We start from the raw sequence: 288,358 nt of genomic DNA on the forward strand, positions 1-288,358 counted from the left end.
ACCTTGAAAAAGTAAATTGCACCAGTTTGTTTCAAATTTTATAATAGCAGTCATACAGACGCAGAGTAATTTTTTTAGGGCTGTTGAATTGACACTTGAAAAGTTAAAATCCTGTGAAACTAGAGGAGCGAAGATGAAGTGAGCGTGAACTGGTGGAATTTTGAAAATGATCGGTAAACCACGTTGCATAATTGCGGATAAAATAAGTAAGCAAAGTGGAAAAGAATGTATCGCGTTGACGAAGGAGCCGTTCGTGACGGTGCAGTTTGTTGTACTCGTACCTGCATCATCGCCATTCCATCCGCATGCGTCTATTTACGCAAAGTGCATATCTTGGAGCTCGCGTCGGATTATCGACGTTCCCTCGTCCGTTAAAAATGTTCCGTCGTCGTTCCGATCGAATCGGGCCCCTCAGTCGTCGTCGAGCGTCAATAAATCGCGTCGCGGCGTTCGTGGCGTTCCCGTCTGCGTCGTCATCGTCCTCCACCAGGCAGCTAGAGCCGGGCAAGGCGGCAGCACTCGCCCGGTGGAGAGAGAATCCACCGCCAAACGCCACCACCGATGCGTCAGCACGTGCAATGTTGACGGAACTGTCGGCCGAGGGGGGTTCAATCCGGCTCTAAATTTAAATGTTTTCCATTGTACGATATAGTAAATAATGTAGGGGATATTACATAACCGACGGTTGCCCATCCTGGCGCGCGCCGGGACCGGCCGAGACTCGCCGAACGTCGATCGGCTTCCGTCTGGCCGAGCGACTCCTCGTCGGAGATTCAGTAAGTGACGACGCTCCGGCTGAAGTCGTAGCCACCGCGAACGCGACTCCATCCTCTCTGCTTACAGTTGTCAAACGCCGGAGTGCGAGTGCCCCGGGTCGGCAGTGCCGAGCGACTACACCGCACGCCGCCCCTGAGAAGGTTGCCGCCGCCACCGTCGATGTATATTTGACCTGGAGATCCGCTCTGGCCGGGATAAACTTTGGCGAGCTGCTTGTTCTCGAGGCCGCGTTTTCTATGTTGGAGTGTTCAAGATCGCCGCGTGTGCTCCTGTTAATCGACACTTGGAGTTGTGCACGAAGTATGTCCATTCTAACATCCACACACGTACACATACGCACTCTTGTTTGGCCTTGGCGGTTACCTAACCTCAATCCGAGCACGTTGAGGCTCCGGGTGACAGCCCCCGGAAGCCGGAATCGACGCGTGGGCGAAACGAAGTCCCCTTCGCACCGCACTCTATTTACCACGGCCCCCTTGCGATAATAAAGACGGATAACGCAAAAATCTCAATTTTAAATCAGACGTTATTCTAACCACCATTATTTTCCTATTCATAATATACAGGACGGTCTAATATGATTTCCAAACAAATAAATAAACAAACGGTCCGATTTACAACGGCACCGACGTATTTAATTATTACGGGATAATCGATCTTATTTCTGGATGGTTTCCAGTGGTTTTAACGCTTCAAAAATATAATAAAATAAACGGACATTTAACATTTTCAATTTTTAAAATGGTTCAGCATCGACCGCCCCCAAAAAATTTTCAAACTCAACTATATTTTTCCTCCGTTGTTTACATATTTTGTCCGGATCATAATTTACTGATTTTCTTCCCAACATGCAAAACTGGAAAATTGCACTTTGACCTTGACCCAAAATTACCTGTTTAACCAAAATTGTCAATCAAATTTTAGAAAATTTAACACAAAACTCGGTATCTGATCACTAATCAGTTTTTGAAACGTACACAATATGTTTGTATTCACATTTTTTAAAATTAACCTAAAATATAGGTGTACACATAATTTTAATTTATATGTATATGGATAAACAAATTTTCTCATTTGTTGTTTTTATTTGTGTCGAGCATTTGAGCTTTTTACATTTTTCGGGTGTCCGGAAAACAAAAATGACGGTTGACAAGTGACTTATTTTTACATATCATTGCATTGCAGATTTCAAGGCACTTAGGTTAGAGTCTCCAATTATGTATTACAATATTTTTATTTGTTCATTCATCATTTAAAATTTATTTGTAAATTAAGTATCTACTGTTTCTGTTTATGTATCTATTTTTAAAAATTGCTATATTGCAACTGTAATTGTTAATTGGTTATTGACAGATGGTTTATTTAATTTCATATTTTTATACTCACTGGTGTTACTATTATTACACCTTACATGTAATGAGCGTTAAAAAATGTGTGAAGTAGACCGCAGTTTTGTTTTTTTTTTCGTTTTTTAGTTGGTATGGTTTGACATTGCTTTCACATAACCTAGCTTTCAGCACCTTTTTATTTTAAATGAAATCGCTAATATAGTACCGAGAAAAGCAGGAATACCCTCGTTGTCGTTCTAAAGACAACTGTTTTCTGCAAAAGAACTAATTCACACAACTGCTGGTTCGCTGAATAAATGACGGTTGATATTTATCGTCTGACAGCTCATGAAACTACGCCATACGTTAATGAAAATATGTAATAACAAACAGCGGGCCACTTGACCACATTTTTTAACGCTTTATGTTTTTGCAAGCGCAGAGGGGCCAACAGGGGGACAGTATTATTGTTTAAAAAAAGACTCATGTATGTGGTAGATACTTTTTAATAATTAATATGTACATGGATTTTTCAAAGTCGTTTGAATCTAAATTTTGTCATAAATATTGGACCTGAAAAATTAGTTAAAAAATAATTGCATGAAATTCTAAATCTAATAATTTTTTGTTTATTATGTATGATATCGAAATACTAAACGGTGACAATGTTACTGACATTCTTCAGTTTCTTTTTTCAAGGTCATTCGAATTTTTGTAACAATTTTTATTTTTTGAACATTTCATTACAGTTATTATGTCAGGTAACAGACAGATAATATCCAAATTTATTTCAATATGTTTATTTTCTGGAATATGTAAATTTTAATTTAATTTCATATTTTGTCGAACACGGAAAGATATGTCTCCCAACTATTTTCCTCCCAACCCTACTGATAACTAACAGATCTCTGAATGGTAATGATTCAAAATGATTGTAGATAAGTATGGCAACCATGTACGAAAATTTATGTGGCAACTGTGTGGGTGGGGTATAGTTGACATTTATATGACATTTCATATATGTATGTGCATTTGATTTTTTTTATATCATTGCACATTGATTTGACAGTTTTCAAAATTGCGCGACTATGAACTGTCAAAGAAATCCTATCCACACAGTTGCCACATAAATTTGTATGCATAGTTGCCATACTCATCCACAATCATTTTGAATAATTCAATGTCTGTTCCGACTGGACTGAAAAATTAGAGAGAATATTTAAAAATATTTCTTGTGTCGGATGTTCATTAAATTAATTCTCAAATTTGGCGTTGAAGAGTCGATTGTGAACGCACCACTCGTTAGTCTGCAGAGTAAAAACACGAACAACGCAAAAAGTAAGGTTAGTTAGCTGATCCGTGATCTGTAATCTGTGGTGCGTTCACAATCGACTCTTCAGCGCTAACTTTGACGGGAAATTTAAATGAACACCCGATACATGTAATAATGATAAAACATAATTAATTTGAGTTTTTACTGAATACCGCACCGGTGTGTGGTACATTTTCTTGACTTGTCTCGATTTTGTTACCTTTTGAAAAGGCGAATACCTAGTGTGGTTTCTAGGAAAGTAGGAATGTTGTTTTCAAAAGTGATCAATTTTGAATTAATGAGTGTCCGAGGTGTTTAAATGAATCTTTTATTACTTTTTTTACAGTCAAGGTAAAAATAGTGATCACAGCCGCAATAAAAATTTGAAAAAATATTGAAAACACCGAAATAGCGTGAAAATAAAACCGAAGCACCCACGGCAATAATTTATTATTACGTGAATGACAGTATCGGTTTCGGACATTTTTATTTCGGATCCTTCAATGGTGTTTTGGAATATTCTAATATACAGTTACTTTATTTCTGTGAGGTATCCAATTCATGTTATGTAAGAAAAATGGGAAGTAGGTCAGCTTATAAATAAAACAATATGCAAAAAATAATGATTCAAAAATAAAAGAGTCGATTCTGAAGCAGCAAACGGGCAAGAAGCGTCGCTCCATGTCGAAAATTTTCGCTTTGGTCGAGAAATCTCGTTTGAAAAATGTGGGTGTTTTTCCCCGAACTGTTGGTTGCCACGCGTCGAATCCCACAAATGAAGCTTCTTGTTCTGTTCGTTTTGATAAATACGGAAAATATGTAGGAATCCCACGATGAAAACAACTTATCGTAAATTAATTCTGTTTGTGTCGTTCTTCGAGCACATACAGGACCAACAATTTTTAAAATAGTCGCCGAGGAATTTCTTGGTTATGGTTAACGTCGTATTTTCGTACCGTGTGTGTATCCCATCGATTTTCATCGGGATGGTTGTTACGCGATTATGATTAAAAATGAGAATGCCAGGCAACAACGTGGTTTCATAAATATTTTATCCTACATTCTAAAAGTGAGGGATTCAGTAGCCAGTATTAGAATGTAGTACGTTGGCTCCCGAGTTGTTTCTCTGTAGCAGACGTACGAATCAGATATTTTTAACTCGAGAACTATTTGCTTGTTTGCTGCCAAAATGTTTGAACTATGGCAAATAGTTCAGGTTCGTTTACTACAAAAATCGCCGCTTCCACCGAAGACCCCTCGGCCGTCACCTCGGAGTCCCCTTTCCAGGTGACACTCCCCCGATTCCGTAATTGCGGGCAATTCGCGTTACATAAACGATGAGGCGGCAAAAAAATTGAATCCGGTCGTCTAGACGCCTCTGTCTAGTCTAGACCATTAAAGTTGGTCTAAGAGGCAAGGATCAATGAAGTCTAACGACGTCGTCTGATCAAGAATCGATGATTCCGATGGTTCGCCTCCTACCGTCTGCACTTGACGGTTTATTATTCTATCGAGTGTTTAGTCTGCAGTCTAGTATTTTTGAAATTTGCAATTTCTAAAAATATTCCCTCGTCGAATCTGACGCGATACAGTAACAACGATCGCCGATGGGGGAAAACAGCTCTTGAACCAATATACAACTTTCGCGTCTTCCACATCCGAACTGTAAACACGATTTTATGAATGATTTTTTGTGGACGCATTCACAGATACATTCCACCAAACACAAAAACTTACGCTGGATCGATCCGATTTTCAGGCATACCAACCCGAAGCAGTGCTTTTTCTTTTCGCTCACAATTTATGGATGTATCTGCTTGTTAGAACTGCTTGTCAAACTGTGAACAGGATTTTTTTTTTCAAATAAAAACATCAGATAACTCAAATGTCCAAGAATTTGTTAGAACAATAAAAATATGTACATCGTTTTTTTTTTGCTTGGATTTAAGGATTTGCCACGCCCATGTCTTAACATCAAAAAGATTTTTTTTGTGAAATCATGGAAAGTGATTTCAGCGCGGTTTTTCAAAATTATTAAGGGCCCGTTTACAGAAATTAAATTAAGTAATCGTAATCAAATGCGAGATTAACTGAACACGTGATCGCGCATTAATATTTAATTCTCTTTCTATAAACTGACCCTTAGTGTATTAATGTTATTTATCTACTTTGCGTTACAAATAGGCACATTATTATATCGAAAACAGTTTAATAATGAACCATATTATTAAACTGTTTTTGGTAACTTTTAGCTTTTGTTATATTGGCAACATCAGCCGTTTGACGTCAGGCGTCAAGGTAACGAGTGAAGCTATGAAGTAAATTTAGTAAATATAACCTTACTTTTTTTGTGAAAAATGTTTGTTACCAACCCACGCGAAAGTCCCTAGTCTAATATGAAAACTTGAGCACCTCAAATTTCAGGATTTAGTAAAGCAAAGTAGATAAAATAGTATATTACACTCGCTTAATAAGACGTATTGTCACATTCGTTCCATTAAAGCACTTTAAACACACTCATGTGATAATAAAGCGTCTTATTAAAGTCGTATAATAATATACTATTAGTAATGTGTGTTTTGTTCAAATACACGTTTGGAATGTTTTCTTTTGCTTTAGGAATTTTATCGAGGAAATACAGTTTCCTTGATTAAAAAAACTGTTCAAAATTTTTTCTGCGCCCAAACTATACAACTTGGAAGGTGAGGCTAGAATAAACGATCTGAAGACTTTGATAATGATTTCCTGAAGACCAAAATTCAATTACATATTATAAATTGAAATCGTTGAAGAAGTTCACTCTCAAGTGCATCGAGAAGATTAGAAAGGTGTTCAAATTGTTCAAAAAACAAGGGATTTTTACATTTTTCGTGTCTCATCTCTACTTGCATATCTAACCCTTTTTGAGATCGAATATTATTCATTATGAGATAGGATTCTATTTTTTTTTTGGTTTCGCGAGTTGGTGCAAACGGAGGAGTGTTATTTCACCAATACCAATGACAATGATAGAGAGAGTACGTACAAGAATTCAAAGATTTCAAGTAAAAAATAATGATAATTATCACGTAATTTGGAATCTACAAAAATATTTGTAAAGATCTAGTACAAAAAAAATCCAGGTATGCCACAGAAAATTTATATATAACGGGCCTTCAAATAAATTTATATTTAGACCGACCTATGGAAATTCAATTATTTGCAACATTTTTCCAGGGTAAAAAATGACACAAGAAACGCCTGACATTTTAACGAAATAAAATTAGGTTAGAAAATATTTTTAATTTTTGTAGTGCATTCTCCCTATTCTCCTTCCACGGAATATGACAATATGAAATTGGAAAAAAGCTTACTATGCTTACTATGCAACTCCGGAGAATAATTGGTTACCTACAAAAATTACTTTACACTGTTAAAAGAATTAGAATATCTTCTACGCCTACTCTAAATATATATTTATTTGAAGGCCCGATAGTAGTTATTTACATTACAGTGCGGTAAGTGTGTTTTACAGCGCGACAACTAGGTTTCAGGCACGAGGCAAAGCCGAGCCGATTATTTGGAGCAATGTAAAATACCTACTGCACGTCATTGGTGTTAGAATTTTCGGCTGTTCTATCTTGCACTTTTGCACATTTTTATGAAATAACAAATGTAAAACTTTTTAACATACAGAGCTGCCAACTCGATAGGTTGTATTTTCCCTATTATCAGAAAAATAATACATACTCGTACGTGTAAACGCTGTTCAAAAATCAAAAAACCATTGTGGTGCAAATAACACACATTTTTAATGACATTGCCTACTTATTATTTATCACAGTGACAGATAAATCATTTGCACCACAATGGTTTTTTGATTTCTGAACAGCGTTTAAATGTGTTTTTTACACTAAATTAAAGTAAAGGATGAACACTTTAATTTTAAAATAACTGTAAAAAGAAAAAATGAACCGTGCGTGCTACCGCACTCCCCCAGATATTTACAGCATCCGTCAGTAAGCCGCAGTTACCTTAACGTAAATTGACAGGTAATGGTGTATTTTACAGTTGGGGAGGTCAAAAATTATTATAGACAACTAAATTAATATCGTACCTATAAACTGAGCGAAACATAAATTATCTTAGACACGATTTTTTATTTTTATTTTATTTCCCACATCATTATTTTGGTTTTGGTTTTATATGTTTTCTTTATTTTTTGTTATTGTCAAAAACTAGTCTTGGTCTGCAATTATTTAACAAGTTTTTGTCACTCCTCTTGAACACAGGAATCGAACCGAATTCTCCGAAGAAGGAAAATCTAATCGGTTTGATGTCAGCTTCAGATGATTATTTTTTTTAAGTTTCAAATTTGTTATTGTGTGTACGTAATGTAAAAAAAAAGACTCGGAGTTGTGGGAGGTAGGTGGACCAAGGTGTGGACGACGTGGTGGCTGAGCGAGTGTCCATCCCGTTTTAGCTTTGGCAAATGGTTCCTCAGATTGGAGTTAGTTTGTTGTGCGATGGCGATTGTTGGTTCTGGCGCGTCGGAAGATTAATAAAAGATGCTTTTCGCAGTAACATGTAAGAATAATTGAATATTACAATGTTGCGGCGGTGACGTTGGCGGGGGGCGTGCAGAGACCACAGTCTGCTGCTTCTGTTCTAAATGCGGGGCTGGCCGGCCGCCAGCTGCCCGCGTGGCGCGTGTGTTAATACACCTAGTGTCACAGAGCCTTGCTCCACACCTCTCCGAAACTCCATTCTTCATTCACCCTGATCCGCGCAAAAGCCAGTGTTGTCTTAGCGGTGACGGTGGTTGTTCATGTTCCAGGATGGTGATGGAGTGAGCGAGGTTCGGTCAGCAGCAACGGTCAGAAGAGCGGTTTCGATGAAGACCGGACCCAAGATGGTGTTGGGCACAACATTCGTGCGATGCAATGTTCATCCAAGGCGTCATCCGAAGAAGTCCTTCACAAACTGGGATCCCACTCGCGCGCCCTTCATCCGATAAGCTGCATGAAGCGGAAAGTGTTCCACCACGCCCACCTGGTTCTGCAATAGCGCTAGAAGATCACCACAACAACGGACACTGTCTACTCTCGTGTTTTGTATCTCGTCGTCTGTGTGTCAGTTTAGTCCGTCGGTGTACGAACAGTCGTTCGAAGTTGACATTGTGCGAGTTCACCACCTCTCTGGTCATCGCCGTCATCGCAGTGAGAGCCCTGTATGCCGGGACGTTGGCCACGATTTGGACCACGGCCCCGAGTCTGCCTCAGCGTCCCTCAGCCCAGCTGGCCGCCGTGTGTCTCTTCCTTGCCACTTTAACGATAGCGGCAAGGTGCTATGCGTCCTCGAACGCTACGCATCCTTTAGTCCAATTCAGTCCGACGCCCTCTTCCTTTAGTCCAATTGATAATTCCAATGCCCAAGTTCCGCATTCTTCCAATTTAGTATTAAGTAGGTTATTGACGAGTCCTCATCAACCTGTACAAAGTGATACTAGCGTAATTCTTATAAATTCTAAAAAGTTGTTGCATAATCAAAATTCTAACTCGACGACGACGCGTCGGAAACGGTTTAGGACTAAGCGCGAACTCAAACCATCCTCGTACAACCGTATCTTCGACCAGGCCGACGCCAAGAGGACCTCTTCTTTCGGCTCTTCGACCAAACTCAACTTGGAAAAGCGGTCGGGCTCGGATGTGGTGGTGTCCGTCGGCGACAGTGACACTAACGACAGTGTGGGTGATAGTGATAGGGTGAACTCGTCGCTCCTAACTGTTCCGTTAGAAGCTGAACACCAGAACGACAGCAGCTTCTTCGACGAGGACGCTCCATCCGCGCACTCAGAAGGCACTGAACGGCCCATGCCTCCGGTGCATGACCACGGCAACGCTTCATGTAAGTCATCCCTTGATCATCTATTATCAATGTAGAGAGTAGGCGCTGACCAAAAATTTCAGTTGGCAATTCGTTAAGATGTCAATTATCTGATGTCAATCTTTAAAGTTAGGTTAGTGATTTTGAGAATGTTGAAATCTTGATTTTCATAAAGAATTTTGTGTGACCTGTCGGTTGTAAAAGAATTTCCTCAGCTAGTGCGATGAAACAATGAGATTTAAAACTCCCGCTCCTTTATTTAACGTCAACGGTGAGCACGGAGCACGCGCACGCCGCTTCTTTATAAATCTATCCAAGATCCAACCATCATCGATCAATCAATATTATCCAGAGAAGTTGTTGTCGGTTGTGGGGGCTCTTATTGTCAAGGGGTAATTTCATGCACAACAGACACACGATAGAGAAAAAAGTGCAAATCTTTTTGATGGATAAGCTGAACTGTACCAAATGATAGGTTAGTTTCTTGGGTTAATCTCTGCAATAATTCTTTGTTCACTCTCTTCAATATTTTTAGCTGATCTTTTTGTCGGTCGTCTACTGCCTTTTTTGCGCAGAACACTACCTGTTTCCAAAAACATGTTTACGCATTTGTAGACTTTCTGGGCAAGTTGTTGGTTAAGTGCCTTGAAAGTCCGGAAACTTTTGTGAAAATTCCTCAAAAACTCGAGGTGTCGAATAGGACCAAACCTTTCTCCATTGCTGAAGAAACACTGGACAATGAAAATTTGTTGCTCTAAAGTGCAAATTTTAATAGTCAATAATTAATAATGACACTTACCATTGTAATGACATTTGAATTAAATTTTTACGTGCTGCCAACTGAAGTGTATTAATCATGGCCGATTTTTTTATTTTCGATCGCACGGTACCTACTACATGTCACAAAGAAAGACAACTTTCTTCTCTTACTTTATTTTTTGAACGATGCGAATTTTTTTCTGCAACGCCCGTTACCATCTGTTGTAAAGAGCGGTCAGGTTTAAAACCTTTTTTCCGAAAGCAAAGTCAAAATCATTCGACGTTTTGAAAACCCGAACGTACCGTTCTTCGATTTAACTTTTACATTGTCCAGTTTCCATTCTATTTTCAAACAGGAAATCTGTTTTTAGGGTTGTCAGATTGGTGAAAAAGTTTTGCTCAACAGAATTGTGGCAGCAATTGCGCCAACTTAATTACACTGCTGGCACACTATTTAGCGTTACCTTACATTGTAGTCTTTGCTAATTAAAATTAATCTCTGCTTGCCAAAGTTCACCCTTAACAGCGAGTATGAGAGTAGGTTTTGGTGGACTTTCCAAACAAGAGTCCATGGACCGCATGGATTTGCAGTTTGCTTCTTAACTATTTTGTTAGGTTCTTAAGGCTTGCAGAGCACCTGTTCCACGGTACCGCTCGATGATAAATATGTACATATCAGAAGACGACCTGAGATGGTCTAGGCTTTAATTTATTTACTCATATACATGTGGGACGGTGTACGTTGACTCCTCGTAAAAATTTTGATTCAGTCTTGGTCGACGCTTCTCGATTGCGAAACCATTTCTTGGTTTGTTTTCTTCTTGTGATATCGGTTTTGGTTCGATTTTGGCGCCTCCTGGATCTATTTGAGGAAGCGAGGCGCGCCACTGTTCGCTCCGCTTAGTCTGGCCGTCCTGGTCGACCCAGTCCCCGTCATTGCCTATGCACTCGCTCATTATACCATTTGGCATGATTACTGCATTACTAATAACGACCGAAATAGCCATCTTCTTCCCGACCACGACTCCGCCACCCACGTCCCGATCGCCATAATCGACTACCTGAACCGGGGTGGATCCGTCGTGGGTCGCTCTCCACATCATAAACTCCATGATTCATGTAATTTGGAGGATATTCTTGCACGAACCGGCGAGACAAAGATACGATCTCAATTTGCGGCAGATGCTATCTGTTCCCCGGACTTAAATCGTCCAATTTCCAAAAGGAACGACCTCTTGTATGGGCTCGCGTCGTCCATTACGCCGGAATTTATGCATCCAGCGAGTGCATTTCGTCGAGACGGACATGCATTTTAATAAAAACAAATTTCCGACGAGATTGGGATCTGGTCGACGATGACACGGGAGAAAGGTCACGGTCGGGTTGGAGCTGGTGGGTCTCCGGAGCGGCGTAATTGTTTTGCTCGCGGGATGCACTTATAATTGTAGCTTCTGGGCAACGAGTTATATTAATCGCTGCGTGGACTAGACCTATTATTTCTGTACGCGAATCGTACATTTCATGGCAGGTGTTGGACGTCCAATTTAGACGCCATCATCCACGACGAGGTGTCCCTCGGAAAAGTGGAGCGCTCGACGAAACCGATTTTCTCTTCGACCCCGAATGGTGTGTTTTAATCATGTTTCTGGACTATTAATAGTTTGGGATTCCATCGGAACTAGGTCGCCTCCCTGCCATGACTCGTCCGATCAAAAATCCGACGTTTTTCAGCCGCTCTCGAGATCGAATAAATGAACCGCCAGATGACTCGAAGATGCCATCACTTTTGGGACACTCTACGTTGTTAAATAAACTGGCACCACGCGGTAAAGGAAAGATAGATCAGTTCGGAAGAGAGATTTACAAAAATAAAGATCTCTTTCGGCAGTGCTTTGACGCCTTTGAAGAGATACTCTTTCTATAAACAACTTATCTTGGGCCGTCAAACATTCTGACATATCTGCTGCGGTCGTGTCGAGCAGATGCTAACCAATCATCGACGCGAGAAATCAAGAAAAACGAACGAACTGTCGCCGTATGGAAGACATTAAGGGCATTTCTGGTTCTTTCGCGTCGTCACCAATCAAAGGCTCGTGCAATTAGGCGGCTTCACCGGGATCGAGGTCGCTTTTTGTTATCATCTGGAAGAATCGTCAAGGGTGACAACATCGCCAGATAATGGTTTTGTTTACGACAAAGTCGCTGACAGACGTATCGTTTTACCAACATGGGGGATTATCCCCGCGGAACGAAAACACTAGAAAAAATTGTTTTTCTACGTGAAGCAACAAGAACTTCCAACTTGTTTGAACGAACGCAATGCGGATGGATAGTTTTCACGAAAAATCCGGACGGTGGTCCGGTGAGATTAAGCGACCTCATAGTTGTGCCGTCGTTCGGGTTAAATTCCGACGTGCCGCAGAAGAAATGATTTCATTAATTTCGCCTCCGTTTCGAATTAGTGAAATATCGGGTGTTCATTTAAATGTCTCCTCAAAGTTCGCGTTGAGAGTCGATTGTGAACGCACCACTCGTCGGTCTGCAGAGTACAAACACAAGCAACGCAAAAAGTGAGGTTAGATTTAAACAGCTAATCCATAATTCGTGGTGCGTTCACAATCGACTCTTCAACGCCCGCTTTGAGGAGAAACACCCGATATGTAAACAAAGCACATAAAATTTGATTTTTTTCACAAATTTGAAGACATTTTTGGGAAAAAGTCAAATGTCGTGAACCAATTGCCATTGCCACCTCATTAAAGGAAGATACAGGCTGTTTGATGAAAAACGCCTCAACCCATAACTTTTTTATTTATTACCCGATTTCAATGAACAAAAAAATCAAAGATATGGTTTTTCAAGCCCCACAAAACAGCCATAAAATGTTTTTTTTTTTTGGCGTTATCTTCAATAGCTAACGATAGTCAAATTTTTTTTTTTAAATGGACACATGTAGTTTTTTAGGCTTGGTCTGGTAAGGTTTTTTTTCTGGATCTAATGATGTATTGAAAGTTATCATTTGGTTCATAGCTAACTGAAAAAAAAATAAAAACATTTTTTTGTGGTTCAGCTTATTATAAAATTTTTAAGAGTGCCGTGAAAAACAATCGGAATACAAAGTACGATAAATGTCATCTAAACGTCAGCTTAGAAGTTTTCATCTGCTTTTTTAAACTTTTTTTTATTAACGTATAAAATAACATTGTCAGTCATGCAGGATAGCAGTCATTTGACTATTATTTTATGTTTGAGTGTAATAAAAATCGTAATTAGTCAAAAACAAAAAGTTAATTAAAAAAATAATTATTATTTTTTATTATTTATGTTTTCCAATAAAATAATAATAAAACTCTTCAAGATTGCACCTGAAAATTTTCAAACTCAGACTTGACATTTGTTGCTATTTGTATTCCAATTGTTTTTCACGGCACACTTGAAAATTTCATAATACTTAACCTGAACCACAATTAAAAATTGTTTTTTTTTTTCAGTCAGCTATGGACCAAACGATAACTTTTAATACATCGTTAGATTCAGAAAAAAAAACTTTATCAGACTGAGCCTAAAAAACTACGTGTCTATTTAAAAAAAAAGTTGACTATCGTAAGCTACTGAAAATAAAGCCAAAAAAATCTTTTATGGCTGCTTCGTAGCGCATGAAAAACCATATCTTCGTTTTTTTGTTCATTGAAATCGGATAATAAATAAAAAAGTTATGGGTTGAGGCGTTTTTTATCAAACAGCCTGTATAAGTGAGTATAGGAAACTGAAAGGTGATCAGTATAGAGTTTGTTTCTTTTGAAGTATAAGCACAAGAGACAAAAAGTAGCTTCTACAAAAAAAAATTACGTCCCATTTTCAAATATGATATTGTCAAAATTATCTTTTCTTCTTCAGAACCGGAAGCTTCACTATCACTTTCAAGTACGAGTATTCCCTCTGCACCAGTAACAACGGAGAAGACCTTGTGAGGAAATCTTCGTATGTTCAAATGAAATTCTGGGCTGAATAGGCGTTGGAAAAATTAAACCGTTTAGAACAGTGTAAAGTTTAAATTTCCCGCCGTTTGACACGAATGACATTTGTTTATGTTTAATCGGGACATGTTCGTTTTCAGCAAAGGGAACCCCTAGATATTTGCTTCGAGAATAGGAATCGTTTAGTTATTTTATTTTTAATGTAAAACATTGCAAAGAAAGAAAAAAAGAAAGATTTTTTTGGTTCTAAATTTTAGGTTACCTGTCAACATGCCCCAACTAATTTACGCTTTAAAAAAGCAAAACAATTGACGGTTTCCAACGCTTTCCCAGCCCAGGATTTCATTTGAACGCGCGATTTACCTCCATCGCTTGCAAACATGTTCTGATATTTGAGCTTTGGGGGTTATGTTGGTTTAAATATTTAACCTCCATTATATTAAAAAATCAGCTGGAATTCTTTGGAATCCAGTCCGGACTGGGTTGTAAAATGTGCGCACAAATCCCAATTCTTGAACGACCCGAGGAGGTGTTACTCCCAGAATGAATTTTTAATTTGTGTACGAGTTTGTGCGCGCACGCACAGCCGGTGTGTAATTTGTGAACGCACCCCTGGCGTCTGAAAGTTTCAAGGATATTTGAGGATTCTCAGAAGCACGCTAGAGTTCCATTGAATATTTTGTAATTTCCGAGAATACCGCCGCCGATGCTTAACAATTTCCGCGAGTATCGGTCGTCGAATTCCTGGAATTGCCTAAGAATTCGGGCATTTCTCGTCGAAATCGTGGTCGCATTTTGAGCTTTGTACATGCGGAATGATCGAAAAAAATGTGCCGGGGCGCCCGGCATAGGTCGACCTTCGACGAGGACTCGTCATCGCAGTAATAATAGGCGAATAGGCGCGATTTCCTCGTTTCAGTCGGAACCTTGAAACCGTGTAACTACTTACACACGGATCCGTACACGCACTGTTGCTACGTGCGTGCACCACGGCAGTTGCCTAGGAAACCGCCGCCCGCCGTTCGTGGGGCCTTCATTACGTCACATTCTCTCGCCTCCGGGCAAGGATGCGGAGCCGCCGGGGTCCGGTGGCGTCCGGAAACGCCAAGAAAATACAGGGAAGTCGCGATTCGACGTCACCACTCGACATGGAGACGAACTTCACTCATGTATCGCGGAGATATCGGTCATCGACCCGTCGCCGCCGCCGCTGCCGCCTCCGTCCACCCTCGTGCGCTTCGCAGTGAAAGTGATGCGGGACGAGTCGTGCTCGCTGCCGATGCTCTGCATCTTCGACGAAGCGAAATCTACGCCGCCGATGCCGAAGAAATCACGATCACGTCCCCCGTTGTATGTTTATTTCAGTGGTGCGGTCGCTTCTTGAATGCATTATCATCTCCGACCGTCTGCTCCTTCTGTACATGTGAAACAAGATGCAGTCCAACAGTCGAGTCGTAGAATCTTAACAAGCAGACATGAAACGCACCGCCTTTCTATCGTGCATCCGATAATTCACCGACTAACATTTCACCTCCGACTAATCATCACTCGATCTTACAAATCGCCAGAAAAAATCTTCAACTTTACTAGCACGCCGCAAAGTGATACCGGGAAGAACATACGTTGAGACTTGACGACATCACTTCTCTTCCACGTCGAGAGAGAGACTTTCGACGATGACAACCTCTTAACTCAAATGACGGGCTTTTCTTCTTCCTTCTTCAAACACATAACTCCACTTTTTTTCCAAACCAACAGGTTTTTTTTGAAGGAAACGATACATACAAGAACTTCAACTTCACTGTACTTTCTTTCTGTACTTGCGCTGACACGATTTACCTTAAGGTTTCCAAGAAGCACCATTTAGTCGACTTGGAGGTTACAAAATAAACTAAAACCTGGAGGAAACAAGAATTTTCTAAAAGCAATTTCTGTAATAACACAGATGATGTTTTTTGAACCGATTTTCCCGAATTAATGATTAGAGATTTTTTTCTCGTTTTTACTGCTTCAGAAGAGCACTTTTAACTTGACTGCCATGCAATAAATTCGCCGTTGGCCCTTGTGAATCCCCGGGGATTCACCTGTTCAAGGCGACCATCACCATAAATTACCCGCAGCTACTGTATTTCGCTTCGATTCCGAATTGGTAATCGCGTGAGCGAAAAAAACTTTCAACCGGTTCTTGAGGACTAATTATTTTCGCTGCATTCGAACGCCATGTATATCAACGAATAACCGTTTTGGAATTTGAACCCGGATAACTTGAAAACTCTCCTCTCGTGGTATCGTGTTTGGTCGACCATAATTATGCTTAAAATTAGACGTTTAGTAATAAAAGCGTGATCTCAATTAGTTGTACATCAACATAATTCCTACGTTTTTAATTAAAAGGTAGTTTACCTCTGTGCCTGGATCGTTGGCAGGATTGTCGACGGCCACCGACGTGCTGTCAATCGATAAGAATTAATTGTCCGAAAAGTGGAGAGGAAAGAACGGGGCTTCCAACTTAAACAAGCTGGTTGCGGAAAACAGATCAAATGAGTTTTCCGACATCTTTTTAAAAATAGACGGTGTTACTTGTACGATGCGATCAGTTGATTGCTTGACCCTGACTCGGAGCCAAGAATTTTTTCGGGAAAAAAAATTACGTTACCTGTTGGAGTTAACGCCACTCCTGAAAAATTAATACATCGGATGTTTGACACGGGGTAGGCGGACATTTTCTAAACAGATTACTACCCCTATCAAGGACTCTCTTCATCAGAATTCAAAAAGCACCCAAACTGCCGTAAAGCCAAGGCAGGATCTAAAGGAAAAGTGTGTTTCATTTCGTATGTTCACAGTTTTATTCTTCTTCTTTATTTTTTTTTCTCAATTTTTTTCATTTCAAAAGAAAAGAACTTTTTCTCCAACCATCTCAGAAGAGGTTACTTTTAATACCGTTTCCTGTCACTAAAGTTAATGTTTTTGTAACTGTAGAAAAAAAATTGCGTGTTACCAAGGCAACGCTTTTACGTCCTAGGATTAAAAGTACAATCTACTATGTAGACTTGTAGGGGTTCGTGCCCCAGCATGCTCTTCGATTTTCAGCTGTCGCTTCAAATCTGTCGTTTCCTTTTCGCATTTTGAACATGGTGGGCACGCAACCCGTGATATGCATTCATCCGTCGCCGATAATGTTTGTTTTAAATCGTCCCTCAGCTCGGTCTCGGGCATCGATCAGGGGGAGAGCATTCACGAAGACCACATTAATGAGCGTAAAAGTAGGTCACGGGTGGGGACCCTCGTTTAAAGGCTTGAAAGAGAAGAAAACAGCCCCCATGGCAACATTACGTGTGTGCGTTGCGAAGGGGGAAGGCTTAAGTAAAAGTGAGGTCATTCGCGTAGCTGGATGGATGAATAGAAATGTGTACAAAAAGCTCATTAACCGAGGAGAGTGATTTATTCCGAGACGATGATATCACCGGTGTGCTTCTTGTTCAATGGAAAGGTTTGAATGTCATTGATGGGTATTGATGGTGGATCCCATAAATCTCAAAGGGACAAAAGTAACCGGTTTGTCTCGCTGAAAGGGATTCCTTTGGTGCGTAGTTTTAGGGACGATTGCTACATACGCCAGCTTATTACAGATCAAATGTTGAATACAAAATTACGCTGATTATACAGGCTGTCCCAAAAGTACCGCCTTTTCTTGAAAGTACGTCATTCAGGGATGTGGTAGAGTGCTGGAAAAATATTTTAAAAAAATCCTGATCCTCCATTTAGAAAATATGCACTATTTTAAAATATAAAAAAGGGAACGCTGTAACCTGAGAATTACCTGTAATATCATTGTATTATTGAATACCTAGGCAACCATTTTGATGAGCTTGAGAGGTAACACAACAATCAAACCCTTCAACAAAAATTATTTTATTAAAATAAATGTTCAAAATTTTGCCCATTTGCGTCTAAACATGCGTTGGCTCTTTTAACGATGTTGCCGTGAACGCACTCACGCATTTCAGGAGTCACCGTAGAAGTAGATATTGAATTTTCTAAACTATTTTTCAGTACTCCATAACACTTCTAGATGACGCACCTTCAAGGGAAGGAAGTACTTTTGGGACACCCTGTCATGCCACATAATTCACAATTTTGTAACGGGTGACTATTAAAATTTTCACTTGGAGTTGGCTTTGAACGAGTTTTTATTTTTTCTGTTACTTTAGACACACGCAAGAACGAACGACAAATGTCAGTCAGTACAATTGAAACATAACCTATAATGTTAATTATAATGTCAAACTTGTCAGTGTCTAAGGTGCAACTGAAAACAAAGAATGATCCATAGCCGCCAACCCTAAGTGAAAATTTTAATAGTCACCCGTTATTTGGATGTTCTTTATTATCCTCGATCTTCTCGTAATTAGCTTCCAGTAACGGTAAATATTGTGAACAAGACGGTTGTTGATTTACTGTTGGTACAGCGATGACCTCTCGATTACCTTCGATGTTTTCTTCGCCTTTTTAATTGTTCAAATGGAAAGTTTTCATTTTTCCCGGCGCCATTATGTACTTTGTGACGTCACGGGAGCAATTCCAGCGCGGCGATTCCGGAACGAAAACGTTTCGTCGCCCTTGAGACGTCCCTAATCGAATTCCCGGAATGACTTTTTCCAGCCGTGATCAAAAAGGTAGACGCATTTTATTGCAACGTGTCTCATCAGCGTCGGGGGCGACGGTGGCGGCGTCGGCGTCGCGTGACTGCGGAAAACGTGACCCACATCGAAAGCCATACGAAACCTGCGAGTTTGCCGCCTAATAAATCGATTAAAACCGGCGGTGATGAACGTCTGGAATTGATGGGTTCGGGGATCTGCTCCCCTAAACGAATCGTCACGTGTGTGGTGGCAATTAGGCGGCGGCGCTTAATACGGCTGCCCACACACGTATAATGACGACTGCCACTTTTAAATTGGTAATTGCCAGGTTTACACGACGATTAGAAAAATAATGGGGGACGCACGTGGCTAGATGGCTGACGGGTCGTTGGAAATGTGGACGACTTTTGGATTCTATTCAAATTGTTTTATTTTTCGTCTTTTCTTTGTTTGTAATTTTTTTGGACGACTCAAAAATTCATTTGACCCGACGAAGAATTTACGACGCCCAAAACAACCAAGATCACCTCGAGGAGACACCTGGGGCAATTGCAATTTAGGTGGAAGCGCCTGGGCACGAGTGTGCAAAGAAGTGTGAATCGGATCAATAACTGAGGTCATGAAATGTCACACCGCCACTCATCTTAAACGGAAGCTGCTTTTCATATTCCTCGTAACGACAGGTTTTAATGTCGCATTACATACCTATTACAAGATGTAAAGAATAATCCTCCTCCCCAGACTTTATATCTCAGCGAAATGAGATACCTAGGTTAGAGCCGGCCCTGTCTCCAGAGAAAGTGGCTGGATCGTCGGGATCCTTTTACGATTTCTAATCGCCTTCCGATATTGAAAAACTGCCAAAATCAGTCGATTATTTATTTAGCCTGGGATTTCGGTCACGTTCTCTCCCTCTCCATCCCGTTTTTCACATTCGGGGCCGCGTGTACGATTTATTGTTATTAAATTTCCGGAGGAGCGCATGCAGGACCGGAGTCGTCGCCGTAATTAACAAGAACGGCGTCGGTACAGAGCCGGACGAGATTGGAAGATCGCAGCGCAGCAGGAATACGGAATAATGCAAGAGACGCCGTCTCACTTTCGCTATCGACTGGCAGCTGGAGGAGAGGTCGCCGAACCACGCAGGGTCGAAATCCTCCATCCTCTGCTCTCCGTTTGAACGCTTCGCTTCTTTGCCAGCCTTGGCAAGTTCACGAGTTCAATACGCATATAGTTCCATGGAGAAAGGACGATGGTTGGTGTATTGATTCGGCACGTTTTACTCTTTTTTTGTCGTTTTTTCGCAACCTCCCAGCTTTGGACCGCACCGACATGTTTTCTGGGTCGGAAGTGTCCGTTCTATTGTATTTGCGGCGACCAAAGCTCTTCCGAAAAACTGCCATTCCTCACCTAACTCACCAAAGACCCAAGGAACAATTACTCTTCACTGAAAAATTCAAAATTACCTACTTATCCAAAATTATTTTTACAAATTCATTTTTCACACCTAAAATAAAAACATGTAATTGAAATAATTACGAACCAAGTGCGGGAAGACGATGTTCCCGCATGAGCGCATTTTTTAAAGCACGAGCGACGAAGGAGCGAGTGCCTTTAATTAATGCGCGAATGAACGGAAGATGTCTTCACGCAAGTGGTTCGTACAATATTTTTTGTACGAAAATTAAATTAAAATTTTTTGTTTTAATACATTAAACATAAACGAACATAAAACCAAGTAGGCAGTGATCTTTGGTTATTGGAAACAATTGCTTCACTTGATATTTCAATTTTTGCAAGAATTTGTGAATTTTGTAGGAACAATTTTCAACGATTATAAATCTTTCCGTAATTTTTTAATGGAGGAAAACCCAGGGAAGTTGTATTTTATGAACTAAATTTTATTATTATCAAGACAGATTTTTTTTTGAATGCCTCAAAGGGCCAGTGTTTTTTGCAATTTTTACATTCGAGTCGACCGGGAAGCACTCGTTTCGGAGCGAGCGTTGGATGTTGGAAGCGTTGCTTTCAAGGCTATGAGTACAAAAATGTTATTGAAAACTCTAGATCGGCGGTTTCCAAATTTTTGAAGCGCCGAGATTTCAAAATGGTTGCCGACGCAGTTGACCTTGAAAATTCAAATTTAAGTTGGCAGCATGGCCATTTATAGTCTGTCTCAATTTTAAATTTCCAGCAACACTGCATTCTACGTTGGAAATACAATCGGCAGCACTGTTTGGTGAAAAATGCGTCAGATTGTATTTGTTAGGTTATCTGTCAATTTCCGTTTTTACAACTCAAAATTTTAGAATAAAGGAAAAGAACAGAAACCTTTTTTAAAATGCAGCAAGTAAGTAGGTAGAAAATCAAATTCTAAAAGAAAAAAACTTATGAACTAATTTTAATGTTTTCGAATCATGTATATAAAATAATTATATTGCCAACTTTGCTTATAAGAATCCCCAATTTAGAAATATTTTTATTTTGTCAACATAATTCAACCGCTGGTGGAAATTTAGAATTTAGAGTTCTTTGGTGTACATTTCAATTGTCAAAAAAAACCCATCAAGGTCATCGGTGTCCGTCATCGTTTACTATTTTCATTTTTTTTTCAAAATTTTCAAGTTTTTACAAGAAATGAATGTCGTTTGTTATCACCAACTTCCAAAAGATTGAATTGAAGTGAATTTAAACTAAAATGTATTCAATTTTATACTTTGTTTGTCATTTCTTTTAGATCATAACCCCAAACTGTCAAAATTGATATTTAGTTACTTTTTTGTAACTAAATCTAAAGCCGGGCGTGGATGCTCATGGCCTGCTGCGTCGACAACCATTTTGAATTATAATTTTGGTGAAAAATGCGTCAGATTGTATTTGTTAGGTTATCTGTCAATTTCCGTTTTTACAACTCAAAATTTTAGAATAAAGGAAAAGAACAGAAACCTTTTTTAAAAATGCAGCAACTATTAGGCATTCACGATCTTTTTGGGACCGAGTTGGCTATGATTTTTTCTTTTCATGTTGGACTAACTGATTCAGTGATGCAACGGATGCAATTTTTTTTTTCTGTCAGTGTCTGTTCGACATTTTCTTGCCACCGCATTGCCAGATTTATTATTTTAATATTCGTAAGAAACTAAATGATTTATTAAGTGTGTAAAAATAATTAAAATTTCTGTCAAAGGAGCAGTCAAAATTGCCAAAATAATTTTATTAGATACGATAAAAAATTCCTATTAAATGATTTAATTTAATTTAAAAAAGACAGACCAGATTTAAGAGATCCGGCAACAATGTACCTATTCAGAAAATATAACCCTAAACTGAAAACAACCTAACCTAACACAAAAAGTGTCAATTTCCTTTAGGGAATTTAGTAATCACCGAGGTACTGCCAACAAAATCACTAGATGGTCATAGCCAACTCGGTCCCAAAAAGATCGTGAATGCCTTATAGGTAGAAAATCAAATTCTAAAAGCAAAATAAATTTATGAACTAATTTTAATGTTTTCGAATCATGTTTATAAAATAATTATATTGCCAACTTTGGTTATAAGAATCCCCAATTTAGAAATATTTTTATTTTGCCAACACAATTCAACAGCTGGTGGAAATTTAGTAATTTTAGAGTTCTTTGGTTTACATTTCAATTGTCAAAAAAACCCGTCAAGGTCATCGGTGTCCGTCATCGTTTACTATTGTCATTTTTTTTTTAATTTTCAAGTTTTTACAATAAATGAATGTCGTTTGTTATCACCAACTTCCAAAAGATTGAATTGAAGTGAATTTAAACTAAAATGTATTCAATTTTATACTTTGTTTGTCATTTCTTTTAGATTATAACCCCAAACTGTCAAAATTGATATTTAGTTATTTTTGTAACTAAATCTAAAGCCCGGCGTGGATGCTCATGGCCTGCTGCGTCGACAACCATTTTGAATTATAATATACAAGGCCATTTTTTTACGAATGCCCAAAAATATTCACTGAATAAGGTTGTTCAGCTGATCTGTTTTACTTAAATGTCAAATCGTATGACCACAGTAAAAATTTGATTTAACAATTGAAAGATGTTTCTTTTGTTCTCGCATTCTTTCCTCTGCAGGATCCTTAAGTCATCTAAAACATTCACGTGCCGCATTCTAGGTTCTGAATTTCTTTCGTTTCAAAAGATAAAACGTTCATTCGAGTGGACTTTTATTCCCTTTTGCCAATTTATTTTTGTGCGGTCTAAGTAAATCAACTTTTTAACACTTGAGGTTAAGTAACGGGTCCGGAATACACTCCTATACTTGTCAGCGGAACAGTCAGGACCGTAATGACGTTCACCATTATTCTCGCAAGCATTGTAGATTAATTTCCGGACACCTGTGCATCGCCCGACGCTAGCGAATGGAAACGTCGACAGAACCATCCATCAAGCCTGGAAAAATTGAGTTTTTTTCCCAACTCCATTCGAGTCGGAAAATTCCAGCTGAGACGTTCCGTTCCCAATCTAATAACCCGATGATTTCCAATAATGTGAAGTGGGAGCGGTCCAACAGGTCCGCCCCGTCTTAATTTTCTCGCGCGATGATCAAGACCAACAACATATGGTGGCGGCGGCGGCGAAAATCCACCAAAAGGAAATAATAAAATAATATATATCTTGTGCGCGGATTCTAAGTAGCGGCCCTTTAAATCAGCGAGGCAGGCTCCGAACACGACCCAAATACTTTCCTGAGCAAGGCTCTCGCTCTTGAACGCGCTGCGCTGATTTATGGAAATACATTAAAAAATTTGGCACGCGTTCCGAATACCGTGGAAAAAATGCACGATTTTCGTAACCCTTGTCTGGAGGAGTACCGCGATGGGAGCCAACAAAGGACCTTCGCGATCTGATTAATTCACCGTCTACGAGTCGACCTGTGCTAATAGTTATTGTTTAGCAATAGAGCCGACCCACTCACGTCTCGACTAGACATCGCCTAGCAACAGCGACGACGGAAGAGGAAACTCCTCCAACTTTTCTGGAAAATCGCTCCCCGACGACTCGTTCGCCGCCACTCCGCAGGGGAGTTTTCGATTCGTTCTGGGGTTCGGTCGTGCAGGGGGTTTTCTTCGTTTTCCAAGTACGAGTGGAGGTGTTTGCGGAAGTACAAGCGCAATAGCGTCGGCCAATTATTTCCTGCAAAAGTTTGTTCCACACGACTAATTAAATAGGTAATGCTGCACCGCTAACAGAATCGACCTTTCCAATGCGCCTACTTTCCAACTTGCAAAACTCGGCGGCGCTGATGGTTATTATTGTAAAATTAGTGCTGCCGACGGAAATGGAATTGTTTTTTCTGAAGAGTTCCCACTTTTGAAGAAATCTATAATCGACCGAGGGCATCATAAATAACCGCCGAGCAATTTTAGACGGATTTTCTCATGCACTCGATAATGACGTCTCGACGAGAAAAAGTCTCCAGTTTTACCAACATTTATCGGTGTCACTAAATTCAAGCGTAAAATTTAACGACGGTTGGGACTCGCGAGGACTTTATATTTAACAATTTCGGAACTCGATAATAACGAGATACATTGTTGGTGGTGACACATTTTACCTACGTTTTAATCGTAAAGGAGAATTATGGCACGGCCATCAAACGTGCCCAGGCTCTAAGGTCTTCATTTTGTCGTGCTTTGTTCCTTCCAATGTTCACTTATCGAATTACAACACCCGAGAAAAGATTTCCAGCGGCGGATTTAAGACACCGAAATTGGTTTAAATCAAGGAGGAAGTCGGTTTTCTAACGATCAGAGACATTCTAAAGGAAACAATTTATTCGATTTTTACTTAATAATAATTACAACTTCATTTCCTTTGTAATAAGTGTATTTTAAAATTTGGAAGTCAAAAGACAATCTTAAATAACAGGAAAAGTAGTGCAGCTAGATTCAATCTGTGCAATATGCGGACTGTAGAGTTGTTGGATTCTCTCATGGGCTGTGACCATGGAAATATCTGCGCGACGGCGGAGCGATAAACCAGTAAAACTGAAAACGTCGACTACTTTCAAATTCAAATCGACGAGAGCGGGACGAAACTAACGTAACGAATGACGATGTGGTAATTGTCCACTTTAACTACCTCTGGAATTTTCGCGTGTTTTCTGCCTAGACAGCCTCAGGGCGTCCTCTTAGATTGTTTCCCACCATTCAAACCTTGTGCAAATGAATTTTCCTTGCCCTTTAGTTATACATACTAAGACATTGGCGCGACCTTGAAACACGACAAGAGAGAAAAAAGGCATTTGCACAAGGTTTGAAACGTGGGAAACGATCTAAGAGGACGCCCTGAGGCTGTTTAGCCAGAAAAAACGCGAAAATTCCAGAACTAGTTAAAGTGAACAATTACCGACGTTTTCCGATTGGTTTGTAGCGCCGTTTGCGCAGATATGACTCATAGCCCATGAGAAAATCTCTAATAGAATGAGTCCAGACATAGTGTTAGAGGCAAAATTTAGCAATTCAACTTGTTTTTGTCTTATGGCGGACTCTGACAGTTACCTTTTTTAATAAAAGAAATAATCGGATTTACCGACGACACAAGGAATATTGAAGGAAAAAACCAGAGCTCAAACATTATTGATTGATGTGATGTATTTTTGATGTAGTTTTTTAGCAAATTATCCACGAAAAGACAACTAACAAATGCTGATTGAGGAAGATCAATAAACGATCAATAAGAGGGACGGTTATGTCTTATTTCTATAACTCTGTAGATGCAGAGTGTCTCTGTTGTGTTGACAGTTCATTGCCGAAATTCCAGTGTTTTTTTTTGCATGTTCCTTTCTATATAATCTTTCCGAAAAAAGCTCCTCGTCGGACAGGTCTAAATATAGCCTGGCTGGTCCAAAATTAGCCTCGTCGTCAATATTTTCCTCGTCGGATCGATGTGAGTTATCTCCATCTCCGAAGAGTGTCTTTCTTTAATCCGTTCGACACAAAAATAAACAATAATATTATTGTGAAGAGTGACGCAGACGATGCGATATCAGCGCGCCTGGCGGTTAGTGGAAGGAACTTAATGAGGTTATTCACTGCCCACTACGACGGGACAATGATCCTCGTTTCTTGTTTGTGTGATGATGGTGTGCATGAATTTTCATTATCTGGAGGCATCGAATTGCACACGCGGAATTTTTAATGGCTGCCGAAAAAGTCGACGAGGAAATCGCGCGGAAAGTAGCGCGCAGGAGGACGCACAACCCCCCTATCTATTCTTTCTAATTAAGGATGCTCCAGTTAAATTGCAATCGTGCACAATGGACTCAAATTGCAACTGTAATAAGCTGCATTGGTTCATACAAAACGACCGAGGATCGTTTATGATCGTCGTCGTCGTCGTCACGGACCAGACGGCGACTTAATACAATTACCAGTTGCACTTCATCTAATTGTCTGTGACCTTTGACCCAAGTGTTTGGCATAATTAACCGGGAGAAATGCGCAATTTCACACCGACGAAGATGCGCTGCTGGTGCATTCCGACACAAACATATTTTATCAATGGCACTCCTTCACGACGCCCTGTAATCTTGTTTGCTCGACGGTCCTTGTTTTATTATTAAACTATTAAAATCGTTGGCATTGATTAGGAAAAACATTGGTCCCAAGCGAGCACCCTGCGGTACTCCCAGTATACAATTTATACAAAAAAAAGAGGGCTATGGACAAACCCAGTTCGATATTCTGTCAAACAGTTTTTTTAAATATTTGTTTTGCCAATATTTTAATCAAAGGGATTGTTTTTCTTTGTATTTCGTGTCATCGTAAATAAGTAATTGTACAAGTAAAGACCCTTAGGTATTTATTTTTTGTCACTGTTTTGAGAAATGTTTGTTTGGCGAGGAGGTCGCTTTGAAAGCAGGAAAAATCTTGAGCCTTGAGAGTGTCCGAGAAGAAAGAAAATCATCGAGCCGCGACTATTCCAATACACAAACACGTGGAAAACATCTTGTATCTTTACGACACGGTTGTCGTGTGAGAGGAAAAACGAAGCCGAACAAAGAGCCCCACCGCACACAAAAACCATAATCCTTTTATCGTTTGTCGATTTGGCCATTCCGCTCGAATCGTGCGATGATTGACACCTGACAGCTTCCTGGCTCGTATTTTATAACCGAATTAGAAAGGATTACTATGCAGAACTGCATTCTGCAACGTGCCCAACGATATGCAAATGGCGCGATTTTGGACAGCGGTCGCGGGTCGGGGGCGAAAATATAAATAAATGGTTAGCTGTAATATCGTCATGCGACAAGCCCGACCGGGACGTTACATGATTGTTAAACAAAACCATTACTTCTTTATTTGCAATAAATCATTCATGGCACCCACTCCATTATGTATTGGTGAAATATGTCCATCGCGGCCACTCGCAGAATTCCCGATTGGTCGTCGTTCACGGAAATTTGTCGCCGGTTCGCCGAGACCGGCCGCTCTCGGCGAGTTATCGCCGAGAGTCGATCGCGACTAATTGTGAAGCGATAACGGCGATTCATGCGGAAGGTGCAGTCGCATGATTTACTCGAATGCTACGCACTTGTTCTAAAGATAACTTGCACAACTGCACCGTTCACTGGAATAGGTGCTATATATTTATATCGCCAATTAAAACAAACCATAGGCGACAAAAATGGCATAAACACAACTGGAAAGCCGTGTCGCACTGTCAGCGTTAATTATTGTCGGGCTCGTTAACATGGGGCGCTTTAACGTCGCAGGGGCCCTTTTTACGCGATTTATTGCACTTGGAAACACGGTCCCAATTGTGCCAGGACTCCCCCGATATCCCTGCGTCGCGATGAAAAAAGTTTTAATTAAAAAAAGTTTGCCGTTATTCTCTAATGGATTTTCTTAAAATTAATATTCATATTTTTGGAGCCGCCAGATCTCGTCCTTCCCCAGAAACAAACGATACACAATTTTTTTTTGTATTTACAATTTTCAAAAACGTCCAGGCGCTCATTTCCTAATTCAACAAATTTTGGAGAAAAAAGTTGTAAAACATTTTTATTTTGCAACTGAAACTGCAGACATCTTGGAAATACTGTAAAAACGTACCAGTCGTTTTGAAAACATTTAGAAACTTGAAAATATTTTTATTTACATTAGAGTGCGGTAGGTGTATTTTACTAGGTTTCAAGCCGAGTGCCTATTTAGTTGGAGCGATGTAAAATACCTACCGCACGACATTTGTATTAGATTTTTCGGCTGACCGAATGTTTTATTTTGCACTTCTTCAGATTTTTATGAAATAACAAATGTCAAACTTGAAATTAAAGTGAAGTATGAACACTTTAATTTTAAAGTAACTGTAAAAAGAGAAAATTAACCGCGCGTGCTACCGCACTCCCCCAGATATTTACAGCATCTGTCAGTAAATCGCAGTTACCTTAACGTAAATTGATAGTTACTGTGTGTTTTACAGTTGGGGAGACCGAAAAAAATTGTATTTACTAATTCAGTAATTACGGCTAAAATACTAATTCATTCCACAAAAATTGATGCAGGTCGTCCAGGAAATGACACAAAAATTCAAAAACTATTTTTCCGAGACTGCACTATCGGACTTGTGCCAAAAGTACCAGATTATTTAAAAAGAAACGAAACCGGAATAATTTCGTTTTTAATTTTCACAAGCAGAATTTTATAGAGAACGATTGAAAAGTTAAACTTGTGAAGGAATAGTACCGAGCGATCATTTAAAAAATAAATCGAGTTTGCTTTGGAGCCTATGCTATAGCATGGGTTGCCATAGGTAACACGCCGACTCGATTTATTTTTTAATTGATCGCACCGTATATTACACTATAAATGATGAAAGTGCCTGATTTTTCAGCGAGTAATGCATGATATACTCACGAGTGTCAGCGAGTGAGGATAGTATTGCGAGTTGAAAAATCGCACTTTGATCACGAATTGTGTAGGTATACTATTTTTTCCAACGTCGCTTATGAATATGAGTCTCGATTTTAGATTTATTTATAATTATTTTACTCCCCTATTTTTTTAATCTTCCGGATCTGGAGTTTCAAATAACGCAAATAATAGTGGTTTAAATTTTGTATATTAATAAGTAGATTGTTAAATAAATTTTCCTCACTAGTGAGTTTACTTTTTCCATTTTCCTCACAAGTGATGCAAACGCCTATTTTTCTCACTGAGCGATGAAAGTATCATTTTCATAAGCGATGTTGGAAAAAATACTTATCTATTTTATAAATGGTTTATGTTTGTGTATTTACTTAAATTTCATACTTATGTACTCGTATTTACAAAATGATCCAACATAAATCTTCATAGAAGTATGAATTATAATCTTGTTGCCAGATGCCAATATTGACACATCAAAAATATACTAAACGAATCTCCTATCATTTCACGCTGCATTTTGTCGTTTGACAATGTTTAAGATTCTCAAGAGACTCGTTCTTCCAAATTTGCTAATTCGGTTGTTGTAAACTTAAAACACTTTGTCGTTTACTAATTAGTAGAATATATCATTAAGAGTAGAAGTGAGTCTTTCTGTGCTAAGCCCAGAGATTGAAGACCGAGACGAAGTCGACAACTGGGCGAAGCAAAAAAAGACCTTGTGTGGACACTTCAACTCCTAGCATTTGAAGTGTTTCAAGTCCGGTTACGAAAAAAGCCGCTTCAACCGTTTCTATAGAGATACACAAAGACGCGATTTTCGACCGCTTGAAGATTAAGTTTTTAGAAACTATTGCGTACCAGATGAAATTTGACTAAACATAGAACAGGGAGCTTAATAAATTTTTGTAGAGTTAATAATTTTGACTCGTCTATGAATAAATCTAAAATGGACCCGAGAGTCCCACATACTGGATATTTGTGGGGTAGTAAATCTTCCTCAAGTTAATTAGTAAAAAGTCAAGATTACATAATTTATAAGCGTAACGGCTAGACCTAATAAAATTATCAAAAGGGTACTAAAAATATTTAAGTTGATAGGATGTGACAGCTGCATGTAATAAAAATATGAACAGAAAGAAAACCTATTCCATAAAACATAACTGAGGGAAAAAATATGGGTAACCCCTTTGGCATTTTTCTTTTTAATTAATTCGAAATTACGTTTGATTTGATCTTTCAACATGAAATAATCCCAAACCAAACACTAATTACGTAAACAGTATCAACTTTGGGTCCTCTGATTGGTTGCTGGTCAAAACAGTCGCCTCTTTGAGGGAATTAAAGCATTTGGAAAATGTAATTTGCAAGATCATTGAATTATTTAACGGGAACCGGGCTTAAGTGTTTCACGAAATGTAATTACAGTCCTTATTTGGTTACACGGAGCTAATATGATTCGAAACCCTGATTTTTTTGTCTGTTTCTCTGCTTTATTGAAAGAAACCAACATTACTTTCTTCGGATCACGATGAAGAGGATTATATTTTAAGATCTCTTATTAGACATTACCATAACGCTGTAAAAATGTATTCACCAAAAAACCTGAAAGCATTGTGAACGAGATTATTTTTAAGCAGTTTCGTATTTTATTTTCTGTTTCTGACGAACGATATTAGAAATGAGATAATCGAGTTCGGCATCGCAAATCTATGAATTCTTGACATCTGTCGAAGACCCAACAAAACAAGCACGACATCCTCGCCTCCGATCATTGATTGGGTAATTGGGTACGACGCCGTCAAACACCCCACCTGCAAGCTTTTAATAAAGCACTAAGTGGATGCGATATTGCGGCGGTTAAAAGCTCGCCGTCATTCTCTAATTTAAATTCTGTTTACCTTTTTATCGGAGCTTTAATGCTTTCTCGACCTAAGCGAATCGATATATCGGTTATTATACGAAAGAGGAAAAACTCATTTTTACGCTGACTGATCCCGACATCCAATCACTTACCGGGAGCGTTAGACGGGGAAAAAATTTGTTTGCCGAAAGGGGCAGGAGCGAATCCAGCCCCAAGTGCACGAAGCTCGCTTGCAACAGATGTGCAGCGTTATCCTTGCACGCCACTGGACGCGGAGGTCGGAGACACGACTTTTCCATTGTGGCGAAATGTTAGATTGATTCGGCTCATTTACGTAATGCGAGGCGTGACTCGAGGCATTAGAATGACACCGGATTAATACATCGGAGGGATTATCCACACGCTAGCGTGCCTGCAAGGGAACCGGCGAAATCCACTCCTGATGTCATCCCATCGACATTCTCTCCACGATTCTGACTCGTATGAATACATAATTGAAGTGGAACAAAACTAATTTCAAATGGGATTTTTATGGTAATGAGACCTCCAAGATTCCGATTTTGCTGCAACTGATGGTTATAAATCTCGATAATGTTTCAAATGCAGATTCTTCGGATGTTATCCGAACATTTAGAATTTCAACAGGATTTTTAATCTCTTGCAAAATTTACGTCGAATTATTTTCGAAATTTACGCTTCGACGATCAAGGGACAGTCAACATAATCTACGTAATGGAGTCGTCCTTCGGTGGAACAAAAAATTGCTAATGTGTATTTTATTAAGCAGAAAAGGGTCACGTCTGGTCTTAAAAATTGTTGCGGTTATAAATATACAGGGTTGTCGGGTGCATCCCGAGGTGATTGAACAGTTCGTCTCCGGCGTTGATCAGAAAAGGCGAAGAATACCTCCGAGAGACGTCCTTGTGAGGAGCGTTCCTGCGCTCCTGTCGCGAATTATCCAACGATTTGTTTGGGCAAATCGAGTGGTTTGCCTTGATGAACCTGTTCGTCGATGTCTACACGTGGCCGTGCTATGCACTTATCACCGACTTACGTTTTCGGCGTTAGAACTGCATTAGATCCTTAATATGCAAATCGTGCCATAAAACCGCGATCTCGAACGGGTTCCTCGTTTTATGGCCTCGTTACATTATGCGATTATTTGTAAATAATGGCTAATTAAATTTAATATCGCCCTCTCGGACGACATCAGCGCCACCGCACCACAGATGGCGCCCGCTCGTTACGCAAGCCTCCGATTTTCGCCCGATTTTATTCGACCATTATGTGCGAAAAACGCCATAAAACACGGTGTCAGGTATTGGCGCCGATGCTAATAATTTGCAATTATTACAACCGCGAGTGAAAGGTTAACGGACCTTTAAAACTAGATTCGCAGAAGCGAAACAGGTAACAGAGTAACCTTGTGCTGTTGCATAATCTCATTCCGGGGTATTTTTCAAATTTTTTTCGCTCTTGTTGGACTCTTCGTGCCCACACGGCCCGTGCTGCTATTTACATAATTTAAAATACAATCAAAACGTTATTAAACTCGGTTCCAGGACGACGATTCGATTTATGACTGGTAACTGACCCCTTCGCCGGCCCGAAACAACGCCGCCTCTGCAACCAAATCTCTCTCTATACGGTTTGATTGGCCAATAAAAATAATGGGACCGTTTCCGGCCATCTCGAAAAATATTACGCTCGCAGAATTTGAATAAGGCGCTCTTTTCCAACTCCATCCAATCGACTTTTTTTTTCATTTTTCAACTTTCCTTCCACAACTTGTGCGAACCCGAACCAAACTCCAAAGCCTCTGGCACGTGTCTGCCTCTAATACCGTGAGATCAAAAAAAAAATTAGAGTAGGCTTTGACCAAACATTTCAGTTGGCAATTCGTGAGACTTCACTTAACAGATGTCAGTCTTAAAAGTTAGGTTAGTGATTTTGAGAATGTCGAAATCTTGATTTTCATAAAGAATTTTGTGTGACCTGTCGGTTGTAAAAGAATTTCCTCAGCTAGTGCAATGAAACAATGAGATTTAAATCTCCCGCACTTTTATTTCACGTCAACGGTGAGCACGGAGCACGCGCACGCCGCTTCTTTATAAATCGATCCAAGATCCAACGATCATCGATCAATCAATATTATCCAGAGAGGTTGTTGTCGGTTGTGGGGGCTCTTATTGTCAAGGGGTAATTTCATCCACAACAGACACACGATAGAGAAAAAAGTGCAAATCTTTTTTAAGAATAAGCTGAACTGTACCAAATGATAGGTTAGTTTCTTGGGTTAATCTCTGCAATAATTCTTTGTTCACTCTCTTCAATATTTTCAGCTGATCTTTTTGTCGGTCGTCTACTGCCTTTTTTGCGCAAAACACTACCTGTTTCCAAAAACATGTTGTTGGTTAAGTGCCTTGAAAGTCCGGAAACTTTTGTTGACTCGAGGTGTCAAATAGGACCAAGCCTTTCTCTATTGCTGAAGAAATACTGGACAATGAAAATTTGTTGCTCTAAAGTGAACATATTGTAATAGCAAATTTTAATAGTCAATAATTAATAATGACAATTACCATTGTAATGACATTTGAATTAAATTTTTACGTGCTGTCAACTGAAGTGTATTAATCACGGCAATCTCGATTTTTTTTATTTTCGATCGCCGTAAAAATAGTTCGATTTTAACTTTTATGATCACGACAGAATTGACCCGAAGGGGAGGATTCATTTAGAAATCAACAGCAAATTAGCAGGATCGTGGGTAATACCTTCAGATTTAATTAATTTCTGTTAATTAAAATAAAAATGTTTTACTTTATGAATCTTAACAGAGGAATTAGTTTTTGTTGGCGAAAATTACCAAAACCTTCACAGCACAACCAAACTCCGTTATGACATTTTTTACTAAATAAACCATCACTGAAATTACTTCAGATGTCTGGTTCAAGTCGACACAAACAAAAAGCTCTGCTTTCCAAAAGTTTATCTGTAATTCTTGACGGTTCGTTCTGTCGTAAACATGTTATTACATGCTGTTAAAGTGTTCAATTATTTAATTGTAAACAACATTTTCAGAATGGTGAAAATCGCTGATTGATGTAAATTTAAACAGAACTCGAAACCATGAAATGTGAGAAAAGTGTGAAATTTGTCGACCGGACTTGTTGGCACTTAATCGAAACCCCATGGTCCGGAAACTCCGGAACCACCGCCGATTGGAACTTCCCATTTTCCACTAATTCCGGCGTATCCGTTCGCTTATCTCTCTCCTCGAAATTAAAAAATTTTCGTTGTCTGTGATAACTCTGGAGGTGGCGAGTATTATTATTCTCCGCCGAATCCGGCCTTCGGGAGTCGTTATTGTCCTTTTTCCCGATGTTTTATCTCCAGACGGACGCGTCATTAAACGCAATCCACTAAAAAGATGCGCATCGCGGACTTTATTGCACATGAAAATAATTTAACCGAAAGTAATACAAAATGCTCCAATCGGGGAGCCACGAAACGTTTAATTTCGGACCGGCGGCTATTTTTTGCCGTTTTAATTGGCCCGGCTTTTTTTACTCGATGATAAAACGGAGTTTCTTCAGGTGTGTATTTCTCTTTCGGTCGTCTTTTCGAGAAAATAGAAAAAAGTACACCATGTAGCAACATCAACGACGCATAAAAATGACGGTATTTCCCACCTAAATACGGACCTGTTTAATTGCGCTTAGCAACCGAACCGAACGAAAATGATAAAAGTTTATGTGTTCTAACAACAAACCCGTCTGACTCCTGTCTAGACTTAATAAAAATATCTGCATGCATAATCATCGCATGACCGTAATAACAGATGAATTTGGAAGCGACCTTGTGAAAGCACCCACAAATCATGATCCGCTTTGGGACATGCGCGAAATGGGACGGACTCCACGGAAAGGGCCTCCTCGCGTTCAGTTTTTCACGCCCGCCGTCGAACATACTACCGGTATGTTAATGTATGCAAAGTGATTTCCCGATCTGGATGGCAACAGTCAATTGGGCGATGTCGCCTTCTTCGAAACAATAGAATTTCAATTTACTAGAGGGTGAAAGGACTGAAGAGAACAGACAGTCCATTAATCGAACGTCCTCATAATTTAATTTGCCCCGAGTTTTGAATCTGAAATATTTTCCGAGAAGGAATGAAAAATTGTTACAAGTTCCGCGATCCATCGGAGAAAACACTAAATTCAATACTTTACAGATGTATTAAGCAGACGCACTAGTTTTGTAATGTCCACGTAAAGTATCGCGCTTTCAAATTAATTCGAAATTAGAGTAGGCTGTGATATTATTATGAAGTTGGGAACTAAAGACAGCACAGCAGTGACATTGACGTGTGACACAAAACTATTGACAACTGTCAGTGCTAAAAAGTCTACCAACCGCTAATAGACAAAACATATAAATCACAGCCTACTCTAATTCCGAATTCATTTGTGAAGGCACGGTATTTGTATTTCGGACAAGTTGTAATTATCTTATCACAGCGTGAAACCTTGCCTCGACAAACCGATCCTTTAGATCCCTTTCTCGCACTGGCACACAATTTTTTAATAATCCCTCCGGCTTCCCGCTTACGAATATAAATCTCAAGGGGGCCGAAAGCCCTCCAGTCATTGTAAATTTCAGTGGTCTGAAACGTCCTTAATTTTAAATAAAAAAAACGAAAACAATGAGACCGACGGGACTCGAGCACCCTCCTTTAGATTTATACAGACGAAGAGAAATTCCGGGAAGAGAAGCGTCGAGAGCACACCAAAAACTGAATATTTCTCACACGACGCTTTTTATTAAACTCGACAAAGCTCCTCTGCCTTGCTTTCATGAAAGCTCAGAACTTGATACTCTGTTTACTGCTTCATATTTTCTCCACCGGAATAAAAATAAATATGACAGCCTTGACACGTGCCTTTTACTTTTCAATAAACGGGATGGGGTGTTAACGGCGGATTTTTTGTTTCAGGTGAGTATCCATCTGGATGGAGGGGTGTTTTCTATGCAGACGCCGTCCATCTAGACTAAGGTGATTGACTCCGGGTCTCGCATCCCGGATTATAACCGACCGAACCCGGATTTGGGGGTTTCAATTTTTTTCCTAATGTGTGCTGAACGAAGCTCGGTTTGGAGGGGAAAAACACAGACATGGAGGAAAATACATACATGATTTTTGTGCCACCTAAAACAGTCCGCGAAGTCCAATTTCGCGGCCGTTGCTCTTAAAACAGTCGATTTATTGAAGAACGAAAAGTTTCTTGTTTCTCTTTTGCCAGATTAGATTTACGTTAATGTTTTTATTTTTTTGTGTTGTTTTTTCGACGTCCTTCCCCACTATTTAAATTGCTGTTATTATTATGAAAATTCGTGGAGACGACGAAGCAGACCGTGAAACGATCTCCATAATTAACGTCCAATTCGTCCACCTCGAGCGACATTTCCTCGACGGATCCGGAAGAGACAGAGCCGGCCGTCAGCAACGCAGGATCCCAATCGGAATTACAAATATCCTGGTTTGGGTGTCATGGGTGCGCGCGCGCCATCGTGTAGGTATATTTTAGGCGCCAATTGTCAAATATTTCCAGCACGGAATAGCCTTGAACTTTTTAATCCATTCCACTTGTGAGTTCGTCGCCGGTAAAATACTCTTACTACATGTTCAAGGAAACGGACAGAGAGCCAGAAGGAGACGGAAAAAAAAATCCGACCGTCATGTGCGAGATTCGCGATGATTTATTTACTTTTTACATTCCCCTGTGACATAAGCATACGTTAACATCTCGTTAAGACAACTCTGTCAAATAAAGAACCTTGTCAAAATGCAAAGACTTCAACACGGCACCTGCACCAAGACCCTGCCTCTCTTCAAAGAAAAACGGTCAACGAACTCGGATCGACGCGAAAGATACTCTTATTATCCCGCACGGACGTATAATGCGCGATGCAGATCTTCATATACAGGAAGGACCCGGTAAAACCGTTTCGGTTTTGTTTTCGACATCCTCGTGGCGCCACATTATTCACCGAATTAACTGCACTTTTCCGTTCCAAGCGAGGCCACGACAATTACACCAACTGTCAATATTTGACGCAATTACGTCAGCCCCGTCTGGATGACTGCAAATTAAAACTAAAGTAAACAGTTTTTATGTCTGCTGCAAAATTGCAAACACGTCATGCATAATAAATGTGTTTTTTTTTAATTGCTGCGCAGTCACACCATCGAGTGCATCTGCAGTAATTGCGCCTCAAAGAATGACTCAGAGGTTGAATTTTTTTCATCACCTTGACACAGTAAAAAATTATGCGACACACATTTCAAAGAATGGTTGTGCTTCGGTTCCTGGTCAAGTAATAACAGATCGATCATTCCGGTTTGAGGGGTTACTAACCAAATAAGTCTTGACAAAATGCATTATTCTATTGGCCCTGAATCCGCAACCGATTTGAATAATTTCGGCAAGCATGATGATTGGGTCAATAAACGGCGTGATGGCGACTTGTGCACACATGAAAATTTGCAAAAGAGATTGACCGAATGTGGAGACGTCGCTTTTTCGAAAATTACGTACCAAGTGTTTGGCAACCTTGAAACGCGGAAGCTTCCACAAATGCACGCCTGTAATAACATTAAATAATATGGAAAAATATTTCGGACGAGTGTGCCATATTTGCATAGAGACAATCGCGATTACGTAATGCGCGCTACAACTCGAGCATAATTGGTGGAAGAAGAAGCATTTTGTTTATTCCATGTGTGCAACACACGTTCGCAGACGAGCATTAGATTGTCTGTGATGTGGTAATGGGCTCCGTTTTATTAGAGGTAATAACGTCTCAAGGATTTGGTCTATGGCATTATTGATCGTTGCACTTGAAAACTACCTTGGTCGGATTTATATTTAGCAGCAATAAAGTGCCCGAACGATGACCTAATACTGCATAGGTTCCTTTGTGCCGCGAATACACAAACTTGCAGAACCACATCTGCGAACGTTTTATTATATTAGATAACTCTTCGAATATCTGCCGTCGTTGCTAACTGCCCGCAGACCGACCTTCCTCCCCACGGAAAGAATTCCAATGCAGTTTGATGCAAGAATGACCGAGAAATTGTAAAAATACCCGCAACAACCCAAACCGACACGTCCAAGCGACCCTCGTGCAGGTTTAACCATCATCGACTGCTTTGGCAATGCAAGTTTCACGATTCGACAGCCCCCGCGTGTTTGGCGGAGGCGCCGGGCGCGCGAGGGTCGCGGCACCAGACACAATCACGATCTGGAATAATTTTTTTCACGGTTCTCATCGACTGATTTATGGGACAGTTTTTTTACTTTTATGCATCCTTAAAAATGTTAATTTATTCAATGGGAAGTCAACGTTTTGTCCGGAATTTTAGATTGTTTTAGTTTTGCTTTGTTAGGTAACCTTTCTTCCAATATCCTTGATTTTTTGTTGAAATTCTTCGCTGTTTATTTAGGAACATCGCGCCGACAACCTGAACGCAATAAAACAAACACACAAATATTATAATGCCTTGTTACCAGGTACGGTCCTGCGGACTGCTTGAAAAATACTCTTTCGTCGAATCGATCGATTTCCCCGGAAACGAGTCCTCCATTGGACCAGCAGGAAAACCTGCTGCGGCGGTACTGCACGTACGTGATTTGCTATTTTAAGTTTGCGGGCGGTGTTGCCACGTCCCGGAGTCTTACAGGATCGTCACGATCCGGTCGTTCTTCCGGCGGTACCGAATCGATCGAGTGATGGACTGGTATGGGATCGTGGTGGATCGAATCGGCCGGGTCCGACGGGCCTTGGTTTATGAGCTAATTTGGAAACACGTGGAGCGGACGGCCATATATAATATTTTATGTTGCCATGTTGGGTTACGCAATATGAACGTGCTCTGCGGGTTCCCGCCTGTTCGCGCATTGTTTCGTGGCGCCTACATCGAGCTCTTCGCAACACACACGGACGATTTACATTCGGTATTCATTATCTAAACAATGGAATTATAAATGTGAATGTACTAGAGGACGGGCAGCCTTCATTCATCTCCCGGACGGTTCCAGGAGGCTGAAAACGGAGACGACGGTTCCCGCTTCATAAATATACCATTTCTAAGACAATGATTTTTTTAATCTTCACCAAAGCAATAATACAGTACATTAGTGTTTTCTTTGTTTTTGTCGCTCTATTTACATTTGCACATTGATTGATCGCTCCACCGTTATACAGGTGGGCCACATATTCAAATCCAATATTTTACAACTCTCAAATGATAGTTTAAAAATAGTTTAAAACTTGAAATCTTATAAGTGGCACCGGACACAAAAACCACGTCTCATCGTTTTTCGCTCACTGTCTTTCACTCATTGGTTTTCTAATGAATATATTTTTCCACCGAGTTTCAGAATTTTTGCACAATTATTATCAAATATGTAATCGCAAAAAGTGTTGGACCACCCGGTATAACGTATAGAATGCCAAACTGAAGTGGAGAAAACGTGATTCTTGTGAGATGAGAATAAAAAAAATAATGTGATTCACGTCTGGCTTTATGAAAAGAAGAACCTCAAATATGTACGCAGAAAAACAATTTTCCTTTTTTTGTGCTCGGCGCCCACAAGTTCAACAAGAAGTTTTCGTACGTCGCTGCCCTTTGACAGACCCGTGACCTTGAGACGGTCTCTCCAGCCCGCTCTCTGGAAACCGTCTGGAGTTTAGCAGAATTCAAAACATCTCGGGGCTGAAACCGCGATCCGAATAACTTCGACAGTTAGACAGCTTCGAAATCCGAATCCAACGGGCACCGATCTGTTAAATCCAGAGAGATGACAAAACCTCTGCTTTGAGAAGAGTCTGGCAAAAACCCGCTATGCATAAAGTGCAAAAAAGTCCCGTTTTTTCCGGGCTTAGGCGTATCGGATTTCCATTCTTTCGGAGCGCCAGAACTGGGCTTAATTCAATAATCTGGAAACGCTCAAATATGAAATGTAACATTATAGTTTCACAACAACGGCGGCGCGCCTCCGGCCTAAAAACTGTTTGTCTTATGAATACATTACGCAGCCGGAATACGAAATCATCTCCCGGGCGTCGTGGATGATATCCAGATTGGGCGAAAAACGAGACAGAGTTCACTTGCCTCGGTCTTTATGTTTATGGGGTTTTTTCGGGGAATTAATCGAGGCGGCTGAATATACAGAGCGAGCCTCCGACGACTCCTGAACGCAAACACGATATTACGTTATCGATCGAAATAAGCAGTGGCGCCGACTCTACACAAAAAACTACTACAATACCGAGTGTTTCGAATTCGACTCGTCGTCGCTGTTATTTCCTTGATTCGTCGAAACGTAATAACGACTTACGTCAATCCCGGTTTTCTGCTATCACCGCTGATTAGCGCTGTAAATTACGACTTTTTCGCTAATATTTTCCATCCGGACGACATTACAGTTTGTTGTTTTATTTGTCTACATTTCTACGCCTCAACAAATATCGATGAAACTTTAGACTCTGACTGCATTCCAAATATTTCAATGACTCGACCTCATTCGGAGGCGGACAGATAATGACTATTAAATTAATTAATGCAGCAAGCTAGCATTTCACGAAAGGATGACGAACTTTTTATCAGCTCATCGATTTACCGTGTCCTCCCTGTGCCACCCTGATGCGGGGCCGTTCCCCCAAACCGGGAGGCTGCGGATTTGGACCGCACTGCGTACGCTCGCCTCAGATAAAGGGGATGAAAGGGCGGCCGATTTCCAAATTCATTCATCGCCTGCTCCGCTTCTAAAAATAATGGCCGTAGTAAACAAAACGAGATGATAAGACAGCCGCATTATCGACGTGTTTATTGTTTATGTTTCGGCAATTTGAATTTTGTAAATATATTGTAAAATTTGACCCCACACAAGTGTTTACGTTCTTTGATGAACTTGCGATTTTCGATCGTGATTTTGTTAAGTTTTGTAATTCCGTCTGTCGATAAGAATTATTTTTTGGCATTGATCGAACAATCACTAATACAGCCGAGGTGATCAGTTCGTGTTGATAACGGCGACAAAGTTGGATCACATTGTGTACATTATTGCATCCGGCTTGTTCGAAATTTAATAATTGCTTTTTTAACTGTTGCTGGAATTACGATAAGGCGTTCGGAATTAAAAGGTGTGTACACGTTATGAAAATGTTCACCACCAAGGAAACTGGAACGGAAATTTACGTGGTTGGTACACTTGACGAAGTAATTGTTTAAAAGCGTAATTATACAGTTTCAAACACGAACATCGTTCACGTACACCAGATACACGGCTACCTTAAGTGCAAAAAACTCTTTCTTAAATGCATATTTGCATAACATTATGGAACACACGAGAAATAAAACAAATTCATTGGAAATCGAATTAATTTGGACAAACAAAGTAATCTAAATGTCTACAGGTGTCCCAAAATTTACGGAACAGTACGTTGTCCAGGACATTAGGGAAACGTAAAAAAATTCCATCTCCTTTATTTTCGAAAAAGTAAATTCGACAATATACAGGTGTCCCAGAGTTGCAAAAAAGCTCCATAACTTGATAGTTATTAGAGATATCAACTTTTTCTTTTTTCTAGATGATAGCTACACACATTCGGAAAATATTGCGGTCAAAAAAGCTTTCGACCAGTGCAATAATAAATACGGGGTGTCATTTGAAAAAAATGGGTTTTTAACATTTTTAGTTCGTTATGTTTAAAAAATCGCAGTAGGCATATGCGACTGAGCAGGTTGTTAAGTAAATGCTCAGCAGATGCGGCAAACATTCAGAAATGAAACAGCGTAAATCATTTTAATTTATGTGCAACGATTTGGAAGGTACGAATTTTCGAAGGGACCCTTGCAATTCGAAATTCTTGTAAAAAAAGCGCCACTGATCAAAAACGATGGCAGATAAGTAAAAAGGACCTGTATAAATTTGATTAATAATTTAGCATAGAATTCAAAAATAAAATCAAACTGGGTAGGTTCCGTTTAAAAAAACATAACTTTAGTGTTTTTATAATATTGAGACACACTGTATATATGTATACCGCAATATTTTCAGAATGTGCAGTAGAAGCGTAGCTATCATCTACAAAAAAGTAAAAGTTGATATCTTTAATAACAAACAAGTTATGGAGCTTTTTCCCAACTCCGGGACACCTGTATGTATCGACTTATCTCAATAGAAGGTTCGGTTCTGTGCCTTCTTTACATTTTTCTCAAGGTCAGTTAGAGATGTTGGATTCTCTCATGGGCTGTGACCTTGGAAATATCTCTGTGCAAAGGCGGAACGATAAACCAGTGAAAAATCTGTAAATGAAAACTGAAAACGTCGACTCTTTCAAATTCAAATACACACCATAGACTAGAGAGAGACGACACTAATGTAACGAATGACGATGTTTTCGGGTCGGTTTGTAGCGCCTACTTGAGGCCGATATTCGTCGTTTGCGCAGATGTGACTCATAGCCCGTGAGAAAATCCAAGACCTCTGAGTTGTTCTGCGGATATTGGGACACACTGTATACATACATTCGAGAAAGACAAAAAAAAAAAAACAAAATACTTATCATATTCATCCACCGTAAATCGTCGTCTTTTGTTTGCGGAAAATTTTCTTGTGTTTCTGCGTCTTCATCGAACGAGAAAACCCAAGACCTCTGAGTTGTTCTGCGAATATTGGGACACACTGTATACATACATTCGACAAAGACAAAAAAAAAAACAAAATAATAATCATATTCATCTACTGTGAATCGTAGTTTTGGTCATTGTTCACTTTAACTACTTCTGGAATTTTCGCGTTTTTTCTGGCTAGACAGCTTCAGGGCGTCCTCCTAGATCGTTTCCCACCATGCAAACCTTGTGCAAACGAATTTTCCTTACCCTTTAGTTATACTAAGACATTGGCGCGACCTTGAAACACAACAAGAGAGAAAAAAAGGTATTTGCACAAGGTTTGAATGGTGGGAAACGATCTAAAAGGACGCCCTGAAGCTGTCTAGCCAGAAAAAACGCGAAAATTCCAGAAGTAGTTAAAGTGAACAATTACCGTAGTGTTTTATTTGCGGAAATTTTTCTTGTGTTTCTGCGTCTTCATCAAGGGAGAAAATCCAACACCTCTGAGTGGTTCTGCGAATATTGGGACACACTGTTTACCTACATACATTCGACAAAGACAAAAAAAACAAAATACTAATCATACTCGGACGCCCTGAAGCTGTCTAGCCAGAAAAAACGCGAAAATCCCAGAAGTAGTTAAAGTGAACAATTACCGTAGTTTTTTATTTGCGGAAATTTTTCTTGTGTTTCTGCGTCTTCATCAAAGGAGAAAATCCAACACCTCTGAGTTGTTCTGCGAATATTGGGACACACTGTATACCTACATACATTCGACAAACAAAAAAAAAAACAAAATACTAATCATATTCGGACGCCCTGAAGCTGTCTAGCCAGAAAAAACGCGAAAATTCCAGAAGTAGTTAAAGTGAACAATTACCGTAGTTTTTTATTTGCGGAAATTTTCTTGTGTTTCTGCGTCTTCATCAAAGGAGAAAATCCAACACCTCTGAATTGTTCTGCGAATATTGGGACACACTGTATACATACATTCGAGATAGACAAAAAAACAAAATACTTATCATATTCATCTACCGTAAATCGTCGTTTTTTATTTGCGGAAATTTTTCTTGTGTTTCTGCGTCTTCATCAAAGGAGCGAGCAAGAGCAAACATTCGTCGGTGCTCGCCGATGTTTGCTCATGTTGAAATGTTCACCTTTTTTGCCGAATGCGCAGCTTTACAGTACGGTATTCTGCGTAGCCTGGAAGAAAGAGGACTCCTCTGTTAATCAAATCTGAATGTTATGCACTTTGTCACAAGTCTCTTCAGCTGATTACAAGAAATGTCTTTGTTTGAATGGAATTTAAAAATGCATAGTGAATAATGCGAACCTCATTCTTCACAGTGACAACGTAATTTCGATATTTTGTGAAACATTCACGTTATTCAGGGTCCCAAAGAACTCGTGGGATTAATAATAAGACAATACCCTTCACAAAACGCTCTTCCCCATAAGAAAAATTAAAATAAATGAAGTAATTAAATTAGAAGAGCAACAACTTTGACTAGATTCGCAAGCGAGCAATAATTTTAAGAGATCCTAGTAGTGTTTCTTCACTTTTGTATTGTTGATTCCACTGAATTAATTTAATTTTTGTTATTTAATTATTGTGAACCGGACGATATTTTAATCGGTTTCAAATGAAGAACAAACAAGCTTGACGCAAGCAAAATGCAAATAACAAAAGTCCTAATATTTGGAGTAATGTCTCTGCAAGATTTATTCATATCTCTCGAAATAAATAAACATTTTTTTGATTGTCTGGAATTGCACATTGTTCTGGGCGCTCGATATTTTTTAAAGCGAGCTCGAAAGAGAAAGAATTCCATTTCCACGTCAGGAATTGCAACCCGATGCCCACATTAAACATTGCACCGGGCGATAAAACCACTCGAGATGCGTCGACGTAATTTATACGTAGATTTCCTCCGTCCCGGAGTAGAGTCGAAGGAAATGCGATTTTTTCGATAGCGTGGTTGGCGTAACTTTCCTCCCGGAAAACATCCCCAAGCCGAAAGCGCCCCCCGCGGCTCCGGCGATTAGGCGCTCCTGTTTACAGTCGGCGTTGTTTTGACTCGCATCCACATTAGTAATTACGGAAATAACCGAAGGTCCTTCGGCCTCCGTGATAAGAATGATAACGGCGCAAGTGAGGAAGCACTCGGCCAGTTTACTCCAACAACCGTCACCGGCGGTCGTCGCTTTCGCTTTTCCGCAGAGGTTCGATTAATTCGGAGCAGCGTCGCGACGCCCACGTTTTCCTGCCGCCGGAAAACGGGGAAATTCGCGAGTTGATGCAAAACCGACAGGAATAGCAGAAGGTCGCCGAGTGCAGCAAATTCAAGTGTCATGTACGTACATGTTCGTGTTGTGTTTCAGCACGTGCGAAAATTGAATCGCAATAAAAATGTTGGTCGAGATAAGTCGAGAAATTATCTCGCAGACAGTCGCTGCGACTATTGTCTTGCCAAATATTTGGCTTGTGATTTGCTCACTGATTTGCAGATTTCATCACGATAAGGTATGGGACCGCGGTAATCGCGAAATTGTTGACAAAGGTCGCACCCGGTGGGGCGTCAACGGTACCAACAAACGTCTTATCACATTCGTCACTGCAAGTGATAGGGATGGACGTTGAAGGTCAGCGCTATTTGCAAGAACAATTTGCACCTGCCCGGTGCTGGGATTTTCACCGATTTATTACAATTTTATCACTTTGGCGTTTAATAGAGAATGGTTTTTTTATTACGCGACCGCACAATAAACCACGGCTTTTAATTTTCGCTTGCGTGGTAATCTGAAGAAACGGGTTTGAATAAATGAATAAAATTTAATTTATCTCCTCCAACAAAATAATTAAGTGCTTATTATTTAAATTATTTTTGTAGTTTGTCTGGCTTTTTGTCAAGTCTTAAATTTATTTGCTTAAAACACGTTTAAAGCGATGCTTTTAAATAATAATTTAATTCAATTTTAAACTCGACCAGAACAGATTGCCGACGATTTTAGAACAATGTGTTTCCTCCATAAATTTGCTTTTTTTGAAGAATGCGGCGTGGGGATGCGTCACGTCGAGACGCCACTGGTCTTACCCCGAGTGATAAATAGCGAAGAGCTTTTTTCTAATCGCCCAGAACAAATATGTGTTTCTTTGCACTTTATAAAATACCTACCAAGAATGGATCAACGTAATATTAAAAATTATCTAACAAGAGATACCGTGAGATCGAAAAAAAAAATAGAGTTGGCTGTGACCAAGAATTTCAGTTGGCGATTCGTTAAAATTTCAATTATCAGATGTCAGTCTTAAAAATTGTTAGGTTAGTGATTTTGAGAACGTTGAAATCGTGATTTTCATAAAGGGGTGCATTATGTGTGACCTGTCGGTTGTAAAAGAATCATGAGGAGCTCCAGTCGTATTTACGAACTAAAGTAAATGTTCGAAATGTCTGCCTTCAGCTTCCAAACATAATGTTACTCTCTTCGCTTCATGTTTTCAAATGACCTTCGCAAAGTCGGGACATCAATTAAATTGCAGTTATCAGTAATTGCTTGCATTACTTCGGGAATTGTGCCAACTGAAGTGTATTAATCATGGCCATCTCGATTTTTTTTATTTTCGATCGCACTGTATCAAGTGGGGGCGGAGTGTGGCGTGCAAGAACAAATTTTTCATCATCTTGTTAACATTTCATATTCCTGGAATATTTTCAAGTATCCGGTCCGGCTTTTCTAAATGTTTAATTATTTTACATCCGGTCATGTCAAAAACACCTGTAAACAAAAATTACTACACCCACGCCTTGTTTAGTCTAGAGGAAACGTTTTAAAACTGTAATCGAATAATGTCATCAGATTTCGATTCCCCCAACTTTCTGCAACGTGTTTTACGTTTTATTTCAATCTAAATTGTTCCACCTCACCGGGATAAATCTTTCCAAAATGTTAATTACACACTCTCGTGAAACAAATTTCGATTTTTAATTTGACGAGGTATATTTCTAGTCGATGTTTGTTGTTCAGACATGGTTTTAACACCATTATCTGCGAAAATTCCCAATTTGCCGCTTCCACCCAGTCAATATTGCCTACTTCCCGCCGAAGGAAGAAAAACTCCCGATTATCATTTTATGCAAATTGGAGGAGGAACAGACAAGCATCCGGCTCGTTCCGACCGATTTCTGTGATTATTTGTTAACGCAACCGTTTTATTTACATAATTTATGAACAGCCATAAAAGTAAACGCAGCGTATATAATAACAGTTCTTCTTGTATAAAACTGTCAATTTGTATTATTTATTGATGAACTGGCGCGATAATGAAAAAATTAAGATTGTTTATCCGTTCTTATTTTTCTGGATAATACTGGTTGCTCCAAAACCCAAGAATTTGTTTGTCATTAGTTCCACTAAAATTGACAAAAAGAAAGGGCGCGCAACAACCAAAATTTTCCCACTTCAGAGTCGTTGGGATATTTACTTTTAAATATAGGGATGGTGTCATAATTATTAACAAAAAAATTAACAACCCATTCATTATTTATGTACATAAAAGACAATATCGGAATATGTAATAAATAATAATCATTTAGTCATTCATCACGATGACATCGTACAAAAAAATTGTATGCGCAATCATTTTCTTCGATTAGATAAAATCAGCTGTGGTGAATAATACTCACAAGACCTATTGCACCGTTTCGACCTAAATTTTTAATGAAAATTTAAAAAAATAAGATAATACAGAATTATTACGAAGCCTTACAGCATGAATGTTTACCCTGTTGTGAGTAAAGTAATATTTTTTTTACGAGAAGGAAAATTTGCCGCACGAGCGAACCGAGTGCGCAAATCCGCCGAGTAAAAAAAAAGATACTTTACTAACGAGTCGCATACAAAAATTTTCTTGGCGCCCGTAATTTACAAATGAAAAATTTTATAATTGCGTTAAAAAATGACACGCTACGGCACTTTTTTTAACGCAACTGCATGAAAACATGAACCGGTATGGCACTTTTTGAATGAAAAAATCTGTCCATTTAATAACGGACGCCAAAAAAGTGTATTTTATGACCTTTTCAGATAAATTTTAGACAGAGGTATACTTTGTATTTGTCAAGAATTCCCGAATATAAATACATAAACACGGTTCACGTTGTTTTGGCATAATTGAAGGCCATGATTTATTTTTTTAACGTTGGACACACTGATTTCCGTCACTAAAGTATCTGACATGCGGACCTATCAAAATGAATATAACATGTTGCTGAATTTCCCGCGATGTCTGAGTATTCTTCTGTTGCAAACTAGTAAAACTGACAACAATGGTAGACATTGACGCTATTTATAACCTCAAAAAACTTGATTCAACAAACAGCCTTACTAGTACCAAATTAAATGCAAAATTTCCCTGGCCTCCCATTGTGCCAAAACAACGTGAATGCATTTTACATGACACATTCGGTAGGTTACTTAAGTGTGCGAAAATTTTCTACATTTAATACCATCCAAAAACACAAGGAGTGAATGTGTGACCCCAAGATTAATTACAAATGTTTCCAAAACCATTGTCATATGGTGAACAAATAAGAATACCGAAACTGTAAACTTATTTATTACATTGCTTGCTGTTGCACCACCATTGTGAAGACCTGTTATTGTTAGACAAACTAAGAGTTCGTATCCAATCCATCTTATGTAACTTGATTTCCATCTCCAGAGGCCATTTCTTGTCTCTTGTTAGTTCCTCTGAGGCATCCAGTAGTGGAATGGTGGTTTTTTCGAACATATTTAATTTCCTAAACATACCAAGCGACTATAAATATGTGTGATCCTTTTTTGCTTGGTTGGCAACAAGTTTTATGTTGGTACATATACCCGCTTGTCAAATTCAACCTTTCAAAAATTAAATAAAACAAAACTGTCACCTTTTATTTTTTTTTTAAATTGTTTCTATTACTAAAAACAATACTACAGGGTGTCTCAAAATTCGCGAATTCCGAATTCACAGCCTGGTAGGGAAGGACCAAGTGGAGCTCGAAAAATACTTTGAAAAAAAAATCGCTCTTCCTGAAGAAGATCTAAGCACTTTAATTTTATTCAATACGTAGCGGCCTTCATATCCACAGTGACAAAATACTATTCTAGCTACGTTGCCGTTATATTTTTAAGAAAAATTACAAAAATTTAAGATTTTTTACTCCAAAGTAAAGCTATTCCTCAAAAAACGCACTTCAAAGAGTGCACCTTCAGACCAATGTATCTTTGTGGGAGGAGTCCCGATTTGTTTTAATTTTCATATTTGGACTACTGAAGTGATCCCCTACAACGCTGTGAATTCGGAATTCGCGAATTTTGAGACACCCTGTATAATCAGTTTGTAAGAACTGAAGCAAGCTAATTTAAGATGTAATTTCAAACGTGGAATCTGAAATGATGATTAATGTTCTTGATGATTTATAAAATTTTATTTACAGTGCTGATGATTCACAATAACATGACACTTCCAAAACCTTAACCTAAAAAATGAATCGAGACATGAGATGTCGACACTGACGATGCTTGGTAATCGTTCAGGGATGCCAACCCACTAAATTTGCTTCAATAATTTGAGAGACTGGGGGATTTTAAATTGTAGACTTATATTGTAACCCAACACTACAAAACGCACTAGAATACATTAATTAGAGCATAATTTCAGGGCAAAAAATGTTACTACTTGAAGGATATATTTCAAATTTTACGCGCGCTAGGTACTGGACTGGGAAGGTGTTGAAAACCGTCAGTTGTGGTTTTTTAAAGCGTAGATTAATCAGAGCATGTTGACAGCTAACCTAAAATTTAGAGCCAAAGAAATCTTCCTTTTTTTCTTTCTTTGCAATGTCTTACATTAAAAATAGAATAACTTAACGATTCCTATTCTCGAAGCAAATATCTAAGGGCACCCTTCGGTGAAAACAAACATGTTCAATTATGTTCCGATTAAACATAAACAGAAGTCATTCGTGTCAAACGGCGGGAAATTCAAACTTTACACTGTTCTAAACCGTTTAATTTTTCCAACACCTACTCAGCGCAGGATTTTATTTGAACGCGCGTAGAATTTAGTGATTTTTGTGTCAACCAATCTCTCGCTGGACAAACTGTACACATTACATTTTCAATACAATTCTTCTTATCCACATTTGTTAAATATTGCGCCGATTTTGAGCATGTACGATAAAGACTCCGCTTGTGGACAAAGCGTCTACTCCGGCCCTGCACTATCCGATCCTTATCGGCGAACATAATAGCTTGATTGCTCCTGTTTCATTAACCCCTCGATTGTCATAAACAGATGCACCAGTTGGGTCTTGATGGTGTTGGACTGTCGTGATAAGTTATCGCGTCGGTCGTGTTCGGTTTACAGAACGTCTAGACTCTTCATTCCGGGAAATGCCCATCTTTGTTTCATTGCATTGTTAGCTTTTGATATTGTTTCAATTAGTCGACGGAAGCTGCCAAGAATGCTTCCACATTTTTTCCCCTCGTTTCCTCTCTTGTTTTTTCCACGATAAGGGGTGAATTACGGCGGCATCAAGGGACAATCATGGCCACCACTGGCGGATTATTACGATGATTATCTGTTTACATTGCCACAAATCACAAATATTACCGGATTTGTTAATAAATAGCCGGATTTCGGTCGGAGCGGCACCTAAGCTTACAGCTTAATGACACGTCATTCACGCTGGCTGCACACACCATATACATTATGTGTCTGCGATTTATTTGGCCAATAAGTCTTGCGGTATGATATGCAAGAGGGTTTTCTACAAATAATTAGATTAAAGAAAAATTCCTTCGTGCAGTTAACAACGACACACTGTGACGTACGAGCGACACCGCGACGGAATGCGATCCGGAACACAAGAAGATGCAATGCGTATGGTAATGGGCCATTGTCTCTTCTTGCTCGATTATTTCAGGCCCTCTTCCATACAATTTACGACAGATTATTCGTCGACTGTGACGCAACAACGCCCGGAAAGAGAATATTTCAGTGGTGATTATGTAAATGGCCCGATTACCAATTTGAGAATAAAGAGACGAAAAAGTCATCGAAAGATTTATTAGACGGATGTCTGAAGTTCAGATAACGAAAAAATTCGATCGTCTGGTCTAGATCTTTATCAGAGTGATAAGTTTGACGCAGAGTCTGCAGTTTCGCGAATTCTTATCTCAAGGAAATATCTTTTGTGATATAGCGATAATAATAATACTTGGAAGCAACAATAATAATAATAACAACAATTCTTTAAACTACTCGATCAAGAAAGGTTAATCGGGAAATCAGAATGTACAAATGTGGAACAGCAAAGGACCTAGATTAGACTCATGAGGCACTCCACGGTAATGTTCGGTTCTCTTGGTGATTTTGTTGTCTTTCGAATTTCGTCACGTTCCTTCAAACCCGCCGTGATTCCTGTCCTCTTTGTTTACTCCATGTTGAGCGTTTATGTTTACTGAAAATAGAAATAAATCTCCAACCTTGTTAATTGCCTTACTTATAAGCCACGTCTTGTTCTGTCAACCGCTCGTAATTAAATCCGTTGAAAAATCGCTGCCGTCCGTTAAATTTAACGCCGCCACAAATTCGAACGGGAGGCAGAAAACCGTCAAGATTTTTCCCTTGTGATGGCATGACATAATCCCACCACCTGCACAATGTAGATTGTTGGGAATAATCTTTGTGATGCGTGGTGCTCCAGCTCGGATTTGTCTGTTTAATATCCAGACATCGTCTGACTGTGTAATCCACGGACGAAATTAGCCTGTTTACCAGTGTTATGCACACATTCTTATGTGAACACCACCCGTTCGTCTTCTGAAGACTTGGTGCAGCTCGTCCGAAATGCCTGAAAGATTTTTTTAGGCGCGGTTTAAACAAATAATAACAGACGAAAATAGAACGGCGGCGGGCGCATTTTTGCAAGAGAGATCTTGAAGGTTTTTCAGTGCTCGTTAACGTAGCAGAAATAATTATAGCACTGGTCGAGGGAAACTTTTACCCTTTAATTAGTGACCGTGGGAGCACCAGCACCAATCATCAGATAGTAATCAATTTACCTTTCTTTCGCATGTTACAACAAGTCTCGAGTCTGTTCACACCAAGTGTTTGTGATTTGTGCATCCAACTTTTTGGTGTCACTCCGTGAATTCGTCAAACATCGTTTCGACATTCCGGTCGTGTTTTGACGGGATGCAAACCAAGATGCGCATTCTTTACACGATCCAGCTGTTCGAAATTCCAGCCGTTCCTCGTGCGTAATCATATTTGCGTAAAATAAGAAAAACCGTGCGTACGCTCTGGCAAAAAAGTAAATACGGGACGAAGGGATGGACAGACCGAGGAGAACAACGTGCGATGATCTTCCACCCACCGATCCAGACAGTATTGCCACATTAGACATAACATAAACATTGTTGGTGCAATGTTTACTTGAAAGTTTCCATGTTATGATTGTTCGCTTTATGAGCGGTAATTTTTAGATATCCTCTTATTTGTTTTTCGTGTGTATTGAATGAGTCTTGCTAGGACGGCAGATAGTGTTTGTGGTTCCTGACAAGGGATCCTGTTCCTGCTTTTCCCACTTATCCTGATCAATAACTACGCAGGCAGGACAGTGCGTGCGCGCCTGTTCCCCCAGTTAGGTCCATTCATAAAAACCGCCATCCGAGGAAGTCGCTGTTGCCACGGAAGTAAAACAGAGAGTTGGGAACTGGAAGGATTTTTAACGAAGGTTTTCCATCCATTTTGGGAATAAACAAACTGTGGTCGCGGAGAGTCAAATCTGGCAAATACCAGATCGGGCAAATTCGTTGTGCAAAATTATCTAAAGGAAAACCACAGTGTTTTTCCTGTTACAACAGTTCTGGGGTGTTTGACGCGTGGCCCATGATGTTTACAAGATCCTCTGCCAAATTTAAAATCTGGACCAGCTTTCAGCTACCTCGTTCGCTTAATACTTCGTTATTGTTCGATATCCTCAAATTCAAAAGAGACGCCAACCAAATTTCACACAGGTTGCTGTCGATAAACGAGTATAAGAAGTTTCTCTTTATACAGTGAACGCGCTATAGTTTAACAGAAACAAAGTCGTAGATAATTACTTAAACCGACATTCTAAAAATAGGAGAAAAAACGTTTTTCCAAATATTTCCAAAGACGTGGCACTGTTAGGTCTATGAAAATGTATTCTCAAAGTTGGCGTTGAAGAGTCGATTGTGAACGCACCACTCGTCCGTCTGCAGATTAAAAACACAAACAACGCGAAAAGTGAGGTTAGAGCTGATCCGTGGTGCGTTCACAATCTACACTTCAACGGCAACTTTGAGAATAAATTTAAATGAACACCCCGATATAGTCGAAGCATCGTGTCCTTTGAGAAATGAAGCAGAATTCTACTCACTTCTTTTACTGAATTTCTACAGTATTTTTAAAGAGTGTTGTTTTTTATTGTGTTACTGTTTGGTCGACATGTTTTAAATTCGTAGAAACCGTGTTAAAAAAATTCGTGTACTCATTTTTTACCAGATAAAAAAGAGCAATGTCTCTTTATTTCACTTTTACTGGATCAAGCGATCTTTACGGATTGAACATGTCGGTTGTTGTTTTGTGAAAGTGTTGATCATATTAAAGTGATTTTTTCTGTTTCAGGTAAGTCCGCCGGAAGGGTTGATTATCCAGGGTTCGTCTCCACATCACGTGAGATGAATGCGGAATGTCATTTGTTAATTGAATTTTCGTGAGTGAAGCAAATGTTAATTCCTGTCTCGGTTTTCACACGTCTGCACCACGTGTCCTTAATGGAGGTGTTCGATGAATGGGCATTTTTGCGGTCTGCACTGGTATACTAGACGGTTTTCTTAGAAAAGCGCGCTTGAAATAGAACAATCGAGAAAAAGTGTTAGACGGCTGCGGTTGCGTAGACGCCAAACAGTCTATACTGAGGCGCACGTTTTGTTTGAAGATCAAAGTTGCGGTCATCCCTGGCAAGTTCCACCAGACGTCGCTTTCGCAAAATCGAAGATGCGCCCGCGTTCGAGCCGCGTTTGTCTCTTCTGCACAGTTGACTCATAAAGAAAATCAGATTTTCCGTGGCCATCACTCACAAAAATCGGACTTAAAATCTGCAAAATGGAGTCGATTTTTCCGCAATTGTTCGGTTTGGGGAAATCGAACGAAAAAAATTTATGCCGCAGCCGGTTCGAAGTCGATGAGGCGAAAGCTAAGTTTGCGGAAAACAAACGGTTGGCAGTAAGACATCCATCCCCCATCAAATTTGATGCGATGCCGTGCTTTATGGCCCATGAGACGTCAACGGCCCGACGATGTAGAACGGAATTAGTTTCGACCGATGGAAAAAAATCGCCAAGAAAGAGTTGTTTGTTTTTGATTTTTTTTGAGTCGCGTATAATGGCCACTTGTTATTGCCAAATTGTCCTTGCCAAGTAAGCTGAAGCTGGCCCGTCGCTGGACCCGGTTATTTATGAACGCTTCCCCGGAGCAGGGCCGGACCCCAGAAGGTATTTAGCTGTTTTTTTACAGGTTTTTTTCATTCTCATATCGTGAGTAGCTGCACCGACTAGAACAACCGTCATGTTATTTATTGCAACTGTCAGTTTTACATGAATTTTATTTTAAAATAGCATATGTATTATGATACGAGTCTTATAAAAAGCATTTTGTAGCACGCACGGGTTTAGGGCACGACGAGCTTGCGAGGAGTGCCATGAAGAAGTAATTGCTACAAAATGCCTTATAAAGGATATCATACACTACTTTTTCTGTTTTGCGGCTTTTTAAATGAAAAATCGTAGTTATAAAATTTGGGGAATTTGAACATTTGAAAGTTCAATTTTAAATTATTATTATATTGGCGTTTTGCATTTGATGTGTAGCAGGTCAAAGTGCCACTATTCGTTTTGGCCGGGGTAGGAGGCCAAGAGGTCCTACTTATGCTCGCGGGACAATAAGATCGCTGTTCGAAGATCAGGAACAAGCAACACAACGCACGGCATATGACGTCGCGACGCGCCCACCCTGCCGTAACCTTTTTTGGGGACGCTCATTTCGAAATAATTCAGTTTGTTTGTGCCGTCAGTCAATTCATTTTGAGTTTATCGGTTCAGGGTTCATTTTTGTTTATCGGATCACTTTCAGTTTTATTTCGGTTTCGCTTTCAGTTTCACTTTCGGTTTTCGTTTGTTTCTTTCGCGGTTTCTTTAGAGTTTTCATTGTAGAGTCTTTGTGCCAGCCAGTTTTGGGGCGGCTGGAATCACACATGTTAGCCCCTAAATTTTAGGCTGAGGTGGCCTCACGCCTCTAGGCTGTCTAGCTGCGGCCTATCTATTCATCGTTCGCTTTTTTCTTCTTTCTCCTTTCCTTTTCCTTCAATCCTTCCTCTTCTTCTTCTCAGCTCGGGTAACCGTACGGCAAAGTTAATTCCGATTCCCTTTTGTTCCCGTGACTTGCCGGAAAGTTATCTTCTTCTCTTCTTTTCCCTAACCTTCTTCCTTCATCCTTGTGGTGTCCAACCTTTTGAGATCCTGCGGGAAATTGCCGTCAACATCTATCGTGTGTTACGCGTGGACTCACCGACACAGTACCGCTTCGACATCCGGATTTTTCGATCGGTGAAGTCCAACGTAAACAAACCGGCGCCATGTTCGACCATCTGTCATTTAGCGTGCAAGTGTAGGATCGCCGGAAGTTGTCATCAAGATGCGCGGTCAGTACAATAACCGGGACGCCTTATCGCCCAACGGAATAAGGTCCAGATCTTTCGGGTTGATCTCCTAGAGCCGGGGGTAGCCAAAAAAAAAAACCGATCACGAGCGGAAATTAAAGAGGACTCGGTCGGCGACCGCCGAGCGGGCGGCAGGTGCCGCAAGTCGCGAGCTGCGAATCACGTGCGTGGCGTTCGGGATCCGCAATCATCCCTGTGGGTGGATTGCCGAACGCCATGGCGCTTATCGTCCGGCGCTGCCAGCCTTCGGGGCCGTCGAGGAGCCCGAAGATTTACCGTTTTACCGTTTACCGTTTTGCCGTGGTCGAGAAACCCCTCGTCATCTAGCGAGATAGAGGGGTAGTTCGAGCCAGATTACCGTTACCGTACCGCGAAGGAGAACCGGAAAGTCCTCCTTCGAATTATCGAGAAGCAACCCCTTTCAGCGGAAAGGGTCAGCCGGACCAGTCATCGTTATTTGGGGCGATAGTTCGGACCAGGAACGTTGTTCTTTAGGGTCATTCGTCGCCGCGTCGCTTTTAGGGTGATTGTTCACCAGGACTATCGTTATATGGGGTGATCGTCGCCACATCGTTCGTCAGAGTGGTCGTCGCCAGACCGCAAACCGTCCATTAAGGTCATCGGACCACGTACCGTTTCACCAAGGACTAAAGAAAATCGTCAAGGTCACACCACGTTACCGGCGTAAGATAAGTCGCACAATTTAATTGCGGATTTGCGAAAAATCAAAGAACGCCTCAAATATCCCGCTTCTCAATATTTAGAACCGTTTCAATTTGTAAAAATCTCGCATTTCAATAATTTCAAATTTTTAGAAAGACTTCACAAAGCTCAAGTTCTCAAATTTCACATTTCAATTATTAGTAGCAGTTCTTCTACTTCCAGTAAATTTGCAATTTTTTCAATTATAGAATCGATGTTAAATTAACGTTGTAAATTTATGAAAGCAGAAGACTGCGCTTCATTCTTGTTTCACGCATGCAACAGATTTTCCTTTCGTTTTTTTTTCCATCGGAGTTGTATTAATTTTAAGTTTATTCACAAATAAGTTACAAGGTCACCTGTAAAGGAAAGCTTTCTTGATAAGACCAGAATAAGGTATTGAATAAGATCATTAATGTGAACTGGTTCGAAATTTCAATTAACAAAATTACGTAGAGTAACGTTGCCAATTCCACGGACCAGTGCACACTTAAGTAAGCATTTCGAATTTCCTGGACTGTTGGACAAAAATTGAATAAACCAATTATTTAATTCGCAAGGAATTAAGTTCTTTCGTATTGACTCCGAAGCATCCGAGAAACTGAGCACTTGTCCCGGCAGCTGGACAAGCTTAACAACCAGCTCAAGACAATAGCTGCCTGGCGCCCATTTTTTTATAATCCGAACCCACGCCCTATGCCCCGAAAACCCCCTGAGAGCCCGGAGCTGTCACTGGCCAACTTTTGGTCACAGATGTTTGACATCGAAAGATACCAACCTTGAAAATGTAAATTGTACTGGTCTATTACAGCACTCAGATCGGCCATTAACGCACTCTTTTGAGTGCTGTAATAGCTGTGTTATAAACGCGAAATAGAAAAAATGATTTTTTTTTGTTTCCAGAGATCTGATCTCTTTTAAACTTAAATGTCGGTTTAGAAAATTTATGTCTTGTCATTGATATCGTGGACGCGTAGTAAAAGTCAGGAAATCTCAGTTTTTGGGGTCAGTTTCTTTTGGAAAAAGCCGCCCCTGTCGCCCTCATCAAGCCCGAGTGACTTTACGCGTCCCTCCGTTTTATGTATATGGCCGTAAAAATGTTTAATTTAAAAACTATAAAAGCAGTCGCAGCGCCCTTAACGGCCATAATAAAATAAACATAACACGCTCTTACACGTGTTTCACACCGTTAATCGAATCGCCGAGTAATTCGGAACACACCGCCGAAAAGCTATCATTCACCTGCGTCATATCCACATTTCCAACGCACGCACACACACAAAAAAATATCATCAAGGAATCCGTTGTTAAATTTAGAGGCGGTCTATTTTTGTGCACTTTCAGCTATTTATAATTAGCACTTAATCAACGCCAAGTTTTCTGAATCGTCTGTTATAATATGCGCGTGCACATTTTTCGGTCGTGTGCGATCGATTTCGATCGTCGGGGGCGGTTGCGGGGGCGGCACGTGCCGATCAATTAACAATTGTACAACATCGCCGGTCACGTGTGAAAGCAGACGGCGCTCACCGGCGTCATCTGTCGACGGCCTCCGTCGAAGTATCGACCCGCCGTCTAGACACGGTACATTATAAATAGGAAGTTATTTAGACGCGATATGTATTTTATGGTTATTGACTAATCATAATATTGTGGGGTATTAAGAGACTAACGTGTGCGAGTATGTGTTGTGTCTAGGCGGAATAAGGTCGACCCCTGGGGCAGGGTCGGATCCGGCCCGAACGATTATTCTTCGCGAGCTTTTCTACATTCAACGGCCTCTAGCGGGTGCTGAACGAAAAGCTTACAACAACCCAAAAGGTGCAAATAACACGGGCGAATCTAAGGTGAAACGACTAACCAAATAGGAATTGATATGATATTAGTCAAGATGACATGGCCACTGCAATAGCAGCAAAACTTAAGAACAAAAAAATCACCAGGCGTTGACGCAAGTTACTGATGAGATGGCGGACGAGCATAACGATACCCATATTTAAAAAAGGATTAAAAAGAGACGCCAAGAACTATAAAGGAATATGTTTATTAAGAAATATCTTTAAATTATTTACAAGAATCGTGGCACAGAAAATAACAACGCAGATTGGAACAAGTGAAGAACAACAAAGTTTCCGACCAAACAGGTCTACAGTGGACGCAATATTCATATTACGTCAGCTAACAGAAAAATCTATCGATTTTAATAAACACCTCTACGTTTGCTTTGATTTTACCCAAGTATTCGAAAGGATACGTTAAGAATATTGCTGTAACAGAAGAAATTCCCGTATCAACCGGTATCAGACAAGGAGATAGCCTAAGCCCTGTTCTTTTTAACATCATGATGGACCAGCGTTTAAAAAATTCGGGGCTATGCTAACGATATAGTCCAAATTTACAACATTACAAAGGATGCTGTGCAAATTAAAAACAACTGCAGAACAATTCTACATGCAAATTTCTACCAAAAAAACACAGTCGATGGTAATCTCTAAAACCCCAACACGATGCAAGCTACAAGTCGATCGAACAGGTCATCCGATTCAAATATCTTGGTAATAAAACCAGAAGCGAAGTGAAGACCGAGGCAACCAAAGCCGCAGTGATATCTAGCTGCCTACGTGATGTTCTATGGCGAAAGAAACACATGACAGTAGAAAGCAAAGTCCGAATACCTGTGTAAAACCTGTGTAAGGCCACTATTAACATATGCAGGCGAGAAAAATGTATTCCTCGTCAAAGGAAAACAAGACCATTACAATTTTGACTACCATGCGCATATTAATGCAAAATGATATCAGATAAAATGAAACTTACAATAATGCGAAAAGTGGGGTAAACACATCGGAGTAAATGCAAAGCGGACGACGAGGGGGCGGTCTATAGCTTTTTTTTATAAACTGGTCGATATTAGTTTTCTCAATGGCCTGGAATGAAACCTGGAAAAGAAAAACGGTTTCTCATGATACTAGGAAAAGAGAACCCGACGAACTAACGCAGAACTTGCTGTTCAAAGAATGCAAGCGGAACCAGAAGAGAAAACGAATGGAGGATGTTGTTACGTTGTTCAAGTAAACTAGCAAACTGCAAGAAACATACACAATAGCTGTGGTGATCGTTTAAAAGTGTTAGGTGTGAAGTGTAGTAAAGAATGAATAAAAACATGCCAAGAAGGAATAGTTATTTATATTACAAATGCCTACCGCATTAGTAATGCATTAATTAATCTTTTTTTGTCGTAACCAATAATTTTGCAAAACCTGTCAAAGACTGACAGTTGATTAATGAAATGGCAGAAAGTTATCTTTTGTACCGATAACTGACATGCTTACGGTTTACACCACAAGATGGCGTCCTCAGACTTTAGACGCAAGGTTGGTAGAACTGAGATGCGTTTAGGAGATTGCCTCGTTCCCATTTAAAACAATACATAGTTTGAATTTTTTTTCCCCACAAAAGTTATTCGTGACGTCATAATGCCCTAAACTTTTACGACGACGACACTAGAATAAAACCCAAAAACCACTCAATAAACCCCACGGAGCTTATAAACCTTGGGTTCTCTTCGAACACCATAGTCGAACACTCAAAATTTCTGGGTTGATTTTACGTCACGAGGTTCCCGGAAGCTTAAAATTTTCGTGTTATTTTACACACTCCGATAGTTTGGTTAGTGTGTAAAAATCGAGATACCGTAGCTGTTCACAACGTGTAAACATGTCATTTAAAGTTGAGGAGGCCGAAAAACTAGATTTTCATTAAAAAATATACGAGTACTATGGGGGGCAAAAAAAGTGGGGCATCAACGTCATTGTCTTGACTTTTAATGTGAAATAACCCTCATCTGATTCTAACCCTACTTTGAATTGATTGACGTTGTCATTAAGTATTGTAGGTTGTAGGGAATGATTCTAAGTAAGCACGTAGTGAATATTTATTTAATGCAAAGTCCCAATCAAAATCTACCTGTATCAAAAGAAGAGGGCATTTGTAAAAGGAAAATAGGAGTATAAAATAAATTTTTAAACTGTCAGCTAGGATAGTGTCAAAAAAATGACAATAAAGCTTGAACTACATCGACTTTTTCAAAACTGACAGAAATTTGATGTCCCAATTTTTATGCTCCCAATAGTACATACCAAAACTAAGTACATTAGTTTTAACAACTAGCATAACTCATCGTGGACAACATTTTTATCTACTCATCGATAAAAACCATCCATTTATCCATTTGTCTATGAAATAATTATGAAACATGAATAATTGTTTTCGTCAATTGTGTAAACAAGCACCTATCGCGTTTTTACAATATTCCTTTACCAGTTGCAGCCGAAGTAGATACAGGGTGATTCTGAAATAAGTTTGGAAAAAAAATGTGGTGTACCTATCCTTGACACAAAATAATTTTGCGTAAATAATTTTTGGAGGTGAAATCAAATATCAAAAGGATGGAAATTACCCTATATCCTTGTATTTTCAACGCCTATGAATAGGTAAAATTTGTCCAAATTTGTTAATTTCATCAGCAACCATTGTTACATCAACTCCACAATAAAGTCGTAAGTGCAAGCACACTGCAAATGTTTCTATGGAAATGATCGAAAAGAGTAAGGTTACGTTTGTGACTGACGGGCACCTTTCATTATTATTGTTGGTAAACTACCAACATAATCAGGTAATCACCTTTAACTCAGCAGCGTACTAGCAATTTTAACCAAATTTTCAATCATTTGTATCTCGAAAACGAAAAAAGTTTTATAAGAAAATTTTTTTGTCTATGACTTCTTCTCATCATCACCAATTACCGGGTTTTTTTCCAAACTTATTTCAGAATCACCCTGTAGATAAGAACATTAATTAGTTTGTTTTATATCCGCTGTTTCAAACTTGGATGCAGTCACGATTCGAGATACAGAATCGTGGTAAGAAATAATCGGAGATATTTCTTGTTAAAATAGAAGAAGGCGAAAGGAGAAAGTGATTAATTAAAAAATGCTCGTTTTCAAATAAACGTTCCGCGGTTACTATTCAGATGGCTGTGGCATTAAATCTTGTCACTTGAAAAAGGATATAATACACATCTCTGGATATCTTCACGCTATTATGTAACGCAATTTTCAACTCCAGTTTTGTTTTTTAGAATTTTAGTAAAGGTTACCTACTTTTTATGTTAATATTTCTACTTTGTGATGATTTTTAAACGTTAACAGATTTATGTACTGTGAATTTTTATAATAATTCCCCAATTATTACAATAACTTTAGGAAACATTGTGCAACTATGTATTTCAGGTACGAACGTTTGATCGAGCTCACCCGCAGATCTAGTCTTTGTTGTTGTCAATTTAACTGTAATAACCAATAAACGACGACCATAATATTCTAGTGACTTTTTTTTTTGTTTTGTAAGAACAGATTTCAACACCAATAGTATATTGTATATCAAGAGTTGAAAATGAAAGATTTCACACGAGTTTGCAGAATTGAGCCACAAGCCGTAGGCGCGTGGCTTAAGCAAACGAGTGTGAAATCGAATTTTCAACACGTGGTATACACGATATTTTTCCGACGACCACAAAAAAAAAACGCTAATATTCGGCATCCCTTCAAACTTCAAATATTATTCGACAGAGCTGCGGACAAAATAATTATGCCGTTGCGCGGAGATAGACATCGTTAATCATCGGCCCGTGTACAATATAAAAACACACAGCTGTCGGCCAATCAGATTTCTCAAATTTTTCATTGTACACGGTTAGGCTGTTCGTTCGTGTTCGTGTTGAAATCGTTTGCAATTTTAAATTTTCACTAAGGAAAAACCGTGTGAAATGTGCCATATTTCACAGTGGTCGTCTGAAAAACTGTTTTCATTGTTCGTCATTTCTATTTCAGTTTTCTAGATTTATCTTATTTAAAATTACAGCAATAGGGGTCGCAAAAATCAGTGCTACGTCTAAAATAACAAGACAAGTTTTCATGCATTCGTTTTTTATTCGTCGGTTATCGATATCGGCCAAGCAGTATCTTTCAACAATATTTACTCGATAACCAAAGGGTTTACGAAGAAAAAAAGTATGTAAAGGTGTCATTCGTATTGACGCGTCTTATTTCTTATTAATGTACTTATTTCTGGGACGCGAGGATATACCACGTCAAATAAGGAGTGTTACTTCATCCATTGGCTAAAATGGTGGATGATCACGGCCGATTGTCTAAACAGAATAAGGGAAACAGGTCATACGTAACACGTACAATAATTGAAAGGTTTCGCCATTAACTGCATCAGTAGATTGGATGAAGGATTTGCAATTTTTTTATCTTCGAGAGCGTAAAATTTGGATGGGTAGTCGGGAAGGGTATTAGGGTAAGTTCTGTATCCCTGGCGAAAGATGGGCGAAAGGTCACTCGGCGTATTTTATTAGACCGTAAATAATTCGGGGGACCGTCCTGGGAACGAATCCCAGCTGAATTCCCGCTGGTAAACGGCGCATTACCAGAAAAAAGCCCTTATCGCGAAAAAACGTGAACCTCTCGGGAGAAATTTCGATTCATCATGACATTTATATTCCATCCGAATCACCGATTTATAATACAAATAAGGCATAAACGCGAGTTTATTGTCCAAGTTGAATAACCTTCGGTGCAACAAAATGTGTGTCACCGTCTGAAATCGGCCGACAAAAACGTAATTGCAAAATGAAAATATGCAAATGTCGCTTTTGTCGTTGCGAAACGTCGTCGACCACCGTCAACAATAATAGATTCGGAAACGTCACTTTTTGCAGTGCCAACTCGGATCGGCGACTTTTTCCCGTCCAAATCTAGTTTTCCGGGAGTTTGACGTTTGCGTGTAGTGCGTCGCGCTGCCGCCGCCGCTGGCGCTGCTCGCCAAACATAAAATTAACATTATTCAGATCAACAAATACGACACGTCGTGGGGGGATGGATGATGCAGCCGAGCCAAATCGATACGTCTGGCCAGTAGGACTGCCTCGGCCAGACGGTGTGACCTAGAGCAGGCCACCTTTATGACACACTTTTCTCTATCACAAGTACATTTTACAACACATGTGGGGCGCCGGTGTATTGTTTTAATTGTGGACTAGGAACGTCTAGACTGTTTTTAGCCGGAGTCAGATAGCGCGACCTCTCCTCTGCTCGATTATTATTGTTTCAAAGTCGTTTTGTGGTGGTCGGACTATCTGGTCCGGTTGGTCGACGCGGTCGGGAGTTTTCTTTTTGCCACAGTGACGTCATCACCCACCAGGGGAAAATTTCACCTTTGCTAGTCTGTCACTAAGATAAAACGCCCTCTGGCGTGACAGTACACTATCACAAATGTCACAGATCTTAAATGCCCACCTGGAAAATTACGAGAGGAGGTAAATTTTCAAATGTATTTCCAAATTGTTGCCAACACTTTCGAAACACCTTGCATAATATATTGTTGTTGAGACGAAATTTTTCCCGTAATTCGCGAAACAACTCGACTGTACGTTGTAAAAGTAAAGATAACAGAACACCAAGAAAGTGTCAAAAAATTCCATCTCCTTTATTTTCGAAGATGGTGGCTTTTTCCTGAGAATAACTTTGATAACGTGTCAGATTTATCTCAATAATGTATTGATTTTGCGTGTGATTTTTTTTTATACACGTGGAAACGAAAGAACAATCTAGCAAAATGATCTCCTACTCATTCTGATCTTCCCAAACTTGAGCTGTTGGTATAAGATTAGTTTATGCTCTTTCCTCATCTTCAGAACAATCTGTTTAGAAAATCCTGTCTATTACCCAGTCCTCGGATGACCCTTGTCTCGATAGAATACACTCGTTGGTGCTACACTTCCTGTTTCTTTCATCTTCGGCCAAGTCTTCTAAAAACATTCTGCTGGGACGTTTACTTGACGAGTTGGCATTGTTTCTACATTTTTCGAGCACCAGATGGATATCTGCATGCTCATTATGTATTGGAGAACATTTTAATTTAAACCAAAGAGAAACAACCCCCAATCAAAACAAATTTGAACAAAACAAGGATAGAAATGATAAGGAAGAACCTAAAAATACAAAATTAACCGCAACGGATATAAGGTAAACCTTGAAGTGAACAATGCGGTGTTGACAGGTTTTTTTTTGACAACCATACAGTAAATGATTGCAAATCGAATTATGATGATTTAAAACTGACATTTCATTAGTCTAAAAAAACAAATCGTCAAGACCTTTTCTAATAGTCAAAATACCAGTCTAAAGTGTAACTTTTGACCTCACATGGTTTCGAAATTAACGGAGATGGAGTTCTTTTAAAGATTTTTCTCCTAATCTTCCAGGAGCTGGTGGCAGCTCACTGTTGAGTTATCCAGGGTGAAATTGAAATGCGTCATAATATGTAAACCATAGTATCTTCAATAAGTTAATTAATCGAAAATGTGGTTAAATATTTTAAATTGATCTTAATTCCATCCCGAACGAGACGCCTCTGGATGCTCTAATATATCGAAACATGAATAGCTGCAAAAACTCTTTGAAAACAGAGTCACATTTTTTTTGCGTTGCACTCGATATCTTTTTAATCTTACTATTCCTCGTAACGTGATATCAGTGGCGTACTCAACCTTTGTGCTTAAGCTGTACATGGCATTCCTGCCCCCCTGCAGAGGTAAATCGCAATACTGAATGCACGTGATTTTCACAAATGGCCTGAAGATCCTTGGGTTTTAATATTGTGATGTACAGGGTTATTCACGAGAGACTTCAGATGAAAATTTCATAATATGCAACCCAAAATACAAGAAACCCCTAGAACTTGATATTTTGTTTAATTCGAAATATGTTAGCAATCCAAGTAACTTGGCGAATAGGATTAATCATGACACCTTCTCTTTATTGAGGTTATGAGCAAAAGTTAATACAGGGTGTAACGGAAACCATTTTTTCCAAATCGGCAATTTTGTTTAGCATTTTCCACCCCATAAATTAACGAGGAGTTTGTGTAAACCTTCTAAGCACAGGTTCTAATAATGGGCAGTATTTTGATTTCGTAAAAATGTTTAGAAACGGTCGTCACATTTTTAGTCACTTCTGGTCTCCAGTGGCGGGTAGCAAAATTTTTGGAAAATTTTAACTGTTTAACGAGAACGTTTACGAAAAAAAAAATAGAAAAGTTGTTACTCTTGATGAGTTTTATTACCAGTTAAAATTAATGTACTAATTTCTGTTACACGCTGTATATAATGTGAAAACTGACATGACAGACAATAAGTGCCAGCAATCGTTGATTTAAGTATTACTTTTTATAAATTTAGGAAGCTAGAAGAAATTGTAGTTTCGGTTGCATATAACGAAATTTTCATCGGAATTCTCTCGTGACTAACCCTGTATATCGATTTTACCCTGTATATTTCATTTAGTCTGGACTGGCTATCGTTGATAATAAATTTCAGTGGTTTACGTAGATTGTAAAGCTTTTGGCATATCTATTGAAAAAAAAAGTTACGCTTATAAAAAATACCGTGTTTCAAAATTCCGTAGGGGGTCCACTTCTTTTCGATTCCAAAATATTTCCACACTGCACCGCGCTCGATTTGTTCATTGTTTAGAAATTGCATTAGCGTGCTGACTCAGACTAGACAACCATCCAAGATACAACCTTCAAAATTTTCGTATGCACCAACCTGCATTCGGTTTAGGAGTGATGACATATTTGTCAGGTTGTGAAGGTTTTAAGCGTCCTCATGACTAGTGTGTCATCTTGACACCTTGATGCGCGTCCCTACGCTGCTCTGCCCCTCGTCTCCCCGTCTATCAATTTCAACCGCTGATAAGGGCCGCATTTCCCCCCTCGCTGTTTGCATAGCTGCACTATCTGACTTCTCAAAAAAAGGAAATATTTCCCGGAATCCAGTACTTTTTCTACAACTTTTCGATAAGAACTTATCTTTTGTGGCAACTGCAGCAAAACAAATTCGTCACATTCGTCGGTTGCACTTTGATCGAAAAAATCTCGGAGTTATCTAGTTTGACGGATTTTGTCGTTGTCGAAAAGTGATACGGTGTACGTCGGGACGCCCGCTAGTGTAAGTTTTAAGTTGTCGATCAAACGAGATGAAAATGTATGTGACACCTCAGACATGTTTACTTAAGCTAAGTATTTCTCAAGGTGTTGAAAAGTCAACACGCTGTAAAAACTGGCTATTTATAAGTTGTACCGTCGTGGCGGTACGACCGGCCCAAATCGAACGAAATCTCCAAATCGAAGGGAGAAGTCACAATCGATGCTGCACACGAACCTTGTTGTTTTTTTGACTTGCACGGATAATATTTGCATATAACAGCAGCTTGTCCGGTCCAGACAAAATAAAATTTCGGTTTTATTTCACTGCTGGGTCGTACCGACACCGGTCAATGTCAGACTTCGTACTCGGAGAGAATCTGTAAACAAGCCGGGCCCGCAAATTTCGGGGGCAAATAAGGCTGATTCATTTTTTTATCAACTTTTTTCTTTCATTAACACGTATCAACCGCAGCGACATTGAAACTGTGATACGTACTTGCTCTTGTAATTATCACACCCCACGCTCCACCCACCCGACCGCGAAAAATATTCTTTAAAAAAATACAAAAAAAAAAAAAACAAAATTTGCGACACGGTTCTCATTTTTGTCTCGACGTTTTTTCGTCCTTTGGTCCCCTTGACCACTTGTTGATATTTACAGAAATCCGGATAAAATTATATTGGTTGAGCTGGAAGTGACACCGCTTTATTTACATTTTTTTATTAAATCGCTTTTATTATTCCACGTCCACGTTCATGCTCTTTTAAACCGCGACTTCATTTCTCCTCTCTTGTCAGCTCCACTTTCTGTTTTACACGAGCGACCCTTTTCTACCAAGAAATCAACCCTTGTCCGGGCCACCTGTTTTCATTCATGCGTCTCACTGGATTTTTACAATAATTCTGGAAAGCAAGCTTTCCCTTCACAAATTAAGGGATGTAAATTGTTTTTCCGCACCTGGGACTCCGCCTACATAAATTCAGCCGAGAGCATGCTCGGGAATAAATCGTAATTTAATTAAGGCTCTTAAGGAAGAGTTAGTGTGAAAACAATTTGTGATTTAATTAGTTACGGCGCGTTTCGGTATGTTATCGGTGGGTGTATTTTTCTAAACTGACGAGGTAACGATATTTTTTAACAGGGCGCTCGTAAAGCGCGCTAATTTATTTAAAAAGCAGCAACTAGTAAAAAAGTCGTTAATTTCATGGAAAACGTGTAAAATCATAACTGAAACGGAATGGTGGCTCTCAAACGATCCGGAAAAAAAATCTAATTTATTTTTTGTGTTTGACAGTATTGCTTTTGGATACTCCCACCCAGGAGATATACTCGCCCCAGCGAACGATTTACGACTTCCAACTTAGAAAAGTTTCGTAACACGCATTTAAAATGGCCGCTAGCACAACATTTATTAAACAAAATTTAACTAACCTGACAGTCGATTCCCCTCCTCGAGTTTAAACGTAGGAAGTTAAGGATAACGGACAGAAACTTTTCAAACTTACTCAACTTCTAGAGGTAATAAAAAGTTTGAAAACGCTAAAAAACGACACGGATCCGGTCTCTTCCTGGGCGCAACAAAAATCTTTGTTACAAGTGGTCCACCTAAAAATGCAAAAAACACAAATATATGTGATATATTTTGTTGCATTCTGTAGTTTGTCTGTTGTTGCAGCAGTGAGCGATTTGGGCATCTTGGTGCTGGTATTATCCGCAATTGTGCTGACGGTGGCGCTGGGGCTCATCACGTGCGTGCTGAGCCATTATCGCCCAGTGGCTGGGGAGGGGGCAGCAGACGGGGGCACGGCGGCCGATCCGCACGACGCCGCGCGAACACCGACCACCGCACCCGTAAGTACACTTCAACCCCTCAGTACAACCCTGCGCCTCCACCCCGCCGATATCAGTACCGCTACTCGAACGCCAAGAGGTCGAAGTACCTACCGGAAGAAGTAGATCTGGATTTGGAAAGCTCTTTTACGCTGACGGAGCAGCAAGGCTACAAACAAGGCTGCCGTGCTCCATGTAGTAAACAGAGTATTTAGCAGACACAACAATACGGAGTGATATGCGTCGACCTCATTACAGGTTATGTACCGTCTGTGTTCTGCGAAGGATTCGCAATCGCAACCGTCTACTTTTTCCACTGATTAAATCCGAGTAAAGCCTGCTTTGGTGTTAACACGAGCGCTGCCGCAAGCGTAACAATAGATGTCGCAACACAGCGCCACGATCAAACATACTCCGGTCACGTTGCGATTATGTTACGTCACGTTGTGATTTGTACGCGAAGCTGCTGCAAGCAGTACTGATGTTTTGTAAGATCCACGAATGGATATTGGGAAAGAGACGTAGATAGTGTCGTCCATTAATCTATGTGCTAATTTACGTGGGAGCAAAACAAGAGCAATCCAAAAGTAGAAGTATCTGAATAAAATTATACAAAGTTCGCGCATTTTTTTTTGGTGAAATCGTCTGCATCTTTACGTAAAGAACTCGCCGCCACATCTCTTTTTTGACTTTACGCACCTTGTTCTAGTTAAAGAAAGTTGGGAAAATTAAACCGTTTAGAACAGTGTAAAATTTGAATTTCCCGCCGTTTGACACGAATGACATTTGTTTATATTTCATCGGGACATTTTTGTTTTCACCAAAAGGTGCCCTTAAATATTTTCTTCGAGAATAGGAATCGTTAAGTTATTCCATTTTCAATGTAAAACATTACAAAGGAAGAAAAAAAGAAAGATTTTTTGGCTCTAAATTTTAGGTTATCTGTCAACATGCTCCAATGAATCTACGCTTTAAAAAAGCACAACAATTGACGGTTTCCAACGCCTTCCCAGCCCAGGATTTCATTTGAAGGCGCATTATTTAGTTCGTGGTTTAGATGTTATATTGTTTTGGAGCACCACAGGGAGCAGTTATTCGCCTCCTGTCATTTACCTTTTTTATTAATGATATCAACGTCAAGTCAAATTCACCGTTAAACATTTATTTTCGTGAGAGCAGCTTAAAGAATCGAAAAAACTTCACGATTGTAAAGAAACATGCACAGTTGTAAAACAGTAACAACTTTTTTCGGAATGAAAAAAAAAGAAAGGAAATAATAATCTTGCGTAGAATAGCTAGATTTCGCAACTGTTTTGTTGGGATCCTCCTTCTGTGAAGAATGTCATTTCAAGATGGCCGCTCGTTTAGGAGTTGTGTCCCTTCTGCCACCACCGTAGCCGGCACCATTAAACCGCCATCCTCGCCGCGGAAGACATTCCGCCGCCTCCCACACTCGGTGTCCACTTCCGATGCAAGTTTCATCTGGCGCTTGCTCGATAAGCCGATCAAACACGGGAAAATCGTCCGGATCGCTCCCAATTAGTCCCGGAGCCTTAGTTCCGGGTCGGTGAACGGCACACAACCTCTCCGATGATGATTTAGTGTCGTCGTTATCCGCGTCGGTTGCGTGTCTGCATTTAATCCCGCGTGTACACTCCTGCACAGACACGGTAATTAGCATCCTATCGAATGGAAAGCGGTTTCGACGTTGCGATTGATTGCACGACGGCCGTAATTGCTAATTAGGGCGACATGTGCGCTGCAACTGCACCGCAAGCGGGGTCCGGAGGCTCCGGTCCCCCGGAGGCGGTCGTCCTCTCGACGTATTATTACTCGTTAAAATTGATCGCATGCACATGAAGGACGAATTAAGTTGATTTATGCCGGCGCACCAGCCCGCGGAACGTTATTTCATGAAACTTTACAGCTTTCAGGCTCAGGTTCCGCCAACTATTCGAGACGGCTAATTCGCTATTCGACGTACCGGAATCGCAGGTAATAGTTTTCCGGGAGGGCGGGGAAGGGATCCAGAACTAGAATAAACACGCTTCACCTAACTCCTTCTCCCGACCGAGTACTGTGGCCAAACGCTTAGTGCGCCACTTTCGATTCGGAAGGTCCCGGGTTCTAACCCCGGTGTCGCCTGACCAGGTGTGGGTTTTTTTTCAGGGGTTTGCCCACATCATCACATCGTGGTATGTCTCATATCACAGATAAGGCGAATGCTGGGTCAGTATCAACCTCTCAGTATCTACCACCTTCCCTCCGCACCCATCCCGAATATTCCAGTCAGTGTGGCTGAAAACGCTCTGGAAAGCCTCAGCAGTCCCTTCAGAGGGAAATGAAAGATAGATATATCCCTTCCTTTTTTTCTTGTCTCAAAAACGCCACTGTTGCTTCAGAAATAGTAATACCTATGCAATCATAATTAATACAGTTATCTGCATTGGCATTTGGAAAATTTGCTTCGACTATTATTTTTAAATCTGTGGCAATCAGCAAAATCGCTTTTTTCAAAACGCAATTTATTTCCAATCCCGTAAACATCAAAAGACTCGTTTCGACATGACCCATAGCGCATCGATTAAAAAAATTTATCAGCCACAAAGCGAAATGAGATTTTAAAATTGGGTGCGATTAAACAGTTTTCGAATAAATGTTTCGTACAAGTACGGGCGATTTTTTCACAAAACCGCAACGACCATCGGTGAATTTGCGGAACGCCCCCAATCCAATTTATAAATTCAAAGCTTTACGTCGCTTTGACAAATTGAGAGTGTCTGTCTAACCGTTTCCTCTGAAAGCGTGTTTGACGAAGCAGTACGTCGTCGCATTCGTTATGATAAAAGGGCTGCGGACGGAAAGGAGTGTTATGAAAATTTCAGAGCACATACTTCAGAAAATATCCTCCGGACTTTGTGTTACGAGAGCGTTTAGGCAGCGGCTCGGAAGCGGCGTAATGAGCCGAAAGCGGATCCTAATTGAACGCAACACTGATAAACTGGTCCTTAAGATAACGGCCATCGTGAAATGATCCGATTCCCTGAACAAACTAAGTACATCAGCGGATATGTTCTTGATGGTGGGTCATGAAGCAACCTTCGTTGGGCCAACTCTGTTAAAATCTGATTCCGATCGCGGTTCATAATCCAGACTCTCCAATCGAAGTCTAGACGACCCCTCCGAAAAACCGTCATTGGGTGATAACAGCGGCGGTGACTATTTGTTGTGTAAAGCAACAGAAGGATTTTAATTTAGTTTGACACGACGTCGTCCCTAATGGGATTGAGTCAACACGAACCCAAAACAAACAGAACGTTGCATTTTTGGCATTAATTATGAGTTCGTGGAAGGTTTTCGTTAACAAGTGGAATTCTTCAGGGGCAAAGGAAAGGTGCGAATGGTGTACACTGTCGTGAATAATTTATCAACATGATTCATGCATTTAATTTGGTCACAAACTTTCAGTTTCCCACAATGTTTTGTTGTGCACAGCAGCATACCTCGGTTTAGCATGGATGTGTGCGTCTCAGTATCGCAATCTACAAAACGGGCGAGGTTATTTATTGTGGGGTCTTTTTGGAACTTGGCCAACACTGTTTGTACAATAACATTGCAAAAATAATGCCTCAGTTTAATTAATACCAACCTATAAACACCAACTCGGTACGAAGTATAAAAAAAAAACAGCTTTGCAAACAGTATATGTAGTAAATATGGTCCTTCGAGCCGGATTGTGAATTTACATTGTTTAAATCATCACCCTCGAACCAGCAAACTACACAAAATACATACGGAGATTGTTTTTGCAACCTGTTATCATTTCTTTGATTAGTTATCGTTGTAAGGGTTGTTCCAAAAAATACAGCGTGTCAGTCTGAGTGTGGTGTAGACCACAAGGAAGGGAGAACCGTAAAATCGAAGGGAGATATTTTTTGTAATGTAGTAAATAGCAGAAAGGAACAATTGTTTTGTGCTGAGCCACCCTCGTGCACCCAGATGCACCCCGTGTTTACGTATTTTTTCGGAACACATCCGCCGCGTCCCCCATCTAATCCTTTTCCCCGCCACGCCGTGTATATATATCGCGGGCGCAGCCAAGTGCGTGCGGAAACCCCTTTTGTCTGGGTGCTCGAGGCCACGAGGCCACGTCCCGTCTAGTCGGGGGTGTCTGATGTCGGCGTCTGTCGTACCCCTCCGCTAACGACGCGCCACCGTTCGTCCGCTGTTGCCGCACCGTACACACCCTTTGTTCTCTCTCGCACCCTCTCTCTCCCCATAAATTCGACTCAGACGACCCCCATCAATCGAATTGACGCGATGACGTCGACGACGGCTGGGAAAAAATGTCGGAAAAACTGGGCCCGCGACGCCTTCCTCCCCAGAGATAAGAACTATCACAGCAACAAAAAAAAAGAAGGGTTTGAGCGAGGTTTGCGGACTGCGTTTGGAATTATGCACACGTGATCGATCAGACGCCTCCGGATTGGTCCAGAAAAATCAATGTCAAGAGTGACACATGCATTTTGGTACTGACAACAGTTTTTGGGAAGATCCTAGAAGAAGTTGGAACGAGGAATTCGTGCGGAAGTTGCTGGCACAGAGCCTTCGAAGTTTGTTTGAGGAAAAACACGTCGATTATGTCATACATACCGATTGGGTTTAATTAGAGAGCGTGGGCGCAGCTCGAATGCAACTTGATAGCAACAAGAACCGTGCACATAATTTAAAACCGCAATAACCCAAGGTCGCAGACGGAACTATGATGATGATATCATCGCAAACGTTTTTTTTCGCCTAATTACACGCCACACGCAAACCATTCAACTTGTGCAAGAAAATTTCTATTGTTGTGTAGTTAGTTACCTTCGGAAGTGTTCCATCTGACGACGACGGCGACGACGATTTCTCGCCAAACCCGTGTAAGAGTTCGTCAAGCGAAAGAAGTGATTAAGTACAGGGTCGTGGTGCTTGTAAGAAAAAAAGTGCATTTTTTATGCATGCATAGAGGAAGATGATGCACGGGTAATACCGACGGTCCAATGTTTCGTGACAAAACTGCAACCGGAAACGGATCATGCAAAACTGATTAACAGGACAAAGGGAATTAAATTTGGCGCATTAAGTAAGAAAAACATCCTGTATCCTTGTGTACGGTGATTTACAACGCATAAGCAAATTTCCGTCCCAATTTATGTCGGAGCTTTAAGCTCCCGGAGTCGGGTGGTGATGCGTACGATGCGATCCGGTGAGCGCGTGGCTTTAGGCTCGTCGCAACAATGGCGGTGTCACCCGAGCGGCCATTACCGGTGCAAGGCGTCACCTACGTGACACCTTGCAAGTCGTCCGGCGCTTTTAATTGCTGAACAGCGACATTCAGATGGTGCAAGACAATGGGGCTGCGTGGGGTCCAATTGCGGAAATAGCGAGCTCGCTAGTTCCGTCTCTGTCCGACCCAGGAGGAGATGGGATCGATCCGGCGACCCAGACTGGGTTAGGATGATAGAACAGTGTCCCATCGATTTTGCAACAGAGACGGTGTCTACGTGTGCGTCTCCAAAGTCACCTTGACACGGTGCGTCTGGAACCGCATCATCCATTATTCCCGAAGTGGACCGTCGAAGTTTGCCTAACCTAAATTTACGTCCGGACTTGAGCTGGTTGCGTGCGGAGGACGGCGGCGCGGGTGGGTGGAAGTCGGGGCGCGGCGTCGCGACGGAGAGAGAGTGAAAGTTACGACGTCGGTCAATGATGCTCTCCTGCAGGAGAGGAACGCCGGATGAATCATTCTCTCGCGAATAAACGCCCCCTCTGGCAGCGCGCTCGCCGGGAATTCCTCTCCTCCTTTCCGGCGCTTCTCTTCTTCGACGACGGCGGCGCTCTTAACGAAAATATTAGCGCCTCGGTGCTCTCGATGCCATTTTTTTACAGGGATTACGACTTGATCGTTTCAACGAAGCGCAGTTCCGAACAAATATAGAAAAATGCTAGAGACGACCTTGCGGAAATCCGATCTTATTTATTTCACATTCCAAGAAAATCTTTTCAAAAGAATCCGAAGGTGGCTACATTGTAGAGAACTGACGAGATCATGTCGCACAGATAAAAAGTGCAATTACGATTTAAAAGCACTGGACTAGACGTATCACCGAGGCCCATAAATCATATAATGGCTCGACAATTAATGCAGATGTAGACGAAGGTGACTGAGTGATATATGGACTCATAACTACTATGAATTTGTAATTCTAAATTCTTACTTTTCTTTAGACATGTTATTATCTGTGTCTGCTCATTCTAACGACACAACACACTGTCTGCGATTGAAATTGCACCACCTAGAAAAAGTTGTTGAATTTCAACTGCCACCGATTCAAAATGAACCCCAAAATAAATATTTTCGTTATTCGAGAAATAATCATGCAAAATATCTGACATGCTTATAGTTTCGTTACAACTGTCAACATCTTGTATCGCGCGTTCAAATGAAATCCTGGGCTGAGTGTGCGTTGGAAAAATTCAACCGTTTAGAACAGTGTAAAGTTTGAATTTCCCGCCGTTTCACACCAATGACATTTGTTTATGTTTAATCGGGACATAAATGAATATGTTTGTTTTCAGCACAGGGTGTCTTTAGATATTTTTTTTTCTATTTTTAATGTAAAACATGCAAAGAAAGAAAAAAGAAAGATTTTTTTGGCTCTAAATTTTAGGTTAGCTGTCAACATGCTCCAATTAATCTACGCTTTAAAAAAGCACAACGATTGACGGCTTCCAACGCCTTCCCAGCTCAGGATTTCATTTGAACGCGCAATGTATTGTATCTCAAATGTAAACCATTGGGAACAGTGTAAAGTTTGAATTTCCCGCCGTTTGACACCAATAACATTTGTTTATTTTAATCGGTACATGATTGAACATGTTTGCTTCGAGAACAGGGAATCGTTAGTTCTTCTGTTTTTAATGTAAAACATTGCAAAGAGAGAAAAAAAAACAGAAAGATTTTTGTGTTTATAAATTCTAGGTTAGCTGTCAACATTTTTTAATTACAACTGTCAATTTACGCTTTAACGGTTTCCAACGCCTTCCCAGCCCAGATTTCATTTCAACACCTAACTAAATTAATTGAAGACGTCAGTGGAAAGATTTTGCGAACAGTCTCTACCTTTGATACGGAACACTGTTGCCGTAGCTTGAAGTACTGCAAGCTATTGTGCTTTCTTTATAGCATTCTAACAGCGATTCACTTTTAAGCGCCCGTTGTTGAAAGTTGTTGTGCAAGTTGACAAAAGTGTTTGTATTACCTGACGAGATGTCTTCCTTCTTGCGTTTTCCCTTTGCCGATAATGAACAGGTGCACAAAAATTGCATTTTGAAGGTGTGCCATACAACTGTCAATTTTGACAGAAACACGCGTCGTGCTTCATCCATTTTACTTAGTTTCGCTGTGTTTCAATTTTGAAAATACCACCGTACCGATACGTGTTCGTTAATTTGCAGCAAATGCACGTGGCAATTCGATCATAACTTGTTGCACGTGGCACTAAACCAGCTTTCCAATCTAGAAAATTGCGCCAGCTTTCCTCGGAAAAATCGATTTTTAGAAAGTGCCGTCTGGATTTATAAATAACCAGACGGATTTAGGATTTTATTTCGTCTAAGTGGGAACTCGTTAAATCGATTTAAAATCAGAACGAGCTCGGTACCGAGACCAAGGTCTCTGGAACGATTTATATACATTTTTTATCGTCCGGGAGCTCAGCCCCATTTACTTTGAAACACGAATTGTTCGATTTCTTTTATCTGGCTTCGCATTTAGGACCGGCAACAAATCGAATTATGGGTTTTAGTTTTATGCCTCCGGGGCATCGCCTTATCAACGAACGCTCCGAGCTCGTTAGATAGTCCCAAATCGGCCTTGGTCCTGGCGTTAAATCGAAAAGACCATTTTATTGCGCCGAACCTTGGCAACGATACCAACTGTTGGCGTCCAAATACCTAATGTTACCAAATGAAGAGGGTCAGGCCGGCGGGCTGGATGGTTGATGATGATGAGGATAATTGCCACCTTGCAGTTACTACACAGTTTGTCTGCAGAACCCATCAACTGTCATTCCGTTGGACTGTACAGGCCTGCAGTTATAATTTGTAAATGAAGGTGTTGCCAACTGCAAATTAAATACGACATGTAACGCCGGAGAAATTACTCACTTGAAAAAAGTTTTTTCGTTTTTTTTCCGGGTGATTATTGTTTTTACCCCAACACTGAGCGTCGCAATTAATATGCTTCGCACATTTTTACCCGGATAAGGAGCAATCGAATGCGTTTTTAATGATGCACTTGGCTAGGTGCACCTGCATCCTATCTGTCAACAAATATTGTTCCTTCGAAAAAACAAGCTCTGTCGTGTTTTAAATGATAAACAAAACATGTTTTCCAATTTGATTGATCCGACTTGAACAACAAACTTCAATATGACACTATAGTCATAATTCCAAGTTAATCCAAAGATAATAAAAAGTAAACACTGGAGCAATATCGTTGTTTATTGTGAAGCATCTTCAGCTACTGAAATAGCGAAGCGACTGGATGAGACTTTTGACCTGCTGTTTCCAACACCGTAGATGGTCGAAAATAAATATCAGATGATTATCTTGAGAGTTTTTTTCGCAAAGTGTCAAAACAAAGTCAATTTTGAGGCGGATTAGTAAAGAAAAAAATCGTGATAAGAAAATGTTTGAACCGGAACGTTTAGAAACTTGGCGCAAACAGTTGGTAGCACGCACGTTCACGTTCTCGTACCAACTTGTAAAGGTTTCGTCGTTGCCAACATAAAAACAACATTTTGATTTGGCGTCGAAACCGAAACTGGTGAATAATGGCCTCTTGGTAATTGTCTGAGCACAAAATAAGGCGTGCACACGCACTTAATTAATTGAATTATTTTAAATAAGATTAATTAAGGCAAGTTCGCATTTCGAGCCGTTTTCACCATTTTGAGCAATAATAACGTTTAACGAACCGAAATGCTCCGCTAATGAGGGATTGAACGTCCGAATTTAGAAACTTAGAGCTCGTACAGTTGGCAGTACTGTCGACAGCATCTGTTCCACTTTCGAATATCGACGGATGCGAACAAGTATTATAATTTATAACTAATGAATCGGCGCCAAGATTAATCGCATTAATGTTTGCGTTAAGGCCGCGTCAGATCTGTACACACGCTCGTTTCGGATGTAAAAACGTGTAGGCGGCGCTCGCGTCGTCTATAATTCCGTGATGGACAGGTTATTACGTTAAAGTACACTTAATTCGCTAGGATGATGGTAATGATGGGCCGTTGATGGTCACGTCGCGATTTTTCACGTTTTTCTCAAAAAACTTCGTGCAGCTTCTTTGGGGCCGTTAAGCCAATTTGTAGCGTGTTAACAACCTCCATGAATCGAAAACCAGCCAACTACGCCATTATCAATCTACTCGAGCCCTCCTAAGCGCTTACTTAGAAACTGTGCACGGTGTTAATGAGGCTTTAAGCGTTATAATCGACGCCGGTGCACGCGCGTGGAACCGGCGAAAATTGGATTTTCTTGTAGTGTCATTTGAATTGCTAACGTCCCCCATGGAATCGTCCTTGCGTTGGCTGTTCGCCGCTCGATGGATGGGTTTGTAGGTCACCTCGCCTCATTAAAAATTCACAATGAAAAAGCAGAATGAATATTCTAGACGGGGAATGGACGGTTGTGATCCGGGCACCGCACGCTGGGACCTAATCGCAAGTATCTTCCCAAAATACACTAAATTTGCAATTTTATCCAGTTCTTCACTAATAGCTCGCAGTGTGTTGTCTATCTGTTATTATGTTTATTTTTCTGAAAGCTTATAATTGTTATAAGGCACATACGAGTCTTATTAGAAGCATTTTGTAGGACGCACGGGTTTAAGGCACGACGAGCTTGAAGGAGTAAGTGATACAAAATGCATTAGAAACGAGATAACATAGACTATTTTTTCTACTTTGTACCTTTTAAGCCATTTTTAAGTGACAATTAACAATTTCCAAATGTGGAGAATTTGGTCGTGATTGGCAACAAATGTAATATGGTTTGGAAGATTCAAATTTCAATTCAATAATTAAAAATGAGCGAAGACAATTTTGTATACCCGGCCCGAAATATAGGGTGTTCATTTAAATTTATCCTCAAAGTAGGCGTTGAAGAGTCGATTGTGAACGCACCACTCGTCAGTCTGCAGAGTAAAAACACAAACAACGCAGAAAGTGAGGTTAGATTTTAATAGCTGATCTGTGATGTGTAATCCGTGGTGCATTCACAATCGACTCTTCAACTAGATTAGGATTAGTCGACGTCTAATGTAACGATTAATGTTTACAACAATTGTATATTCCACGAAAACAACTTGAATTAAAATTTGTTTTGTTTTGGCGTTTATTTTGACATTTCATTTTCGTCAGGAATGCCAACCTTGAAAAAGTAAATTGCACTAGTTTCTTTCAAAACGCGAATTTCTATTACAGCACGCAAAATGTGTTTTGTAACAGCTTTCATACAGACGCAAAGTAGAAAATTGTATTTATTTATAGAACGTGGAGTGTACTTAAATTTTTAAGAGCAAGTAAGTCGGCAATGTTGGATTTATGTGTCAGATCTTACGTCGATCGAAGGTTAAGAGGAGACAGAGATAATGATGCACAAAAAAAAACCTAATGATATTTCAATATTGGAATTCTGGTGTACTGGAATTTTTTTCTATTCCTGCAAAAAATCTGTTAGGTTTTTTCGTCCTAAAAACAGATCTACAGAGAAATATATTTTTTTTTAAACCGATTTTGACCGATCTTGCTCAGTGATGGAACATAAACAATGCAATAATGCGGAATGATGCAATAATGATTGACATTGCTTCGCTTTGAGATAGATGATGGGAGCGAGTGCAAAAATTCAAGAACAAAAAAACATTTCTTGATTAATCTTAAGTTAAGGTTAAGTTCCTGCATGTTTTTGAAATCGTAAACTGAGGTCAAGAGATGGTCCTAAATCTTTTCCAGTATCAGAGATTGGTGATCTGCAGTGTTTAGTTTAAGTTTATGTTGAATAGGTTTTTGAATTCCGTTGAACAGAACAATAGGACAACAGAACACTTGTCACATTGAAGTCTAAGAACTTGTAATACCGAGAAAGAACAGATAACTTGGGCATGACTAGTGTAAAGGAGCCTTTTTTAAAACGCGAATTTATCTAAATATGTACATATATGTACAGGGTGAGCGAAACTCGATGTTTCAGCTCTATTCATCGAATTTTTTTTCCTCTATATTTTGGCATATTTAAACAAATTTCTGAACAAATTTTGTAAAGAAAAAAAATTTACTATCTTTCTCCGTTAAAAAAAGCAAATTTGTAAATATCAAAAATTCGCAATCGTCACAAGATATAGTCTATATTTTTTAATCAAAGAACCACAACACCGCAATTTACACCCAAAATTGAGCTGACAACATTGTACACTTTTGACGTAGGGTGAAAAATCTCATCATATAAAAATTGAGGTTATTAGAGATATTAGTAGCGCAGCATGTTAATAAAGTTAATAACAACTAATTTGAGAGTTTAATAAATGTCTTACTTTGCGAGACATTTTTAATAAGACGTTTAAATTTTAGCGTTTGCGTACTTTCAAGGACATTAAAAATGACAGACGTTGGCTGGTATAGCCAATAGATATCATTAAATTCCCTAAATTTAGTAAAATTTTATATTTACAAACCTAAATCAACAGGTCGTGGTTCTTTGATTAAAAAATAGACTATAGCAAATTTTTTTCTTTACAAAAATTGTTCAGAAAAATGAGCTCTTTTTAAATATGCCAAAGTATAGGTATGTTTCTGGGAAACAAAAATTCGATGACGTCATTACTTCAGTTTCCAAATATGGAAAAATATGCAAATTTGGTTCAAAATGGACCTTACTCAATCCCATTTAAGAACCTCTTTTCAGATTTTTTCTATCGACTTTCTTTTTCTTTTAATAGAGCTGAAAGAGCGAGTTTCGCTCACCCTGTACTGCAAGTAATGTAGATTGGGAATAAAATGGGATTCCAAGCTCAAACAATACCTCGGGTTCTAAGTAGAGATTTTTTTAGATGATTTAATATTCCTGGTTTATTCCTGGTTTATTCCTGGCCGTTCTGCCATAACAAACTTGCTTACCTCGTGTAACCAGTGGACCAAACTGCTAGACACAGGAAAAACCGTTGACATTGTCTACTTAGACTTTAGCAAAGCATTTGACAGAGTGCCACACTCTTTACTCCTACATAAACTCGAAAGATGTGGCATCAATGGACATGTCTTAAACTGGATTGCGGCATTTCTGTCCTCTAGAACGTTTGCTGTTAAAGTGGGTTCTGTGCTCTCAGACAAGAAACTCGTTATAAGTGGCGTGCCGCAGGGCTCGGTGCTTGGTCCGCTATTGTTCACTCTCTACACATCTGACTTGCTTGCCAGATTACAATGTCCTTTTGCAGCTTACGCAGATGACGTAAAAATCTTTAGTTCATCCAATGAATGTAGACATATTAACAAGCTACAAATTGATTTGAATTTTGTGACTGAGTGGAGTGATCAGTGGTGTTTACCCTTGAATCCGGACAAATGTTCCGTCATGTATCTTGGTTTCAACAATAAAAAAAATATATATCAACTTGGAAACCGAGATATTACTGTAGTTGAAAATCAAAATGATCTGGGCGTTCTCGTTAATAACAAGTTGAATTGGGGCAACCAGAGCGCCAAAGCCGCTAGAGGGGCTTCTGGGGTTTTTCATTCAATCAAAAGAGCTTTCTTTAAACCAAGTCCTGAATTATGCTCAAGGTTATTTAAAATGTACATTAGGCCCCACTTAGAGTATGCAATATCGGTTTGGAGACCCTATCATGTGAAGGATATACATATGCTTAACCGAGTACAACATGCAGTGACAAGATGGCCGACAGGCTTTAAACATAAGCCCTACAGAGAGAGGTTAAATATTCTGCAATTGCCTGAATTAGAAGTCAGATATGATAGAGCAGATATGATCCAGATATATAGATTAACCCACAATATATGGCCAGGTGACACCTCGGAGTTCATAGACATGCAAACGGACCCCCGACTACGAGGACACCAATACAAGCTTAAGAAAGAGAAATTTAGGACATCTTCTCGACAATATTTCCTAACAAACCGCGCATTTGAAACCTGGAACAAATTAGATAGCACAGTCGTTAACAGCGCTAATGTCTGTGCTTTTAAGAAGCAATATGACAAAATGCAGTAATAAACACAATTGTCCAATATACGGAATTATACAACCATTAAGTTGCTAAATAGGTTTGCCTCAGCAACTATTTAAATGAATAATAATAATAATAATAATAATAATAATAATAATACCTAAAATATGAACAACACTAGCAAATTACTAACGGATAGTGAAAAGCAGAGGTCCGATAGTACCGCTCTGCGTGACTCACGTTTTGACGTATTCTGGGCCAACGGTAGCAACTCCCGAGTCGTATTATGTAGCAAAAGCATCGCATCCGCACTTATTACAGAAATTTTGAGTAGTATTTTAAACGTTGCGGACCTAATTTTGAAATTCGTGTGTTCCCTGCGAATTTTGGTTGTACGCTTTGTAGATAAATATATTTCAAGAGGTTTGACGGAATTATTAATAAACACTAGTTCCAACGACAAATGTGAGCAATAAATTTGAATGAAAACGGTGGGAATCAAATCCGTGATGATTAGGTTTTGTTTCCTAAAAATGTGCAACGTATTTTCGATGATTTCGGTTTTGGCCCCGCCGCGCTCGACGGGGATCCACCGGCCTCGTAATTAAATTTCGTGACAGCAATGTCGCTCCGTTGTAATCTAATCGTCGGATTCGGTCGAATAAATTGCGTCTGGACGAGCAGACGACAAAAATTTGCTAAATTACCGTAACGTAGGAAGTGTGTAAACATTAGTTCGGTAAACAGCTGTTGGAGTGTTATTACGCCAGTTATATATCGAGTGTGCACCCAAATGTCGTAAAATTATTACACAACCTTGTCTACTAGTCTAGACTTCCATTGAAATAATGACTTGAAGGTGGCTCATACCCGGCTTTCCGAATCTGATTCGTCATCGATTCCACCGACTCATTATTTTTATCTAACGCTTCTAATTAACAACTTCGCTATTTATAGACAGGAAATTTATAATATGGCAGCTGTCCGATTTAAGGTTATCAATGGATCATTGCTGTGCGGTATGATTATTCCGTGGTCAACGTTTTGCAATTTTCACGCGCGCTCATGATCATGCTAACTTTTCTGATGAAACTGACAAAAAACCGATCGAGGAAGGAACGCCAACGAGAGAATCGCATGTTTCCGATTTTTTTCTCAATACGACTCGATATCGGGACACGCGACTTGCGGGGGGCAGAAGGACTCGAAATTGCGACGCCACTGCTTCTATTGACGCTTTCCAGCGACGACAGTTGGCCGCTCAAAATATTTATCTGTTCGCGGAAATTTAATTCCTAATCCTGCGCTCGTGATCACGAATTTCCACTAATTTCCACGGCACGAACGTGTCCATGGTGCGTCATTTTCCGAAAAAAATGCGAGCGCGATGCTCGTGCCACCTAAAAGCTCTTTGCGTGATTTTTTTGTGCATTTTTCAACACCCAGTTCCAATTATTGTGGATTCAAATTGTACTTTTGTTTTTCTGTCTCCTTGACGTGAAACCATCCGTGCCCTGAGAAAGACTCGATAAATGATTAAGTGAAACGCTGACCTTTGATTATTTTTTGCTGTTCTGCTTTAAATGTTGTGGCAAAAAAAGAAGTGATGCTTTTGATGGGTAATGGGTGGGCTTGAAGTAATTAAAATTAAATACGCCCAAAAGAGAACAAAATTGCATGTTTAGATTTATGAAAACTCCAAAAACAAAACCAAATATGTACAGGGTGTTTCAAAACTGCCCCCAAAACTTTACACAGCGTGAAAAAATATGCTGTACTGAATAATAAATCATTTTTAAAAATCCGGTTTTTTGTGTCTCGAGAAGATAAAGAGTTGCAAAGGCTGGAACAAAGATATCATGTATCTAAACACTCTATATGTGTAGATATTATTTTAACATAGGCATATGACATAATTGACATGTTCCATAAAAAAATCAGTTTTCTTTCTTTTATCAGGCTTTCGAAACGCTCGTTTTAACCTCTTTAAATCATACAGACGCATAAAAAAAAATGTTTGATTACAATTTCGCGTCAGTGTTGATATGGGAAATTGCTGTGTACCATTTTTGGCGCTAGTTTTGGAACACCCTGTATATTCACATAATTCATAAAATTGACCAGAAATTATCTCTTTCGTTCTCTGTTTGTGTTTGCTTTTATTTCCTTCTTCAAAACTCAAAATTCATTTCGTTAAATCGTGTTGAACCAGCATGATTGCATAAGTTCACCTGCAACTATTTTTTTTTCATGACGTTACTAATATTTCCACACGTACCTCTATACCCCTGAAATCCTTTGTCAGGGCTTTTAAAATATGTACGAGTGTATCTGGAGTATTTTACTTTAATTGTCAGAAATGTAACTTTTTTGGGATGCTGAACCTGACGTTATCCCTTGAAAAGGGTTCCTTTTCGGTATCCCCACTTGTAAAATAAAAATCTGCATGAGAGAGTGCTCCCTGATGCTTTTGATATAGCTATCTGGGTCGACAATCCTCCCCGGACAGATAAATTCCATAGATACTCGATAAATATCCGTAATACTTGAACATTTCAAAATTGGCAAAAACAGAAAACACCGGTTTAGTCCCGAGCACTCTATCCTCTCCATTTTTCCACGCGTGGTTGTAATTTTTTGTCCCGTTCAAGATTCCTCTTTAACTTCGCCGTCCCACCTCCCTCGGGGGCGGTTGTCGACCGGAATCGCTCCTCCGCCTCGTTATTATTAACTAAAATGGTCCGGAGCCGGTGTTTAGACGGTTATTAGATAACGGTGCAACGTTGTACGGAACAAATTGCTTCATTACACGTGCAATTAAACGTAGCCAAGTAAATCCATCTCCGGAGTTGACGCGGTCCTCCACAGCCAATAAACTCCGGACCCGTCCTGACCGTTCCGCACTTATCGACTGCCGAACTTCTTGCGCGCCTAATGTTGCCAACCTTGACGCAATAATTACTGTTGCCACGGTGACACGTGCCGTCTCTTTCGAGGGGGAAACACCGGCCCCCGATATTACGCAAAGAACGAACGACGCGACGCCATTGTGATACCTGTTATTAAAATTGGCGGGGGATGGGGGAATTGTTGAAAAAGTGATTACCCTCCACGGAAAAAAATATTAAGGGAGGCTGGCTTTTCAATGGCGGCGCAGCTACAAACGGCTCGAATTTCCATAGATATTAGGATGAGGACGGGGCAGGGCCGGATCGAGGATTACGCCGAAGGCTGGTTTACTGCAAAGCGTCTACAGGGCGGCCGCAAAAAATTACGATCATAGACATCGTTGTTTATTATTAAATTCGGAGATTTGGAAAAAGCGAGTACATTGCGTTGCGTTTTGTTTACCAAACAATCGAAATTTCGTGCGCCTACCTAGATTAACAGGTTAGCGTGGAAGTGCGAAGATCTAGTTATCAGGTGACCTTCCGTGCGGCCGGCAATTGGCCGTCGCGAAAACCCAAGGAAAACGAAAGTTTCCCCTCGAGCGGCCATCTTGAGGCACGGCCGTCGGCGTTTTTAATCCGAGATAAGGTGACACGGCGCGCCGCCACAATGCACCGAAGTGGGCCATATGGGATGACGGCGGCGTGCACCATTCAGGGCCGCCTTATCACAGACGGCTGTGACGTTCGTGAGAGTTGGGAGGGGGGAGCGCGCGATAGTCAACTGTCTAGACGTTCGCCGCGGCACACTTGACACACACCGCTGGTCGCGTATCGTGGTTCAGTTTCGAACGAGTGTCGGCCGATGACGGTCATCGACAACAACAAGAAGAACGGCGGCGGTGCGAAGTTGACGTCTTCGTTGACCGATTGTTTCGTCAAGCGGGCGGTGCGAAAGTGCCTCGCTGTCATGCGACAAAAACTCACTATTAACAGAAAGGTATTAGATAATTGTTCTTTTTGTGTGGAGTTGTGACGGATTGAGAGGATGTGAGCGAGCGGTCGAAAAGTCGTAGGCAACGGGAAGGTAACTACTTAACTGATTTTTTCTCTTCACGTGTCGGTCGGTTTTTCGAGTTGGCGTTGTCGCCGCTGCCAACTCGATAGTAATTAATGCAAAATCGCAGCGACCTTCTACTCGACCATTACTCGTTTTGTAATAGTCATAATTGCGGCCAATTTGCTGTTAGATTTTTTGCCAGTTTCGGCCGCAATTATGCAACTGTGAAATTTATTTTGTTTATTTATGGCATAATTTGTAGCATTTATTTCGTCTGCTCTTCTCTTCCGTTAATTTATAATTCATCTCGTCGGATCTATTTTTTTACGGTGTAATCATTGCGAGTCTAGACATAATAAAAACGTCCATGCCAAGACTCACTCCACCAGAAATAGTAGGTCGATTCCGAATTTCGTTTACCAACCCTGGCCCAACCCGCCGCGACACCACTGCCTCTCAATGTCAATACGGTGCGCCCGGTGAGCGATTTATCGTCGATCAAAGCGCATTTTTCGACTTATTTACACAAATATGACGTAAAGTTTATCTCGCTGCTGCCGCGGTGGCTTCAGCACTTCGCCTTCCTGAAAGATTTATCGTTTCAGTTCAAGGCCGTTCGGCGAGAATTCGATGCCTCATTAAAATATGTGCCCCCGAAAAAAAATTCACCGTTACGGTCCGTTTTGTTGTTTTCCGGTTTCCGGAGACGCAGCGGCGGCCTAGTCCTTCTTTCCCTCGCACCAATCGATTCCCTCCCAGATATGATTAATTAGCATAATGGTGGATGCGTTCCAAATAAATTACTATTATCTTATCAATGTTGTGTCTAGCAGAATGTCGAAAAAAAGTGTTCCGTCACACCCGTCACCACCGGATCAAAAGCATTATCGGTCGTATCCCGTAATTGATCGTTCGATTTCCTCTTTTTTTTTTTTCGAATCTGGCGTTTCATTATCGCCGCGATAAACCATTACACAACACTTAAATTTAGAAAATTAACAGCCCAATATGTACAAAGTGATTTAAACATTTCTCGGAATGACGCTTCGGCTAGACGTGATATTGATAAAGATATGCGCAAAAAAAGAAGCGTGATAAGTGGATATACCCAGTCTGGGCTTTGTCCGCTTTCGAACCTGATTAAATAAAATTATTCATATTTAACACTCTTGTTTACATTCGGATTTATGTTCGCTTTTGTTTAAATTAATTCCAGTTGTGATGGCGTTAATAATGAGCTTCAGACATTTCAGGAATTTCGGTTGTTTGTTATTGTAACCGTGCGAGGGTTATATTGTATTTATATTGACTTGAGATGTTTAGTCTCTGATTGCTTCGAGGCTTCGGAGAAGCGCCAATCGGCATCGGGGGCTGTTCCGCCGGAAATTGTTCAAAACTAATAAATACCTCCAACCGGATTGTTATGCAAACATAAAACTTACTGCGGATATTTTTCGCTCCAACAACTAACTCTCCAAGAGAGAAACTTCGCACTTTCCTCTTCGTTGCACTGGAAAAAAAATTGCGTTGTGCAAATTCTACTCACAGTTATGTAAATAATCTCGCCGCCCCTGTTTAAGATAGTTTTAAAGAAAATTTAAGTAAAACTAAAACAAAAGCTGTAAGTCATGTTATTCACGTACAATTTTATTTGTGCTGTGATTCTTGAATGTAATATCTATTCATTTTGATTGTGACCCGTCCCTAGTAACTTTTCAGTTGCTATGTTATTGATAGGGAATTTTAGATAACACTAGCGGCAGTTGGCAACTCTCGGAAGCGCCATTTTGGCAGAAACGTCTCGCTCGCGTTCACACAACGACTTGCGTAAACGTTTTTCGACGTACACTGTGCGCATAACTATAAAAATGAGTTTGGTTACGAAATGTCAGAATTCAAAAAGAAAATGCCACGTCCGTCGTCTTGTCAAAGTTGAGAACAAACGGTTAATATGGACTTGTTTCGAGACATTTATTGAAGCCAACGGAAAACAACTCGCAAAGACGAACATCGCCAATAAAGTTAGCTCTGTTTGTGCTATTTTGTGTACATTTTGGCCAGTCTTGTAAGTAGTTTGATGCTTTTTACCTTTTCATCCCCTATAAAACATTTTGATGAATTTTATGTTCCTTGCTGTCCGATTAGTTTTTATCTAAAAATATTTCCATTAATCAATGCAATTAATTTGTCTGGTTACCTTTAGTAATCCCCCGGTATTTTTCGCGTTTTTCTTACTGCCAGATGACCATTTCCTTAATTCTTCATTTATAGCGAGAATTGAATCGAATGATCTGTATCTTGACATAACCCCACTTTCCAACAGACGTGATCACAGCATCAGTCAGACATTTTTAGTTCTCCTACTACAAATATTCATTTCCATTATTAGTATTGATAAATACATTGAGATCATTGCGGATCATTCCTTTACCACCATTGTTAAGTTTTGACAATTTTGACATCACGTTCACACCACACAAAAATTTAGTGGAAAACGTACCTATTCAGCACACAGCTAAACAGCGCCTACTCCCTACTATTTTTTTCGTTAGATAATATGACAGATTTCTCACTAGCGGACAGTTCAATCATAAGTTTTGAGCGACCTTGAGTTTGACAATCCACATCTAAAACGACTTTTCTAAATTTGTAATAAATTTTCAATCACGATCCCAGGATATGAATGATCGATTGGCGATAATAAAGTTAATTAAAATTAACACATATTGTGCGAGATCCCGTTCTGTATCCATGATTAAATTTTCTGATAGCGTTGGAATCAAATTTGGGCTTTAATTCTCACTAGTGCGGTGCAAGTGAAGTAGGGAATTGCTCGTGTACGCGATAAACCCACAAATGCCAGACAAGAAAAGTCAACAACACAACATTATCCATTACGAAATTGTACGTAAAATCACAGACGTATCGGTGACACAGTTATCGAGATAGAAAATGCAGTTCTGGGGGGAAAGTACTCGGAGAGAGAGATAGACAGGTTGGTGTGAAAACTTTCCAAAATGTGAGTAACTTTTTAGAAGTGATTATCTAGTAGATCTCATTGTTGTTAATGATTCAAAACAAGTCCAAAGTGTTGCGATAATCTGATAAAAATGTCGTAATGTGTCTCCGAATGTTGCGGCCGCCGTATCGTCCAGAACTGGCGCTCGGGAAATTCCACCCACGGTCACGTCGTCTGCCATATTAAATTTCCGATAATTCTCGGTTTTGGTAAACAAGGCGGTGTCGGTGTTTTCCTTGGAGTGGAAATCCCGGTGTTACGCCACTGGACAAGACCGGCCGCGCGTACTCGGTACCGGTGCACAACACCAGCGGCGGCAGCGCCAACTACCCTGAGGGGGTCACATTGAGTCGGGGCGAGGTGGGGGCCCCAGACGACCTTGGCTCTGTCTGGCTGCAGTCTGGCGCAAGCAGTCGCCCCCTGCCTGGAGCACTCGTCGGTCGGGTTGCAGGTGTATGTGTGTATGTCTGTCTGCATCCGTGCCGCCCACCCCACTGCAATTAATAACCCCCTCGGGCGACCGACAGCCGTGCACTCCGTGATGATGCACTCGACCGCTCCACTGCGACGATCGGGGGGCGGCGATCAATTGCGACGTTTCGCAGGGCGGCGAAGGGGCGGTGGTCTTCGTAACCGTCTCCACCAATAAAAATGAAATATCTGACAATTTGACGTTGCATGCACGGGGTGAGACACAAAACGAGTGCCAAATTGAGACTCGGACGCGGTAAAAGTTGTAGGAAAGTCGACGATTTTAATTAACCTCACTTTTTAACTCCATTTTTTTAAACCGGCCATAAACATAAACCATCAACAAGATTGATGAAGGTAATAAAAAAGTTTTTCGACCGCCGTTATACGGCCACCCTTTTAGTGGAATCACTCGTACATTTTTTACCATCTGGGCCACACTTTTTCACTCACCCTGTATAGCCGACTAATTAGCATTTAATTAGGCCACTGTCGGACAGATCATTATCGTTATGGCTTGTTACTGAAAGCGATCGTTGTATGTTGTTTTTTTTTTTATGGTCCCGTCGCAATTAACGGACTCGTATTACACAATAACCATTAAGTTATTATAATAAACAAATTTCCGACACGCCTGTGAGAGAACCGAAGCGGAAGCGCTCGTTAATTCCCAGTCGGTAAAAAAAATAATAAAAATGGAAACGGCGGATTTCGTTTTTAATTCCGACATGATTTCAGCATTTTTAATTGTCACGCACAAGTGACCGCCGCAACAATTCCACAAGAATTGACATGCGAGTGCTTAATTGTCACCTTAATGTGATTCATGACGAAAGCGTTTCCAGTCTAGACACTCCGACATTTATTATATTGTAAAAGATAATCATTTTACAACTTCTGAACTACTATGACGACGAAAACGGCGGTTTACTCACACCCATAAAGATATCGTACGCTGACAGTGATGCGACACCTTGTCGTATACAGAGTGATTCGCACCACACGACAAAAAAGAATCATTCATTATTTTCTGGGGAGTTGTATCGGGCGTTCAAATGAAATCCTGGGCTGAGTAGGCGTTGGAAAAATTAAACCGTTTAGAACAGTGTGAAGTTTGAATTTCCAGCCGTTTGACACGAATGACATTTGTTTGTGTTTAATCTGGACATAATTGAACATGTTTGTTTTCAGCCCTTAGATATTTGCTTCGAGAATAGGAATCGTTACGTTATTCTATTTTTGATGTAAAACATTGAAAAAAAAGAAAAACATTTTGCCTCTAAATTTTAGTTTAACTGTCAACATGCTACGCTTTAAAAAAGCACAACAATTGACGGTTTCCAACGCCTTCTCAGCCCAGGATTTCCTTTGAACGCGCGATATGTACTGTCCTGTATCGATTTGTTGAAACATTAAAAAAATTAAAGCGACACGAAACACCTGCTCGGAAGACAAATTGGACTTGATGGGGCACCCACCAGAGAGAAACTAAAAGAAATGAAAGACATAATGAAACAACTCGCGTACAGCGTGAAAAAAATAAGAATTTTTAGCAACGCTGGTTCACCGTAATAAATTTTATTGCTTGTCGAGACCGTATTATATTTAAATTAAAACACTTACAATTACAAACAATATAAAGAATGTACGTTTTTATTCGTTCATGTAAATTTCGCAGATATTTTCATTTAAATACAATGTCTGCAATTCCGTTTTTACATCGCTGTTGTAGCTTTTTTCTCGTGGTGTAAAAAAAAAATACAATAACGGATTAATTTACTTGATTTATTGTTCCGTGCTAAAAATATGTAGTTTCGTACCGGGTGAATGTAAAAACTTGGTTCCACAAGTGTTGGAATAACAGTTCAGGTTTTGTAACGTATTCTTATCGGAAGTACCTTTTGGTTCAGTGTCGTGACCCCTTAAGAAAACGCTTCTCACTTAATTCTTAATTGACCAAGAAACAGAAATAACATTTGGAGGCGAGAGGCATCTTCTTCCAGTAGTTTACACTTTTAGATGTTAGCAACCAAAATTGCTAAAAGGTCTTGCAACACGTGATAAATCTCTTGGCATTTTATTGTCTTTTAGCCAGATTTGGAAATCTTGAAATCAACAGGATGTTATTCACGCTCAGCAAAGAACGTGTTGTGTATCATTATTACTCACCATTGTTACTATTATTGTGAAGGTGGCACGGCATCGAGGCCGGATTTATTTTGGTATACGCCCACTTTTACACGACCATGCTGAAATCAAGTAATGAAGCTATGAACTGATGAAGAAGAAGAAATTTGCTTCTGCTTTCGTTGTGTAAGAAAGTGTAGGCAAAATACTCGTGTTCTTGCGTGTTGGTGTATCGGTTTTGATGGGAACCCCCTGTTATGTCGTGATTTCTTGCGGTTGTGCTACCTGAAGAGACGCCTCTTGCTTCATCCGCTTCTAGGAAAATTTTTGGCAAGATAAAGCCCTTAAGCTACAACGGAGAATATAATTTTTTTCATAGATTTTTGCAAAATTATTGTTATTATCTTCTGACCCACCACAAACCCGGATATGTATTATGATCCAGCAATGATAAAATTATTATTATTAGAGTCTGATTGAACAGTTCACCTCCATATCCTTGCAAGAGAAATTTCAGCCTTGGTACATAGATCCCGTTGCTGGGCAACGTCTCTTTTATTTACTCCCAGCTTCTTGTGACAATTCTGATAATGGGGCTTCTAGTTCCATTTTGTTGTTTAATCACCATTTTCGTTTTTTGTGAAAGAAACGTAACGGAAATTACGCCTTGTAAAAAAAATTCCGAAAGCACAAAAGCAAAACGTGTCCTTTGAGCAAGAAAATCGTGTTCGTTTCGATTGAAGAGTCCTCCTGCTTTGGGCGTCGGTACGTGCCGTGTCGACCGCCCCCGACGGCAATTTGCGCTCGCATCTAACGACGCTATTAATATTGAAGAAGTCACCCGGCGCGGAGGCAGGTGCCCATCCATCATAAGGGCCGCACATGTCCGATACGGGAGTCCTGATAAGCGATGGTGTTTGTGCAGGTGGTTGGGAGAGGAGAGAGTTGGCAGGTGTGCGGTCATCGACCTAAGACTCCGAGTGTGGGTGCACACACTCGGAGGGACCCTCCACCGTTAGTTACATGTCACGCCGGCAATTAGCAATTACCATCAGACGACTTCGGCGCACCACTCTCGCCGACAGAGGAACACGCTACAATGGGGCGCTTAATTAGGACCTCTCTCTATACGTGCATTGTTCAACAGACTGGTATTTGCCGGTAATTGCGGCGCCGAGATGCCAACACCAAGAACGGAACTACTCGGAGGGGTGGCGCCCTCTAACGTCTTCAGGCGGAAGTTGAGCAGGGTGAAACTGTGTAAACGCGACGAGATCCCGGTGTTTCCAGGTATAATTTATAAAAAGACTTCTGGAAAAAAGCGACAACTAAGATTTATACGGCTCCGAGCTCGCAAACTAAATATTCTCCTCCCCAGCCAGCAGCAACATTCCAGGAAAGTGCGAATATTCCGCACGACCTCGTTCCTGCTATCCTGCGAAAAAACCAGCGAGGAAAACGAAGGCGAACATATTTATAGCAAGGATATTAGCGGCCGGAATTAATCGTCGAAATGACATAATGTCGTGAATTTCAAGTGCATATATATGTATGCGCATATTTTGACACTTTTACGTGCATGTCATTCCGAGCCTTCCACATCGTGAATTTCGAAACGCCCATCCAACAGTAACAAACTAATTATTTATTTAAATCGATTTCACGATCAAATCGACGGAAAAAATTAGACACGCACCCACGCGACCAACTTAATAACGATACCGACACAATAAATAATCCACAAAGTTGGCAGCAATGGGATTAATGAGAAAACCGTCACTTACACGTTGCCGTTCTATTTGTGGAAAGGTCACACGCGATTGTCACTTAACCTTACTGCAAAGGTAAACACGGCGGACAACGGAATTGAAAAGACGACAAAATTACGTCCCACGTCTTTAATGCGCGTTTTTCGGAATCTCCACAGTCGATCTTAACCTCAACCCCAACTTGGGGTTGTTTTAGGGGATTTCACGCGAGCCGTGTTGTTTTGGCAACACTTTTCCAAGTCAGTTTTGTAACCGGTTAAAGTAAAAAAAACAAAAAAGTACTGTTACTAAATACAATTGTTTTGATAGATTACAGAACGTTGAAAATAAAAGTGAAGTGAATAATTTACCAACAAAAGTTTAATTTAGATGTAAATATATGCAAAGATTTTGTAAATTGGAAAAAGTTTTTCTAGTGTTTTGGCTCTTGAATAATTTACATATTTTAACAGCTCCATCATTAATTAACGCACTGTCATTTAAATGCCCCAGAGTCAAAAAACGTACCATTTCTTGTTTTGAAGAATGTTTTTACCATTCCGCGCGTGTATTATTCGTGGTAATAGACTGATGTATGCAACCAGTTTTACACACGCTCATGTTGTCCTGCCTATGCTATTTACACTCGCCTCCGGAGATGCGACAAATTACATTTTCTTACTACATCCTTGCACTTCGTTTGTATCAAGTTCTTATCCTAAAACGGTGGCTTCCGTCCCTTTTCAACGCTACTTGCAAAAGTGATCAGGCTCCGCAGTCGATGAACCTTTTCAAATTGTCTGCGGATAATCATCTTCACTCGGTCCGCGATTTATAAACAAATTGGCAAACATCCACCAGATTCGGCCGACTACACCACTAATAAATCACAAGATCCGATGATGAACCGCAATTAATTCGACTCTGTACATGTGTTTACGTCGACTCGAGCGATTACAATTTTTAACAGTTGTGTCACTTCAAGAAAACCAAGACATTTTTGTCCATACGGCGGTGTCGTGTCGGTGTCGGCGCCGACATCTGTAACACTCCGATAAGAAGCTTTTTTCGGCGCGTGCAGACCCAGATTCGTATGATTTATAAACCAGTCGCCATCATCATAATGGGCAAGGCTAGGAATGCTGTCATTGTTTATCGGCACGTGGGCTGTTGTTAGATAACAATCGTTGATCGTCCCTCTTAAACGGTAACCTTCATACCGCTGCACCCACTTTGCCGTTCTTTCGTTGTTGAAACAACAAAATGCACAATTTTGCCAGGAGTCAGTTCACTGGCTCGGCAAAGAGATAAGTATCGAGATTAACGGACCGAAACGCTTTTTACTTCTTTGTGTACAGAGGAGGTTGCGTTTTTTTTTCCTCGGGAATCATTCGAACTATGTTTGGTGACAATCCAAACAAAGCAGATGTATATGCATGCCCGTCCGATTATTTTGGTTCCCCTGAGTCAGAACCACTGACCATCGTGTACAGAAGACCACGTGTGCATGACATGTGTTATATAAATACACAACACGATAATGGAATCATGTTTGTTTGGTTATTGTCGTTATCGGGTGTGCCATCTTCGTCACAAAATAAACTCTCCAAAGTCTACAAGGAAGTTTTTTTACGAGTTTTGTTGTATCGATCTCCACCGATGGTTTTTCATCTCCACCACGTAAACAACTGCATCAATTTTGGTGGGACGGAATGTTTTTCGTTTTTTCGTCGTTGTTATTATGTTGTTTCTTTTATTGGTTTGTAACAGTCGCTCTGTCTGTTGCGTTGAAACCTATGCAAGTTGCGCAAAGAATAAATGGAAGAACCCTTGGGCGACACGTCCTTCAGGAGGTGTCGCTTTTTGCGGTGGTTTTTCGTCTTTTTATCGTTATCCATCATCGTCTGGCTTTTTTTCTGATTCGTTCCGTGATTGTTACAGATGCTGTCGGTTGTGAGCGCCGGCGCCGCGGCGGGGGTGGGCGGCATGGACCGTCTGCGAGGCGGAAGAGCGGCCAGAGAACTGGCGGCAACGAGGGACCGCCAAGTGAGACTGCACGCCGTACACACAGACATAGCCATCAACCTCCCGCCCAACATTGCAATGCCGGACGGCGAGGAACACCCCTTCACCAGTTCCAGACTGCACATACGGGACCCCGAACAGGTGGGTTTCTTCCTCACGTTCAACCCGTAAATTCGACCAGATTTCCTAGACGATTTCTAAAAACACCTGGTTTATGCGGTGACCACGAAACACTAAAAATAACTTGCCGGGAATCCTTTTTATTTAAAAAAAATCTGGGATGAAGACGTAATCTCGATGACTCAGTGACAACTCACCACAGTATGATTGTGTAATGTAAAATTATTATTTAAGTTTGTTGTTAATAAAAATTAAAACACAAATGAGGTTATAAAACGGAAATCGATGAGAATTGCCAACTGAAAAATCTTACACATTCTGGTGACATAAATTGATGTAATAAGATAAAATTAGACTAGACCTGATCTGATTCGTAATAGTTTCTGTTAAAGTACGAAATAAATTTCAAGTTTGCAATATATTTCGCGGAAATCATAGAGAAGTAACATTTTTCGTTGACTGTTGGCAACAACGGCTGAAATTTTGACATTTGAAAAAATAGTCATAAATTAATTAAACCACCAGATGATGTATTTAATAAATAAATTGCGAGGTGAGAAATTCGTGTTTGTTATCGAGTAATGATGTTAGTTCGTGTTCACCGCAAGGCAAGGCAACGTAAATGTTTTTGTACGAGGTGATCAAGAAGGTCTGTTTGAGTTGGTAATACAGAATTTTATTTTAAAAAATGGTACAGGACCAACTTCAGGTTGTTGACGCCTTGACAGTAACAGCCGCATCGTTTACATTTCAAGTTTTTAATGTTTTTAATTGTGTTGTGAACTCAAACAGTCCTTGATCACCTTCTTATGTTTTGGGCCTCGGAAGTGGCCCAGAGCGGCGGGTGTGGTTTAGTTTCTCGTGTATGACTGGTTGCTTGTTTTCAGGAGTCCGAAATCCACCAAAAATGCATTCGACCGCCTCCGAATCGCACCGTTCTGGAGTCGGAGTCGCCGCCCCCGTACCGGTCGAGTTCGGCCGGTCTCCTCGGTTCGTCGAGCAGCAGCAGTAGTAGCAGTAGCGGCGGCGGGGGCGACTGGTCGGGCGGAGGGAGCGCGCCGCTGGTCGTGCGCTGTCATTCGATGTCATCGTCGTCGACGACCTCCTCATCCAAACGGCCAGAAGCTGGAAGCAGCGGACAAAAGACTGATTTTTTACATAGGACTGTTAAAATATTCACGGGGGGTAAAAAGGGGACCGGTGGAGGTGGGGGCACGCCGACCCCCGTCCAGACGTTACCGGTGGTTATCGTTCCGACGCGCCCCAGACGGACCTCCGGCGAGCAACAGGGCGCCGCCGCGACGACCAGATCCAAACCCAGTGTCTGACCACACGTTTCGACCCCTAGGTGACTCTGTGAATTTATAGTTTAAACGAAACTGGATACTGCTGAGAATAATATATAATATATATATATATATATATGATGAAAACGATCGATTCCATGCAAGAAAAAACACAACAAAACAAATAAAAAAACTAAGTACTCATTATTTAAATTATATCTATGTTAACTATTTTCGATTATTATTTTATTTTGGATCAACGAACGGACGTTTAGCTATTTATCAGTGAGAAAGACACTTTTTAAATGTGGTTTACATGAGTGTTTACCGACGAACTCTACTAATATCCCTGAGACGAAACGTTGGAATATCAATCAGCCAGCCAAGTATTAGCCGTCGCACTCCTATATTATTATGTACTGTGTACATTTAATGATAATTATTGAAGAATGAATCAAAAGAATATTTGGCCAACCAGACGCCGCGATATTGCAACACGACTTGACAGTAGAACATTGTTCTGTTTTTAAATATTGTTTATTGAATAAATAATTGGGATATTGAAGTGCAACAAGAATGGAAGACTTATTCCAACTAGTTTCCGTTATGCTAAAAGTGTTCATCTTATAGTCAGCCGTCGTCAAAATAGCTCCAACTGAATAAAAAAATATAATCATCACACATCACATTCTGACGCCGGACCTGCACACCCAGATCTCAAACTAATACATACAATGACTGTTGTACACAATCACGTGATCGTAGATGGCGTTCGAATCGTGCAGGTCCGGCCTCAGAGTCTATAGCAAAAAATGTTAAATTATATAATTATTATATTACAAACAAATATTGTATATGGTAGACAAAACACCGTGTAATATAGTGGAAACATAAGCATATGTGATGATAGGGTGCTTGGGAACACATATGTGCATATAACTTTGCCAAAATCTAATTTATTTTATTGCAATGTTGTAATTGGGTGCAATCTCGTCTCTTATTTAATTTTATTACGAAGGAGTCTCATTAGTCTTATTCATTTGTACATATATGTTATTGTGCCCAACGATTAATTAAGCCTCGCTTTTTGATTACGACATGTTATATTTCATTCCATTTCTTTTCCATCCACATAGAAATTTATTTTCAACAGCTTTGTACAGTCTCACCGCCTTTTTCAAAAAAACAAATCTTATTTATTTTGTGTATCGTCGAACTGAAAGGGAAGTTTGTTGCATGTATGATGCCCAAGTTATTAAAAAAAGTCTTCATAACAACAAGAAAATGTGATTATAATTAAATTTTATTATTATAAAAGTAAATAATAACAAATTGATGAAACTGTTTTTGTATTAGTGAATTATTAAAAAAAAGAAATCGACTTTCAAATGTATACTTATCTGTTTATTTTTCTGTTCTCTTTTCTTCTAAGAAGATTTTTTGTTTAGAGGGACAATTGTGTAATGTGATTAAGTAAACATGATTCATGAAATAATAAATCACTTTCATTAAACTGATGTCATCTTATTCTGACACCTCCCGCCATCGAAGAAACTTCTACTGTGCTTTGTTGTTGTTACTCTTCCCGTAATAACAATGACGCTCATAAATTACGACGAGAATAGCAACCACAAGGTTTAAAGTTTACGCATAATCTTGTATTTGTTTAAACTTGTTCGAGGAGAATTCAACTTGATAAACTTGTGCAGAAACATTTACACGCTTAATCGAGGCACCAGAAATCGTGTTTGCACTCGATTCGCAGAGAGGAATGGTTGATTTTCGTCTCGCGAAAATTATGCTGCGCCTAAATGTAGGCAACTCTCCATACAATAAGTTTCCGCTACAATTTGGAATTAATTGTTAATGGATCACCACACCGCCACGTGAATTATTATTACCTAAAGTTTATTACCTACTCGGATGAAATTGTTGATGTGTTCAGGTAAATACATTTTTTTATCAAATTGACAGAATTGATAGGGAATTTTGGTTGTAACAAATTAATAATATTTTTTTGTTGTACGACACTGTCAGAATTTGTGAATTTTCTCCTGTGTGAACGGATTTTGATAAATGTCACAACTTGTCAAAACGAAACGTCAAGCAAATTTTCAAGATTTTAGCGATTTGGAGCTCGTCGAACAAAAAAACGTTGAATTCAACTCGTTCGTGTGTAAATTGGGCCTTTTTTGGCACTCGTGGGCCTTTCAAACGCTTTAAAATAGCCCACCGGTGCCAAAAAACTCAATTTACGAACGATCTCGTTAAATAAACTACTACTGCGATATCCCCCTTGAATCTTTTTTTCTCTTATATTTATGCAGGTAAGTTAAAGATTACTTTTATGGTTCCAAGGTAAATTTGTCACACGAAAATGTTTTGCCAAAAGTGCATTACACATACGTGTATAAATAAAATCAATTTTAGTCGTCTGCAAAATATGTAATTCCAATGTATTGGAGAGCAAGTCTTTGACACATGCGTCTCGTTTATGTTGCATGATATGTCAGTATCTAAAATCACGTCGGATAGAGAAGATGAATGTTTAATATTAATGACAAAACAAGAATGAATAAAACGGAAGTCCAAAACTATTTTTTTGTTCAACACTGTCAGAAATTTGAGAATTTTCTTCTCTGTGAACGAATTTTGATAAATGTCACAACTTGTCAAAACGAAACGTCAAGCTAATTTTAAAGCGATTTGGTGGCGGACCTCGTTTCACTCGCATTTTAAACTGGCCCACTCGTGCCAAAATAGTCCAATTTACACACGAACTCGTTAAATAAACTACTATTGTGGCTTTGAAAACAATTACCTACCGCGTTAGCAACAATTTTTGTTTGAGTTGGTAAAAAAGAATGTTAGGTACCTACTTGAAATTGGTAACACTGTGAATTGTACCGGTTTCCGTTTGTTTCATTTTCATTATTGACAGCTAACATAAATTTCTAATTTAAATGTCTTGGTTTTTTGATAGTTGGAGTCATTTGACGCGGTACTTCTAAAATTAATGCCTTTTTCTCGCTCTAACTTGTTTGTTTTTAAATACTCTTCATGTTTCAATAAACCGTTGCTTCGCCATACATAACCTAATTTTCGACGTTCTATCACTTCCGGGTTCCGGTTATGTCACAAATTTAGCCAACAGGGGCACAAAAAAGTCACCATAGTTTTGATACCAATTCAAACAGTAATTCTTGCTCACGCGGTCTGTTGGTGACAATGAAAATTTTAATGATTTTGGTACCGCACACATTTCCGGTTGTCAGCTTTTACAGTATGTATCGATAAGCAAATTTAAAATTTACCATCAAAGGGTCATTTTTGCAATGGCATAAACATAACTGACATAACCTAATTTTTTTGTCGTATCGAGTTAAAACATCCGGCCAGTGCCAATTACGAGACAAAAAAACACCAATATTTTTCAATGATTTCATTGCCAAAAGACACAATCGTTGTTGGTCAGGATTCCACAAGTTATGCAACCAGTTTTACGATTTTGCTTTGCGATTCTGCTAGTTTTCCGTGGAATATTTGGACGAGAATTGTTTCTGACTTTCTGTACTGTTCTAATTTAGAAAATTGTACATCTCAGATTGTCGTCTGACCATCTGACTGATATTTTCAGTATTAAAGTCTGTTAAACATAGAAAAAACTATAAAAAATATATAAATCAGCGCAACAATTCTGGCAAGACTTTTTGTCAAAATGCGTCGGCCGAGATGAAACTGTTTGAAGTGGTTTTTGTAACTCATGGAGTCGGATTTTCTTCTGTTAATCTTCATTCGGGACTCGGTTAACATCCCAGATCCTTCACGCATCCACATTTTTTTCTATTTATATCCGTGGATGGTTCGTTGGTCTGCACGTTAATATTTTTAATGAACAAATCCTGCCGCCGCCAAGAAATCCCGTTCGCACTTTAATTGTACTGGCCGATGGCCATTGCTGTTCTAATAAATTTTTACCATCACTCACACCTGTCCGTAGCCATTAAATCAGGACGCCCTCGTCGGCGTCGACAGACTTACGTTGGTCGGTTTTCTCCGAGTGCTAATTAAGAAGGTTTTCCCAAACGAAAAGCGACTCGCAGGAGCCTCCATCTTGCAGTAATGTTGATATTAAAGATGCTTGATAAATTCGTGGTTTATTTTAGTACTGATGAAAATAGACGTGCCGCCCTTGCTTAAGATCTCAACTCTCTGAAATGTAGCTGAAAATTTTCAGAAATCGTGCATTTCACACGACGATGCCAGAATCGATTGCTATTGGAAAAAATGCCTTTAATATAGGACCGCGAGGTATTTTCGGTCCGATGCTTACGTCAAACGGATAAAATTAAAACGGAAACTTTATTATTAGCCGCATTTTTATTTATATGTTTTGCAACTGAAATAATTGAGGAGGATTATTGTGATGCGAGCGTGATGTATGTGATTGAAGTTTTTAATTTGCACCACATATCACGATTTCCGTTCCAAAACTACACCACAAAAAATCGTCGTGATTTCATGGCTTTTGCCCTGCAATTTTCCAGCTGCACTCGACGGAAATGCACTTTAATAGATGCCAATAAAACTCGACAATTTGAACGTCGATGAATGAATAATAAAAGCGTATTTCGGGAAATTGTGGAGAAAATCGATCGGTTTTACGACCAGCCGAGAAGATTCGATTATCCTCGTGAAAATGAATGTTTACTAACGCGTGTTTATTGCAAATGTTTATTAATCAGTTGCACTTTGATCTGATCTTGCCATTTTGTGAGAAAGAGACACAAATCCGGGTTTTCTTCGATTTTCTTACGTCGCATGAGAGCGATGAAAAAAATTACATTTCTGGAAAGGGGATTTTATAGATCGAAGAATTTTCATCGAAATTGATCAAATTTATTATTCTTCCTGCCAAAAATAGCGACTTTATGGGGCTCTTCCTGGAGAAGTCCTGAAAACCGCCAGCTGCTGGTTCAGAGATGCTGAAAGTTGACACAAATGAGTCAAAGTTTGTGGAGTCCACACGAAATTTCCAGCAATTTTTCCGCAGTGCTAATTTTGGGGCTCTCCGGAATTCCTCCGGATTTTTCAGCGTCAATCAATCGCTGCAATCTGCACCATTACCCGCGCCTGTTTTGTTTGACGAAACACGTGCCAAACCTCTCTCCTCGAATAAACCATCTGATCAAAAAAATTCAACAAGATCGTTAGACATGTTTATCGCGTCTTTTCGCAATTGAAATCTGACATTTCCCGACAAAACTTTGATCTTGGCATGTGCAGATTGGCTGAAGAGCGGTCGCACCATCAAAAATTCATATGCGTTTGATCAGACGTCTGTGTTGCGTCGCAATGACACGCATGCGTCCGTTTTTCATCTAAAGTTCCGTCTTTTGAACGATGTTCGCACTCCCACACACAGCCGAGGTTGCATTTTGATATTATCCGCGGATCGCAGTGTACCGGAACACTTCCACACCTCGGCTGGACTTTTTCTTCTTATTTTTCCATCTCGTCGAGGCGAGAGTGCTGTGTTGTGCAAGACTTTGTGTTTTTTTCTTCGACGTGACGACGGTGAGTATTTTTTATTTTCGACAAAATGTCATTATAATATCGTTAGGTGCGTTACGTAAATGAGGATGTAATAACCAGAATCCGAGGAAACTGTATAATTGTGTGGGATTTTTTTTTAATGTTATCCTTGTCGCTTTGTGCAAAGTTCGAAGGTAAAACGCGTTGTCGCTCTTCTGCACACTTGCACAAAGTGAAAATTATTATTTCTCTTTATAATTATTTTGTTGTGGCCATGAACAGGGGGTGCATGCAACAAGTTGTACCAATTAGAAACGAACACCTCCACTATCCTCTCAAGATAGGTACAACATTTTAAAATTATCCTTCATTCGGTATTGTTTAGTAACGTAGAAATTAAACGTAGCACAATGTGACAGCTTCGTTATCACCATCTAAAAACTAAATTCAACAGGAATAATTTTTGTTTGTTTAGTTATCTGCGATTGAGTCACAATGGTGTAATAAAATAGTAATAATTTTCTTAGAAATCCGTATTTTCCGGTAGAGAAATATTTACAATCCATTATAAGAAGAAAGATAAAAGAATCTACTTTGTAAAGATTATGTATTAAAAAAATGGAAGTCAAAGTTTTGGATGGAATTTGGGAAGGTTTCGCCCATAGACAAATGAACACACTAAACGAAGTGTCTATGGTTTCGCCTTTGACAGGTGATAAACCGTCGCAAATAATTTTCCATCGGACCGATTACCAACTAAAGCGTGACCATTACAGTTTATTGTGTTATAAATTAATAGGTCAAACAAATCGATAGGTCGATTAAATCCACCTAACACCCGATCGAGGTCAGTCCAACCCGAAAACCTACAAAATATAAAAATAGCGCTATTTGTTTTCGAGTTTTCCTCGAAAAGAGCCCCTCAATCGACACCGACGACGAGACTTCCGCCTCCAAACAACAAAGCATAATCCCACACTTTTTATTTACACGAGAGCTTTCGCTTCTTGACACACGTCTCACTTAAGCAAATCATTAGCGATAATTGAGAAAATTTCATTTTCGCACGTTTCACATGTTCAAGTCGTTTCGCACATTCAGATAAGTCTTATCGGGATCGTAAATAAATTGGCATTAAAACCGGTAAATACCATAATTGCACTGTTTGTTCACCTGGTTTTCAGTTTTTTTACGATGGTTGGTTAACGTGCGGATGACAGTTCGAAAGTGATTCAGAATGATGTGTCATTGGTTTTTGTGAGGAGTATTACGTGTGCGGCTTATCAGAGGCGAGGCAGAGTCAGAGGTAAATGAGCAAGTGCGAAATTAGATTTAATTATTTTATTAGTTTTTTGTCCTACACGTGACCTAAAGAATGATGATGCAGCAGGATCGTTATTTGGTTCTGAGTCAATTTGCAATATTGTTACGTAAATATTGGGTGTAGGTAGTGCGCCAGTGCCACATTTTTTAATTAATCATGTAGAAAAGAAAAACGACGAATGGAGGAACGAAAAAAAAAATTCGCAATTGAAAACTATTCTGCATTTATTTTTTAAAAATACAACATACAAAGATTGTTATTAGAGTAGTAGAATAAGACAGTTTTCTTATTTTCTTGATTGAAAATCCAAAATAATTAATTAATTAATTAAACAAATATTATAGATGAGACATTGTAGATTTTTGCCGCTCTGTAGCATATTGTGGTACCAAGTAGAAAAACAGAGGTTATGTAAGTCCATTAAAGACAGATTTTTAATAGACTGTTGTAAGATGAAAAGTAATTAGAACATAAAAAAACTGAAGAAAAGCATAAGCAAAACAACTAAGACGTCGAACCCGCAATTGACGGTAAGATTTAGTAATTTTACTTTTGACTGTTTACATCTGATTTGACGGCTTCAACGGCTGGGGATAGCTCGACGTCGACACAATAAAATTATAGAGTCGCACAATTCCACAGGACTCTTTTAAAGACACTAATGTCTAAAAGAGATTTGATACATTGTTGAGTTTAACTTAAACGCTTGGTTCACTGGACTGACGGCTGGTTAGGTCAGGAATATGTTGGTCTGTAATTGCTTCCGCTATGCCAATAATTTGTCTTCATGAAAAAGAGAGAAGGTTTTCCTATGCATAACGTTCAACAGGTCTCTGATAATTTGTTTTCTTCTTTTGTTAACAGTCTAATCATATCTTAGCACATAAAAATAAAATGAGACACTTCCAAATGTTGCAAAAGTTTTAATAAGAGTGCAAAGGAATCAGTTTGTTTGGGAACCGCTGAAAATTTTCAAATTTGGCGGGCAGTTTTGACGTACGACCAGCCTAAAATGTCAAGTGGTTTTGTCATTCGAGGTTATGTTTGATCATTAGAGTTTTTTTAGTTTCATCATGAATCTTTGAAAATATTTGTAAGGTGATGATAAAATAGTGCCTGCAACTTATTCAGAAAACAGCAAAGAAAAAATATTGTAATTGTAAGTAAAAGCATAAAATGAAACATCAAAAAAGTTGCTCGAAATGCAAGCTTCAACACGAAGTGTCCAAGATTCAGAATGCCTCTGTTATGATGAATTTCCTGAGCGGCGTTTTGAACTCGCAGTCAAACTACAAACTGAGAAACTCACAGGTGATTTGCAAAACGTCGAGTACTCGTTCGTGACTGGTTTTCAATTTTGTTGGCGGCCAAGATCGCGCTTATTCATTTCAAAACGCCCGAAATCACGAAGATGCTGCACAACGTTTACAAAGGTTCGTACATTGGGAAGTGTCCTTTGGGGAAACCTTTTACCGGAGATTTGCCGTGCTAGCTCTGATTGTCCACGGGCTTAGCCATAGATCAAAACCATATCGGTTTTCTGCAGGTTGGTGAAAGCCGTTTGTGATTTAAATTGAGGTTAAGATTGATGTTCTTGTCAAAGTGACTTAATTTTGAATTAAATGACAACAAAAAAAGTCTGCTGTGATAATTTTTTACCTATTTTTTCATAAAATTCAGTGGCTCCCAAACTTTTTTTGGAAAACTTTTAGCTCCTTTTTCTCGAAAAAGATCAACATTTGTATGAGGCATTACTGGCTCAATTGTTACCTATTGTAGAGTTCTCACAACTTTCAAAATCATCCTGTATTGATCTAAACGCTGTTTAAAAATCAAAAAACCATTGTGGTGCAAATAACACACATTTTTCATGACATTTCCTACTACTTATCACAGTGACAGATAAGTCATTTGCACCACAATCGTTTTTTGATTTTTGAACAGCGTTTATGAAGAGCGAACCAATTAATTTGTAATTGAGTTATCCATGAATCCGAAATCGTATGTCGTAACTTGAACTCCACGCTCGAATAAACACAGCTTGAAATACAGGATAGATCTCGAATATCAATCGCAAAAGACATACGGATTCAATTCATGGATCACTCGATTTCAACTTAATTTGATCGCTCGATACATTTCTAGTGTTACTAATGTACAATTTCTTTTGTGCTTTATTCCTAATAAATAATTGTTTTAAACCCCCGATTCACACATCGGTATTTATATTCTTCATTTCTATAACGGAACAACACATATGTTCTAAATTTTTTATCCTAAGAACACAGTACTGTCACTTATATCGCGCGTTCAATTGAAATCCTGGACTGAGGAGGCATTGGAAACCGTCAATTGTTGTGCTTTTTTAAAGCGTACATTAATTGGAGCATGTTGACAGCTAACCTAAAATTTAAAGCCAAGAAAATCTTTCTTTTTTCTTTCTTTACAATGTTTTACATTAAAAATAGAATTTTTCCAACGCCTACTCAGCCCAGGATTTCATTTGAACGCGCGATATTATTCTATCTTGTTAAAGAATTTAAATAGATTTCACTGATACGATGGATTATGATGATTTTTTGTCAAAAATAAATTGACTTGACTTTTTTTTACCATTTCGTTACTTGACCAAATATGTAATAGTGGTTTACGCAATGAGTGCATGAAGCAGTACTTTTTTCCACGGAAGGAATGTTTTAATTTGGGAAAACCCAAAACACTCAAAAAGAGCAAAAACAAATAGCCAAAAATGTTTGTCCTCTCTGTAGTGGTAAAAAACAATTTGTAGTAATTTATGAGACTGTTTTACGACACATTTTAGAACAAATAATGTGACATCAGTCGTTATTTAATTCCCAAACCCTAACCACATCACAAAATAAGAGAACGCTTGGGGCGGAGTTGTTCGATTAATATTAATACATCTGTTGTCATCGATTCGACGTTACACGTTCATTCTTCGCTCCCATCTTCCTCAATTCGCTATCGGGATGCATTCCTCAAAACTGCGGAATAAGAAAGGAATGAAACTTGAGTCACTGGGACAGGCGCGTCTTCCTCCATTGACTATCTTATCGCGACGATTCACTCTATGACCTTCATTTTCTCGCCTGAAATTGGTTTTCCTGGCAAATTCTCGAAAATTTCTTGCTTGCTGTCGCCTATCACGTTCGTCCTCGAACCATCCGATCGAACACTATCTGGAAATACCGAATCCTGATGCTCATTCCTTCGCGTTAAAACCGCACAATACCCGGAATTGCATTTTAACAAATAATTAGTTCTCTTTAGCACTGCATATTTATACATCGAGTGGCACATACGAGTATGGCATGGGTCCAAAGCGCAGTTCTGTAACTTTTGTGGGTGATGAATGGAACTGTCGTTTTTGGCGCCCATCAGCGTGTATTTTGGTCAAAATAAGAACCAGAAAATGAGAGACATTTTGCAACTGTGTTGCGAGAATTTGTCACAACAGCAATGTTGGAGGCTTTGTCAAAAAGCGAAGGTGGAGGTGGTGGAGAAGAGCCGTAAACTATTTAAAAAAGAGGTGTCGTAGGAATTTGGCGGAGAAATTTTAACAGTCAATAGTAAAACCAGCGGGACAATAAAAAGGCGAAATTTATTTAAACCGCCTGTTTTGTTTGATGGGACGTGATAAAATCCGGTTAATTATAAACATGATCGAGCGACATACGGAATCTACGGTCTTAGCGTGAAAGAGGATCCGGCCCGGTTATTTTTAGGCGCGAGTGCGATGCCCAAAAACTCTTCGTGCACACCTGGACTGCCCAAAGGTGTTTTATTTAAACCGCGATCGACCTATTTCGATAAATTTCCAATCGATCCCACGTCACAACACGACATCTCCCACACCCGAAAGCTGAAAACAGAACCGCCAGTTTGGCAAGAGGATAAACACGAAAATTTTGATGGTACCGCATTAAAACGCGCTGTTTACGATGGACGCGTCTTTGTGCTGCTAGATTAATTTTGCATTTTACGAGGGCCCCACAGATGATACTTCGCAGCATCCGATCAAAATATTTATTGTAATGTTTCATCGGCCGGGCTGAAAGCGCATTATTTTCGGAGCCAAAAGCGCAAAATTGTGAAACGAAGATCTCGGATCCGGCTCTGGGTGTCATCACCGAGCGATTAGATCCGTCATTTCCAAGGTGATTTATGCGCGACACCGGTTTCAAGGATAGTGGTAATTCATGTTTTTAATTTTACAAACGGACAAATCTGGCCCGGAGGACCTGGTGAAAATAAACTCCAAGAGGAAGCGGTAAACTACTCGGCGGCGCTCCTCGTACAAGATATGAGCGATGTCGTTAAAAATTATGAATTTTTGGCCGATGCAACCCGCGATATTTCACCATCTCAAAACCGAGCAATATATTTGTTAATTATTTTCTTTCAGCAGTTGCCAAAATTTTAAATAGAGGACCAGTTTTTTTCTATTTTTACAACTCGGTGAAAATCCACCCACTTGGGGTAATCACACATTTATTCGCACAAACACACCACCTGATCATCTTCTTGCACGCGACACGTAATAATGTTTTGCTTTGACGACAGATGAAATGCAGCGAGCACGACGCCGCTCTTAAAATAACACCCGGTGCTGTGGTTTTCCCTTTTGCGAAAGCGCAACCGATATCGCTTCAGAAAAATTAACAAAGACGTGGCGGTCCCCACGGGGAAATAATTATTTAATCGGGGAGTTCGCGGAGTGGGGGTCCCGGTTTATGTCCAGGTAATCAGGAATTTAACGACTATTATTGCTGATCCGGATGATTTATTCCGGTGACGCCTTCCTACTCGCCTCATTACTTTAAATTTACGGCCAACTCTATTACTTCATAATTTTAGAACGGTCCTGCCTCCATCTGTATGGTTTAATCCGGATTAAAAATAATTTTTGGCTCCTCGATTTATGGAACGATGCATTCGGGTCCGAGGGGAGACATCATTTTGTGACGTAAATTGTGAAAGTCTGACGCGGGCGCAAAAAATAAGAATTCGGAGGCGAGGTCTTGGGGGATTTTGCGTTGGGAGGTTGGTATCTGCGAAGAAACTTCTTTCATTTTTATGTTTTAATTATCGGCTTCTTGTGGCTTATCAAAAATAACATTCAAAAAGCGACGAATACATAACATTAAAAAAATGTACAGTGGATTCCAAAAACATCCGTGCTGTCAAGTGTCACAATTTGTGAAAATTTATTATTCGCAATGTACCCGGCTGAAAGTTGAAACACAACTTTTGATTGAACGTGTACCATGCTTTAATTTTTGTAAGGTTATGTATCGTGCGATCCATTGAATTTATTTATTAGAATTGGCGCTGGAACTGTCAACCCATGTCTAATTTTGAACTTTTGCGGCAAACGTCACATTTAATGACAATTGTCAAACAGAAAATGGCGAATTAAGGCTTCGAGGGATTAAGAGAAAAATTACAATGGTAATGTATATTTTATTAAACAATGTTACGACGTATGCTGAAAGTGTTCACCATTTTGTTCTAAGCACAAACGGACCCTTCGTTTGACTCCACTAATAACATTTTGTAACATTAATTTATACACAAATAAGTGTATCGATTCAAAAAGACCTACGCCTTCAGTTCCAGCGCCAACTTTAATAACAAATTCAGTGGATCGCTCGATATAATTTGAATGTTTCTGTCAAATTTCGGTCAGATAAAAGTCAAATCTCGGTCAGATAAAAATTTATGTTGGCTTTTGTTTAGTTGTTTAAATTTAAAAAAAGACATGCAACATTAAATAAAAAGATCAGAAAATCTCATTAGAACAGTCAATTGCTTGCTTTTCTCTGGCTTTAAGGTACTGTTCTCTTTTGTTTTTCGAATTGTTGACAAATTGTAATTGACACTGTGGCGGGGTTTTGTATTGCTGCAGGGTGATCAACCAAGTACATTGAAAAGTACTAGAACAGCTTTGTCAATAATCAGTGTGACAACTTGACGGAACTTTGATAGTTCGGATGATTTTGGAAAGTGATGAACCTTGGTCTCAAGTCTTGGACTCTTGTTTGGACTACAATCTGGTCATTTAACCAAGAGAATTTTTTAAAATGTTTATTATAAATAATTTATTACAATTCTGAATGTATGAAATAATGTTGCTCTTCAATTTCCAGGTCCAGGAGGTCCCTCATCCTTGCACCGATGCACTTTTGTCTTTATTGGACATAAACCCCTCGAACAATCCAGTTCAAACAAGTAACAAAAGTAGTTTTTGTCCGATGGCTCTTCTTCTTGTAACGAAGTTGCTTATGATGGAAAGCACTTTGCTACCACTGCGAATAAAGCGCGTTAGTATCAACATGGGGCCGGGAAAGCTCTTTCTAAGCTTTTAAACGGCTTTAGCGCGACAATTTCTCGTTAAGCACGAAATCTATTTATCCGAAGGACGTCGCCGGAGCAAGACTGGGAAAAAACCGTCGTCGAGGAGACGAATTACAATCGAAGATTGCGCAACAATAGAAACGTTTTAATTAATTGTGTGTGTGTGTATTATGTGTGTTGGGTTGTTCCTCGCCGACACACTTGTGAACGTGTCTTTTTCCGCTTTGCTGCCGCTGTGCTGTAGTCGCCAGCAGAGAGGATGAGGCTAGTGCACGAGTTGACCGCACAACGGGCACGAGTTTCGTCCTGCAGGACCAACCCCGTCGGCCGAATTGGGACTCTCCCGTTAAGTGCGCTGAAACATCTTCCACTTCACCACTCGTCTACCACCATATGTTTCCATTCCGGTTAATTTTAGACCGGACTGTTTGATTTCGTTTCAGACATAGTTTACACATAACTTATAAAATATTACGGCGAACATACCAAATTTAATTGGCCGCAATCATTTATAACACGTCATGTTATTATTTTTATTTCCCGTTGGGACCCCTGAAATCCGTCTTTCAGCGCACTCTGGTTGGACGTTATTTTCGAATTTTCGCCATGTGTTCGTGCTCACTTTCAGGAAACGGACGCCCAATCAAAAGGAATCTTCCAAGCTGAACAAACACTCGAACGCCGTTTCTTGTAATTAATAAGTTTGTTTTGGGTGTTTTTCACGAAGGTGAAGATCTGTAGTTTTTCGCCGGGAAACGCGCCCAACTGGAAATCAATCCCTGTTCGGGAAATTTTCACCAAAACGATACAGCGTGGCGCGGTTTCGGATTACCTCGACGCTGAAAAATGGATTATCGGGGCGAGAGGTCAGGTGAGTGATCGTTATTGCTTCGGAACGATAATGGAACGGGCGCAGTCGGACTTGTTAGGACTTTTAGACCGCAGACAAGGATTACTAACGTTGGGACACTTGCTCGACCGCCGGACAGGACCAAGAAAATTTAAACGCGTCTGCGGTTTGCTCTCTGCAGAGGACTTGGGTCAAGGCAAAGCGAGACACATGCGTGCCCCCTAAATTCACAAGGGGACGTTGGGAACCTCACGCAGACTTATTTTAGCCACAGCGGTGGTTCAATGAGCATTTTGTGACACTCTTTTCAACTGAAAACAGTTGCTAGTGATTATTGAATATAGGGTTGGTATTGGTAAATGTCACTGTTAAATGGGATGTCATCTGAATCCATGTTGTAGCATCAAAATAAATTATTAAGGGGGTAGATTATTATTGTAATAAAATTTGGGAGACAATTCGAAATATGAAATGACAGCTTCATCAATACCAACCCAATGCCATTAAAATAAAAGTCACTAGATAATTATTTTATATTTTAAGAAATTACATTAATGAAGCCGAAATAGAAAAAATAGCAGGTTACACTGGTTTCACAAGACATGTTGTCGAATTCGTTCCTTTAGAGCACTCCTGGCTACGCTAGTTCTGCTCTCGTTCTACAACAGGCTGTCTTGTAGGTATACCAATAGCATTTTAATGCAATTAAATTTTTCAAAAAGTTCTCTGAAATGGGAATAACTACGTGATGTTAATTTAAGCGGTTACGAAGTGTATTGGGTTATCCCATAAATAATGTAAAACTTACCTGGGCAACCCAAAAGTTAGATGGTGATCTTTGAAGGTCATGGTTTCCCACTACAGACAATGGGTCAATCGTGAGGGATATATTTTAATACCCTCACCACAAAACTATCAGTCAAAGAAGTTAATCAAGTCAGCACCAAAGAAATCTCTTGTGATCATCTGGAGAGATCAACTTGGAGCAGAAACGCCACAGACGAGAATTAAAAGAAAAACAAAAAAAAATTAAGGAGTTGAGTCCTCGACAATTCAAATTTGCACTTATCAAATCAGCGCCTAGAAAATTCGTCGGAGCAATGAAAGTTACATATTATCTGTTTTTTTTTTATCAAATGAAGACTACATAACCTCAATTTTTATATGATGAAATTTTTCACCTTAAGGTCAAAAATGTACAATGTTGCTAGCTCTATTTTGGGTCCAAATTGCGGTATTGGTGGTTCTTTGATAAAAAAAACAGATTACAGTAGGTTTAAGTATGAATTTTAATCATGTTTCAAAAAATATCTTGTCGTCAAACACCACAATAAACCTTTGAACTTCTCACCATTTATTGCACCTTACCATTGAACTGCGATAACACACCCAACTACGAACAATAACAATTAATTTTAATTAGTAATAAAAAAATCCGATAAATCAAAAGCAGACATGTCGTGAGACACTTATTTTCCTCGATGAGAATATGTTGCAGTATCTTTTTATGTACCTGCAACGACAGTATAGGTATTTTTTCTGCATAATGATTCCATAAACAAGCATTTCTACGTAATGACTGGTGTAAAAACGCTGTAATATTTTATTATGAATTACATTGCCGTTTAGTACCATTTTTTATTACGTCTTAAAAGTTTTCTGTTAAAAATTATTGCACATTACCTCTGGGATATTGTGTGCAGAGACACAATATAATATTTTGTTTTTCTAAATAAATTGTGAAAATACGCTGCTGCCAAGGGCTGCTGCGAGTCATGAAAGTTGGTAAGTTTGGAAGAAAGACGTCACACCAAAATGGGAATTTCTTAAATACAGTTCTGCTCGTCTTGTGGCCTTGTTCGCAGACATTTTCTTAAAAATCAGTTTTGTTGGGTTAGAATAGCACAACAGCAGCGTCAAGGAGGAAGAGCTTTGCGGGACACCTTCGTCGTCTCGTCCCACGTTTCTTTACCTGTAGCCTTAAAAATAGCCCCTCTGTTGTTTTTTTATTGTCGAAACGAATAAAGTCACCATTATTACGAAAGATTTCGTCACAGCGTGTCCGCCTAATTTATTATTATTTTTAAAAAGCGAAACGGCCCGCTGAAAGATTCGTTTGTCCATCTCAATCTTCTCCCCGTTTATGACAGGATGAATGATTCTGCAAATTTGGCTACCTGCTCGTCTATTTTAGCTCGTCTTTTGCTCTTTTTTCCGCGCCTCCGTCGAAGGAAATACGACTTCCTCGACGAAACACGGTGCACCTTGTGTACATTCCCATTTCCTCGTCGAAATGGGAGTGTCGCCTTGTTTCGAATGGGCAAATAATCGTAAACGGGTTATTCGCGGTCATGTACGGCACCGTCGACGATGGTCCTCCGGTGTGATTCAGTCCCCCGACCACGAATAATTCACCACTTAACACCTACACTCTATTTTTAGCCCCGTCCTTTGCTCCGATGAATTACGCAAACCCATAAAAACATGAATTATTGTTACAAATGGTGATGCCAACTAAATTTAACTAGACCACATCGGAATTAATTTCGCGCGATTGTAAATCTTTTCGGAGAGTGTGTCGCTGGACCCCCGTCAAAATGGCACACACCCATCGGATCGACTTCTGCAAATAGCCTCGTAAATAATTGGGAGGATTACCACGATCCGCAACCAGATTTCGAGTGATTTATGCGCCCGTGGAGGAGTTGTCGGACGCCATGTTGTGCCGCCATCTTGCATTTTGCGGCTCGTTGCTCAAATCAACTATTTTTAATCCACATCTTTCCATATTTACTCGGCCGCACCATTGGCAACAAATAAAATGCCAGTACGTGCCGCAAAAGAAAACAACAGTTTTACACTTCGTAACTCTACTTTGAACGTGCTTTCGTGTCGCATTCATTTTTACATTCGACGTAAATTTCCGACTCTTGAATAAATTTACGTGGTTCGAGTTCTGTTGGGAGTTTTTGCAGTGCAATCCTGGACCCAATCCAGGCCTTTGAAGGAACCGGGGACCGCTATTTTGCAAAGCAAAGCTCAAGACTAGAGCTTTGCCATGTGTTGTCGTGAAGCGATTACAATTCGTGATAAATGTGTTTTTGTATGACGTCATGTCAACAATTTGAGTGCCCCCACAGCGAGTTTGAACTCTTTTTCTTTTCAAACTTTTTGGGTGAATTTTTTTTATGCGATAAAAATATCTAACAAACATCCTAGTGCAGCCTAGTCCAGGAATGCAGTTATTACGGATTCCTGAATAAAACTGGGCCAATAATAATAATTTAAATCCGACCCGAAAAAATACTGTCAACGTTTCAAAAATTTATTAAATTATCTTTCAGTATTTATCAGAGTAAACAGGCTCTTAAAATTTGACACTTTCTCAAAATATTAAATACAACACTGTGGTACAAAATATTCAGGAAAATACCGCGACTGGTCGCTAATTTTCCCAAGATTTATCGCGGTTGCTGGTTTATAGCATCCAACTTCCTGCCCATGCAATAATAAAAAAATTAATAAAAACTTTATCACTTCCGAATATTTCTAAAAATATTGAGTCATTTGGCAGGGACTTTCGGGTTTATTTTCGTGAAAGAATTAATCTTCGGAAGTTGGGCGACCCTCGTATATGGTGTCAATTTGTCTCAAGTAAAAGATTTTGTGCAGAAAACGGTGTTTTGAAACGAATTTATTGTATTGTTCAGAAATTCTTCGATGCGTTGAGTGAAACGTGTCCAGCGCCTCGATCGGTTGTTGTTGTTTGTTTTACAAGACTTGAAAAACGAGTTTACCTGTTTTAACGTCTCTTAATTATTTGTAGGTTGTTTCTATGAATGATACGACCGAATCATAGTTATTTTGAATTATGAACGTGGGGCGATTTGTTGGGTCTTCTGTGCGTGTATTGTTGGTTGCCTGTTTTCAGAACGAGAGGAATCTGTTTTACCGACGCTTAAAGTGTTTCGTAAGAATATCGTGTTTAGTCGATGTCGCTGTCGGCACTGCGGAAAATCGGTAATATATTTCGGTGGAAGCCATTATTGTGTTGGAAAACTTCGTCATAGCGAAAATAAACCAGGTATTATATCATAGGAATTAGTTAGTTGTAAGTCAGATGTTATCGTGGGCAATGAATGTGGTAGTTTTGCATCCGAGGCGTTGTCGAGTAAAAAAGCAGGCCCGTGGTCGGGTCGACGTCGTGTTGTCCATTGATTACCTAACACTTAACCGACGTTTAGATGGTTGGGAGCACAAGCGACCGCTAAAAAGCGTAAAAGTCGTAGGGTGCCTGCCTAGGTACAAAATAATTTCGCCATCTCCTGACAGTTTTGAAGATTGAATGTCTCATCTCCGCTGCATTAACTATACCTGCAAGTTCTCTTGTAGGTGACACAGCAATAGTCAAAGATGAATCCGTCGTCGGCGGGAATCTGGTGCAATCCACCTCCCCCAGGCACGGACGAGGACCTGTCCAATAGCTCGGTAAAAAGGGATACCCCCGAGCGGGTGATAGACCGAATCGACCCGTTCTTAAAGAGCTCCGAGTACATAAAGTACGAGCGGAAGCTGGAGCACCGGCGGCGGTCGCGCTCGAAGTCGCGCCACCGTCGCCGCCGCTCGCGCTCCAGGTCCAGGGGGCGGCACAGGCACCGCAGACGCCGCTATAGCTCCTCCAGGAGCCGTTCACGGAGCCGCAGCCGGCGCAGACATAAGCGCAGCCGTCATTCCAGGTCGCACTCCAAGTCGCGCTCGCTCTCCAGGTCGCACAGGTCACGTAGGTCGCGGAGGTCGCGTAGCCGACGGCGGTCCCACTCGCACGCCAAAACAGAGCCCGAAGCCGAAGACAAGCACGCCAAAGTGGAGGAAGAGGTCGACGACGAGGAGGACGACGGCTCCAACGAGAACATGTTCAAGAATGACGGCTCGTTTATGGAGATGTTCAAAAAGATGCAGGAGGAGCAGCTGAAAAAGAGCCAAGCCGAGAGCGCTGCTGCTGAGAATAAAGTACCTCCTCCCGCGTTCGGCAAGCGCAGGGGCGGCAAAGTCCTCAAAACCGGAATGGTGCAGAAAAATAAGAGCCTGAGCCAGGAAGAGAGCGACGCCCAAGACGCCTGGACTCTGTACATGAAAGAAGTGAAACGATATAAAGAGGCGTGTTGTGATGACGATTCCAAAACGAGGCTACTCGTTAAATAGACTATTTTCTTATTGTTACAGTTTAGTTTATCTAGAATTAAGTTCAAAAATTCCTCGTGATTTGACAAAAGTGGACGCTTTTTGACACTTAGGTAATAATAACTCACGCTGACAGCTGACGCGATGACCAATCGCCGACTGTGCTGTTGGTCACGTGTTAACTTGTAACGCCCTGCTCGTTTAATTCGAGCAGGCCGCGATTTAATAAATTGTGACATTTTCGAAATGTCACAAAAATTTAAGTAAATCGTACTTAATCTGAGGTATCGACGAGTTCTCTCTTTTTGCAGACACCATGCCTGAGCCCCTGAAAGTTGAAGATTTGAAAACTGCACCCTTTGATCCTCGTTTTCCAAACACCAACCAGACTCGTTACTGCTACCAGAGCTATTTGGACTACCATCGTTGCCAGCGACTCAGGGGAACTGACTACCAACCATGCGACTACTTCAAGAAAGTTTTCCATTCAATTTGCCCTAATGCTTGGATCGAGAAGTGGGATACCCAGAGAGAGGAAGGCGTCTTTCCTGGCAATATCTAAACGTTTCGTGTCCGTAGATATAATGTAGCTTACATTCTTTTATTATTCAGTGTTAAACGCTGTGTAAATATCACTTTACGTTAAATAATAAATTAACAATAACTTGAAAAGAAGCTCTTCATTTTCGAAATTGGCGCATCGAATATGTGAAAGTGCGCATGGCGTGACGTAATGGTTCATGCACCAACATAACCTTATTTTTTGTTAGTGTTTGTCGAAACGGACGTTTAGCGTTTATTCTCTGTTTAGACGTTGTAAATAATGGCAGATGAGGAAACGGTGAACGGGAGCAGCGAAGAGTTACCGGAGAAATCTCAGAAGAAGACCGCAAAGTACGACAGCGGTGCAGCAGACTTAGAAAAAGTCACAGACTATGCGGAAGAAAAAGAAATCTCGACGCAGAACGTGGCCGGTGCTATTTCGGCGATCGGAGACAGACGCAACAAAGAAGCTCTCGAAAAACAAGCCCGCGAGAAAGAACTTTTAAAAGTGTCAATTAAGAAAGAAGACGTCGACCTCATCGTCCGCGAGATGGAAATTTCCAGAACGATGGCCGAGAGAACTTTACGAGAATACCACGGAAATGTTGTCAACGCACTTGTAGCACTAACGAACTAATTTATTACGATTTTGTACCATATGTAATTTAATTAAATAAATTCTACATGAGACAACTACAAATATTCACGATCCATTGGCGTCTTTTTGGCTCTCTTGTCGCGTGCTCTTGGGAACCAGCGGTGTTTCGTCGTGTGGGTTATGTTCATCAACTCTTGTCTAGCTTGTTCTGGTGTTTTTTTGTTGAAAATCGATCTAAGTTCAGGAGTGAGTTGTGTTTTTAAAACGGACGTGTCTTCTACTTTTTGTTCAGGTAAGGGTTGCGTAAATTCATAGGGGTAATCTTGCTTTGGATGCCAAGCTACGAAAGTGCTCTCGTCGTCCGTTAAGACGATCCTGTGTTGTGGAAATTTTGCAGAAAATAATCTCTGACAGATCCCGGTCAACAGTGGATGACGACATAACCTCAAACTCATTTCTACGAAATCATGCTATAATGTACTGGCAATAATACGAATAAACCCTTTTACTTACTACTATGGGGGTTGTTTTCTCGAATCTACCGTAATGTATTTCCTTTTTTAATGTGTTTAGAACTGCCAAGAGTGCCAACAATTAAACTACAAAAACAGTAAAAACACCATACGACAACGACATACTAATCCCCTGATCATGATCCCTGATTCTGCACGATTAGCACTGCATGGGTATTATCAACCTATAACAGTATAATCATTAACACGAAATAAAGTTTACCCCATGTAAATCCCTATTGTTCATCGATAAAAAAATTCTATGTAAAGTCTATTCGCGTTGGATTTTCCTTCAAGGTCAAATGATTTAATTTTTTTGCTCTGTTTTGTAAATAGTGACGCTCTGATGCGCAAAACCCACCGCTAATTTTTGGCAGGTATGAACAGGTCGGTCGCGCTTTCAAGTTTTGTCTTGGACGAGCCGCAGCCCTCGGACTCGTGGGGTAGTGGTTGATGCTTGGTTAACTTTAAGTTGTCTTTTCTCGAATATCTTTTAAGCTAGATTTTTTTTTCTTCAAAATTACACATCCAAATGCGATCTCTTGTTTCCTCTTTTTCTCTAGGGCGCGAGTTGTGAAAGGCCCTGTATTATGTGTGCCATGGTACAAATACTGGGTGATTATAAATGATTGTGACTTTTTGCTTAAGTTGGGAACATTTTTCATAAACTATTTTGAGTATTTTGGCAAACTTAATACCTTAATCAACACATTGGCGTACGTACGTCGTTTTGACATTTTATGTATTAATAAATTGTGTCAAATAGGCAAGGACGCCTATGTTTACTGTTGGTTTTTGTTTGGGTGTACAACCTGTTAACCAACATACCAAATAATAATAATAATAATAATAACTATCACATTAAAAAGCAGAATAACCAACAATAATATCACCAACCTATGAAAAAAGTCACATTCATTTATAATCACCCGGTATTTTGTTATTTATTTCAATTTTCCCACGTTTAGCACTGTTTCACCAGAGTTAGCACCCGATCACCCAAAAATCCCTAGCTTCAGCATCAGCACTTCCACTTCACGCAGACGGGAGGCGGGCTTGGAACAAGTGGAATAACTGTGATAAATAGAAAAGTAATTTGTTTTGATGAGTTCTATCACCGTTTAAATTTTCCTAACGCATTTCAATAACACGCTGTAGGTACCTTTGAAAACAGGACTGTAAATTCGCTTCACTCATGAGGACCTTGTCCGAATTTGTTTGGAGTGTTTGGACGAAACCGTATTCGTTTTTGTGCTGAAGCGGCCCAACAAAAAACAGGACAGAAAGGCGAATTTTAAGTGTTTTTTTTGTTCGACACTGTCAGAATTTGAGAATTTTCTCCTGTGTTAACATATGGTGTTAACGGATTTTGCTAAATGTCACAACTTGTCAAAACGAAACCTGAAGCTAATTTTAAAGATTTTAAGCTATTTGGAGCTTTTAAGGGGCTCGTCGAACAAAAAAACGTTGTATTCAATTCGTTGGTGTGTAAATTGGGTCTTTTTGGCACTCGCATTAAGGTATGAAGTTTGCCAAAATAATTTATGAAAAATGTTCCCAACCTAAGAAAAAAAGTCACAATCATTTAAAATCACCCGCGCTTGTCAGTCGAGTTTTCGTTCCTTATAGGTATAATACCTATACATATTCGTTTTATCGCAGTTAGTTACAGTTAATAAACACCAAAAATCTGTATTTTTCAATAAAAATTGCAAGTACGTCCGCTTTTAGAGGTAAACAGACTGGCAAAATTTGTGACCATACGAGTCCTCAAATTGAGGTTATAAAAATTTTACATTTAAATTTTAAAGGTACACTCAATTGAAAGTGTACTTATTTATTACAGTAAATATATTTATATTTTTTATAATGAGATGTGTTTTATGTTTTAAAGAAATGCAGTTCTAAGTGTGGAAAGAGTTGTGCAGCAGACGGCACAGGTGTGAGGTTATGTTCTGTTCAAGTTTTATTCCAGTGTTATTATTTCAAAAATAAATATGATTCCTAGTAAAATAAGTAGGTTTATGGATATTTTATTAGGTAGAAATTGTAGGTTACCACCCTCGCCTTGTTTGAGGGTTAAAAGTTGTTCTTTCCATAATAGTCCAAAGCTCGAACAAAATTTAAAAAATACGGCAGACGCCCAAAAAAGACGCGTGAAATCGACACTATATTACGTAACCGCCGCAGGGGTAGTAACGGCGGGTCTCAGTTACGCGGCTGTGCCTTTATATCGCCTTTTTTGCCAAGCCTACAGTTACGGGGGCACCACACAAGCAGGACATGACGCGAATAAAGTAGAAACGATGTCGGCCGTCGAGCATCGACAGATTAAAATTAAATTCAACGCGGACACCGCGGCTAGCATGAGATGGAATTTTCACCCTCAACAAAGTGAGATCGCAGTGCATCCAGGAGAGACAGCTTTAGCTTTTTATACCGCTAAAAACCCAACTGACAAACCCGTTATCGGTATCAGCACCTACAACGTCGTACCGTTCGAAGCAGGACAGTATTTTAATAAGATTCAGTGTTTTTGTTTTGAGGAACAACAACTGAATCCCCACGAAGAGGTCTGTAACATTTACGCAAATCAATAATTAATAATTTTGTTCATTTTGGTAGGTGGACATGCCCGTGTTTTTCTACATTGATCCAGAGTTTGTTGATGACCCTTTCATGGAATATGTAGATGAAATCACTCTATCTTACACATTTTTTGAGGCAAAGGAAGGCCTCAAGCTGCCAGTGCCGTCGTTTATCAAGTGAAACAAGTTGTTGTAAATAAATCAATTTTGTTAGTGAATGATTTATTTAAATGGACACTTTTAGTATTTGATTGTGGCAGTGATGGGGAACGATCTTCTCATTCCCATACATTTTTCCCTGTCGATGAACAATGAATTAACTTTGCTGTGCAAATCAGACTCAAGACTGGACCTAGTCTTGAGTAACTGTTGATGCTGAGCTTCTGCTTCTTGAAGTTTTCTGTGCAGATATTCAATACTGTCTTGCATATCGACGACTTCTTTTACAAGCCTGAAAATACATTCACCAATAGGAAAAACGCACAAAACTCTTAAAAAAACCTGACCTTTCTTGTGCAATATCTCTACATAATTCCACATTTTTCCTGTGAATTCTCGCCTCCAGTCTGGTGTGCGCAACCTTCATCGGATTACTCTTATCCATGATGGCTTTCTTCAACAGCTCTATATTCTTCTCGATGTCAAAGATTTCCTGCTGAATCTTGTGGAGGTGCATCTGTAATTTACTCTTAGCCTCGAGCGTTTCTGCAGCTCTTCTCGCCAGAGCGTTATTCGTGTTGCTCCAAGCGTCCCAGATTTGCGTCGCAACCGTATTTATCAAATTCTCAATGTCTGAGCGCAACTGGGCCGACTTGCCTCTCTCAGATTGGGACCTTTGGACGATCCTGTTGCTGTTTTCGGCCCAAGTTTGTACCGTCGACACCCTGAAACGACACAAAATAATAACCCTACAAGAACAATCCCCTTTCTGATGTACGAAGGATCGTATTTTTCTATTCCGCCGTAGTAATTGATGCCTTTGGAAAAATTGTTGAGCTGGTGGCACATGTTGTCGATGCCTAAAGCGCCCTCTTTGCTGCGCACGTCCGTCTCCAACTCGTGTTGAGCAGCTCTGTTGTTCCTGAGTTGATCCTTGATTCTTTCGTAGAGACACTTGAGTTTCTCTTGTGAGTTCCGATAAATCTCGACTTCTTGCAGCAGGGATTGCTCAGCGTTATCGTGGACCAGGTCGATCCCTTGACGGTTTTCTCTTTGGTAGAGGCATTCTTGGGCGATGTGAAGAGGACCCTCTATGTCTGCGATAGCTTTTTCGAGAGACCGTCTCGCCTCTTGCAACAAATCACTCTCGGTCAACAAACGTTCGAGTTCTGTTCGTGCCTCGTTCCGCCAAAAAGTCAAATCGGTGATCCTCTCTCCGAGTCTTCTGCCAACTTCTCTCTGTCCTTGTGCTGTCTTCTCGTCGGTCTCCCTACGATTTAATGAGCCTCAATCGATTCAAACAATTCTACTGATCGCTAAGTACCTCATCACTCTAATAAATTCCCCCCTGAGCCTCTCCGAGTAGTTCCGGTTGGTGTCCGCCTCTCCATAGTTGTGCAAATTGTTCTGGGTCCACTCTATGGGGGTGTATCTGGTATACAGAGCGGCTCTGGCAGCGTGAGCCGGATTTCGCTCGAAACCCGTCACTAAATTTGGAAATTTCAAAGGTTCGGTGGCCATGCCGTAAGGAGTGTAGCAAGGATCGATCAGTGCGTTGGTGACAGGTTGACTAGGTCTGAAATTTTCGCTTAGATTGGAGAAAAACAACAGTCAGCCTCTTACAAAGGTGTGACTTCGACGTTTTCGTAACCGAGGGTGGGCCTCCACGGGTGGGGTCGAGGCGTCTGATAGTACTGTCCGATGCGCACCGGGATAGGGGGCCCTGCGACTTGCTCCATGCACGGATCCGCAGCCACGGTGCTCCATGGTTGGAGTTGCTACAAATTCATATCAATATTGTTCCGAAACGGTGATCGAGGCTTACAGAATAAAAGACCGTCTCGTTTTTGGTGGTCATATTGCCGTTCGACTACATTAAACTAAAAAAATTAAATATTTTCAAAATTTTGACAGATTCAAATCGTTTGAGCGACAAATCAAAAACATTTGAATTTGTTGAGGGTTCTTTTATTTTATCACATTGGCAAACATGGATTCGCCGCAATAAAAGTAAACGTCAACTTGTTGACATATCAATTTATAACACGGCATGTGTGTGATTAATTTAGTTATCAATTGAAGGTGGTAGATCGCGATGGCAAGTACTGTGGAGAAACCCAACATTCCGGAACGTGAGTTTTGGCTCGGTTTGTCAACTTAATCGGTACATTTTTTTGTCGAAATCAGATTGTCCAGGAACCGAGAGCGCTAACGCCGGGAAGGCATCGGCATGCGCCGGGTGCCCCAACCAACAGATTTGCGCCTCCGACGTGGCCAAAGGTCCCGATCCGGGGATCCAGCTCGTTAAAGAGAGACTGGAACAAGTCCGGAACAAGATTTTGGTGCTGTCGGGAAAAGGGGGCGTAGGCAAAAGCACCGTGACGGCTATGCTGAGCAGGAGCCTCGCCGCCACCGATAAAGATCGTAACGTAAGAATTCGAGCTTGATTACGCATGTGATAAAAAATTACAACAAAGACAGTGTGCTCATTGTGCAATTTGTTTTTTGCGGTTTCTTCCACTTACTCTATTATAGCGACTTCTTCGTCCTTCGGGTCGACCGAATATCATGTTTTCGTTGCGAAATCCCAGATTTTGGGTTATTGTTCAATTCATGTTGTTCTTGTTAGAGATACGTCTTTATTGTTTGGCCGCGTTTGTGCTTATTTTTGTATTGGTAAGACGTGACTAACGGATTTTATCTTTGATGCAGGGCAAAGTTGAATGTATTGTGCCAGGCGGTACTTTGCTCTGTGCCCTATTTATGCAGACTGGGTTGGGTTGGGGAATGTCTGCGCTTCGCGTTGTTTACGCCGTCTCTTTCAGTAAAACTACAATTTTATCATTTAACCATAGTTTTACAACAACCTCCACTCTAAAAAAGCAATTTTTTTTAATTTTGAAAACTACAAATTTTTTTGCACTCTACGTAAATCTCTTGAATGCATGTTTAATATTAATCAGATTGAATTTTAAATGCCCATTGTGACGACCTAACTACAAAGGTTACATAAAGTTTTCATAAATAATTGCTTTATTTATAGTTTGCCATTGTGTACGATATCGACGCATATTGATTTGTATTTGAATTGCGCTGGACTTTGCTTTGTTATGAGGATTTCCTTAAGTTTCGTTTGCGATCTTTGACCAGCCTTGAGATGTTTACGTCGCCAAAACCATAAACACACAATGTTTGTCTTTTTATCGTTGTTATTGAAGTCTGAGATAACCGGTACTATCTCCGACTATCACATGGTTGAGAAATACCCAAAAAAAAAAAAAAACCCATTTTCAATGTTTTCACGGTTTCTCATTGCCAGCCACGATTATTCCAAAGCGCTAACTTTCAGGTTGCCGTTTTGGACATCGACATCTGCGGCCCTTCCCAACCTCGAGTCTTGGGCGTCTTAAACGAGCAGGTCCACCAATCGGGCTCAGGATGGTCGCCAGTTGTAGGTTTCTCCCAATCCTGTTAAAAATCCATTTCAATCGATATTTGTGACAGTTTGTCGACGACAATTTGTCGGTCATGTCGATCGGCTTCCTGTTGTCGTCTCCGGACGACGCTGTCATCTGGCGGGGCCCCAAAAAGAACGGCATGATCAGACAGTTCTTGAGCGAGGTGGACTGGGGTAATTTGGATTACCTTCTGATGGACACACCTCCGGGCACGTCAGACGAGCACTTATCAGCGTCGACGTATCTGTCCCAAGCGGGGCTCACCGGGGCGGTGATCGTGACCACACCTCAAGAAGTCGCGCTGTTGGACGTGAGGAAAGAGATCGATTTCTGCAGAAAAGTCAATATTCGGATATTGGGGGTCGTCGAGAACATGTCAATATTTGTGTGTCCGTGTTGCAAGGTTTGTTGATTGCGATAAGAGGACGAGCGTACAATTTGTATTTTTGCAGAGGTTGTCTGAGATTTTTCCGGCGACGACAGGTGGGGCTAAGTTGATGTGCGAAGAGCTGAACGTACCGTTTTTGGGGAGTTTACCGTTGGATCCCTTGATCGCGAGGTATTGCGACGAAGGGAAGGATTTTATTAGCGAGTTGCCCAATTCGCCGGCTGTGAAATCGCTCAATGAGATCGTTAAGAGTAAGGAAATGGGATAATTAGTTGGTTGGGGTCTAACTGTAGTACCGTTGCAGGGGTCGTCGCCGCTTGCGATTCAAAAGAAGAGTGATTTGTTTTTATTAAGTATAGGTGATAAGTCAAATATTGTGTTTGTAAAATAAAAGATTTATATTTACGTTTTGTTATTTACGCGTCAAGTAATTCGATTCGTTTTTCTTGGATTGGCAACACTGACAAGTCCAAAAATAAGGTTATTTGATAACAATTGTCAGCATGTTATCAACGTTAAATTCCAAAAATAACAGTTGAAGTAAACCAAAACGCGTCGTAATCGGTTGGCGGGGGTTGTTTACCTCAACTTCCATCCATTTTTATCGCAGGATGTGATTGTGTTAACTTTGATACGAGAGAGGAAAATGAGCAACTGAAATACATCCACAGTTCCAATCGAAAATGACAAGAATTCGGTACTTACTGCAAGCGTTTAGGGCGAGACGCAATCGCCGCCACCTGTCCCGGACCGAATCTGTATCCTTTGAGGCTTTTTGCAACGAAGCACCCCAGCAGAAATGTCCAACCACGAAAGAATCGTCGCTGAACGGAGACCTCAAAGCGTCTCCGCCCAAGAAACAAAGAACCGTAAGTACTATCCCGTTTTGTGTGATCCCTAATTGTCGATATTTTCTCGAGGGCGAGGAGTACGTTCGCTTTTCCGATCAAAGTTACGAAACATCACATTGCACCCGTCCTAGTCTGCTGGCAATCTTGCTGGTGATCATGCTACTGGCTGTGTTTTTGATCCTTCCGTTGATATATCTGTTGCACTGTTTTGGAGTTATTTACATACAAGAACGTTACGAGCACCCGACCTTGCAGGAAAAAGTATGTATCACGCAACCGTTTCATTGAGCATGTCGAGCGCGGTTTTAGGGCCACTATTCGCACAAACCCAACCAAATTAAAGTGCCCCCGAGAGTCTTGCCCCCGCCCCCTAAACCGGATTACGGCAAGTGTAAATTGACGGAGGAAAACGACCGATTGGACTGTTTTCCCGAGAACGGCGCGAATCAACAAGGCTGCGAGGCCAGGGGTTGCTGCTGGATTCCGGCCAAGAGGAAACCGAAAATCGGAGTTCCTCTAGCTGTTCCTTATTGTTTCTATCCACCTAATTACGCCACTTACAACTATTTGAACGTGACCGAGACGGCGTACGGATTGGAGGCGTTCTTGAAACGGAATTACGCCACTGCGTATCCTGGAGATGTTGAGATTATCAAGTTGAGTGCGAGATACGAGACTGAGACGAGGTTGCGCATCAAGGTAAAAAATAATTCCCAGATAATCGAGTAAGCCGTTTAAAAAAAAATAAAATACAGATAACGGACCCTTTGAAAAATCGGTTCGAACCAGCCTACCCTGAGGTTCCTATCGTGGATAAAGCCGCCACAAATCTGACTTATTTGTTTTACATCGACTCCACCAAGCCTGGCTTCAGAGTGATCAGGAAATCCGACAACGTCGTCATGTTAGTTGTACAAGTTGAAAGAAAAAAGATCTAACAGTTTTCATTTTAGTTTTGACGCTTTGAACTTGCCCAATTTGATATTTTCCAATCAGTTTTTGCAATTGACTGGAAAACTACCCACGTCGTATATTTATGGATTGGGGGAGCACCGTACTAGACTTCTACTATCGACGCAATGGTCGAGCTTTACTTTATTTAATCACGATTCGATACCATCGTTTGAGGTGAGTGACGACGATCTACCTACCAAGTGTCGGCAAAACGGGCGTTTTATGCTTAAATAATAATCAATACGCAATATAACAGAACAACCAAAACACTAAACACAAAAACATTGAACAATAAGGAAAAAGTTCACGAATTTAATTTCAAAGCAGCAAAAAACAAGGCATTTTTTCACTTCAAATTCAAAATGTCATTTGAACAAGAAAAATTCTCGGTAACAAAAACTTAAGATGAATAATATCCCCAAAAAAACACCGTTTATTAGCGCTCTGCGGGGATCACTCAAACTACAGTTTTGAACAGGCCGGTTATAATACAGTAGGTCGTGGAAGTTAGCGTGATTTGGCGTTTGGCATTGAAAGTTACCAACCTGGGAAATATAAATTGTACTATTATTATTACAGCACTCAAATCATCTACGCACTTTTTTGAGTGCTGTAATAGCTTTGTTATAAACCCAAAAAAGAAAGACAATTTTTTCGCAGAGAAACCTGTACGGAAGTCATCCCTTTTACTTGGCGATGGAAAATTCGTCGATGAGTCACGGATTTTACCTTCAAAACGCGAACGCAATGGGTACTGCCGGTAAATCAGAAATCTGGACATGTCATTTTTGATTTTTTTCCAGACATTATTCTTCAACCCACCCCCGCGATCACGTTTCGCCCGATCGGCGGCGTTTTAGACTTTTACTTCTTCCTAGGACCCACTCCTGGTGACGTCGTAAACCAGTACACCGAGCTGATCGGTAGACCGTTCATGCCGCCATATTGGGCGTTGGGTTTCCACTTGTGCCGGTTCGGTTACAAAACATTGAACCGAACCAAACTGGTGATGCAACGAAACATCGACGCCGGGATTCCACTCGTGAGTCAGGTAATAAAACACGCACGCAACCATAAATCGTTTGACACTTGAAGGACACACAATGGAACGATTTGGACTACATGAAGAACAGCAACGACTTCTCTTTCGATTCCGTCAACTACAAAGACTTGCCCGCTTTCGTGAAAGAGTTGCACACGCGAGGCATGCACTACATCCCCTTGATCGACGCCGGGGTGAGCGGCAGCGAACCACCCGGCACGTATCCCCCGTACGACGAGGGGGTCAAGATGGACATCTTTGTGAAGAACTCGACCGGTCAAATTTTCATCGGAAAAGTAACAAAACAGTACGGTATCGACCAGATCTCAATCTGTTAAATCTAGGTTTGGAACAGCGGCACAACGGTGTGGCCAGATTTCACCCATCCCACCACCGTGGATTATTGGACGTTGATGCTGAAGTCGCTCCACGATCTGTTCCCCTTCGACGGGGTCTGGATCGATATGAACGAACCTTCGAATTTCCTGTCGGGTTCCTTCAACGGTTGCCCCAAGTCGAGTCTTGAGAGTCCGCCGTATTTACCAAACGTCGACGGCGGAGTCATCAACTACAAGACGATGTGCATGTCTGCGAAGCACTACGCGGGTCTTCACTACGACATTCACAACCTCTACGGGTTCACAGAAGCGATCGTGACGAGTTTGTGAGTATCGAATCGTGGGGAAGTTCTCCGGTTTCAATGGAGTTTTCAGCGCGATGTCCGAGATACGGGGCAAGAGGCCGGTGGTGATCTCGAGGTCTACTTTTGCGGGACACGGACACTACGCGGGTCATTGGAGCGGAGATGTCGTGTCTGATTGGCTGGACATGAGATATTCTGTCCCACGTAAGATTCTAGCAAGGGGTGCTCTACTATCGTTGAGTAGAGCTGTTGAGTTTCAGTCTCTTCGGAATTCCTCTGATGGGCGCCGACATTTGCGGTTTTAACGGCAACACAACCAAAAGCCTGTGTAACAGGTGGACCCAGCTGGGGGCGTTCTATCCTTTCTCCCGCAATCACAACACCGACGACGGAATTGACCAAGATCCAGTTGCTATGGGCCCCGAAGTGACAACCTCCGCGAGGAAAGCTCTAAGCGTGCGATATCGCCTCCTGCCCTATCTATACACGTTGTTTTGGGGGGCTCACATCAAGGGAGAGACCGTCTCGAGACCTCTATTCTTCGAATTTCCCGACGACCCTCAGACTTACGACTTGGACGCTCAATTCTTGTGGGGTCCCGCGTTGATGATCGTCCCGGTGCTGGAAGAAAACGCGGTCGAAGTGGCGACGTATTTACCGAAAGGAGTGTGGTACGATTTCTACACGAAATCTCCACTTGTAGGTCAGGGTGAAAACGTGAATTTGTCCGCTCCGTTGGACACCATCCCCTTGTTGGTCAGAGGAGGGTACATTCTCCCGCAACAGGCCCCGGAACAAACCACCACCAAATCGAGACTCAACAAGATCGAGATTTTGGCGGCGGCTGACCAACAAGGCGACGCCTACGGGGAGTTGTACTGGGACGACGGAGATTCCTTGAGTCTGTTGTACCAACTCCGGATGAAAAAAATTCCCTAAAATTTGATTTGCAGATTCTTACGAAGAGAAACAGTACAGTTTGGTCGATTTTTGGATGGAGAAAGGAGTGTTGAGGAGCGAGAACGTGTTTTGGAGCAACGAGAACCCTCCCAATTTGGGGGCGGTCACCATTCTCGGCATCGGTGACCCAGTTGCCGAAGTGTTGGTCAATAATGTGGCGCAAGCTTTCAGATACGACACCATCCACAAGGTAAAGAATCGAGTTGTACACGCTGTTTTTTTAAATATGGCGTCGAAGAGCCAGCCGATTGTGAACGCACCAACTCTAATCAGCTCACGACTTGCTGTATTAGAATCGGCCTGTTCAAAAGTGTAGTTTGAGTGATCCCCGCAGAGCGCTAGTGTATGAGCGCTTTTTGGGGATATTATTCATGTTAAGTTTTTGTCACCGAGAATTTTTCTTGTTCAAATGACATTTTGAATTTGAAGTCAAAAAAACTCTTGTTTTTTGCTGCTTTGAAATTAAATTCGTGAATCTTTTCCTTTTCGTTCGTTGCTTTTGTGTTTAGTGTTGTTGTTCTTTGTTGGACATTTTAAGCATGAAGCGACCGTTTTGTGGCGGCCACATCGGCGGAAATTGACTGGTTCTCGGAAACATTCTCATAATGCATTTTTAATGCAATGAACAGGCCGGTTATGATACATCAGGTATTTAAATCTAACCTCACTTTTTGCGTGTTTTTAATTATGCGGTTTGAAAAATCAGCCTTTTTTTAAGACGAGTGGTTCATCACTTGTTTAAATGTAACCTCACTTTTTGCGTTGTTTGTGTTTTTAATCTACAATTTGAAAAATCAGTGTTTTTAAGAAGAGTGGTTCATTCATAATCGACTCTTCAACGCCAATTTTTAAAAAACACTGTTTATTTTTGTTTTTTTTTTTCAGTATTTACTAGTGGAAAATTTGAACGTCGAATTACAAAAACCCTTAGTTATTACATGGAAATAAATGTGATGCAGCAACGTCAACGATTGTGATCGAGAGAAAACTTTTCAGTACAAGTTACTAATGACAACACAGTGGCGACTCGTCGACAATGTTTCATAAACCATCCGTATTTAGTGGGGAGTCGCCACTCGTCCATTTTTTTTCTACCGTAAGCGCCACCAAAGATTCAATTCATGTGTGCCAAATTTAGCGGTTTCTCAATTACCGTAGTTCGTTAGCGACATATTTAAGGCTGTTCGGAATTGACTGAGTAATTAATCTTAAGCTTAAAATAAGTACTGTCGGTACCGTTACCGTGTAGGACTAGATATTATTGTAATTCGCTTGATGTAGTTCCGTTTTTCTTTTTTATGAACAACATAACCGGTCATAAAGCCACAAGATCAACGGTTTTTAAGCTTTTATTTTAAGAGTGGAAGAGGGATGAAAAAGACCCATAACAATAATCATTACATCAAATTATACGTTTAAAAAATATTATGCTTATGCTTTACATTTAGACGAATGGTGGTACGATAATTTTTTTAAGTCGAAAATATGGCACTCAGCTGGCGAATGCTTAACAACCGGAGGAACATTGAAACTTAAAACAAATTAAAAGAACCACCACGTCAATTAAATTTTTTTTATAAACATCATTACACCACAAAATATTAGTTTGAATATTTCATAAATAGTTGTGATGCCAAAAAATTGAAGACAAATCTATAATTGCCACGAAAATTATTGCACTATATCTATAAACAAAAAAAATAGTTCAGTCGGTAGATCCGCCTGTAAAAAACAAAATAAAATCATCTCAACTAAAATTATTTCAACAAAAAAAAAACTCTTTGGTAGACTATCATAATGTAAAAAAAAATAATAAAGCTAATTGTACGCTAGTCTGCGTTCTCTGCACAAGTAAACCAACCTTTTGGCTTAATCCCTTTGGTATTGTGACAATCATAGAGTGCTTTCGTTTAAAGCTAGTTTTGATTTGTACTCGGTTACACCTTGGGCAAGAACAGTGCGGAAAGCCATCGACACCTGGCCAGGTACAATTTCCCATCGACAAAGCGCTACAATCATGAAAGAAATTTTTTCGAGTACAAGACTTAGAATAGCAACAGTCATCTTTAAGAAGCTACTCTAACCTATTCTAATAGATCTAGTTGTACTAACGCGTTTGATTACGAAGTCAATTCTTCTAAGAGTTCTTCGGTGGATCTTTGTTCGGTCTTAAACTTTTCCATGTACTGCCTGGGAACCGTCCACTCCAACAGTATCTCGACGTTCTTCTTGAGCTTCTCCGCGACGGACAAGTTCAGATCTTTGCACGGTTCCCTCCCCGAGCTCTCTATCGACTCGACGAGGATGTCGTCGATGAGTCGCTTGTTGAAGCCCAGCTCGTCCAGTCTGTCCTGCGAAGAGATCTTCTTCAGCAGGACGGCCAGCAAGAATCTCATTCTCTCGAGTGACATCGGCGGCTCGACCTCGGTGGGTTCGAGCTTCGCCTTCATTTCTATGTTGTCGAAGTAGTCCTTGCAGTTTGCGTAGTGACTATCGAGATCATTTTTGGTCTGGTGGAAGCTCCGGCAGTGGCTGCAGACGTACGGTTTGGAGCTCTTGTGTATGCACAGCATGTGCTTCTTGAGGTGGGGCAGCTGCGAGAAGGACACGTTGTCGCACAACACGCAGACGAACGGTTTTTCGCCGGTGTGGCGTCGGATGTGCAGCTTGAGGGCCGTGGAATGCGCGAAGGCCTTCCAGCACACCTGGCACCTGTACGGCTTCTCTCCCGAGTGGATCCTCTGGTGGACCGTCAGCTGCGACCTCTGCGCGAAGCGCGCCCCGCAGTGGCCGCACCCGTGCGGCTTGTCCTGCTTGTGGATGCGCATGTGCTGCGGGAGGTGGCCCTTCAGCTGCTTGTTGCAGATGTTGCAATGGAAGGCCTTCAAGTTGCCGTGGAAGCAAGTCAGGTGCTTCTTGAGGGCGTCGCGTCGGTAGAACTTCTTCCCGCAGACGTCGCAGATGAAGTCCCGTATCTCCAGGTGCCTGTTAATGTGCAGCTTCAGGTTGGCCGAGCAGGTGAAAGCCGAGTTGCAGATGGTGCAGATGTAGGGCTTCAATCCGGTGTGCGTCCGCATGTGCTGCTCCAGCTGCCCCCCTCTGGCGAAGGTCTTGGGGCACATCCGGCAGTGGTAGGGCTTGTCCCCCGTGTGGATGCGGATGTGCAAGCGCAGACGCTGCTTCACCGGAAACACCTTGTGGCAGTAGTTGCAGACGAAGATCTTGTGGATTTTGTTGCTCTGGAGGCCGGGCGAGTGTCTGGAAGCCACGTGGTTCTTGAGGGAGCCCGCCTGCCGGAACCCCCGGTTGCATTCCTTGCACACGTACGGTCTCTCGTCCGTGTGTATCCTCAAGTGCTTCCTGAGATCGTGATTAGTGAAGAATCGCTTCTCGCAAACACCGCATGCGTGCTTTCGCACTTTCTCTTTGGCGTGAGTCATTTTGTGTTTAATGGCTTTGTGACTAGAATGTGACTGTTAACATGCAACCCTGCACCTTGTGCATACAGTTTATCCCCCAACCACCAAAGAAATGTTATTAGTAGAGTGATCTAGAGAAGAGATTTGGGAGGCTCCATCGCCGTGATCAACACACCTCACCATCACCTCACCTGCAAGAAGGATCAACTGAACCGACTCGACTACTGCAAAGGACTTACGCCGGTCAAGACTCCCAACTCCACCTGTTCAGTCAACAAAACTAAAAGAATGGAAGGTGCAAAATAGAACCAAAATAACTGCTCCAGATGAGTAGAGCGGCGAACTAGGTTGGTAGAATCGCACTGGTCTCTGCTTCTGAAGAGGCGGAGTTAAGAACTTCTTGAAAAAAACTGACAATGCACAGTGATGAAATATCAGTGTGATTTGGTTATTTCTGGTGTTCCACAAGGTTCAGCATTAAGTTACGTTCTCTTTTGAAAAAATCCCATACAATTTATTATTTACAAACGAGTTCTTGAAAAGTTTTGGTCTAAATAAATACAAAAATGTGCTATTTTTGTCCTTTCTCATTTGCCGTAATTTCTTCACTGTGCACGGTCGTCTTAACAAGTTTATCGCACCGTTGCCGTCCACATATTTGTGAAAAGACAACGACGCGGCTGTCGTCATATTGAACAAGTTCAGAGTGTTACTCGGTAATTAACGATTATGGGGAAAGTTAAAAGAAGTCATTAAGTTCTGCCAAGAACATCAGTAATGATAAAATGAGGTGCATCCTTAACGATTTTGTTCTACTTGCGATTGTTACTTTAGCGTGCAATTTACGGAGGCTGCTTCTGAGACCACCCGTCCTACAAATCTGACGAAAAATAATAAGATGGACAGAACTACAACTCGTAAATATTTATGCAACAGTTTACAAACAAATGACTAAGTGGGAAATTGTAAACCGATCAACCCTGTCTAACTGTTACTTTGTGTTGGTTAATAGCTTAGGATTACGGACTCACCATTAAATCCTGCATCTTGTCGGGAATTTGTGCAATCCAAACAAATTTCAGTTTTAGCTTAGCATCGTGAAGATGATTGATGGTGTTTTTTTTGTCGCGGCTGTCAGCTGACGGTATCAAATGTAAAATCCCTAGATACCATCTGTCAAAAACTGGGAGGGCGCCACATTCAAACGAATCTCCTGGAATTGTCTTTTAATTAAATAAACGATTGAAACATACAAAAACAATATTACATAAAATTAGGATTCGTTTAAAAAAAACAAAATATCAATAAAATTCAACCTAATCTAGATTTCCGCACTTAAATTTTCTTAATGAGATCACTGTAATAGGCAGTAATTGAAACTAGATTCTTCTTCATGAAATTCTGTTCGATTTCCACTCCCCCTCCTGGCTTCGTTTCGTCGATTAACTGCGAACAAACGTACGATTATTTGGAACAACAAATCCGCCACACTCACTAAAAAGGCGTTGCTATTTTTTGGTAAGAACACGGCTATATTGCTGGTGATCGCCCTCCCGACTTCGAGAAGCGTCGAAATCGGAACGGGCAGTAACATCGACTCTAAATCGTAAACAACTTCTTTCAGATAAGAGGGTCCACCCCACGGGGGACTGAAGAACACCACGTCGGCCTTGAGCCCCGGAGCCAACTGGAAAAAATCACCCACGATGAACTCTATCCGATCCGCGACTCCGTAAATTTCGGCATTGTTTCGTGCCAGTGCGATTTTTTTCGGATCGATGTCTATTGCTATAACTGCGGAAAAAAATTAATCCAGCCTGGCGTAAAAACAACGAACGCACCTCGTTTGCACGTGAAAGCGAACTGAATCGAATTGCCCCCGGCGCCGCAAAAACCATCCACGATGACGTCGCACTTGCACCGCTGCGCTATGTGCTTGGCGATCTGCTCCGGCGTGACGGAGTACCAACTCTCTGCAAAAAAAAGAACGTTGACAACATCGAAAATTCTCTTCTCGGAGGTGACATGTCTGCAAAAATGTATCTGTTACCTTCATCCAGCTTGATCCCTTCGTCGAACCTGCTGAAGAGGTTGAACCTCCTGTGCCAGTACTTCCTCAGATGCACGTTCTCTTTGATCTCCGGGGGCATCACGATTTTCTTCTTGCGTTTCTTTCTTTTCGGTATGGCGTTGTCGTCGGTTTGTTCTTCGAATTTCGGCGGCGTCGTCACCAATTCGTTGCTGATTTCTTCGTCGGCCGAGCTCTGCTTGTCGTCGGAGCTGTCCGGCAGCACGCTTTGGAACTTCACCTGAAAATCAAATCGATCAAGCACCACCCGAGACTGTTTCGAGCTTCGCTTTACTTCTTCCGCCGGGGTCGCGTCGTCGATGACGTTACCGTCGTCGTCGAAATGCACGTGTTGGGGCCTCTGGACGTAGTCCGATCGCAACTTGAGGTGGCGATTCTGCAATCGGATGTGCTTCATCTTGTAATGTACGTATCCCGCTACTGGACTTTCCCCGTCGGAGAATTCGATTCCCATCAAGTTGAAAGCTGCTTTGATTCTTTTGCGGCAGGATTCGAAATCGCCCGCCATGTTTACGCTGAAACGCCATTTCTTCAGTCTTATTTTCCCACCGATCTGGCGGTACACACCTGTCTGTACTGTCGCCTTCCTCCACTCGGCTCCTCTTCGCTCTTTTGCCGAACGATATCGGCAACCCCATCGACACCATCTTCGTCGTCTCCTCGTCCCCGGCGCTGTCACATTCGCTCTCTACCTCGCGGGGTTCTTCCATCCTGCTGTTTTCCTCGCTGGAAAGCTTCAAATTGCTCAACAAATGACCTAAAGATTTAGCTACGCTACTGTTAACTTGAATAGGGCACTTGACGTCGTCTTTTTCGACTTTTCCTTGAAACACCTTGTGGATGTTTTTCTTGTTTTGCTTGCTCACGTGCGAGGGACTGTTTAGGTACGCATTGGCTGTGGTGGAGACGCTGCTGTCGACCTTTTCGCCTACAGCAACGTCTAAAATTTAATAAACAGCTCTTTTAAGAGGTGGATGAGTGTCTACGTACCGGATATATTGTGCTCTTTCCAGGACGCGACGAACAGTTCGTACTGCCTCAAGAACTCGTGTTCGTAATGTCTCTTCCAAAGAACGTTCCACTGATGTTGATAATCTTCCTCGTTCTCTTCGGAACTGGTGGAACTCAACGAACTTTGCACGGAACTGACCGACGAGAAGCTGTCGGAACTGTGCGAACTCTGGCTCAAATCTAGGGAAGAAATTGTCATGCGTGTGACGTTGGTCATCGAATCTACCGTTCTCAATGAGCTAACGTGAGAGCCGCATCTCGAGCTCAAGAGCTGCTCCACTTCCGTTTCGCAATCGATGCTGACGGGAGAGAGCGGGTTCCACCCTTCGGAAACCTCCGCGTTCAGTTTATCGTCGCTTCCGGACAAATTCCTGACCAAAACCCTGTTCTTCACGTCGTGCTCGCCCTTCCTGTCGTTCTCTTTGTTCTCGCTCGCTCGACTCTCAATCTCCAGAGCGAGAAGCTCTCGCTTTTCCGGAGGGAATCTCTCCTTATCGGTGCTCACTTGATCCTCCGCAAATTGAAGATAGTCCGGGTTGATGTAAGCGCTGTACTTGCCGATCCACGATTCCCAGATCAACTTTTCGCCGTTGATCGACCAGTACTTCTGCCAGTCGATGTCGATGTCGTGCTTGATGCACTCGGTCAGGTCGGCGCCGCTGTCGCTCGATTGCAGACCACGGTGGGTGCGAGGTTCGTGCGAATCACGAAGGCTGTCGTGCTCGTCGGTGGACAAGTTGTCGGTGTGAGAAGCGCTGCAGTAGCAACTGACCGTCTCCGGTTCGAACTGCTGCAAAATAAACGAACGAGACAGCTGCAGAAAACGAGAGGTGAACCGACAACTCACGTCTTGCTTGACTCTGTTCTTCTGGATGTGGGGCAAGGAACTGCACTCGCTCGAAGCTTCGTCGTCTATCAAGAGTTCTTCTTCGGAAGCGCTGAATTCGGCAGAGAACACGGTGCGTTTGAGACTGTCATCTTTGTTTCTGAAAAGAAATGCCTTTTTTGGTTATAACTGACTATTTTGTGATAAATTTTGTTTTTCATGGAATAAACAGCAGCAACGGACCCACTTTACCTACAGTTCACAGAAAATCCCACTAGCTGATTCTGGTTTTCTCATAATCCACAATGTAACTCATTAAATCCCCACTTTCTGCTTTTATCTCATTTTACCTGAAAATAAATCCAAACACCTACTTTCTTTCTGTGATATTCATTCATTTTTATTTTGAATTTCTTACGATTGTTTATGTGATTTTTTCAAGTGATATTTTGTGAGATTTGGGAGAAATCAATGAATTTCTAGAAAAAGTAGTTTGTTATTCAACACACTGAAGGAGTCTTCCATAAAAAAGCAGTCGAAAATTCCGTAATTGAAAGGTTTGTGTCAAAATCCAATCCAATCCAGTTTTCGTTTGACTTATCTGAAGCGTTTGTGCGTGCTGGAATTCCGCTATGGAAATTACAAAATCGGTCCTTGTGATGATTTTTTGAAAGCAAATTTACCGAATGAATCAACGCTTAGAAAAAATTCTCTCGACAAACCTTACCAACCACAATGCAAGTGTAAAAACGTAAATTACGATGTTTCAAATTTGCTCTTGGAACATTAGTACATAGATGTAGAGAGATCATTTTCTCAACTAAAAGATTTATTGTCCGATTGGAGACAATCTTTAACTTAACGATAGAGAATTTAAGAAAACATCTTATTATTAGCTGTTAATAATGTTTCTTCACTATACAGTGCGCCCAGGAATGTGGTAGCAACTTTTACACAAAGTGTCACAAGATGGCACTTTCGAAAAGCCAAATTTAAGGTACTATATCTTTAGAAGGTAGCGCCATTCCGCTCCACAATTTTTTGACTGGAAATTAAAAGAGATGGCATTATCGATAAATCCTGTGAGTGTGACAAAGATAGAATCTGTCTGACTGGATACAAACATCCTTTAAAATTGTGTATACTTCTATCTTTGTCACACTTACGGGATTTACCAATAATGTCCTCTCTTTTAATTTCCAGGCAAAAAATTGTGGAGCGGAATGGCGCTACCTTCTAAAGATATAGTACCTTAGCCAAATTTGTTCAATCTTGCAACATTTAATTTTTTAATTTTTTCAAAAGAATATGTTGAGAAGGTTTTCCGAACAATTTTTACCCCCGATTTGTGCACTAAAATTTGTCGAGATGTTGCTCGCAGGGTTCAGTTATGCATTGAGTATAATGGTGGTCAATTTGAACATTTTCAATAAAATTTAAATTTGAATGTTTTACGTTTGACAATTCTTGACATTTATTTATCTCAATTTAAATAGCGGCGTTGCCATGCATAAAAAAGGTCTCTGTAAAAAAGTGTGATCCACAGACAATTAAACATAGTAAGACTGTCTAGATCTATTCAAATTTCAGCGACGCGCGATACTAGCGACGCGCTAACGTAGGGCCGAACTAGATGTATAGTAAGTTGCATATTCCTCAATTATTGCAATCGAATGTATAATTAGTTGCATACGGACATATTTTTTGTTTTTATTTACCTATTTTCATATTATGGTTTTATTTATTAAAAAAAAAACAAAGACAAACAATTACCCAAACATTTTATTTCATTATTTTTAGAGTTTTCTTATAAAGGTTTGAATTTTGAAATTGTTTTTCGCTTATAACGATCCATGTAATAGATTATCTTTTCTCTGAGATTGAGTTCACAAATTTTGGTACGTTGAAAAACCTATAACACTTTGCCTGAGGATTTTGATGAATGTGCACGTTCTGGGATAACTTCAGGATCAGGAATCAGAACTTCTGTAATTTACATAGTCATTAAAATCTTCGAATTGTCTAAAAAAACTGTTATTTTGTGACACTGTGAATTTGGAACGAAAAACTGATGGGAATGGCACGGGACACCTATAAAATCTAGTTTTTTGAGAACTTGTAGAATAATTTTCTGAAAAGTGGTCTTGCCAAGTGAGTGAATTTTGTAATTTTGAAGAAAGTATTCCAGAAGTATCTAAAACCTTTATCCACCTTTTTTCAATTCTGAAAATAACATTTTTTGTAATAACTTTTTTTTCGAAAGTATTACTTACCGAATACGAACTTTTTGGTCAAAAACAATTCAAACAAGTTAGTCAGGCTTCGACATCGCAGGTAGAAGAGGCTCGGAACAAGTACGAAAGTCGTTTTGGATTATTTTATCATTTTTATCATAACGAAATTGATTAGCCAATTTTTGACAATGATTAATAAAGATTTTTGAAACGAACAAATTTGATTTTTTGAATAAATCAAATTTCCCGCTGTCAACGTAAATAGTCGATTCATCATCGACTAAATACGGTCATTTAGTTCGGCCCTACACTAGGGTTGCGCTAGCATCGTCCACGTCTCCTAGGTTTTATATGGACTTTAACAGTCTTAATTCGTTATTGGTCTGTGGTGTGATCTTGCGGGACCAATTGAAAAACTTGCTACCACATTTCTGGGCGCTCTGTATTGTTCAGTTTATATGATAACTGATAAGTAAATGACATCACTCAAACAATAATGCTTATTAAATTTTTTAAATGCCTATTTTCGAATTTTTAATGCCTATTTTAATGAGATTTAGTGTCTAAACATCCGGGCTTTACCTATAAGCCAGACATCATACATATTTTTTATACTTTGCACCTTTTGATCCATTTTTAAGTGAAAATTAAAAATTTTCAATTTGGGGAATTTTTGTTGTGGTTGGCAACAAATGTCATATTGTTTGGAAGATTCAAATTTCAATTATTATTAACAGCGAAGGCAATTTTGTATGAACTGCGCCAGAAATGCGATATTAGGATTAGTCCAAGTGCCCAAGACACGTTTAATGTAACGATTAATGTTTACAACAATTGAATATTCCACAGAAATAACTTAAATTAAAATTCGTTTTGTGTAGGCGTTTATTTTGACATTTCATTTTCGTCATGGCAAGATCAGGAATGTTAACCTTGAAAGTGTTATTTTTCGGCTTCCGTCTAGAAAATACTGATTTTCCATTCGTCTTCTAGATCGTCATGAAAATGGCACTTCCTTGCCTTGACAAGAAAATCGAAACAGGAATTTTTAATGAAAGATTTTAGGTTGGCTGCACTAAATGTCAATGTCATGAATTTTTGTACAATTTTTAAGTGTGAAATATGTTGGGCAAATTTGTACCCTTTATCGCAAGCTGTACATTGTCTATAGCAGTAGAGGCTGCGGGGGTTATCAAGCGACAGGTTAGCAATAACAGAGGACGACGACGGTTTTGAATATTTGAGGAATTGATGGACTTTTATGGTGTCAGTCGCTTCTTGGATCCTTTATCCGGTAATATTTAAACAAAAATTATATTTTTGCATATCGTAATGAAAGTGGCACTTTTTTACACGAAAAATCGTAGTGAAAGTGGTACTTTTTTGCACAATTTTTTTCCATTTCCTTGGAGATGATCGTCAAAGCATACCAATTTTTTTTTTGTAATTTTTTATACATAAATCCTTTTGAACCAAATTTCTCAACTTGTGTGTACAACACGTTATGAAAGTCTCTTTTTTTCACTTATTTGCTTATCTGCAAACTCGTGAAAAAAGTATGACTTTCATAACTAGTTGTATAAATAACTATTTGCTTTAAGTAAGTTGTCGGCCGAAAAACTTTTGTGTATTACACGGCTAGAAAATGTTTTGCAAGTGCTCGCATTTGTGGCGCCTCGGCTAAAGCCTCTGCCCCAGAAACCGTGCTTGCACTTGCAAAATGGCATTTTCTACTAACCTTGTGATAAATCGCATTAGTGTGTTTCAGAACGCCAATTTCTATTACAGCACCCAAAACGGGTTTCGTAATGGCTTTCATACCGACGCAACGTAGAAAAAATATACTTCTTCAAAAATAAAACTTTATTCTTAAATACATATAAACATTATTATGTTAACAAATTATCTGTATGGATCAGACTTAGAAACTCTACAACTCGAAATTGGATATGTTAAAATTGAGCAATTCGTTTCTGGCTTGAAAGTATCCAGTGTCGGTGAGATCGTAGGGATCCGGGACGAAAGGTGGCGTCGCCTCTAACAAATTTTCCCAGTCCGTGTTTTGGAAGACGTCCAGTTTCATGACTTCCGGAGCCTTGGGTCTCTTCTCCGGATCCGGCGTCAACAAACTCTCGATAGCGTCGACTGTCTGTTTGGAGAGAGCTTCATCGTCGGTCGGCCATTCGATGTTGTGCTCCAGAATATTCTTGAAGACTTGTTGGGGGGTTTCATCATTGAAAGGGGGAATCCCCGTGACGAACTCGTAGAAACAGACGCCCAAAGCCCACCAGTCCACCGCGCAATTGTGCCCCTTCCTGAGCAACAACTCCGGCGCGAGATAATCCGGAGTGCCGAGAATTCTCTGATCGGAACTCCACTGTCCCCTCCTCACCGATTTGGGAGTCCTGTACGGGGTCCTGGGAGTTTTCGGAGTTATCGGACTCACAATATTGTTCTCTTCCGTCTTGTTGTCCAAACTCTTTGGCAGTTCGAATCTCGTGGTTTTCAATTTGGCCTTGTTGGGTTTCTGATTGGAAACCGGCGTGGAGAACGTGACCCCTTTCGGGGGACTCGTCGACTCGACCCTCAGTATCTCCATCTCGCCGGTCAGACCGGTTTTTATGTAGGATTTTCGCGCGACTTCCGGCGTCGGAGAGCGCTGCTTCCGCTTTCTGTCGCCCCCTCGCAACTTGTAACACCCTCGCCTGCTCACGGGGGACGTCGCGCAATTCGAATCCTCGTCCTGGGTGCTGGCGCAAGTGTGATACGAACTGGTTTCGGTCACCTGCAACGACGCTCCCTCCGCCGACAAATAGGTGACTCCCGAGAGGGCGGAGCAGCTGGCGTCGAAGCGCTTCTCCAGGTTGGCCCCCGAGTCGTCGTGCTTGCTGCTACCGTCCGCACAGGTGTACCGCGAATTCCCGGAACCGAAGCTGAGATGCGAGGTCAGACTGAGGAGCTGTCCCGGAGTTCGCGGCAACAAGTTGGGGGTGGCGTTTTCGAAGTCGGAGATTTCCAAGTCGCGATGGATCAGGACGCAGGAGAGGCCGAAATCTGTCAGTTTTACGTGGCCGTCTTTCGAGAGGAGCATGTTGTCGGGTTTTATGTCGCGATGGATTATGCTGTGGCTGTGCAAATATTGCAGAGCTAGACACACTTCGGCCACGTAAAATGTTGCCATGCTTTCGTCGAAGAAACCGTACACGCTTAGAAGAGATTTTAAGTCGCCCCCGACCATGTAGTCCATGACGAGGTAAACAGAGGAGGCCGTTTGGAGAGTGTAATACAATTGCACACAGAAGGGGCTCTTGGTGAGAGCCAACGCGTTCCGCTCGTTCACCACTTGCGACACCATATTTTTATTCACCATCTCAGTCTTTTTCATCACTTTTATGGCGTACATCACATCCATATTAGTCTTTTTGCACCCCAAGAACACCTTACCGAAAGCTCCGCGACTTATCGGCTTGATGATGCAGAAATCGTGAATGACAGGAGCTTTCGCCCCGTTTTCACTACTTGTCATTATCACCGAGACTGCGGTTACGGCGACATCGTTAATGTACCAATGTTGTGATAAATTTGATTCGAAAAAACCGTTTTCGTGTGGGACATTTAAATATGAATGGCGACCAAAAGTTCAAATTGACAGATGACAGAATAATAACCTACCTTAGAAAAACCCTGCTGCACAAACAGTAGACTTCTTTCGATTTATCGCGATTCTTCAAGTAGATTTCGGCCAATGCGTACCACGGCAACTCGCACATATTAAGGGACTTAGATTTGCATCGTTCGGGGGAGGAATTCGACGAAATTTACATGATTTACACGATTTGCACCCACCACGACCAGGATCGCCAACATGGCTGAACTTTGACATCTGCATTTAAACTTGCAAAGTGGTAAACTGCAAACACCGAAACTCAATAAAATCACAAAAATGGAAAACTACATTTAAATGAATAATTGTATTGTATCGTGTAACCACTGTAAACTGCAATATTGACCTTTACTGTAAAATAGTCATGTTTTCGTGCACCGATGATATTTTTGATACGTTGGTACTCTTTGTTGACTTCGTGACGTCACACAATGCGGGAGGTTTGAAAGTCTCGTTCTTCCGTGAAATAAAAATGGTGAGTTTGTAAAAATTTATTTTACACAAACACGAAGTACATAAATATAATCTAAAAAATTAACACAATTTATCCTTCTTACTAAACATATTATGTAAATTTATATTGAACGCAAGAAAATGGTTGCACATTCGTAAATGTATAAATAAGACGTTTCTCTGCATTAGTCAGTGTTAATATAAAAAAAAACAAAATATCAGCAGTGTATAATTATGAAATCAAAAGGTATGTTTTAAATAAACACATTCATATTTTTATTCTTAATATTGTACTACTTTATTCTGCATCATGGTAATGTACCCTACAATAAAAAATAAATAAAAATCTGTTTTGAGTTAATCTTTTTTTGGTCTACCTTTGCTTCCCTAGATTTCGTTTGCTCAAGCGGCGGCCAAGATGCCCATCTGAGAGCAAAGTCAATCTATCAGTGTGCGTTCTTTTGATGCGCAATTCTCTCTGATCAGATTCTTTAGCTTTCTCCACCTTGCTCATGAATTTCTTGATTAAATCTTTGCAATCCATGTTTTCTTCAGGTTCCCAGCTGTTCTGAGAATTTGGGAAACCTTTCCATGACACTAAAAATTCACGCTGACCGTTTCTTTTGAAGTAAACGTCCAAGATGCGTTCAACCTGTTCGAAGTTGGCTAATAAGAAAAAAAAAAAAAGAGTCAAAACTGAATACTTCACCTCAAAATTTTCATTTTCATCCCATCCCTGGTCATCTGAATTCGACGATTCCTTTGATCTCTTTTTGGCTAATTTCGCTTTTCCTTTTTTCTTCTGTTTTGCCTTGAATTCGGCGATCAATTCGGAACAATTGAGAGTAGATTCCGGCTCCCAAGTGTCCGATTCCGGTTCGTAACCTTTCCATCTTATCAAAAAATGACGCACCCCTTTTATGAACTTCTCGTCCAACACTTGCTCCACCTGACAACGGGTCGACCACAAATGAATCAACAAGCAAACATGGTTGGTAAGCCTTTGATGTTACCAAAACAACATGGTGGCCAGTTCTTGCAGAAATTCACAAGAGAAAAAGGCGCCAACATTTTTTTTTTCACACCACTTACCTCGTATTGCGGTTCTTCCGCCTCCTCTTCGACTTTTTTCGCTGCACTTTTACGCTTATTAGATTTTCGGCGTTTATCTTCCGGTTCCCCGGAATCTTCATCGTCGCGTTCGGAAGCATCTCCATTTTGATCTTGTCGGTCCCCAAGACCGTTTGCAGAATTTTCATTGCTTTTGCTTTTTCTTCCTTTGCGTTTCATATCTCACGACACACTTTTTAACGCTAATAAGTAGAACTGTTTATGTTTTATAAGGACGCCACGGATAAATTGTCAGCGACAGTGTGACCATTCGTAGTGATTTTATTGACACAACAAAAACCCCCAAACGTGACCTTGACAACTGGCAAATTGATTAACGTCATACTAACAATCTATTTTATTTCAAAATCAAGTATTAACACATTTATAATTTACAAATCGGATCTGATTCCGAATCCTGGGCCTGGGGGCTCACCTACCAGACTGGTGGGTTCGCCAATTGGCTCAGCAGCAAAGCGCCCACTCCTAAACAATAAAAAAAAATTCATTGACCCTTACATCAATCCAGAATCTTTACCTTGGGCCAGGTTTTGGCTTCTTGTTATTCTTAAGATCATTCAGAATTTCTTCTGTGTCTTTAACAGTTAAGTCCTCCTAAAATTCCACAATTAAAAAAATGTAAAAGTACTTACACAACTTACATAATAATCATCATTGACCTGTATCATGGGTGCATTAACACAAGCCCCCAGACACTCAACTTCTGAGAGAGTAAACATACCATCCTCAGATGTTTCCCCAACTTCCAGATTTAATTTACATCTGAGGGTGTCTAAAATCTCATCAGACCCACGCAACCAACATGGTGTGGTGGTGCAAATTTGAACATGGTATTTTCCAGTTGGTTTTCTCATAAACATGGTGTAAAAAGTTGCCACTTCATACACTCTCATCCTTGGTAAATTTAATATTTCTGCAACTTTATGCATGGCTGAGATTGGGAGCCAGCCATACTGTCTTTGCGCCAAGTCCAACAAAGGAATCATGGCGGCTCTTTTATGCCCCTCAGGGTAAATCGCGAGTATAGCTTCGACTCTCTGCAAATGGAGTTTTAAGAGAGGATTCATGACAATGCATATGGTACTACCTTTTGATTTTCTGGCGTGAAATCAAAGGGGATATCGGGGTTGTCTTCTGGAGTGTCTCTGTGATTGAAGACAGCTTCATGTTGGAAACTGGACGAGGTCTGCAAGCTGCGAATCCCCAAAGACCGTCGCTGAAAAATGAGGTTATGTTATGTAACAATGTTAGTTGAAAAGAAAAAAGGATTGTAGAGGGTGATAATAATTACCAAACAATTTCCAACGGTTTTTATTGTTGTCAACATGTTACGAGGTCTCTTATTTTTGAGAAAATAAGAATTCTTTCGGTAAGTTGACAACTGATGGTGAGTGACACACTGCTGCCAATAGTACAAAACGTAAATTAGAAGGATGGGATTCAAATAAATGCAAATTTTTTAGAATTGCAGAAAAACATATTTGTTTTTTTTTTAACATTTATTTCTTAAGTAATGTTACGATTTTAGCGTAAATTTGTGTACTTTATACGATGACTCAGAACGAGTGGGGTTACTGGACTGGGCGGGTCCAGCCGTATCATCGGCATCCTGTCAAAGTTGTCAGAATGTTGTTTACGTGATCTGTGGGGTGGAATCTCAACTTTCCTCAAAGTTCTCTTCTTATAATGGTGTGAGGGTGAAAATCTCTCAAAATGCCGACGATCAAGGATTCGTACATCGTAAAAATCGCGGTCGAAATGACCGATCAGGTGCCCCAACTGATCGAATTCAACCAGAAGCAGCCCCTCGCAGGCATAATCCAAGAACTGTGCAACGGTTGGAATTTAACCGACCCCGAACAGTACGCTCTCCAGTTCAACGACAGCAACAATCGAAACTACATCACGGAGAAAAACCGCAACGAAATCAAGAACGGTTCCGTTCTCCGTCTCCAATACTCGCCCTCCAAGACAGCTCAAGACATACTCCAAAAGTTGCACACCGGCTCGCCCGAGGAAAAGGCCCACGCGATGCACCGTTTATCGAATCTAAGCGCAGACATGACTTTTGCACTGGACTTCATCAACAAGCAAGGTCTAACACTCATCATAAAACAGATCGAGTCTGGTAAGTTGAAAGGGGCGGTTTTGGCGCACACCCTGCTCTCGTTCGTCGAACTGATGGAGCACGGGATCGTATCTTGGGATATCCTGAACGGGGACTTTATCACTCGAGTGGCGAGTTTCGTGAACTCGCCGCACGAAGCCGAAGTGACCCAAGCCGCGCTTTCTATTTTGGAAAACGTCGTCTTGAACAGCACCGAAGGGTACGGTCAGGTCGAGCGCGAGGTCCCCATAGGGTCGTTGGTGGGGCACCTGCAAGCAGCGCCGGTAGTTCAACAAAACGCCGTCGCGCTGATCAACGCGTTATTGCTGAGAGCCGATTTGACCAAGAGGCGCTCGCTCGCGTCGACTCTCACGACCAAACAGGTGCGGAGTATGATCCAGAATCATATTTTACAAACTGGAGCCGCCGAAGGGGCGGAAATGGCGCACCAGCTGTACGTTTTGCAGACTCTGATGTTGGGGTTGTTGGAGCAGAGAATGGTGACGAAGATGGACCCGCAAGATCAAGACGGACATGACAAGATCAAAGAGCTGAGACGGATCGCTTTCGACAGCGAGGGCGCCGGGGGCAGCAGAGGCCCCGCGGGCTTTACACGCGACTACAAGAAACTGGGCTTCAAGAATGATATCAATCCGGCGCTGGACTTCACCGAGACGCCCCCCGGACTCTTGGCTCTGGATTGTATGGTGTACTTTGCCAGAAACCATCCAGACAACTACACCAAACTGGTGTTGGAAAACAGTTGCAGAGCCGACGAGCACGAGTGCCCCTTCGGACGGGCGAGCGTCGAGTTGGTCAGAATTTTGTGCGAGCTGCTCAAGATCGGGGAAGCCCCGTCGGAACAAGGCGCCTCCTTTCAACCTCTCTTTTTCACCCATGACAACCCCTTCGAGGAGTGCTTCTGCATCTGCATAGTCCTCCTCAACAAGACGTGGAAAGAAATGAGAGCCACGTCGGAGGACTTCGGGAAGGTGGCGAGCGTCGTTAGGGAACAGATCGTGAGGGCGCTGGATGTGTCGCCGTCTTCTTTGGAACAGTTGAAGGCGAAACTTCAAACTTTGACGTACAGCGACATAACTCAGCTGTGGCAGCTGGAGAGGACGTCACGGGAAGAATGGGAGTCCCACGCCAGACCCATCGTCGAATTGAGAGAACAAATAACCCCGGACATTTTGAATCTGATCAAGCAGCAGCGTCTCGGCTTCTTGGTGGACGGGACGCGGTTCACTAAATATTCAGCGCGTGGCCAAAGAATCAAGGACAAGTTTTGGTACATCCGGTTGAGCCCCAATCACAAAGTCCTCCACTACGGGGACTGCGACGAGAAGAGTGCCCCCTCTACCGAGGAGTTGCCGTCGAAACTGGCAGTCGCAGATATACGAGCGTTGCTGGTCGGCAGAGACTGTCCCCACATGAGGGGGCGCAAAGCTTCCCATCAGTTAGCATTCTCTTTAGCTCTGGAAAGCGTCGATTTGCCATCGCTCGATTGTGTGGCCCCAGATGAAGTAGCTTTCGCTTATTGGACCGACGGGATTAATGCCCTTTTGGGACAAAGGATGGTCAGCAAAGAGACCGACAGAGATTTGGACACGCTGCTTTCTATGGAGATCAAGTTGAGGTTGTTGGATGCTGAGGGAGTGACGATTCCTCAAGATCCACCACCGATTCCACCCGACCCGCCACACTACCACTTCTGTTACGATCTGAAATAGTTCAAATTTCAAACGGAGTCATCGTCCGTCCCTTTGTGATCTTTTTATCTTTATAAAAAATCTCGAATTGCAGATCTGAAACTGATGGCTCTTACAAGACTAGTAACTGTACCAAAAAAAATAATGATATTTAGAGAATAAGTAAGCATGCATGAGCTATTAGGTTTATATGAATCTCGATGTAAAGTAATTATATCCAATTTAAAATAAAGACTTTTTATATAACGACCAAATTATGTTTTTATTTGAGGGCATTTTGGAAGTGGTTAAAGTTACGACAGGGGAGAGTGCTCTACGATTGTGAGGTTAGAAAAGCACCGATTTTCACGAAAATGTCCAATAAAGGTGCTCTAGCACTGTTAGCACAGTACGGCGGTGATAGTTCAGATGACGAGGTTCCAGGGAGTAGAGTTTCCACGAAAAGAATGCACAAAGATGACGAAGACGACCCTCGCAGCAAACGTCTCGAGAGGTCTTCATATTATGAATAAATTTTAGCCGTTTTGATCGAATTTTTTTAGACTTCCACCACCTAATTTCACTATAAGTAATCCGGAAGAAGTAATTGACGATCCGTCTTCGCACGAGGGGCGAATTAGGAGTTTTCCCCATGAAAGAGGCAACTGGGCCACCTATGTGTACATACCTTGTTAAGTATCTAAATTTATAATATCCAAGTGATAATTGTGAATTTGTAGATGAATGTAATGAAGGTCTTGAGAAACTGTTGTCGATGATTAACTCTTCCGCGACGTCTCAGAATCTCCATTTAAAATGTTTCGATGATTTTCATATAAGTCTCACCAAAACTGTGATATTAAAGCACCATTGGATTGATTCTTTTATCGACACGTTAAAAGAGAATATATCGTATTTTAACAGGTACAAGTTTAAAAATATTACTATGTACAAAGTGCTGCATTTTTTATTTTAGGTTCATGGTAATGTTTGACTGTTTAGAGATTTACTGTAATGAAGAAAAAACGCGGACCTTTATTGGTTTGCAGATAAAAACCGGTTATGACTCTCTGTTGAAATTAGTTCAGTGTCTTGATAATTGTTTAGGGGAATTCAAGTTGCCAAAGTTCTATGAAAATCCGTCATTTCATGTCAGCATTGCCTGGTGCGTTGGTGACCACCAAGAACAGCTTAAGTCACTACTCTCTGACTTAAATCGCGAACTGGAAGTACTGATGGGCGAGTATTCCCAAGAAAACTGGTACATTTACGTGGAACAAATAATGTGTAGGACTGGTAACAAATTGTTTGAATTTCATCTGAGATGAACTTTTTTGTATTTTTTTTTTTATATAAAAATATAATAGCCGAAAAAATTCAATGTTTTTTGATGAAATAAGAGCGGCCTCCGGGGTTCATGATGCAACCTTTAACCGGCGATTCCAGACACCACTCGTACCAAACTTTGTCGGCATTTTCCACTCTCCAAAACGAAATTTCGACAACAGCCCCGGCTTCCAGCTTCAGAGGCTCCTGAAAACATCTACCGTGAAAAAGCGGTTTTGTTTTTTATTTGCAAGAGATTACCATCAAGGGGAACACGATGGGAAACCAACTGACCATCTCGTGGGTGTGAGTTTCGGGAAGAATGCTCAACATCACATCTTTGTACAAAACTGTGTCAAAGAACCCGACAAAACCGGTCAGGATGCAGCTTTGGGAACAATTAAACCTCAACTTCTTGTATCTCTCGTTGTTGATGACCTCGTTCCAGTTGGGGTGTTCAAATTTGAAGAGCGGCTGCGCAGGAGCGATCTGGTAATAATTGACCAAGTGTATGACATAAGGAGTTTCGTAACAAGTTCGCAGCGTCTTGTCAGCCGGTCGATTGTTTCTGATTTCGTTATAAATCTTGATGCTCTGGAGCGGGGCCAAATATGAGGTGTACGCGCAAGGGATCGAGACTCCCGTTTGCTTGAGGAATCTCTGGGCCCCGTCGAGACATTCGGGAGAGAGTTCGTTATCACCGAACGATCCCAACAGTTCCGAAACTAGGATGTCCGCTTTTTCGGGGGGCTCGTAAACTCGCATGTCTTCGTTGATGAGAGTCACTTGACCGTTCCATTCGTTCTTTACTCTATCGATCAGCGTGTTGATGGCGTAGGGATTTTTTTCCACCGCGTAAACCTTGACTTTTCGGTGCAGAATGTAAGAGACGTTGAGGGCGGCCTGGACGAGCGGGCCTCGACCCGCCCCCACCACCATTATCACCGGGACTTGCACCTGTTGGGGGACATCTTCTAGAGCTTTCTGAATCGCATTTTGATATGTAGTGTATTTGATCTGATCTTTTTCGAAAACTTCATAAATGTTGGTTTCCAAGTGTTCCGTCAGGGGTTGCAAAGGGTTTTGCAGGAAATCTTCACAGCTAAATTCACATTTTACGGATTTATCGTATTTTTTAGTAGAAGACAAAACTCACCCTTGGATAAATTCGAGATTAGTGTCCCCCACGTAAAGCTTCTTTCCTAAGAAGTGGAGATATTTGGTGTAAACTGACAAGTCCCCCTCTGTATCAGATTTGATGATGTATTGTACATCGATGTTCAAAAAGCGCTGGATCAGGTCTTGGTGGGCTCTCGAAAGCACCGGTTTTCCATGATTATTCAAGATAAAGTACGAAGTCGGGATAACTAGAGCTTTTACCGGCTCCCCGATCCATCTGTCAATCTCGTTTTTTGTGGGAATGTTCGCAATTTCAGGCAGTTCCAACACTAAACCTACATGTTTGTCATAGTTGCAGTAGATGCGGAAATCATTCCACCACTCCCACGAGTCTTCCTTTTCTTCTTCTGTACAGATTGGACTAAACTGCGAGGGATGCACCATCGGCACCGTAATCCAAAAAATCGACGTGAACGCGTTCACGAGTTTCTCGTTAATTATGCGCCCCAACTGGGCATTATTCCGTTTAGTTAGCGCGATTTTAAGTACCGGTACCCCTAAATGCAACGCAAAACCCAACTCTTGCAAAAACAACGCTTTACTCTTCCTCTGAACGCGATCGATTTCGCTGTCCACGTTGACGGTTTGAGTCAGTTCGGCTGAAATTTGTCAGTTAGGACTGGCCACGTAAGTTTGCACGTTTTATTACCGACTATGTACCGCCCCCACTCGACGCTCTGTAAAATCCGATCCGTCCGTCCAATAGCGGGGGGCGGTTTCGATTTGAGGAGCTCCCGAGCGTAGTTTGGGTGAGTGATTTGAGTCACCACAAAATGATAACCAAACTCGTATGCTGACTGAATCGCCAGTCTAAGACTGTGGGGACAGTTGACTTGGAGCCCTGTCGACATTCGCTTGCGCTTTTCATTGTCTCCGTCCGGATAATATTGCGTTTCCACGCTCATTTTGGAGCTGAAAACATGTTGTGGATTGAGGTTATGTCACAAGATAAAATGGACTTTTGAGGGTGTCGTGGGCCACTGGGAGAGTTATTTTAGGGCAGGTGGACATGAAGGTAATTTATGGGAGTTTGAAAGCGTCATGCATTGACTGATTTGGTCTTGTACGAGTAAATTACCTTCGAAAAATTTAAAATCAAACGGAACTGTCATTAGTGTCAATCTGCAGGTTAGCCAATCGCTTTCCATTGAGATGTTGGTTTGATATTGTTGGTAATGAATTAAACACCACGTCTTGGGTACCAAATGGTTTTTACTGTGAAATTTATTTATTTATTTAATAGTTTTCATAAGCTAAATTTTTTCTGATCTACACACTTCTTTTTTAAGTTTTAAATTTAATTGTAAATAAAAATAAATAATGGATGTGTGAAAAATATTTTTGTCACTTCAATAACCTCGGCAAAGCATGTTTTTCGAAATTGTTTTTATTTGTTAATTATTAAAAACTTGAATTCGAGTAAATATTTGTCACCGCGACCGGCGGTACGCAAAACTTTCTTGAAAACGTTCGACTTTTTGTTCTGTCACGTGTCAAATGAAAGCATTTCATTGTCGTTTTTTTAGAATTATCCTTTTTGCATGATTTTCAATATTGACGGAGCGAAATACGAAAGAATAATAAAAGAAAAGTACAGAAATCACCTTAACTGCTGTCATATAAGACGGGCCAATGGAAGAGAGGGCGTGTCACGTGGTGGTCCGCGTGACCCGCCACGTGACCCGCGACATTTAATTAGGTCGCGAGCGAGTGTGGTCTGAAGAGGAGCGGTGAAAAACGAGCGTGCCCCTCTCATATACAAAAGCCTCAAAGATAAGCGTATATTTTCCATTAAACCATCATTTGTACGTATTCATGCAACACGGCATCAGATAAGTGTTGCCAACTGTACATATTAAATGCGGAAAAGGTGTACATAGGAATCGCATCCACTTACCATCGGCTCCGCCCCTCTTATGGGAGGGATGGATCGAGGTACCCGCCCTCTGTCGGCACCCCTGGGTAAGTCCACCGGCCATCATGCCATTGCTAGGGTGAGCGAGGGTGGAATCAGGGTGTATTGTAGCGTCACCCCAGCTTGTTATGTTCTGAAGTGTCCGATCGCCATATTGATAGGAATACTCACTTTTTATTGGTGGATTTATAATTAGTGCGAAAAATGCTATCAGCCCGAAATATGTATTCTATCGATTCGGTGTAAATTATTTTATTTTTTCGTATTATTTTTCCTGGGTGCGGATTTGTTTGTTTATCGCTTTGGCCAGATTTAATTATGTGGGTATATACGGCGTGCCTATGAATAATTGATAATGGAACGGCGGGCCCGGATTATTAACATACAAACAAACAAACTATTCATTTTTATGACGGACGGCCTCGTTAATGTTGTCCTAATTAAATTGCACACGACGGGAAAAATTACTTCCTGTAGATGGGCCCCTCCCAAAATATGGTACCTGCCCACTATACGGCTTATTAGGATGAAGGTGATGTCCGTATTTCCGGTAATTATGACCGCAAATCATATTAGCGGATTTCAGATTGAAATTCACAAGATTCCCAGCATTATTTCCATTTTCGAGGAGAAGGGGAAGGACTCTTCGCCGGCCGCACGGCTCGACGAATTTTTACTCGTTTTATTCCAACAATGATAATTAAAAAATGGACAGCCATTTTGAAAATAACTACATTTTGTTTCTTACGTGCTAGGTACAGTGGCCGGCAAAAAAAGTAAGCCATCATTTAAATGTCAGTGTCATTAAAGCGTTAATAATTAATTACACATTTGGATTTTTATGTGACAGAAAAGTGATGGCTAGTTTTTATTGCCGGCCATTGTACTGTTGTATTACAAAAATCGCATACACCTATTATTTGCATGCGTTATTTTGTTGTTCTGGCGTCTATTAATGTCATACTGTGACACTTAAGTTATTCAAAAATTTCTCAACAAGAAAAGTGGGAATTTAGTGGTCTATGCCACGTAGACTAAATGCGGTTAAAAATGCAAACCGCGCCACGATCAAATATTAATGTAATATTCAAATAAAATTATCTGAAAATTAAGACATAACCTGTCTTAGAATTTTTGTTAGAATGACAGAAAAAGTGCGTTTCGTAAAAATTGCTTACTTTATTTAAATGATGTACCTACACGGTTTTTTTGAATACCTACATACTTAACTAATAAACTATTTTTTATTATACCTGAATCATAATCTTGAAACTAAAAAGCGTGCAAAATCGGGGTTTTAAAGCACTAGTGCTTTAAAGTTGCCTAGGTAACAACAAATTCACCTACAAATTTTGAACAATGATATTACACGTACACATTTATAAACAATTTATAATATTTACCTAAATATAACAACAACAATTGTTAACCATTTCTGTATCAACGATTAATGACACAGATTACTTCGAAAATTTTAATTTAGTTTTTTTGTTATAATTTTTAGATTGTAGTGTAGGTATACGTAATAACAAAACAGCGTATAATACACGTGTATAAGGGTCTTTAAAGCACTAGCAACGTTAAAAGCACTCCGATATCGCGTTGTGTTCTTAAATTCGTCGCAGGTGCTTTGAAGTCTTCCTTATACACTTGTATCATTATATGAATATTATTTTAAAACCATTCTTATAAAAGCTCTTGTAAACATTTATTAATCATTGTTGTACGTTTAACAAAGGGAAAATAAATGACCACGTGGATAGGAAAGTACTAAATTAGAGTAGATTTTAATGAATTACCAAATAAAATTGGCAACAAGATTAATAGGTATTCCATTAATTGGAATTTCAATCTATCATCACATTCATTGTTGTTTCGTATAATTTGTTGATTTATTTTTAAAAAATGTGCATAAAATAAAGTCAATGGACAGTATATTCGAGTTGTTGAATAATAATTTATAATTTAGAAAAAAATAAAACAAAATCCTAATTTAAAATTTTTAATGGGTATTAAATTTCGAAGCTTCTAAAAATTTAAAAAAGGAACAGACTCAGCAATCACATTTTGGGTTTTTACTAGATACATAGTATACCTAATATTTTTGAAATATTAGAAATGTTAGAATGGAATTTTTTCCGATTATGGAAGATATTTTTAAAAGAAAATAAAGTAAAGTAGATAGGTACAGGGTGTTTCACGTAACTTTCCGAGCTTGACGAACTTTAAATACTTACAACCAGTAATACTTCTTTCATAACTATAACTTTCATTAACGATTATTAATTAATAATAATTAATGATAATTGAATTATTGTATAGCATTTTGTGACTGCTGAGTATTGAGTGGCATAAATTCGGCGTAGATCTCGGAAAGTTACGTGAAACAGCGTGTATATCTATCTAATAACTTCAAAATATTGCTTTAAAAAAAAGATGACATGAAAAAAAAATCATAAGAAAAATGAAAGGAAAGTGCCTAATCGGTAAATGAAATTTACAAATATGTATGGCAAGGAACTTGTTTTTTCTTATTTTTCAACAAAAGAAAATTAAATTACCAAATGCTTATGATTATGTCATTTGCAGAGAAAGGATATACCTACCAAAGAATTATAAATAATCCGAAAGGAAAGTACTTAGATTAAAATTAAAAAAAAAAAATACAAAAAACCATATAAAAAGAAAGAAATTAAAAGAAATAAAATCATAAAGAAAAGAAGATGGTAAATAATTAAATTCTTTTTGTGTAAAAATCTTGTCCGCGATTATAATGCAAATTAGCGTCAAGATAATGAAGAAATTACTCGTATATAGAATAAAGTAAGAATGAAAAATATGAAGAATAGCTTGTGATCGGGATAAGCATGAAAATGAAAATAAAATAAGAAAATACTTGAACAAGTACCTACTTACCTTGTCTAGAGAACAAGGAACAAATGAAAAGTAACATAGACAACTTATTAATTATTGTAGATAATTAGTTAACATCACCAAAAGTAGGTACCTATTAAATGTTAATTTGATAATTATTATTTATTTAAGAACTTATAGAGCAGAAAACAGTCTATTAAATAAAGTGCTTTACATCTGATCCTTTTCAAAATCGATTAGGACTTCTAAACAAAACAAACAAAAATTCAGAAAAATCTATTCAGTCTAGTTAGCTTTTTTTATACATATCTACTTAATAGCAGGTTAATTTTAAGATTGGAGATTGATAAATGAAAAATATAAATAACATGTATTGAGGATTGAAAAAAGAACCTTATTTAGCGAAAAACTAAAAACCATAAGATGTTATAATTTACAAAATAAAAAAGAAAAAAAACATGAAAATTAGATTCTACGAATTGAAAAACAAATACCTAATCTTAAGAAAATCTGTTTTAATTTATTCCAAAATTTACAACATTGCATTGCATAAAACTATAAACATATAAAATAAATATACATTTACATACAGTGTGTCCAAAAAGTCTGGAAACACTGCAATTAAATACAAACGAATGATTTTCGAGAAAAACGCAAAAATAGGTGAAATAGCGTTTTCAAAAAGCTTTTTGTTGATGGTATCTGTTTCCTGTTTTTGATGACCTTGAAAGAGTTATGATGTCATCAGAGGTTTTTTTAAATGGCAACGTCGCATTTTTACTACCGTTTTAATTGTCTACTCGACGGTCAAAAACATTTTCAATTTACACAAGAAATTTCCTGAAAAAACCTATTTTTTTTTAAATAACAATAGCTTTTTCAAGGCCATCGAAAAGACCGAACAGACACTATCAGCAGAAAGCTTTTTTAAAACACTAATTGACCTGTCTTTAGATTTTTTTCAAAAATTATGCGTTACGTTTTCATTTGGGCGTTTCCAGACTTTTTGGACACACTGTATATAAAAAACATCAACTTTTCCTTTCTACGAGTAATAATATCAAAACAAGAAATTAATGAGTCGATTAATTTTTTCATTTTACACAACTAGTTTCTTCTAAAGACCAGTTAACTTGCACTTCTAGTTTTTTTTTTTTTTGATCTGGATATCAAAATAGTTATTTATTTATGTAGATATATTTAATCCTTTTTTACATATTTTATATCATTTTTACAAGAGTAAAGAAGAATATTTTAAAACGTGAAAACAAAAACTGGCTGAAAATCGTCTACGGTTGGTTGTTAGTTAACTTTTAATTAACCAATGTATGCATCCGAAGAGAATAACAACAGCTGCATGTAATTTTATTATTTTTACGCCAAATATTAATTACCCACAATTAGAGACAACAAACAACAGATGATATCTACAAAAGAATTATTCTAAATTAATTCTTCGACGTTAACAATCAAGAACGCGGAAAGCTGTGTTGCCAAAATAGTGAACATGTCAACACGGCCACTGACGATTTTATGTTTCTGATATCATGCAAGGTTAGTGGTGAAATATTACGAAGAAATCATCAAACAGTTAAATTACCAATCGAACTTGAAAGACTTGAAGGAGCAAAATCGTTCTTATCTTCTTAAGTTTCGACGTCAAGCATTTTCTGAGCTTTGACACCAAAAGTTGGGGAAAAGTTGATCGAGAAACAAGAAGTTCAAATCTTCGGCAACACTTGTAGTTTTGGTTTTGCTCCGTCGATATCTCTCATTAGCAGAAAAAGTTTTTCTCGATTTGTTTTCTATCCAAGAAATGAACAAATACGTTCGCGTATTAATAAACATTCTTTCTTCGATGACATCATCCAAAATAAAAAATAGTGAGTACGAGAGTGGGGACCAGTCCAAGATTCTGACTTTCCCATCATAAAAAATTTAATGTCTGCATAGGCAAGCAGATATAAACATAATGGAGTGACAGATGTGGAGAGTTAGATAAAATCAGAAAAATGGCTAGCAATTTAATAAATAAATTCAGCGAAATCTCTCGGTCAGAAGACGCTCACCACGATCGTCGCACCGAAGACGTCCACATGCAGTAATTTTTCATCGTATTCAATTTCCGCCTCGGACCTTGTAAACAGAGCACAAAAAGAGCGAAACAATTAACCGAGTTGGAAATCGCCGCCACCGAATACTCCATCAAGTCCCACATGTTGCACGTCCCGTCCAGTCCGAACCCTCCTCAATGAAACTTTCTAATTAGTACCAGCACCAAAGCTCCATCGCCACCAAAAATAATTGATGATAGAAAAAAAAAACCCAAACGGTAAACTCACACACGCTGGACATCTGGTCTCCGCCGCATCTGCATATGGGATCATAAATCCATAATACCCTCGCGAGCCCACCGCGAACGGATGCTGCTGGGACCGTTGGGTGGCTTTTTTCAACCCGGAGGGAGCTTTGTTGTCGACCGGTGGCCGGCTGGGTCACGGTCAAAGTTCGACCGCACCTGGATTTATTACAGCAATACCCGTTACGACCCAGATCGAACCCGTTATGTTTGTTGTCTTCGGCGGGTGTTGGCCGTCGAAGATCGATCCGGTGGACTCGAAACAAAAAAAAAACAAATTAACTGTGCCGCCCGGTTGCAAATGAGCTTGTCATACTCCTTGACAAGAGGTTTGCTACTATAATAAATTGAGATCGTTACGAGATTACGCCGACTGTTTACAGTATCTAATTTGAATTATAAAAAGGTGGATATAAATAAATACTGCTGTCATCTGTCATTGTCCGAGCTGAAAAAAATTCCAGCTCCGGGGCCCGGAAAGTTCCGGAAAGCGGATCAGAGCCCGCCACCAAGAACGAGTCTGCGGTTTGATAAGCTGATTAGCGATATTAATCGCGGATTGGCTCCTGGAACTTGACGGACAGTCAAATGGAAAGGTAATTTTGGTAATTACGAACTGGAGCAGCGAGAAACCAGTTGGTGATGTTGAAAGAGTTGTCAGTGTTGGTTGCAGCAAAGAGGCAAAAAACATAAAGTCCGGTTTTTTATAATCAATTGTCAGTGTCAAAATATGGAAAAAGACCAAACTGTATCATTGACATTTGGTCCAGTTCTGTCATTTCAGTTTCACCCTAGATTTCCCCTAGATCATTATTGAGGTTATGTTGCATATGTTTGTGAGTTTAAGACACGTGTTTTAGTCCAATTTAAAAAAAAATCAATTGTCAAAGTGTTGTCATGTTGTCATTTTGATGTGAAGGCGCTTGCGCTAGCGAGAAAAATTGGCTATGATTAGATTACGTGAAGAAATGCAGACAGAAAAACCGACAATGCTAAATTGCAGTAAAGATGCACACATCATATTCGAGGTATTTTCTTTTAATATATGGGCCAATAGTGTTCGTCACTGCGAGGAACTGATTAGAGAGGACTGGAAAAGATTGATGGGAAATCTACCAATTGAGGACATCCATTTTCCGCAGAATCATATTCGGAAGACGATTGGGGGTTAGATTCTGAAAATGAATAGGTAAACTGCTCATATAACCCCTTAAATAAATTACCATTTTTCTGTAGGTATGTTCAGTTCTACTTTTCAGTGTCATTATCGTCTTTATTTCTGGTCTTTTGGTATAAAATTTGGTTACACCTGAAACTTTTCTGACATTTGAAAATTACTGACATAACCTCAAACCTGATCTAGGGAGATTTTACGATAGAGGTGTCCCGAAACGAAAGGTTTTAGGGTGGTACAGCGTGGTCTTTGAGGGAATTTTGACATTGACAATTGATTTAACAAAAATGGATATAATTTAAATTTAAATTGTCAAATGTGACATTCGGGTGACAATTTCAAAAGTCAATGTTCCAAACGTGATTTATAAAATTCACTGTTTTGACTGTTCTGCCAACCTGACAACACTTTGACATTTGATTATAAAAAAAAGGACTTTAAACAATTTGACCTGAAACCTCGCAGAGACAAAAGTGAAGCAGGAAGGAAATTCTTTTCTTTCTTTTTAATTTTCGTATTTTTTTTTTGTGATGCACTCCATCCCTTTTCTTATTATGCACCCTCGCCACCTGGCCCTTCCCGTCCAAATCCGTCTAAAAATCCTTCCTCCCCGACTGGACAGTTTCTGGAACCCTTTCGCGAGAAGGGCACCGTCCCAGACTGGCCACCCTTCCTCTCACCCCAACCGATTCGGTATGCGTGTTATGCAAATGAAACGGATGATGAAACAAAGTTTTTTTTGCCGGGCCATAACTGATTTTCGTCGTATTTTTTTTTTGGTCGAACCCGAGTGACAATTGTTTCGCGTTTGAATTGTAACAGTGACGGCATTGAATTATATCCCTGAAGGGTGCTTCATGCGTTGAAACAATAGTTGCGATGGCGTAAAAAATCCCGAAACGTCCGTTCCACTAGTGAAATTTAATATTATTTGTGCGAGGGGACGCTTTGTGCATTTTTTGCTCGTCGAATTTCCATTGAAACATGAAAATATCGCGAGGGGTTTTCTTCCGTTTATTGATCAGGGGAGGGGCGAAAGAGTTGAAAAGAAGGAACGCGAGTATTTTATCTCTGAAATTCTAAACATTAAAGAGAGGAAGAAATTATTCCGGAGTGCTTTGGCGAACGTCTTTGAAAAGTTTCCACGAATTTAATAATTTTATTATATTAAAACAACATCTAAGAAGCTTATATTTATGATCTCAGTGGAGCGCTCCACAAGAATCCATTATTGTCGCGAATTAATTAAAGCAGGACGGGCACATCACAACCGTTTTTTTTTAATCCTCTCTCTTTCATTTTTATCATAACACCTGAGATGTTATCATCGATTCGCCGCGCTCTTCCAAATCCTTTGAGCATCGCTCTTGACGTTTCCTCTTCGAGCCCGTACGACGTCAATGATAACGATATTAATCAGTTTTGTAATTAAATATCTCCGAGGAGCGGCTTCAACAATGAATCACCCGCTCTGACGTACAGTATCTGGTGGAGTATCTGAAGTTTCCTTTCACTTTTGAAGCTGCACAGGTAAACACCACCAGCACAATTCTTCAGCTGAGCTCGAATAAATTCCGAAGAGCGCGACATGTGTTGTGTGTCGTATCAAAAAAAACAACTCTTCCGAATTTTTCCGGAGAAAGGTGTCCCGGACTATTAATCATATTCAGATGTTGATTAATGGGCCCGCGCCGATCTCTAATGAATTACGTCCTGTCTGTGGGCTCGTCGCAATCGACGTCGTCCTTTCTTCAGGACGATCCCCGTTTTTCCCGGTGCGTTTCCTACGCAACACGCCCCGATTTTAATTATCCTCATTTCCATTTTTGCCATGTAACGGTCTTTTTCGCAGCTTTTATCCTTCATCAAATTCCAATCTTGTTAAGTCTGGGAACGCGCCGGTTCTTTTGCTTTTTTCTTCTTTCATTAAGCGTCCCGTATTTTAATTTTCCTTCGAGGAGGATCAAAGTCGCCGACTTTCTGGTTCTGGATTCCTATTCCTGTCTGGGGACTGTGCGTCCGCCCCGAAAAAAATTTTCTCAAGCCCGGCAACCTGTCCTCCCATCGCAACCGGTTACAGTTTTTCGTGGAGCCACCCAGTAGCGCGCCACCCTTTCAAGTCTCTCCTATTATTTTTACCTATTCATTTGCATACCGTGAAATGTTAATTTCTAATTCACATCCGCATTCAGGCCGGTTTTGTTTTTTTTTTCCGGCTCTCCGTGTGTACTTTTCTCCCTTTTCGACCCCTGCTGCACAAAGAACATCTTTCATTACGGAATGAATGCTCGACGTTAAACAATGGACCGCGCTAAGGGATGAAGATTCGACACATTATTATTAAAGAGGCGACACTGTTTCGCATATTTTCTCTCCCATTTGGTCCCAATTTGGGCCATTGTGTGCGTTTGCTCTCTAATTAATTGATTAATTTAATTCGATGCGTCGGCGGGGCTTAAGTTTCTTCGGCTAATTAAACGTCCTCCTATCCGATTTCGGATTTCACGATGCAACCGACATCCACTCGTAAATTTCCGTTTCGTTAATTTACTGCGTGCATTAGCATTTTTACGGTGTGTGTTTTTCGAAATTTTACGACAATTAACGGATGATTTAGGGCCCGTCTCGAAACGTCAAATTTCTGTTTGTCCTACGATTTCACGACGTCGTTTATTATTATTATTTTTTTTAATTGGAAATTTGGAATTTGAACGGCAGGTCGAGAATTGCTGCGGTCACGTGTTAGTCTAATAAATCAATGCGTCGAAGGTGCGGTTTACGACAAATTTAATGAAAGCGAGGGCATTAAGCCAAGGTGATGATGATTTATTGCGACTAGACGCGGGGTTCCCGACATGGGATTAAATTTAATGTCGTTTCGAATACACAAAGTAATGATAACGAAAATGTTGCAAAGATGAAATAATATTCGTTAGAAAAAATCTCCCCAAAAGAAGTGAAATCGTGCTGAAAGTAAGGAAAAGCAAACAAACTGAAAACGTTCTTTCAAATAGCTCGCGGCAAAATTTTGATTATCTTAAATGAAAACGTTACAGTCTAGGAAGCATGATGAGCAAGCTGAGATGTAAAATAATAAGAGTAATGCCTCTGCTACTGGGCATGAAAACCACGGAAAGAAATGAAAATATTTTTTTTGTGTTTATAACCTGAAAATAGGTATTTTCCGGTTATCTTCGAAATGTTTTTTACTTTACAAGAGAAACTAGGATAAATTGGTTTGTAGGGTTGGTATTAAATGACGTCAGACACACGCAAACGTCAATTCACTTTAAACAAAATGGGCGTTTCATTGTTTTAATCGTTTACAAATTATGAAATCAGCGAACGAAGCGGTATCGAATTTGATTCCCTAATTTCAAAATACTTTCGTCGGAGTCGTTCATTTTGACAAAATTATAGCAGAAACAAAAAAATGACGGAAAAAATCATGGACCAAGAATGAAGCGACACCACCGACGCTTTAAATTTTAATAATCTAGTAGGTAATCGGCACGGAGAGTGCTACCAACCCAGTAGTAAAAAAGTTACAAATGTTAAATTCCCTACTTTTTCGATTTTATTTGTAAATATTTTTTGCAAACAAGAGTTGTTTTAGGTGAATCTACACCTTCATATGAAGCAGCGGATGGTTTTAAATTTGGTGAAGAATCTTGTGAATATGCATTAACGTGCCTGGGTCGCTAGAAATTTGCACACAAGAAAACACTCATTTAGACTAAAATATGATTTATGATTATTCGTAAAAAATCTCTTGCGAAATTTACAGCAGAAAAAAAGCCTTCTTTCTTTAAAAATCCAAAATGATCACACCAAATTGGAAGGTTAATTAGGTAAACTATTGTCTGTTTCTAAAATTAAAAGTAAACCTTCGTGGTTCTCATTTTGTGGATGATGAATCAGCAATCACGAATGTAAATGAATGGTTTGACCCACAAACAAGAGAATTTTCTTTTAAGGATATCAGATCGGTATTGTTGTGGTGAAAAATAAAATTGTTTGAAATCTTTTAGGTTATTATTTCTCTGTCAAGAGTACCTAATACATAATGGGCGACACTGGTAAAGATGTTGGATTTTCTCATGGGTTGTGACCTTGGAAATATTTGCGCGAAGGAGAACTTCTGAATACAATTGGATTGAGAAATTATCTACCGACATATTCTGGTTTTCTAAAAAAACTAAAGATTTCCTCCTCATTTATTATAATGGTTTTTATTTTTGATACCCAAAGTTAAGATTTAAAAAAATCTATTTGATACTCTGAGAAAGACAAGTTTCGGAAATTTGTTTGTGGTACTTTTACATCCACACTGCCGTATTAATTTTGTGGTTAAAGTTAGTTAAATGTTGTTAAATGAGTTCACGTTAGTCGAATTCCGTAGCAGTAAATTCCTTTGAAAATAATTGTTGCTCAACGCTTCTCTGCAAATAAATATCTTGTTTTTGCATGAAACAACAAATTCAATAAAGTTTTTGTTCCAAAACTGGCTAATTGTGAGGTATATTTTCGCGTAAATCCTTCAATGAATCCTCATTTTCGCCTATTTAATAAAGCTCTTTGTTTTATTACAAGAGTTAGTTTTATTCGCAACAATTAATATATTTAAAAATCTAAAGGATCATCTGAAAGACTATTACGAAAGGAATAAAATCCAATAGGTAAGGAAGACAGAGAATTGGTGTTCTTGAAATAAAATTTGAAACTTAAGTTTAAAAATACTAAAAACAATGCCACTATAGTAAAAACTGTCTGAAGGCAACAAAATATATAAAATTGTTTGTAAAACCTGAAGATAAGTTAAAAAATAAAAATATCGATGTTTTAAAATGGATTGTAGAATAAAATAAACACTGTTTACCTTGTTTTGGCATAATTGGAGGCCATGATTAAGTTTTTAACGTTGTAAAACTGACAACAATGCACTAGACATTGACGCTACTTATAACCTCAAACTTACAAAAACATAACCTGATTCAACAGACGACAGCTTTACTACCATTTCCATGGCCTCCCATTATATGTGTATTTTTTTTAAAATCAGCTATCAAAGTGTTGTGAAGTTGGTATGAGAAATTGAAAGTAGCAAACAAGTCAATTAGAAATTTTTCCCTGCCTGATTACGCCCATGTCAACAAAGTGTCAAAAAAATGAGAAAAAATGACAATTAATGTCATACAACATGATGATAGGTTATGATATTTACGACCATTTTACAATGGAGCATTTTCTGTCGTGTCAAAGCATGATTTTGGCGACCAGTTTTTTTTGCTCGTGACAGTATTTTTTTATACATTTCGCAATATAGGTTGGCAGCGTCGAGGTCATCGGCGCTGTCATTGCGCATAACTGTTTGCGTTGAAAAATTAACGCACTGTTTGAAAAGATGCCTTCGCGAAAAAAGGTGGTGGGCAGCCCCTCAGAGAGCGTGAAAAAGTGGCCCTGATTCGGTACTGCGAAAAGTTGAAAGGTTACAAACCCGAATTGAGTAAGAAAACCATGTTGGACATTTCAATTACGTTAGACAGACATAACCTCAATTTTGACATGGGGAAACTGTTATGCATTTGGTCGGTAAGTACATGTTTTAGGGGTTTTTATAAAGTTTTGACACTGACAGCTGATTTAAAAAAAAACTGTGTATTGCAAGATTTGTTCTTCGTAAAATTTGACAGACAGCTTTTAATTTTTTCAATTTATTTTTATTTCCGTAGGTGACAGAAATTTCGCAGGAATTTCCCTCAACATCTGGAATTGAAAATTGCACGCTTCTGCCTCCGACACAATTCACGGTTGGTTTAAATTCGCGAGGGCGATTCGGTACCTGCGAATTGGCCCATGAATCTGGCCATTTACCGTCTTCGGCACGCAGAAAATTGCGGCATTCCCATATCCGCAAAAGGGTCCCCCGTCCATTCGTATAATATGGCTGGTTTATGCGACCACACAAAGCCCACATAAAGGATATCCTTCCATTGTCCATCCACCATCTGATAGTAATTATACCGGACTTAAAATCTTTGTCTATTTTTTTTATTATTATTAGTAATCTCGGTATGCAGATCCGGCACAAAGGTGGACCACGGTTAGTAAGCAGGAAACAATAAAATACCCTTTTTAAATCGTTGACCGGTGTTGTGAAAGGGTCGAGGGTCATTTATGGGCACGCTCTCGGACTTTAATGTGTGCATTTAACCATTCAACCCTTTAAAACCGAAAGGAGCTCAGATGTTTGACAAACATCGGCGTTTTTTACGCGCCGCATATGGTCGCCGTCGAGGAAATATTTTTTTTACATTTCAGTTAATAAATAATTGTGATGTCAACGCCGCCATAAATTCGGAAAGGCCATTTAGCGAATTTTATTATCTATAAACTCGATTGATTAATTTACGGCGAAACTCTAATTTGCATTAATAAATCATGCAGGTGTCAGTCGGAAAAAATAGTTTTTTTTCTTGTTCCTCCTCGTCCTCACGAAGCTAATTAAGAACAGTACATCTTACATAACGGTGTAATAAATTGACGGACGCCAAACGGGTATCGGGAACAACAGAACTCCCAATTTGGAATATTAATTGACATTTCGGGCTAATTTACATCGAAATTTTCTGGTAAGGTGTACGAGGAGTTACGCAACACGCGACTGCTCTCCCTTCGTCGCGGCCATTATTGCTTTTTTGTCCACGTAATCAAGTTTTTTCGATAATGATTGAGCGAGCGGAAGGCGGAAACTATAATCTCTAGGATCTTGCAACGTACAGGTGATCCGAAATTGTTTTCTAGATCGCTTTTTATAACAAACAAAAAAGTGTTGTTGAATCCGGCTCGAGGCGGTCGCAGGAATTTTATTTAAATTGGACGAGCAGCGCAAAATTTCAAAAGTTTCGCCGACGATCTTGCAGGAATTTCGATTGCGAGACTGGGTGAAAAGTGCAACGATTAAAATAAGGAATTTGCGAATGCGACATGTCAAAAATTAAATTGTCCAAATTTGGTCGCAACTGTGGTGGGTTATTTATTAACTGCAAAAATGTTATCCTCGATCTTCGAGCCGCAGGAATTTACCTACCTACTGTGGAAATTGTTACGATTAAAATGAATAACTTGTGTAGTTAAGTAAATAATTAAGTAAGTAGTTAAGTAAAGTACCTACTGGATTTATTTCAAATTTTAGAAATCTTTTAGTAATATGCTGCAAGACCATAAAATTACTTAACTTTAAATTGTGAATTATGCTACTCGTAGGTATTAAAATCATTGTTCTTGTTCAATCTAGTTAGTTAAAAAAAAAATCTTTTTTGACAACGAGAATTTACGACAGAATTATAAATGTAAATTTTATCAGATTTTAAATTGGAAGAGAAATTTGTTTTGTGAAATTTTGATGAGAAGAAGAATTCGAAGCACTTTTCAGCAATGCGGAATTCTAACAAAACTGACAATTTCTCTGCATTATTCTATAAACTCGTAACAAACAAGTTAATGTGTTGTCTTTTGCTTCCGGTCAATTAAAAATGAGAAAAACCAAAAGTAATTTGTTTTAGATTTCCTGATGTACAGTCGGTGGACAAATAAAACTGGGACAAAAATGACAATCACATAAGTCAAAATTTACAAATTTGCATCGTTTAATTACGGCTTTGTCACAAATAGGTTAACTTTGGTATGACATATTATATAGACACTGACAAATATATTGACAATTCAATGGTCTGATTTACACAGATTAAATTTTAAGTGTCCCAGTTTTATTTGTCCACCGACCGTACATATTTAAATTTAAATTTTTCTCAAATTATTGTTCTTGTTAACACCATTTTTTTTAGTTCAGAAAGATTCTTTTAGCAAAAGAAATTTGTTGTGATATTTGTTCCGGAGAATATTCACAAAGAAAATCGGGATTCTCATTGAAAATTTTATCTCAGTCATTCAGAAATGACATTTTCAGGCCTCTAAATTTACTAAATTTTCATTCGCCCCAAAAAAAAACAGGAATTTTTAATGAAAAATTTTAGGGTGGTGGCACTGAGTGTCAATGACATGTGGAATTTTTGTACAATTTTCTAAAGTGAAATATTGATCTTGGGCAAATTTGTATCCCTTATCGCAAGCTGTACATTCTTGGATCCTTGATGTTGCCAATGGAAGAAAAATAAATTCCCTATCCGGTATTAAAATAATGTTTTGTCCATCCCATGACTAATTAAAGATTCTTAAGTTTTTAAGTAAAACAAAGTTTAAGCAGTATTTAAAAAAAATAAAAAATCAGCAGGAATTCGTTTCAGATTTTCTGGTTCATTAAAAAATAATTATTTCTGAAATTTGCGAGGAACTATATTTTTTATGTCACCAAAGTAGTAAAGTTCTCAACGCATTGCAGCAGGAATTGTACATAATTGCAGCAGGAATTGTACATAATCGCAGCAGGAAAGTGAATCCACATCGGATAATCTAATACATAGTTCTAGAAACGAAATTCTAGTCAAAGTAGAAAAAAATCTACTAAGAAATGGATAACTGTAGTTTTTTTTGGGCAGGAATTCTCCTACAAGGATTTTACCGTTGTGAAACCCTGAAAAATAATGTTTATTAAATGAAATTAAATAAAATACGATTTATTTAGCAGGAATTCATTTAGTTGCGTTTGAGCGTAATATTTGAACAGTTGATTAAAAAAAATCTGTGTGTTTTAGAACGTACGAATGTGAATTTACAATAAAAAATTTAATTCTCAAAAAAAAAAAGTTTATTTATTAGCTATAATCTGTTTTCATATTTTTCTTGAACACAAGAATTTAAGTGTTACCTCCAGGTGTTATCTCTGTCACAATTACTCATCGTTTTAATTACGTATCAGCGTCTCTTATTGTCTCCGCATTGTTATTATTTTTCTTTTCTCTTCGTGGGTTCTCCTCGGGTTCGTTTTTCCGTCGCTTCCCACCGAATCCTCTCGTTCCCAACCACTCGCTTACCGAAAAAATGTGAAATTTTTGTCGTTCTCAGCGTGCTCGTAGGACTCCTTCTGGCATCGCCTCGGGTTCCGTCGGTGTTCCAGTTGCATCACCGTCTGAATAATAATTAACCAGCCGCGTCCATAACTAGAAACTATAACCGGTGCCGTATGCAAATGCCCGACAATAGGAACCTGCAAAAAAAATCTCGTCACGTTGACACACTGTTGTTCTTAACACAAAAGCGTATGCAAAGCAGCCGGGTTTTGTCCCTTCGTCATTCTCACGGCGGTCTTTTTTTTAGTCGGCCGGTTTAATTAAACGCGATTTTGAAGAAGGGTCCACCGGGGGGACCGCTGGTACCGGGATTTGGACGACCAACACAGTAGTCCGATAAAGACCGACCGGTCATCGGGTCCCGCTGGTCCGACCATTAATATTCATGGTACCGTTCAAGGTTCATCGGATTTATCGGTGTCGGAGGAGCGACAGTGGATGTTGGTGTGTGGTATACAGTGAACGCGCGCCGGATGTCGGTCGGGGTGTCCATTTTACACCTACTTTCGTCCGTTATGGCCCGGCGGATTGGTCGGGCTATCGATCCGACCGTTTTCCGAAATTAATCAAAATTGACGTGAAATCGATTTCGACGAGGGTGGTTTGTGGTTGGTACGGCGGGGTGGTGATGGACGGCAAGCACAAGGAACTTGCCCCATTTACAAACTGCTGACAGCGGAAAATATTCTTCATGCGTGACGAGTTTTTGAAATTAAGCTGAAAATTTTTCAAAAATTTTCTCATCTGTACTCTGTTTTTTTTTTAATTTTGTTGTTTTTCTGCTTTAAGATATTTATATTTTTATTACCCAGCGCTTGATACAGTTACATTAAAATGTTTCAAAAAAATAGAATAGGAGATTTTATCCCAAAATTAATTAAAAAAAGCGTAAATATGAAAAACTTCTGTTTAAGAAACATATTCTTAAATTAAACATTTATATTTCTTTTGTAAAAAAAGACTTAGATTCTTAGACTTTGTGTTGATTACTTCTTCTTAAGAAATTTGTGTATTTCAGCCACTTCAGTTTTGAGAAGTATTTAAAATAGATCTTTGAAAAATTGTTAACACATTATTTAAGTATAATTTACATACATAGATATACTCGTATGTATTTTCTTACTCTTTTGCTTTAGTTTAAATTGTAAAAATGCAGCTTTGAATTTCTTTTTCTTTGTCTTCAATTTACTTTTCATTTGGTAACGCAGTGTTTAAAATATGTAAAATGTACATATTTATTTTTTGGATATTTGAACATAACTTTTTTTTAATATGAATAATGACATTTACTTTACTGGAAATTTATTTTTTCTTCAAACGTCCGTAAAATTGCACTGGTGCATTGATAATGCTAAAGTGTCACTTCATTGTCAGGGCATCTAACGAGCTGACCAGCGTCCGTGAAGTTATTATCTCTGCTGAGGAGCGTTCGTGAAGTCATTATCTCCGCTGATGAGAGGCTGTAAAGTAAACTAGCTGGTTTCTTAACATGTCTTAAATAATTTGTTATGAAGGTTTGGAGAAAAAATAGCCACAGCCACAGCACATAAAACTCATAACATAATAGGTATACCTACTATTTCTTAAAAAACACATCAAAATTTAAGTTGCATTATTTTCAATATTTGCTTAACTCTATTTTAGGAAAGCTTCTCAAATAATTACGAAAATTGGAATAACTTTTTCTTATTACATATTTACTTCGTATCCCACTTCCACCCGGCGGCACGGCAATTTTGCCGGAGTACATACACTATTACGGATAATACTATCAAGTAATAGTGCAGTGCTTATCAACATAATTACCGACGTCTCGCCTCCACATTTTGACTTTTTGTGTTTTATGTTCTGTGTCAATGTTAAGGAATTTCCTCACGATGTGACATGAGTATAATAATATACCTTTTTGAATTTCAACCACCAATGTGTTCTCTAAGTCCAAAATTTTTAAATTTTTAAAAAGAGATTGCGGTACTATTCCTGTTGCTGAAATTATAAATGGTAAAATCGAAATTTTTTCTAAACACCAAAGATTTCTTATAGCAACGGATAGTTCTAAATATTTATTAATTTTTGTATTATATGTTTGTGTTATATTGTGTGAATTTGGAACAGCTATATCTAAAAGATATGCTTGCTTTTGTTGTTTATTTAAAATAATAATGTCTGGTCTGTTATGCTGAATGTGAATGTCAGTTAAAACTGTGCGATCAAAATATAATTATAATATAATTATAATAATATAATTATAATTCTTTTCTTAATAATATAATTATAATATAATTATAATTCTTTTCTTACAGTGGTTTTTTTTTTGCTTTTCTTCTTCTTCTAGTCAGTTGTGTTTCACGATTTGTCAAATGACTTTCCAATTTTTTAAATGTCAAAATGATATGTCAAATGAAATTCTCCTTTTCTCAAATCGCTTTCACTTTATACAAAATGCTTTTCTTATTAATTTAATTGATTTTCATTGTCACAATGGGAAAGTCAATTGACAAATAATTAATTACATTTGACAAAAAAGGAATTTGTTCTACAAATCATCCCTTACTAGCAAAATAAATGGGAAAATCAATTGAGAAATTGTGAAACACAATTGACAAAAGGAGAAAAGCAAAAGAAAAACACTGTAAATTCTGTAATCTGCTTTTTTTTGTATTCAATTCTAATTTTTTTTCTTCTAACAATGTTTTTTCTCAACTTCCTAAAATTCTTTCACTCTCCGTTTCTTTTAGTATCTTGTAATTTTTTTAACTACTTAAAAAAATATTAAAGTCCATTCAAAAATCAAAAAACCACTAACGTCGCATTTTCCTCGATAATTACTATCGGCAACGCTGTCTAGTGTAAAATTTGGTGAAACTTGTAATTTTGAGGTTAAATGTTTATTAAGTGTCTTGTTTTTCTGGGCATGTTTATTAAGTAAAAATGATAAGAATCAATAAATAAATGAAACGTGCTGCTAATAAAACAATGTGAACGAAATTCAAACCAATTGAATTTTAATTTGAATCAAATAAATGTCATAATTTATAGTTACCAACATAGTACGAAAAAATATCTATACCTAGGGTGTTTTAAATTTTACCAACCTAAAGCAACAGGTGGTGGTTTTTTGATTTTTGAATGGACTTCGCCATTCAAAAATCAAAAAACCATTGTGGTGCAAATAACACACATTTTTCATGACATTTCCTATTACTTATCACAGTGACAGATAAGTCATTTGCACCACAATGATTTTTTGATTTTTGAACAGCGTTTTTTTAGGTAATATCTTCTTTTTTATTCGTTTAAATAATTATTCATTAAAATGTATTTCCTGTCATTCCAAATTGCTTCTGAAAATTTTTTTCTTGACCATTTTGTACAAGTTTTGTCCAAATATTTAGTTTTCTACAAACAATTCTTTTTTTTTTTAAGTACTTTCAAATATCTGTTTCACTCTCCATTATCTACTTTTTGAAAGTTTATTTTCGTTTATTAAATTGTAAATGAATGTTTTAATATGTTGCCGTGTCCAGGACTGTTAAAAAAATACAAAAAGATCTAATCAATAGAAAAAATAAAAAGCAAAAAAAAAAAAGTTTAGTTTTAATTTGGTGCATTTTTAAATAGCGTCGTTACATCACCGTCTGTGATTTTTCTTTGTCCCTCCTGGGCCCCATCTCCTCGTTGCGTCCATGATGGATGCCCATAACGATAAAAGCCCTATTACGTGTAGCTAATGCAGTGTGCCCCATAAATTAAATTAATCGCCAAACATTTTATTTTTCATTTCATTTGTACCTTGTTCATGTCCTTATTTATCGCCCGATAAAAAAACTTTCCTTCCACCCCCGTCGAACGAACGCCGTTCCATCGAATTAGCGGGCGAGGGAACGCAGCTCCACTCCTCGAAACATTTTTTTCTTTTATTATTAAATTATTTTAATTGAAGCCGGCATTGTTCTATTCCCACTCCAGTGATTCCCCGTTAACGTCAATAGGGATTATAGGGCCGGTCTTAATTTAAAACAAGACTTAATCTGTCAGAGACACGCCATAATAAAAACGGAATTTGCCGAACAGACGAGGGTCGATGAAATTTTTTCGCAATGTTGTATTATCCACGTCGAACAGATGCCGCGCCGTGCGATACTATCAACTCATAATCCGAACATGTTGAACAGGATGCGATCTTTTTGTTCGCTCGTTATTATTGGCAACCTGCGCCAAATCGGGCGCTTATTGTGGCCGCCCCCCGCAAAATCAATTTGCCGTCTACCTGGTGGCCAGGTAAAAAATTATTGTATCGACTCGAGTGCGAGGCACGTGCCGCGCTATTGACGACGGTTCTGTAACACTTGTCCGGTATCGGGAATACATTTTTTGTGGGCCCCGGGTTGTTAACATTTCACCGACAGATTTTACCGACCGAATGCGAACAGCGATAATGACGAGAATTGCTCGATAGCGATTAGCTAACGTTACGAGGTTTTTTTTGCGTTTTGTAGAAAATTGACGGAGCCGCCGGTTGTTTGCCGTGGAACTGGAAACTTGGTCGGATCATTTGCCGTGTAATGTAATGGCGGGCATGCGATTGTGCAAGTTAAATTATTCATCGGTGCGGTTTGCTTCGATATTCGATGCAAATTACCGTGTAAAGGGCTCTTATCTGTTGATTATTGTACTGTTATTGATTCTTGCACAGATTCCAAATCTGGATTTATTGCCTCATCAACAGTAAGCTGTCCACGGCAAATTTATGACCCATCATAATTTTAAAGAAATTTGTCAACAACGCAGTTAAGTCTTTTAATAATAAAAACCAACGGAAAATGGACGTCATTTACAAAAAAGACTATGTACTTAGTTAATATGACTCACTGTTTGCCGTGTAACTAATAAATCAAATAACTACTTGCTGTGGAAAATATAACTGTGTAAACAGGATTTTGATGAAATTTATACCACATATTCTTTATAATATTATCTAGGAGATACCATAGGATTTTTTTGATTGGATGCCGCGTTCATTTTTTATTAATTTTTAAAACTCAAAATTTTGGTAAAAATCAGTTTTTTTCAAACAGCTGTCATTTCGACAAAAAAAGATATATATTTTTTTCTTAATGCTACACTTTAGCCATTACCTTTTCTTTACAAGAAAAAATTTTTTTGTATTTTTCGGACGATGTCTAACAGAAAAAAAAAACACAATCGACAAGGATTTTCAAAAGACTAGGCGACTTGTATCTCCACCATTTTTTATTCTTTTTTATTTGTTTTTTTTTAATTTGTCCATAAAACTGTAATGTATTAGTGAAAAATAAAACTTATTTTGTATACAAATAAAATGTTTGCTTTCAACTGGAGTGAAGCTTTCCCTGTTTTTCCACTGCTTTTGTCCTATAAAATTATTAGAATTATATTTACCGTGTCAAGATTTTTTTATTGTTTATTCTTTTCTGCAGTGGTCAAAATGAAGATCGTGTAAGATTAATAAGTCAAAAATGTGTTTAGTAAAAATCTGTTTACCGTGCAATTAAATGTTACACGGCAAACTAAATATATCTTTAATTTCGATTTTTTTTTTACCTTTGTACCGACAAATTTCCTTCTGATATTTTTCTGTTTACCTTCCGTAGACCATCATCTTCGGTGTAAGTGGTAAATATTGATTGTGGATAAAGTTCCAACCCCCCAAAATTGATTCGAAGCCTATCGACGAAAAAACAATTACCGCAGCGACATTTTCCGCTTCTTCAGTTGTCCCAATGAATTTCATTGTGGAAGTTGACATCAAGGCCACCCCGAACGTCTCCTGAATATTAAACGTGGACTTAGCAATTATTACCGTGGAGAAAGTTTCATCCCCCATTCCGGGGGGAGAGAAAATTTAATAATTTGCACAAACGAAATATTTCCACGTCCCGCAACAAACATTCTCCAACGTTACTAGTCGAAAACGATTAGCACAATTGGTAATGCGAGTCAATATTTGCGATTCATAAAGCGTAGTCACATATCCGCTCAAACAAACTCAATTTCTACTTGGCCGAGGAGCAAATTAAGTTCCAGACTCCATATCTGTCGTGTTCGGCGTGATCTTGTGTAAAAAATGAATTTTTGAGCGTTCGGGCTCGGGGGTAGAATCCTCCGCCCCCTCGAAAGCTGTTAAACATCGACGCACGCCCGCTCATTATCGAGCCGAGTCGCAAATTGCTATTTCTTTTCATCGTAAATTGCTTCATTTAGTCGCGGCCCTAATGAAACGGGGGCACCGATCGTGGGGGGACCCGGTGGACTGGGCCCCCGAAATCCGGCGGCGACACAAAGCCGCCCCCGCACCGAAAAATAATAACGACGATGATGATAATAAAAAAGTAAGATGGCGTAAAAAAGGGCGTTGGTCGACGCTACCCTCCTACATTCTTAAAAAGCTCGCCCCTCGCCGTTGCCATGGCGATTCTTTTCCCGGCGTCGCGACGCTTCAGGTGATGGTTCCATGACGGGGCCGGTGAGGGCGCCGTCGAAATCGTATAATTATCTGGGCGCAGTTTTTTTTCTGAATAATTCACTTTAATTAAATATTAATGGCGACGCTTGAAAGGGATGCAAATTTTTTTCGGCGGGGGTGATACGGGGAGATTGCATTTTTAAGGAAATGGCGGCGCGGCAGGGGCGGACTGGATCGGCAAATTAAACTAATATCGAGGCAAAATTTAATAAAAACGAAATAAAATTTAGCGAAAACAAGAAAATCTCAATCACTTGAATTTTGTCTGGGGTGTTGTTCTTGGGGGTGGAAGCTTCAGGTTAAAGCACGCTTTAAAAAAATATAACAACACGAAGAGAAAAAGTGTTTGAACGCGATCAATTTTGTGAGAAGGGCCACCATCTTGTTGTCGATTTGGTTGGAGTGTTGTAACGAGATTTTGTTGTGCGAAAGCAAGCACGAAGAAAAAGAACGCTAATTGGCGAGGTGAAGCACGGCCCGATTAAGCTAATAAACTGGGAAAAAATGTATAAATCACTCTTAACATCGACGGGGCGGTAAATTGCGGTGGATGCAATAAAACAATAAAAGACCGAACCAGGAGCATCGATCGGAATCCGAAGTGGAGCATTAATTAGATAATGATGTCGACAATCTTGCAGTCAATTAGCAGAAAACGATATCTGTTTGTCCCGGAACGTAAACCATCAAACGATTCGCGAATAGAAAGCTTAATCTTTATTTTACTCTAATTAGAAATCGTCGAGTTCAGAAGTTGGTCGTCGTCTTATTGACAGTTCGAGCGAAAGAAATAAAACGAGGGGGAGGGCTCGGGGGACGGAAATAAGGGAAAAAGTTCAAAAACGAGAAAGCAAGGGTCGTGGGGAACCGTTCACGGGTAGTGGCACTTGGACAGGGGCGCACTTACAAATCTAGACGATTTATTTTCAAATTGAATTTTTTCATTCGAGCGTTACGGAATATATTTATGGCTGGCGTTTCCTCATACCTATTTGTAAAGAAAATGGTGATAAAATTTATTAAGTGTGAACTGAAAATCACGTAATAGAATAATAAACTGGTTTTAAATTATTTGTGGAAGAATTTAATGCAAAAATATTTTCGCTCACACTCGCAAAAGATACTTCCAAGAAATTTTATGTATATAATTAATTATTCTTTGTTAATTAATACACTATTATTAATTAATTGATATATGTGTTAATGACATACCTACGGTAGGTATTCCTAATTCTTGTAGAACATTACATTTAGTTTAATAATAGTAATACACCGGTTGCTTTCTGTCATAAATAATTTTTGGTTTTTAGTAATAAGTTTCATAAATAGTGGACAAAATAAAAAACAGAGACACTGTTTATGGTTGTTCATAAACTACAACCTACAACACAAGGGCAATAAACCGAATTTACGACAAAGCACACAGATTTTTATTTAGGCATCTGATATCTCCTTGAGCAACTGAAATTTTAAGAAATCATTAATTATTCTGTGCTTGTGTGATTTTTAAGATTAAAAAGAAAAATATGACAGTTCAAAAGTAAAAATAAATGAAATTTTAAATATGTATATCTTAATTCTTAACCTAGAAAGCGAATCGACAGACAAATGACTAGGCGTACCAATTATTCGGAAATGCCAACCCACTAAATTTGTCTCAGTCATTAAAAGTCATCCGGTACTTAAGGCAAGTCAACAATATTTAAAAAATCGGATTTCAGTTAACGAACTCTCAAACAAACAAAAGTTATTAGCAGAATTCACAAGAGTAAGATAAAAGATCTAAATTTTTGTTTTGGATTATTGAAAAGGTTAATATACCTACATTTTATTTTTGTTACACAATTTTAACACACTCTTGATTTCTCTATCAGAGATGTTTAGAACCAGTTTATAGAAAGAGAATGAAATATTTAATTCGAATTAAATTTTAATGCGCGATTAAGCCATGAATCCGAAACTTCGATTGGTTCAATCTGATCACGTGTTCAGTTAATCCCGCATTTGATTACGATTAACTTAACTTCGCTTCTGTAAACTGGCCCTTAAAGCAGTAGAACTTTAATACAAATGCATTGAAACTAAAAAACCCAATAAAAAATAGTTACCCCAGAAAAAAGTTACAGAACATGGAAAATTTTAAATTGTTATAAAACGATGAAAAGTCCTTTTGTCTCTTTTTGGTAGTTGAAATAATTTGTTATGTCATATTAATTCCAGCCTTGTGTAAAACAAGGATAACAAAAACTAAGTAAATCAAGGCAAAATAATCTTTCTTGGAATGAAACCTTCTGAAAAAGTCTGCTAACATTAGGTAAAGAAACTTTCACAGTTTTCAAGACTGCTTCACGTTGACTTTAGTTCTGAATCATTCTTTTCTTAAGTAACAATAGTTTGATAAAAAAAAAAATTCAAAACTTTTTGGTCACCTGACCTGATACTTCCAATTGTTAGTATCGTGCCTTCAAATAAATTCGGAGAGTAGGCTTTGATTTTATTATTAAGTTGGTAACATGAACTTTTTAAACGCACAGCAGTGACTTTAGACAGCACAATACACGTCTATTACCAACCGTTAATATTACAAAATATATAAACCACAGCCTACTCTAATTCCGAATTTATTTGAAGGCACGGTACAAGTTTTCCAAGCAAGTTATCATATACATAAAAAAAGTGTTTTGTTTTTTATAAACATTGTAATAAACATATCGAATTCGTTGAATATTTATATGTAATATAAATAGATCCAATAAAAATGATAACAAAACATTTCGACAAAAACGACAAAAAAAATTAAGTTCACTTGACACAAGTCTAAAGGTATCAGGTGTTCATTTAAATTTCCTGTCAAAGTTGGTGCTGAAGAGTCGATTGTGAACGCAACACGGATTACAGATCATGCATCAGCTGTTTCAATCTAACCTCACTTTTTGCATTGTTTGTGTTTTTACTGTGCAGACTGACGGGTGGTGCGTTCACAATCGATTCTTCAACGTCAACTTTGACGGGAAATTTAAATGAACACACGATACTAATTTCTCTACGAACTAAACTGATTAATTCCTGATTCTCGTTTTTTTAAGAAATGCGTCAACAATATAAATATGTAAAAACCTGTAATGGATTTTGTCGCAAAAAGCTTTGAAAGCGGACGAGATTTCTTAGCATCTTTCTTATTGTTAGATTTAAATAACACACCTGACCATTATTGAACCATTTTTATCACAATTCTCAAGCAGCTAGTACTCAACTAAATGCTTCGTATTTGTCTGAAAGCTATCAAAAAGTTCCTGGTTCATCACGTTACACACGGGGTACCTCAAGGATACATTTTAGAACCCATTTCATTTCCAATTTATCTTCGTATTTACCTCATTGTTGTCAGACATTACTTTTTAGAGATTTTTTTGAAATACAAATAACGTAGACATCTTGATACGTTCACTGGTGCTATCTTTCGTTGAATTTGATTTGAGTGTTTAGACTTTTCTACTGCACAAAAACGTAGATCACAGAGGCAATTTACACATTTTTCAAAAAAATATTATATTATTAAATAATTTAGCAATAGATTGAGATTTAGTAGAAAATTCAGGGTTTCTGTTGTCCTGGTTTATACAAAGTGTTCCAAAATGATTGTGGTATCGTAGGGTGCTTCAATCAGAAAAAATAGTTTGCCATCTTTCGACGATAAGGTCCCGCACTACCAAACATGACCTCGAAGCCGCTGGCAAGTGTCAAATATCATTTCTGTCGTTCATTGTCAATATTCAAAAATTCACAAGAGAGTGAAATGATGCCTAGGGTGACTGAAAACTAGTCAAAACATTCTATTATTCTAAGGAGTTGTAATTGGTTTAAAATGATTTAGTTAATATTGTTTCGTTGATAAACCCAACCTCTCTTATACCTGTCATTTTGACGGTTCTTGATAGTTGTACTCGTATCACTTTTCTAGTATGCGTCAAAATTCAAAACACTCAAATTATCAAAATCTACTGCAAGTTTGGGGTAGATGTCGTGTGTCAGCATCCGCTGAACGTTGTCGACCGCAGCCCTCGTAAGATCGGGGCGAAGTCGAGGACTTACGGCGTTTCCATAATTAAACTTCGAGCTGATTAAAAAAGTTGAAGTAACTTTCGGTATAAGATCATTACGGGCGAGCCGGGGGTGGCGGCCGTGTAAATAAGAAACCCTCAAAGGGTAGAGAAATTGAAAAATGGAGTCGTCCGGGGTGGACCGGGGAGTGCGGTCACGCACCGATCACCCGAAGCCGAGGTGTTTTGCGGCTATTGCCTCGGCTCCGGGGGTGTGTTTCTCGGGGTGAGTCGCGTTATGTTAATCCCACCCCCCGGGCCGGTGGCGCGTTATTTGCACGCATTTTTCCGTTTTCCCCTCGTCGCCGGCGAATATCGCGGCCGGAGCCAATCGTTCCCCGTTTCCTTTTCGTGGGGGCCCTTCTCTTTTCCTCCTCGTTTATCGATTCTCGGTGCCCAGCACCGCTCGATTATATTTGTCATATTAGTTGGCAATTTTAATATATTACTTGTTTTCGCGTGGCGCACAGATATAAATCGGGGACCTATCGTGGTCGCACCCCGGTCGCTAAACCCGGGGTCCGGTCACATGACCGATCGATTAAACCGAACCCATTACAACCCTTTACGACCGGAGTTAAATTGAGAATACAAATGCGGAACTCGTTCGATTGCCGCAACTATACCTACTACATTTACCGCCGGATCGGACGTTTCACCCATCACCCACAATTAAAAAAATCAACATCTTCATCATCTTCTTCGAGAACCGCCGAACTTGCTTCACCGGAAGCGCCTCTCGCTTCAGATTTAAATTAACAACGACCAGGACGCCGCCCCCTATGAGTTCCTTTCTCCACTGCTCACATACCAGACAATAAAAAAAATGCAATTAACGTCAAGATTGTGATGCTGATTGCCCAAAATATGCGCTACAGAATACAGAGAAACTGCTTACAAATTCACCAAACTAATTTAAAAGCGTTCAATTGAGGAACAAACCAACTCATAATGTTACCAAAGACGTATTACATCTATTTATTTAAAAAAATGCACCCTTTATCGTTGTCAAGCTGTCAATTTATACCTATATGTCAAACGTCCTTGAACAAACAGCGGTGTGAATTCTTTCTTTTGCAAAAGATAGTTCATTTTAGAACTAACCAACAAGAGTTTTCCTGATGGAACATGATACTTCAATTAATGACTTACAATAAAATGATAATCAAAGTGAGGTTATGTGATAAAAATTATTATTTAAAAAAAGGAAAGAGCACAGAGAGTGCTTGGAGAGAGTGCTTCACAAGCTGTCAATCCATAGATATCAAACGTCATTGAACAAACAGCGGTGTGATTTATTTCTTTTGCAATAAACAGTTCACTTCAGAACTAACCAACAAGAGTTTTCCTGGTTTCCACGATAATAGTTTCTACTTCAATTAATGATTTAATTCACAATAAAAATGATGATCAAAGTGAGGTTATGTGTCTGAAAGAAATGTTAAATTCCGGGTACGAACTGAAGAGCTGCACAAAATGTTTCTTATTATGGCCATTAATAAAGCAAGGAGGTGATAATTCTTAATTGGATTTAATTCTGAGCTCCACAAAGATGGTTCTTGTTCTTTTCAACAGTCAGTTTGTTTACTGTTTTTATTCATTCCAAGTGAAAAACTTGGCTGGTGTAAAGCGCTCGATTTTTTGCAGCTTTAATCGGAAGTCTTATTTCTGAATCAATCCTGCCAACAAGAAAACAAATAAAATCGCGTCGAGTTCGAACCGGGAAATCTCCAGAGACAGTCTAGAATTTTCTCAATATGGCGTCGCATAATATAAGTCTGCAGCAGTAGTTCTGTTTTACTATTTTTCGTCGATGCCCTCGACTGCAGGGACCGAGGGTTGTAATTATCACGTTTGATTTAGTGTCGAGTGGTGTAGGAAACCTTGAAAGAAAGGGTTGGATGCGTCCTTCTTTAATCAATAAACCCTTCTGCACCCCAGTCCGACCAGTGATACTCTTTTTATGTTTCGATTTTCACAATTAACCAGCCTGGAAGCTGCAGTAACCAAGGAAGGGAGGAAAGATGAGAGTTTTTGTCGTCTTGCATCAAGAAAAAATCTCTGTGAAGTTTTGTAAAGGGTCTACAAGAAATGTGTCGGTGTTTTGAAATAGCGATAATTGAAAATGGTCAGTTTTCGACGTTGGTGTCACGAATCCGAAACCATCAGGTCCGATATCTCCATGTAATATGCATATAAATGGGACAAGATTTGAAAGTCAGCAGCAATTTGTAGGCTAAGATCGCAACACAAATTTGAATAAAAAGATCAAACTGCTCCGGTGTGTCGATAGCGAACAGGTCTCAATAAGTCCGTAACAAATTTCCACAGATGATCCTCGATAAATGTATCAGTAAGCAATCCTTATCTGACATTTATCTAAATTTATAGATGGCGGATCTGTATATTATCCACTTATTAATGGTCTCCAATTAAAATAAGCTCTCAAAGACGATAACTTGACAACATTAATTACTGGAGCCGTCGTCGGCCCAAAACTAGTCTCGGACCGAAATAAATCAACGTTTATTGGTTATCACGAACAAGATAGTGCTTATTAAAATACCGTAAATACAATCTTCAAACAAATTATTCGGATGGGCGCGCAAAAAATTCTAACATTGTCGAGTCTAGACTTGCTCGCCAATTTGCCGAATAATTTTACAACAAATAAGGCTCGGCGGAGAAAGGGAGGTACCCTATAATTTTGCACGCTCTAATGTACAGTGTTTGTATAATTTAATTTAAAAGGGAACCAACAGTTTATTAAAAAAATAAAAATACAACATTGTAGTGATGAGTGGTTGCGCAGATAATTTCCATAAAAAATGCCCTAGAAAGGGAATTTTACGAGCAAAATTAAAAGGAAATTTGAGAGAAGATTTGTCTCAAGTTGGATGTCCTAAGGTGGCGGATGAAGAAATTTCTAAAGGATTTACTAAAAATATTTTTGATCGAAGATTAAATTCTTTTATCAAAGAACTCTTAAGAAGAGGCGAAACTGTACTTGAAGAAATTCATACTAAGCATTAGTTTTGGGGTCTTGTTTTCTCAAAGTAGATTGTTTAGATTTAAAGTGTTTAGGATTTCTATCGAAAATTTCGTCTTCAACAAGATGGTGCTCCACAGCATTCTGCTATCCTCGCACTGGATTACTTTAAAACACACCTTTTCGAAAAAAAAAAACCTGACATTCATTGTTTCTTATGGCGTTATTAAAATAACTAGATTCATAAAAAAAAGAAGAAGAAGAAAAGAAGAAGTAATTTCATTAGAACATTAGAATATTCTACCGTAATAAAATTAATTTGCTAAATTAATAGCCAGTAGAGCTCTTGGATTTTCTCATGGGCTATGAGTCATATCTGCGACGAATATCGGTCTCAAGTAGGCGCTACAAACCGATCGGAAAACATCGTCATTCTTTAATTTCGTATCTCTCGTCTATCTGTATGTAAAGTAGTCGACGTTTTCAGTTTTCATTTACAGATTTTTCACTGGTTTATCGCTCCGCATTCGCGCAGAATTTCCAAGGTTACAGCCCATGAGAGAATCCAAAACCTCTACCTACTGCTAGATAATTTTTTTTTTTCAGGAGAAGTGAAATTTATTTAAATTTACTCATTACTTACAATTAGATTGTGAACTAATAAAATACAAATTTATCAGGAGAAGTGAAATTTATTTAAATTTAGTTTTACTGATTACTTACAATTAGATTGTGACCTAATAAAATACAAATTTATTTAATATTTGACAAATTAACGTAGCTAAAGCAATTTGACTTGACTCCAACAAAGAAATAATTCTAAATACTTACTTATAAAATGTATGCATAAAAAAACGATAAAAAAGAAAAAGTAAGGGATAAGAAAGTATAAAAATGAGTAACTTGTACGAGCAACAAATAAGAGCATCGCATCATATTTAAGTATCACCCATAAAGCCAACTGGATCTTCAAAAGTAATTTGCATAGGCATAAAGCTACTTCAGGTGTTTCACAGGGTTTTATTATCGGTTCTTAATTCTGCAACAGTAATAAAAACGATAACCCGAACACTCCATGATATTGATATTCTTTGTTTTTTTTTTTACATAATGATCATAATTAAATTTATCCAGCCAGTCCTGTTCATTATACTTTGAATTACTTTGAAAAATGGACTGTGAAAGATATTTCAAGGGTCCCTCAGAGCTTCATTCTTGGTCCAATTTTATTCACATTTTATCGTTAGCGACATCAATACAAAAATGTTTTTATACGCAGATGATGAAGGCAAGATCTATAACATAACTTACTGACTGGAAGACTGACAGGAAAATAGCAATTGAAAATCCTCAAAGTTGGCGATTGTGGACGCACCATTCGCCCGTCTGTAGAGTAAAAACACAAACACAGCAAAAAGTGAGGTTAGATTTAAATAACTGATCCGTGATTTGTAATCTGTGTTGCGTTCACAATCGACTCATTTATTGGTTTTTCTCATTTTTCCTCGCATCAATTATTTTTTTAGATGGGACAAGTTACTCGATCGGTTCCAGTGGTGGTTTGCAAAATTCCCTAGCGGAAGTGGTTACCATTTGCTAGTCGGTGTAACCTCGGATTGCTCATTAAAATGCCATTTAACTGTCCCGATCCGATCGCTTGGAAACGTGCCAGTTTTTGTTTCAGTAAGGACAATAATTCCATTTAAAATTCAAATAGGATCAAGGGTCGCTTATTCACCTTGAAAGCGATCCAACCTGAGATAGCGTCTCTGCAAAAACGCTGCCCCGAGTATTTAGCGCTAATCCAGCAGGGCCGTCCCATTTTTCAAAGGGCGGAATTGATTTTTCGCCTCGTCCCCTGCAGCCACGCAATCCGCCATAACACTAAATTACAAACAAATAAGTCGGGGGCGCATTTACATGCTGATTGTCTTCGATTAAAATGCAAAAACTGGCGGAGATTAGCGGCTCACCTGGGTCGTCGCCGGCGCGAGTTACGAGAGCGGCGTGTCACGACCAGACGGGGATGCTGATGGCATCTGACAAGACATTTTTACCCCTTTGTCGGTCCCCCGCATTGCACCATCAGGGGCGCTCGATAAACGGCCGACGTTAGATTAAAAATATCGCCCGGTTATGTACATAATAAAGATTTTTAAATGCAAGGAGTACGAACGGAGGAAATTGAATCGGCAAATATTGAACTGTGCACCACTTATCAGCACGCTTCGAGGAGTCCCCGACGCCGATTATGCACACACCAGATATTGGAGATGAGGAGGCTGTGCCTCCGAGAACGGTGCTAAATCATGCGACAACAAATCGAAAAGGAGAGCGCTCCCAAAAAAGGGGAAACACAGAGAGGACAAGGCGAAAAAGTGTGGGTTTATCGAGTTCTTGTGGCGATAAAGATTGTTAGTGTTACACGGCCTGATAAGAGTTTTGGACGGATTTTAATTATTTTTTATTACGTACAAGTCGTGCCAAAACACTTCAACACGTTCACAATCTTTATCTTCATCGTGTATGTCGAGGACTATGGACAAAACCATACGTTCTTGTAATTTATAGAGGAGCTTTTACTAAAATACAGTGTGAAAAGGTCAAACTTGTTGCAAAAATAGATGGTTCACGGTTACAACGTAATTTTAGATAAAATTGATTAATAACAAGTATTTAGGCGACGTTTTCTGTCGAGATATAAATTAACTTGTAAATTTGTCGGTTACTTTTATCACACTTAAAATTTATAATGAGTAATCTTATCACTTTACATTACTTAATTAAAACGTAAATAATTTCGTTACGAGACGTATAAATTACCGTACAAATAACACATAATGAGTTCCATAAAAATAAATTTATTTAAAACTGAGTAATTGTAATTATTTGTGTTGTGGTAACCTGATTCCTCCTCCTTTTTCTTTGTTCTTTCATTTTATTTGACAATCGTGGGTGCAATTCAATTGAGAACAAATAATATTGAATACTTTGTAAGTATTGCTAACAGACGGTATTTCTAAGTATACAAAAATTACAGAACTTAACAAATAACTATCATGCGTTCAAATGAAATTCTGGGCTGAGTAGGCGTTGGAAAAATTAAACCGTCTCGAACAGTGTAAAGTTTGAATTTCCCGCCGTTTGACACGAATGACATTTGTTTATGTTTAATCCGGACATAATTGAACATGTTTGTTTTCCGCAAAGGGTGCCCTTAGATATTTGCTACGAGAATAGGAATGGTTAAGTTATTCTATTTTTAATGTAAAACATTGCAAAGAAAGAAAAACTTATTTTTTTGTTTCTAAATTTTAGGTTAGCTGTCAACATGCTCCAATTAATTTACACTTTAAAAAACCACAATTGACGGTTTCCAACGCCTTCCCAGCCCACGATTTCATTTAAACGCGCGATATTTGTGGATTTACTACAAAAATTTAAACAGCCAAACAGTGCCATTGATTTTTTTAGCAACGTAACAAACTAAAACATTGTTTAGTTAATTTTATAATTTTGCAGTAACCTCTTTGGTGTACCTGAAACAATAAATTTGTCTCATTATATCCTAAAAGTAGGCGTTGAGGAGTCGATTGTGAACGCACCACGGATTACAGATCACGGCAGCTGATTAAATCTAACCTCACTTTTTGCGTTGTTTGAGTTTTTACTGTGCAAAGTGGTGGGTTCGCAATCGACTCTTCAACGACAATAATAATAATTAAATAGTTTATTGCACCTGGAATATTTGTTACGATTATTTCTGGAATAAAAGTGATTAACGTAAAGTAGGCACTGTCGCGAACAATACATTTTGGTCGTCAATGTCATTTCAAAATGTGGTTAGATTGTCACAAATTAAAAAAATTTCCCTGTCTGATTATGGCCACGTCAACAAAGTGTCAAAAAATGAGAAAAAAATGACAAGTCATGTCATACATCATGATGATAGGTTATGAAATTTACGACCGTTTTACAACGAAGCATTTTACATCGCGTCAAAGAATTACATTGACGACCAAAATTTATTGCTCGCGACTGTACACTATTTTTGAAAAAGTGATCGATCAATTAACAAACAAAAAATGAATTCTTTTGAAGCTTTATTTCAAAAAATTCTTGTAGATTTCAAACACATACCTAAGTAATATTCTAAAGTTTATCAAACTACCAGAGACACATCAAAGTCCAACAAAACATGTTTTACTTTCCAAAAAATTAAAAAAATCGAATCCCTTTTTTATTATTTGAGTTATTAGTAAAAGAAAGCTTTAAAATATAGTTATTTTCGATATATTCATTTATGGAAATTTTGGCTACGAATAATTTTGGTTTCAGTGAAACAAATCAAATTCTCTCTTCATCTTTTTATTTTAAAAAAGATAACTGGTCCCAGAACAGTTCCTTGTGACATCCCATAGTTGTTGGTTAGACAACCCGAACACGTTGAACCTTTGGTGTCATATTTTTATTTTTTTTCCTCTCAAATACTCATCTATTATTTTTGCTTATTTTAAAATTTATTACGGTATTTCACCACTTACTTTTTCACACTTATGTCCAGAAGTTTTTTTTACTCCAGGAAGTACTTATTAATCAAAATTCTTCACACCATTTCTTGGATACTTCATCAAACACTTTCCAATGTTTGGAAATTTTCCCTCACCAACTGGGGCTGATGTAAGAACCTGTTCCCTGTGATTTTGGAAGCATCCCTCATAAGTTTTGTCGGACTCCCTTTCTCTCCTCTTCCTACCTTCTTCATTAAATTCATTAAACTTTTTGCACGCGACTGCTTTGAACATCGATAAATTGACTCAAGTTTTTCTCACATACCTATTATATCCCAAGTGCAAAATTTTTTATTGGAAAATTTTTTGCTAATGAACGAAAACATCCATAAATGAGGTCAGAAGACCAATTATTAGCAAATAAGAGCACGAGACGAAGTCGAGGGCTTTTATTTGATAATAATTGATCTTCTGACCGAATAATTTATGGATGTTTGAGTTCATTAGCAAAAAATTTGCCGATATTAAAATTTTGCACGAGGGGTATACGGCTGATTATTTCCTGAATAGAATGAAAACAAACGCATTATTTCCAATCCTTTTTATTCAAAATAATTTATTTAAAAAAAAATCAGGTACTGACATTTTTTATCCGATTATTGCACAGTGTGCATTTTTGAGAAATTTTATCGGGTTATTTTTTGTTTTCTCGTTTTGATTGGTCAATATTTGTCACGCAATTGGTTGCTAAACATATGAAGGAAATAATCTATTTTATTTCTCTTCCCTTGCTGCTATGAAGTTAGGTACTTTCTAGGTACTGCTAAAACCTGAAAAAGTGAAGTGAAATTTGGCTCTACATCGTCAAAAAATGTAAAAAAAAAGATAATTTGGTAACAGAAATGAAAATAAAATTGAAGAACAGAGGCAACCGGTTGAAAATTTTGAATAAGATTCTTTGCACGAGCGAAATTTGAGAAATAAGCGGTAAAGCTTCAGCAAGAATCCCATTCGAGCCCCCGATTCCGCTTATTACCCTAAAATTCGTGCAATTTCTGTAATAACACCCTCTCGTCTTCGAAAAACCGCCTCGCACAACACAATTGCCGGTTCGCAACGGACGTCGCTAAATTACTCCGTCGAAAATATGGAAGTCTCCCTATTTTCCGGCCTCTTAATTTTCCTAATGGTCCGAGATCGGCCTCGTACCTCGTTACCGTCGAATTTTTCTTCGCCGTGTTATTACACGACCATTCGCCGAACGGTATCGATTAGCAATGCAAACAACCTCCCTTAATTACAGTGATCGCGAGCTAATAGGGGTGTCTCATTTCGCATAATGTGTGCCAATTTGGATTTAGGACACGAACAATAATTTACGGCACACACAACGGCACACCTGTGAAGAGGAAGACGGCGAGAAAGGACTTAATTAAACGATTAGCGCCGCCGCCGGTGGGAAAAATTCGACGGCGGCGGAATTTTCCGCCGCGATTCGACGGTGGCATGTCTCAAGGCTGTTGTTGGTAATTTAAAAACTTTTCGAATTTGAATATTTGAATTATTGGCGGAGGAGAGGAGGCACGATATTGCGAACAACGGCTCCGGCCGCGATTAACGGCTGCTTATTAAAACGAGCTTTTATTGGCAATGATTTTTTTTTTCTATCTACAAACAGGATTTTAATAACTGTTAGGAGATGAGGAAATTGCTTTTTTAATTCTCTTGTAATTAACTTCGAAAGACGGAAAAATTCGAAGCGGTTCTCACACAGGACTGACGCCGTTTGCGTCGAGACAGATCGATACAGGAATTTTTTAAACTGTAAAAACATTTTCAAGATTTACCAAAGCACATTCAGACATTCTTGAAATGGACATGTATCGAGTGAGACAAAAATTTCGCTCACTCGATATTAATTTTTTGTCGAAATTTTGGATCTAACAACGGAAGCTGAAAAAGAATAGGAATTAATCAAAATTATATTCTTTTTTTCTAAAATGTCAGTAGAAGAAACATACAGTGAACACTAAATCTGTACAAAATAAAAATAATTATGTCCCCAAGAATAAAAATGGAACGTCAAATTTTAGTCAAAACTTTGTAAAGGTTAGTAAATCCTTCGCTTCAATATTTTTTCCATAAATTTCGAAAATCAGCAACTGACGAGGATTGATTTTTGTGACGAGAGTTATCAATATTTTTTTGAAAAGGTAAGTGTAGATTTTGCAGAAAATTATTCATAAATAATTTATAAATTTTATGAAAGAAAGTAAAAGTAAAATGATTTCCAATTAAAAAGGTTCTAAAATTTTATTAGCATTCTCATCTGTATTTTTAAAACTTTTGTTAGTAAATATTGAATAAATTAGTGAATTTGAAAACCTCTTTTCCTGCTTTTATGAGAAATATTTTTAAATAATGATGAAAACGAAAATTAAGAATTCTTAATTAAAACTTTATGATCCATTACAGCGCTACACTTTTATTTCTTTATTAAATATAAAATGTGTACATCACACCGACGTTAAGGTTATTAATAATAAAACTAAAATTAGTTTCTAAATATAAACTTTAATATAGCTATTGTGCAGCTCTATTCATATTATATTGTTATTAATTTTATTGTAATAAAAATATGAAATAATTTTGACAATATTTTTTGACGTATAAAAAAAACAAACTTATATATCAACAGCACTCATCGATCAATATTCCTTGTTGGGGCAGATTCGCATTAGCAAAGCGCATCCTGGTTTGGTGTTTGGACAACCCTGAGATCCTCCATTTAGTTGCGCCGCTCTGTATCTAGGAGTCCAGGACCCGCAACAGCTTTGTCTACTGACGCACAGATGGCGCCACCAGTCGCGCCAACTTGATTATTGGATCTTATATATCAAACGTCAACAAATTAAGCATTGTAATTTTTTTCCCAATTTGTACAAATCGAACAGCGTTCTTGTTAAACATTTAAATATTTTTAATTAGTTTAGCCTGATTGAGTAGTTGGAACGAAGTACGGAATTGTCTCCCTAGATGGCACCAGATATTGTCGATCGTACTTTGTTTTTGTACCTGAAGACTCGGTGGCTCGAAACAGGCAGTTCTTTTGGAAAAGTGTCGTTTTTCGGTGCGTCGAGGAAAGGCTCTCCATTAGGGGTGAAAAAGCGTCTCCGGCTGATAGATTCGGTAATTGATCGGGGCGGTTACGTAAGACTGATTAGCACCCCGAAAATATCACTTAGAGAGAAAATGATTCCCCCGGCCCGTTTGATAAATGAGTGACATCTTTCTTAGCGAGAGCAGTCATGGTCTGGAAGGAAAACGACGGGGGTGGGAAATTGCGCAGCGCGAGGAGACGATTTTAACGGTGATTTTTTTGGGCGAAGGGGTGGGTCTGCGACACGTCAAACTAATGATAGTCAGTCAAGGCTGCCATGTGCACCCGCTCTGGAAACAACCGAGATGTGTTTATTAAATTCTGAAATGAGTTCCTGAAGGAGCGACGCTCTCGGAGGCGATGGTGATTGCGCTCGATAAACACCTAATGGGCCTTAATAGAGTCGGAACTGTCGAGGGTGCACCTGAAGGCGGAGGCGGGCAGTGTCCTTCCAGGTGACCTACCCTCGAATGTGTTCGAAACTACACTCGGCGATTTACAACCCTTCGCGGTGCGACGGAAACGGACGGCTAATCAAATTATATCTAGCATTAAATCGCGATGTTTCCGCGGGACGTTCCCATCTAAAACCAAGCTTTCGGGGTAGTTATGGTTATTGTTATGGCAGCTGTGAATTAAAATCTTGAATGGGAAACGAGTGACATTTGCATATTTGGCGACCGGTTACAAAAGATCTCTCAGGTACATGAGCCGCGTAACGTTATTTTAAATTTAGACGCTGCGATAATATGCAAATTGGGGTGGTTTTGTTTTTGGAAATGTAACCGACTGAGGATCGAAGGAAGCGGTCGCGAAGGGGTGAGTTTCACCGGTCAAGTCACCAAAACAGAAAGGAAACACTGAAATATTTTAAAGCGTAGATTAATCGGAGCATGTTGACAGCTAACCTAAAATTTAGACCCAAAAAATCTTTCTTTTTTTTTTCTTTCTTTGCAATGTTTTACATTAAAAATGGAATAACTTTAACGAGTCCTATTCTCGAAGCAACTATCTAAGGACACCCTTTGCTCCTTTGCTGAAAACAAACATGTTCAATTATGTCCCGATTAAACATAAACAAATGTCATTCGTGTCAAACGGCGGGAAATTCAAACTTTACACTGTTCTAAACGGTTTAATTTTTTCAGCCCAGGATTTTATTTGAACGTGCATTATTTTCTTTTTAGGATTATTTCAAATGAATTTTAATCATCCAAAAATTACCAAGTCAGTTTTATTACGTGTAAAACTGAGATTTTGGTCAGACAAAAACTGTTATTAGTTAATTTTTTCTCCATAAAAGGCCATTTTACTTTTTGAATAAAAAAGCTATGAATTTTTATACGATTTTGCGACGATAAAAGATTTACATTACAAATTTGGCTCACAAAGTTTCTCATATTTAAAACATTTTGTGTTAAATTTTTATTAAGTTGTATTTTTGTTTTAATTAATTTTGATTCCATTATAATGTCTGCTGTATTTTGAATTACAAAACTAAAATTTACACTTTACTTATTTTTAAAAATATTAATTATATTTTAATTAATCCAGTTTAAAGCAACATCGTTTTTAATTTTAGAGTATTGCAACGAGCGTTCAAAAAGAGAAGACATTGGTTCCTTTTTATCTTTACAAGTGCAGTCTTTATTTTTAAATAAAAACTATCATGTAGGATTAAGAAAACCAGAAAAACTCTCGTTGATCAGTTCTAAAAAGAACTATTTTTTGCACAAGAATTAATTCACATTACTACTTTGACATTTATGATTTAAGCTAAGCCATACGTTAACGCAAACAAAAGCAAGCACTAGCTCACTTGATCTTGACATGAGTCAATCCGCCAATTAGGAAAACAAACATTTCAGTTTTTACTTTTTTTTCAAAGAGATTCTAACCTGGTTTTAGCACGTGTTGGTTTGGGGTTAGTAAGTGGTAAATATTGTTTAATTTGCGCAATAGAAGCGATTAAAACGTATTTTTTTGGGTCAGATGTATATTTATTACCGTCATTTTCATCGCCAGTTGGACATTTACAATAGTTTGTTTAATGTATTAAGCGAAGTATAAAATACAACAATTAATTGTTTGCATTTGCATACCAAAAATTCATTTTTGTTGAGGTTTTAAACCATCAATTTGAATTAGGAACAAAGACCTGCCAACATTGTCTGGGTTAGAAAATAATCCAAAAAATTGTGACACGATCTAAAATGTATTTTTTTACCAAAATATTATCTTTATTAGGTTGTTTACAAATAAATCAAAGCGTCTAATAGTGCTTTAGAATGTATTGAAGCACACGATAATAAACAGCTATCAGCTAAAAGATATCTCCCAATAGGCTTTTGTCATTTAGTAATCGATCATGTTGTGTCGGTCTATTTTTATTGATTTGGAATTTTCAGCTAATTTGTCAAGAAACGTTCGATAATGACGCCTTGGTTTTAAAAGAGTGGATTACCACAGAAAAACAAATATTTTTTTATCACTCAAATACTTGTCACAATAGATAAGTAGGTACATTTATTTTTTGGGGTAAAGTTCTGCGGCGAGAGCTGAACCTTGGAAGAAATATTTATTGAAAAAGTACATTTTTATCTCCATTGTTAAGATACGGAGAGCCGAATACCAAACATGATAAACGGTTTAAAGAGCTTTTACATTAAGAGTGGAATGTGTTTGTTCACGTTGGTGACGTTGCCAAAAGCCAATCGATATCTGGAAGAAATTCTAGTCGCGCGTTAGAGCTTTTTACATTGGATAGAGCTCCTAAAAACCGAATTAGGTACTGTATGTTTCGTTATTTAATTGGTCAGAGAGGTACGTTCAACAACTTCATCGGCGGCAATCAAGAGTGTCCAGGTCAGGGTCTTGGCAGGTGTCCGCCTATTCAAATATTTGAAATTCAAAAATGATGTGTTAATGCAGCCCCCGCTGCTCTTAATTAATCTGAGCCGGCGTGTTGCCAGGTTCTTCCGCGCGCCGCCGCCTAATTATCTTTGATTGATGGTTGCCGCCGCCGCCACTAATTGGAAACCGATTTCTTGTCGAAAAGCGTCGATTGTCGGACGGTGTAGGTGCGATTATTCCCGGAGCCGACCTCCAAGTATTCCTCGGAGTCAGAACTGACGGGCGTAGATTGATGACCGGGAAAAAGTAGCGAGTCGATGAGGGATGAAAGATCCAGTCCGCCCCTGCACTCAGGAGGGAAAGAATGGAAGTTTACTGCTAGCAGCTCTAGATCAATACTCACATATTCCCCGGTCTACTCCGTGTGTTGTGAGGGGAACAAACATCGCAGTAGGCCCGGGTCAGCCATTTCGCCTTCTTATTCCACCCCGAAAGGGCGGAAAAAAGCGGACGGGACGATAATTATCGGGACGTGGAGGACCTCGTTAGGAGCGGTGCGGATCGAGGCCGCCACCGACGATCGGCAATTGTCGCTCTAATTGGGAAATCAACAAGTAGCACCGCCCGTCTTACCGACGGACTAATTAATTTATCGGCCTTATTGGGACGCTGGCGGCGGCGGGGGCGGCACGCTCGCGAGCGTAATTGACACACATGACGCGGAACGATCAGGTTTCCCCACTAATCACCCCCAACAATTTTTAATCCTTAATTTTAAAAAATGTGACTGACTCTCTTTTGCCAGATCTGGCCCCCACGGAGCCCGCTTGGGCATTCCCGGTGAAGTGTTTTTCTGTTTATCGTTACTCTTTATTCATCGAAGTACCGATTAGAGCACATAAAATATGTCCGGGTCATTAATCAATCGGTGATTTCTATTTATTCGCTTGGGGCATAATCAATTTTTTTAGCAAAATATTTTATTAATATAAAAATATTCAAACATTCTTAGATTATTTTATCAACTAACTGCGTTCAAATGAAATCCTGGGATGAGTAGACATTGCAAAAATTAAACCGTTTAGAACAGTGTAAAGTTTGAATTTCCCGCCGTTTGGCACGAATAACATTTATTTATGTTTAATCGGGACATAATTGAACATGTTTGTTTTCAGCAAAGGGTGCCCTTAGATATTTGCTTCAAGAATAGGAATCGTTACGTTGTTCTATTTTTGACGTAAAACATTGCAAAGAAAGAAAAAAAGAAACATTTTTTGGCTCTAAATTTTAGGTTAGCTGTCAACATGCTCCATTTAATCTACGCTTTAAAAAAGCACAACAATTGACGGGCGATATAATCTATTCTATCTTTAAAAAAACAATAGGTTGCCATGCTTTAATTTTGTTAAATTGGCAGTACTGAGGAAAGTAGTACATTTCAATGTCATTTTGACGTTTTTCTAATTTATTTTAAATTAAACACAAAGTAATAATGAGTGCTTTTTGAAGGATTTTAGGTCTTTTTCGGTTGTTTACTTTCTGGAAAACAGCAAAATTTTTAGGATTCTGCCTTGTTTTTTTAGGTGGCAAATACCCTGGTCCAGAAGTAACATTTTATAATTATCCTACTGTCGACGAGCAATTAAAGCGGCGACGTGCGATACAAATCGCCGCGCTGAAATAAGAAAACACCACCAACAGAAAAGAGATGGTCAGATATTGTTAATTGTTGAATAATTCGTGAAGAATGTGTGATATTTCTTATCCGGCGACAGTTCGTAAGCGCACTCAAGCGAGACGAATGTCATCCAAACACGTACAGAAGAGGAAGGGTTGGAAAAGGCATTCCGGTCCCGACATGCCATCACACATGTCACTGCCGAATTATCATATGCGCAACGCTCTCATCGAAACTCTTACCGTCCCACCATTGTAATAAATTCATATTTTATTATGCCCCGAGCGAATAAATAGAAATCGCCGATTGATTAATGGCCCGGAGATATTTTATGTGCTCTAATCGGTACGTCGATGAATAAAGAGTAACGATAAACAGGAAAACACTTCACCCAAGCGGGCTCCATGGGGACCAGATCTGGCAAAAAAGAGTCACAATTTTTAAAATTAAAGATTAAAAATTGTTGGGGGTGTTGTGATTAGTTGGGAAACCGGATCGTTCCGCGTCATGTGTGTCAATTACGCTCGCGAGCGTGCCGCCTCCGCCGCCGCCAACCGTCCCAATTAGGCGAATAAATTAATTAGTGCGTCGGTAAGACGGGTGGTGCTACTTGTTGATTTTCCAATTAGTAACGGTACCAGTATTACTTTTTTAACTTCAAGTTTAAAAAGTGCCGTGAGATCGAAAAAAAAATTAGAGTAGGCGCTGACCAAACATTTCAGTTGGCAATTCGTGAAATTTCAATTAACAGATGTCAGTCTTAAAAGTTAGGTTAGTGATTTTGAGAATGTTGAAATCTTGATTTTCATAAAGAATTTTGTGTGACCTGTCGGTTGTAAAAGAATTTCCTCAGCTAGTGCAATGAAACAATGAGATTTAAAACTCCCGCACCTTTATTTAACGTCAACGGTGAGCACGGAGCACGCGCACGCCGCTTGTTTATAAATCGATCCAAGATCCAACGATCATCGATCAATCAATATTATCCAGAGAGGTTGTTGTCGGTTGTGGGGGCTCTTATTGCCAAGGGGTAATTTCATGCACAACACACACACGATAGAAAAAAAAGTGCAAATCTTTTTTAAGAATAAGCTGAAGTGTACCAAATGATAGGTTAGTTTCTTGGGTTAATCTCTGCAATAATTCTTTGTTCCTCATCAATATTTTCAGCTGATCTTTTTGTCGGTCGTCTATTGCCTTTTTTGCGCAGAACACTACCTGTTTCCAAAAACATGTTTACGCATTTGTAGACTTTCTGGGCAAGTTGTTGGTTAAGTGCCTTGAAAGTCCGGAAACTTTTGTTGAAATTCCTCAAAAACTCGAGGTGTCGAATAGCCTTTCTCCATTGCTGAAGAAACACTGGACAATGAAAACATATGTATTGTAATAGCAAATTTTAATAGTCAATAATTAATAATGACAATTACCATTGTAATGACATTTGAATTAAATTTTTACCTGCTGCCAACTGAAGTGTAGGTATTAATCATGGCTATCTGGATTTTTTTTATTTTCGATGGCACGGTAGCTCCGGCATCCTTTCATACTCATCTTTTGATTATTTCAAGGTGTTTTTCATAACATTTCTTCCTTCCTGATATTCACCACGTTAAAGTTTATACATGTTATTATTGCAATTATTTCTTTTTTAACCGTTTTCTATTTCATATTACGCTGCATATTATTATCTACTTGCTCTTTAAAGTTACTCCATTATTTCGTCCATTCATTTTATCATTTTTTTCCCTCTGCTTTTTTCATTGAGAGATTACAAAATTAATTTTTTGTTACAAAAATTCAACTAGAATTATTTCTGATTAAATAAAAATGGATAAAACTCTCCAACATCGCTTTAGAGATAACGTTCTGTTGGGTTTTTGAATGAAACAAAATTATGTGAAGTTATTTATAACAATGTAAAAAAATAATCAAACATTTATTTTATACTACCACGGATTATTGGATTTTTTTCAGATTTTAAAAATGTATGAATGTATTACGTAAAGGTTAAAAGGATAAAATGATATTTCAATTAAAAAAAAAACTAATTTAATTCTGTTTTTTTTAAACAAAAATACACATTCGGTTGTAGCTTTTAAGAGGTCCCAACCATGAAAAATTTTCCAAATTGTGTCACGGAAAAAGCACTTTTTCAGTTTGCGATTTTAATCATCCAACCCTTGCAGGCATCTCTGCGGGCTCTGTCTCCGCCGACGAAACTTTTAATCGCGGAAGAAATTTAACGAATTTGATTTTTCCAGCGGATCGGTTCCAGTATTTTTTAATCTTCCAGGGGACAATCTACAGGTTGCCATTTAATGACGTCAGCGAGCTCTCATTTGTTTACCGAAAGTTAGTTGGGTCGTTTTTTGGAAAAAGTGAATTATTCAACACGTGGATTAGATGTGTGGGGCGCGAAGCCATAGTTAGCTTCAATTAAAATATTTTAATTTAAAAAGCTCGGTTCTCCGGCGGATTGTTAATCCTTTGTAAGCTCAGCTTTGAATTTTTTCGCCTCGTAATTGATGCTTCATTAAAAACCCGTCGATCGATTGGAAGTTGTTTGCACAACAAATAAATTCCCGATTTGGCGTTGACCACCTCCTCGATCACTCGCCGCCATAATTGCACACCTCGTATGCAACGGAAACTTTCCGCAAACACCGATGTTTGTTTATGGCGATGGCATAATAATGCAAATAAGTTTCCAAACAGTTTAGCATAAATTTCTCGAAAGTTTCCATTGTAATTTATACCTCTCGCCTCGCAATTTTTCAATTAATTCCGAAGTGTACCGATCACGATGACTCCTTTTTGTCCCACCCCACGCTCGATAAACACCCCACTCGAACGTTTTCCATGGCTGCCTAGTTTGAGGGCTTTGTTTTTCTGTACGGGTGCATGTGTGTGCGTGTGATAATGTGTAGGGTGCGCTTGCGCGCCGCCCGTCAATAGGGGGTGGAGGCATGGGGTGGCTTTTTTTCATGGCCTCGGTGCTGTCATGTCGCGATGGGATCGCAAGGGCTGTTGCAGGAATCGGGAATTAAGAGATTCTTGCCACGGTGCTAATTGGGGAGACGGGGAAGTGGTTCAAGGTCGCGATGAATAATACATCGCCCGATGGTGGTGGCTTTCTCGTATTCCACCCCAAACGAAAAATCATTTTAATTTGACTGTTTTTTAAAAATACCCAGTGAAAAATTTTAGAAAAATGTCAAAAAAACACTATTGTTGTAGAGTGAAAATAAAAATGAATTTCAAAAGGAGAGAAAATAATCAGTCCAGATATAACAAACATTTATTTTGCAATAAACGTGCCAAGTATTTTACTACTTTACAATTGTCTAAAAGAGAAACCAGGCATAATCATAGAAAAAATATAGGTACCAATTAAACTAGTTAAAATTAAATATTAGGCTTAATTAATCACGACTCGAGTGTTAAATTTTATTGCTTTGTTCATGATTGTCATGTTGAAGCCTTTATCTTGTTTGTTTAGAAAATGTTTACTCATTAGCAGAATAAATTTAGTCCTTGGAGTAAACAGCGTGAGTTTCTTGTTTCGCTTCCTCGGAACTAATAAGCGTCTTGAAAAATGGCAAGTTAGCGGGATATAAATCGGTCCAATATCGCTTCTCGCAAAAAGCTCCATTCCGCGTTGAAGAAGTGATGTCCAGCGCCGTAAAGTGGTCATCCATTGCGCACCTTATTCTTCTGTTGGTGGCAAGAAAAGTGCTGTTGCGTGATCTGTTAACATATCCGGCAAATTTATTGGCGAAGTTCAGTAATCAGCTGCAATAATTAGCTCATTTACTACTGCTATATTTGCCTTCACGCTTCTCTTTTTATTGCTACTACAACGCTTAGTTCTTCGCTTCGTGCCTGAAATAATTTAAGCCTCGAATGGCCTGAATTTATTTTCTTGCATGGTAACAAGTTGATATTGATATTTCAATTAGGGTTAGAGCGAGCAATGTCTTCGGTTCCGCACACATCGTCGAATTCTGGATGGAAGCCAGGAAAAAAATCAATGGGGTGCAGGTAGGGGTTGATTATTCATAAACGGGCCGTTTCTGGATCTTGGGCAGGATGCGCTTTGCATATACGGGGTGGCCGGTGTGGGAACCGGCACCTAGATAAAGAAACTCCTAGGAAAAATTAATAAAAAGTGTCTGCGCGTCCGCATTCACAGTCACAATATAAATATTTAAATTCGACGCGGCGGGCTTAAAGTGGCCCAGGTAAAGGGTGAAGGGTTAAGGATTAATAGGAATTATTTTCGGAGGGTACAAAGGGAAGGTGTCATCTGAAGAATAATATTGCCGAAGGAAAACCCCATCCATTCGAGTCGGTCTGTTGAGTTTGTAGAATATAAATTGCTGTTTTGTTACGTGATAAATATGGTTTGTAAATGGGTGTTGTTGACTTCACTTATATGGAGTGTTTACGCATTGTCCTGGAAATTTACTGCTCCACCTCGGATCGATTATTTATCGACGACGATCATCTACTGGATCTCTCCCAAATGGATAATAACAATTTTCTAGAGACGATGAGGCGAGATTTTTATTTGCGCCCCATTAGTGACCCCAAGACTCGCTAATCGAGTGTGTCGTTTGCAGCTTCCTCGCCATTCCTCACAATTAATTCTTGCAATTTGACACGGAAAAAAATGAGAAAAATTACCAACGCGCCGCCGTCAGACGGCGTTGCGGCGGCGGACGAGGGCCGGGGAGCCGGCCCGAATCGACATCCATCTTGCGAATGCAAGAACCGAGGACCAAAAATTCGAATTTTTTATTTCTTACATAACTGAAATGACGGCGAGACAGGAAACAAAATTATTATTCAAAAATGTTTTGAAAAATTTAAATGGAATCATGACAGGAAATTTCAAAGAAATTTCAAAAAATAAATGAAGTTAAAGTAAAAACAGGAAGAACATTATGAAAAAAATTTAACGAATCATATACAGTGTGTCCCCGGATAGGTGAAACGACCCTGCTTGGGTAAAGACTAATTTTTAACATAATTTTAGTTTTGAAATGTCAAGTTTACTTACCTTGGAAAATTTCAAAGAACCTATTTTTCTATAGACTAAAGTACCTTTTATGTGGTAAATACGACAAAAAGTTATTAAGAAAAGTTGTTCAGAATCAATATCTAGGCCCCTAAACAAAATTTCAAAATCATCGGCCAACTATGATTTTTCATTTTTTTTCCATTTAATCTAAGGTTTTAATTTACTTTTATTTAATTATAATTTATTAGTGTTAAGCCAGTAACTTGTACTTAGTAATAATCTAAATGTGAATTTTTTTTACTCATAGTAAGAGAACTGTTAAAAACAAAATTCTTTGATTTGTGAAATAAACATTAAAAAAATGAAAAATTATAGTTGGCCGATAAATTTTAAATTTGGTATAGGGGCCTAGATGTTGATTCTAAACAACTTTTCTTAATAACTTTTTGTCGTATTTGTCACATAAAAGGCACTTTCCTCTACAGGAAAATATTTTTTTGAAAATTTCCAAGGCATACCTACTTGATTTTTCAAAACTAAAATTATATATACAGGGTGTTTCTGAAATAAGTGCGTTAATTTTAACTGGTAATAGAACTCATCAAAAGGAACAACTTTTCTCTCTGCCATTTTGGCGAAAAACGTTGCGTAATGGCTTAAAAAACTAAGAAAGATTTTCCTAAAACCGTTAATGTCTTCAAAACTAAGCTACCTAAAAACGTGAAACAACCAGATTCTTACGAAGTGGATTTTTTGCTATACGGGTAGATTTATTTGAATTTCGATTTCTGCCTTAAAACACGTTTTCTGGATGAAAATGAATGTTTTTTTCATATTAGCGCTGATCTCAATTAGCCATTGCAGTATTTAGTGGCGTAGGGCTATTTTAGTGAAAAATCTCTCCAATTTTTTTTTGGAATTAAACATCGTTTTTCGGCAAAATGGTAGATAGAAAAGTTGTTCCTTTTGACGAGTTCTATTACCAGTTAAAATTAACACACGTATTTCAGAAACACCCTGTATAAATCGAGAATTTTTTATCTTTAACAAGAGTCGTTTCACCTATTCGGGGACATACTATATGTATAAAGGAAAATGTGAAAAAATGTAACAAAAAATGTTTGGAGAAGAGTTTGGAGATTATTAATGAAGAGAATGGTAATTCAGAGAAGAAAGAAACAAAAAAAATCCCTTTTGCACATATATTGTTTGTTTATTTTCATAAAAAATAATTCGACTGTAATTATTATACATACAGGGATATTATAAATCTAGTTGGCGTAGCGGCGCACCTAAATAAAGCACACAGCCACCTACGATGTTAGAAACATTTATAATAACCCTGTATAAGAGGTTTTTTTTGATAATCTGATAAGTCCAAAGTCCAGCGATTTTGTCACCTGATAAAATGTCTGTGAGGAAACAGCGGATATTTTGAAACATTAGTTATTTGTATCACAAGGCCAGAAGTGTTATTTTGCAAGTGCGAGGCATCAGCCGAGGCTCCACAAATGCAGACACTTGCAAAATGACAGTTTCTGGCCATGTGATACACAACATTTTTCGGCCGACAATTATTTTAAAGCGAATGAAACCATTTTTGTTAAAATATAACCGGATAGGGAATTTATTTTTCTTCCAGTGGCAACATCGGCCGTTCGGAAAATGATTAAAATTTCAAATTCTTAAAATCAAGTAAGTTTAGTGCTTGTGACTTTGACATTTAATTATGTTGATTTGTGCTTGTGGAGCCTCGGCTAACGCCTTGGACCATAAACCGTGCCCGCGCCTGCAAAATGACAGTTTCTGCCCATGTGGTACAAATAACTATTAAGACAGTGAAACAGAATTTGTCAAAAATGCCACATGTCATTGACACTCAGTGCCGTCAACCTAAAATGTTTCATTAAAAATTCCTGTTGAGATTTTCTTGTCTAGGCATGAAATTCACTGTTTTAAGACGATTTGGGCGAATGAAAACTCCATAAAAGCCAATAAAAAAATTGTTTAAAATTTGCAATACATATTAATTTCAAAATGAAAAAATTACTGACAAGTATTATTTTTGAAAAATATAGCTAAAAAAATAATTTGTATGAAAACAAATAAGAGCTCTATGAAAAAGTGTTTTTTGAAGAAGAAACATTCTCTCTACAACATTTTTGTCGTTGGAAATTTTTCGCTCTTGCTATTAGTTTTCTAGAAATAAGGGTAAAGCGAAAAAATCCTTATTTTTAAGGGATGATTTCATTCCTTAATTATGCATCTCAGCAGTGAGTTATTTGTGAAAATAAAACAAAATAATAAAGAAGTTGTCCAAAATAGTAAAGAAACTTCCCGTGTTAGTTTTATTTTTCTTCCAAATTTCCGAATCTTCCTCTTGAAAATGTTTCTTATTATTTTATGACAAACAAACCTCAGATTTTAACATTAATCTTGATAATCTTTGTTGGCTAAAATTATTACTCAACAACTCAACGAATGTCGATTTTCTTACCATAATTCACTCAGTACTTCGCAATGCAAGGAAAGATTTTTGTTTCTTCAAATTTTGTCACTTTTGAATTAAGTTTTCCTCCATATTTGATTTGGTGTGGGTTAGGATTTGACATTTATACTATTTTTTACTGGAATATAAAGCTTATGTGACCTATTAGAAGGGTCATTTTGACGTGAATCAGTAACACCACATCAGCTATATTCGTACGAGTCAATCTCCGACTCGACTCTCATTTTTCGTGGTCTACTGTGTCCCAAAAATTTGCAAATCACGTGGTCCATGTCAAACCATCTTAATGATGTAATAATGCTTGCATTTTAAATTTTGCAATAATTTTACACATATAAGTTACATTTCTTTTATTATTGTGTTACATATTTTAAATGTACAAATATTTCGATATTTCACCCCAGGATGCAGTTTCTGAAATGTGCCGAATCTTCTTGGCGTCGCTCCTTCGACCGGCTCCGCCACCCCTGCAAAAGAAAAAATAAAAATTCCAAGTAAATCTGCACCCCTTTAATCAGTGGGGCAAATTACAACAGTCGCATTATTTCGAATTAAGCACCTCGCTTACCAATTAAAACCGAGGTGAATTAATTCGGTCGATTGCGAGTTGGCTCACACCCCAAATGGCGCTCTTAAATCGTTCGCCACCTTATAAATCCCGAACTGCCGGAAATAGGTTGCGTTCGTGCTTAGGTGAGAAATTATAAGAGGGTCGCAGGTGGTTGAAAAAAATTTCTGACGTAGTTCGGTCCGCTTTAGTATTGTTACAGGTGGCGCATCGTCCCGGAATGAAGGATTTATGTGACCTCCACATTTCATAAAAATTATAAAGCCGTTTTCTCACGCAGGTGGGCCGTACCTAAAAAACTGTTATGATGGCATTTAATTTGAAATGGAACGTTTAGTATTTGAAGGTTGCAGGTGTTCGCCAAGTGATCGCACTACACACTTAATGTCTGGTATTATCGACGGGTTTCGATCGGGACCTCTATCGGCCCTTAAATTATTTATCGCTCGTAAATAAACGCCGAAACGTTGGGAAAATACTCCAGACGACGAGCCGAAATGTTCCGAAAATGCGTCAAAAAATCGAAGAGATGCGTGCGACGAAATAAATGCACCTGGAGATTTTTTTCTTTTCCGTTAATTAATTATCGCCGCTTTTGGTCTTCAGTTAATTTGGTTCGTTTCCCCTTTTAAGTGTGTTGTGTGTCGACACCGTAGATAGTATAGCGTTCGGGATCGAAAAAGTCATGGGTGAATTCCTGTGGGTGGCGTGTGTTTGTGGAGTCGTCGGGGGACGCAAGAAAGGGGAGAGGGCGCGATCGATGCAGGAGCGTGCAGGAAACACATCTCCACCAAGATGGTGGAAACAAACAGAACAATACCTATGTGAACTCATGCGTACCGAAAATAATCTCTTCGAACAAAATGAAAAATGTAAAAAGCACATAGAAGCTTCTTCTTGCGTCCTTTTATCACGCTTGCCTACACAGCGCGCGCCCTAACGATCCGGGGGATGGACGGGACCGTCTTCGGGCGGCGATTAGCCCTCGGATTTCCACTATTCGGTGTTGTTCTGTTCTTCTGCATGTATCGATTCGAAAATAAACAGCAGGAAAACGAACTGCCGGGCCATAAAAAGAATCCTTATTATATATCGGCATGCGGAATTTCTACGTATAATAAAGAAGCGGCTGTGTCGTGTGTTCGAAGCAAACAAACTGCGCCCCTCTTGAAGGATAATCAATACACAGGAGGGTTGCAAGAAGACAAGGAGAACGACGGAACCGATGTTGACTTACGGGCGGACTGTGCAAACACTCCAGCGCAGCTGATGAGCCGCTAATTGACATATTGGATGCTAATAATGGCATTAGCAGCTCGACGGTCATCGGACATTCATCCCCTGGTTCACATCTTTTGCGCAATTCAACACAAATTCGGGATTTTAATTGGCTTCTCGAGCAACTCGACCAGGATTCGTTAACAATTTCTTTGACAAAAAAATCAAAAGAAACTCGGCAGTCATCTACTGTTTGTTGAATCTTGAAGATCTCTTATTTGCACTCAAAATTGTCTACAATGACGTTCACATAAAAAAAAATAATTTTACAATCATAATAGGGAAAATACAACCTAGCGGGTTGGCAGCTCTGTATGTTAAAAAGTGTTATTTCGTAAAAATCTGCAAAAGTGAAAAATAAAACATTTGGTCGGCCGAAATATCTAATACAAATGTCGTGCGGTAGGTATTTTACATCGCTCCAACTAATCGTGCACTCGGCTTTGCCTCGTGCCTGAAACCCAGTTGTCGCGCTGTAAAATACACCTACCGCACTCTAATATAAATAACTATCCTTAATTATTGATTTTGTAAAAAAATTACATTTTTACGAAAATCTAGCAAGGATAAACAATCAATGACTCGAAATAACTAATATTTTTGACAGTAATACAATAAAAGCAGCTTGAAAAAGTGATTCTTATTAAAAAAACGAAGAAGTCGACTAAAATAAACAACAAATAATTTTGGGACATGTTTTCTAATTTTAGGTAACAATAATAAAAGAGTTAACCAAGTTAGGACATCCAACTAACCTTTTTATTAATCAAATCAGTTGAGAAAAACGTTAAATGACTTTATCAAAAGAAGATTCCAGAATTTTTTTTGTTGGAATATTATAGTGACACTCACAAAAAGCGTCTAAACTTTTCTCTTAAATTTACTAAGGATATTTTGCATCTTTGAAAACTTTCCAAGGGTAAAAAAAATAATACAAAGATTTTCCTAACGATAATGTAATGATGACGAAAATAATTATGTATAGCCGGAACGGTATAGATGTGGATTGGGGACTTGTCGTTAAGTTGGCACTACCAGCAAAAGTAACTATACTCTGTCCACTCATAGATTGCTTGACATAAATGTTACTAAAAATGTTCACTGTGCGCTACAACAAATAGATCCGGCGCGAAATTTAAAAAAATTGAAAGAGCAGGTTTACACGTGATTATTTAATATTTAATGCATGAACAAAAATTACCTCATTTTCGATGTTTGTAATGTCACTTAAAGTGTTCATTATGCTAAATTCTTCAGACACGCATTCACTTTCCAAATTAAAAAAAAATCAACAAAAAATCGCAACGGAACAGGTCAAAACAGCAACACGATCAAAACTGATAACTTTTAAAACCAGAGAAACGCAAAACAAAGCTCTAAAGATGAAAAATCGCAAATCTAAATGCTTGATACTTGACAGCACTGACAATTTGAAATGTCATATGATTTATTTTTGCGTGGGTTTCAAAACAACCAATGAGAATCAGTGGCGCAAGATATTACCAACACAATCTATGATACTTTGTTAATATTTAAATTTTATGGTTTGGGGATTTTTTTATCTAAGGATATTTAAAAATCTGCATTCTATCAGTGGACGTAGCCTAGGCGCGCCAATAAGGTATTTGGAATTTATGACAGATCTCACTAACGTACACTGACGGACAAAAAAATTGTCGCCTAAATGTCTGTCATTTTTTTTATTATGTAAAACATGCTTGCGAGCCTTCACAATAATATGTCATAAGTGACAAATATTTTAAATTAAAAAAATTTAAATAATTTAAAAATGCCACGTCATTTGACAGACATTGGTTAACCTCAAAGTTAGAAGTATGATTTACATTAGCGAAACATTAAATAAAATGTCAAATGTTAAATGAGTGACGACAGTTTTTTTGTCCGTGTACAGCTCAATCATAAGTTTCAAGCGACCTTGAGTTTGACAATCCACATCCAAAACGTTTTGACTATAAGTGTTTTGGATGCAAACATTTTTTAATGACATTTAGAAACTTTAGCAAATGGGCCGTATCACGACACCGTTATTAAAGTTGCCATTAACTAGAGTCGTGATTAAAGTAAACATAAAACGATATAGATTTATGCAATTATAACCTGCCAGAAAGAGATGAATTCGTCACCAAGGAAATTAGAGTCGTGATTAAATTTAATAAGGGTGTCGTGATACGGCCATTGTCATTAGTATCGTGTCTTGAAATTTTCATAGTACGTATTTTCGCCAATGTGTGTTTCTCGAATGCAGAGCGAAATTTAGAAGAGATATTTTATTATGTTTCCAAAGCTCGAATTTAATGATACGCTGCTTAGTCCAGTTCATGTTTTGGACAAGAAAAGAGTATTCATTCGAAAATTCTAGATTTTGAACTAGTTTGGTCCCGTTTTTGCCCCAATCCTTGACATTTCGGAAACATCAAAGAACAATATTTCCTCGCTGCAAGCTCGCCTACTTTAGCCCGGAATCCTCCGGACCCGAACTTTGCGAATATTTCACGGGTTGTTGAGTGGCATCCACACACGTCTCGTCTGAAAGCCCGTGAGGTAGACATCGCCGCCCCCGCACACACATGCGGAAACTTTCCGGAAGGCGAACTTTAAGAGTGTGCACGGTTCCGTTCCTGGGGCGAGGGTGCCTCTCCCGCCCCGAAGAAGTAAATCTTTGTATGTGAATTGACTGTAATCCGAATGTATTGTGGCAGTTATTGGATCGTCAGGCACACGCCGCGTCTCGTACCAACCCCAAATCTATCGATTGGGACGGGGCGGCGATCCTGCCAAAAAGAAAAAGCCAAATAAATAAACAAAAAGGGGAATCGGGGCGGCTTTAATGAGAGGAAATCGCCGCGAGATTGTTCAATTAACCGGCGCGTTCCGGCCGGAAAGTAAACTCTTTCTTAGCGAGGTTATCTCTCGCCCTTCTTTTTGCCACCACCACCACCTGTTGAAATGGTAATTAATTTAATTTACGAGATCACGAAGGACGACGCGCGCACTCCAAACAACACCCACGCCGCCTCTTAATGAGCCACTAATAAAGCAATCTGCAGGAGCGCGAGAGTCCTGCAAATCAAATTAACCGTTGCTCTGCTCCGTCGAGCTTTGCCGACGCACGCCATCTTCCTGCCAGCAAACACCCGCAGAGACAACTTTTTACTCTACATAGGTATTTATCTCGCCATCGACTGATCGAGCTTTCGCTCCTGCAAAAAGCTCGACTAATTTTACTAATTGGTCAATTTGAATCCGGTTTGGAGGGTCCATCGTCAAACAACGTGCCGAAGCTCTTGTCGATCGTGAGCTTTCCTCGCGGATCGTTAGAGACCTTCAAGGAATTGCAGATTTTCATATCGAATAGGTGTTATAAGCAAACAGGGCGGTAACGACTCGGCAAACGGCGTCAATTTATTTTAAATTGCATCGGCAAGTGCCTCGACAAAGGGGAAAATGAAAAATAAACCCCGTAGCTTGTGTGAGCTTTTGAAAACTCATATTACCGACGATACAAAAGCGAGATTGTGACGACTAACTAAAAATAAGTTCCTCTCTCACATCAAAGACATAGAAAATATATCAATTTCCTTTGTGGATGTGCTGAACGAAGAGGGAAAAAGCTCCGCTTTTGTTTGCTCGAGAAAATGCTCATACATTCGACCGTTCTTTGTAAGGTGTATAACAAGGACCTCGAACTTAACAACTTCCATTCGGTTATGATTGAAGATGCATAAAAGATAGCGCGGTAACGAGGACCCGGTAATGGGTGGCAGGGGGCGGCGATAGCGAGGTGACGAACGCCACGGGGCTGCAGATAACGCACGCACGACGATATTGCCACCACGTTAGGGGGTGTCGTATCGGAGGTGGCGCAAAACGCAAACCCTTAAATCATGAAACATGTTTCGTACTTAATAAACGCATCTTCAGTTAAAATAACTTCACTGGCAATTAGTGAAATGACAGTTTTGATTGTGTGGTTTTGGACCAGCAGGACCTGGCCTATAATTTTTTTCTGCGGGATTAGCATATTGCGAATCAAAATCGGGCGGTGTACAATTTTAAATTATAATACTCCTTTCACGTCCGATTCGTTTTTTCGTCTCCGTCGGTTCCGCACAAGAGGAGCGACCGCATGTTGTGTGGACTGTACAACATCTCATTTTATTATAATATATTTCCTCTGGTGATTTGTGTGCGAGGCGTCCTGGCAGCCCCTCCGTCTTAAGCCTCCCTCGCTCGCTCGAGCTGATTCGGGAATAATTCCTCATACATTTTCCCCGTCCCCGACTTTATTTCTTCTCGTTTTACTTCTTTTCTCCGGAGAGAGCGGAGACTTATTGCCTTCCACTGCGAAACATCTTCGCGTCCGACCCCCCGGACCCCGGCTCCGGGACCCACACGCACACGTACCGTATAAAGCTTTGATCTCGTCGGTGGCGGTCGTTCTGCCGCACCGCAGCGCTCGCTCCGGCGATCAACCGGATGTTTGCGACCGGACCGGGTCCTGCTGAAGTTTGGAAGATTTAAAATGGGGCGATCGTGGTCAGATGAAATGATTTGTTGAGGAGTCGAGGTGGAGTAATTTGGGCGAAGCTTCGAGGGAAATTGTGCGAAATCCTCGTCTGGGGCTCGTATCCTGCAATTAATAAATCCTGTGCGCACGAAAACGTTTCTCATTTTGTTAATAACGCGGGATGTTGATACGTGGGACATAAAACTGCTAAAGCGAAGTATAAAAATAATTTGAAGCAAAGACTAAAAGAAAAACAGCGAGAAAGCGCTAATGTCCGCGGGTAATAATGCCTGAAAAATATATAAATTATGGGCTGCTTGCTCACAAACGTCTTCGTTTATTTTTATCCAGAACGCGGTATTAATTTTGAGAAAAGCTACAGCAAGGTTATAACTTAACGTCTCTGAAATACTACACCGCCAACCATATTATTTTCATCTTTCAGAATTGCTTTCGTTATAATGTATTTTATTACGTTCACAACAAAGAAAGCTCATATTAAAATTTAATTTGGGCGGGAGAGGCGGCGTCCTCGCCCCCTGAAAAAAGTGTCGCGAGGTGGCCGCTGACCGCCCCCGAGCGCGCAATTCCTGGATAGATTAATCAGACACAATGGAACGCATCACAATCGGAAGCTGGAGGCGGCTGAAAGGCTTACATATTGAAAACACGTTACCGAAGGGAATAGCGAGCGGCGGCGGCGGCGGCGGCGCGCCCCGACCGAGACACGTATAGCGCGCAAAACAAATTTAATCACGAAGACATTTCCATCAATCCATCTTATTTTTTTTATCCTCAGCTGTGCTCCTTCTATATATCTGGTTCGTTCCCCTGATGGCTTTCTTTGCCATTTTCCCGTCGTGTGAGCGCGCCAAGCCCCGCACATCCATCTCGAGCCCGCCCCCGCCCGCGCTGCCGCCGCCGCCGCCGCGACGGGGGACGCGTGTGGATATTACGGAGCTCGCCGGGGCGTCACATGTGCTCCGAGCGCACCGGCGGCGCCTGCCATTACGTCGAGCCCGCTCGAATGGGGGCTCATTTACCATGCAAAATATATGGATGTGCGGATTTTTGCTTGCCCCGTACGACGGCTAAGTGCAAGGTTATATATATGCAAAGTCTTCGGGGCCGGTCGATAAGGGGTGGCGGTGAGGAGACCGCCACCGGAGCTGCGACGCGGTTTGTCGGATCGCTTTTGTTTCGGAAAGTTTGAGACGAAGACGCGGCAAGACCGAAGAGGTGGCTCAGGAGGGCGAAAGCGCACTGATTTAATTCCCTCAACCCCAAAGCGTGACGAATTTAACTAAACTTAAGGAAAATAATTAAACACGAGTTTATCGAAATTTTGTGTTTTGGGCTGAGTTAGTTCAAAGTTCTTCGATTTGATCTCTTTATAATATCTTTCACATTTTTAAACTGCGCAACAATTAGGTTTTTTTCTATGAAGACGTCTGCATATTTATCCGATAGGTAATTCGTTGCTGAAGTCTCCAGAGAAATTTTTAAGTAAAATAAAAAAAACTATGTAATTACAAAACCGAAGTGTTATCGCTGATTTTTAAAAACACGCAGTTCTTTCACATTTTTTTAATTATAATTTTGCTTCGACCACAGAGGATGGAAAACAATTTTTCAATAACTACTCAAGTGGATTTATTGTGTATTACGCTACTAGGTTGGTAAGTGCAACATAACAGAATCGAGGAGAGGTTTGAAAAAAGAAGAGTTTTGTTACCTTCCGAGATTCTGTTATAAAAACTTAACTAAAGTCCATTCAAAAATCAAAAAACCACCAACGTCGCATTTTCCTCAATAATTAAGTAGGTACTATCGGCAACGCTGTTTAGTGTAAAATTTGGTGAGAATTGTAATTTTGAGGTTAAGTGTTTATTAAATGTCTTGTGTTTCTGAGCATGTTTAAGTAAAAATAAAAAGAATCAATAAATACATGAAACGTGCTGCTAATAAAATAACATGAACGAAATTCAAAGCAATTGAATTTTATTTTGAAGCAAATAAATGTCATAATTTATAGTTACCAACACAGTATGAAAAAATATCTACCTAGGATTTTTTAAATTTTACCAACCTAAAGGACCAGGTGGTGGTTTTTTGATTTTTGAATGGACTTTATATAGCCTATACTATTTTTTTCGCAATGGAATTTATGCATAAAACGCCAAAGAATGTTTCATTTTATCACATTAAAAAAATGCGGTTTATTACATAAATACACTGTTGTGGTCTTCTTAATTGCTTATTAAATGATCGTTTCTTGTATTGCATTACAATATTACTGTGGTTAAATTTTATAAGCACTGATCTGCATTTGTTTTTTACGGAAAAAACACCAAAAGCACAGAAAAATAGCAACATTCAATTCTTTAAAAATGTATTTTCTTAAATTTAAATCTTCCTGATATTTATTAAATGTTTTTGGTCTTCTAATGAAGTTTATAAAATTTAGTAATGAAGCGAGTTCCTTACTTCGATATCCAAAGTGTTATCATTTTTTTATGAAAGATATGTATCTAAAGACATTATCCTTATAATGATAAAAATTTATAAATTTTCTTCGACTAGATAGTAGATCTAAAAAATCAGAATATGCATATTGTATACATGAATATACAGTATGTCCAAAAAGTCTGTAAACATCCAAATGAAAACGTAACGCATAATTTTTGAAAAAAATCTAGACAGGCCAATTCGTGTTTTAAAAAAAGATTTCTGTTGGTATTTTCTTTTTGGTCTTTTAGATGACCTTGAAAAAGTGATTATGTTATTAGAAAAAAAATAGGTTTTTCAGGAAATTTCTTATGTAAATTGAAAAATTTTTTGACCGTCGGGTAGACAATTAAAAGATCTATTAAAAACGGTAGCAAAAATGCGACGTTGCCATTTAAAAAAACCTCTGATGACATCATAACTCATCAAAAACAGCAAGCAGATACCATCAACAGTTTTTGTTTTTGCGTTTTTCTCGAAAATCATTCGTTTCTATTTTATTGGGGTGTTTCCAGACTTTTTGGGCACACTGTATTGCATGAAATCTTGTGTTTTGAGCAACAATTCTTATAAAAATAAATTGTATCAACTATTCTTTTACATTCTATTTAAGTACAAAAAAAATTAAATCTATTAAAATGATCAAAATATCTTAAATTTTTCTCATTCTATTAAAAAATATTTTGTTTTAAACTACAAAGTAGGTAGTCATTTTTACAAGAAAGAAAAACAGGAATATTATTTTAAAACCAAATCTTCACATTTTCTTCAATTGTTTAAATTAAAAACCAAATAAACTAAATATTGGAATAAATAACATACAGTGCGTTCGTAAAGTTCGGAATAAATTCGATAAAACTGTAAGTATGTATTAATTTCTGAGAAAAATCCTTGAACAGGTCAACTTTGTTTTTAAAAAAGTGCATATTGTTCAGTACTTTGCTTATATTGACAGCTAAATGATCAATGAAAAAAATTGAACCCTTACATAACAATTTTTTTGAGAAAATGACAAATTTTACTTCAAAAAATTTAATTTAATTTTTGAGTTTATTATATTTTTTTTCCATTGATTTGTTTACAATGGAAGGTTTATTTTAGTAGACTAAACAATTTAGAACGATTTGCGGTAGAGAATTCGCACTGAAACGGAACAAATAAGCCCTGACATTATTGAGCGCAGTGTACATTAAAAATTAAGTTAAATTTTTAAGTAACATTTGTCATTTTCTCAAAAAATTGTTATGTAAGGTATCAATTTATTTTATTAGTCGTTTAAGTACTAAGAAGGTCTACCAGAAAAAGATGAAAAAAGTGAGGGTTGTCATTTAAAAAATTATTGATGACGTCATTAATAGGAGACGACAAGCTGTCAACTTAAATAACGTACTGTATAACATGCACTTTTTAAAAAGGAAGTTGACCTATTCGAGGATTTTTCTCAGAAATTAATACTTACAATGTTATCGAATTTATTCCGAATTTTACGAACGCACTGTATATGTACATAATTACACAATTTAAATATGTATTTATTTTTCCTCTTTTATTAAAATATTAATCTTCAATATTTAATTGAAATAAAAAATATTAAATACCATTTTTTTATTATTAAATTCTGAACTCAGACATTAATTAGAAAAAATACAACAATGCAAATTTATGAGACGCTGCTATTTAACAAACAGAATGATATTTACATTCTTATCCGGTAGAAAAAAATCTTCCCGGGTAATATTTTTTCACAAAAAAACTTTAGAGAAGCAACAATAGAAGAGAGATATTTTTGATACTCAAATTAATTATTGTTCCTCGTTGTAATTTTGAAATATGATTTGTACTTAGAAAAACTGCAATCATGAATACGTACGTCCAGTCTGATTGATCCTCTTTAAATTCCCCGTCCACAATTCCCTAAACGTGTAAATCGCCATCCCCTCGACCTACCCCAAGTCTCCATTTATGCAAATTCCCGGTATTCCATGGTCGTCTGACACCGTTCCACCCGCCTACTCAGCTTCTCATTAGCCAAGAATTTTAATTCCCCACTCCTCCCGTTCTTCACCTTGACATTCTCTCCCCTAATTTGCAGCCCCACCCGCTGCCTAATTAACTCGGTCAGTGGAGCATCGCGACTCGCCCCGTCACAACCATCCCACCGAACCTTCTTCTTGGACAACCGTGCGCTCTCACCGACTACCAAAACCGACTAACCCTATCGCCCCGGGTCATTGCCGAAATCTTGTCAGTCACACCTCTACCCTTCTGTTTACGAATACGTTAAATGGTCGCATCCGACCCGACCAGTTTTGCATACGGCGATGGGAAAGGTCCGCGATTACCATGCAGATGGGCTGTGGGACCCGGAAGGGCATCCCGACGTCACCACCATCTTCGGAACAAAAACATTTTACTGTTTCTTAGATTTTCACGTTTTCCTGCCGGGGGGTGGTCCCGACGGCGGCGGCAGGTGGGACTCGATCTTCAGGAGCTGGTGGTGGCAATTATCGCGACGGGATGACGCGATACTAATTCGATTTGCATATTCAGGTAAGTCGGAGTGGCACAATGAAAGCATTGTTTCCCTTAGCCGTTCATTGCCACCTATGATCCCCGGAACTAATCTGCATATGCCGTGGGGCCCACTTCCGACCGTTAGAGGAGCACGCTGTATGCAAAACGACCATTATGCAATTAAAACAATGAAGCGACATCTGCGAGCGGTCGCGCGCACTAACTGCGATCGACGAGGGATGATCCGGGCCGGGTAGATTGCCGGAAGCTGCCTTTCCGGGAGATATCCGACCGATAGTCTGGATGGACATACGTCACTAGCCTGTGACTCCCGAAAGTCACGTCCGAGCTTTATGCGCACGATGAAATCTGACAACCAACTAGAATACTGAAGTTTCTACGCAATCATAACATTTCTTTACCATTACTAATTGTTTTTTTTTTCTGAAAAATTAAAAGCAAAACTGTAATTACCTTCTTGTGTTAAATTATTTATAATTAAGTGCTTTCGCGTTTGGAAAAACAGGAATTATTGTCCCGATTGGGATCAGCTGCACCACCCCGTCGCACGTTATTTAAATTAGTCACCTACCCCTAATGAACGGCGATCGCCATAAAATAAATCGAACGGGGGTGCAACCCGACCTCGATGTTTCCTCGAATAATTCTCCATCGGAATTGGTCCGAATAAAAGACGGAAAAGCCCAATTAAAGTAGAATTTTAACTAGGAGCGCCATTAGTATGCAAATGGTTGTTTTCCTTTATGATCGGTCGAGGACGATGTGTCCCGTAATGACGAAATTCGATCGGGTATTCCCCGAAAAAGAGAAAACACCGACCAATTCTCGTCGCGGCTTCATTAAAACCGTTTAATTTTTTATTTACGTGACCGCCGTCGCGTTTTGTTTTTTGGAAATTATAGTCGCCGCCGCCGCCACCTCGAAATTGCGATCGGGAGGTGTGCGCGCGGCGGCGCCGGCTCAACAAATTGAAATTTTAATAATGTAAATATTTCCACCCTAGAAAGATTATTACGTCTATTTCAGGAAATGTTTCGGGCATTCTTCACCTGGCATTCAATTTTTCCGACGCTGCCGCTTTCAAAACATTACAAGCGAGAGTTTAGCACCGTCGCCTAAATTGGAAAACCGTGCGCCGGTTTTATATTAAAAACCACAACGGCTCGACGGGTTATTAATAATATACGAGGTGGCCCAGAGAAATCGACCGACGGCGGGTTCGGTCAAATACGGAAGCCACTCCGACGATAATTAACACAATTTAATTACAATTTAATTGTACGATAATACAAGTTACTTTGAACATTCTTGTACAAATTACTAGTTATAAATACTAATTTTAATTAACTGCATTGTTGAAACAAAATTAGTACAAATACTGTTTCAAACCTAATTGTTTAATAATGAAATTCTATAAATTTAGTAATTTTTGTGTCCATAAATCTACACTTTTTTATTAGACTAATGAAAATTTTACTAATTTGACTAACTGTTATGGTTGTTAGAAGGTATTTTTTTTTATGCAATTTGTACGTAGGACGTCTACAGCAATTAATTTTTAATAATCAATTTGATAATGTAAAAAACTCTGAAAGTATCAATTTAAATTAATTTTGAAGCTTGTTGAAGGATAATATAATTATTCTCGACTAATTCGAGATTTAAGACATTAGTTTGGTTTGCGCAATTTATGGATAATAAATAACCACATTTTAATAATTATGAATGTAAATACATCTAAACAGGAAAATTATTGTGAATTATTCTTGATTAATTGTCGACGATTTGAAGAACTAATTTAATTACCGTAATTGGTAAATTGTAATTAACTCATAACGATTGTGTGAAAGCTGTTGATGTAATTAATAATATATTATGAAATAATAAATTATACTAATTTGTCTGTAATTTGCCTTAAATTAATAGTCTATCCTAATATACATCTTTATCTCAATAACAAAACTATTGAATTTATTGATTAAATTGCATAAATCTTTATAAACTTTCTCTATAAACCATTAAGAATCCCAAGAAAGTTAATTTATTGGCAATATTTTTTAAATTAATTAATTTATTCTTCATAGTGTCAGAAAATTTTAACTGTCATATAATAATTGCCAAAGCATTTGACACTTGATTCTAATTGTTAAAAATTAAGAGTATATAATATGTTGCAACTCCATCATATAAGAATTTTGACAGTTTATAAATTTGAAAAATTAGTTTATTTACTAATTGCTGACTTGCTAGTTGTTTTATTAATTAAACGCGATTGATTATGATAATTAAATTGCGCCCATATTCAAGGTTTTATTTCTAATTACAAGATTCAATTTCTATTTTTACTGTTGGTAAGACTATAAATAACAGCATTAAGGATTTAATTAGTTAATTAATACATCCTTATTTTGTAAAAAAGGTGATTTCTCAATTACTTAGAATAATTGAGCCACAATATTTTGTGTTATAATTTTTACTAATTACAAAGCACACAACATTAAGTTTGACGGTTTCGGCAATTACCAAACCAAACAAAATTAATTGTAATTAAGATCGCCCCAATTACACCGTTAAAATTTAGCTACACGACTTGCGCATTTTATTTTTCTTGAAACACTGCATAATTATCATAATTAATAAATTGGTTGGTAATTTGTCTGTCCACTTTTTGAGTATAATTTTAATAAAAAATATGACTTAAGTCGATTATGCTAAACTGCAACCTGGTTATTACGCCGAACTGCAAATTTTCATAAATTATGAAAATTAAGTTAATTGCACTGTTTTTCCGGTCAGTTAGTCGCTGACCGATCCAGCTTAAGCAGTCCAAGAAAACGTTCCAATTTGTAATTTTCGCTCTCGACATCTTCCATTCTCACTCGAATTCCCCGGTCGTTCACGATCCGTTTCTTCTATCTTCCCGAATCAATCTATTTTGCATAGTGCTCCTCGGTAGGGCTCCCCGTGCACCCATAAAACCCAAACAAGGGGCAGTTAAAAGACATTGGATACATTATTTTAACCCCACCGTGGACATTTCCCACATGTTCAAGGAGAGTTTTTTTTTCCGGTGGCAGCACAAAAAAACCCGGAATACGCCACAGCTGCGTATTCGACGAGGACCGAGGACTTACTCTGCCGTTTCCTAATGAATAGTTACCCCGCATATGGTTAATGATCAGTGACGTTCGTGTAAAAATGCCCCGGTCCTTTCACCGTCTTCCTCTTTGTTCTTCGAGTGGATTTACATAATTGGGTTGAAAGTCATCGCCGGTCCTGCGGATGGCCGTTCCTGCGGCGCCATCATGATGACACTTCGACGCGTTGTGACGCAGTGCACACACTCACACACGCATACAAATGGCGGGCGCGAATCGATTAAGGGTTGTTTTATTGGGGTGGGGGTCCGGGTGAGTTTTCGCCGTTTCCGAATAGGTGGCGGATAGTTGCAGACTCGCAGATTTTTCTGCGAGAAGGCAGCTTTGAGCGGTTCGGGTGGAGGTTCCGCGGGAGAGATCGCAACTTCCTGCAAACAGCGTACAATGCTGCAGCAAACGTCATATGAGGACCTATGAAAAATTGGAATAAATTGACAAAATTAAAGAAACGGTTGTAACGAAGGTTTTGACTAATTTTGGGCCGATAAAATAAAGTTAGAAGATACTACAACATAATTTATTTATTCGTACGAATTAAGAGTACATGATTTAATCCTTTTGAACAACAATTAATTCTTCACCTGTAAAAATTGTGACTAATTAGCCAGAATTAAGATGCAGCAATAAGAGAACTAATAACGTGTCTAACAATCACTTTGCACAGCTAATCCACAAGCGAAACAATTAATAATGAATTAATTAGTCACACACTTTCTGATAGAAAAGGAAATAATGAAACGAATTTTAATCCGTACATCTAATTTGACATTTTCTTTATTATTCTACCTGTAAGACTTCCTTGTTCTTTAATTTTTCACTAATTTTAATTCTAACAGATACTAATTAAAGCTATTTATTTTAATACTGATAATTCTAATTTGGATTAAATATTTGTGTGCAATAAATTCATACAAATAATTTTTAAATTGTATTAGTTTAATTAATTAGTATGAATATTATTAATTCAAAGTAATTCTTTTTTTTTGTAAGACAGATTTAATAAATACAAATTAATATAATATAGACATATGTATTACAGTTTTTCACTAAATTTAGGGAATCATCTCAACGAATCGATTTTTACTAAATTAGTAAAGATCACATAATTAATTATATGTACTATACTAATTAATTACTAATTATACTAATTAATTAAATTGTAATTAACAGATTTTCAAGAATTTTGTAATTGCCAAATATGATTAATGGTTATTACGTATTTAATTTAAAACTAGTTTTTGTTCAAAGTATAATTTTTACTTCAACATATATTTTTCTAACATGGTAAAATTTTTATCATTATTTCATCACAAAATTACTTTTGAAGCCTTTTTAATTACTGCTCCAGAGAATTAATTAAATTAGCGTAATTTATGAAGAACAAATTATTACGTTGTAATGTTAATCCAAATTTAATTATATAGTTCTTGCTGATCTACGACTATTTCATGCAGTACTAAAACTAGATTATTTGTTCTTCATTTTGCTTTACATTCTTGTTTTCTTGTTTCTTACTTATCGGAATTGTTTTTACTTGATCTTATAGCTGTTACATTTTACAAAAAATATTATTAATTCTGATTTTCGTCCAAGTTAATTTCTTATTATTTCTTCATTGTTTCAAATAATTAAATTAGCGCGGTGCCAGTTTGCTGGATTTATTTTGATTGTTATGTCTTTGGAGAACGGCTTATTAGTAGTTTAAACACACTTGGAAAATTTCCCCTTTGGAAATTCGCATTGTGCACCACTCAAGTAATAAACGTAAACAGTGGCATCAAAGTGGCACCCCTGCGGTCCCGTTCCCGTCGCACCCCCTTGCCAAAGGGTTGCGGAAGTAAGTTTTGCCTTCTCGAGTCCTAAACATTTATGACCTGAATTTTTCGTACCCAGAGACCGCACTCTATGCAAATGGTCCCTTCACCCTTCGGCTGGTAGAATCGCGATCACCATCATCACGTTCCTCGAGCGAAATCCAGTTTCACTAATGGTAGGTGTACGAACTCTCAATTTGTGCAGATACCATATGGTCCTGCACCGTCTCTAATTTATGGCGTAAGCGGGCGTTTCTCTCAAAATGCAGGTGTGTGTGTGTCTTGTAAATGGATGTTTACGATTATTTTAATGCGGAGGTTGCACTCGAGGGCCAGCCGATGCGCGATGCAGGATTTTTTCCTGGCCGATAATTTAATTACGTTAACGTAGCAATTACATTCTGATATCGCGGTCCATTTATCAGGACCACTCCTGTGCAATAAGCAACAGGAATAAAATTATGAATCATTAAGTCGAGGACTGTGTATTGTCAGTGGTGGCGTAAAGTGATTAAAGTGGAAAGGGCGCGATAGAGACCAAACCAGGACGATGTAATTTGATTGGAAGGAGACAGGACGAAGTCAGACCTGGATCAAACCGACCGGCTAATTGCATTACTCACCGTCTTTATCTCCGTTTGTAATTATCGTAATTGCGGCCTTTTGCCGGATTTTATTCCCACCGCCGGGCAGCACGCCGCCGCCAACACACTCTCGCTGCCAAAAGCCAAATGATTACCATAATAATAACAACAAAATATTCTCTACGCAAATAGCTTATTGTAACAAGCGGACAAAAAGTAACTCTTTTTCGGATGCTGACCGTAGCGCCATGTGTTAACTAATTGTATTGCAAAATAGTAGGTAAATTTCAAGCTTTGTTGACAAGCTGATAACAAATACTATAAAAAAATTGTTAATATGTATTAATAAATTTATCTACATATGTATTTGAAAAAGCTAGATGATACAAAATAAATTTGTAATTTTTCCAATGATGTCTTTTACTTTGTAGTTCATGTGGTCGCCTAAAAAAATTAATATGGACCACTGCCAAAAAGTGCTTTTTGTCCTCGCCCGTTTTCAAGCCTCGGCTGCGCCTCGGACGAAAAAGATGCACTTTTTGGCCTTGATACAGAAATAACTATTTTTTGTTGATATTACCACAAAAGCGCGTAACGAAAATTGCAAAATTAAGTGTTGTCCATAATAGTATGTATTTTTAAGTTTTTTAAATCTATTTCGGTTTATAAAAAATTTAATTTCTCTTATTAAAGTTCTCCAAAAAGACTGGCTTGAAACATTTTTTTTTTAAACACTACTGTTAATAAAAAAAAAATAATGATTTTTTTAATTGCAGTGCAGAATTTCCGCTGCATTTTAGTAAAAAAGAAAATGGCCTCTTTTGCTGATTGCCCGAATGGTTGGAGCAGTAAAAGTTGAAAGCTTTTTATTTAAATTTAATTCACCCAGCTCGTTTGGTGCATGGTTTGCATCATGTTGCTCAATAAATCTGATTACAATTTCCGCTCGTTGATGAATTGATTAATATTATTAAAAAGTGTTCGTCAAAAGTTCAAAGTAGAAATTTATAAAAGTTTTAGCACTCTATTACTACTATAACTAGTAATTACTGAGAAGAAGATTGGAATTTTTAAATAGGTAATTTGAATGAAATCAAAGAAGTTGTATCTGATTTTGCGATTAATCAAATTGGTTAATTTGAAATTTTAATTCATAATTACTTGAGAGTGAAAGAGGTAAAATCAGACGGACAAGAATGTGGTTCTAGGAAACGAAAAGTAAATTTGAAACTGGTGAGTGTGAAGTTACGGGGATTTATATTTTATTGAAAATGAAGTAAAGTAACTAAAATAGAAAATTAGATACATATTTTAATAATAGCAGTAAAATCTTTGGAAACAAACACTTTTTTTAATAAAAACAATGGAAGCTTCTCTAAGAAGTGCTTTTAGTAAATTTTGAAAAAAATCAATGAAATCGCTACTCCAGGATTTTAGAAAAACCAGTAATAATGATAATAAAGAAAATATATCGGCTGTTCATTTAAATTTATCCTCCAAAGTTGCAGAGTCGATTGTGGACGCACCATTCATCAGTCTGTAGAGTAAAAACAACGCAAAAAGTGAGGTTAGATTTAATTAGCTGATCCGCGATCTGTAATTTGCGGTGCGTTCACAATCGACTCGTAACACCTACTTTGAGGATAAATTTAAATGAACACCCGAAATTTCTCTAAGCGTCTTTAATTATTGTTTTATTCCTTTTTTGATAATTTTCACTGTCAAGTGGTGCAATGGGGGTAGATTTAAAACGAAATAAATACAAAAAAAAACAAACAAACTCAGAAAGTAAAACTAGATACTCTAAAATTGTTTTATTCACTTTTATTTAAATTCGTAAAATTTGTCACAGGGTCTTATTTACATATTAAATAAAAAAGGGTAACAATGGGTATGTATACATACAGGGTGTTAGTAAATAGTTGAGAATAAATTTCGGGGTGAATTCCTTATGAAAAATGTGGCTTAAAACCTAAATAAAGTTTTTCGTTCAAATGAGTAGTTTTCTCAAAAAAAGAAAAAAAGAAAAATAAATGTATTCTGGCATATCCGTATTTCCGTATTTTTTTTTGAAATACTGCGAAATAATAATGGTTTAAAGGAAAAAATTTAAACGTGGACCGTTGAATTTTAAAAAAAATAATTCAAAACTAATGCGATTTTAGGCAGACAAATGAACTAATTAGAGAAATTCTCCAACAGTGGACTACTTTTTTTTTTGAGAAAACTACTCATTTTAACAAAAAACTTTATTTAGGTTTTAAGTCACATTTTTCGTAAAGAATTCATCCTGAAATTTATTCCCAACCATTTACTAACATCCTGTACATATATGTATTTCACATACCTATGTATTTAAATTTAAAAAAAATGCTTGTCATTTATTGAATTTAATTTTGTTGCCTGCTGCGAAGAACATTTCACTTAATTTGTATCACAAGTGTTTTTATTGCGGTTAAAAAATTGCAAATAAAGGGGGTTTCGGAGCAGAGCTCTGGTGCGTTCCACACGCACCACCTCTGTTTTTACGTCGTCGTGCCACACACACTCGCTTATTAAATAATAAGCCGTGAGGTCGCTAATGCAACGACCACGACTCTCACAACCGGAGATAATTATTATCGCATCCTGCGATTCCCGAAGCCTGAAAAATCCTAATAGTGAAATACGGCGTTGTGCAATAGCAAACGCGAATTTATTGCGCATTATTAAGCGTCGAGGAAAAATCCAGCGGGTATTACATGTCACCTTTAATCAGCATAAATAAGCGAGTATCTGAGGAATGCATTTACAGTAAGAAACATTTATGGGTGGTGGCGACCTCACCGCCATATTTCCTCGATTTGCGCGAGAAGACCGCGGCGACCAAACGAGCGTCTCGTTGACATCTCACCCCTTCGGCGAGGAGTGTCCGTTGCGTGAGACTATTAATTTTCCTCCGGGGATGTATTATTAAATGTCCATCGAGTTAATTTGCGGTTTCGAAAATTGATACAGGAAACTACATCGACGCCGAAAGAGGACATCGCTGGCCCGAATATCGCACACACCTGTTCGGCAACGTGTCCTCGTTAATCATCCTTTGTGTGTTGTGAAATATTCGTATTTTTCAACAAACTAGATAAGGAATAAGGTGGCAATTAGGAATGATTGAACACCTGAGTCGATTCGGACGACCGAAGGAACTGACACGACATTGAATCATTAGGTTCACATGTACGACAGCCAACCATCTCATTTTCTTCCTTCTACAACATAATAAATTTATAGTATATGCTTCAAATTAAACTAATCGAATGACGGCGGCGACACCTGATACCGAACTAGTCCAACACTATCATTAAGCGAGTGCTTTTAGTTTCTCAACTGGTCATTTGCCTCGGAATAGTTTAATGTCCAAGGAAATGAACGGCTTTTTATCAGATGTATCAACAGTCGTTGGCTTAATCGACGTTTCGGAAATTGCACTCGACGTCATCAAGAACGACAGAAATTACACATTTTTGACTTGCTCTTTCTATACAGGGTGTCTTAAAATTATCGTATTCCGAGTTCGGTCCTTAGTACGGGACATCCTGTTGACCAAGTAAAAATATTAAAAAAAAAATGCTGTCAAGGAAAAAAATATTGGAAAAATAAAACTTTTATTTTTTCGAGATAAACTTGTTTTTTCAAGAAATCTCTTTGCATTTATATTTTAATATTTTACATAATCATCCTCACTATATTTCAAAATGAATGTCAACCATTTATATTTTTTATTTGAAGAAAACATGATGAAAAGTTTGAACCTTCAGACCCATACATCTTTGTAAAGACCCCCCCTATATTTTTTATTTTATTTTTTCGAGATTCCTGAGATTTTTCCCTACAAGACCCCCCACTTGGAGTACGTTAATTTTGCGACACCCTGTATATCATTTTTAGCTATAGTTGAAATGATATACATATTTTAATGAAAATACTGTTTCGTTATTTAGAGGAAAAAAATTGAAAGAGGTGAAAACATCTGTTCAGGCCTAAAATAATGATTAGAATAGAAATAGTTCAAATAAAATATTTATGAAGAAGATAACATCTGAAAGTATTATTTTAGATTGAAACCAATTAACACAACTATTATATCAACACATTTCCGATCCGCTGATAACGAATTTGATAAATACACTTGTTATCATCTTTTTTATGTTAATACTTACATTACTGATACTTAAAAATTTAATGAAAATGTGAAACAGTAATAAATCAAGTTTAAATTTCAATTTGCATAATAAGCTTTTAATTTACAGAAAATAAATTATAAGTTCCCATTTTATTTGAAACTTTTATTTATTTTTTTATTAAGACACATGACACCATAGAAACGGTCCATGGATGTCAGATCAGATGGCAAATGTCAAAAATAGCGCAAGATGGCCCTTCAGTGTTAAAAAGTAAACAGTTGTAAGTTGCAGGATGCAGGATCTAATCCCAAGTCCTGAAAAGTGTACAACCGAAGGCGGTTACCCATCCAAACATTGACTGTTAGCGGAACTGCTTAACTTCACCGATCTAATGACGGTAGCTGTTATTTGATGTTTACTTTACACGTTTTTATTATCGTACTAGTTTGTAGTTTTTTTGACTACTTTTTGCGAAAAATCTGCCTCTTAACCGGTCCCTCGGAGTAATTCGAATTCGGGGCCCGTCATTAAATGTCCATTATTAGAATTTGTCGAATAATGAGCCGAATAGAGGAGCTTACTGCCGGTCCGTTGTCCTGATGACGCCGTGCAATATACTATAATTAACATTTCAACCAGCATTGAGCAATACGCATAGTATCATATGGCTTACAGGGCCCCAGTCATTACTCGCTTAAACCGAGTACAATTATGCATTTTTTTAATTAGGACTAATTGGAGGGAGTCATCAAGAGTCAACCTGCAATTGTAACAGACGAACTCCCTTTGTCCCGTTTCTTCCACTGTGCCATCCCCCGCCGTTCCTCCTTTATAATTTACTTTACAACTTTTACATCTCCGGAATAATAACTTCGTAAACTTTTAAAGAAGTTAAGGTTTTAAAATCAAATTACACAAATTAAAATTTTACGCTCGAAAAGTACCAATCAGGATCATAATAATTTCGCGTGTAATCCTGCAACAAGCGAAAGATAATGACGGTGTAATAAGAGCGGCGGCAAATCGAAAAAAACACAATTGTCTGTTGGCCACTTGTTAAATGGTGTTTTCGGGGCGGCGGCGAATTAATTGTTTACCACTCCGGAATTATTAATGGGGCCACTCTTGGTCTCTCTCGCTCTCCCGCTCAGGTGTATGCACCGAACACATCAAAGGAGAATTAATTCACCATCGCAGATTCCGGAAACTGTTTGCCAACAGAGCTGTTAAATCGAGGCTCCGGTTTATTAAACCGCCATTTGCATAATTACCCCACCTCGCGCAAAAATACAAATATAAAGGTCAACTCTTCGGTCTTCGAAGCTGCAAGGGCCCAAAAAAATCTCATTTGTTACCGTTGGAACAGTCTTTCAAGTCATTATGAGGAACGGCCGGCTGCACTAATTTATTTCCCTCGCAGTATACAAAAGCTCACCAACAACAAAAAAGAATCAATCCAAAAGGTGTTTTGCATATTGCAATTCGACGGGCATAGTTTCAGGAGGGGTCGTCGGCAAAAAAGAACAAAACGGGTTACTGCAGGTAGGGTCCTTGTCAGGGAGCCATCAACGTCCGCATGCAGATTCCATTAGACCGGTAATTGATACCTGTCCATATGCAAATGGGGGGCAGAGTAACCGATCCCGAGAGCTTTTAATGGAAGAAAGTTGTTTGTTTCCAGTTGGGAAAATAAGAATCTCGGTTAATTTTGGCGACGAGGCGCCGCGACGAAGTCGAATTAGCGGCGGATTAGCGGCGAGGATGGCGCCCCTCTTCGGGATTGTCTCAGTAATCTGGAGATAATGAGCAAGTCACTTCTGTTGCAGTAATTGCAGGCATTGTTAGAGTCGCGCGGAACGCTACTCCGAGCAGTCAACAAGTGGCAGGGTAATTGGCCGGGAGGGGCACTAGGACTCCGACTATTCCGTTAAAAACGAGAAATTTCAAGTTGGCGGTGTAAACGATACGAGTGCTTCCGGTTAGGGCCTTCCTGGTCCAATTACGAGGGCCTTCTCACGGTGTGCGTTTCTAAATGGGCTTTCTGTGCCTCGGCATAATAAGAACAGCGCCCATCTCCCATAATGAGATGCAAGGGCATGCATACATTAACAGGAAGACAGTAGGTGAACCCCTTTATGAAATAAAAAATTCTAAATGGGTTTTTTTCTTAAGCAAATAGCTTCGACTGGATGTTTGTTCCCATGGCTCTGCTGTATGTTGGCGCTCATTATAACAAAAGGGATGATGGTTGGACCAGTTTTTGTGCGGACATATGCTCATTAGAATACCGGGGGCGCGGCAGCCGTTCCTCGACCGACGGATTTTTGTCAACGCGATCGCAAAAAAAAACAACATTTTTCAAGAGAACGACCGGATCGCCCCGGGCTCGACTGAGTTCAAGGGCCTCTCAAAGGGCCATTATTAGTTTTCACCCCAGAGCAGCACAGGTAGTTCCGACAAAAGATATAGCTTTTCCGCCTGTCAATATTTTAAATACATAATCGATCTATTGGCAACACCTTTTCTAAGCAACCTGTTACCACCTGATTTCGAGGGTCGGAACGATTGGGTCGGGGGCAATCGCTCCAACGGGGCTCATTATATGCTAATATATTCATTAATACGTCTTGGCCTCTAATTATTGATGTTGGTTTAATGACTCTATTTTTTCGCTTTTAGACCTGCTTAATGTAATAAAAACTATAATAACAGTACTAGTGCGTAATCATGATAATTTAATATATTAACATAGTATTCTAGTAAATATTGTCATTACTACGGCCGGAATGCCTTGTCGCAGGGTGCGAAGATATACTCTAGTTCATAACTATACGTGCCGCGGCGAACAACTGGAGTGATCACGAGATGTTCACGTGATAATTCGTAGCGACGTCATGAAAAGTCTGATCTAAAGTCCATTCAAAAATCAAAAAACCACCACCTGTTGCTTTAGGTTGGTAAAATTTAAAAAACCCTAGGTAGTTATTTTTTCTTTCAATGTTTGTAACTATAAATTATGACATTTGATTCAAAATAAAATTCAATTGGTTGGAATTTCGTTCAAATTGTTTTATTATTGCTCAATACGATTCAGTTATTTATTAATTTTTATTATTTTTGCTTAAACATGCCCAGAAAAACAAGGCACTTAATAAATACTTAACCTCAAAATTAGAATTCTCACCAAATTATACACTAAACAGCGTTGCCGATAGTAATTATCGAGGAAAATGCGACGTTAGTGGTTTTTTGATTTTTGAATGGACTTTACACTGCCTCGCCAAATTTTTGTTTTGTGCGGGAAATTTAAATCTTACTACTTTAAGGTTGGATTAAAATTTCGGCTGCATACTTTGAGCTGCTTCAACCATCCCCCGAAAATCACCTGAAGATCACGCCAGTTAATTACTCCAGCTGGTCGCCGCGGCAAGTATACAATGCAAATAATAATTGTTTATTTAAAATAAAAATTTTACGCAAAAATTTGGTTTGTAGAAATTGAATAGAATTGAAGTGACATTTTTGGATCAACACACCATCACACCAATGTCTAAGGGGTTACTCGGTCGCATTCTTCCTTCATTCTGCTTTTCAAATCATCAATTGTGTGGACAGGTTCCTTGAAAATGGTGTTTTTTAAATGAAGAAACAGGTAATAATCAAGCGGCGTAACTGCAGGCCAGAGATCTCGATTGATCATAAAAAAATAAAAAAATTGCCACAAATAACGAAGAGTCTTATTGAAAATACGCCGAGTCAGTTGGAATTGTGAAGACATTTTTTCTTAATTCATTTAGCAAAAATTGCCCAAACAAATTACAGAACAGTCATCACAAAAGCTTCTTTTTACAGGAAATCAAAATTCCGGAACTGAATTTCAACTTGATCGAGCAGAAAATACGAGGGAGCAAATTTGAGCTTTGAACGTTTTAAACTAGCAATTTTTATTAAGAGATCTATTTTGAAACAATATTCAAAATAATTATCTCACCCAAATAAAGTGGAAACTTCGGTGTAATTTTTTTTCGATTGATTTTGAAGAATGGCAAAAAATCTCAGTAGAACCACCTGTTTCCCTTTTTCGATAGTTTTAACACGAAAATCTCAAATATGAAGTAAAAAAGGGACGTGATAATTTTTGTGTCGTCCAAAAAAGTTTGAAATTAATATTTAGGTTTCGTATTATGAAATTCGAGTCTTATAAGAAGCATTTTGTAGAACGCACGGGTTTAAGGCACGACGAGCTTGCGTGGAGTGCCATGAAGGAGTAAATGCTACAAAATGACTTATAAACGAGATATCATACACAAAATTTTCTCTTTTGCACATTTTTATCCCATTTTTAAAAATCGCAATTTTAAAATTTGGGGGATTTTATGGCGGTTGGTAACACAAATGTTACAGTGGAACATTTGAAAGTTCAATTTGAAGTTATTGTTATATCGTTTGTTTAGCATGATTTGGCGTTTGACATTTCATGTTTGACATTGAAAGTTACCAACCTTGAAAATGTAAATTGTACAGGTTCTATTACAGCACTCAAATCCCCTATTAACGCACTCTTTTGAGTGCTGTAATAGCTTTGTTATAAAGGCAAAATTAAAAAATAGTGACATATTTACATTAGAGTACTGTAGGGGCATTTTCCAGTGCAAAATCTAGGATTCACGCACGAGGCGAATCCGAGTGCTTCATTAGTCGGAACGCTGTAAAATACCTACGTCCAACATTTGTATGAGACTTTTCGGCTGACCAAATGTTTTTTTCTGGACTTTTGCAGATTTTTATGAAACAACAAATCTCAAAATTTCCAAAAAATCCGAATCTAGTGAAGTTTTCTTTTGATTTTCGGTTGGATCAATCAGCTCCCGAAGGTTTTGGTAAAATCTTGTCGTAGTGCAAGAGCAAAAATTGAGTTCTCCGTCCCCCGGGGTGAATTCCCGACCTCTGGTAGTGCAACAGTCGCCCCATTATGATCAACAAAACGGTTAGTTAAATAAGCAAATGAGGCGGTGTTCGTTTCCGGTTTGATCTAGGTCCCAAATCCTGATGAACGATCGAGTAAAAGAAAAGGGTGTGCTCCGGCATAAATTAGACGCCGTCCGTGTATGCAAATGTAGGAAATGTCTTGCGCCACGGGACGCACATATGCGTATGCAGATCGCATTAATGCGCGCCCAAGGGTCCTTCCACCATGTGTGCCAAGAACAAAACCAACGCGACAAAAAACCAGACAAAAACGAACCGTCGGCACCAGTTCGGTGGTGCCGGAGCGACTCTCTCAGTAGATCCACGGCCATCACCTGGTCATCTCGACGTTTCCGTGTCGGCGACATCGCGACTAAATGTCTTCCGCGTGGTGGGGGTGTCGGTGTGTACAGGTGGTCCGAAACTGTCACTGCCACGTCAAAAATTTATCGATTTACGTAAGCGGACGGGAGAGCCGCTCACTTATGCAGGTGTTCTACATTCATTTATCTTCTTTGATAATATCTGGTGGACGAGACTCGCGGGTATGAAAAGGCGGTTTAATTTCCGAGAAATTCGAAACGATGATTAAATTTCGGAGAAGGCCAAGAAATGGAGCTAGCCGCTCAGGTAAAGTGCTCAAAATAGACTCAGTTTTTACCAAAGTGTCGGTTCCAGGGGTTGCTTCAATTAAGCGCATTTTGACAAATTGGAAAAAAATCTTTTCTGGGCAGAAACAAATTCAATTAAACTAGCTGCGATTGTTTTGATTGATACATTTGTTGTATTGTGCTTTTTCCAACAATAAACTTCTTAACAAATTGGACAGACGGTGTGAATGCCTCATGGCGTGCTCTTGAGACCTCTTCACTTCTTCGCCCCCAATATGACCCAACATTTTCTTAACATTCTTTCGATTGAAACAGCTTGTAAAACCGATCTGAAAATTAATACAACATCGACTCCATGAAATCGTTCAATTGTGATGTGATAAAAGTGTTTGTTCTATTTTTTGAAAATAGAGGTTTTAGTGCTGATCTTTGTAGTACACCGGAAAATATTCGTAGTGATGATTATTGCGTGCAGTGGACTCTTCCCTTAATTCTGTTGTGTTTCCTGTTTATTTATTGGTTTTGTATTTGTGATGGGCCCCGTAGGTCGCCATTTTAGGCGCCCATGTGTGTCTCACCCATCGTCCAGGGGTCACGTATGTGGGGTGGCCCTCGCCCTCGCGATTCAAGACTCCCGCACCCTCGGTAGCCAGGACTACGGAGGGTGTGCTTACGCTTGCGCACGTCGGCGACGCTCGGCGTCCCATCAAAACTACGCGAAATGGCCGTTAAGAATGTCTCTCGTTTACATTTCCTTCATTATTTAACTGTTTTACAGGTAAAACGGGTATCTAAATACGTAATGTGGGCCTAATTTAGTCGGATGAATATTTCAGAACGGGGGGGATGGTCCGGACTGATTAATTATGGAAATAAAACGGACCGGCTATAGCTTTTCTGATATTTATCTTTAATTAATGTCGCCAAAGCAAAATATTTCGGTTAATTCATTTAAATAAATTACGACGGGTCGCGGCGAGGGTTGTCGAAGGGAGGAACGGTAAAGAGACGATTTCGTAATTTCGATGGCCGGGGGCGGAATTTTTCCAAAGCTCGTTATGGAATCTCCCCTTCGACAAACTTTAATATCGCATTTGCTGATTTATCAATGGTGGAAATCGGCATATGGGGCGCAGGGCCGGACCCAGCCGCGTCTTCCTTCTTTTGATGAAGGAGGAGAAAAAATCTTTTCTCGTGTTCGGCATTCAATTATCCTGTCCGAGTGCGTTTGTCCTCTGTGCGTTATTCCTCATCATCAGCGGCGGCGCGCGTCTTAAGGAAGCACCATCAATCCTGATTAGCGCGTCAGAGGAGTCTCCGCAGCCGCAGCAACATCCGAAGGCCCGTTTAAAATGTGACTATTTTTCATGCTGTCACTAGCATAATGCATCACATTTAAGTTTAGCCGGTGGTGCTTTTGAAAACTTATTCCGGCCGACTTCATCAACACGTCAAAACAGGAGGAAGAGATGAAAAACGGAGAATGATATAGTAATTCGGCCTTCTTGTCTTCTTTAATCAAGACAAAAACATGTCGGGACGACCGCACGGGGGCGGCGAGGGGAGGACGCGCGAACGGGGGACCAAAGCGAACACACACAAATTTAAAATCCACAAATACGTCGAAGGGGAGTCGAGCCGAGAGGGACGATAAGGGCCCTCCGGACCGGATGCAATATTGCGATATTACTCCAAATACCTTTTCGCTAGCTCTGAGAAAATAAATAAATAATTAAAAAAAGGTTTCGAATATCAAATCATCACGGTCGAAAGATGTCGAAAGCTCCACGGGAAATATCTAATATCGCCTCGTTATAATCCAGAATAAAAGAAACGAGAACGAGCGCTAATCAAATGTCAGAATTAATTTTTTTTTCGCTTAAAAAAACAATTCGACGACAGTTTTAATATGAAACAGCACAGAAGGTAGAAATGTAATAACAATATTTCATACAAAATGTGTTACACATTTATAAATTAACATCTAAACGGTGATCATGTGTTGCGACGATATTTACAGATCTCTAAAGAATATTTAAAAGACTGAATATAGTGGTGGAAGCTAAATTTAAACTCACGTGGGAAGCACCGAAAAGAGATGCTACAAGGGAATAAAAAAATATTTATGAATTTAAAAATATGAAATGTACCAACATCGATTTACTTCGTTCGTTGAGAAACATTCGTATTATTATTCGGCAAAAAGCTAGCGCTCCACGTCCAGAAAAAAACAAATGATAAAAACTATGCTAAGATAGAATGTGTAAACAGTAACTTATTAAAAAACAAATATCAAATAAGTGTCAGGGAAAGAAACTCGAGAAACGACAAACCAATTACGAGAGTCTGGTAAAAGGAAATAATGAGAAGAAAATCAAGTTGGAACACAATAATGACTTTTTTAAAAGAGTGTAAAAGCATAAAATGCATTCACGTTGTTTTGGCATAATGGGAGGCCATGATTTAATTTGGTAGTGAAGCTGTTTTTCTAAGTTTGAGGTTATAAATAGCGTCAATGTCTAGTGCATTGTTGTCAGTTTTACTAGTTTGTAATAGAATCGCGGGATATTCAGCAAGATGTTATGTTCATTTTGATAGATGCGCATGTCAGGCATTTTAGTGACGGAAATCAAACAGTGTGTCCAACGTTAAAAAATAAATCATGGCCTCCCATTATTCCAAAACAACGTGAATAGTGATTATATGGAAAGGTTTTTTCTTTGGGAAATTTTTTTCAGGAAGTTTAGAGTAAAGTATTCTTCCTTTTTAAGATATCACCTCATCCGTATTCGCCAAGACATGAAAAATAAATACTCGAGTTCGAGTTACTTCAATTAAATATCCACTCTTCGTGAGAGAAAGAACAATTGTGAATTTCAAGGTTACCTCGTTGCGTAAATTTTAATTACGATGGAATCCGTTACCAATTAAAAGAAAACAAATTGAGTGCAGACAAATAATGGTAATTTGCTGGTTAGAGTGTTAATAATTTACGGAAAGAAAAAAATTATGAAATTGTAATAAATTGTGAAAATTGCAAAACTGGGTGATGATAATAAAATTGTACTCTATAATCTTTCAAATTTGCATAATACTTTGTATCAAAGACACCTTATTTTGATCCGTATTATTCTGCATTTGCATACTCAATGATATATTGAGGATATAGGCGGATAATTTAACTTTACGGCGAAGAGCCGTCGGAATAATTTCAAATATCAGATATTCATAAACAGACTACAAAGTACAAACATGTTTCGAGAATTAAAAATTGCAACTCAATGAGGTGTTTATTACAGAGAAAAGAACATGATGAGAAAAATAAAAAGTTATGTAAGTTTTTGGTCGACGAGGGTGCACAAGAGTCCCTCATGGGTCGCGCGTTCAAATGAAATCCTGGGCTGGGAAGGCGTTGGAAACCGTCAATTGTTGTTCTTTTTTAAAGCGTAGATTAATAGGAGCATGTTGACAGCTAACCTAAAATTTAGAGCCAAAAATATCTTTCTTTTTTTCATTCTTTGTGATGTTTTACATTAAAAATAGAATAACTTAACGATTCCTATTCTCGAAGCAAATATCTTTGCTGAAAACAAACATGTCCTGATTAAACGTTAACAAATCTCATTCGCGTCAAACGGCGGGAAATTCAAACTTTACACTGTTCTAAACAGTTTACTTTTTCCAAATCCTTCTCAGCCTAGGATTTCATTTGAACGCGCGTACGAGACATTCAAGATGTCAAAACATCTGTGTGAATTGCGAAAGCTTGCTACACTTCTTAAACAAAGTTTTTAGAAGTCGGTTCTTCTGTTAGTTTATTTATTATTTCCCTTTTGAGACCAATTGCAACTGTCGACACCTACCAGGCCTCCGGGCCTCGTTGACGACGCTAATGACAGCTCGGGTTCGTCTAATTGAATCCTGCATCGACGGTCTGTCTTTTCGTCGAATCGCCAAGCCGCGATTACGTCCGCATGCGATGGAACAATTAACACCGCCAGGTCTCTTTTACTGGAGCGTTCACAGTGTTGCACCTCGAGTAATTGCAACGGTGTGCCGAAGGCCTGGCGGATGAGGGCGACTCATTAAAACTGCAGTAATTGTTGTAATCGTGCCCCGGAGCCTAGTTCGCTAGTTTGCCGTTTCCTTCGGAGACGCTCGAGGACTCGTCGATCGGAGGAAAAGGGGCGAAACCCCAACCCCGGGACTACGGCGGAATTACATCAAAACATTAACGGCTAATCACGACGGATTATAAGCGACCGTCTTGATTAAACGCGAATTTCCGGGGCGAATTTCGCGGATTCGGAGGGTGGTTCTCAGGCAAGATTTTCTTTAGAAGCGTTCTTGTTCCGAGCGAGAAAATTTCTTAAAGTCGACTGGAACCAGTTCCATTGTACGTTGTTTGTTTAAATTAATTAAAGTGCAAGTTCTTGGGCGAAGGAGTAATCTGAAATCGTGCGTGAAGACGGTGTAAATAAATAATACGGAATAAAAATGTCGTCACCCACCAGACGTGTGGTTACAGCGCGACGGTGCGATATTACAATAGGTTATTAGAAAATGTCAAACCACGATTCGCCACGGCATTTCTGTTGACCTTAGATCTGATTATCCACATCACCTTCGCGACAACAATGCCGGGCGTGCCTCGTCCACATCCGCGGCTTCCGTCCGAGGTGGCGTCCGGATTTTCCCCGGAAGCCCGGAATCCTCCATCTTTCGGGCGCGAAGCGGCAGCTTCAATCTGATTACCGGAATGATATTTGGGCGCGTTGTCGGCGGTCCCGGCTGAATATCAGGAATGGGGCTTACGTCGAAATCTCGTTTGGAATAGGGAGAGTTATCGATCAGCCCCCGATGTAAGACGCCTGCAGTCATAGATGGAATAGCAATAAGTGGGTGGGCGGCGTCCCCGCCCGCGTCGCCCCCGCCGGCCGGGGCGCAAAACGAATTAGGGATCAGACGAACAAAAACAGGGGAGTCAAAATATAAAAATAACGCCGCCATTTCTCGGGGTATGTGCCTCATAACAATGCGGTTGCTCACCGGATATTACATGCGGCCTGACACTTTTATTAAAACATATCTGGGGGCGGGGGATGGGGGATGGACGGTATAGGAGATTTCTACACGTTTCGGATAATTAGCGGCGTCTTCAGCAACGGGCGACGACGATAATTAAGTGCGTGATTGCGGGAGCGGCGACACAGATAAATCACGGATTAAGACAACACCTCCAGGACCATATACCGAGTGGAGAAAAAACATCCTCGAAACTAGTCTCTCACTCTCTCCCTAATTATAAGAAATTAATAGATATATTGCGTTGGCGTTGGAAACCGTCAATTGTTGTGCTTTTTTAAAGCGTAGATTAATTGGAGCATGTTGACAGCTAACCTAAAATTTAGAGCCAAAAAATCTGTCCTTTTTTTCTTGCTTTGCAATGTTTTACATTAAAAATAGAATAACTTAACGATTCCTGTTCTCGAGGCAAATATCTAAGGACACCCTTTGCTAAAAACAAACATGCTCAATTATCTCCCGATTAAACATAAACAAATGTCATTGGTGTCAAACGGCGGGAAATTCAAACTTTACACTGTTATAAACGGTTTAATTTTTCCAACGCCTATTCAGCCCAAGTACAAAAAAAATATGTTTTTTATTGTCTTCAATCTACTTTTTTGTACAAAAAAACTGACTCAGTAACAATGTAAGTGTAATAATGTCTCTGTCAATGCGTTTTACATCAAGGACATTAAATTATGAATCATTCTGGTATTTTATCAGAAACTATTTCTACTCTTTGATAATTATGCATGTGTTTGTTTACCATTTTTTTTCTTGTTAATATTTTTCTGTGGTTTATTTAATGAAGCAGCATCATTATTATTATTGTTATCATCTTCCTTTTTTCTAAATTTTTGCAGATTATGCATGATTGTTATTATTATTATTTATCAAGTGCAGCTTTTGAAACATAAATTGAATTTTAACTTTCTACAGTTCTTCAACCTCTTGCTGAAGTGTCTTTTTTCCGGTTGATATTTTTTCATCCAGATCGAGTTTCCTTAAAGAGCGTAGAAATTTTTTCAAAGTGGATCAATAAATTTCGATAAAATCTCTGTATCAGGTGGCAGGAAAATTTTCTTGGCAGGGAAGTTTTATTTCCTGAATGGAGTCTCGTACCATAAAAATCAGTACCGATAACTAGTTTATCGCATTGTGGCGGTCAGCGCCATTTTCTTTTTGTGTGTGTATAAAACCCATCTTGATGTGAGTCACGCTTGAAGCAATGAAATGAATTCGAGATTTCATGGCCATTAATTACGAAACAATTTGAATAATGCCAGATTATTTTTATTTATGAGCGTCCAAGTTTTTTCGAGTCGAATTATTAGCATATCCCTCGTACAACATCCCTAAATCATTCCGGACGCGGTTTTTACGGCGTTTTCGTCAAATTCCCGCTATAATGTGGCGTTAAGTTATCGTAATTATTTGAATAATCCCGTAGTAAAGTCGCCCTTATCGCTGGTTGATTAATAATTTTTTTATTCCGGGCTGGCGATACCATCGCCCATTTGAATAAACGCGCCCAATTCGAAACAATTAAGCGTTAAGGAATCCGCCTGATTCCGGGCAAACAATAAAACGCACACAGAGTCCGGGCAAATTGCATTAGAAGAATCTCTTAAAGACTCCGGCAGGGCGTTTCGAGCTTTCAACTTTATAATGAGACGAGCCCCAGGTGAAATATGTTTGGGCCGTTATAATAACATCTCGCGAGTTATCCGAGTCGCGTAACAAGAGTTTTCGGTTATTAATCCGCGGCCGCGGGCTCGCTTATTAATGAGCGGGACTTATCGGATTTTTCCGGAATCGATCAAATTCGTTTCTTTTCCTCTCGTGCAGCCGAGGCCGTCAACTGCAGAAAGCAAGCAATCATCTCTACAATATGGAAAAATCGAGCGCAACATGCTCGAGAAGTTTAAATGAGGTCTGATTCTTCTTCGACGGGGACACGTTGGCGTCCAGGTACAGGAGAGCTTTCGCAATCCTGCTGATATTTAATTGGAGTTCGGGACGATGCTCAGATCAGCCTGCAGACGGGAGGATTTTTTATCCGAGCTTTGACGGAGTTTTGATTATAATTCGTCTGCCAATTCGCCGTAACAAGGCAAGGGCAAAGACTGAATTTTTATTGCCTTTTCTGCCGATTTGACGGGGGTGGGGTGGCGCGTTTCCTTTTCAGTTTTTGTCATCGCAGGGCAGGTATCCATAAAAATTCTGAATTTTAAAAATTTTAGAAACAGAAAGTTGGAAAAATTAAACCGTTTAGAACAGTGTAAAGTTTGAATTTCCCGCCGTTTGACAGGAATGACATTTGTTTATGTTTAATCGGGACATAATTGAACATGTTTGTTTTCAGCAAAGGGTGCCTTTAGATATTTGCTTCGAAAATAGGAATCGTTAAGTTATTCTATTTTTAATGTAAAACATTCCAAAGAAAGAAAAAAGAAAGATTTGTTGGTTCTAAATTTTAGGTTAGCTGTCAACATGCTCCAATTAATCTACGCTTTAAAAAAGCACAACAATTGACGGTTTCCAACGCCTTCCCAGCCCAGAATTTTATTTGAACGCGCGATCTTAGAAAAAAATTCTTAATTGTTTTTATTTGTAAATTAATTTAAAAAATAATCTACTCTTGATGGTTGAATTGAAAATATATAATTTTTACACAAACATAATAATCACCAACATTGAAAAATGGCCTTTCGGTATTTTTAAGTAAAAAAAAATTACGAATATTTTGTTTACAAAGAAAATAAATAATTTGCAATTTCTTGGTAATTCGATAAATATAATTAAGGATCAGTTTTGTTCTTGCTCAGAGAATAAAATGGACGAGTGCAAGACAACTTGAGAGAGAAAAAAAAACATTTCATAAATGAAAAGAAAAGAAATAAATCAATGAAAGTACATTTTGAACTGCAGTTTGAAAGATGAGAAAACCTTCTTTTATCCAGCACCTGTTGTGTTGGTAGAAGAATGACAACAGTTCCCATCTGTGATTTTGATACTTTGTTAAGAGCTACAAATATGTTATTTTATTTTTTATTCGTAAAAAAAATAATTTAAATAAGTTACATCCTCTTGAGGTTATTCTTTGTGAGCTGGTTTTTGATTAGAAGAAAACAGAGATCTATTTCGAAGTAAGTATCGGGTGTTCATTTAAATTTCTCCTCAAAGTTGGCGTTGAAGAGTCGATTGTGAACGCCACCAGTCGTCAGTCTGCAGAGAAAAACACAAACAACGTAAAAAGTGAGGTTAGATTTAAACAGCTGACCCGTGATTCGTGGTGCGTTCACAATCGACTCCTCGACGCCTACTTTGAGGAGAAATTTAAATGAACACCCGATACAAATAATATATCATAAAAATAAAATTAGGAAACTCGAATCAAAACTGAATTCCTTTATTCAGTTGCTCTTTTGAATCGCATTTTGTTTTTTTCTCTATCCTAGTTTCGTCCACAAGAAGAGTTTTCCGATTAAAATCATTGAAATAAATCGATAAGAATCAAAGAATTTTTCAAAAGGAAACAAGGGATGGCCAGCCTAATTCGACTTCCACAAAAAGAATTTTAGAATTTTTCCAAAGGTTTTTGTTTTGTTTTTGAAGTCCTCTCAATTTAAAAACCTTTTCTTGTGTCGTTTTAAAAGTATACTTTCTCCAATTTGAGGTTTCCCAATTTTTTATCAATTCCAAACCTACGTAATTACAATTTTCCAAACGTTACAGCTCTACTGATTAGCCAGGAAGAATTTATGAAGATTATCTTCGCTGTGAAATCTTTTCTACGATATCGTTTTCATCGTGAAGATGCGAGAAACTTGTTTTATCTCGAAATTAACCTGCCAAACCCTATCTAGTTAATTTATATTTGTAGATTTCACCATCCTGCTACAATCTATGCATCTCGTTTGTACCTGAGATATTGTATTTTGTAACTGACTAAAGTTTCCACTTTTCACACGTGGAATGATAAATGAAATCCACATACCGAGACAATAAAACATTCGCGGTGGCGTCACGTGGGGGTGAGCGAAACCGTGTCAACCTCGTATCGGAGTAAGTTGGTACGGTGTTCCCAGCACACCCATGGGAATCGGTATCATTACTTAGTTATGAAATCACATATCCGATTACCATATTTGTATATTTATCCGCCTCGATCTCGTCCATTTCCAGCGACGCAACGACATTCAGCTCGTTGTTAATTACGATTTTCCAAAAAAAAATTATGGAATCACGCACCTAATGATTCAGTAGTGAGATCTAATTAATAACGTGAAACTGGATCGAGATAAAGCCGCCATTATCATTATCATGAAATTACCTCACAAGACGCCTCGAAAGGGGAAAGTTGCATTCGTTTAAGCCGCATAATTTATAATATTTAATCCGTTTTGCGGGGATCATGTGACGGGAGGCCGTAGATCATTTTCGGCTGTGAGATTTCCGTGTTCGGCGGAGAAATGAAATTAAATCAAAATGTCTCTCTGGTTAATTAAATCGGACGAGAATCCGAGAAATCGGATCGTAATAAATGATCCGGCAGGGGCTCAACAGCCGATAATGCTATTAAGACGTTAATGCCCGATTTGTCTAATTTCGTCCTTCTTAATTATGATTTAATCGAAGGATTCGATTGACTCCAGTAATTGATGGTGTGTTCTGTTAATGGGCCGTTCGGCTGTTTGCCCTTCTTAATTGCATCCATCAATTACGAGTACATGATGGGTCACATCCCCCACTCTTCTTTCCGTATTTGCGCCAATTAAATTAATTACGAGCGGTAATTAAACACCTTTGGAAATATCCGCCCGATTTCGAATTTATTTAACGAGGGTGGATAAAAAGAGGGAGAAATTGCAAAGCGACTTGTTATGCATGTCGACATTTTTAACAATCATTATATTCTGATATATTTTCTTGTGGACCATGCCGAACAACCGGGGCGAAAAGGGTGATCCAGATGTGACAATCTGCAGACCGACTGGTCTCTTTAACAACTTCGCGATTCCAATTTATCATAAAATTACTTATCAGCGTAGGTATATTCAATTTTCTAAGAAACGCTTGTCATAATTGGCGTGCTTTACAAATTTACGGAATGGTGCTTTCGCATTATGGGGGATGAATACGCCACCAAAAAATAAATAAATTTAATTTGTTTTGAATTGTTTTCGCCAGTTTAATAAACTTTCAATGTTTGCGTTTTAAGCTAGTCCAATCGCAAGGGTTTTCATACTAAGGACCAAGGACCAGGACCCAACCGCGCGTTCAAATGAAATCCTGGGCGTTGGAAAAATTAAACCGTTTAAAACAGTGTAAAGTTTGAATTTCCCGCCGTCTGCAGGAATCACATTTGTTTATGTTTAATCGGGACATAATTGAACATGTTTGTTTTTAGCAAAGGGTGTCCTCAGATATTTGCCTCGACAACAGGAATCGTCAAGTTATTCTATTTTTGATGTAAAACATTGCAAAGAACGAAAAAAAAGAAAGATTTTTTGGCTGTAAATGTTAGGTTAGCTGTCAACATGCTCCAATTAATCTACACTTTAAAAAACCACAACAATGTGCGATACTAATAAAATACATGGAGTTATTTTTTGCGGTTTTTTTTCTATAAAATCAACGTATAATAATTAATTTATAATTTATAATTAGATGAAAACACAGTCTTTTTTTTCTTCCAGTGGAACGTTTTTACGAGGTGAGTAAACACTCATTTGATAGATAATTAAAATACGCAGATCCCTGACTGTGTCTTTTTTTGTTTACTGTCATAGTTTTTTAGATATTTACAAAAAATAAATCCGAAAATAGGCCTCCCAGTTTTGTTCTGTATCAGTACAACACATCTTGTAATCAGTTCACCTGCGATTTTTTTTGTAATGAATCAAATTACTTATCGCAAAATTTTTTGGGCCAAAAAAGTTTTGTTTTTTTTTTTCAATTTGCAGACTGATAAAATCTAAACAAATTTAGTGTTCTTCGAGCAGTGTTATTTAGCGTTATCAGCAAATTTATTCCCTGCTGAATATGCTGAACACAACTTTTATTACCAGACACTATGATTAACTGTGGAAAAAGTTGCAAAGAATTTTATCTATCAGGAGTTAATGTTTCGAGCATTAATTTAATGTTGAATTAAGAAATCGAAGAGAGTGACAAGCTGAACCGTGTCATAAATAATAAACCTCTGTTTCACAAGTGGAAACGAGTAATGATAATGATTAATTCATGGCGCGGAGAAAATTAATAAAAAAGTTCCAAGGTTGGCGTTAATTAGTGTCGAGTTGTGAAAAGTTGCGGAAAAAATTCTTAGATGTAGATCGTGAGGAGCGGGTTGTCAGTTTAGTTGGCAGGTTCGTTGTGAAGAGATAATTTTTGGTGAATCGGAACACAGACGTCTGCGTCCCAATTACCGCTATCTTTACCAGATCTGGTGGCCGTTGTCCGTTGTTAATTAAGCCGGCGTTGTAAATACGTTAAGGGTTGTCGTCGTTTAAAAATTAACCGAACAAGGTTAACGTGTGTTTTACACGGGGTTGAAATTGTTGGTGGATTTATCTGTCGGGTCGATCTGGTCCTGTCAAAACAGCGCTCGTAAATTGCTAATTAATTTCCTCGAATTAGTAACGAAATTACATCATTTTGGCGCTTAATAAGGGCCATCGTGTAATTTGTAAGGCGTTTATCGCACGCCACCTGGACGTCGACTGGTCGAAGCATTTCGACGAGTCCTTTGGTAAAAAGTATTTTTTCCCAGGTGGAAAATTCCGGCGATCGCGTGACAGGTCCGATATTATTATTAAATTATTAAATTAGATACGAAGTAATATAAAAATATCAATAGGAAAGAGCGGCTGCGTGACTGGATTTGTCGATGTATTACTCTATAATTTAGAGTTATTAGGTATGTCATCCATTTTTGGTTATATCTTATTTTATATTTCATGACACACGCCACGCATTTATCATCGGAGAGGAGCCGCCCCCGTCCCGCCGCCGCCACCCCCGCCTGAATTATTCAGCCGACATATGTCGTTGTTCTTGGGGCGCATTCGTTCCTTAAAACAAATCCATCAACCCTACGCAGGGCTATAGGTAAAGTGGAGGATAATGGTGGACGCGGTGAATATTTCATAGCGCCGTCTCCCCCGGGGAGCTCATTAGAGGGGGCGCTGCTGCTGCTGTCACGGACTGCTGCGATTCCCACGTCATGCTGTTCTCGTGATTGGCTCGCATCGGAAATGTGATGGCGCTCTAATGCTTCGTAACTTAATGATTTCTTATCTGTAGACAAACACGGCTGCGGTGCCACCGGATCAACAATCTCGCCGCCCCCAGCCGGCAACGAGGACTAGTCAAGTGGGCACGAGCGCCGCTGACGTTTGAAATTTGTCAAAAATCTAAATTCCAGTCTGCAGTCATGGCTTTTATGCCCGAAACCAAAATCCTGAGGGTCACTCCTGGCAAGCTCTCGAAATATGTCGAGGGCATCGAATCGGTGGGAATGGTCTACACGCCTGGAAAATCTATCATTTCTGTGGTATCTACCAAAGAGATGGTCCCCGCAGAACTCACTCTCCACGTCAAGTCCATCAAACTGTCGAAAGTGTGCCGAAAATACATCGCCGAGAATCTCGAAGGTGACAAGTTCATCAAGCTCAAATGGATCTTCTTGGACTCGGAAGAGTTCATTCAATCCCCGGAAGCTCTCACCAACCAGAAGCTCAAACTAGACTTCACCGCCCAGTACCAACTCGACCTCAACCACAGCATGATCGAGTCTCTGGACGAGAACCCTGTCATCTTCCACGTGTTTGTTGACAACAAATCGGACGAGATTTCCTTGAGCAAAGCAAATTTCTTCATCGAAGACCTTCTGAGCGCCGTCAACAGAAAACAGGAAGCCAGAGTGCGCTTCGTCAACAGCTCGATAGACGCGGTAGCATCTTGTATCGCGTACTTGGACATCTGGTACAAGTTCAGCTGCAACAAAAAGAACATAAAGAAACTGTTCTTCAGGACGAAAGAAGAAGCCGTAAAGAAGAGGAGTTCGATACCGATGTTTGACGTGATGAGCGCCGACATCGACCACAAGAGAAATTTCGACAACTTCCACGTCACCGACTCGGAACTGGACCAGTTCGCCGACAACTTCTTGCTGGTCTTGAACCGGAACAAAGTCCTCAAGACGACGCAATCCGAAATCAACCACACTCTGGAGGAACGAGTGCGCTGGTTGCGCTACGAAGCCAACTGGAAGCAAACTCTGCAAGAGAACGCGATCCTCCACGGGAAAGACCCGGAAGCTGTGATCTGGAGGCAGTGGCGCGAAGAAGACACCGCAAATGTCAGACTTCGCACTTACGACAACATCAAACCAGAAACCTACCGCCCCCAACTCTCTATAACCATCGTCAAGTTGCACTTCTTGGAGAACAGCTATCCGATGTTGAGCGACGCCGTGCATCAGATTTACGTGGAGTACTCTTTTCTGGGCCAAGAAGGCCCCGAGATGGAGACGCCGTTCAGCATTCTCAAGAGTAGCATCCACAGGAATATGGTGTACAATTTCACCAAGACTTTTGACATCGATATCGAGAACAATTACGAAAACTGCAAGATGTTGACGGAATTGATCAAGAATGATGATGTGATTAGATTCATGGTGATCAGTGAGCCCCTGGAAAGTGTGGAGAGACCGATACAGACTTGTCAAGAGGTGGGGTATGCTGAGGTGCGCTTCGAGGAGATCATCCAACAGGAAGACAACATTGACATCTACCAGTACGAGGTCCTCGATATCAATCATCCTATGAATGTGGTGGGGTATATTACTGTGAGATTTGAGGGAATCTTGGCGATGAGGAAGATGGCCTTGACGCTCATGGCTCCCAAAGGGTATAAAGTGTTCATGTAATAAGTGACAAAAATGTATAGACTGTTAGATAATGTGTGAACTTTAACTGTCAAAATAAAGTAATGTTGGTTTCATGTGGTCTTTATTCGCTCCGGGGTTCTTTTTGCTTAAATGGACTCTACATCTAGTGCGAAATCTTCCAAAAAAGAAATCCGGTAGATAAGGATCTAAGATCCTTAATCTTTTAATCAAACGAAGAAAATACCTACTTCTTTTCTTCTTATTTTCTGTATTTCCAGTAAAAACGAAAGTAATAGTGGTGTAAACTGTCAAGCAGACAGTGTCAATGTGGTATCTTTTCTAGTAGTAGTACCCAGAGAATAAGAAGAGGACAATTCTGTAAATGTTGATATAAAATGCAAGTAGGTAGTACCGATGATGAATATTTGCTCTAAAGTTGTTCTGGTGAATAAAAATAGATAGTACTATGGATGTAGCGTCTTGATAAATTATTATCACGCATTCAAATGAAATCCTGGACTGAGTAAGCGTTGGAAAAATTAAACCGTTTAGAACAGTGTAAAGTTTGAAATTCCCGCCGTTTGACAGGAATGACATTTGTTTAAGTTTAATCGGGACATAATTGTTTTCAGCAAAAGGTGCCCTTAGATATTTGCTTCGCGAATAGGAATCGTTAAGTTATTCTATTTTTAATGTAAAACATTGCAAAGAAAGGAAAAAAGAAAGATTTTTTTGGCTTTAAATTTTAGGTTAGCTGTCATCATGCTCCAATTAATCTACGCTTTAAAAAAGCACATCAATTGACGGTTTCCAACGCCTTCCCTCATTTGAAACAGTACCACTATCAAGTTTTGGTAGCTCGGTGAAGATTGACAACAAGTTGTTCAATTAAGAAGTGAAGAAAGCTTCGTTTAATTTTAGACCAAATAAGAATATTTTTTCTTTGCCAACTCTTATTTTTCTTCTTTCGTCGATCTGGGAAGAATATTTGATTTTTGAACAAACAAACCATCTGTACTGAAAGTGCAGCGACTTGATAAGGTATCGAGAAGACAAATACGAGTACTAATGAGAAATTATAAGTGCCAACTGTTAGTGGTGACTTGACTAAAACAAACGAAAAAGCAAAGAGCTGTAAAGTTGTTCGTGTAAAGAGTGGAGGATGTCGATAAGGCTGCATGGTTTGCCTGATTCTAGGCAAAACGGCGTAAATGTTTGTCTTAGTTAGTCTTTATCTCCTCGTTTCCTCGATGGACTCAAATATTTGATTTTTCAAAAGAAAAACGAGCTTAACCGGTGGGGTTCTGCAGTACCTGCAGCCTATTTATAATTAATGCAATAAATTATAAAAAAATGTTCTGAAAGCTGCGGTTGATTCGCGATAAATCGAAAACACAGTAAACGTCAGAGCAGAAATGATATATTTTCAGAGTGTTATCTCCGATCTGCATATTATAAGTACAAACACCACAAATTCCAATAAAATTAGAATCAGCAGCAGCGCCAACACGCTAGTGGATAGGTGCCCGTTAAGATACAAGATTTATAACACCCGTATATATTTTAAAATAGACTAATTACTCCTTTATATCGTTAATCGTTTTAAATAATTATAATTGCATGTCGGTTATATATTAATTCTCCGATCTTGATAAATTTTCTGCCACCTGAACGTTCCCCGGTGATTTATCGCGTCATGAGACTCGGTCGGCCTAATTCACATGAATCTGAATCCATAATGGCGCTTAATTATTTTCTAAAGGAAATAAAACTTTTAATAAACATGTTCATTTGGCAAAACTCGCCCACGACATGGAATTCCACCCAGGACTAATCTCGATCCCCGAGTTTTTTGTTCTTTTATGAACGTTGATAAACTTATCTCGACGAAAAGAAACGGCAAAAAACCACGAAACCCGTTCGGAAATGGGTGAAAGACCCGCGACGGCTAATTTATTATTTAGATAACGTAATTAAGAACTCTTACGGCTGCATAAATCCAGATAACATTGAGGCTCATAACAATTATGATGGGCTGATGGTATCGCCTGAAATTTACGCCGAACCGGCTTCACCACGATGTCAAAACGGGAACGGCCGTAAATCTGGAAGTGTGAAGAAAAATTTGACACCGTCATGGAACAATCGAGTGGGTCCAAGTCACAACACCACTGTCATCGACGCATTTTCTACTCCATCAAAATTCCAGCCATGGCATACACATTTTCAGAACACAAAATTATCAAAGTCAGTCCTGGGAAGCTCACGAAGTATGTCAACGACAAAGAAGCTGATACCATCGAAGACACCGCGAGATTCTCCTCGCTGATCTCCTCACGCAACACCGTCCCAGGTAGATTCAAAATGTACCTTCACCAAATCAAATTGTCCAAACATTGTATGGCCTACTTAAAAAAAGAAATGAAAGGTGACATTTTCATCACCATCAAATGGTTCATCTTCAAATTCTCCGAGTTCATAACTTCGCCCGAGAATGTCGACCACAACAAGACCAAATTCGATTTCACTGCCAAGTACCAAGTGGAAGTCGACGAAGACTTCGTCAACAGGATCAACGAGAACCCCATCTCTTTCAGATTGTACGCACGGTGCGGTCACGCAGACATCTTCCTGAGCGAGGCTCAACTCTTCATCAGCAACATCATAGAAATGGTGAACGTGAAGCAACAACACAGGGTGTACTTCACGGGTACCGCGAGCGACCTCGTCGGCGAAAACATAGCCTATCTGGACATTTGGTACAAATTCACCTGCAAACAGAAGACCCTGAGAAGTCTTTTCCCCGATACCAAGACCGACGAGAAGACCGCCACGAGAATGGCGGACCTGCTGAACGAACAGTTTTCCAAAAAGAGTCAAAATTTTGGATTCGTGCACGTCAGTGACTCGGAATTTGACCACTTCGCAGATAGCGTGCTGCTGGTGCTGAACCGTAACAAAGTTCTCAAGACGACGCAGTCTGACATCAACACCGAACTCCAAGAAAGAGTGAAATGGTTGCGGTTCGAGGCCAACTGGAAGCAAACGCTTCAAGAGAACGCGATCCTGCACGGAAAAAACCCCGAAGATGTGATTTGGAGGCAGTGGCGTGAAGAGAACACTGCCAATGTGCGGCTGAGAACTTACGACAACTTGAGACCGCAAACGTATAGGCCGGAGGTGATCATCACCGTCGAGAAACTCTTCTTTTTGGAAGGTATGTCGCTGTTGAGGAACGACGCGATTCGACAGTTCTACGTGGAGTACTCGTTTTTGGGACACGAGGGACCAGAGATGGAGACGCCGTTCAGTGTGGCCAAAGCGAATGCCGAGGAACCCATCGTCTTCAACTTCAAGAAAATATTCCCGATTGATTTGCACAGGAATCACAATAATTGTAAGCTGTTGGCTGAGCTCATCCAGAGGGACGACATTATCAAGTTTATGGTGATTAGCGAACCGGTCGAAAATTTTGACAAACCGATACAGACGTGTACGGAAATTGGGTATGCGGAAGTTCCGTTCAACGAATTGATACAGCTTCAGGACAATGTGGATTCCTACGAGTACGATATTATCGACTTTACCAATCCTATTGCAATTCTGGGGTATATGACCATCAAAGTGGAAGGGATTTTGGCGATGAGGAAGATGGCCCTGGACTTGATGGCACCCAAAGACTACAAGCTCTACATGTGACCGCGAAATTACAGCATTTTCGAAAATTGTGAAATACAAAAAAAAGAACTTTTAAAACTTTTAAATTAAATTTTCTAGACTTTTATTGTTGTTTTATTTATTTTTTTTTAATTTTTACAGCTAGTAGAGTTCATGTTGCACTTAATAGTTGAGTGTCCAGAATAATTCTCAAAAATGTATATTAATTCTTTGGTTTGTTCAAAACATTTGCGTTTATAACAAAGCTATTACAGCACTGAAAAGAGTGCGTTAATAGCTGATTTGAGTGCTGTACAATTTACATTTCAAGCTTGGTAACTTTCAAATGTCAAACATCGAATGGCAAACTGTAAAATTTGTGTTACCAACCACAATAAAATTCCCCAAATTTTAAAACTGAAATCTTTCATTTAAGAAGGCACAAAACAAAAAAACAAATTGTATGATATCTCGTTTATAAGGCACTTTGAGCACTTGCTCCTTCATGGCACTCCTCGCAAGCTCGTCGTGCCCTAAACCCTTGCGTGCTATAAAATACTTCTTCTAAGTCTCGTATGATAATACCATATACTATTATTTTTAAACATTTTCTACATTCTCTTCGTGTGTATTACTCTTACATTTAAATAATAAATATGACAGTAACAAAATTATTGATTGATACCATATTTTGAACAATTGTCTACGTTGGAAGACAAAATTTGGCAAAATTGCATTTTGATGAGACATCCAGTGATATAGGAATTAAGTCTTTATTTCACTAACAAGTCACTAGATTTACTAGAATATCTTCCATTTTATTTTATTTTCCCAAAATTCCAACTAGAGAAATACAAATAATCTGCATTACAGATCTCTATCTTATTTACAAGTCAGTTTCTCAATATGGAAGCTGCAAGCTGTTACGTTGCAAAATTTTTGGCTCTAAGGTGTAAATTTAGCAAAATTCTGGGAAATTTGATTTTGGTAAGAAAAATACAGGGTGATTCACGTAGCTCGTTCATTAGAAACTTTCTGATTTCCCAAAATCGTATTAATATGAAAATTGAGGACCATGATCCACTGCTCCAAGTTCAAACAAATTATTTTCAAATTGGCAACACTTCCGAAAATGCCGGAAATCGATGCCATCTTCATTTTTTTTAATGGAAAGGCCCCATTTTGACTTTATATTTCGATTCTACGTTAAATTTTGAGTTTAGAACGTTCTTTTGTCAACACTTATCTGTCATCATTTTTGACTTGTCATTTTTTTCGCAAAAAAGAGGGGTTGCAGGGCTTTGTTAAAAAATTTATAACTCCTGAACCATTGCAAATAAATAATTGATTTTTTAAAATTGAATTCCTAAAGGCTTAGCCGATCAGTCGCACCATTAGGGAATTTTTTTTATGTTTCATACGCCTACTGCAAATTTTCAAAATTGATAATCAAAAAATGTCGAAATCTTCATTTTTTTAAATGGCAACTATCATTTCTGACAATAGATATAAATGTAAAATTTAATTTTAAGGCCATTTTTATTAACATTGTGCATACTTATTCCTAGCCGTTTTGGCGTAATTTCTATTTAAAAAAAAAATATTCTTTTTTTTATTAAGCAATTGTTTTATTTCAGTTTTTATTTAAAAATCGCATGCAATAGACAGTACATACAAAGTAAGCAAATTAACAAAAAAATATTTTTAATGAAAACGGTGCACACATTTAGGTTAAAATGAAGTTTTCGACATTTTTTGATTATCAATTTTGAAAAATTGCAGTAGGGGTATGAAACATAAATAAAATGTCACTAATAGCGTAAAAAATCGGCCAAATCTTTGGCAGTTCATTAAAAAAAAATCAATTATTTATTTCCAATGCTTCAGGAGTTACACATTTTTTAATGAAGCCCCGCAACCCCGCTTTTTTGCGAAAAAAATGACAGGTTAAAAACGATGACAGATAAGTGTTAACAGAAGGACATTCTACACTCAAAATTTAACGTCGAATCCAAATATGAAATCATAATGGGGCCTTTCCATTTAAAAAAATAAAGGTACCGTCGATTTCCGGTATTTCCGGAAGTGTCGCCATTTTGAAAATATTTTATTTGAACTTGGAGCGGTCGACTACCAATTTTTGTACTAATAAGATTTTGGGAAATCAGAAAGTTTCTAACGAACGGTCCACGTGAATCACCCTGTATAATCTATTCTCGTCATCTTGAAGTTGCATGAATATTAGTAAAATTTTTGTTTTTAATTTTGAATGTCCATTTTGACGAAAAAAGACACGATCGTCTAGAGACAAAGTGTCTTATATGCTAAAGTCTGTTTCATTTAGTAAATAAATAATTTTGCCAGTGTCAAAAATTCTGAAATTATGTTGGAACACTGCTTCGTTGCTATGGAAATGCAGCCAGAATGATCAATTTTAAATGGAGTTGCCAACATTGAAACGAATTGACAATTGTTTATTTAAAAAAACAGAGTTTAGAAACATTTTAATGTTTTATTTTTTTAATCCATATAATGTAAAAAAAATGGCGAAATTTGGGACAAGCATTTTTTTCTTTAAATACGCTTTTGATAAAAAAACACACATTTACTCCTGTTTTGGTTTGTCCAAAACATATTTTCGACGAAAATGCATTTCTTTTGTTCTTTTTTGTGCGAAAATTCTTCACGAACCAAATTTTTTGAAAAACTCATTTTTGAAAAGTACAAATTTGAAAATTGGAGAATAAGAGCCTTGGCGAAAACAAATTCTTCCCAAACCGCCATCAATCCACCTTCGAACAAATTTTTCCCATGTTTTACGGCCACAAATTAGAATTTTAACGGACTTAACGACCGCTCCGCGGTTAATTAAATTAGACAGGATAGTTTATTTGATGCCTTTACGACCTTAAATAATACACTTTTGTGGTGGTGAAATAAAACGTCTTAATACGGCCACATTTTGACCGGTCGAATGGAACTTTGGGACATTTATGGTCGATTTAAGTGCACCATTAAAAAGCTCCGGCGGACCAGCAGCGAATCCCCTGGCTGAATCCGGCCCTGTTTAAAACTTACCGTCTACACGATAATTACGGACTTACAAGCGACTAATTACTAAATATTAATAATTCATCCCGTGATAAATATTAATGCCGAAAGTTTGTGTTAACCAGAGTAATTTGCTCGAATGACAGTTCGTGTCTTGTTTTTTTTTCCGAGGGCTGCGGTATTAACGTGAAAATAATCTCGTGAAGAAAGGACAGGATCAGATCACAATGCGGAGATTAGATGAAATTTTTGACACGTTGATACCTGGGTCCGGTGTGCACCTGTTGACTAATGCATTAAGGCCTGCGATGCGATTCAAATCGATATCTCTTTTATTTGTATTTAATAAGCAGCTTCTCGTCGTAATTACCGCCCCTAATTAAAAATTACTGTTTTTCTGATGATATATGCAGCCGGGGGCAGGTCTTGTGGTAATTGACCGGTGTCCGGAGCACCCACCCCGACCGGAAAAGTCCGAGCTTCGAATTTTTTCCAATTTCACCGCTTCGCGACTAATTGGTGATAAATCCGGCGCCGGAAATTATTGATAAATTAAATTTTGTTTCGGAGCGAATGTTGTGGCTCTATTGCTCGATAATATATTCAAATTAAATCGAAAACCAGAGAGGGATCTGGCGGAATTTCGTGTGTGTGAGCGCTTTTTAATTGAATTTTAAGTGAGATTTATGTTTTCAGGTAAAACAATCTCTCGACGAACTTAATTGCCGTACGCATCCGATGTTGGTCCAAATGTTGCGACTAATTGGCTCCCAAGGGATTTTACGTGGAACCTTGACGACACGAGCCAACCGCAGCCGAGGGGGAGAAACTCAACGACGGGAGTTTGGACGATCTCAAAGAAACAAATATTTTACCTCTCGAATTCAACCAAATAACGGTGTAAGTAAAGTACACATCTTCAATGAGAAAGCGCACACAACCGGCTGCAACTAGGGAAAAGAGGGTACATTCGCCCCCTTTATGCTTTTATTATACTTTTAAAACCAGATAAAGCGACTCCTCAATGTACAGAACTGCTTCGCTCTGATTGATAAAAAATATAAGCTCATTAAAAAAATATTGTAAACGGCTGAACCACCCTCTTAGCCATATAGTAGTAGAGATCGAAAATTTAAAAAATCGAGATGGCCACTTCAGACACTTCAGACACTTCAGTTGGCAGCACGTAAAAATTTAATTCAAATGTCATCAGATGTCATTAATTACAATAGTAACTGTCATTCCGGACTTTCAACGCACTTATCAAAAACTTGCCTTGATTATTTTGTTTTTCCATACCTGAACAGGTCTGGCACAATTCCCGAATTAATAACATTATGTTTGGAAGCTGAAGGCAGACATTTCGAACATTTACCCTAGTTCGTAAATACGATTGGAGCTCCTCATAACCGACAGGTCACACATAATGCACACCTTTATGAAAATCAAGATTAAACGTTTTCAAAATCACTAACCTAACTTTTAAGACTGACTGATTGAAATTTTAACGAATTGCCAACTGAAATTTTTGGTCACAGCTAACTCTATTTTTTTTTCGATCTCACGGTACTTTCACACCATAAAAAAGTTATCATAACGAATTTGACAGTAATGAATTTTCTGATCCATGTCTCATTCTGGAGAGTACCGGAAGATATATTAACAAATTTTGAAAAACTCTTGTGCACCTTAACGAGAGATTTGATAACGTAGGTACTAAATATCTTATATTGTATTTCCTCGTCAATTACAATAGTAGGGAGAAATGTTTTATCAAATCTGTAAAAATCTTCCTGTAGCTCTTTTTAATATTAGATTTTGTACAAAGATAATGAAACGGTACTCACTAAGTTTCCTTTTTTTAAATGTAAGCGAAACCGGTACTACCTTCGCATATTACTAGTTCCTCTCAGCTTGATCATGATAAAACTGGAGTGCCACAAAAGTGGTACCTCCAAATTGACTATTGCAACTCGACGCAGTAACTAGTTGTTACGCGTTTCTCAATCATGGTGGTACCATTTGTACCTAATTGCAGATAGCCAAGAAATTCTTCTCAGTGCCTTAATTTAACATCCAATCGGAAGTGCTAAACACAGAAGACACTTTTTGTTCTCTTTGGTTGAAAGTACTGCGTGTTCGTACTTCGCCCTTGGCACATTTCAAGATTACGCTTCTTAGTCAAAAGCTGTTTACACCGGTTCGGTGTATGTTTTCCACAAATCACAGACTAATTGCATAGCGCCGAAAGATCGAAGCCAATCAGGATGATCGAGTGGAGTGGAAAGTAGGTACGGCTCGGGTGATGATAATTTACCCTGGACGATAATAAACCATGATAGACATTTTATAGGATACAATTACAAAACATTAAGAGCGCTGTTAAACGTATCGGCTACTATCGTAAACTACGTTGAATGTTATTTATGTTGATCGCATATTATTAATAAAAGTAAATCATCTGTTTCCTGATGGCCGCCCTCTGCGTGGATGGCAGGTGTCCTGCGTCGTTAAGGCTCTCTTATACAACCAATATAGCCAACGGTCAGCATGTGATGACCGCACTTGTGTATTTAAATAAATTATAAGTGATCCCGACAATGGGTGGGTAATGGAAATTATTGTGTACGTGAATAAATTTGGGTTTAAATATGGGACGTGCTCTGTTGAGCTCTTGGGGATTTGTGAGTAGTGTTTTGACAAACTGGAAGGATTTTAAAGATCTCCGTTGTTGGAACCCGTATGATGGGTGCAACCCGAGTCCAAAGATCACGTGAACACACCCATGCAGCATCGGCGACCTCTTCCTCGTCGTGTATTTCGTCGATTTTTCCTTCTCTATCAGCGAGATTACAAGATATCTCTTAGGCAATTTCCCAAGAGCAATTTATCAAGTCGGCGAGGCCGTTGGTATGTGGGTAACGCGATACATCCCGGCAGGCCGCGCAAACAAGTGCATCTTGACCTCGGCCAACTTGATCTACGACACAATAAAGCACATGCCTCGGCAAGGCGACCGTCACTTCCTCGTCATCCACCTTCACCTCGTCTGATTTGCATCAGCGTGTGTGCGTTTTGGAGGCGGCGGCGGCGGCGGCGGAGGTGCGCCTCGGTCACGTCTGCAGTCGTAAACTCGCCATCTAACGATCCCGATGCGCTGATAACGCTGCATCTTCGAAGCTAATTTAGTCGATGGTGTGTTCAACCCTCGCCATCGCCATTATTAGACGTTCACGCGAGGCTTTTTCTATTCTGGTCGCATAAACAGCCTAATTTGTGGGACATTACGATTAAGATTCCGCGCTCGAGAGCCAATTAACGAATAAATAGGCGAAGGATTAGCGACGAGAGCAGTGGAGGACGGGCTTAACGCAGGGGCACCAACCTCGCGGACAGATTAAAAGGAGGACGTATGCGCGATTGTCCACGCGAATGGACGACCAAATGGTTATCTGGTGATTGTGCTGCGGGTTTATTTTGTTTTGTGGGACGGATTCAATTAGACGAAGGTCGAGATGTGGAAAATTGCGAGGAACTAGGTGTGGGCTCGAGGCTAAATTCTCTTCTCTAATGAGGTGCTGCGGAGCGGATGACGAGGCCGCCGAAGATAACACAAAGTGGCAAAGATTTTAGACCACAATTTAACATTCTTTCGCAAATCATTATGCGGTTTTTTTTTTCTCCCATATTACTTAATGCGATAATTTAACACGTTCCACGAGCGGTGCTTCTTGTGAAGCAGTCGAAGGACGTACCGTGCTTCCTAAGAATTAGTCCAAATCCAGTTTCGCCCCTAAGAATTATTATTCGTTCAAACTTACATAAAACTTGGTTGCCGTCTTAAACAACAAGGTAATTAACAAAAGGAAAGAGAAAAGAAATTCCTACGACACATGGTGTGATTTTGATTGAAGGGTCGTTAAAAATCAATCTGTCTTAGAAATGGCTTTTTCCGAAATATGTTTCCATATACGAACGTCATTAACCACTTGATCTTGTATTTTTTCAAATAAATAAATAAACAAATATCTAACTCATGCCAAAGTACATTAATAGAAATATTTTTTTAATTAATATTACCAACAATGTTAAAAATCTATTAAGTACAAACTAAACGATAAACTAAAAATATGTACCAAAACTGAGCTTGTTAGGAGGAAATCTCTATCTTTTTTAAATATAGGTAATGATTGGACTAAAATAATTGTTAGTGCTAATTTAGGAAATTTATTTTAAGAGATTCTGTAATTTTCAAAAAATTGTAATCCAACGTTTAACATTTTTGAAAATGTAAATAATTACTGACAACTGCAATTTAATTGATGTCCCGACTTTGCGAAGGTCATTTGAAAACATGAAGCGAAGAGAGTAGCATTATGTTTGGAAGCTGAAGGCAGACATTTCGAACATTTACTCTAGTTCGTAAATACTCATGATTCTTTTACAACCGACAGGTCACACATAATACACACCTTTATGAAAATCAAGATTTCAACGTTCTCAAAACCACTAACCTAACTTTTAAGATTGACATCTCATAATTGAAATTTTAACGAATTGCCAACTGAAATTTTTGGTCACAGCCAACTCTATTTTTTTGCGATCTCACTGTTCTTGCTTTAAAATATCTAAAGTTTAATTTTTAGAATCATAGATGTTTTCTGGACAGTTCCTTATATGGTAGCAATCTCACGTCTTCTATTAAAATCTTATCCCTTGTCATTTATTAAGATTTTAAAAATAATTAGTAACAGATATACCTATTAGTTACATGACAGAAAAACATTAGTTATTATTTACTTATATTTTCCTGTTTGACACGAGAATGTAGTTTACCTTATTGTTAGTAAAAATACATTTAATGTTCCAGAAGTGCAAAATTACGTCACCGTCTATTTTTAAAATGGCACTACTCTCCGTTTCCCATCGTGAGAAGTTACTGATTCTTTGTGTTTTTTCTATGTCTAATTTCGAACATATTTTGTTTTGTTTTTAATCTTCGCCTATCGTGTGCACCTACATCATCGTATCCGATAGGTTTAGACAGTCATTAAAATTAGATTCGTCCAGAGATTACAAAACCACACGCTTCATTTTATGAACGGGGCCATTAATGCACGGATCGAATTGCCTTTTCAATTTAAATTCTAATTTAGTGAGCCGACATTGTTTTATAAATTAGATACAGATAAACCGTTATTACAAGCTCGTTAATGGTTCAATAATAATAAATGAGTGGAAACCAATCGGGAAATCGTGTTTTCTACTCGCATTACCGGTAAATTGAGATTTTCATCGTAACAACATCACCGATAGGTTAAATAATAATTAGTCCACTTAAATTAATTGCACCGGTATGAAACATTCAATGGTAATTTACCACCAACAAACTGAATAATGCCAGCGATTAATTGCTATTATAGAGCGCAGTTTCGCTCAAAATTTGTTTCCTCGGGGAGAGTAGACAACTTTAAAAGATTCGAGTTTGGTTCGGGGCTCCGATAGGAGTCGGACTAGTGTGGCTATTGGGCGTTAGATGGCAGCGGCGCAGCGAAACGCGCTCGCGGTTCTCTTTGGTGGCTATAAATATTAGGCGCATGCACCGCCGTAGCCTTCGTCGTTAATTTGTTGTATTTTTTATGGGCTTTTAAGATTTTACGACTTTTTTTTATTTAAATAATTACACCATAGAAGAATGGGTTTTAAATTAGCATATCGCCAGAAATGTCCAAACACCTGTGTAAAAAATAATCAAAACTAGACTATAAAATCGGTGTAGATGATACAGATGTAATAAAATGCGCATTAAAACAGTTCTAAACTATTTGTAAATACGACAGAAAAAAGTGGTACAAATAATAACGAGTCAAATGAATCCAATTAAATTTTAATTTATAACATTCTGGTCGTTTTCTGGGAGAAATCTGAACAGGGAAACGCGTTTGAAATGCTGCTTTTCAGAGAATTGTAATGGTGGCCATAAATAATATTAATTATATTAGTCCGTGTTTGGCAAAATATGCGAATCCTACCTATTAAATTACTTGATTTTTACGAGAGCCATAAATTTTCTCACGGATATCGGCTCACCACTCCGCCTCCACTCAAAATTGCAACGTTTTCTTTGGGAACCAGTGTACCAAGATGTGATGGATCGACGATCAAAGTAACTTTATTAATTGCGACATTCCTACAGCGCCATCCGCAATAATTATTCCTTCGTAATTCGTCTCATATCTTCAGGTTCTTCAGGTGGAAGCTGCTGTTTTTATCCCAAAGAGAAGCAGAAGCATGCTACACTGTAGATTCTTAGAATCTCAATAAATACTAATTGTATTTTCTTGAAAGGTAATAAAATAAGATATAAAACAAGAGGAAAAACAATTCGTTTTATTGTAGATTTCTTGATCAAATTTGCCACTAATTCTGTTTCTTTCCCGTATGTTGCAGCTTATGATACTTTGTAGCTGTCACTGTTGTCAGATCTAACCTTCAATCTTTAAGCGTCGTTGTTTTTCATTTTGTGCTCTACTTTTTTTACTACATTTTTTTAAACTATCTGATATCTAGTATCGCAAAATGGTTTATTCAACGGAACAAAGGCATTAGGCATTTATAACCAAAACTTATTTTGGCAACGTGTGCACGATCAACAGCCAGTGGTTTGTCACTTGGGTAAATATGTGTAACATATTATGCCAGACATGCGTTCGTAAAATTTTTCAAAGCATTCTTGATCGGATTTTTATTTAAAGTGTCAACGAAAAGAGACTCAAAGAAATTATGATGGCATAGATGTTGGATTGTCTCATGGGCTGTGAGTCATATCTGCGCAAACGAGGAATATTGGTCTCAAGTAGGCACTACAAACCGATCAGAAAACATCGTCATTTGTTATGTTAGTGTCGTCTCTCTCTTTCGTCTATTTGCATGCATTTCACTGGCTTAGCGCAGGATATTTCCAAGGTTACAGTCCATGAGAAAATCAACTATCTTCTACATATTTAAGTTGATGTGAAATACATATTTCAATTTTGAAAAATGAAACTGGTTTTGTATTATACCATGTGAGTGAAGAATATTAGCAATAGCATTTAAATTTGGGTCATTTTTGACCCTATTACTATCACTATTCACTACAAAATTGTAGGAAAATTTTAATTTTAAGAGTTTAAAAAGTGGATGTAAATCTTCCGTTGTAGGACTAAAAGGACAGGCTAGGATAAGAAATAAAACAAAAACCAAAAAATCGTAATTTTTTATTTTGAAAATTATGTATTTTGCCGGGGTAGGTAATTTGTTGCAATCGTTTATTATCATTGTTTTTATTATCATCATCGTCATTGTCATTATCGTTGTTGTTGTTATTATTAGTGTTATTGTTATTATTATAATTGTTTCAGGGTCATTGAAGAAGGCGTCGCGTCGGCCGCCACCGCTTCCAATTTTATTAAATGATTCGTTATCGAGAGCCCACTCGCATTTATTGCCCCTCAAACAAACCCATTAGACATTTTTATTGGTCGATCCGGTCCGTATCCGATTGATCATCGGCGATAATCTCCGTTCGGCAACGATTGTCGTTCGATTCATCGCCACTTACCTGCCAAACGACCCAATAAATGGTATTTAGAAGATGAGAGCGACCGCTCGAGGTGAGGTCAGGTCGCCCCTCGTCGACGCAACAACCAGAAGAAAAAATAATAAAATAAAATAACAGGGCCCAATCTCCGTAGGCAGGTAGAGGGTTTGATTGGATACGTCAAGTCGATCGCTTCCGGTTCATCGACATTTCGGCCCATCAACCGGAAGAAATGGTAATTTTTATGTAACCCATCAGGACACACTTTGTGCGATCTAATCTGATCGGATGGTTGTAATGAATAAATTATTTTTGATAAACGCGGAGAATTTGCATTCGAGTGATAACGAGGGGTGGACGGGGGTGATGGACGTGTTGTGGTGGTGCAGGTGATTTGTCGGGTAATTAGGTCTCGAATAAAAATGACAATTAGCGATGCAGGAATTAGGGTTTTAATTGTTACAAGGGACGACAGATGCACCCCTATAACGAACAGTTTTACCACTGGGTACTAATTGTGTGGGGCTTGTTTGCACAGAGTGATTAGTACTTCCTCCAACATTCTATACAACCTTCCTCAACTGGTCCAACTAGTACTGTTTTCTTAATTTCGTTGTAGGTCGTAAAATTTTATTGCATATTATGATTAACGGCCACAATATTACCTGTTAGTGGTGAACTAGGATTTATAAGTACCGCAAGATCTTTAACTGAAAGTACCATAAAAGTTTACGACCTACAACCAAATTGAGAAAACAGTACCTTCTTATTTGACAAAATTCCAAAACTTTACCCCTGTCAAAATGTAAATGTATGTAAATGTAATTAATTTTGAAAATTATCTTTTGTTCGCGACTTGCCTCTCGATTCCTTTTTGAACTTTTCCAAAATTGTGAAAAATTTCCTACTTCTTTTATCATTTTTTTTTTGTTTTGTTTTCCGTATCTCCAAGAAATGTTTTAATGAAAAAAAAAGTGTTTTTGATTTTTTGCGTTAAAAAAAAATGTGTTTCCAGTTTGGTTGTCTGGAATGTTCCCGTTTGGTCTGATTCCGCGTTTCATCTTTTCGTCCCTCAACCCTTCTCCGTGTGAACCGGTAACGGCCGCGTCCAGGTACTCTCTATTCAGTCCCGGCATGCAAATTTGGTCCGGAGGGGCGTTTGACAGTTTCTGAATTATATTTAAATAAGGCCGCGACTGCGGGCCCCATTCACATAATAATTTATCATTTTTCACAATCCGTTCGTTACCTGTCCCCGAGAATTCTCACATCGCGCCCCTCGGGCGCAGTACCCGACCCTTCCGTATGCAGATGTCGTCTCCTCTGCTACCTGCTGGCTCCTTTGCATATGCTCTACCTTGCGTCCGAGTGTCTCGCAACCCTTCCTCAGGTAGCGCCCTTTGTTCGAGACGAAAGTGAAGGGCCCCGCCGAGACTGAGGGTTGGTAATTTCAATTATGCGAGATGATAAAAAATGGGATTTCTTTTCTCTTTCGATGTCTTCGAGGGTCCCGGTCCACAACTGTTGTGGATAATTTGAATACGACGGTTCCTCTTCCGGCAACCCTTCAGACAATGTGATTTATGAGCGGGGTTGTGGGGTAGACGTCAGTTGGCCAACCTGCTCAGACGGCGTGGGTTCGGTCGGACACCGAACTCGGAAAGGGGTGGGTGGGGATGACGCTTAACTTTGACCCATTTTGTTCCAATTTAATCGCTTCAGCGTTACGGGGTTGGACCGGAGGAAAGGAAAAGTAAAGTGATTCAGCTCCGGGCGCTCTCATTGTGTCGGCGATGTGTCTGGGAAGTACGATAACCCGATTAAAGCGAGGAATTAAAAAGAAACTTCAAATAAACAAATTCAATTTTTATCGAAAATTAAAAAAAATAAATTTCCACTATTTTTCCTTTAGTTGTTATAAAAACAATAAAATAAAATAAACAAAATACATATCTTACCTTCAACAAGCTTTTTGCAAAAAGTCGCCTACAGATTGTTATTTTTTGAAAAATAACGACGTGAAGTAAAAAGAATTATACAAATAAATTCTTCAAAAATTTGAAATCCTTCCTCAATTATTTATTAAATATTTAATTCAATGATACATAATTGAATAATTTTATAGCCTTGTTTTGCATTAAAATTTTTATAGTTCTTCGAGTTTGAAAATTTTGGTTTTTAATTTTTTTTATGTTAAGTTTTTGAAGTTAATTTTTTAATAACCTTAACTCCTCTTTTAGAGTAAAATGTTTTAGCCGAATAATACATTCACGTTGTTTTGGCATAATGGGAGGCCATGGAAATTGCCTTTAATTTGGTAATAAAGCTGTCGGTTGAATTAGGTTAGTTTGAGGTTATAAACAGCGTCAATATCTAGTGCATTGTTGTCAGATTTACTAGTTTGCAGTAGAAGAATACTCAGACATCGCGGGAAAATCAGCAACATGTTTTATGTTCATTTTAATAGGTCCGCATGTCAGGCAATTTAGTGACGGAAATCAAACAGTGTGTCCAACGTTAAAAAAATAAATCATGGCCTCCCATTATGCCAAAACAACGTAAACGGTGTTTAGCGTGGGGATTTTTTGTTTGTCCAGAAGTTTTCCTTGCCATTCAAGATTTTCTTCTTTTTAAACGCTTTTAAAATAAAAAATTTCGCCACTACAAATTTCAAGTTGTTTTGGGACATTTCATTTTTTAAAAACAGATAAAATTTTTGTCACAATATACTTTAATAGTAATAATGTTTATTGCCTGATTTAAGACTTTGGAAGTCGAGAAACTTTAGAACAGTCAAGGTTTAATTTTTTTGTACTAAAGGAAAAAAAATGTAGATTTATGTTAGGTACTTTTGAAGTTTCAAGGTTATAAAAGTTTGACCACGTAACGTAAACAACAATTTGATATGAAAGAAAATTATTTCCCAACCTGGAATAAAATTTTTTGAGAACTGTAAAATTTTTGAACTTTGGATAAAAATAAATCGAAAATATTTTGCAATTTTTCTTTATTGTTTGTTAAATTTGTTACCTAAATAGGTCCATCTTCCTCCGACACTGGTTTCTATTCCGGCAGAAGCCATAAACGTCTCCGATTGATAAATTTGAAAGCTTCAACTTTTTGAAAGAGCCTCCATTGTAGCTGGTGTCTTCGACCTCCTCGTCGACAATCGAATATTAAATTAATTTCCCCAGTCATAGCCTCTTTTTCGCCTCAATTTATTAACAAGGAAGCGGTCCCATTCTCCTCCCGACAAAAACTCACAAACATTAACCACCTATCGATTGGCTGAAATTAAATAAAATTTAATAATTATCCCCATAATGGGGCGCTATTTTCGTCTCCAATCCATTACGATGGACACGAAATTAAATTGCCCCATTGTTCCCCGAACACTGCCTCCGCCGAAACCGTCCCGAAACACAGAAACTTTTTGTTTACAAACGCCGTCTCCGCTCGCCATTGTCGGAGCAAACACACGCATCGAAAATAAAATCGATGCCGCCGCTCGCGCCCGGAAAATAGTCCGTTCCGCGTCCAGCCGCCCCCGAACCGGACCAAAAATCCAGATTGTGCCCCCGAGACGCCACCGCACCCGAGCCGCGATAATTACCGCTCTAATTACCGTAAAAACTTAACACCAAATGAGCGGCGAAGGGGTGACGTCGGAATCGGCCATCTTGGTCATGCGCGAGGGCGCGTGGGGAGGGTGGCCTCGACGCTTCCTCGAGATCTCGCCGCTCCTCGTCCAACCGATGGTGAAGAACGAGACGGACGTCTTCGCGATCAGTTGGGGCGCGTGTGAGCGTCGCGACGCTCGCATTCGCCGATCTGCCTCCGGAGGGTGGGCAGGGTGCTCCACGTTCGGCCGACGGCGCGACGCCGCCACCAAGGTAGGACAATTTCATTTTATCACTGCACGGATGACGCACGTTTAATTGTCGCAGAGTCGCGGGCGGTGGGTGATTGGGGGCGGGAGCGCGCCGCGTGCACCCCTTTGACACAGTTCCGCCGTTAATTGGGGAGAGTGTAAGTTGGTCGGTGTTGTGCGGGTCATGGACGCGGCCGCCAGACGGGCGTACTAATCACCCACTCCTAACGACCAATCAGAGAGTAGCGTCGCGACGTCTAATCACCTCCGGAGTGTCTTGTCGCTTTCATTCCGCGAAAGACGCTCCCGCCGCCGACAGATCTCTATCTCCGGAGATGAATCGCGACTCGACCACTAATTTATTAATCAATTATCGATGGGAAAATTATCGAAATGGACGGTTTCGACGGCTATTAAGAGATATCCTGCCGTAAAATCGACGATTAACGAGCGGATTACTCGAATCGTCGGAATTATCGCCGATTTATTGCCCGACTAATTTTCCATGATTTTTACGAAATTAATTTCATTACGGTAATAATTTGGAGAGTTTTATTCTTTGCGATTAAACACAGATTAAACACGAATTAATTATGAGACTGCGATTAAAGTGCATTTACATGTAAAACCTAACTAACCATAAATACTATTTTTTTTTTTTTGAACATAAAATAAACCACTAAATTTCCGAAATTATTAAAACTTGGAATTCCGAACAACTTTTATTACTGTTATCAAAAAGATGTTGGTTGTAAAGGTTGCGTGTTAGTCATCCCGATAAAACTTGACAGATTAGTTAAACTCGGTTTGTACGAATTTAGGACGATTCAAGAACTAAACGTTTGGTAAATTTTTTTCTTCTGAAAAAACTGAAAAAAATTCTACGATTTGCGTAGTTTGAAAGTGAAAATGAAAGTTGAAACGTTAAACTTTGCTCAGTAACTTTTACATTTTATTTCTTGCAGTGAAGAAACTTCTTGTACTTCCTTTCTTACCATTTTAATTGCGTCAAATTAGTCAACTGTTACTATAATAGTAATTTACATATCGCAAAATCAAAAAATTCGTCCGCAGAATAAAATGCAGCTTCTAATAAAAACTCTGGTGTTTGAAAAAAAGTTGTGAAAGAGACAGTTGCGGAATATGATCGGACAATTTATTATGTCATTTGGAAACTAAATATTTATCTTGTACACCTAGACGTCAGTGGTTTTGATATAAAATGACATTCAAAGGATTTATTTGTGTAAATTTTATAATTTACAACTTTTTATTAAATAAATAAAATATTCTATCACGCGTTCAAATGAAATTGTGGGCTGGGAAGGCGTTGGAATCCGTCAATTGTTGTGCTTTTTTAAAGCGTAGATTAATTGGAGCATGTTGACAGCTAACCTAAAATTTAGGGCCAAAAAATCTCTCTTTTTTTTCGTTCTTTGCAATGTTTTACATTAAAAATAGAATAACTTGACGATTCCTGTTGTCGAGGCAAATATCTGAGGACACCCTTTGCTAAAAACAAACATGTTCAATTATGTCCCGATTAAACATAAACAAATGTCATTCCTGCAGACGGCGGGAAATTCAAACTTTACACTGTTCTAAACCGTTTAATTTTTCCAACGCCTACGCAGCCCAGGATTTCATTTGAACGCGTGTTGTAACAGAAAATATTATTTTAGTGTGTTATTTCATTGTACAAATTTATTATTGTTTATTAAAAGTTATGTAAAAGTAAAATAATTTGAAAAAATCTTTCACATACTCGTAAACACGCAAATAAATTAACCAAAAATTAATTTTTTCTTAGACCTGCTTTCAGAATTATTTGGATATTTCAAAATGTTGAATATATTTGGTTTTCTAAATTGTTAAATAATTACCTACTAAATTATTTTCCTCATTGAAGGAATTATCAATCAATCAATAAGTAAGTTTTTTCAATTTTTCCATTTCTTATTAGCTTTTACCTTCGAATATTGAATAAATGAAACACAAACATCAAATCAAAACTAAATTTCCAAAATTATTCGATTTGAATTTATTTTTTTATAGTTGCGTAAGAACTCTTTGATTTTCTTTTTCTATTAACTCAATTTTGATATTTTTAAATCAATAATTTAATTCATGAAATTATTAAACAAAAGTCAAGTTAGAATTCGAGAATTATGCCTATAATATTCTAGAATAAAAAATAAGATTTTACAATGTATTTTTTCCTACCTTAAAAAATTATGTGATTACGAGTACAGTAACTTTAAGCTTTCGTCGTTTTCAACCATAGATTTCTTCAAATTGAAATTAAGCAGATGTTTTCATTAGAAACATTTGAACTACAGTAAAAACTCGATAATTCGTCACCTTAATTACAACCGATGAACAAAGCGAAAAAGGAATTAATCAAAAAATTATTAAAACCGATGTTAATAAAGTGAAAAAAAAACAAAATACCTACGAGGTAAAGTCCATTCAAAAATTAAAAACCATCACCCGTTGCTTTAGGTTGGTAAAATTTAAAAAAACCCTAGGTATATATTTTTTCATACTATGTTGGTAACTATAAATTATGACATTTATTTGATTCAAAATAAAATTCAATTGTTTTGAATTCCGTTCATATTGTTTTATTAGCAGCACGCTTCATTTATTTACTGATTCTTATTATTTTTACTTAAGCATGCCCAGAAAAACAAGACATTTAATAAACACTTAACCTCAAAATTACAATTCTCACCAAATTTTACACTAAACAGCGTTGCCGATAGTAATTATCGAGGAAAATGCGACGTTGGTGGTTTTTTGATTTTTGAATGGACATTACCTCCATACACAGGGTTATGATAAAATAACGCACAAAATTTATAAAACGCACAGTATTAATTTTTGAAAAAAATGCAAAAAACACGTCAATCATTTTTTTTAATTCGACCTCTTTTAACGTATATAGAAAAAAAATTGGGTCAAATTTGTCAAAGTTATGACGTCATTAATATTTTTTTCAAATGGGAAGCTACGATTCCGATTAGATTATTTGATAGAGCTTATTTTTCTGCATTATAAAAATCTAGTTTAAGTAGGGATTACATAAAAAAACAAGCAAATTTATAAAGAACGAAATAATAACTAATAAATAAATTAAACAATACTTTAAAGCAAGAATTTACTCTAAAAACTGTTTGACGTGATTTTGCATTTTTTTTCAAAAATTAATATTTTACGTTTTCTGAATTTTGCGCGTTACTTTATGATAATCCTGTATATAAGTTATGTAGTTACGTCAATTAAAATTATAAAAACACTACACATGTGTTTTAGTTATTTTTCCTGGAATTTTCTATAATTCGTCAATTTCCGTAATTCGAACCTGACGAATTATCGAGTTTCAACTGTAAATTCGTTATCTCAAGATTACAGCAAAAATAAAATACATATCGGTGACCTTTTCTGAAAAAAAAATGGTGGTCATTCTTTCTATTTACGTGATTTTAATGTTCTCAAAAATATGTATGTACATATTTGAGTTAATTTTTAATTTCAGATTTTTAAATAACTTTTCCACCAATTTTAGTCTTTCGTTTATTGCTTTTCACATTGTATTTTGATTACCTAAATTCTGACTGAACTTTTCAAAATTGAAATAAATTGTTTCAACAAATGCGTTTAGGTATTGAAGGTTTGAGTTTTGAATATTTTTTCTACAATTTAAGCCTTTCTTTTTTGTTTGTATTGTTTGTAAAACCCGAAGATGTAAAAAAAATGAAATATTTTTACATCTCCGGGCTTTCTCCTTTTTTTATATAAAAAAAAATATTTTGTAAGTTTTTATTTTAATATAAAATTTGAGAAAACACAATTTATTTTGTATTTCTTTTTTCTTTGTATTTATTTAGATTTTTTTCTAATTTGATTAATTCTTTGTGATTTAAATGTAAAATTATACTAAAACATTTTTATAGTGTTTAAAAATAGTACCTAGTACCTAGTTTTGACATGAAGAAGTTAAATAAATAAAAAATATTATATTTGAAAAAAATTAGTCTGGTTTATGAAGACCTTAAAAACCAAAATATGACTGATAACAGTGATAATTAACAATTTTTGTCTAAACATTAATAACTTATCTCAGCCGTTTTCTTAAAATCATAATTTAATAGAATATTCTTAATTAATGTATAAAATAAAACCAAATGATACATATTTTTTTGATGGAAATAAAATAGAACTATTTCTTAATTAAAAAATATGTATTAAGTTCTGAGATGTAAGGACAAGTCAGATCGTCTCGTTAGTCAAAGCGCGTCCTACGATGTTACTGCAGGACTCTTCTAAAGGACGTAGAGGATTCTCAAAATCTGCTTCTTGTTTTATTTTTGCCTAAGAAAGTGCACGCAAAATATTCCGACACACATGAGTGTTGTAACTGTACCTAGAAATCCCCAAATATAAAAGTAAAAGTTCCAGAAAATGAAATGATAATCTCCAATTTCTCATATATTTTTGTCGCTCTTCTCGTTACATAAGAGTGGGTTCTTTCGAATAAAAAATAACGTATTAATGTATATTTCTACGGCTTACCGACCACCATTCATCATTATAATAAATGCGTTGTAAAATTCTTGCATATTTATCTAAACGGTGTGACGCAAGTGGAATTAATAAATTATCAGCAACAATTCCCCCACTCGGCGTCAAAAACTGCAATTTCATTTTGGCAACCTGTCGAGATTTTCCCGATTTCGGGGTGTTTTTTTCGTGCGAAATTTAATGAAATTCGATCGGTGGCCTCCGCCATTTGCATAAACTCGAACAATGCGTGTTGAACATCATCCTGCAATTATATAGCCGCGTTTAAAACATCGAACGTCATTAGGTCGGTTGAACATCTGCACCTCGAGGCCAACATGCAAATTTACCAAATTACCTGTCAAGCCCGAATTGCACTCGGAATAAAAAAAACCGCACAAAAAGCCGGACAATTTCATTATTTAATTAGTAGCGGCGATGATTTCGTCGATTAAGCAACCGCACATGTCGAACAAACGAAAATTCTGTTATCGTTAATTAAAAAGTACCACTAACCTGGACGAGCGAAAGCAAGGTGCTTCCGTTGTCTTCGGCCGGCCGCAAGATCACTGAGGGCCCGATAACCCTATCAGGGTGTGGCCTGAAAGGGCGCCGGAGGGGGGGCTGATTACCCCCGAAATTAAAAATTCGAAGGCACATCTGCATACTGTATAAATTATAATCCGGTGAGCCGGTCCGCATATGCATGATAATGCGGCGATATATCCGTTCGGTCCCCCCGTGGTAAAAAAAAAAAACATAATTTACCCCGTATAGAATCTTGAGGGAGACCCTTTTAACGCACGGAAAAAAATATGATATAAACCATGCTCTAGTGGAAAAGAAAAATGTGTTTTATTATTGCGCACACAAAAGGAGGTTTGTGTATATTATGTAGGAGATTTGCGACCCCAAAGGCCCTCGAAGGGTTGCCGCATCTCATTAACGGCGGTCCTCGATGCGGGAATTAAAACGTCTTGATGGGGTAATTAAGCGAGCGCCCTAGAGGTGCGAAATAATTGCATAATTGAGGCGGAAGTTTGGGGCGGGGTCGTTTGCGGGGCCGGGATAGCCATCGGCGGCGCTAAGAGCTGATGGACGATAAAGGTGATGGATTTCGTTGCCCTGGTCTAAACAATGAATTAAGCGGTCGGGGCCCGAAGGGTTGCTCGCTCGAAACGCCTTTCTTTGCCAATGCAGGAATGCAGAAACATAAAATAAATTTATTTTTAATCATCAAGAGAAGGGAAACTCTTGCGAAGTACGTAATTATTATCTAAAGGCAATAAAATTGAAATGATTCTTGTTTCCGTCGAGTTTGCTTTCACATTTTTTTCAAATTGATTGTCAAGTAAAGTAGGTGGTCACGGCTGAAGGATAGATGAAGCGGAAAAGGAAAATAAAAATCTTTGATCAAAAAGAAAATCACTGTATTTTTGGAAATCAATGTAAATAAAATACTGCAATGTAGTTGGTGGTAAAGATAACAACCAAAGCAACATGAAGAATCGTATATATTGTTAGGTGAAAATTATTTTAAAAGGTAAACATTTTTCTCCGCGTTTCAGACTTCAAGATGGATCGTAAACATTTTAAGGGAGGTTTTTAGAGTTATTGAAATTTTTATACAAGTCATTTCTAATTATTGCTCGTAATGCAGTCGAGTGTCATCTTCGAAAAATTATTCAAAGAAAATAAAAACAAAAAAAGGTGGAGCTCGAGAACAGACAAGAGTAAAAGTTTCGGTAATTCTTCACTTTAACTACTTCTGGAATTTTCGCGTTTTTTCTGGCTAGACACCCTCAGGGCGTCCTCCTAGATCGTTTCCTACCATTCAAACCTTGTGCAAATGCCTTTTTTTCTCTCTTGTTGTGTTTCAAGGTCACGTCAAGGTCGCCCCAATGTCTTAGTATAACTAAAAGGTAAGGAAAATTAATTGGCACAAGTGTGGGAAACGATCTAGGATGACGCCCTGAGGCTGTCTAGCCAGAAAAAACGCGGTAATTGTTCACTTTTACTACTTCTGGAAATTTCGCGTTTTTTCTGGCTAGACAGCCTCAGGGCGTCCTCCCAGATCGTGTCCCACCATTCAAACCTTGTGCAAATGCCTTTTTTTTCTCTCTTGTTGTGTTTCAAAGTCACGTCAAGGTCGCGCCAAGTCTTAGTATAACTAAAGGGTAAGGAAAATTTTCATTTGCACAAGGTTTGACTGGTGGGAAACGATGTAGGAGGACGTCCTGAGGCTGTCTAGCCAGAAAAAACGCGGAAATTCCAGCAGTAGTTAAAGTGAACATTTACCAAAACCGCGAAAATTACAGAAGTAGTTAAAGTGAATAATCACCAAATTTTCAATTTGAAAAAAAAAATCGTTACCAACAATTTTCTTTTCATTCTTGTCGTAGTTTTGTTTGTACCTTTATAAATTTCTGACCTGAGAATTGAAACCGAAAAAGCTCGTGTCACTTTCACCGTTTTCGGTGCCACTTTTCGTCGAATAGATAAATTTTCGTCGACACTTCGCCGCGTCAGCCCAGCGGAAGCCATCAAGCCGGTCATTTTTATAGGACGTCAAAGTCTCCAAAGAAAAAAATAAAGCTGTTGGTAGTACGGCGGCACCTGCGGTCCGAGCTTCCGTCTTGGATGTCGAGCCCGGTGTCAGACGCAACACTAGTCGAGGTCTTCGTCATTAAATCGTGTTTTGGTGGTCCCATCGCACCTTCGTCAGTCGAGAGCTCTTCACGGATTCCTCCGTCACCCCTAATAAATAACCGTTCCCCTCAATTTCATGTCGTTTTCCTAACCCTTTTATGTCATTAAACCCTTCATATAGTCTGTATGCCGGATTCGCGCTTTTTGTATTATTACACATTACACACTTTTTACAAGGGTTAAGGGCACATAAATCAAGAAACGGGTTGAATTTGCTTACGCAATTCATTCAGAGTCACGCATGCATACGAGCCATACGGCCCAAAGGGTCTACCCGTTTTGGGTTTCGCCAGAGATGGGTCGTATGAAGGATCGTAAATTTTTGTTGGTGCAAAATATTGCAAAAGATTTTTTTCGAATTGTTACAGTTGAATAAAATATTTGTATTTATTATAAATAATAGTGGTGATGATTAGATGAAGAGGGGTTGAGATTGAAGGAGAGTCGGTGGCGGCGTGAAGGGAGCCTCTGGCGGCGGTGATTAAGCCCAGCTGAAGTTCGATTTTCAGGAGCGCGTACTTTATGTAGGTCAGGGTCTAGTTTACACTTCCTCTCGCTTTAATTTTAAAATGGGAAACTCATCTCTTAAAAACACGAGGGAAAGTAGTCGAAGAGTCCGTAGTTGTAAGCGGCAGGACGGGGGTGAGCCGGGGGCGGCATGAATGAGCGCGCGGAAGAGCCGGGGAGGTGCGAGGCTCATTCACTTAACGAACTTCGGCCTTCTCCACCGTTCTCCTCATTAACCCTTCGGCGGCGAGCGCGGCGGCCACCCCTCGTACCTGCGCGACCCCATCCGGCCAACTACCACAGTCAAGAACGTCAGACGTGTCTGCTTTGCATAAAGGTGTAAGCCTCTCGGCTGTCGAACACGCATCCGCGAATTACCATCACAATCGCCGCCAAACAACGGCGGCAAGGGTGGCACGCATCTATGCAAATCGGGCGCAACGGACTTTGCTACCCCCGGGCCCGGGATGGAATTTCGGCCGAAATAAGCAACAATTTTTCGAAGCATGCATCCACTATGCCCGGTATTGATGCGGGGTTGTGTTGCGGATGATCGGCAGCGACGCCCCCGCCGGAGCTAGTTGCCATGGCGACGACGCCTGGCCCCGCAAGCTCATGGCCGTCCCCGCTCACCCCCGGCTGTCACATATGAGCACACATGCAGCCCCCGAGCGACGCGACTGCCCACGGTACCACGCACACCTATTATACGTGGAGTATCCCCGAAATAAAGCACCTTCTTCGTCTTTCTTTCCCAAAACATGTTAACGACTTTTCCAAAATTTTCACTCTTCACGAGAGAAACGTTTCTCATTTTCGCCGAACCCATTAAATTGGCCAACTTGTTATTTTTTATCGGCTGGATTATACTGAAATCAAAAAATGTAAGATTTGTCTAATTGGTAGAGGTCTGGATTCTCTCATGGGCTGTGACCTTGCAAATACCTGTGCGAAGGCGGCGCGATAAACCAGTGAAAAATCTACTCTTAGAGACGAAACTAACGTAACGAATGACGATGTTTTCCGATTAGTTTGTAGCGGCTACTTGAGACCGATATTCGTCATTTGCGCAGATATGTCTCACAGCCCATGAGAAAATCCAACACCTCCACAAGTCTCATATTTCTACACCCTCGGTTCCAAAATAGACAAGAATTTTCAATCTTAAATCTACACAATTGTCCAATGTCCAAATTTTAACTAGATCTGTCAAAGTGTTTATTTGAAAGTGAAGCTTAAATTTTTTCAAAATTAGTGTACTGTAAAAAATACTGTTCAAAAATTTGGTAAGATTTCATATTTTTCATTTTGATATCAGATTTCTGTTGTCTAATTCCAAAATACAACAGAAATTTGATTTTTTTTACAAACATTTTGATTCATCATAGACAGAAAATTCCAAATCTTCGCTCAATCAATTAATTTAGTGAAGGTTTTAATTTGTAGAACCAAAGTTTGACATTTAGGCACTTTACTCACATTCTTTAAAAATTTGTCTTGATTATTAAATTAAAAAAAAAAATTGTCTGATTTGCGTAACTTGTTTCTCTGTTTAATTTTTTAATGGGCATATGTCCATTTTCAAAATAGACAATATTCTTGAAATCATTTCCAAAATCTTGAATCTACACATTTAAAATGTTCAAATTTCGATTGGATCGGTCAAATTAGTCAAAGTATTTATTTGTGAAAACTAAAACATCAATATTGAGACTGATGTTTTATCGATTTTTTTTCAAAATTAGAGTTGTGGTATTAAAAAAAATACCAAGTATTCAAAAGTTTGGATTTATTTCATTTTACAAGTTTTGTATTTGGCATGTTGAAATTGAATTTTTATATTCTCTAATTTCAAAATACATCAGGAATTTAATAGTAGCTTACGAGTATTTAACGAGTTCGCGTGTAATTTGGGCTTTTTTTTGGCATGAGTGGGCCAGTTTAAAACTCGAGTGAAACGAGAGTTTTAAAGGTCCACGAGTGCCAAAAAAAGCCCAAATTACACAAGAACGAGTTGAATACAACGTTTTTTTGTTCGACGAGTCCCCCAAAGGCTCCAAATCGCTGAAAATCTTTAAACTTAGCTTGACGTTTCGTTTTGACAAGTTGTCAAATTTATCAAAATCCGTTCACATAGGAGAAAATTCTCAAATTCTGACAGTGTCGAACAAAAAATTCTTTTACAAATATTTTGATTTACCATAGACAAAGAATTCCAAATTTTCGCTCAACCAATTAATTTACACAAAGTTTTAGTTTGTGGAACCAAAGCTTGACATTTAGGCACTTTAATCACATTCTTTAAAAATTAGTCTTGTGATTATTAAATTAAAAAAAAATCAATCCAAAAAATTAGAACATTTCTTCAAATTTGTCTGATTTGCGCAACTTGTTTTTCTGTTTAATTTTTTAATGGGCATATGTCCATTTTCAAAATAGACAAGATTCTTGACATCATTTCCAAAATCTTGAATCTACACATTTAAAATGTTCAAATTTCGATTGGATCGGTCAAATTAGTTAAAAATATTTATCTGTGAAAACTGAAATCTCAATATTGAGAGTGATATTTTATCGATTTTTTTTTCAAAATTAGAGTTGTGGTTTTGAAAAAAAATACTGAGTATTCAAAAGTTTGGATTTATCTAATTTTACAAGTTCTATATTTTGCATGTTGAAATTTAATTTTTATACATATTTTCTAATTTCAAAAATTCTTTTACAAGTATTTTGATTCACCATAGATAAATAATTCCAAATGTTAATTTGTGGGGCCAAAGTTCAACATTTAGACACTTTAGTTACATTTTATTTAAATGAAAATGAAATCCAAAAAATTCAAAAATGGTATTAGTCGTCAAATTTTTTAATTAGTTCAGCTCAATTTCCGACTAGAATTTTGTCATTTTTTTTTTTTAATTTTGAATCGATATGTTCAAATTGTCCAATTTTGGATGGACCTGGCGTTAGGTCATTAGATATTATTTATTTGTACAGTGAAATGTTGATATTAATTTTTTTTTAAATTATGTAGTAAATTTGCAAGGTTTGTCTGATTTTTTTTTTTGTAACATTCTTCTCTTTGACCAATATTTTTAAAACCCTCATCTGCAAAATAGATCCGTCTATTGAAATTTTTTTATATCGACGCTATTTTTCAAAACATTGTAGTACCGCAAGCCAAAAAACCGTTGTGCATTATCGAGTTATTAAAAAAATTGGTTGAAATTCGTTCGAGTTCCGCATTTTCCCTTTGATGTTCGATCCTCGGGGTCGTTTTGTGTTTTTCCACATTTCCCCATTCCAGACGTGCTGAAACATTCGTTCCTGGAATCGCGATACATCCGAAATAATTCGAAAACAATGTAGCGTATAATTCAAATCGTTATCGCGTCAGCCGTAAATCCGGAGATGATTTAGAGCTAATACGTTCGTTCTGTTCGGTGTAAACACGAAACAAGCCGCCGCCGAACGTCCGCCGGCGGAACCGCCGGCGAAAGCTCTGCACCGGCGTCCGTTGCAACCGCCAAATGCGGATTAACCGACCGGAAACGGCGCTCGCCGACTCCGGGCAATTTGCATGTTGTACGTGATATGTGAGAAATGGCCCTTAATCGGACCGAATTACGTATAAAAGGGTATCAGTGTTGAATTGCCGACAGACGCACCGGAGTCGCTGTTCTGAACGAGCCATTAGCTAAGGAGCGGTTCTGACAGCGAATGCGTCACCGAGATGGAAATTTGCATCGACACTTGGAGGAAACGTGTAAATAATAAAAATAATAAAGACGGAGATGTATGTTGTGGCACGGGAGGTGTTTTGCGTTTGTCGGGGGAAGGTTCGGGAGGTGGTCGAGTCGTAGGTGGCGTGGATGGGTCTCAGGGCGCAGGAGCGGCCTCCAATCCAATTTAATATCGAAGAAGAGGTGATATACTGTATGTAGATTATTGTGAGCGACTACGTTGCATTTTCGGCTAGGGTCGAGGGTTAGATATATCGAAGGGGAAGAAGAGTTCGCGCTCGAACGAAGTTAGTCGTCGCCGTCTAAAAAGCTCCAAAGCTCGCTTCAATTTGGACAACGCGACGCACATATCCTCGTTATAGCGGCAGGAATCCGAAATTGCGCTCGTTAAGGCGCACGCCTGATTGCCAGATAATGACCGGAGCCGAGGAGGTCCTCCCGGCGGAGGCGGTTGGGAGTCCGGTCACGAACGGCGGCGTTAACGCAGCTGTGACGAATATATTTTATTAGTTCGTAGGTAGGTAAATTCGCGGAATTCGCGCAAAAATCTAAAGTCTTGCTCTTTGTTAGGCTCATCATTCCCATCTCACACACGTCCCTCGGAAATCTCATTATTAATCTTTACAGTCAGTAAGCACGCTGCCTCGCAATCCGGTTGTTACCATCTTTGTGGTCGTGCTCTCCGAACAGCGCAAACACCCCGGTTTTTCTTCCACAGCCGAATTATATTTTAATATTTCCCACATGATTGGCAACAAGGGCGGAATGAGAAATGTGTGGAATTTTCGGGGAGGTTCGGCTGAAGCGCCGCTTTCTCACCTCAGGGGCGGCGCAAACGACAAGAACAAAAAGGAAAAGGACAAACATTTGTTAAAATAAAAACAACGCAGTAACATATCAAGTACCGTGCGATCGAAAATAAAAAAAATCGAGATAGCCATGATGAATACATACCTACATTTCAGTTGGCAGCACGTAAAAATTTAATTGAAATGTCATTACAATGGTAATTGTCATTATTAATGGTCTTGTTCGACATCTCAAGTTTTTGAGGAAATTCAACAAAAGTTTCCGGACTTTCAAGGCACTTAACCATTAACCAACAACTTACCCAGAAAGTCTACAAATGCGTAAACATGTTTTTGGAAACAGGTAGTGTTCTGCGCAAAAAAGGCAGTAGACGACCGACAAAAAGATCAGCTGAAAATATTGAAGAGGTTGAACAAAGAATTATTGCAAAGATTAACCCAAGAAACTAACCTATCATTTGGTACAGTTCAGCTTATCCTTAAAAAAGATTTGCACTTTTTTCTCTATGGTGTGTCTGTTGTGCACGAAATTACCCCTTGACAATAAGAGCCCCCACAACCAACAACAACCTCACTGGATAATATTGATTGATCGATGATCGTTGGATCTTGGATCGATTTATAAACAAGCGGCGTGCGCGTGGTCCGCGCTCACCGTTGACGTTAAATAAAAGTGCGGGAATTTTAAATCTCATTGTTTTATTGCACCAGCTGAGGAATTCTTTTACAACCGACAGGTCACACAAAATTCTTTATGAAAATCAAGATTTCAACATTCTCAAAATCACTAACCTAACTTTTAAGACTGACATCAGATAATTGAAATCTTAACGAATTGCCAACTGAAATTTTTGGTCAGCGCCTACTCTAATTTTTTTTTTCGATTTCTTGGTACATATTTTTAAAGGTTATTTAATTTTGAAAATTTCTCTCCGGGTCATTCCGCATCAAGAGGCTTGATGAATACGAATGTCATTCTGATTAATTTCCGCTGTGTGATTTTATCCTAAGTGTGGGAGTACCACAAGAATCCATTATTGGTCCATTTCTCTTCACCTCTTACTAATAATCTATGATCAATTTAAAGTGCTCATTTCCAGATAATTTCAGACAATACAGTGTAATATGTCCAAGTAAAGATGCACCTGTATACATAAAGAACTAGAAAACTTAGAGCTTTTGAGCTATTGTAAAATAAATTACTTTTTCTCTGTGATTAAATAGCATCTAAAAGCAGTAACGTGCTTGGTTTTATAGTCTCTGCTCTTGAACATCTTTTCCTTATTTGGTCATCTTGCGCTTACATCTCCACATTACGTAGCGTGAAGCAAGTGGCTTCTTTATTTTATTTGTAATTTCTGAATTACTGAGAAATAATGAAATTTTAACTACACAGTTTAATTCACTACAAATACTGCAAATTATACTTAAAAGTTATATCGCGCGTTGGAAACCGTCAATTGTTGTGCTTTTTTAAAGCGTAGATTAATTGGAGCATGTTGACAGCTAACCTAAAATTTAAAGCCAAAAAATCTTTCTTTTTCCTCTTTTTGCAACGTTTTACATTAAAAATAGGATAACTTAACGGTTCCTATTCTCGAAGCAAATATCTAGAGGCACCTTGTTCTGAAAACAAACATATTCTTTAATGTCCCGATTAAACATAAACAAATGTCGTTGGTGTCAAACGGCGGGAAATTCAAACTTTACACTGTTCTAAAGCCCAAAAATGATTAAAGTAGTTTTCGTTTTTTCAAAATGTGTTAATTTTTCTTTTGGCGTTTGGTTCGTCTCCCCCCAAGCCGCCACTGCCTCCTTTTTGTTCTTTTCTTTCCCAGTCTCGGCGACAAAATAACTAGTTTGCATAAAACTTTTTTACGGTTGTTTCGAAACGCGACTTTATACGTTTCGGGCGGTCGGTAATACGCCAAGGTAGACAATTTTGAGAGCGGTTATGTGAATTACCATAGTCTACTTCTTATGAAGCGAGCAAAGAATGCGAGAGGCTGTAAAACGTAATATGCCAAGGACAATAACTGAATGCAGCTAACGGATATGAACACATAAACGGGAAAATAACCTCTTGCATGCGAGCTCGATATTCAAATTCCGACTGCGACAACGCATATGTGAATAGAACCGCTCCGGAAACTTGCCCAACTACCACTGTTTTGTTCGACCGGAATCTGAGAGGAAAGGGTTGCGGGGACACCGGCAGCTTCCGTTCCGCCAAAGCTCGCCCAAATTTCGTAAGTCTGCTCCTTCTTACTTGGTGTTTTCGCTCGGCAGTGGTAACGTCTTTACCGTGTGCAACGTCACTTGTCACTTTGCGGACACATGACTTGAATGTCGTTAGTTGTTTTAGTTTGCCCGAAGCACTGCACATACCTTTGTAAATTGAAGAACTTTTATTCCATTTTTTTACTGTTGGCAATTTCATTTCGGTACTGCTTTCTAAAAAGCTCTAGCTTTGCAATTATCCCGTCGAGAGACGTTCCCGTGGACTCAGATCGGGTGCGCATCGATGACTGATTCAGATTTGCCGTGTCAATCCTCCGTTATTAGCCGTGTAAACCGTCTTCACCTTGCGCATTCTGACCGTCTTCAGTTTCCAGTGAGGGGTCGATCCGCCACAATCGAGGCAACAATGGTGTTTTACGGCTTGTCGGCCCCATTGTGATCGTTTAAGGGATGCCTCTCACGTATCCTGGACCTGTACACGGAATTCCTTCGTCCGTCGTGGAGTCTTGAGCCCGGCATGCAGATGACAGATCAATAAAACGTCTATTAGAGGTTTCGCCACTACAATAGTCCCAATCACTTGCATGCGCACCACGTCAACGTGTGCATGATGGATTAGGTCGGCGGGGTTAATTGAACGTTGTTGCAAGTCGATCGGGGATCCCATTGAAAAATTGGAAGTTTTCTTCGAAGACTATTATAAATTTGTTTCCATCTATTCCTTTTGTCGTCGGGATCCCCCTATACACTGTCCCACCCACCCCTATGGACTTCAATTTTGTGTTCGCGTGGATATGCATCGAGCAGGGGGAATTTCATTTTGTATCCTACATGTCTAGCCCTCCGCTCCGCGCCCGGTCCCATAAGAGGAATGAAATGGAAGTTCGATATCATCTCTACGCTGTTCCATCTTCGCGCCGACTCCTCCACACATGACATTCGTTCCTGAGTTGGTGAGTTCGTTCGTTTGTTGCACGCCACATTCGCAATTTTCTACCCTAATTGCACCGGCTGCAGATAAACGACACCGGAAAGGGGTGACGACCTTCAAAAACTCTACGTCAATTTACAAAGGGTAAAGGGCAAACTTCACCGCGAAGCAGTTGTTGTTTTCTTGCTGCGCTACTCGATCCAAGAACTACCAACACCAATTTGTTAATGTTAATTCGAAAGTTTTGGCTTGAAAAAATAATACTGCAATAATTCTACAAACAGAACCAGCACCGTTCTAAATTATCGCGCGTTAAAATAAATTCCTGAGCTGGGAAGGCGTTGGAAACCGTCAATTGTTGTGTTTTTTTAAAGTGTAGATTAATTGGAACATGTTGACAGCTAACCTAAAATTTAGAGCCAAAAAATCTTTCTTTTTTTTTCTTTCTTTGCAATGTTTTACATTAAAAATAAAATAACTTAACGATTCCTATTCTCGACGCAAATATCTAAGGGCACCCTTTGCTCAAAACAACATGTTTAATTATGTCCCGATTAAACATAAACAAATGTCATTCGTGTCAAACGGCGGGAAATTCAAACTTTACACTGTTCTAAACGGTTTAATTTTCACTTCCAGTAACGTTAATTTAAATAGGTATTAGAGAAAAATTGGAAACATTTTACGATCGAAAGTGAGCTTACTCTAATTTCTTAATACGGAGCCTGCGATAGAAATTTACTATTGTCGAGAAATAGAGCTTCTGACTCTTCATTGATGGTCAGAAGCTGCTCGTTCTCCGATGACTTTGTACTTTTAAAACGATACAGCGAAGATTCTTTTATAAGAATTTCAATTGTTCAATTGTTCAGCTTTCAGCACTTTGGAAAATAAATATAGGATCGGGAGTGTGACTCTGCATATTTAAAATTACGCAAAAACATATTTATTTCTTTATTATTACCTCAGCAATAATTGAAATTCTTAAGTTAACACTGTTTTACATTAGTTGCTTCCTAAGAACTTTTATTGACAACTCATTCGAAGCAAATAAGATTTTTCATGCTTTGTCAAACAAATTCAATTAAAATTTTCCGTTAGGGAAAAAGTAACATTTTAGTATATCTGACTAAACACCGTTCACGTTGTTTTGGCATAATGGAAGACCATGATTTATTCTTTTAACGTTGGACACACTGTTTGATTTCCGTGACTAAAGTGCCTGACATGCGGACCTATCAAAATGAACATAACATGTTGCTGAATTTCCCGCGAGTATTGGTCTATTGCAAACTAGTAAAACTGACAACAATGCACTAGACATTGACGCTACTTATAACCTCAAACTTAGAAGAACATAACCTAATTCAACAGACAGATTTACTACGTACCAAATTAAAGGCAACATTTTCATGGCATTTTATGCATTTTAATGACAGAATTAATATACCGGGTGTCCGCGCGAAATGAATTTATCTATAGTTTTTAACGTTACAAATTTGAAATTTTGGGATGAGTTAGAGTTGGACAGACTTAATTTATTATTATAGTTATCATGTTAATCATTGTTATTTGAAACTGCATCGATTGTCAAAAATAATTTAAATCGGAAATGTAAATTCGTTCGAAAGCTTCCACGTGATATTAATTACATTTTTAATATTAGGAGCATGACAAACATTTTACCTGAGGCTTTGTTAAAAAAAAACAATTTTTTTTTATTTTCTTTATGAAGATGTCATCTTATTCTGCTCGCATTTTTTTTACAATTGTAATCAATAATTTATTCAACAAGAATGACATTTTATTTTTGTATTTTTTTTAAGTCAACTGTTTCCTTTGAATAATCCAATTTTTACTATTTATCGTTTAATTTTATGATATACAGGATACGTGTGTTAATTGTAATCTGTGGAAGAACTCGCATATTTATGAATCTTTTCTTTATAACATTTTGCAAAATTCGCAAAAGTTTTCCAAAATTTTTTGCATTTTGATGGCTAATTTATCCCACATTTTAAATCAATTTGTAACGTTTTTTCGTAAAAAATTCAAATAGAAAAAACGTTTCGTTTAACAAGCTCTATTACGTGTTACAGTTAACACACGCATTTTAGATACACCCTGTATATATCCTGAAATGCTTGAAATGGTATTTTTTCAGTCATTATGATATGTTTTAATAAAAATTCTAGTTTAAAAAAATAAATTTAACTATGAAGAGGGAAAACGACAAATTCTTCGAGACTTTGTTCTTTTTCACCAATATGTAGTGAAATTTTATTGTTTTTTTTTGCGCATAAAAATATATTTTTGTACAAAAAAGAATCTATTCAAAAGTCGCATGCACAACACTCTTGCTCAAATATTGTTCCAGGTAACATTTTCTCTTGCTGTTATCTTAATAATTTTTCGTCGGTGTTGTTTATTCTGTCCCGAATTTGTTCGTCCTCGCGTCGTCGATAATTAACCGTTTTATTTGCCATGTCCGTGTTATTCCCGTTGAAAAGCGACAAGCACTGTGAAGTGTTTGAGCAAACAGACCGGAAGCTCTCCGTTTTACCTGAGCCAGAGATAAATTGCCATGAATGGAGCCAGTTTAAGCTTTTACGTGCGGTTAGGCCCCTGTTTCTAATCCCGAATCGTTTGCCTTTTATTCGTACACAAAAGCAACCGACATTGTAACGAATAACATTTAACAGATTAGCATCCTTCACCTGACATCATATTAATATCGACGAGGGGTGGAATGATAGGCGCGCACACACACACACACACACACACGATGGCGATGTCTGTCCGATGCGAGGGGGTGACCTCGCTTTCTGAATTTTAGCCAATCATCGATTGGTGAGGCGAGTTCATGAACCAATTCCGGTAATAGGATGTCTGGAAATGATGTATTGTGGAGTGACCCTCGCGCGCCCCCACGCTCCTTTGCCCGATCACTGGAAGTAATGCCTAAATATGGGAGAGCGTTTGAAGTTGGAGGCGCTGCCGGAAAACCCCGTCACGGTTTGTTATGCCGTCAACAATGGAAAATTCCGCGAATTTATCTCGTAATTAGTGTTGCCGCGCGGTTTGCCGTGGATTGTAAATTGTTGAAGGTGGTAGGTGCGGACAGATTCCACGGTAAATTGTCGCGGCAAATTGCCGTGTAAATCAGTGCTGTGCGCGTTTTGAATTGTTTAACAAGCGTCCAATAAAAGAGGAGATGTTGGTAGACGTCGCATCGCCTGCGGCTCTCCATTGTTTCGAGTGGTGTTATTTTTATGACATTGTCATCAGAAGACGACGCTCCTAATTCAGCCAAGGTGGGTGTACGTGCGTGTGTGTGCAGATGATGTGCGCCTCGAGCCGAACAGGAGATGATGTATTGGCAGCGTCGGAGCTCCTCCTGGAAACGGCAAAAGAAAATTGAATTTAAATTCATGAAAAGTGGAAGTCGGCAGCGCCGTCTTCGCCGTCTTCGGCTCTCCCTGTCCGAGTGGTATTCGAGTCGATTATTCGATTCCGGCTCGCGATCGCGTTTTATTTGTGTTGCGGCAAGTCGCATCTTAACCAATATCTGGCGCCGTTGCGGAGGCGGAGATAAAAGCGAATATATGAAAATTGGTTCAATCCTTGGGCGTGCAATATTTCAATCTGCTCGAGTCCCATACAGGCGACGTTTCCTGTTTGGTTGGCAGTCCCCGGCGTCTAGGGAATAGACTCGTATCTCAGAATGTATGAAGGATAGAGGTCCCCGAAGACAAGAATGCGAAGAGCTGGATAAAGGCGCAAAAAATAACGAATGTGCGATGCGGAATAGTGAGGGATGAAATCCTGGATAGATGTATTCCGGATCAAAGGGAATCCGCAGCCAGACGACTCTATCACCGACACAACGAATCCCATTTCGACGGGATCCCAATTAAAAAACGAGAAACAAGACGGGGTGCGTGCATGTGTGCCTCTTAAAGGAGACAAACCGAGGGAAGAGGGCGAAGCGACGAGAGCTTTGCCATTTAAAGTCGTTCCACATTAAACTAATATGTGCTTGGGGTAGGTCATGGAACGGGTCCCGAGGCGCTCGCGGTCTCGTCGCTTCTTAAGTAATGAGCTCGCCTCGGTAAAGAGGGCACAAGGCGAACCTGCTTCCGCATGTAGAACACGACGCCGAAAGGGAACACGCCTGATATTTATCCCGGATTTTTAGCGACGATCAACAGAAACCCTACCACATGGGGGGTGGGGGTGGCTGGTGTGAATAGGAAATTAAGTGAAACCCTTCAAGTCAATCCAGGTGTGAAACGGGGCGTGCACCGGCCTTAAACAAACATTCGTCTGGAAGAGGCAGAGCTGTCCTAGATGACGCTAAGGGTGGGCGTCCACTGAACCACTTCGTACAGTTGTCCTCTAGGAATTTTTTTTTCGATAAACAATGACTTCCATAATCACGGATCTAGCTTAGAAAACGACAAAGAGGCTTGACAGCAACCAAAGGAAATTTGGTCATTGTTCACTTTAACTACTTCTGGAATGTTTGCGTTTTTTCTGGCCTCAGGGCGTCCTCCTACATCGTTTTCCACCACTCAAACCTTGTGCCAATGAATATTTCTTGCTCTTTAGTTAGTTTGGCGCGACCTTGAAACACAACAAGAAAGAGAGAAAAAGGCATTTGCACAAGGTTTGAAATAGGGCGTCCTCCTAGATCGTTTGAATGGTGGGAAACGATCTAGGAGGACGCCCTGAGGCTGTCTAGCCGGAAAAAACGCGAAAATTCCAGAAGTAGTTAAAGTGAACAATCACCAGGAAATTTAGTAATTGTGTCTTCAAAACAAATTATTCTTCTGAGTATTTTGAGACGTCGAAATTTGTATTTTTAGAAATGTACCCGACAAGCGAATGTTTACGAGTCTGATGACATAATGATGTTGATATTCAAATTACAGTGAATAGACGCACTGTAGATGCAGCTTCTGAAAGCACCAGCCGGAGAAATAGGACTCTCGAGCTGAATATGATTATATTTCGTCAAGTTGGCAATTCTAGGATTACGTCTCTTTCTTTTTCCCTGATTCACATTTTTTGCCAGAGACGCTGGACGCTGTCGTGTGGTTTGCCACGGCAATTTGCCGCGTCAGCCTCGGTGGTGCAAATGAGTGGCAGCAGGTGTGACTCGGGTGCCGTCACGAATCGGCGGAACTGCGAATTACACGGCAATCTCCACGGCAATTTGCCGAAAAATCTTAATTACTCGTGAGGAATTCGTGGTTGTTCGTTGCGAGTTCGTTATCCGGGGAAAGCCGGGCGAGTTAAGGGAACGGGAGCAATCGGGTAGACAGTGCCTCCGGTTCATTTACACTGACTCAATTGACTCACGCCACGTCTTGTTAGCCACGCTCGACTCACTTGATCACATGTCGTAAGTCTTCCGATCGCTGTCGGTTCGCGTCGGTGATGTGTGTTGGCCCGCGACTTTCAGGATTTGTCTTTGACAAGAAGAAAATTAGTTTTGAGCCGGTTCCCGGAATCGAATTGCCGGATCGACGACGGGGGCTTTGGAGCTTAATTGCTAGCCTCGCCGCGGCGGTCATCAATTCTGGTCGGGAGCGCACTGCACCGCAGAGAGGGCGATATTTTTGTTTTAGTGGCGCACAAATCAGGCATGAAGGCGCAGAAAGGCGAGGTCGCGCCCCGCGCCGCCCCCGGGAAGGTGTATATCACAAATAGTGTTGCCCGGGGGTGACATGCGTTTTATTTCCAAGGATAAGAATTGATGCGGGATGTGAGAACGAACATGTGTGTGTCTATCCCCGAGTTTATTTAAGGGCGTTATTATTTTTCTATAAAGCTCCGGCTCGGGCCGGCTAATAAATGTGACGGGACGAGCCGCCCCTGATGGGGGTTAATCGGATACGGCCGTGCCGAATGTTTTTACGATATTGCACCCTAAACTTTATGGAAAATGTAAACATTTTTATTCCAAATTGGTTGATGCAGACATGGCGTCCGCCCCCTCGCAGGAGTTTTTGGCATCAGTCAAGAGTCGCGCTGTCGATTCCTGCTACAACCGCCCCCACGACTACTCGGCGGAGAGGCGTTCGTCACGCGAACACTCCCGGATTGGACGACTTCGCAACACACATGCTACTGACATTTCTTCGTTTTATACTCTCTGTATCTACATATCCCATTTTTATTATAACCAATCCCGAGAGCAATACTTCGTCTCTCTTCTACTATACATTTTCAACGGTTTTCCTTCTCGACGCCGAGCCGAATTCGCCGTGTGTTGTTCGAATACACATGCACACAACATCTACAGTAAAACATTTTATATGTTTTTTACCTCTCGCGCGAAAGGAGTTTTATATTGTCAACCCGTAAGCTTGATTGTGAAAATCTCGATGCGCTGAAATCGTAAAATGTGCATGATTAAAGCACAAAAGCTCGGCGCGACGCTCATCCACACAAAAATTACAACCGACACTCAAAGCTTCCGACTAAAATACGGCCGCGCCGTTAATTACAATGTCACGAGGTCCACTGATCGCCTAAGAACTGTCTCCCTACACGGCAAATTACATCGGTAAACTGCATCGAAAACAATCCTAGTCGACGAAAACTACAATAATTGTGTAGAACTCAGTTACACGGTAAAATGCTTGAACAGTCAATATTTTACACGGCAAATTAGATCAACTTTATCATAAATTTGTAATTGAAAATATTCGCGAAGAAGTGTCAATTATATTGTCAAGTCAAGTAATTAGAAACTGATCAGTTACACGGCAAATTATCAAAGAATTTTTGTCACAGAGCAATGGGTAGAGCAAAATCTCTCAAGGAAACTTACCGGTAAGAGTGCAACCTTCCAGGTAAATATATGACAGAATTATTAATAATAATAGTCTAATTTCTAATTGGAAAGTAACTACTTACACGGCATGTGAAAATTTCGATGCGCTGAAATCGTAAAATGTGCATTATTAAAGCACAAAAGCTCGGCGCGACGCTCATTCACACAAAAAGTACGCCCGATACTCAAAGCTTCCGACTAAAATACGGCCGCGCCGTTAATTACAATGTCACGACGTCCACTGATCGCCTAAGAACTCTCTCCCTACACGGCAAATTACATCGGTAAACTACATCAAAAACAATCCCAGTCGACGAAAACTACAATAATTGTGTAGAACTCAGTTACACGGTAAAATGCTTGAACAGTCAATATTTTACACGGCAAATTAGATCAACTTTATCATACATTTGTCACCGAAAATATTCGCGAAGAAGTGTCAATTGTATTGTCATGTCAAGTAATTAGAAACTGATCAGTTACACGGCAAATTATCACAGAATTTTTGTCAGAGGCAATACGTAGAGCAAAATCTCTCAAGGAAACTTACCGGTAAGATTGCAACCTTCCAGGTAAATATATGACAGAATTATTAATAATAATAGTCTAATTTCTAACTGGAAAGCAACTACTTACACGACATGTAAATTAGTACATTTTATCACGAAACGAAAATTTTGATAATATCTTTATAAAATACGCAACTTTCCTCCTGAGAATAGGATTAAAGTCTCGATTGTTAATCGGGAATGAGTTACATGGCAAATTACATTATTTATAATGTAATTTGATTTAATTAATTATCCTTAAAAAATCCAACCTACAAAGAAAGTAGAAAGAGTGAACTTTTTAATGTGAAAATATTAGCACTAATTAGTTATTTTGTTAACTGTCAACGGATTAAATAATTACAAGGCAAATTATAATACATATTGTTGTAAAATGTTTATACAGGGCGTTCGTAAAGTTCGGAATAAATTCGATAAAACTGTAAGTATTAATTTCTGAGCAAAATCCTTGAAAAGGTCTACTTTGTTTTTAAAAAGTACTTCAGTACATACTTTACTTATGTTGACAGCTTTTTATTTCCTAGTTATGACGTCATCACTATTCTTTTTAAGAAGAGAGAAAAAAATTGGTATCTTACATAAGAATTTTTTTTAGAAAATGACAATTTTTATTTCGAAAATGTAATTTAATTTTTAAGGTAAATATTTTCTTTCTATAGGTTTAGTTAAAATCGAAGGTTTATTTTAATAGACCAAACAATTTAAAAGATTTGCGGCAGAGAATTCGACAAATAAGCCCTGGCATTCTTGAGCGCAGTGTACAAGAGTGTCGGTGAGTGTAAATGGTTGGCGGGAGGCAATTTCAACATTTATCTTAGATGTTTGTTTGTTTTTGTTTAAGGTAAATTATGATTTTTACAATAAAAATGAAATTAAATTTTTTAAGTAAAATTTATCATTTTTTCAAAAAAATTGTTATATGTATAAGGTATCAATTTTTTTCATTCATTATTTAGCTAGTATGAAGGCCTATCAGAAAAAAAGGAAAAAAGTGGCGGTTGTCGTTTAAAAAAAATAGTGATGACGTCATAATTAGGAGATGAAAGGCTGTCAACAAAGTTGACTTCTTAGAGGATTTTTCTCAGAAATTATTAATATTTACAGTTTTATCGAATTTATTCCGAACTTTACGAACGCACTGTATAAAATGCAGGAATATATTTTTTTTAAATTAATAAAAATCAGAATATTTGTTTAAGCGTCGATACTTAGTAACAGTTGGATTATACGTTAATTTTTTTTTTCAATATCGAACAAACCGTGTGTGCCGTGTACATGATAATGTAATTTATGAATTCGACATGCCTGGCTCGAGTCCCGATTATTCATCACAGCACCCCGTGCGGCCCACCCCTTGACGCTTCGATCGGAAGTTTGCTCCGAAAAAAGCCAAAAAAAAATCAGTGAAAAAAAAAAGAAAAAAGATTTATCATGTGGAGGATAATAACATACTCCATTCAGATAAATAGTTCTGTCTATCATTGTTCGAAGTTTGTGTATTATAAATGTGCCGCACAACTGGAGGGTGAAATTTATGAGAAATGAACCTTCAAAATCTCCCGAGCCATTTTTTGTTTACGCCTTCGATCCACACACCACACATACACCCCCTTAAGTGTCGGGGTGCAATCCATCTTCAGATTCCACTATCTCGCACTTGCAGTTCTCTCTTGAACTAGACGGTGTTCTCTCTCGCCGCCACCATTAAAAAATAATCCGAACCCGCCGCCGCCCCCTTCTAAATATCTTATTAGCTCGTCCTGATTGACAAGCAAGCCGAATTTGGAACAGGTCGTAAGCTCCGCGTGCATTGTCACCGAAATGTCGGCTTTATCTAATTTGCCAACCAAATTGGTAGCAACAAGTGTCCTTTAATGGCCGTCTTATTGCGGGCTTGCTGCGAAATTGCTTCTGTAATGAGATAATTCTCTCCCGGCAATATGTTCTACTCTATTATCAGATTGTGTGCCGCGGGATGTTGAACATTAATTCGCGAGACGATTAAATAATCGCAAAGGGGGCTGTCGTACCCCGTATACACAACACCGCCGGGTTAATTGCACGCGCTACAGATAGTCACGCGAAATATCGCCCGTGCAAGGGTTTTTTCAACGAGCGCAGCTTTTAACTAGTCACGAGGACAACCACTTACGCGCTTATCCACTACTTCTAGTTGTTGCCACCTCCAATTACAACAACAATCTTCATGATAAAACTGGATAAAACATTTTTTAAAATTTGCTAATCAAGCAGTAGCTTGTCTTAAAATATTTGTTTTCGGTAAACAATCGAGAATCAGTTACACGGCAAATTACACATAACACAAATATCGCGCGTTGGAAAAATTAAACCGTTTAGAACAGTGTAAAGTTTGAATTTCCCGCCGTTTGACACGAATGACATTTGTTTATGTTTAATCGCAACTTAATTGAACATGTTTGTTTTCAGCAAAGGGTGCCCTTAGATATTTGCTTCAAGAATAGGAATCGTTAAGTTATTCTATTTTTAATGTAAAACATTGTACAGAAAGAAAAAAAGAAAGATTTTTTTGGCTCTAAATTTAAGGTTAGCTGTCAACATGCTCCAATTAATCTACGCTTTAAAAAAGCACAACAATTGACGGTTTCCAACGCCTTCCCAGCCCAGGATTTCATTTGAACACACGATACATTTTAATGAAAACGATAATTGCAAAAACAGTCTTTCAGAAAATACGGCAGAACTGTCAATCGTGTCGATTAGTAACTAATTATGCGAATGACACGGCAAACTAAATCGGTGTACCTATATTATTGACAGACAGACAGACAGTTTTATTTAAATTAACTACACCCAAAACTAACCATTTTCGTCCAAAAATAATCCTGATTTAAATATTGATTGGTAATTGGTTAGTTATACACGGCAAATTATTACCGTATTATTTCAGTCATTACTTTACAAAGCAATTTGGATATTGTCATTTTGATTTCTATCTGTCATCGATACTGTTCTCAATTGGTGAAATTAGTTTACATGACAATTTGCCGTGACACTTTCGGTATTATTTTGCGTCCTGCAGTTCTAACAACTAAACACAGGCTTTTTCTATTAACTGTGTCAAATTATAAGTCTATTTTTCATTTTTGTGAGTCGGTAATTTACTGTGCGTGAGCCATTCCCAGAATTTAACGCATTATGTAGCATTCATTTCAATTTGTACAGCAATTTACCGTGTCATTGCCATTCTTACATCAGTTATAATACCAGCTTACCACTGTACCAAATCGAAAGTCGTTTTCCTATATTATTTCCAAATTACACAACACGTTCCGTGACAATTTTAATTATTTTCTAAAGCTCTGGGAATACTGTCAACATTGTGTCACTACACAAATTGACACAAGTTAATTATAAAGCAATCAGAAATTTCTTGCGGATCGAATATCATATAAACTATATAGATCCTCTTCCGTTTACACGGCAACTTGCCGTGTCATTAATTAAATCGGCAACGTACCAGTGTTATGAGGGTTGCATCGCTTGTCACAAACCCGACTGTACTGTTTTTAACTGATCTGATAATTTGCCGTGACAACACATCTCTGCTTGCGAGTCGAGTCTAAGCGCGGCCTCTTCTACATAAGCTATATCAAATTATGCAGCAATTTTTCACCCCCATAAATCGGCAATTTATTGTGTATGAAGCACTTTCAGGATTTAACGTATTGTGTATATCTCAATTTACCGAGCAATTTACCATGCCATTAGCTTACCAGTGTTTTTACACTAGTTATGGCGGCAGTTTGTCAATGTAAAAAGCTGAAGGTTATTTTTTATGCGTTGCACAACATCGTTTTCAATTATTGTGGCAATTTAAATAATTTCGCTGTGTGAGCAATTGTGTTTTACAACTACATATCTTAGTCCTAGGAAGAATTTCCGTGTGACTAATTTGCCGTGTCACCGGCGCAAGTGTCAAAATGCAAACCGTCTTAATTGTGAGTGCGGTGCTGGGGCGTTTATGCGGCCGTCGAGATAAAGAGCTCGACGTTTCGGAATGTGTTTATGTTTGTGGGTCTGCATTTTAATGACACCTGCTGCCGCCATAAAGAAACATCATACGTATATTTATATAAACGCGGAGCAGCAGCGGCGTCTGAAGAGAATTGGCCGCTCTCGCGGCAACAATAATCTGGAGAGGATTACGTTTTCATCATCTCCATAATGCATGTATACAATGAGCGCATACGACCCGGGCTGTATTATTTTGATATTTGGGCCATGCAGTAAAAAGTGAGATCAGCGGGAGGATATTGAGGCTGGAGAGGGATTTGGTGGAAGCCGATGTTGCCGTGTTACCGTGGCAACTGTGGCCGTAGCTCGCCGGTTATCTAGCGCGTTACCGCAACTAACATTCGTTTTCGACTTGTCACATACATATAAGTAGACACACACACGCACATTCTAGATAAGATTCGGGTGTCGGAACAGAAGAATGCCGCAGCGCTCCGCCTGGGGAATTTCATACGTATTCAGTTGTCGTACCAACTTAGATCGTAAATATACTCACGGATATGGTCTTCCCTTGCATAATAACGCGACAGCTCTTAGATAGTCGGGACCAGTGGAAATATGACAGATCATTTCCACCAACTTGTTTACCGTGGAAAGCTCGAGACGTAACGCCAGCGCTAATTTCAAGGTCGGCGAGTAGTAGCGCAACGCTCGACGGTTTACACTGTTAATTGGCGGTTGTTACGCGTTCGACAAGATGGAGGCGATACCGACACAGTTTTTTTTTTTTTTTTTGCGCAATAAAATACATTATAGAATAGTGTTTGATTTATGGAATGTATTTCGGAGCGAATCCTTCGCCGCCGCCCCCGTTGGGTCCCGAGCTCGACCACCAACCGCCGCCCGATCTGTAGTTTGTGATTTATGCGTCGGATTTATTTATCCGTAGTTTAATACAATTATGAGTTGATGAATGTTCGGATGGCATGCGGGGTCACACAGTGGTCGGACGTAGCGCGTGACAGGTGTATAAAACCGCCTCCGTATTATTTATTTCTGTTTTATATGACATGTAAATGGATAAGCGAATGCATTTATAGAATATATTAACGCAACACAAAGGATTTCATACTTTACGTATCGTAAATCGTTACGTAACGCACTGGCGGAGTTCGCACGCCCACCGCCTCCGCTGCACCACCACCGCCACCATCCAATATGCACTTAGGTGCGCAAACGATAAAATAAACAATTTCCAAAGTTGGCGTTTTTGCTGGCGGCCTCGAATCGGCCCGTTTTGCATACGACAAGCGCTTAGTGTCAGCTGCTGATATCCTCACATATCATCTATACGGCTCACATGCGGTGTAATCTGTGATACCGCAGCCGCAGATCGGGATAATAAATCATAAGCACCCCGTTCCCGGTCCCGACCATCATCTATCAGCGAGCGCGACGACAGTTAGGTGTTTCCTTCGAAGGATATATGCCCATCTTCGCGCCGGATCGTTGCCCCCGCGCAACCCTCTTGCAATAATTACCACACAAGAAACAACACCACGAGTGGATGCCTGTGACAAACCGCGAGCGAGTCGGGGATTAAACCGGACGCACAAAATAGCAATCAGACAGTCACACGTACTTAACGAGGAGTTGGGACAGTTTTTTTATTCAGTGATGTTGCAAAAGTTTTACGACGTTAAACATCCCTAATTGGCTAAAAAATGTGACTGATAAAAGGTATCACATGACTTGCGGTATATGTCAAATTCAAAAAAAAAAAAAATGTAGGGAAGAATTGGTAATTTGAGAAAAAGTGATGATATTTTAGGACAAAAATCAAAGTTCCGAAATCGAATTTCAACTTGATGGAGCAGAAAATGCGTGAGGGAGCAAATTGGCAAAGCTTTCGTTCACGCGAATTGCGTGCAATTCAAGTGAACGAAAGCGGCCTTATTCGAACGCTGCATATATTTGGTTTTGTTCGATTCTTCCTTAGAAATTGAGTTTGTAACTTTGTATTCAAAAATTTAAATAAAAATAAATCACATTTTTGGACTTATTTGTAGCTATGGAAAAAATAAAATACAAAATAAACCAAGTTCTGTAACGGCGAAAATGGATGATGAAGAGTTATACGTTCCTGATGATGTCCTGGAAGAGACAAGTGCCGCGAGTTTTCAAATGTATCAGAAAGAATTGGAGTGAGTAAAAGACAGTGAGCGAAAAACGATTAGCGAAAGTGAAGTGAACGAACGAGAAACCTTTACCCACTGGTAACTATGGCTACAGACTCATTTTCTAGGGAGGTATCGACCAAAAAAACATACTGTGATAAGTAGTGTTCATTGCTTGTTGGTTTTTTGCGTAAATCTAAATTACCATACATGAAAGCTGATGCGTTTATCATTGCATCAATAAAACAAATGCGGCTCCAGAAGTGTCTCGAGAGCAACTAGATGCAGTTTTTCAAATTTTGATTTTTCTATCGCCCTGTTTCCAATTTTCGTTTTTTCTATATTTTGAAAAAATGGAATGACCTTTAAAGTTGATGAGTTTTCCGGTATTCAGATTCGCGCCCCCGCTAACGAGGATCCCCCTGTCGGCTTTTCTGCTTACCGCAACATTATTTACAAATCAAACTGCCAGTCATGGAATACACCCGTCCTGGATCCGACCAAATAACGATGCGCTTTGACAAAGGTTTATTATTAGCATCGTCAAACGAGTCCTGCGCCTCTTCTTTGCTCGAGACCTTCTTTTATCATAGCTAGTTTGTCAAGCCCGCTAATGGCGGATTTGGCCTCCTAACAAACATGCTTACATGTCTCCCGTATGTTTGTTATACAAATGAACTGTCTCGGCGTCCGTGAATGGGGAAAACTGGAAACTTCCTACGTTGGACATCTTTTTTCTCGTCGTCGAGGTTGGTAGTTTTGTGCCGCTTGTCGTTGCTACATAGGGGCTTTTCTCCGGTCGTCTCTTGTAAATATCTCGGTGTATAGAAAACGACGGAATTTTACATTTATGCCGGGGAAAATTGCGATCCTGCCTTCGTTATATTCCGGATAATATAAACAAGTTCTTGCCATAACTTGAGGAGCACTAAACCTACTTTATTGCCTCTTGCATTGTCCTATCTCAATGCACGATTATTTATGTTACTGTGTATTAAGCCTTTTTCAGATGACGCATAATAGATAATTTGCATTCTGCTGCGGATATAACTCAAATGGACCTTTTTATCGCCCACAACGAGGGTTTCACTTACTCACGGTGGGAACTCTGC

At 39.0% G+C, this 288,358-nt stretch overlaps 16 protein-coding genes and 4 long non-coding RNA genes across 30 annotated transcripts; 10 read left to right on the top strand and 10 right to left on the bottom strand.

Moving 5' to 3' along the window:
• The first annotated feature begins 762 nt into the window (after positions 1-762).
• LOC138140230 (uncharacterized) lies at positions 763-97,052 on the top strand. 2 transcript variants are annotated; one of them, XM_069061077.1, is made up of 5 exons: positions 763-1,077; positions 8,234-9,303; positions 67,347-67,522; positions 94,050-94,274; positions 95,141-97,052. In XM_069061077.1, exons 2-5 carry the CDS (start codon positions 8,340-8,342, stop codon positions 95,579-95,581), a joined length of 1,806 nt encoding a protein of 601 aa, XP_068917178.1. In that variant the 5' UTR covers positions 763-1,077; positions 8,234-8,339; the 3' UTR covers positions 95,582-97,052. The 2 variants fall into 2 exon arrangements, with proteins under 2 accessions (XP_068917178.1, XP_068917189.1); XM_069061088.1 differs by having other exon boundaries at positions 67,350-67,522.
• Positions 97,053-113,498: 16,446 nt separating this feature from the next.
• Positions 113,499-115,482, top strand: LOC138140319 (cytochrome c oxidase subunit 6B1-like). 3 transcript variants are annotated; one of them, XM_069061270.1, is made up of 3 exons: positions 113,499-113,710; positions 114,019-114,920; positions 115,119-115,259. In XM_069061270.1, exon 2 carries the CDS (start codon positions 114,040-114,042, stop codon positions 114,826-114,828), a length of 789 nt encoding a protein of 262 aa, XP_068917371.1. In that variant the 5' UTR covers positions 113,499-113,710; positions 114,019-114,039; the 3' UTR covers positions 114,829-114,920; positions 115,119-115,259. The 3 variants fall into 3 exon arrangements, with proteins under 3 accessions (XP_068917371.1, XP_068917376.1, XP_068917385.1); XM_069061275.1 differs by lacking the exon at positions 114,019-114,920 and having other exon boundaries at positions 113,549-113,710; positions 115,119-115,482; XM_069061284.1 differs by lacking the exon at positions 113,499-113,710 and having other exon boundaries at positions 114,778-114,920; positions 115,119-115,482.
• Positions 115,483-115,630: 148 nt separating this feature from the next.
• Positions 115,631-116,061, top strand: LOC138140339 (huntingtin-interacting protein K). Its single transcript, XM_069061308.1, has one exon. The coding sequence runs from the start codon at positions 115,631-115,633 to the stop codon at positions 115,985-115,987; it is 357 nt and encodes a 118-aa protein (XP_068917409.1). The 3' UTR covers positions 115,988-116,061.
• mRpL42 (mitochondrial ribosomal protein L42) lies at positions 115,968-116,681 on the bottom strand. The gene is made up of 2 exons (XM_069061295.1): positions 116,462-116,681; positions 115,968-116,405 (listed from the first exon to the last, which is right to left on the bottom strand). The coding sequence occupies exon 2, from the start codon at positions 116,401-116,403 to the stop codon at positions 116,044-116,046; it is 360 nt and encodes a 119-aa protein (XP_068917396.1). The 5' UTR covers positions 116,404-116,405; positions 116,462-116,681; the 3' UTR covers positions 115,968-116,043.
• A 1,388-nt stretch (positions 116,682-118,069) lies between these two features.
• Cox11 (Cytochrome c oxidase copper chaperone COX11) lies at positions 118,070-120,468 on the top strand. 3 transcript variants are annotated; one of them, XM_069061521.1, is made up of 3 exons: positions 118,070-119,033; positions 119,086-119,240; positions 119,293-120,468. In XM_069061521.1, the coding sequence occupies exons 1-2, from the start codon at positions 118,458-118,460 to the stop codon at positions 119,227-119,229; spliced, it is 720 nt and encodes a 239-aa protein (XP_068917622.1). In that variant the 5' UTR covers positions 118,070-118,457; the 3' UTR covers positions 119,230-119,240; positions 119,293-120,468. The 3 variants fall into 3 exon arrangements, with proteins under 3 accessions (XP_068917622.1, XP_068917629.1, XP_068917613.1); XM_069061528.1 differs by having other exon boundaries at positions 119,086-119,237; XM_069061512.1 differs by lacking the exon at positions 119,293-120,468 and having other exon boundaries at positions 119,086-119,266.
• On the bottom strand, positions 119,254-123,900 carry LOC138140394 (tektin-3-like). 3 transcript variants are annotated; one of them, XM_069061432.1, is made up of 6 exons: positions 123,759-123,900; positions 120,831-120,985; positions 120,532-120,783; positions 119,986-120,477; positions 119,555-119,932; positions 119,254-119,499 (listed from the first exon to the last, which is right to left on the bottom strand). In XM_069061432.1, the coding sequence occupies exons 2-6, from the start codon at positions 120,944-120,946 to the stop codon at positions 119,289-119,291; spliced, it is 1,449 nt and encodes a 482-aa protein (XP_068917533.1). In that variant the 5' UTR covers positions 120,947-120,985; positions 123,759-123,900; the 3' UTR covers positions 119,254-119,288. The 3 variants fall into 3 exon arrangements, with proteins under 3 accessions (XP_068917533.1, XP_068917512.1, XP_068917522.1); XM_069061411.1 differs by lacking the exon at positions 123,759-123,900 and adding an exon at positions 121,733-122,557; XM_069061421.1 differs by lacking the exon at positions 123,759-123,900 and adding an exon at positions 121,033-121,172.
• Positions 121,196-123,458, top strand: Nubp1 (NUBP iron-sulfur cluster assembly factor 1). Its single transcript, XM_069061457.1, has 6 exons — positions 121,196-121,339; positions 121,395-121,636; positions 122,557-122,658; positions 122,712-123,068; positions 123,118-123,304; positions 123,358-123,458. The coding sequence occupies exons 1-6, from the start codon at positions 121,303-121,305 to the stop codon at positions 123,390-123,392; spliced, it is 960 nt and encodes a 319-aa protein (XP_068917558.1). The 5' UTR covers positions 121,196-121,302; the 3' UTR covers positions 123,393-123,458.
• LOC138140346 (lysosomal alpha-glucosidase-like) lies at positions 123,558-129,335 on the top strand. Its single transcript, XM_069061322.1, has 13 exons — positions 123,558-123,922; positions 123,974-124,165; positions 124,214-124,603; positions 124,660-124,808; positions 124,858-125,032; positions 125,519-125,609; positions 125,662-125,900; positions 125,954-126,196; positions 126,245-126,564; positions 126,614-126,747; positions 126,788-127,444; positions 127,497-127,693; positions 128,389-129,335. The coding sequence occupies exons 1-13, from the start codon at positions 123,737-123,739 to the stop codon at positions 128,449-128,451; spliced, it is 3,036 nt and encodes a 1,011-aa protein (XP_068917423.1). The 5' UTR covers positions 123,558-123,736; the 3' UTR covers positions 128,452-129,335.
• LOC138140403 (zinc finger protein 28) lies at positions 128,837-132,097 on the bottom strand. The gene is made up of 2 exons (XM_069061445.1): positions 131,954-132,097; positions 128,837-131,113 (listed from the first exon to the last, which is right to left on the bottom strand). The coding sequence occupies exon 2, from the start codon at positions 130,941-130,943 to the stop codon at positions 129,624-129,626; it is 1,320 nt and encodes a 439-aa protein (XP_068917546.1). The 5' UTR covers positions 130,944-131,113; positions 131,954-132,097; the 3' UTR covers positions 128,837-129,623.
• Positions 132,098-132,131: 34 nt separating this feature from the next.
• Positions 132,132-140,889, bottom strand: Tgs1 (Trimethylguanosine synthase 1). Of its 3 annotated transcripts, none has more exons than XM_069061345.1 (9): positions 140,755-140,889; positions 134,870-135,008; positions 134,002-134,809; positions 133,579-133,951; positions 133,286-133,526; positions 132,973-133,231; positions 132,764-132,895; positions 132,418-132,716; positions 132,132-132,368 (listed from the first exon to the last, which is right to left on the bottom strand). In XM_069061345.1, the coding sequence occupies exons 1-9, from the start codon at positions 140,850-140,852 to the stop codon at positions 132,258-132,260; spliced, it is 2,460 nt and encodes an 819-aa protein (XP_068917446.1). In that variant the 5' UTR covers positions 140,853-140,889; the 3' UTR covers positions 132,132-132,257. The 3 variants fall into 3 exon arrangements, with proteins under 3 accessions (XP_068917446.1, XP_068917455.1, XP_068917437.1); XM_069061354.1 differs by having other exon boundaries at positions 133,579-133,939; positions 134,002-134,812; XM_069061336.1 differs by having other exon boundaries at positions 134,002-134,812.
• On the bottom strand, positions 136,616-137,493 carry LOC138140462 (uncharacterized). The gene is made up of 2 exons (XR_011162502.1): positions 137,122-137,493; positions 136,616-137,071 (listed from the first exon to the last, which is right to left on the bottom strand). It is a non-coding gene; the product is annotated as an uncharacterized lncRNA (long non-coding RNA).
• On the bottom strand, positions 138,807-140,747 carry gwl (serine/threonine-protein kinase greatwall). Its single transcript, XM_069061399.1, has one exon. It carries the CDS (start codon positions 140,606-140,608, stop codon positions 139,013-139,015), a length of 1,596 nt encoding a protein of 531 aa, XP_068917500.1. The 5' UTR covers positions 140,609-140,747; the 3' UTR covers positions 138,807-139,012.
• Positions 140,755-142,592, bottom strand: LOC138140427 (chromobox protein homolog 1-like). The gene is made up of 4 exons (XM_069061484.1): positions 142,292-142,592; positions 141,909-142,148; positions 141,577-141,851; positions 140,755-141,522 (listed from the first exon to the last, which is right to left on the bottom strand). Exons 1-4 carry the CDS (start codon positions 142,487-142,489, stop codon positions 141,498-141,500), a joined length of 738 nt encoding a protein of 245 aa, XP_068917585.1. The 5' UTR covers positions 142,490-142,592; the 3' UTR covers positions 140,755-141,497.
• A 60-nt stretch (positions 142,593-142,652) lies between these two features.
• On the bottom strand, positions 142,653-143,817 carry ND-24 (NADH dehydrogenase ubiquinone). Its single transcript, XM_069061497.1, has 5 exons — positions 143,622-143,817; positions 143,418-143,546; positions 142,972-143,367; positions 142,848-142,924; positions 142,653-142,795 (listed from the first exon to the last, which is right to left on the bottom strand). The coding sequence occupies exons 1-5, from the start codon at positions 143,655-143,657 to the stop codon at positions 142,702-142,704; spliced, it is 732 nt and encodes a 243-aa protein (XP_068917598.1). The 5' UTR covers positions 143,658-143,817; the 3' UTR covers positions 142,653-142,701.
• Positions 143,818-143,902: 85 nt separating this feature from the next.
• On the top strand, positions 143,903-146,403 carry Ced-12 (engulfment and cell motility Ced-12). Its single transcript, XM_069061366.1, has one exon. It carries the CDS (start codon positions 144,044-144,046, stop codon positions 146,168-146,170), a length of 2,127 nt encoding a protein of 708 aa, XP_068917467.1. The 5' UTR covers positions 143,903-144,043; the 3' UTR covers positions 146,171-146,403.
• Positions 146,404-146,502: 99 nt separating this feature from the next.
• On the top strand, positions 146,503-147,509 carry LOC138140420 (U6 snRNA phosphodiesterase 1). Its single transcript, XM_069061471.1, has 4 exons — positions 146,503-146,642; positions 146,692-146,819; positions 146,869-147,052; positions 147,105-147,509. Exons 1-4 carry the CDS (start codon positions 146,503-146,505, stop codon positions 147,454-147,456), a joined length of 804 nt encoding a protein of 267 aa, XP_068917572.1. The 3' UTR covers positions 147,457-147,509.
• csul (protein arginine N-methyltransferase 5) lies at positions 147,433-149,863 on the bottom strand. Of its 2 annotated transcripts, XM_069061378.1 has the most exons (5): positions 149,712-149,863; positions 149,283-149,545; positions 148,611-149,232; positions 147,716-148,556; positions 147,433-147,661 (listed from the first exon to the last, which is right to left on the bottom strand). In XM_069061378.1, exons 2-5 carry the CDS (start codon positions 149,536-149,538, stop codon positions 147,506-147,508), a joined length of 1,875 nt encoding a protein of 624 aa, XP_068917479.1. In that variant the 5' UTR covers positions 149,539-149,545; positions 149,712-149,863; the 3' UTR covers positions 147,433-147,505. The 2 variants fall into 2 exon arrangements, with proteins under 2 accessions (XP_068917479.1, XP_068917489.1); XM_069061388.1 differs by lacking the exon at positions 149,712-149,863 and having other exon boundaries at positions 149,283-149,704.
• A 4,059-nt stretch (positions 149,864-153,922) lies between these two features.
• Positions 153,923-157,279, bottom strand: LOC138140458 (uncharacterized). Its single transcript, XR_011162501.1, has 2 exons — positions 157,005-157,279; positions 153,923-156,956 (listed from the first exon to the last, which is right to left on the bottom strand). It is a non-coding gene; the product is annotated as an uncharacterized lncRNA (long non-coding RNA).
• Positions 156,840-160,980, top strand: LOC138140454 (uncharacterized). Its single transcript, XR_011162499.1, has 2 exons — positions 156,840-156,970; positions 160,572-160,980. It is a non-coding gene; the product is annotated as an uncharacterized lncRNA (long non-coding RNA).
• A 61,325-nt stretch (positions 160,981-222,305) lies between these two features.
• Positions 222,306-254,702, top strand: LOC138140520 (uncharacterized). The gene is made up of 4 exons (XR_011162555.1): positions 222,306-222,567; positions 222,621-222,895; positions 247,401-247,604; positions 254,108-254,702. It is a non-coding gene; the product is annotated as an uncharacterized lncRNA (long non-coding RNA).
• The last annotated feature ends 33,656 nt before the right edge of the window (positions 254,703-288,358 follow it).

The sequence above is a fragment of the Tenebrio molitor genome, chromosome 1 (assembly GCF_963966145.1).
Source record: "Tenebrio molitor chromosome 1, icTenMoli1.1, whole genome shotgun sequence".
In the NCBI taxonomy this organism is placed as follows: Eukaryota; Metazoa; Arthropoda; class Insecta; order Coleoptera; family Tenebrionidae; genus Tenebrio; species Tenebrio molitor.

What these genes read in the sequence shown, in the direction of transcription:
- LOC138140230 (XM_069061077.1), top strand. Translation starts at nt 8,340, where the DNA reads ATGTTCATCCAAGGCGTCATCCGAAGAAGTCCTTCACAAACTGGGATC. An exon ending in TGACCACGGCAACGCTTCAT is followed by an intron (nt 9,304 to 67,346) that starts GTAAGTCATCCC and finishes CTGTTGTTGCAG; the next exon opens with CAGTGAGCGATTTGGGCATC. An exon ending in ACATACGGGACCCCGAACAG is followed by an intron (nt 94,275 to 95,140) that starts GTGGGTTTCTTC and finishes GCTTGTTTTCAG; the next exon opens with GAGTCCGAAATCCACCAAAA.
- LOC138140319 (XM_069061270.1), top strand. Translation starts at nt 114,040, where the DNA reads ATGAATCCGTCGTCGGCGGGAATCTGGTGCAATCCACCTCCCCCAGGC.
- LOC138140339 (XM_069061308.1), top strand. Translation starts at nt 115,631, where the DNA reads ATGGCAGATGAGGAAACGGTGAACGGGAGCAGCGAAGAGTTACCGGAG.
- mRpL42 (XM_069061295.1), bottom strand. Translation starts at nt 116,403, where the DNA reads ATGAGTTTGAGGTTATGTCGTCATCCACTGTTGACCGGGATCTGTCAG.
- Cox11 (XM_069061521.1), top strand. Translation starts at nt 118,458, where the DNA reads ATGATTCCTAGTAAAATAAGTAGGTTTATGGATATTTTATTAGGTAGA. An exon ending in AACTGAATCCCCACGAAGAG is followed by an intron (nt 119,034 to 119,085) that starts GTCTGTAACATT and finishes TCATTTTGGTAG; the next exon opens with GTGGACATGCCCGTGTTTTT.
- Nubp1 (XM_069061457.1), top strand. Translation starts at nt 121,303, where the DNA reads ATGGCAAGTACTGTGGAGAAACCCAACATTCCGGAAC. An exon ending in CCACCGATAAAGATCGTAAC is followed by an intron (nt 121,637 to 122,556) that starts GTAAGAATTCGA and finishes GCTAACTTTCAG; the next exon opens with GTTGCCGTTTTGGACATCGA. An exon ending in GCTCAGGATGGTCGCCAGTT is followed by an intron (nt 122,659 to 122,711) that starts GTAGGTTTCTCC and finishes TATTTGTGACAG; the next exon opens with TTTGTCGACGACAATTTGTC.
- LOC138140394 (XM_069061411.1), bottom strand. Translation starts at nt 121,777, where the DNA reads ATGATATTCGGTCGACCCGAAGGACGAAGAAGTCGCTATAATAGA. An exon ending in GAAGAAGTCGCTATAATAGA is followed by an intron (nt 120,986 to 121,732) that starts GTAAGTGGAAGA and finishes ATGAATTTGTAG; the next exon opens with CAACTCCAACCATGGAGCAC. An exon ending in GAATTTATTAGAGTGATGAG is followed by an intron (nt 120,478 to 120,531) that starts GTACTTAGCGAT and finishes ATTAAATCGTAG; the next exon opens with GGAGACCGACGAGAAGACAG.
- LOC138140346 (XM_069061322.1), top strand. Translation starts at nt 123,737, where the DNA reads ATGACAAGAATTCGGTACTTACTGCAAGCGTTTAGGGCGAGACGCAAT. An exon ending in CATGAGATATTCTGTCCCAC is followed by an intron (nt 126,748 to 126,787) that starts GTAAGATTCTAG and finishes ATCGTTGAGTAG; the next exon opens with AGCTGTTGAGTTTCAGTCTC. An exon ending in GGACGACGGAGATTCCTTGA is followed by an intron (nt 127,445 to 127,496) that starts GTCTGTTGTACC and finishes TTTGATTTGCAG; the next exon opens with ATTCTTACGAAGAGAAACAG.
- LOC138140403 (XM_069061445.1), bottom strand. Translation starts at nt 130,943, where the DNA reads ATGACTCACGCCAAAGAGAAAGTGCGAAAGCACGCATGCGGTGTTTGC.
- gwl (XM_069061399.1), bottom strand. Translation starts at nt 140,608, where the DNA reads ATGACAAGTAGTGAAAACGGGGCGAAAGCTCCTGTCATTCACGATTTC.
- Tgs1 (XM_069061336.1), bottom strand. Translation starts at nt 140,852, where the DNA reads ATGTGCGAGTTGCCGTGGTACGCATTGGCCGAAATCTACTTGAAGAAT. An exon ending in AGAACAGAGTCAAGCAAGAC is followed by an intron (nt 134,813 to 134,869) that starts GTGAGTTGTCGG and finishes TTTATTTTGCAG; the next exon opens with CAGTTCGAACCGGAGACGGT. An exon ending in CGCTTTCACGTGCAAACGAG is followed by an intron (nt 132,717 to 132,763) that starts GTGCGTTCGTTG and finishes TTTTTTCCGCAG; the next exon opens with TTATAGCAATAGACATCGAT.
- LOC138140427 (XM_069061484.1), bottom strand. Translation starts at nt 142,489, where the DNA reads ATGAAACGCAAAGGAAGAAAAAGCAAAAGCAATGAAAATTCTGCAAAC. An exon ending in CGGAAGAACCGCAATACGAG is followed by an intron (nt 142,149 to 142,291) that starts GTAAGTGGTGTG and finishes ACCCGTTGTCAG; the next exon opens with GTGGAGCAAGTGTTGGACGA. An exon ending in ATGAAAATGAAAATTTTGAG is followed by an intron (nt 141,852 to 141,908) that starts GTGAAGTATTCA and finishes AACTTCGAACAG; the next exon opens with GTTGAACGCATCTTGGACGT.
- ND-24 (XM_069061497.1), bottom strand. Translation starts at nt 143,657, where the DNA reads ATGTTGACAACAATAAAAACCGTTGGAAATTGTTTG. An exon ending in AGGTCAATGATGATTATTAT is followed by an intron (nt 142,925 to 142,971) that starts GTAAGTTGTGTA and finishes GTGGAATTTTAG; the next exon opens with GAGGACTTAACTGTTAAAGA. An exon ending in AAGCCAAAACCTGGCCCAAG is followed by an intron (nt 142,796 to 142,847) that starts GTAAAGATTCTG and finishes TTTATTGTTTAG; the next exon opens with GAGTGGGCGCTTTGCTGCTG.
- Ced-12 (XM_069061366.1), top strand. Translation starts at nt 144,044, where the DNA reads ATGCCGACGATCAAGGATTCGTACATCGTAAAAATCGCGGTCGAAATG.
- LOC138140420 (XM_069061471.1), top strand. Translation starts at nt 146,503, where the DNA reads ATGTCCAATAAAGGTGCTCTAGCACTGTTAGCACAGTACGGCGGTGAT. An exon ending in CGCAGCAAACGTCTCGAGAG is followed by an intron (nt 146,643 to 146,691) that starts GTCTTCATATTA and finishes GAATTTTTTTAG; the next exon opens with ACTTCCACCACCTAATTTCA. An exon ending in CACCTATGTGTACATACCTT is followed by an intron (nt 146,820 to 146,868) that starts GTTAAGTATCTA and finishes GTGAATTTGTAG; the next exon opens with ATGAATGTAATGAAGGTCTT.
- csul (XM_069061378.1), bottom strand. Translation starts at nt 149,538, where the DNA reads ATGAGCGTGGAAACGCAATATTATCCGGACGGAGACAATGAAAAGCGC. An exon ending in AATCTCGAATTTATCCAAGG is followed by an intron (nt 148,557 to 148,610) that starts GTGAGTTTTGTC and finishes ATGTGAATTTAG; the next exon opens with CTGTGAAGATTTCCTGCAAA. An exon ending in CCATCGTGTTCCCCTTGATG is followed by an intron (nt 147,662 to 147,715) that starts GTAATCTCTTGC and finishes AGATGTTTTCAG; the next exon opens with GAGCCTCTGAAGCTGGAAGC.